The 288,358-nt window shown below is 40.1% G+C and overlaps 1 protein-coding gene and 1 pseudogene across 6 annotated transcripts; both read right to left on the reverse strand.

Annotated features, from left to right (window-relative positions):
- Positions 1-20,830: 20,830 nt before the first annotated feature.
- Positions 20,831-199,837, reverse strand: ZNF438 (zinc finger protein 438). 6 transcript variants are annotated; one of them, XM_032837908.1, is made up of 5 exons: positions 199,770-199,837; positions 125,481-125,558; positions 47,609-47,676; positions 22,945-24,775; positions 20,831-21,555 (listed from the first exon to the last, which is right to left on the reverse strand). In XM_032837908.1, the coding sequence occupies exons 3-5, from the start codon at positions 47,643-47,645 to the stop codon at positions 20,937-20,939; spliced, it is 2,487 nt and encodes an 828-aa protein (XP_032693799.1). In that variant the 5' UTR covers positions 47,646-47,676; positions 125,481-125,558; positions 199,770-199,837; the 3' UTR covers positions 20,831-20,936. The 6 variants fall into 6 exon arrangements, with proteins under 6 accessions (XP_032693799.1, XP_032693800.1, XP_032693801.1 ...); XM_032837909.1 differs by lacking the exon at positions 199,770-199,837 and adding an exon at positions 157,230-157,320; XM_032837910.1 differs by lacking the exon at positions 199,770-199,837 and adding an exon at positions 136,476-136,493.
- LOC116855299 lies at positions 104,139-106,874 on the reverse strand (annotated as a pseudogene).
- Positions 199,838-288,358: the final 88,521 nt, after the last annotated feature.

The raw sequence follows: 288,358 nt of genomic DNA on the forward strand, positions 1-288,358 counted from the left end.
TAGAATATGAAAGGAAATACGAAGGCCATGTAAAATCAGCAGCACGTCTGTTACCCCAGTGCCCTACCTCCTGAGATTTATTAAGCTGCATCCTTGGAGCATTTTACATTTTTAGCTGAGCACATATTTGATGGTGCTGACTTAAACCGCTGCTGCCCAGTTTGGCTTCCCAGGACCAGAGACGAACAGGAGATGGGGAGAAGAGAAGACAGCTGTGTGGGCTCACACTAGGAAGGTCTCAGGATTCTGCCAAGCCAAAGAGAAGGGTCATCCTTACTCTGAACATCTACCACACTTTCTGAATTCCTCCAAGAAGGCATTGATTGAAGTGGGGGTGGAGGGAGGAAAGAGAAAGCCAAGGAAAGGGATGGCTTTGCCACATGGATGACCCACAGTCACACTCCCTCAACCTCATCCTTTCAGCCTCCTCCTCAGCCCTCAGCGCCTAGGACAGCTTAGCTTTGTTAATGGGATCTCCATCCATCCAGCTCTCCCAGTCCAGTCTGTCACCCAGCCCTACCCAATCCACCTTCAACACCTCCAACCTGTGCTGGCCAATCCAATATGGCAGCCACAAGTCACCTGTGGCTATTTCAATTATTATCAATTAAATAAAATAAAAGATTCAGTTCCTTGGTCACATTCACATCCTCTCAAGGGCCCAAGAGCCACATGTGGCCAGTGGCTATCATATGGGGCAGTGTACACAGAGAGCCCTTTCCCCTTGCAGCCAGTTCTGTTGGGCAGGCATGTCCCAAGGGAGCACTGTCTTGTCCGTGGCTCTCTCTCTGAACCCAGGCATTGCTACTGGAGGAAGTGACAGCCTCCTCAGCCCAGAGTTTCATCATTTCTGGCCAGGACTAATGTTATAGTCTCCTAGACACCTCAACTTGACCCTGAGGGTTAGCATGCTCCCTGGCACAAGTGTCCTCACTGCACACTTCCTGGGGGGCTCCAGGTTCTGAGCATCCTGCCTACCAGCCCTGCAGCACTATGCCCTCCGAGCTTGTTCCTCCAGGCCCCCTCAGTGTCGCCCCCTCTGGCCAGGCGACAAGTCTTCCAGCCAGTCCCTCATCCTTCCTCTGCTCTCCCATACACAGGCTGTTATTTGGTCCTGGAGGGGCCACATTCATGGTTGTCCTCCCTTCCAGCTGTGAGCCCTGCCTGGCATGTGGGAAGGTCCAGGGGCTGTCGATAGAGTGCTGACCACAAGGGAGGGATGGGATGCAGTGACAGATGGGGAACACCAAGTCCACCTTGGCTGGGGCTCTTACCTTGATGGGCTAGTCGGCAGTGCCAGAGGCAGTGGCCGTTAGCCCAGTTGATCTTTTGGATCACCTACAGGCCAGGTGAGTGTGAGTCTCTGGGTGGGAACGGCCTGGGTGATTTGAAGGTTTCCTCTGAGATTTCAGGCACCACCAGAGCTGGGGAGCCTCTGGCTCTGGGCAGGAAGCAAGGCCAGCTTGCTTTCCACTTCCGCCGACCTTCTGCTGAACTCAGGGGATGCCACGGCTGCCTTGTGACCAGAGATCTATGAGGATCACACATGGTGAATGTAGGTTCTTATGCATGTCCCACAGTGTGGGACAGAGGAGGGGAGTACCGCAGAATGGAACCTGAGATCCTACACCGGGCCGTGTGACTGAGGACAGAGCGTGTCCCCAAATTGTGCAAGTTCTCTCTACACCCCCTCCTTACTCTAAAGAGGCAAAGGTTCGGAGCATCACTGTACCACTGGACATTGTTATAGAGGGGGGACACTGATGGGACATGATGGACAGACACTGGGGCCACGCGGACCTGGATGACCCTGGTGTCTCCCAGTAGGACACAGAAATGGCACGTGTATGCATGCTCATGTGAATGTATGTTATGTGTAGGCACATGTGAATGTGTGTGTGAATGTGCACACATAGGAGTGTGTACAGGTTTGTGTGCAAGTGCATGCGTGGTTGTGAGTGTGCACATGCGTGTGTGTCCACGTGAGTGCAAACGTGTGTGGTATGAGAGTATATATGCAAACACACGAGTATGCCTTGTATGCATGCATGTGTGTGTGCATGCATGTACATGTATGTGTATGCATTTGCGGGCGTGCACTTTGCAAGCATGTATGTGTGTGAGTGTGTGCAGGTGTGCACGTGCACATGTGTGAGTATGAATGTGCATGTGAGTTCACATGCATGTGCGTGTGAGTGTGGGTATGCACGTACCGAGAACTAGAGAGAAGAGCGGTAAGTGTGGCAACAGAGACTCACCCGTGGACCCTGGGACCCTGCCCCATCTTCCTCTGCAGCTGGCGAGTCATGACCTAACGCCAGCATGAGGTCCAACCTCGAGACCAAGCTGGATTCGGAGGGCAGGCAGGGCCCTGCGGGCTTTGCAGGTGAACCAAACGAGTGAATTCAGAGAACAGTGTGACTGCCATGGGCAGCGGAAGTGCAGCAAGAAGAAAGTGAGCAGGAAGCCCGGGGCTGCCTCTTCACCTACCAGCTGTGTGGCCCTTCACTTCTGCGAGCCCCTCACGTGTGGGCAGGGTGACCACAGTGCGCCCCTCTGTGTGGGGCCCGGGTGGGTTCAGGGCCAGGCGCGGTGTCCACGCTGGCCCCGCTGGGCTTGCCAAGCCTCTGCTTCCTCAATGGGGGCATCTCCAGGCCAGATGAGCCAGCCCGACATGAGCTCTGGCCTGGGGGGCAGCGCCCAAGCCCCACAGATGCCCCGTCCGGAGCAAGGCTCCATGAGTGAGTGATTTTGGCTCCATATAAAGGCGCTGGGGAGGATTTCCAAAGTCCTAGTGGCCTTTGAAAAAGCCTAATAAATACTCCCGAGGGGAGCTGGGTCTTGCTGAAATACCGTGGCCAGGCTGGAGCTGGGCCTTGGAACTGGTGCCCATTGCCCCACGTCAAGCCTTTTCTCTCCATGGAACCTGTCATTCCAGCCGCGTGTCACTGGGAACAGCAGAGACACCAAAGCTGTGCCCCTTATAAGGGAAGATTCACATTTTCACCCCCTCCTCTGAGTGCCCCCTAAGCACACAGAGACCCCCCAGCCCCAGCCTTCCAATAGGAGTCTCTGGCTTCTCTTTGGTTGGCCATTATGAAAGCCTGTAGAACAACTGTTGGAGACAGAAGCTTGGGGGTCTGCATTATTGGAACAGACTTCTGATTTTGTCCATCTTGCATGCCTTCCTCACAGAGCCCTCTTTCCAGAGCGCATGCACTCATGTTTGCTTTGGGGGGATCTTTCTTTCTTCTTCCTTTTTTTTTTTTTTAAAGATTTTGTTACCTACTCTAGAGAGAGACAGAGCATGAGCGGGGAGATGGTAGAAGGGAGAAGGACAGAGAGAATCCTCAAGCAGAGTCCGGCTGAGTGTGGAGCCTGACGTAGGGCTCGATCTCACGACCCTGACATCATTATCCAAGATGAAACCGAGAGTTGGACTCTCAACAAACTGAGTGGGTGGGGATCTCTCTATGGACACCACCCCACCCCAGGCCCAGAGTGGGCATGTGACCAAGGCTTTGGCAGTGACAGGCACAGGACCCAAACCCATGACCAGTGCTCCCCAGGACTTCTGCTGGCAGACTGGGGAAAGCTGTTTCCCCTTCTTGTAGTCGGGAGATGTAAGGCTTGGTAGTCTTGGGGCTGCCGGTGTCCATCTGGTCTCCGCATACAAAGTCTGTTTGGAGAACAGACCCAACAAAGGCGAGAGCAGACAAAGCCACGGAGCCCTGATAACATCCTCTGGGCACCTCTGGGTAGTGTCTAAACTTTTCAGCACCTGGCTCACCCGTGCCTCATTTTTGAGTCGAAGAAGTTTGAGCTGAGTTTCTGTCACTGGCTACCATATGCTGATCATTAGGAAGCTCACTGCAGAGACTTTATTCCTAGCTGTTGGCAAATAATGTCAAACCCTCAAAACACGAAGACGGACAACTGGGAAGAGCTGAGATAAATGACTGTACATGACATTGGCCAGTGCAGTCTTCTAGGGTAGCATCAGCGCCCTGAGGCCAAAGCTGGACAGGAGGAATGATGTGGCGTTGATGTGGGAGTGAAGGTGTGGGCAAGAAAAGGGGGGGGGGTGAAAGAGAGGGAGTAAAGAGATACCAGCTCTGCCTGATTGTTCAATATGTCCATCACGCAGAGCTCTGGGGTGGATGGCTTAGGGCTGGGATGATTCTAGGAGAGAATGTGTCTCTTCAAAATGCTTGCCAGTAGCTCCCACTCTCCCCTCTCCCATTCTGCCGCTCCATTCTGAGACCTCCCATGAATCCAATCACCTGGCCAATGGACAATTTGGGGGCATTGCCATGTGCCAAGTTCAAAACTGGGCTCCAGAGATGTAAAAGATGCCTCCTCAAGGGGCTCATGATCTTACGATCAGCAACGACAACAAACACGAGCAAACATGACAAATGACCCCAATGAACACGGTTTCATGTTTCAAGAAATACACAAAAACCACAAAATATTTACTTCAAAGTGCCATCATCAAGCAAATGTTGAGTATTTCTCAATACCCAGGGAGTTCATTCTCCAGAATGAACCCAGGAACAAATGAGCCCAGGGAGTTCATTCTCCAGAATGAGCAGGAAAAGAACGTGGCAAAGCTCCCTGATCCAAACGAGAAACCATTCCTATCGTCCCTATCCTCTCAAGACTGGAAGAGAAAGCTTGCATGCTGGTCTGCAAACCACCTCGTTTCCCTTCCCTCTTTCCCTCCTGGCAGGACACGAGGCCCTGAGCAGGGGGGTGGGGTGGTTCTTACCTCAGGCAGGTGCACAGATGTGCAAATACCTGGGGCAGAGGTGAAGGCCGGTAGTGGGTCTGTCATGTGCTGTTACCTCAGGTCAGATGACTGTGCTCCAGGGCACAGAGTGACAGAAGCCTCACCAATTACTCTTCCCCGGTCCCCTCTCTGGGCCTCTCTCTGCTCAGACACCAAGGCTCTGGAAACACCTGCTGATCAGCAGCCGTGTGTGACTTCAGGAGAGAGGGTATTCTTCGGGAAGCTTGAGTATAATGTGCATGTCTGTACGATGGGCTCTTGGGTTCCAGTCTAGTAACTGCTACTCGACAGCAAGTTACTTAACTGCTCAGGGATTCCGTCCCCTCATCTGTAAAATGGGCGTAATAAAAATACCTACCTCAGAGGGACACAGTGAGGTTTAGAGGAGCTAACAAATGCGAGGGCTTAGCCCAGTGCTCGGCACAAGTCAGCTGCTATAGATGTCGCTATACTCAGCCCAGAGGCCCCGGCAGACTGAGCAGAGGTGAGACCATCTCCTAACTGGAAGGGAACGATGCGGCCGTCCCTCATGAGGAAGAAGGACTCTGTGCCCGGGTGTGACGGCCACGCTGGCAACTGCCAAAGTGAGCCATTCCCTCAGTGCTTATAAAAAAGCCCTGAAATACCAGTACCGAATGGCTAAACAAACCCAGATTGTTGCTGGGGATTTTGATGGGGAAAGGATTAACTCACTTCCAAGTGCCCTGGCTCCATCCCAACATTATTTACTTAGCTGAGAACTGCCTTTCAACACCAGCCTGGTGAGAAAGACCAGGAAGTCTGAGCCCTGGGGGAGGTGTGATGGGCGGAGAGGGGATGACGTGGGCACGTTACAAAGACATTGGCACCACTCTCTGCTGGGTTTCTTGCTTGGCCAGACATCTAATTGAGGCACAGAGACACTGGAGCGTTTTACTTTTTGTGTTCCAGAAAGGACTGCATAATCAGGCTCATAATCAGCAACTGAAGTCTCGGCTAGGGAGGGCTAGCTTTCACCTGCTTACTTTTTCCCAGTCGTTAATCGTGATGACGGTGGTCCCTGCCCCCCTGGCTTTGTATGTGAGGGATATGTTCCAGGACCCCTGATGGATGCCTGAAACCATAGATAGTATGGAACCCTACAAATCTGATATTTTCTCTTATCCGTATACACCTATGATAGAGTTTAATTTATAAATTAAGCACAGTGAGATTGACAATAACAAAATAGAACAATTATAAAAAGATACCGTAATAAACGTTACGAGAATGTGGTCTCTCTCCCAAAACATGACTGTATGGTACTCACCCTTCTCGTGCTGATGTGAGATCACAGAACGCCTAAATGATGAGATGAAGGGTTGTCAATGACGTAAGCACCTCGACGTGGCATCAGGTTACCACTGACCTTCTGACAACAACCCAGAGTGAGGGTCACCTGCTCCTGGACCCTGGTTGCCCGTGAGTAACTGAAGCCCCGGGAAGTGGAACTGCAGACAAGGGGCACCACTGTATTATAATTTAAATCCCTCTCCGCTAGCATCCCCGACAACTGAAGTGCAAGGTGTTAAGAGATGTTCTCATGCCACACCCCTGGCTTTCTGCTTAACGTGCGTCTTTGCATATGCGAAGCCAAAATCTATGGACCTGGGAGGTTCTAACTAAATGTTGATAATCTGTCTGTTCTGGGTGGACTTGCTTATGATGCGTGTCTGCGGCGAGCCAGGCTGGGGGGCTTTGTGGTGGGAGCTGCTTTCCCAGGGACGTGCCCGTCCCGCTGGTGTGTGTTGCGTGCCCACAGGGGGCGTTTACACCAGTGATGCTGCCCCAGTGAGAGGGGCCCAACCTCAGGTGCATTCAGTTTATTTGCCACACAGTCAAGTCTAGAAGTTTATGTCAGGTGTTTTCGTATTTCCTCTCTGCTTTTAAGATGAGAGGGTAAAACATGAAGCTTTGATTTTTAGGAACGATATAGGAGCCACCATAGAAAGCTAAGGAGCTGAGAATTGTTACAAGTACTCGTTGAGTGCTTAACTGTGGGCTCCAGTGGTATTAAGAGCTGAAGACCCAAGGTGAACTAGCTCCAGATGCTTGCTTTTAAGGGACTCATAGTCTGTGGCACCAATAAATAACCTTGGCCAGAATGAGTGGATGAAAACCAACATCTTCAGAGTGCCTCCCAAGGGGCTGGGCTTCTCTCTGCCCCGCCTAACAACCCTCTGATGAGGCAGGACTGCCCACAACCGACAGCTGAGGACACGGAGGTGTGGAAAGGTGACTTCATCCCCGATTCCCACTGAGGGTAAGAGGTAGAATGAGAATTCAAACCCAGAACCCTCTGCGCTCTGGGGTCTGTAATTTTCCAGTGGCACATTTGGCCTCTCCAAGGCTCCTGCGGTTCCAGAGCAGGGGGAGGTGGGCTCTATCCAGAGAAGCTGAGAAAGGCCTCGGAGGGAGGGTGACATCTGAACCATAGAATGAGCCGAGACCCCTTCCCCTTCATCACCCATCTCGGAGAACCGTGGGGGTAGCCCTCCAAGAAGGCTGGGGTGCAGGGAGGGCTCTGCTTCCTGCCAGTGCTGGGACGTATGAATGAATCTTTTTCTTTGGCACAGAAAGAAAGGAAGGCCATGGATCCCTGGGGGCCCACTCCCGGGAGGAAGGGGATCAAGGCTGGGCCACCAGACAGGGCTAATAGTGTGCCACGGGTCACTGGCCAGAGAGGAGCACAGGTGATTCTTAAAATGATGCACAAAGGGGCGAGGGTTTTTTTGCAGCATTGACAAACGACCCTTGAGGGATGAGGATCTCACCGTAATAAATTCTGCGTACATCACTCAGACTCATGCCTTGGAACTGCCATCATCCTGGTCAATAACTGCTCTAGCTTGGGTGCTAAAATGTGCCCGGTACTTTTAATGGGCTCCCGACTGTGTTTTTCAGATGTTGGCTGTGGAAGAATGCTCAGCTAAGGGCTAAGTGGTTGCCTGGGCCCCTCATTTCCACCAAGGAGCTGTGAGCCCCTGGGAGTAAGCGGGACACCCCGTTAGATCACACACTGGTTGTCACTGGCACCCTCTAGCCGACGCACCCGGGCTGCTCCCTCTGGAGAGAGGTGCCCCCCGCAGGTGGGGAGCAGGAAGAGGGGTTGTAGAAACAACCCCAAAAGAAGGGTTCACCATCTTGGGTTTGGGCTTAGTCTCTCCCACATGTCAACCAAAACTCAGAAACAAGCAAGCAAAACCCCACCAGCACGTATGGGCACTACACGTGACTCGCCTTTAGATGCAATGGAGAAAACTCCAGAGCCTGTCTCTTGGGGCCTGTTTAAATACTCCAGTGATAGTCATCTGTGATATCAACAGAACGTCTGGCCTGATGTTCAGTATTGATGGCCCCAAAGGAAGAGCGAAAGTCCGTACTGGAAAAAGCATGTGGGATCTGGGCTTACGATTTCATAAGGGAGAACTCTGTACCCCACCCCTTGCTGCCCCCCAAAGGGTCTTCTTTGGTAAATATTTCTGAAATGATCTAGGGGTGTCCTTCCAGCAGCCCCACCTTCAGTATCAATACCAGTACCATTCCTATCTGAAATGTCTTTTATAATTGTGTAATTACACACCTCATTTATCCAATTGTTAAGCCAAGAGACTGATTAAATATTAACAACTGCTTGGTTCTCGCGGCGTCATTAGTTGGAACACAACCCTGTAATCTCAGGTAACACCCGATGGTAATTATGCTGCATGTTCACACTCAGCTGAAAACCCAGAGCAGTCAATCCAGATAAGGTTGCCAGGTAGAAAATGCATTGCCTTTAAATCCCGTTTTATCTCCCCGGTCTGGAGCGAGGTGCATTTCAGCCCAGGCTCAGGGTTTTTGAGAATGAACTGGCCCCTTGCTGAGTAATGGCTGGGGCTGGGGGGGAGGCAGTGTGGCCATAACAAACAGCTCAATTCCCACCTAGCCAGCCCTCTCCAGCCATAAATCCGACTGGGCTTCAGAAGTTATAATGGGATTTTTCCCCTAAGCACCAAGATGGAGAATCTGGTTTAGTGTAAGCATCCCTCATTTTAGGAAACAGTGCTGAGTCCAGCTGAGTTGGCCTTTGTTGCTTCCGGTGGGCCAAGGGACGGCGTGAGGTGGTGTCCCAGGCCCCGTGGCTCTCCCATCTGGGGCTGCACCCTGCCTGGCCCAGGTCTCCTGGGCTGAGCTGGCTGCAGGGCTTGGGAAGGGCCCTGCATGGGCTTGGCTTCCTTCCAAACTGGCTCTCTCTGCCAGGCCATCCCGACCATTTCCAGAGACCTGCAGCTTGTCCACCCGCTTTTCCTTCTCTTCCACATTCTCTGATCCCTTCTATTCCTCCCCCACAGGGCTCTGCATGCTGTAATTCCTGTGGGGGCTCCCAAGCCCCACAGCCTTGGCTTGCTGATCCTTGAGCTGACTTCTGGAGACCCTCGGGTCTCCTGTCTCGGGTTGGTCTGGCTCTCCAGGCTCGGGGACACCTGGGGATGCCTCTCCTTTGGCAAATGTGGTAGTCTGGGGACATATTCAGCAAGACCAAGTGCTCTGTGCATGCCTGGGGCAACCTGGCCAGTACTCAGGGCCTCAGCAGTCTTCCCTTCTAGCATCCTCCACACATGTGTGCCTTCCTGGTGGATGGGTCATGGTCTGTCTTCCTCCTGCCCTAGGCTATTAGGTGGTATTGCGGCTTTGTTCAGACTCCAGGGGCACAAGGGGACCGCACTGCTGAAGCTGCCACTCTGGAACATTCCTTCACCATAGCTCAGATATGGGGGAGGATGGCAAGGCCTGACCAGCCCCTCAGGCTGGCCAGGGTGGGCTGTCTCCACTTAGCCCAGGAGGCCAGCCATGTTCTCCCTTCTGCCCCCGGGATGGTGCTGGGGACCATCTGGAAGGCGGCTGCCTTGAGAAGAATCATGAAATCACACGTCACATCTCTTTGTAAAAATACAATACAAAGGATGCACGGCCGAGTTCCAGGTGAATACAGATGAGACAGCATTCGTGAGAAAGAATGAGCTCATTATTGCTCACGTCACACTTTTAAAAAACCGCCACCTTTGCCGAACTCTGGGGAAATGTCTAGAAGAATCTGGGTTGGTGTTAAACACTGATTAATACATGGAGATCTACTGATGGGAGGAGCAAAAGGAGGAAAAAGAAGGAGCAGACTGAGCAGAATTGATAGCAGGAAGGAAGCCTTGGAACAGGCGAGAAGTCTGGGATGTCAGGAGACCCAGGCTGGAGGAGGGTGGGGGTTGCTGGCAGAGAGGATCCTTTAGGCTTCATTACATAACCTCGCCCTCTGTGGTGTCTCCATGCCTAACCCTGATGTCTGCTTGCTTTATAAATTAATTGTGATAAAAGACGTTGGCCTGGACATGACATGTCAAAGACCCATTTTAGGCCAGGGAGGAACATGCAAAAAAACAATCTCTTTTGCAAAATAAACATTCTGGGTAGCAGATTTGGGGTTTGCATTTCTTGCTCAGCAGGGCAGAGCTGTTTAAATCCTCCAAAGCAAACAGGCTGGCAACAATCCTCTGGGGAAGAGGAGGCAGTTTTCCTCTGACAATTCATTTGCTCCATCTTAATTAGAGGAGGTTTTCGTTGTTGTTGTTTGTTTATTTAATGCCAAAGTCAGGGGGAAAGTCAGATGGAGCAAAATTACACAATGTTTGACTCTCTAGCGGAGAGACTCAGGACATTAAAGCTGTTTCTATAAATCGCCTGAGGATTCATTAAAACTAACTTTGAAAATAAGGAGACTTGATCAGTGGCCCCTGTTTGCTAATTTCTTAATTGACAGCTTATCCAAGGATTTGCTCCCGCATTCAGTCAGCCAGTTCTGTTGGAAGCCTTCCTCCTCTTCTGACGTTTAATATGGACATTCCTTTTTCTGGTCCCCAACTGAACTATCCACCCCTCTGTGTACATCAATGTACCAAACTCTCGTGCCAGGTGGCAAGGCTCCCTTAGCAGGTCCAGGGCTGCCCTGATGCTAGAAAAACATCCAGAAAGGCCCACCGTGGCTCCTGCCTCTGTGGATTTATCATTTCTCTTCCCTATTTTGCAACTGTTCCTAGGGACTGCCTTTTCACAGCTGGCAGTAGGCACACGGCGCCCGAGGCACTGAGTCCCAGAGACATGACAAGACTGCTTGAGCCAAGCCTGAAAAATGCAGCTCGTCTTATGGCCGTAGTGGGAAAAATGCAAGACTTTAATTGGTTCTGACTTCAGAATTCAGATCATAGTTTTCCCTGGAGGTGTGCATTGCAGGAAACAGTATTACCAAAGCCAGGTTCTTTCTACATGGTTGAAGTCAATCAAGTTGCAGGATCATTCGTAATGGGAAAACGAAAGAGAGCATTCGAACATTTAATTACAATATTTTGTAATTGTTGAGCGACCAGTGACATTACGAAATGCTCTTGGTGACCAGCTGCACCATGTCTCTGTGTGAGAAAGCAGAAATGCTCCGCAAAAATGAAGTAATTGTAGGCACCTTTTCTCCTCTTCAATCTTTCCCAAAAGGGACTGATTCAAATAGATAATTTGACTTGATTGTTTTTAATTACATTGTAAACATTAAAAAAAAAAACAATCTAGGATAAAGGTGAACATGAGTCAGTTGGTAATAAAATTCAGGCTCCAATTCTTCTTGGATGACAGATGAAATGAGTTTAATATATTCTTGCTCCGTGGAAAACAGAGCATTTAAAACTGCAAACAACTGAATTCAATTAGCAAACCTTGTTCAAAAAGGCCAGGAGAACCGGAGGGCCAGGAACTCAAATTATCCACCCATTGTAGAACGGGGAAAGCATCACAGTTCACGGCTGATATGAATTGGTGAAGAAACAATATAAAATTGGTTCCTGTGTTTTTCCATCCAGCCATATCTGGCAAGCAGATCCACTAAGAGATTCAGCTGTTAATGCTTTCAAGCCCTCACCTTACATAAGCCCTTAATTCATCAGAAAGATATAAAAGGGGAGAAAATACATTCAGTGTTGAAAGATGAACTACTAACTGCATTGCTTTCAAATGCAAGTGAACCCCGGTGGTAAAGTTCAATTCCAAATTTCCCTGCACTAATAAATCACAATCAGCAGTTCCTGGGGGGCCTGTGTGCCCTGTTCCCCACCTCGGGCCTTTATGGTCGCTGGGAGAAACCTGGCCTGGGCCAGCCTGTGACGGTGACGTTTTTGACTTGGGAGAAGGGAACATCTGTCTGGTTTGCAGAAGAGCAAGGCCCCGCCTCAGTGTTCGTGTTTGAGGGAGGTGGCTTCCATGGCGGGGCCGGCCGTGAGTGTCCCTGCCCAGGATTGCACACGTGTTTCGTTGCTCTCACTGGTTGGGAGCAGGAGCCCTGGGGGGCACCTGTGTGGCCTACAGGTCCAGTCCTTCCTTTAACTAGCTGTGGATCCAGCTCAGTGGCAGAAACAGCACAAGGCCCTCAAGTCTGCGGAGCAGCACTTACTTAGGAAGCCAAGCTCCTTAGCGGGTTTCTTCAAGGTCCTAAGAGGGATGATGTGGACAAGGCGACCGGAATGCATTACGCCTGTATCTAATTTCCAAGAGCCGGACGGTGGTCCGAGAGTGAGGGTCTGGGGCACCTGGGGAGTGAGGCGTCAGGGTACCCGCTGAGCGCCGTACCTCCACCCTGTTGGGCATGAAAACCAGGGGCCCAGGGGCCTCCCCACCGACCTCCCATCGGGTCTGCTCCAGGGTGGGTGGAAAGAGAGGGTAAACACAGGCTCAAAGGTCATCATAAGAAAACTTGAGGGCTGCCTCCCACCTTGGGTCCCACTAAAACTCGGTGTCACTGTTGAGGTGGAGGGCACAGCCTTGTGTGGGTGGTGTGGACACTCAGCTGGGCTCCCTGGCTCGTGACCATGGGTGAGGGGTCAGGTGAGCCCGGAGGGGGTGAGGTGGCAGAGCCAGGGCAAGGCCAGAGCCCATCACCACAGCAGAGAGCAGGGAGGGCCAGCTGGGGGTGGGAACTCTGGGCAGCTCCAAGGCGGGGATCTCCGAGCCAGAGCCAGAGAGGAGTTGGGTCCATATTCCCTGGCTGGCAGGTACATGGCCAGGCCCGTAAACCATGGGGACATGGTGAGTCTTGGCTTGAAAGGGGAGAGTGAAGGCAGTCCATGGAGGCTGGGGAGGGGCGAAGGTCCTGTGTGGTGCAGAGTCAACAGACTTCTTAGTGGCTCTTGATCTTTTCTGTGGCTTACTTTCATGGTCTTTTAAAAGAATTGCCCACGTTTTTTCAAGGATGTTGGTGATGAACCTGACACAAAATACTGCCACCCGGGTCTGGCACTCAGCGGGACATTGGCAGATCTCCGCTAACAATCGGATGCCATTCTGGTCAGTGTGAAAGGTTCCATTCAAACCTCACAGCCTGTTCACGTTCCCCGAGCCTCCTGTGGTCCCTGCAAATAGCATCTCTCAGCCACAGTGCGTCAACAGAGAGCAGTTAGCCTGTTTTCCTGAAATATGGTCAAACGCTCTTCCTTCAGGAGAATTAGCTCTTTTTTCTGCCCCCTCCATCGGCTCCACCACCAACTGAAATTCAGTGGCTTCTTCCCCAAGTCCAAAGACTGTGAATGCCAGAGTGTGCTGGAGGTCTCACTGAACCTATTTTAAGTTCCTTGCTGTACTAGAAGGTCTTTCGCTATTTCTGAATGGCTTGACTGTGACCTTGCAGCCCCAAACACTCCCTTATCCCTGGAAGAGAGCAAATCTTGGGTCAAAACAGCATGATTTCCTTCCTATCTACTGTCTCAACTTTTTAGCACATTGCTCAGTATTGGGGCTCAGAGCTTTCTTTTCTGGGACTGTCAACAATGAGGCCAATTAGTGTCCATTATAGCAATGGATTTTGTGATGTGGAAATTTTCCCGATTGTAAATGGACTGAAATCCCCAATTAATCCCACAGGACCCAGAAGAGCAGGAGTCTTTTGTGAAACTGGTGTAAGCTTCCCCTCTTCAACAATAAAGGCCCTTAGAGTTACACCAATTATTGCTCTAATTATTATTTTCCATGTAAGATGGCGGACATGTTTGAAGTAGTATTTCAGAGCACTGAGGAAAACCAAAGCAAAGTGAAAACATCCAATCATTGGCTAATCCCTGCCAATCTTCTTCTCTCCTCGTGCCTTTTCTTATCAGTGAGAGGGCCAGATTCTCTTCTCCCGTCTGCTCTGTGTGCAAGCAGAAAAGTACAGTCCAGCAGTGGCACCTCCGAGGTAAACCCATCTGGCCGAAAGTCCAGAAGCCCTTCCCCAAGCCAAGCTGGCTCTGCAGGCCAGTGACCCCTGGGGCGGGCATGCTGGGGGTGTGCCTCTGCCCTCGAGCATGGGCACTCAGGAGCTGTGTGTTGATTTAGAATATCCCTGGAGGACCGGTGAGTAGTTCCATAAACACTTTTCTCTCAACTTGGGGACAGATTAAAGCTGCTATAAAAAGGGGAACCAGACCTGTTTTCTCCAAGCCAACATACTGAAATGGAAAAAGAGGGACCCCTGAGGAATACACACAGGAGAACGAATTAACTAAGTGTTACCTCTGAATGGTCTGGACCAAGGAACAGCTAAGCAAAAGCGCTGGGTCTCTGCCATGGGGTGGGGGGTGGTAGCCTTTGTTTTCGTCAGTGAGAGACTTGGCCTAATTTCAGAATCTCTCCTTGAAGAGACAATGGGAGGATGAAGATCACTTTGAAGCCCCAGAAGCCCTTTCTTTGACCATGGTCTACCCTGGTGACCCCGCCATTCTGCAGGCCCGGAAAATGGCAGAAGGTTCTCCAGGAAGTGAGGCTGGGTGGAGGAGAGGGAGTGGTCATATCCCTGTCTTCAGAAAACTGGCCAGTGTGGGCTTCTTCGCACAGGACAGAAGGGGAGCAGGTGGAGGGTAGAGGAAGGCTGTGGGTTTGAATGTTATCAGACTTTGCTTCTTGTTCAGTCCACGAGATTTCTGCCTCAGCGTTTTATGTGACTTTGGGTGAGAAGTCAGAGATGATTGCAAAATCAACCCAAACCCAAAGAGTCAGTAAATCTAGTCAAGCGAAACTTTGAGAAAGGTTTCAAACCCCAGAGCCCCAGCGAGGCAGCGATGTTTCCCCTTGCCCATTTCCGAAGGGGCGCTCAAGATCCACCAGGACATTGCTGGAGAGGCACCAAAGGCCTTCCTAGAGGTCCCAGGGTGTCCAAAATGCGCAGCTTTAGTCATGCATTTGGCCTGAGGCCACCCTTCAAAGGTCTATCAAATGCATCTATGTGCAAAGAGAGGAGAGTTCCTCATCAAGCCTCTGGCAGCAGGGACCTGAGAAACTGGGGAACAGCCCAGAAAGGCTATGATGGGATAGGGAGGGGTCACAAAGTCTAAAGTTTACAGTGGTGTATTTCAGATTGCATTTTCTTCTTAGTGGGTCATGAAGTCAATTTAGTGTGAAGTAGCCAGCCTCTAAAATCCAAGGGAGAAGAGGACATATCAAAATGCAGTGTGCATTACTACGTACGTTTTCACAAAGTCAAGCTTCAGTCTGGATTGTAGGTATCTGTGTTTCTGTGTGTGTATATTCATGTGCGTACTGGGTCGACAAGAGGTCTCTGTCACCGTGGCTCATTGTCTATGCAGTAATATTAGGCAGCAAGGGTGCGGCTGGGGAAATGTGCGTGGGCCCCAAAGCTGAGGGGTGACACGAATTTTCCTTCCTTCATGATTTGGCTGAGGCCTTCCTGAAAGAGCTACCACTTAATCCGGTAAAGCCATTTTTTTTAAACTGAAAAAACAAAATGCAGCAAAACATTTCAACAGGGCAAAACTGGGTCCCTCCTTCCCATCTCCCAGTACTCCTTTCCTGAAATGACCCTCTGGAAATGTTCTGTGTATACACAGTCATCTATAATACATTCATCCCTTCTCCTTCTCCCTTTCCTCCTCTGTTTAAAAAGCAAACGAGAGCACACTATACATTGTTCTGGAGCTTGCTGCCTTCACACATGACAGTCCAGTTTGCAAAGAGCTACTTCCGTCTCCTACGCTCTAGCGCGGTGTTCCATTATATGGTATGCGGTAACGTTTTTTTAAACCAGATTGGATGGACATGTAAATTGCATAAGTTTTCCATGCATTATCACCTGCGCTGCCATTACCTTCCTCACACATCCATCTGCGCACATACGCATTGATATCTTGAGGACACAGTGCCGGGAGCCCGAAGATCCTGGATCCAAGAAGTTGGTGCGGTTTCGATTCTGCTATGCGTCTGATTTCATTCGCCCCACTGTGACTGTACCTGAATACTACTGGCACTTTGCTGTGGGGGACACTAGATCCAGGAGCGCCGCTACCTTGATAGTGCTCCCTTGGGGATTATCATCATCAAAAAGCGCCTCCCACCACATCCTGACATAGGACTACTGCCCTCTTGCTCCCCCAACCCCACCCTTTAGTTCAAGAAAGAATAAACACCATTCAAAAGACTTCGTTGTCTTGGATATTTTAACTTTCCTTGGGTGTAACTATGGTTCAAAAGGCTTGGCTCCATGAATGTCTTATGAAAAACTGAACTGTGCTTTAATTCAGATTACACTAGGAAAAGGCAGTGTTTTAGTGACCTAAGAACATATTCTTAAATATTGCTTCCAGATATAGCCAGAGCTCCGGGATGGTTATGCACTCATATGTTTGAGCCACCTGGATCTCGTCCATGGCCACATTTTTTTACTCAGATCTGCACTGCAACTCAGGCAGTAGTCAGGTCAGGTTCATTGCTGTTTCTGCAAAAGCCTCTAGAAGATGGGGTGCTCTCTTTACAACTCCAGAGTTGGAGATTAAATTCATATTTAATGATAGAAGGTGAAAGCTTTCATTCATTTATTTATTTTGGAGTAGTGGCTTAGTGGCTGTTTTGACTTATCAGAAATGATCTATCGTGTTAATTGCTTGCGATTTTGATTTTGGAGCCTACCAAAAGAGACGATATAGCCTTCCTATTATAGGTGAAGTCTTTGCTGCTAAGCTAACCCAGGGGTGGGGAGCAGTTCTGAAGATGGGAACAAGTTTCATATAAACGAAACCCTGATGAGCTTCACATCAAAATCAGAACAGATCATCTTTATTTCTCTTTAGTTGTCCCATTTGGTTTCCTTCCACAGATAGCGATTTTTTTTTTTTTTTCCCTAGGCTTAGGCAACATGTTGAAATGTTTTCACACTTTGGAGTATGGAAAATGTGATGTACCGCTAAGCTAATGTCTGCATACTGAACCCAACTTTAAAATATGCTCACAAAATTGTGGCTGTAGTTTTATGATGGGGATGACCATGACCATGACCAAACAGGAGATACAATAAACATTTCACCTCAAAAGGAACATTCCCGGAGAGGTGGATATAGTTAAAATAGCTATTGGATTGCACCACAAGCCTAGATAAGCTGCTGATGGTCTAATGTCGGGCAAGTCAGTATATAGTTGAAGCTAAAAGCCTGTTCCGTTAAACTCCAGTTCATCTCTACCGGGGCACTGTTTCTCAGGAGCTCAGTGAAAAGAGGAGACTCCATAAAATATGTACCTAACAAAGCATGTCAGCAGCTTGAATGGGGCAAACCAGTCCAGATCTGAGAATTCTAATAAATAAATGAAGTTGAGCATTTATTGCCAACAATCCTGTCACTGGGGCCACAGAAAGCTGGAGCCATGCAGCTGGGAGGCAGGAGTTTGGAGCCAGAGAAGGTAATGGAACGCACCCAGGTTTGATTATTTATGGCGTGCTGATGAAGAGACAACTTTCCATATGAGGAACAGCTTAACGGAGGAACCATCAAACTAAACCAGGAAGAGGTCCAGAGAAAGAGCGAAACAAAAGAGGACATGAATAAAAATGACAGCTAATAAAACAATACAAATCTAAAATGCTGTAACTTTCAGAAATAATTTAGGGCCAAAAGAAAAGAAAAAAGTCTCGTTTTGCTGGCTCTGGGACAATTTTCCAAGAAGCAAAGACAGTAAGCAAAATGAGCGTGGCTGAATTTAAGACCAGATTTGCCTCTAATACCCTCCTTGCTATGAGTTTGGTTGCTGCTAAAGCTGGCTTTATTCGTGTAAAGGCAAGTGGCAGTTCTGTTGGTATTTAGCTAATGTATCTATTTTTTTCAACAAATACTGATTGTACATTATTCCAGTGTCACGTGCTGGATCCTTTGGGGTTACATGCCGAACAGACACAATCCCTGCTTTCAAGAGGCTCATGGTCTGACATTGGAAGTGGACAAGACCATTGTCAAGTTCAAGAAACTGCTGGTACCACCTAAATCAGGACCAGGGGCGGGGGGGAGATGGGGGGGCGGTAGCCCCAGGGAGACATACGAGGCCCAAAGTAGAGCCTGGAATGAAAATAATTCCATGAATTCTGCTTTCTGTATCAATTAAATAAACCCTTGGCGAGCCTCCATGCAATCCAGGTCCTGGTTTGATTACCGAAAAGTGAAAATACCCATTTTGTGCAAAGATGTGTATTTCTATGGTTCTGAGTTTTCATTTTTGAATTCTGGACCTGAGGCCTACCTGAGTTGTTTGACATGGTCTTTCTATGGTGCAACATACCTCTTCTCCAAGGCTGGCTGGAAGCATAGTATCGGCCCCTGGTTCCTAGGCCCAAGTGTGCCAGATACCTCCTTTGGGTCTCCTTGGGCCTTCACCGCAGTGCCTTGAGGCAGGAGCATCCTTTCCATTCCACAGGTGAGGAAGTGGAGCCTTGGACAGGTCACCCTCTCATGGTCACATGGAGGGAACAGCACATTTCTATCCCTCCCTGCCTTTGGGTCAAGGATGTGGGTTGGGACTGTGCCAATAACACGTCTGTGCCCAAAGAAAGCTTATCAGTGAAGATCCACTGGGCCATCAAAATGAGCCATTCCCAGAGTCACTTTAGCTGGAGGACTCCTTTTTCTTCCTGGCCCTCCCCGTCCCCACACCATCAGTAGGAGTCTTTCGCCATGCCATTCTTGCTGAAGAAGGGCTAGTCTTAAGGGCCAGAAGCCCCTTTCTTAGGTGGCATTGGGGCCATTCCCACTATAATGTAGGGGAGTGTCTCTAGAAGCTGAGAACTAGAACATTCTATTCCAAGTGAACCCACATGCATAGGCATCCAGTGGGGTTCCTCTACACTGCACACTTCCTCTCCTAACAAGAGTCTTCTTGTTAGGCCCCTAGGGTTTGGAGCCTTGCTGAGACGGGGATCCAACCAGGCATGAGCTGGTCACACCTCTCTATCTGGGCTGGTGCCCCATTCCTAAATCTCTTCTTTTTAGAGGTCAACTACACCCTCAGTGTTGTACCCTTGCTATAAGAATCTGTGGTTAAACACTGGCCCTAGGCGGGTGTTACCACAACCTTGGGGACTCAGACTTTCCTTTCCATGCTGGGTGGGTGTCCCCTGTCCCCACCCCTCTGCTTCATTCATACTCCAGACCCTCTCCTCTGCCTTAGCCAACTGACCTGTATTTCAGAAATGCTGCTTTATACCTGAGCACTGAGGAGTCTGAATTAGAGTTGGAATCTGCGTTTCATGGTCTGAATTCAAGTAGGATTTTCAGTTGATCTCCTTTTTAAGTGTCTCCAGACCCATCTTCCCCAAACAAATTGGGTGCTGCACTGAATGGCAAAGCGGTTTCACTACTAACCCTGTTCTCCAAGTATCAAACAGTGAAGGTCTGATAGGATCCCTTTCAAACTCGGTAGAGCCTGATCAGTCAGTAAACTATGGCAAAATCTTCCAGAGGTTTCCACCTTTACCCTCCTTTTCTCAAATTTATAGAACGATTAGCAAAAATGCAAGATGTGAGTTTTACCTTTCTGGACGATTCGAGCCAAATCCTGCTTATGAACATTTGCTTTTAAAAATGAGACATTAAAAACAGATGACTTAAGATCCACAAGCTTATCAATTCTAATTCAGTTTCTCCTGCTTAGGCAACTTCCTGCAGCATGGAAAAATGGGCCACATGCACGGTACCTCTGCCCATAGGCTGAAATTCCAGTTGGCTGGCCGCTCACACTCCCTGGTTCTAAGAAAATGATTCTGCAGCCAAGGATGGCCCAGAGCTCCAAATGGCAACTTTTCTGACGAGAGGTCACTTCCCAGGAATTTAAGAGGCAACCATTTACTCTTTGACTTTCAAAGCGAATCCTGGGCTTAAAGGCACAGCGGCTTGGAGAGCCAATGAGCTAGGGACAACCCTGTGAAGTTCCTTGGAGGGGAGGGCAAGCTCTTCAGACACCTCGACATCTGGACTGCACACCTAGTGCACTTTCCAGGTTGTAAATTTCCTGGCCCGAAAGACTATTTGAAAAGAACTTTTAACCAAAAAAGTGTTTTTTTATTAGCTGAGGTACTAAAAAAGTTTTGATTACTTTGATATGGAACACTACAGCTATAAGGCTTAGCCAACATCTGATCTTCAATGCAACATACATTTAAGAAAATAGCAAAATTAAAAAAAAAAAAACCCTGAGTCCTGGAAACATGGATTTTCAATTACAGTAAACGCGAACCTTATTAAATGTACTGCCCTATAGCCTCTCCTACTACCCCAGCAAATCTGATAAATATCAACACTATACTACACTTGAGACTGAACTGGTTTTGCCACCTGGAAACGTATCACATTTGTCGGTCTACTTAAACAGAAACCAGCTGAACCAAATGACAGACGCATACATTCAGACATGCTGCAAACTGTATTTGAAAAAAAATCTCTCATCTTTTACATTTCAATCTCCAAATTTTTATCTTTTTATTCATTTTCAAATGAAGTCTAGGACATTGACAGTTAGTACAAAGAATTTTGGGATAAAACTGAATATAGTTAGAAAAATATACATCAAGGGTTTGTGTGCATGTGTGTGTGTATATATATATATATATAAATATATATATACACATTACATATATATATATATATATTTACTTATTTCATAAGAAAATAAAACTATGTACAAAATCACTTGTGCTCATTCATGCTAACTTTGACTTTTATAATGAAGCACCACCCTAGGAACACAAAGCTTTGAGAGAAAGAGAAAGCCAGTGAGCAACACTCTCGTTAACCCCCTTTCCCACCCCAGTACTTCATTGTTCAGATTTGTCGGAAAGTCCGATCACTCCCTGGTGGCAGAGCGTGTGTAAGATGGTCCACAGCTTGGAAGGGTTCTCACAGTTGTGCTGCTGCTCCCAGTGCAGGAGGAGTTCTTCCTTCCTTGGCAGTGTCTGTGTGCATAGGATGCAGTTCAAGCCTGAGTGGGACCGAAGCAGGGGGACGTGGGGGTTGGGACCCTCAGGGGCCCAGGGGGCCGCACCAGCCTCGCTGGGTCCTGCCTGGGCTCCTTCAGCCTTTCTGAGGATTTCCATATCCTTCTGGGGATAAAGGCAGAGCTGCCGTTTCAGTTTGGGAAATGCGGGGAATTCCTCCTCAGGGGGACCGTGCTTGTGAAGCAGCTTTCTTCTCTCAGGATGCTGTTTCCAGAAGGGAGCAGCGTATTTCACTAGCTCCTCCTGAGTGCCTCTGCTTCCTGGTAGGATCTCCTCTTGCAGCCGGCCCTGAATTTCCTCTCCATGGACGTAAAGTAAGTGAAACTTGATTTCGGCGAAAGACTGAGCAGTGATCTGACAGCGGCCACATTTGATCTGTAACTTGACTTCATCTGCCTGGGTAAGGAGGAGGTCCTCTTCCAGGCTTGACTTGTTTTCCCTGGAAAGGGGGAAAAATAGCCAACAGAAGGTTTCACGAAAAGCGCCCCTGGAGCTTTTCCTCTCAGACGCTCACCTTCGGGGATCCAGAGCACCCCCGCTGAGGAGAAGTTCCAGGAATGGCGGGGGAACAGCACCTGGGAAGCAGAGGCCTCGGGGAATACCGGCCATCACTCCTGCTTGGGGCCACCTGGTTCTCAAGCTCCCAGTGTCCACTGAGGGAGGGGGTGTTTCCTATCCTGTCTCTCTCCCCCAGAGGGGCTAATGGCTCTTTGGTGACCAAGGAGGTGTCATCGACTCAAGAGGCAGGTAGCATCAAGTGAAGCCTGGCAAGGACCCCATTGGTTCAGCCATACGGTTGCCCTTCCTCACTAATCTTGAGCGTGCAAAGCAGTTTGGACATTTTACCTAAAAATCAAATTGTACCATAGAAGACTATGAAGAAGGTAGGGTTTCTTGAGGGAGTCCGCTATGTGCGTTAATGGAAGGCACAGATGTCCCCAAGTGGACAGGAATGCCCGAAGAAAAGCAGAGAAACTACAGAAAAGCCGGGAAGAAATAGGCCAGATGGAAGATCCTAACAAATGTAACGAAGGAAGACACAACTGGATAGAAAGTACCTGGAACAATTAGGACAATTAAGAATGATGAGGGGCAGAGCATCTAAGATTAGAAAACGTTTAATTTTCCTGGTGCAATGAAAATGGATTTCAGTGAAACTCCCCCCGTCACCCAGTGGAAAGTGGGCAAATGGAAGGGGACCACCTGGCGTAGCCACTGCTCGTAGCCCTGAGGCCAGACTGTGGAACTCCATGGTTTACTGCTGCTTCCTAAAGCCCAGAGCCAGGACCTGCACAGGGCAGCAGTGACACGGGAAACATTAATCTGGCCTGACTGGAAAAACTGGGCCAATGTCGCGGGCTGGGTCTGGGCACCTGAGGCTGTGGTCAGCGTGGAGCATGGCGAGTCCCCACCATGGGTCAGATTGTATTCTGGGGCAAAGGACAATGTTTAGATGTAAATTCTGTGGCCGCAGGTTTGGGGAAAATTAGTGTGCAGAAAGCACCAGGAACCACAGGCAGTACCTTACGGATTCGTGTCTCAGAGGCCAAAATCCTCCCTCACTCTGCTGTCGCCGGCAGAGCCCGACCTGGCACGTGTGCCCTGCCCTACAGGGGCGAGCGTAATGGGCCACCCGCACTGCTCGGAAACCCAAGAAAGATGAGACCACTCTTAACAGAACGAGAAGGAAGAGGCAGCTCCCTGTCGAGATCTTAATCTGGGGGATGTTTTTATGAAGTCACCTTTCTGAATGTGAAATCCCGCTCTGTTCTCCAAACCCAAACCGAGCCCCTCCCCGCCTCCATGCCTGCATCCCAGGGTCACTCACCTCTCCCCGGATCCCTCGGTCCCTCGCACAGCCAGGCCTCTGTTCCTCGGCGATTCCCCCGGCTGCCTCTCTCCGGGAGAGGGCTCCGTGCTGATGACCACCCGGTGCACTTCTTTCAGGTGGCCGAAGTAGACTCTGACGTGACCGAACACCTTGGCGCAGAACTCACAGCACACGAGTTTCTTCAGACGGTTCTCGCCGTGCTGGAGCCTCATGTGTGCGCTCAGGCTGCCCGAGCGCACGTACGCCTTGCGGCACAGGCGACAGCTGTACGGCCGTCTGTTCGTGTGTGTGTTCATGTGGTCTCGGAGGTGCTGCTTGAACTGGAAGTGGTGGTCGCACACGTGACACCTGTGCCAGGGCTTCTTGAGGCTGGGGAAGCCATTCCGCAGTGTGGAGCTGGGCTTTGGGGACGTGCCACCGTCCTGCTTCCAGCCCAGGTACTTAGGAGTGAGTGGATTACTGAACAAAACGTCCTGTCCCAGGCTGCCAGGGGCGTGGGGCTGAAGCACGCCTGCCGGAGAAGCCAGGGGAGCCAGGGCGGGCACCATGATCACCGGCTTCGGCATAATGCTGCGGTATTTCTTCAGAGCCCCGGGTTTTTGGTCCCTGGATTCCTGGGGATCGGTTTTCACTCTTTCTTTACCATCTTTACACTTATTAATGATACACTTCCTCCTTTTCCCCTGAAATGCCAACATTTCCTCTGGTACCTTTCGTTTCCGTACTCTTCTCTTGGCTGCCCCGCTGTTCAGTTTGGCTTTGTGGCCTAGATCCAGTCTGGTGGCGGGACAAAAAGTGCTCTCACAGGGATTCTGCTTTGACGACTGTGGAGCAGGTGCCTTGCCAACTGTTTCGGTGGCTGCATGAAAGCCCTCCGTGATGGAAGCTGTCTGATCACAGACGGCCCTGAGCCCGGGCAGAGAACTGTCTGCTGTGTTAATATCCGACGGACCTTTGCACACCTCCGCTGTTTTCATCCGGGCATAGGGGAGGATTGGCAGTTTACCTCTGGGGACTGGAGAGATCAGCTGAACCGTGTTGCCAAAAACAGCGGGTGATAAAATGGTCATGGCTTTTGCAAGATGAACTTGTTCTTTAAGCTTTTCACCAGCAACGGAAGAAGGCTTACTGCAGGTTTTCTTGGTCACCAAGTTTGCTTTGCCTGAAGGCTTTGCGAGATCCTGCTTGCCAGAGAGCTCCTCTGGTGTCGACGATGGTGGGGTGGCAGGAGGGCTCGTATCTCCACAGTCACTGGTCACCAGAGGTGGAGAGTCCCCGGGGCCACCTTGGTTGGTTGGTGCTGCCGTGCTAATGCTGGCTGGGGCTTGGTCTCGTGACGGCACTTGCTCCAACAGACCAGCTTTGTGCGGGGGTTCGGGATGGTCAAGTGGGGAGGGGGACGCATGGGTTTGGGCAGGAGGTATGCCAGCACCAGTCTCAGAGGAGCTCTGAATGGGTTTCTTTCTTGATCCTTTGTTATTTCTCGGAGGTTGGTATCGAGGAATAGGCAGTTTAACGTTTTCAGGCAGCGGTAATCTGGGCTTCTGGATTGACTGAGCTGAGGCAACGTGTGGCAGAGCAACGAGAGAAAACGTCCCTTCCTGTCCAGCAACCTGCATCAGAGCATAATTCTGGGCAGGCACTCCCAGTGGCTTGGCGTTGATGGAGGGTCCTGGATTCACCTGATCAGAGAGTGATGGGGAATGGCACGATAGCACTCTGGATGTTAGGACCTTGGGCATGATTTTTGGTGCAATGGTCCTAAACTGACTTTTATTCTGCAAACCTTTCCCACTCTGAATCTGTCCAGAAGAGATGTGTGATTCGCCTGCAATGATAGTACAATATAAAAAGTCACCCTAGTGTCGCTGTCCTACTGTGGAGAGTTTACTTACCTGCAGTAAGCTCTCAGACCCACCCTGACCCTTCTGGGCAAACTCCTGTGTTTCTCAAGACCCAGACTTAAAATCAACTCTTACACACTTTCCCAGAGGCTGATTAGTCTCTGCTATGGTTCCAAAGCCCCCAGGATATCACTGACCACTTCCCATGATATTATCTCTTTGTATATCCCTACTACTCAACACAGAGCTTCTTAAGAGCTGGCCTCTGTCTTTCCCAAACTGTATTCCACAAGTTCACCTTCTCTATGTACCTAGTTCTCATTCCTGATCTCCCTTCTTGACCTCCCGAGCCACAAAGACTCTCCTCTGGTATGTTCTGCTGTGTATTTCATTTATTTTATGGACACGTCTTATTCTCCTTACTAAGCTTTGAGAAAGGAAAACCTATGTTTAATTCATATCCATATTTCCCACCCTATCTTCAGTGTGAAACAAACGTGTCTTGTATCAAGCTCGCTTCTCTCTCACTTTCAGGACACACCATTTGACCCACTGGCAGTGGGCTGTTTGCACAGCAGAGGAATTCCTGACTGAATGCTAGCTTTGTTGCTGTTCCCCAGGTGACTTGTGAATTTCTTCTCACACCTTTCAAACTGTTTACGTGTGCTTTTGCAATTAAATCACCAGCATGAAAATGGCTGATGTGACACCTTAAAAAATGTTGAAGGAAAACAAAATGATACAAAATGATAAGATACGGAGACAATATAAAAAAATACATGAATCACATAAAAAGCACCTGCTGGGACACTAATAGGAATAATTTTAAGTTTTAACAATAACACTTCCTACTCCTGGGATTTATTAGGTTAATGGAAGACCAATTACAACTTATACGCCAAGAGACTATTAAGGCTACATTTCAATGCGCCGCTTGTAAGAACTGAATCATCTTTTTTTATTCCCCCGAGACCTCAAGGTCATCAGGCCTGGCTGTGGAAAAGCTCCCCTTTTCTAGGTGCCTCACTTTAACCAAACTTCACTCCCGCTCACGCTTATGGGGTACCCACGCCACCCTAGGGACTGGCTATGACAGGCCCCACATCCCCTTTCTGAAACCTTTGGGGCCAGATGTATTTTGCGATTTACACTTAAATTTTAGGGAAGTAATAAGATGCATAAACCAAATGTTATGGAAACACCCAGTAGGGTCTGCAGAGCACCCAAATTAAACCTCTTGCCACTTCCGTAGTAAAACAGGTGAGTATTCACAAACCACTCCGACAACTGAAGATTTTTAAAATAGTCTCACTTGGTTCAGGTTTTGCCTCTGCACAAGTTTTGGTTCCCAGCTATTGATGAGATTTTGTTTTCTGTGCTTTTGAGATTTCGAAGTTGTGGAGGAAGGATCCAAGGGCAGATTGGGGGATACCAAGGACACAAAGATGAACGACACAATCTCTGCTTTCAGAAGCTGATAATTAAGACATTGTTGGGGCACCTGGGTGGCTCAGTGGGTTAAAGCCTCTGCCTTTGGCTCCGGCCCTGATCCCAGGGTCCTGGGATCGAGCCCCGAATCGGGCTCTCTGCTCAGCGGGGAGCCTGCTTCCCCCACCTCTCTGCCTATCTCTCTGCCTGTTTGTGATCTCTCTCTCTCTCTGTCAAATACATAAATAAAATCTTAAAAAAAATTTTTTTAAATCGGCCTAGATTTTAATGTCTACAGTTACCAAAACTTACAATTTTAGCAGAGAGCTGTTTCTTTTGGCAAAAATGACACTCCTCACATATAAGTAGCGCAGTAGGAATAAGGGTGAAATGTATACTGACCAACTTGTTTTAGAAAGTAATCACTCTCTGGTGATGAAAAAGTATGTTAAAAACACATTTCATGTGGCAGCTTGCATTAGAGTAAGAAGCAAAAAGAGGAGCATGATGGTCTGGAAAAACTCAGGTTGGGATAACTGTGTGATCTGTTGGGATCCTTCTCAGCTTTGCTTCCATGAAGTTCATGGGTAAATAAACAAGCCGATCACAACAGTCTCCCAAATGGGTCTGCCACATTGGCTTCTTCCTGAATACTCTGATTTATTTTCTGGTTCTATATTTATGGCTTTTAACTTTAAATGTCTTTCATTTTAAGCCTTATCTTCTCATCTTTGTGGAGGAAGTACAGAAATAAGTTGTAAAGAAATATGTTAAATCAGGATTGAGTTTACAAAAAGCTTAATGTTACTGAAAGCTCTCGTTTGCTTAAAGACAAGGCTTATTAAATAATTATGTTAGTGATAATAATGGTCTTGGCATCTACACAACAAATCGAAGAGGGAGGAAGAGGAGGGAAAACATGGGGTCCTTCAGATCTGCTTCATACTTGCAACAGACTAAGCACAGAAGAACTGGAAGAAAGGCTACTCTGTTTTTCATCAGTCACAAATCCTCTTGAATAACATGTGACAATACTACATGACAGAACAAGACACATTACCTCACTCCTTTGCTATAAACTGTCCAATGGCTCTTCATCTCAGAGCCCGAGCCAAAGTCCTTGCCATGGCGTGAGAGGCCTTATGGCATGGGCTCCTGGGAACCTCTCTGGCTGACTTCCTCTGTTCACTACCCTCCAGCCATGGTGACCTCTTTGCTGTTCCTTCCAGGTGCCACATATCTGCTTCCTTAGCCTTCAAATTTGCTCTGCTCACTGCCAGGAAGCCCCTTCTCCCTCCACATAAATCCCCGTATTTGCTGCAGCATTTCCTTCAAGTCTGGTCAAATGGCTTTTTCCCAGTGAGCCTTCTCTGACCACCTGAATTGAAACTACCCCCATTCTGAACTTCCCACCTCCTTTCCTGTTGTAATTTTCTCGAGCACATTGGCTCCATCTCCTGGACTATGTTATGGGCCAATGCCTTGCCTCACAGAAGTGGACTTCTTTAAGGCAGAGTCTACCTATGTCTCCAGGATCTAGAACAGTGTTGGGCATGTGGCAGAAATGTCATAATTGTAATTACTTGTTGAAGTTGTAAGTGGCAATTAAGTGACTCATGGCTGAAAAAAAGAATTTACAGATTCAGCTTTAAAATATCGTCTTTAAAAAAAAGAAAGGGGGCCACAGTTTAAAAGTAAACTTTAACTTTTCCAGATTTTCAAAATTCAAAGAGGAGAGGCTCTATGTCCAGAAAAAAAATTTTTTTCAACTTAATTTCACTGCCAGCGTAAGAAACTGGGTTAGCATCACGATAAAACCCTTTAATACAAAGGGGATCGGTGAGGCCTGCTGATTAACCATCTGAGGGAGGAAGAGAGAACAGTAAATTATGCTGCTTGGGTACAAGATAACACAGAGCAACAAGCAAGCTCTGAAGAAGAAACTGGTTCTTTTCTTTTCTTTTTAAAAAAAGACATCCACAGAAGGGTAAAGCGGGAACTGAAGAGGGAAAAAACAACTGGAAATGGAAAAACTGAACCTCAAAGGCAGAGAATGGTGCTGTCAACGTGAAGAAGAGCAGAAATAACAAAGACCAGAAGGTACAGCTGAAGCAACAACCTGTGGTCAAGGTCACTTCAAAGTCTCTAAAGATTTAAGTTGGGAAGGGGCTTCCTATTTTTTATGACCAAGTATAAGAAAGCAAGCTTCTGACAGTGAAGGTTTCCAGAAATGAAACTAGATCTACTTTAGAGAGCCATCCAAAAAGGAGCAAGCTAATTATGATGCATTTAAAGTTAATGTGCTTTGATTGATCTTCAAAAGTTTCTACATTATGGTAGAAATAAAATCACACAGGAAGAACAAGGCCATTCAAAGGAAAAGGAGGCCGGCTGTGATCTGGGAGCTGAGGGAAGCCTTTGGGGTCCCTGGCTGCCCCAGCGTGGGAGAACACTGAGCAGTGAGCAGCCCAGGCAGCCTGAAACAACAGTCTGAGGTGCCACGTACGATGCCTCCCAGACAGAGCCAACTCTCTAGTCTGCTGCAATTCAAAGAAGTAGATCCGGGGGTAGAACTGTTGATCAGTTGTCTTCATGAGCAACAATTACAGGGTAATCACAAGAAATCTGTGGGGTGAAAGATAGGGCCTTACTAGATAAATGTAAACTTAGCATGCGGGCCTGGATCTCTCAGGAAGTATGGACAAGGGTGAGGGTGGTGATACGTCCCTTTCCCCAGAATCATTAATGATGGCGCGACACGGAATACAGTGATTCATTAGAAGAAACGTAAGGCAGGAGAAAGAGGACAAGGTCCCCAAAGAGAAGAAAAGTAACCCCTAAAAATTACTTAAATATGTCCAGCAATAGGGACATCATAAAATAACCCTCCAACCATCCAATGTAATGCCATGCAACAGTAAGAAAGACGGGTGAGCTAGATCCATCTAGAATATTCTCCAAGATGTGAGATATATAGTATGCTATCACTTGGATTAAAAAAAATAGTGAGGTACACACACAAATATATTTCTTTTATGCAGAGAATATCTCTGAAGGGAAGCAAAAGAAATTGGCGTTCATGGTGGCCTTGGGTTTGAGGGACACGGGAAACGAAGCGGTCAGGATGGGATACGTGCTTCTCTTCCACTGAGCATTCCCTGTGCCTGGCACACAGGAGGTGCCTGCAAATATCTGTCGGAGGAATTCAAGGACAATGAAGTTTCCCTTTTGAATCTGTTTTTAAAATGGGTACCTTTGGGTATAAGTCATGGTGGGTAAGTGTGTGTCTACATAAATGAGTGTGTCTAGATTCCACACGGCATGTTGTCTGTTTTCCTTGCCTGTTTAAGGACAAGAGTTGCTAATGATGAGGGAAGTAATCTAATCATCTGACAGGCCGTGCATAACCACCCCCCAAAGTTAAACACTGAGAAGTATGAGAACTCATTACTTCCCAAGGACAATGGGAGTCCTGAGAATTGTTCCCACAAACAGTGGGCTCTTTAGGATAAAACGAGGCAATTTGCAATAAAGGTCAGTTATGCTAGAATAACTACAGGTGCGTTTTCTTTTTTTTTTTTTAAGTAGTTTGAACAATAGGAGTTGTTAGAGAAGCTGAAAATGCTGTTAGCTTTTTAAAACTCTAAAACATGAGGACAGCGTGACTGTAGGAAGTCTTTCTTGGCAATGCAGCTGCAATGGTGGTTTGCTCCACAAGCATTTACAAGGCCTCCCCAGATGGTGTGATCTGAAAACCCTCCCCGTCACCTACTGAATTACAGATCTCAAAGAACTGTGCACTAAATAACAAGAAGTAGAAATTTCCAGTGACATTCATAATTTCTGGAAATCCTGCAAAATTTCCCATAACACAGTTAAAGAGACTCACAGGACTCACAGGCACTAAACATGGACTTTTATTAACTGAAAACATAAAAGGCTCACTCAGTAAAATTAATTTTGTGCAATTATACAACGTGAAACTGAATATTAGGATTTTAAATATGGGCTATTTTTACTACATTAAGCGTATTAAAAATAACTATTTTGCAAAGTGACATTTACAGTTGGTGAAAAATTGACGGAACTATGGATTAAAGGAAAACACGGAGGTATGGAGTCCTTACTGTGGGCTGGGATCTGTGCTGGGTCTTTTCACTGAGCCCTCACACGAACGTTGCAAGTAACTTATTGTCCCCTTTTCACAGAACGAGAAAAATGAGATTTGAGGAAGTTAAGCAATTGCCAAAGTCCAAACCACGCAGATCTGTCCCATTCTGATTTGAAGCAATGAACTTCCCCTCCTTCGTTCTCCCCTCAAACATTATAAACAAAGTTGTCCTATTTAACTACAAGATATAATGTTGTCTCTGAATTTTAAGGAGAGGAAAAAAGGGGAAACTTAAAATAGGAATGACCTGTCATATTCCAAAACTTCCATTTGCCATTAAATGAGACTTTCTGAAAGCCCACTCACTAGAGAGAATTCATGAAAAATAGTCATTAAAGGTTAAAGCAGAGTTTTTAAAGTTGACTTTGCCCTTACTATCCATAGGACTCTGACAAGTCCAATAACGTTACCAGACCTACTTATTTGAAGAACGTACAATGTGTGTCCTCCTCCTCCTCTAACACCACCAAAGGACTGGTCCGACATGTGTCGGCTGCAGGCAGAGACAGCAGAGGGAGGAATGAGAGCTTGATGGTACTAAGTGCCAGCATGGAAGCCAGCTTGATCACAGTCTCACAACAAGGCCTAGACAATACTAAGAGACAAGCACAAGGGCGGGCGATTCTGTCAATGACTGCAATCATCAATTCACTCCCTCATTTCCCCTGGCAGAACGAAGGCCTGCTCTGTGACTTCTGAGTGAAGTTGGTCCCGCTCGTCCCTTTCTTGGTTTGGGCACAGTTCCATTACCCCATCTGTTTGGGACGCCTCCGGCCTTCTGCTGAACATGGAGTAGTGAACGGGCAGAGGGAGGAGATCCCTGCTCTTGAAACAGGCTCCCTGACCTAGGCTCAGAACATAAGTTGCCAAAGTCTAGCCACAAAAGAGCCAAAACTTTCAGATGTTGTTTAGGTTTTAATTTTCTTAAACTGTAAAACCCTATTTTTCAATTTTATTTGCTGGCATCCCTGTTCTCCCTCTCACTTGGCTTTCAAATGATAAATTCCAGTTGGGGTTCAAACTGTTTCTCAAGATGGTCTCTGGTTAAAACATATTTGGTTAAACCCTGGAGAAGTAGGAGATAAAAGAAACCGCTCATAACACAAGGGAGCTCAACTTCATTTTCTTTGAAAAACCTATAAACACACTGAGCCATTGCCTACCCTCTCTCCAAGGCACCACCCAGCCTCTGCAGCAACAGAGTCAACAAGAATTCCTTCAGCACTGACTACAGAGTGCACTGTAGAATGTGCTGGCAACAGGCACACTGTTGTTTTGTGTCTAAGGACTCAGGATGCCAAATATCATTTCTAGTCCACTTATCTGGAGGACTAAGACCTCCTAGAATCAGTACATCTAGGACCCAGATTTCAGGCAATCTGATACCATACAAATAGGCACTTCCCCAATCGGGTATCTTGTATCCAGAGTCCAGTTTTGTCCATTCTGCTCACACACGTCCCTGCTCTGTAGAGCCACACTCTCAGCTAACACCTTGTCCTTCCCTCCTGTAATGACACCCCCCAGCGACAGCCAGGCACCCTCCCTGCAGCAAGGGACTGTGAGAGCCGTCCTGCCAGAGAGTGGATTCATTCCCTAGATGAGCAAGAAAGGCGATGCTTGCTGAGCACCAGTTTCTTCACTTCCTAGTACTTATCAAACACTTTACATACCCTATGTCATTTAATTGTCACAAAAACCTGAGTTAGAAATTTCCATTAAGGGGTGCCTGGGTGGTGCAGTCGGTTAAGTGTCCGACTCTTGATTTTAGCTCAGGTCCTGACCTCGTGGGTCGGGAGCTGGAGCTCCGAATCAGGCTCTGTGCTCAGCACGAATTTGCCAGGATATTCTCTCCCTCTGCCCTTTCCCCAACTTGTGCATGTGCCTCCCCATTGCTCTCAAATAAATTAATTAATTAAAAATCTTTAAAAAAAAGAGAGAGCAAGAGCGATTATTGCGAAGTACTTTTTATAGAGCAAGACTTTGAAGCTGGTTCAGTAACGGTGCTGGGATTCAAAACCCAGGCCTGGCAGACATGCTGACTGAGCTTACTGAGCACAGTGATGGCCTCTATCATGGTCACCAGTGAAAACATGGGGTTGGGGTTCAGAAAGGTGTGGTTTCAGCTCCTGGTTTTATCTTGCGGCTTGGGAAAGTCACTCTCTGAGCCTAACTGTCCTATTTACAAAATGGGCATAAGAATATCTTGCTGCAAAGGTCACAGTCAGGATTAAATGAAAAACCTCATGAAGGTGCCAGGACAGTGCCTATGACAGTTAGATGCTCAGCAGACATTAACCTTTCGCTTTTGCTTGACAAGAAGTCTATGAGGTTCCCAAAAGTTATTTTTGGTGAGAAGAAAAAAAAAAAGCACAAATCTTGAATGCTAATCATATGGAAATAGTACTGAATCCTTAAACTGATGTTTCTTTTTTGAAAAGTAAATAAAGGAAAGAGGGAAGGAATGGCTATTATTTGTGAATAATGGTCCCAATAAAACTGTAAAGCATTTTTTCCTTCACACTGCTCTCCAGCCACCTCTTAGGGCAACTCCGCCGCCGTCCCCACATCTCAACTATCCTATCAACCCCTCTTCCTCCCTGCCCCCAAGTTTCCCATCCCTGTTGACAAAGTGCTAATCAGAGGAACCATTATAGTGAAAAGGAGTTAACATATGTGCATTTTAAAGAGTTGTTTACTGGGACACTCTTCCCTGATTTTGTTTATATTGAGTATAGAGGCTAATTGCTGTTCCCAGCCCTGGCCTAGAAGAAAGTTACTCCCCTTAGCAGACTGGGAGTGGGGGTGAGCCCAGGTCTCAGTGGCCCTGGAAGGGAAGGAGCCTAGAACAGAACTAGGGATGCTGGCCACAGCTCTGCAGGACCTGAGAGCAAGAGCCATGGTGATTTTGCCATTTAGGAGGGGAAAATATCCTCTCACAGAGGACAGGGACAGGTCAACCATAATTTGAAAACACTTTCTTGTAGATTTCAGTGTTTTGGGTGAGGAAGTCATTAAGAAGAAAATTTAAGATAGCTTAAAAAAAGATACAAGGAAAAGGTGGGTACAGAAAGAGGAGCCCATAAATTAAATAAATTAGACATGTAAATATATCAGGAAGCAAGAGGAAATAAGCATTCTTTATGAAAGAATTTGAAATCCCATTACCTAAAATGTTAATGGCAATAAAAGGAAAACTAATATGACAGGGTTTGTTAAGTTCAAGTAACTAATTATTCTTTTTGGACCACATATTTCATGTCCCAAATGAAACTATAAAAAGCTTTATCATTTAAAATACATTTTAATAATCCTCCATTTCAATGAATTTTTCCTTCATTTTAATTATCAGTCCTTTTATCAGTCCTTATTTCTGGGAGGAATTTTGGATTTCAAGTGCTTCTGATGAAAAGCAGTTGAGAACTATGAAATCTTTTAATTTTTAATACAGTTAAAAAGATAAAGTTATTAATCTTTTTGGCCAAAAAATTATAACATGCACAAGACTGTATTAATTATTACAAAACAGTCAATTTTGTATCTTTACCCAAATCTAAGAATGACTGAGTAGGATGAAAACGTAACAGTTTATGACCTATGGGGGACACAAAGAAGACAAATAGAAACTCGTGAAATGCTTTATTAATTCCATTCTCCATTTCTTATTCTTACTGTTAATATTAACCAGAATTAAGACTCAGTTCGGTCACACAGCTGAAATTCAGAACAGTTTGAAACTGAACTTGATCCAGGTAAAAACATCACATTACTTCATTTGATGTCCTTTCCCTCCTAGCAAACACCTGTGTACACCATCTTTCCAGGAGATTCCGATATTTTCTGAGTCAGTGGTTTTTCAACACAATGGGTGGGCAGGGAAACATCTCCCGCAGAAGAACTTTCGTAAGCCACACGGATGTCTCATGGCAAGAACTCTTCGACCAGCAAATTAAAAATGGGCCCCTTTTTAATCATATTTTAATATCAGTTGGAATGGTTAGGAATCTGGGATGAGTAACAAGATGGCAGTTAGTGAAGAAAAGCTCTGCCTTAGTGGGATAAACAGAAAGATAAGGTTTCAACATGAGAATGTGCAGTCAGTTGGAACAATTAAACGGGGACACATCAGAAGGCTCTTGCTTTTGGTCAAAGTACCATTTTTATGAAATCAAAGTGGCAAAGATCACAGTATGGTTAAAAGCAAGGGACTGGAATCACAAAGACAGTTTTATACTGTGATTTCAAGAGTAGATTTACTTTATAGAACGGGTAAATTTTAAGAAGCATCCAAACTGCATTTTTAAAAATGAAGTAATTGTTCCACTGCTTTATCGCACGGTTTTACAGATGTTTTGTTTACACTTATGATTTATCTTCAACTCACAGTGATTTACAACCCGTTTTGCTGCAAGTTTTTCTCTACCTCAGCTTTTATGTCAAATAGTTCATGATTTGTAAGTGCAAAGGCACAGGGCTGTGTATCCCTTTGTCATGGGGATAATTATTCCCTAAACTCCTGCTTGGTAAAGTCTTGACTGAATTATTTCTTAGTCAAGACACACCTTGATTAATATAGAGAGATCACCTAGAATACAGACACACTGAAAAAAAAAGAAAGAAAGATAATGAAGCAGCAGACGCTCGCTGGTACTGAGGTAACTGCATGAGCAGTGGTTACCTTTGTGAAACGGACCAGACTGGTTGTGTAGGAGTTAATCAGCAGATACGGATTCTGACGGTGCAGCTGAGGTAATCAGATGCCGACCTGAGCCACCACAGAGAGAGAAATCATCAGAGCCAGAAAGCTGTGGGACCACTTTGTTACCCTTTCCTTGATTCTGCCCGGCTTCTTCTCCATCAACACCTTTACTGTAATTTGGATGGCAATGATAAAGTCTGGTTGAAGGAATATGTTCTCTCATCTACACACGAGAAATGCGTCAGAGTTAACCCTCCATCTTCCCTGAAGAGATGCAGTGATTATGCAGTCCACCTGCGTTCCCTTTCTCTCAAGGCTCTGCTCAGTGGTACGTGTGTGTACTGAGGTAGATGACCCCTGGTTCTGGAGCTGGCCTAATGGCTGACCATCCGTGGACACTGCTAGCGTATGCTGGGTTCACCCCACTGCCATCTTCCTACGGCACCTACCCTACCTGGTCCCACACTGTGCTCTCCACTCCCACTGCTTGCTGCCTGGCGCTGAGGAATCCAACCACTGTGAACAACGGACATTACAAATTTAAAGTTCCCAGTGTCGAACTGCAGACCTATTCCACAATCTTTTATCCCTAGGAGACTCCCTTCAGTTCCTCACTGGGGTTAGTTCAGGTTTCTCTCATTGCTTTTCTGAGGCACTCTCTCTCTCCTCCGCCCTTATGCCCGTCTCACTCTCTCTCTTGCCAGTGATTTTTGGCATTGACTCTGCAATGGACAAAATGTTTGTGTTCCCCCCAAATTCATATATTGAAATCCTAATGCCCCAGCATAATGGTATTTAAAGATGGGGCCACTGGGAGATCATTAGATCATGAGGGTAGAACCCTTATGAATAGGATTAACATCTTCATAAAAGAGACCCCACAGAATACAATGAAAAGATAGCAGTTTGCAACCCAGAAGAGGGCTCTGAAGGGGAGCATTATACATGACACCAAATATGCTACTTTGGCATGAGGATTATTTTGAGCTAAAGGCAACCAGACATAGAAGACTCAAGAAAAACTTTTACCTCTTCCCAACTACCTGAAAGAATTTTGCTAGGGAGCCTGGCTCAGAGAGAGGGGTATTACCAGAGATACGTTTTATCTGAATGCCCCATCTCTATGACAGGACAAACATCTAATTACCAAACATCTGCTCTTCTTATCATCTTATGAATCACCCTCCTCCTCTTTGGAGCCCCAGGCCCCTATCCCATTCCTTAGCTCAGGATGACCTATAAAAATCAATTCCCCAACTTGTCTTTGGGTCACACTGTCTTTGTGGGGCCTGCATTCAGACAAAATTAAATTTGTTTTTCTCCTGTCCTGTGTTAATTTTATGATTAGGTTAGCCAAAGAACAAAAAAGGGTAGAGGAGAAATTTTTCCTTCCCAACAGCTGTCTCCAGATCTGACCATGTTGGCACCCTGATCTTGTACTTTCAACCTCCAGAATTATAAGAAATAAATTTCTGTTGTTTATAGCCACTTATTCTATGGTACTTTGCTATAGCAGCCTGGATTGACTAAGACCTCATGGACAAAAGAGAAGTCATCAAATAGAAAATCACTTACTGTACCTTATTTCTATTTCTAAATTCTTATATGTAATTAAACAACACAAATAAATTTCCTATTCTGGGGTGAGAGAAAAGGAGGCAGAAGCACTGTTACTCTAAATGTACAATTCCATCTACCTCAAGTCCTGAGACACTAAAATGTAAAAAAATTTGCATTTTAGAATAAGGAAATGGGAGTATTTCCAGCCCTGTTCTGTACCTCATACTTCTCTCTAGGCCCCTCCCGGCGCTTCAGGGATCCTCTACCATCAGTGAGCTCCCAGCCTTCCCTGACCATCCTATCTTAAAGTACCTGCTCAGCCCCATGTGATCACCTGCTGTTTCTTTCTCTGCTCTTACTATCCTTCATTATAATGATATTATATTATCTGTTTCCTCCTGTTGGAATACAAGCTCCAAGCAAGAGGAGCTTATTTTATTCACTGCCAAGACCTCAGTCTCCAGATCAGTATCTGATACACAGCCATCGCACAGTATGTTATTTACTAAATGAGTGAACTATTAACTCTCAACTATATTGTCTTGCTTTCTCCTTTGCTTTTGCTGAACACAAAAATATAAAGTGCGAGACACCAATTAGGAGTATTTGGGATCTATCTCCTCCTCAGGCTACTGCCCTATCTCCTTTCTTTTCTTCATGAGAAAATTAAATAGTAGTTAGTGTGTATGGTCCCTATCTCTACTCACCAGCTTCTACTCATTCCTCAATCCCCTATACCTTAAATTCCATTGTGTAGTCCTAAAATGTCCTTCTGTCAGGAGTCAGATTTTGTGCTTAATTTATTATATCTCATTTAATCCTCCACCAACTCTTAATATTAACATTGCCAGTCTACAGACACGGAAATGGAGTATTTCTTGAAAGGGCACAAGGCTGGTAAGTGAGAGTAAAATTTGAACCCAGGTCTGTCTGGCACTAAAGCTGTTCTCCCTTACATTCTAACACACTGAACTTATTACTAAAGTGTTTCACAACTTATCTATTTACATGTCAGTCTCCTCTGGTGGGGGGTGAGTGCCATATAATAGGAAGCCATAGCATCATTGCTGGAGAGAGAGTTAATACACAGAGTGATTCCCTTCAGTGTCCTGGGCCATTCTTGCCTGGGTGGCCTTCTTTTACAGAGCTTCTAGTGAGCAAATCAGGTTCACACCAAAATGTCATTTTTAAAAAGCAACAATTACACAATAAATTTAACGGCACTTCCAAATACTGATGTATTTTTTTATGATGTGAATGAAGAAAAAAATTATTACAAAGGTGTTTTATAATTTTAGAGGTAATATAGGTTTTGTAATTCTATACCACCTGCTTTTGAAATGAAGTCACTGAAGAACACTGGGACTGAACAAAAAAGTCTAAAAATGCTGAAAGAACTTTTGGATTCCTCATGTGGCAAGTCCTGCCCCTTTAATAAACTTGATCAAACATCAGGGCTTCAGTGTTGTGGCCTATGGTTTGGATCTGGGGGATTTCCTTTTTTGGTGGTTGTGGGGGAGAGGGAGTTCCTCAGGGAAAAGCAAACAAATTACATCACATATTAAAAGGAGGGCAGAGGTCTGGCTTTGGTTCTTCCTTTTGCTACTGGAATGGGTCTGAGCAAGATAATAATCCTTATTGGACTTTAGTTGCCTCCTTTAATGAGAGAGGATTACAATGGATCATCACGTCTCAAAGTGTGGTCTGCCAACCCTGGGAAGGATCCCAACACTGTCTTCTCATACTAATAACAAGATGCCATTTGCTTTTCCCAGTGTGTTGATCTTTGCATCTGTTGCACTAATGGGACAAAAGGGAGAATTGGGTAAAACTGCTCTGACACCGTAGCCTGAATTCAGGCAGTGACAGCAAACTGTCCACACAGCCATATTCTTTACCAACACACTCTCTCAGTACAGTAACATAGAGGCAGCACAAAATTTTAGTTTTATAAAAACCATGCCTTTTACATGCCTTTTACAAACTCTGTGTGATGGAATGGTTCATACTCGCAGAACCTCCCGCTGCACACCGAAGGATGACTTGAGGCCAAGCACTTGAGCCACGGAGTTGCAAAGCTGAACTAGTGGCTTTTGTCACGGAATGCCACTTCTACCTGACACTACAGCTGACAGACACATATTGAAAGAGCATGGTCAAATTTAGGTACTTGGCAGACATTTTCTCAAAAGTGAATGAACAGAGCTTGTCACTACAAGAAAAAACATCTGATGGTAACCGTTGCCAGTGATAAAACTCATTCTTAAAAGTGGCAGAATTTTGGAAAACATGACTCCATCACTGGGAGCTTGAAGCTTCCCAATACTCAATGATTTTTGAAATGAGACTGGCAGTTACATGAACAAATCTTTCAAATACTGAGTAAAATGTTATATAGAAGATCTGCAAACTCAATGAACTTTCCCCCCCAAAAAACCAATACCTGATGTCACACGTATGATTAAAAGACTCACTCAAGAGTAAGACCAAAAAGTAGAAGAGAAGTACCTTGAAGAGGTTTCAAATTTCTTATCACAACTAAACTTTAAGAAGTGACCTGACTTATTTGAAGTCAGTTACAGCTATCGGACATATTTTGGTGTTATATCAAAGAAAAAGAGGCACAATTACCTGAAAAGGCTATTAATATACTCCCTCTGTTTCCAGCTACTGGAAAGCTGGATTTCCTACAAACACCTCAACATAAATGACATATCACAACATACTGTATGTAAGACCAGATGTGTGACTCTACCATTTTTAATGAAGCCAGACTTGTAAGACATATTTGCAAAGAACAAAAGTCAATGCCAGTCTTCTCATTAAATGTTTCTAATTACATAAAATAGGTTACTTATATTAAGCATCTTATTCTTATTTTAAAATGAACTCACAAATATATATATATATATATATTTTTCAGTTTATAATCTCAAATATGATAAATACCAATATATACAATGGATATACACAAATGTTCTTTAGAGTCCTCAAATTTTTAGGAGTATAAAGGGGTCCTGAAACTAAAAAGTTTGAGAACTGCAAACTTAGATAAAATCTAATGTCCCAGCTCTTCTGAGAGTCTATGATTTTTTTTGTTGGGTTTGTGAATGAGAACAGAAGATAAAATCTGGAAATGTCTTGCTTTTGGTTGATAAGTTTCTATTTCTTTCACTGTGGTTTCCTGTGAGAATATAATATGGCAGATCCATAGGACAGAGTTTTGAAAATAAAGCATCTAAAGGTAATTTATCCTAATAAAAATATCAACTATAATTAAGACTCCAGTAGTTGGAAATGTTAGAATGAAGATTAAGTAATGAAATGCTCGACAAAAATCTTACAAAGGTGTAATGCTTCAGAAATTTATTTTACTTAGTGTGAATTTATATTCATGGAATAGCTCATAAATTACATTTAAACTAATGATGTTTGTACTTTCCCCCAGTTTAAAGAAACGTCATCACAAGGTTCTCTTGGTAGTATAAAATCTTTTAAAACATAAGAGGACTGTTTTTAAAGAACTTATAACAAAATGCATTCAAAATCGTTTTAAATTATTTTATCAAACAAAACTAGTATTTTTTTGTTTCTAGTATAAGTTGCATGTTGGAATTTCTCTAAGGATCTTAATAATTTTGGTGCCAATTCATTTACAGATAGGACAGTATGTTTATTCCATTAAAGCATTGTAAGACTTATGTATTTCTGTTCTTATTAGTATTAGACTTTTACAAACATGAAATGCCTGGCCTACATTTCTGGCTTGCAAAGCATCCTAAATACCTCTGTCAAACTTCTTTGCTTTTATCTCTGCTCAACTCATCATACCAACCATCTGCATAAATAAAGATGTAAGCATCTGCTATATGGCAAATGGTCTCAGGGGCAGATGTTTCCATCCTTGTGCTCATGTCACTGGGGCTGGATACATTATTTGAACAGATGTACACAATCTGAAAGTGTTGTGTCCCTCAGTGAAATGTCTCCAACTGCTTTCTATCAAAGAACATAAATGCTATTTGCACCTGCATTTATGTTAATAATATAAAGGCAGCAGGGGTTCTGACAACGTGGAATGTGATGCTATGAAATATATTTGCATGGTTAATTGGAGCTTCTGAGAGACTCTGCTGCCAAATGGCCGCAATGACATTGATACATGCCCAAGCGGACTATCTGATTTTTAAGCAGGGGAATATGGCTATTTCAAACAACAAACTCATAATCTGAATTTGCTAATAAGAATATTCTAAACCCTAGCATGATAGCTCAAAATAGGAAAATAACTTCCAATATAAGGTCTACCTGATAAGCTGCAGGCCACCCAAGTCATTTCCATTTTGTTCTATAAGGAAATTTCTATAGGTATTTGTGTGTTTTCCATTTGTAATGTTATGCTGTCAACAGCATAACATACCAATAGTCTATAGTGGTATTTTGCAGAGGTTATTACACTGGAAAGTTCCAATTTCCAACATTAAGTAAGTTAACCAAAACCAGCTTGAAAATGACAATTTGTAGATGGTCTACGACATAAAATGGTACCAAAAGTCCAAGAACAGCATTTATACCACTAGTTAAGATCAAAATGTTTCATATGAATGTCACATATTTGGAAACTTAATATATTGGTAATACATAGGGAATGATCCCCACCCCCCCAATAATGAGGTGACAAAGCCATGTTAACCACTAAACGCAAAACATCAGATTATAGTGGTTCTCCTTGTTACTGTGCATTAAATGTGAGGGCTGAAGAGCTAAAGAATTGCATTAATAGTTGTATTCATAGTTTTACTGAGCTAAAAACTTGTGGTCTCTTTCAAATAATATATTTATTACTTTATTTTTATTTTTTTAAAAGATTTTATTTGAGAGAGAGAACACATGAGAGCACAAGTGGTGGGAAGGGGCAGAGGGAGAGGGAGAAACAGACTTCCCACTGAGCCAGCAGCCCAACTCGGGGCCCGATCCCAGGACCCTGAGATCAGGATCTGACCTGAAGGCAGACACTTAACAGACTGAGCCACCCAGGTGCCTTATATTTATTACTTTGTGAAACTGACATTGATGATATCAGTTATCAGTGTGTTGATAACATCAAAGTATTCCCTGAGTTTTATTTTTTTTTTTTAAAGATTTTATTTATTTATTTGACGGAGATCACAAGTAGGCAGAGAGGCAGGCAGAGAGAGAGGGGGAAGCAGGCTCCCTGCTGAGCAGAGAACCTGATGTGGGGCTCGATCCCAGGACCCTGAGATCATGACCTGAGCCGAAGGCAGAGGCTTTAACCCACTGAGCCACCCAGGCGTCCCAGTTCCCTGAGTTTTAATATGCTATACTCATAAATACCAAACATCAACTTTGCACAAAATTCTTATATTTGAGCTAAATGTTACCCAAAGTAACTTATTTGGCACATTATTCTGAGATTTACATTGCATTTTAAAAGAATTTACAAGGTAAATTATAGTTGATCCTCATTATTTCCAGATTCTAGAGGTACAATTTTCACCTGCTTGCTAAAATTTCTTTACAGTCCCCAAATCCATACCGGTGATGCCTGCATGGTCATCTGTGGACACGTACAAGCGAAACACCGAGTCATGCCACACACACATTCTCAGCCGTGGCTGATGCTCTCTGCCTTCTTGCAGCTCTTCTATTAAAAACAAGTGTCATTTTCGTGTTCTATTTAGTGTCACCTTTTTCTTACTTTTTCCCTTTTTGGTTGGTGATTTCACTGTCAAGCATAGGGCTGCTATGCTGTACAGTGTTCCTAAGTGTGAGAAAACACGGATGTGCTTTGTAGAAAAAAGACATGTGTTAGATAAGCTTTGATTAAGGCATGAGTGATCATGCTGTGTTTGTGAGCTCAGGGTTAAGGACTCCACAGAAAGCTAGGTTCTGTACTGATAGTTGATGAAAATACTGTGCTGTGACCAGAGCCTCACAGGAACCTAATCGAGTGGAGCAACAGTTCAGTATTAGCTATGACCTTATAGCGTGGGGCTCTCATGAATGAGGAGCATCAACTGTATCTTATCTCATCTGGCTGGTCCAGAGCAAGAATTACTATTCCCAGTTGAGAGATGAAGGGAAAGACTCACTGATTTGGCCAAGATCAAAGAGCCTGAAGAGACGGGTGGAAGGGTCAAGAGAGCTCAACTTCAGCTCTTAGTTCAGTAATTTTTCCCCAGACTGAGGGAGCAGGAAGAGAGGGGGAAGGGAGGAGGGGGGAGAGGAGAAGAGAAGATAGGACCGGAACTTAAGAAGCAGCTTTGATACCATGATGTAAAGAGTCAAACTGTAGTTAGATAATAAGACAATAAACCATTTTTAGGTTAAGTCCTCACAGAAAGTAAACTGTTCTCATAGGCAGCACAGCTTTACTGAAACTGAGTTGAAATTGTAGAGGTTCATTTGGATTTCCTTTTTCCTTCTGAGCTCCTTCTTCATGGTCTCTCCAAAGGCAGTACGTATTTGTTAAATGAACACGCAGACTTGGGAACTCCATCTTGGTGTTTTGTCAAGAAGCACAGATTAAAATGTTTTCACAGCATCATCTAAGGATTTTTTTGAAGTTTGAGTTTAAAGCATTTTCAACAAAATTTAATGTATATATGAGAAGCCACTACATGCCAAAGTGCTTGAAAGCCTGCCAGAGACAAAAAAAATTCATCAAGAAGTTTACAAAGAACCTGATTCTAGGAGCCTAGAAGAACATTTTGCTAAACTTAAAAAAAAAAAAAATTCACTACTTTCCTCAACTGTTCCCTGAGTTCTAATATGCTATACTCACAAATACTAAAATGTTTATGTTGAATGTAAGTATATATATATTTTAAGTCTACATTTTTAAGCCATACCATAATTATTTTAAAAGTATTTTATTAAATCAGAAAATCCAGGTTTTTTGGTTTTTTTTGTTGTTGTTGTTTGTTTGTTTCTTTGTTTTTTAGATCCAAATCTGAATTCACATGATACATGGTAATGGCCATGACTGCAGTGTTAAACACTGTACAGGTTTTGGAACTGAGTTGCAGTTGACTGCATATTTAGCTAACTGCTGTGGTTCCAAAGGGGGTCATTAAGACCCTCTTGCCTCAAAGCATCTGCTGTGTTCTCACTCCCACTTATTATTAGTCTCATTGACTAAAAATAGCAATCACAAATTGAAAACTACCTTTGAACAATGCAAATGTTATGACAGAGTTGAGAAGAATGTTGGAAGACCTGTGTAAGAAGACCCTTCTACCTGCGGCACACTTGCCTCGTTAATGGCAAAACTGAATTGTGAAGTTGGCAAAAGATGAATTTCGAATGACTCCAGTAAAACAGACTCTCCCTGGGCTTAAATGAAGACTCTTTCCTGTCCAATGAACAGTAGGACTTGTTTCAACCAACTACCTGGAGACCAACAATTCATCCTGTCTTCTCTGAGGAGCAAACTTCGATCCTTCATTGGCATCACCACAGTGAACTTTCTGGCACATGGAAAGCATAACCTGTCCCGTCAAAGAACCATGGGGCAGAGCTGCTCATTTGTGTGTTCCTTATCTGGCAAGTAAAAAGTTCATGTGCATTTTCAATCACTGTGGTGGTTTTGTCTGTCCTTCAACAAATTTAAAGTAGATGTTACAAAAACTGTAGTTGGCCTTATTCCATTGTTTTCATACTTTTTTTTTTTTCATAACATGGTCTATTACTTGCTACAATTTGCTATTTTCCAACACGAAGCACCCACCCTTATAATTCTATTATCTTACCATTTGAAAATATCAAGCAAAAACCCAGAAAGTTATGGGAAAACCATAAATCCTATCTCCAAATCCCGAATGCGTGAGAAGACAGAATATCGTAATGAAGTAAGTCTAACAAACTTCTGGAGATTCGATAAGTAATACTTTCACACAAAAAGGAATAATGATGACACTAAATTATACTGGAAAGCTTTTAATATACTACAGATTATCATTAGAGTGATATTATGATATTAAATCCCCTTATCCAAAATTAGAAAACATTTAAATAGAAGGCACTAGAATTTCTAATTAGTTTCCTCCAGTTCTTTCTCAGCATTAAGCCCATATCCCTTGACCCCTAAAGTCCACTTCTTTGTGTTCTACACACGGAATAATGTCCTGAACAAATGTCATCTCCTCTGGTGTGTTTCCCCCCCAAAACATCAGCCTCAAAACTTCTGGCCTAACCAATGATCCCTTCATCCAGGTTCGCAAAGGACGTCATACTTTCAATACAGCATTTGCCATGAGTTTAGTTAATTACATACATGTCTGCTCTTCTAATAGGATTTTGTGTTTTGTAAAAGCACAAAGATTCCTCATATCTTTGGATCTGACTAGTTAACTATTATATTGGTGATCATTAAATCTGCTTCCACCATGGAAATTTTGTTAGGAGACACTATGTGACACATTGGATTTTCTTAAGCGCCACAACTCTGCTAGTAATATCTTAACCTGAATTTCATTATTAATATGTATAATATATGTCCATGTGTATTTATAAGTCTGAAATGTTTAAGTACCATAATTTTAGATAGCCATTAATGATGTGTTAAATAAATTACTCAGCATTTTATTAACAAATGACATGTGCCCAGCACATGTCTCATGTCACATAACTGATTACATTTGAAGACAGAAACATAAATTCATACTGATCAAAGAAGAAAAAGGGGAATGATTTAAAAATAGAACTAGAAATGCTCTTTATAGATTTACCCTGTGACACAAGGAACACATAGTGAGTTTCGGATTTTGATAGCTCTGGGTTCAAGTCTTAGCTGTGACTTCCCTGATTGGTGATCTTGGTAAAAGTAACCAATCTCCCTAAACCTGTCAAAGATTATACCTAATTTATGGTGAGGATTAAAGAAAACAAAGTTGTGGGCAGAGTGACTACCACACTGGAGGCACTTGATTAATTGAGCTCTTTTAGTTATTTTATCTTTTTCTCTGTTATATTCTGGGCTTGGGGCTCAAGCATCTCTGGTCCCAGAAAAGACTGACAAAGTATTTACGAGTGCTACTGAACTCCTTGCTAGGCTTGAAGGTATCTTGTTTTCTGGCTAGGCCCATGGAGGTAACTAAGCTCATGCAGCTCAAGAAGTAGACACGAAAAAAAAAAAAAACCAGAATAAGGCCTGATGAGAAACAAAGGAGGCAGGAGGCATGAGAGGTGACATGAATGACTCTTCCATATTAGATGGAAACCAAGCGGCTCATTGCTTCATTACACAGATTTACCACCTTTTAGAGATAGAGAAAAATATCTAGTAATCCTGACTTTACTAATGGGGAAACCAAGGCTTACAAGCAAAATAAGTTGTCTGAAGTTCCACAGCTGGTTGGCAGTAGATGTGGGAAAGGAGGCCAGTCTTCCTGACATTTAGTCCTGCGCTCTTCCTTCTAAGCAGTCACACCTCTAGCCCAGATGAACAAGGTGATACCAGCTAGGACACTAAGTTTCCAACCCCTTGATCAGCTACCTACTACTACAGATATCTTCCAAAGGATATACACCAGAAAACACTCACAGGAAATGCACACTTTATGTTTCTAGTTAGGGTTCTCTCCTTTCTCTCTCACCCCATGCCCTTTCTTGCCCTTGTGCTCAGGACTGGATCTCATGTGAGTCTTAAGGACACTTACTCTTCCTTTGGTCAAATGTCTGGACCAGAAGTAAGCCTGAGGTCCGCTTTGTATTTACTTCCCTTGGGTCCCCATGGATCAGGCTTGGTGTTTTAAGGTACCTGGTACCTGAAGGTACCTGAAGCAGGAGGCAGTCATGCTCATCTCATTACATCAGCCTCCTCAGATGGAGAGAGCCCAGATATCAATAATGACCATTAAGAGGATAGCCACTATCATCTTACAGTGCCTTGTACGCAAGTAGGAATATGCTGGGTGATTCATGTGCATATCTCCTTTCATCTCCATGTGACCATAGGGTAGTACTTACTATGTTCATTTTACAGATTTATAGAGGAGAAAGTGGAGTCAAGTGATGTACCTAAGATATGCAATTCGGTGGTAGAACTGAGTGTCAGACCTGGACTCTATGCTCTTAACAGTTATGATGCTTCCTTTTGGTAGAGAGATCAAAGAGTGTTTGCTACGGTTAAGGGTTCTTTATAGCGAATTCCCTTCATTCATTAAAAGTTATGTCTTCCATGAAGGAAGCCCAAATGCACATTATTAAAGACATTATTTTTCTCACACACATATCAAAACTTCTCTTCTGTGTAGAAGAGAACATGTAGGGGCAGGTGAAAGATTTGAATTCTTCCTAAAGGTCAGAGTTTGCCCTTGATGGTGACAGAAGTTTAATTACTCTTTATTCAGAAAAAACTCTATCTCCACCTATAAACTGCTTTTCTGAAACCTCCAAGAGTTCCTTTTAAAAAAGCCATGACTTTCTTTACAAATCATGTGGGGCTGGATCTGAATAAAGTAATTCTTGTTTCTTTCTAAATGACTATGAGAAGAAACAAGTCAAAGAAATGTATTAGTGAATATCCCCTCTCTCTACATGTGTGTTGTACGTGTGCATGTGTGTAAGAATATATATATATACACATATATAGTCTTCTCATTAAAACACGTCATTCTGTTTCACCAAAATCAATACCTGATAATTGCCGTTGACTTCAATGGGTGCCAACTAACTGCTGACTCATGGCCTGGGTTTTGTGAGCTTTGTGTGGGGATGAGATGGTCCTGCTCTCAGGGAGTTCTCAGTCAAACATACATGTCCTTCATATGCTTCAGTAATTTACCAAAGGAAATCAACTTTCTGATATAATTAGAATTTTGTTCTCAGTTCCAGGAAATAAATTAACTCTGGTTGGGGGACAGTGGCACTGAATGTGTCAATTTCCACTATTTATAACACACGCATTACCACTTTCCTCAGCACGGTTTATCTTACCTTGATCTTTTGGTGGTACTGAGAGAGAATTCTGCATTATGATATGCTGGAAGTGAATAGCAACTTTCCTAGAAAGAACCAAGCACAAATAATAATTAGAAACCAATTCAGATGCCTTGTTAATACATACAAACAATGTACATTATAAGCTCTTTAAAAACTCTTCCTAGTTTTAATGATCTGAGTAATAAGAAATGGACTGCACTATTAAGAAACTCATGTTTTTATTTCCTTCTCATTTGCACACAGACAGGGATGCCTGGAGGGTACTGGTTTAGGCCTGGAGGTGGAAGCAATGACACAGCGAGAGAGGAACCGTACCTGCATCTCTGTCCACAGTGGCAAAAAAAAAAAAAAAAAAAGAGTAGGCAAAATTAAGATTCCCTGAAAATGCCTGCCAGATTATTATGTTTCATATACTCTATTTAAGAAGAAATAACTCAAATGTTTAGCAATATAGGTAAAGCTAGCATAATTGCACTAATTGCAGTGTACTCATTGGATGAAATATAATTCAGTCATTAAGATACAATTATAAAGATTATATAGGAAGATGGAAAATGTACTGAATGAACATGGTAAATGACATATACCCTAGGATTACAACTATATAAACAATGAAGGGATAGCAAAATGCAGAACAGGAAATAGGTTAAGATGGGTATTGGCCATGTGTCTGTTGAGGCACTTCAGGGGTTTCTGCCTCCAAATTAGCTATTTTCTGAATTGTCTATAATATAATGTATATTCAAAACATCTGAATATAAAAATAAGGCAGTCAAAGACATTGAAAAAATATAGGTAAGTATTTTATAAGCCGTCAAACACAGAAGTGTTTCAAGCATGACACCAAAGACAGAAGCCGTTAAGGTAAAGATGGATGAATTTTTCTATTTAAAATTTTAAGTGTTTTAAAATAGAAAATTAGCCAAAGTTAAAAGGCTTGACTTCTACGACAGCCAAGATTGAATAAAAGAGGCCAGATTTATCCTCCTGCCTGAAACAACCCAAAATATAGACAAAATATGTGAAACAATATTTCAAAAAATTGGACATCAGATCACAAGAGACTGTTCTCCTGGGGGAGAGGAAACAAATGAGAAGAGCCATATGATAATGTTGTAGGAAGGGAGAACCTTGGTGGCGATTCCCAGAGTAATGGAGAAAAGAGAGCTGTGGAAAGAGAAAGGAAGAGCAAAGAAGAGGGTCTCTATCAGGTATTCGCACATGTAACTGAGCAGCACATGCAAATAAAGAAACTACCTGAGGTCAGGGGAAGATCCAAGCTGCTCTATACTCACAGAAACACAGGGATATCACCCCTTCCTACCAGCCAGACTGAAGAAACTCCTAATTCACAGGACGTCGAGTAGAGGATAAAGAAGGGTCTTGCCTTAGCAGAGGAAATAATCAAGCCCCACACCAAGCATTTCTCTGGTTTCATGTAACAAATTATAAAGCGAGACTGAAAAGGAACAAACTATTTCCAAGTGCCTTAACTGTACATTTAGAACAGACCTACAAAAACATCCATCACCCAAAAAAATAAACTTCATATCTGACATGTAATTAAAAATTATCAAGCATATAAAGAAGCAGGAAAACATGAGCCATAATGCAGAAAATAATCAGAACTGACCCTGAACTGACACTCATTAGAATAAGCAGTCAAGAACACTAAGTTCTAACTGTAATTAAGTAAGGACTGTATTTCATATGTTCAAAAAGTTAAATACAGACAGGAAAGATATAAAAAAGACCTACATAAAATTTCCGGAGATGAAAACTCTAACATATAAAAAGAAAATACACTGGATGGGATTAACAGCATATTATTCATGTCAAAAAATGTTAGCAAACTTGAAAACACAATAATTAGAGATTTTTCAAAATGAAACTCAGGGAGAAGAGAGTTAAAAAAAAAAGAAAGAAAGAAAAGAAAGGAAGAAATGATTAGTGAGAGCTATAGGACAATTCAAAACAAGCAGCCTAATATATATTTGGAGAGAAGAAAAATGGAAGGACAAAAAAATCATTTTTGAAATAATGGGCAGAAATGTTTCCTAACTTGAATAAAACTATATAAACACACAGACCCAAAAAGCTCAAAACTACCTGGAGCATTAAAAAACAGTGAAAACTACACCAAAGCATATCATGAACAAATTGCTCAAAACTGCTAAAAATAAATTTTTTTTAAATGCATTCCAAAGATACATTACATACAGAGGATTTCCTGTTGGAAACAATGCAAGTGAGAAGACAGTGGAGCCACATCTTTTAAAATACTGAAAAAAAAAAAAAAAACCTGTAATGTAGAATTCTATGTTCACAGACAGTATCTTTAAAAAATAAAGGAGAAATGAAGATATTTTATAAATAAATAAGCTGAAAAATACATTACAAGTTCACTCACACTATAAAAATGTGAACAATGTCTTTTAGGCAGAAGGAATGTTAGATTAGAATATGGATCTATACATAGGAAGGAAAAATAATAGAAAGTGGAACTGTACAGTAAACATACAAGTTGAATTAATAGTTAATACTTAATTAACTATTAATTAAGTTAAAACTTAATAGTTGAATCTCCTAAAAATATAACTATTTGAATAAAAAGAATTAAGGATGCAATGTGGGGTTTATAACATATGTAAAATGATACATGATAACAGTCAGACAAAAGTTGAGAAGGGAGAAATGTAAGTATACAATTGTAAAGTTCTTTTATTATCAGTGAATTGGTATAATATGACTGCAAGGTACATTATGCTAAGTTGAACATGTATATTATAGATCTCAAGACAACAACTAAAATCACACACAAAAAAAAGAATTTCAGCTAAAAACCAAGAGTTAAAAAAATGGAATCACAAAAATACTGTTTTTCAAGGGAATAGAAGAGAATAAAATAGATGGGATATCAAGATGACTAAGACCTAATCATATCAATAATCGTATTAATTATAAGTGATATAAATATCTCAATAAAAGATAAAGTTTGGATAAAAATGCAAGACCCAACTATATGTTGCCTATAAGAAAGGCACTTTAAATGTGGAGATACAAATAGGTTATAAGTAAAAGAATGGAAAAAGATATATCATGTTAGCACTAGATAAAAGAAAGTTAGAGTGGTTACATTAGTATCAGAAAAAGTAGATTATATAGTAATGAATATTACCAGGCATAAAGAAGGTCATTTCATAATTATAAAAAGTCAACTCATTAAAAAGATGTAATAACCCCAAATGTTTATGTTCCAAATAATTGAGCTTCAAAATACATAAAGCAAGAACTAATAGAACTGTAAGGAAAAGTAGAAAATAATTCATAATCAATACTCAGTAAGAGACAGAAAATCACTAAAGATATTAGAGGTCAACTTGACCCAACATTTATAAAACATTCCACCCAACACCACAGAATACACATGGTTTTCAACTGCATATGAAATATTTATCAAGACAGACCATATTTTGGGTCATAAAGAAAGTCTCAATACACTAAAGAGGATTCAAGTCATATAATGTGTGTTCTCTGACCACAGTGGAATTAAAGTAGAAAACAAAAAACACAAATATTTCCTGGGAAATCTTCAAATATTTGTTAATTAAATCACACACTAACCTATGGATTCAAAGAAGAAATTAAAATGAAAATAATAAAGTTTTTGAACTGAATGAAATGCAAAAACAACATATCAAAAAGCAGTACACACAAATTTAGAGTACTAAGCCTCTCTTTTAGTAAAGAAAGTAGGCCTCAAGTCAATGACCTTAGTTTCTACCTTAAAACCCAGAAAAAGCAAACTTAACCTAAATTAAGTGGAAGAAAAGAAATAAGAGACTGGAGTAAATAAGTGAAAGGAACAACAGAAAAATAAGTAAAATAAATTAAATCAAAAGCAGATTCTTCAAGAGTATCAATAAATATGATAAACCTTTAGCTTAATTAATCAAAAGAAAGAAAACACAAATGACCAGTATCAGGAATGGGAGAGGTGACCTCATTATAGATACTACTGCTATTAAAAAGATAACAGGGATCATTACAAACAACATTTTGGCAATAAATTTGATAATTTAAACTAAGTGAACAATTCTCTCGAAAGACAAATTACCAAAGCTCATTCAAGAAGTTACCTTATATTTTAAAAGAAACCGAATTTCTAGTTAAAAATCTTCCCTTGAAGAAAACTCTAGTCTGCAGTGGTTGGTTTGCTGGAATGTAGTGAATATTTAAAGAAGAAACAATATAAATTATATACAAATTCTTCTAGAAAACTGAAAAGGAGGGTGAATTCTAATAGTCTAATTCTATGAGGTCAGTATTATACAGATACTATACAATATTAAAACAGATAAGTCACTAGAAGGGAAGAAACCTCCAGACCAACCTCCCTCAAAACATAAATGCAAAAATTACAAACTAAATTTTAGACCGAAGAAAATACAAAAAGAAAAAACTACAGGTCCTATCCCCGTTGAACACAGATGCAATAAATCCTCAATAAAATATTAAACTGAATTCAACAATACATTAAAAAAATGTTCACCATGATCATGTAAGATATATTTCAGGGATACAAGGGTGGTTCAATATTGCAAATCAATCAATATGATACATCACATTAACCAGAGAAAGGATAAAAAACACATATCATCTCAATAGATGTAGAAAAAGCATTTGACAAAATACCACATCCATTCCTAATAAAAACCCTCAACAAAGTGGATTAGAGGGAACATATCCCAACATAATAAAGGCCATATTTGAAAAACCTACAGCTAACATCATACTCAAAGGGAAAAACTGAGAGCTTCTCCCCCAAGATCAGAAGCAAGACAAGGATATCCGCTCTCACCACTTTTATCCAACAAAGTATTGGAAGTTCTAGCTACAGCCATTAGGTAAGAAAAAGAAATAGGAGGCATCCAAACTGGTAAGGAAGAAGTAAAACTTTCACTATTTGCAGATGACATGATATGATATATAGAAAACCTAAAGACTCCAACCAAAAAATAAATAAATAAAAAAAGATTCCACTAATAGAATTTATAAATGGATTCAATAAAGTCAAAGTATACAAAATTAATATGCAGAAATCTGTTACATATCTGTGCCTTAATAATGAAGTAGCAGAAAAATAAATTAAGAAAACAATCTATTTACAATTGCACCAAAAAGAACAAGATGTCTAGGAATAAATTCAACCAAGGAGTTGGAAGTCCTATACTCTGAAAACTATAACAATAATGAAAGATACTAAAGACAACACAAACAAATGAGAAGATATTCCATGGTCATGAACTAGAAGAGTATTACTGAAATGTCTACAGTACCCAAAGCAATCACAGATTCAATGTAATCCGTATCAAAATATCAATAGCATTTTTTCACAGAATTAGAAAAGATAATACTAAAATTTGTATGGAATGACAAAAGACCCCAAAGAGCCAAAGCAATCTTGAGAAAGAAGCACAAAGCTAAAGGTATCGCAATTCCAGATTTCAAACTATATTACAAAGTTACGATAATCAAAACAGTATGGCAGCAGCACAAAAACAAACACACAGATCAAAAGAACAAACTACGCCAGAAATAAACCCACTATTATAGTGTCAATTAATCTATGCCAGAGGAGGCAAGAATATACAACAGGGAATAAATAATGTTGAGAAAACTGGACCACTACATGGAACTGGGTCACTTTCTTACACCATACAAAAAAATAAACTCAAAATGGATTAAAGAAATAATTGTGAAACCATAAAACTCCTAGAAGAAAACAAAGGTAGTAATTTCTTTGACATCAGCCTGAGCAACATTTTTTTCCTCAGGCAAGGGAAACAAAAGGAAAAACAAACAATAAAGTACACCAGAATTTTGCTTTTTGCATAGCAAAAGAAACCAACAGAACAAGGCAACCTAGTTAATGGGAGATATTTGCATGAAGACTCTTTGGGGGTTATTTTTGCAATATGCATCCTGAGCCTTAAAGTTCCACATTCCTTTTGATTCGGACCTTCCTTCCACTTCGGAAAGTTATCATTATAATGTGCAAAGCTATACTGCCATCAATCTTAATTACCATCATCTTTAGCACCCTTTTAAAATTCTTCAGGGTGCCATTTAAAATACACACTAAAAGTAAAACCCTAAGTAAATTAACATACAATTTTACAATAAAGCTATTATCAACAATGTTTCTAAAAGTATTTAAAATATGAAAAATGCTTATCATATATTTTTGTATGAAAGGGGCTGGTTATGGAGAGGTATGGTTCAATACTTTCCCCCATGTATGTATGAGAAAAACTACCAAATATTAAAAGGGAATATTTCTTACCTTTTTTTTTTTTTTTAAGATTTATTTATTTTAGAGAGAGAGTGTGTGTGAAAGGGAGAGAGAATCTCAAGCAGACTCCCCACATGGAGCCCGACACAGGGCTCAATCCCAGGACCCCAGGACCATGATCTGAGCTGAAATCCAGAGTCGGATATTCAACAAACTGAGCCACCCAGGCACCTCTAAAAGGGGCTATTTCTGAATGGGGGATTAAATTAATGTTTTTTTCTTTCCTTTTTATGTTTATGGATATATGACTAAGTTTCCCAAATGAATAAATACTGTGTTTGCCATCAGAAAAAAAAAAAATTCTTTATATTATTGCTATAGAATGCTATATGAGATAAGGAGTGCCATTAAAATAATTTTGCCTGTACCTCCAATATTTTGGTATTTAAAGTAGAAAATTTGCTCAAATGGAATCTAATTTCTTCCTCTACCATATAAAGCACTGTTGTATTGAATTCTACTGTAATTATGAAAAATGAATAAATTATGTAATAAATGCACCTATGCTTATTAAAGAAAACTTATGAATAATCATAATCTTGCATCTTCTGATTGGGCTGGAATTAAAAGTGCATTATATAAATGTGCTAGAGGAAAAGTGGCATAAAAAGTCACATAAGATCCAAGTAATTTTCAAATATCATATAAGCAAAGTCAATATGCATCTTTACTCAAGGCACCATGATATAGGACTAGCAGTCAGTGGGTCCTTCACAGTAAGTACAATTTCCAATAATTATAACCTGACTTTCTCACTTGAATGTTGAAAGATATAGTAAGTAGAAAAATCTACCTGAGAGGAAAAAATATTAACAAATGCAAACAGTGAATGCCATAAATTACAGCAAGATTTAATATAATACACTTTCTGAATGACTCATATGAGTACTCTTAATCTCAGTTAATACGTCATCTTTAAGGGTTGATTAAAAATGAAGATTAGGTGAATTGGTTACTTGAGAAGTGACAGCTTGATGGTTCTAAAAATGGAAATCTCCCATTTATTCCTAGTTAAGGAAAGCTAAGGCAGATGTTGCCTTGTCTTTGTTATTAACACATTAACCCTGGTGTGAGTATTTGACTAAGTGCATGTTCTTTTGTGTGCATATGGCACCAACTAGAGCTGCAATGTGGCTGTTCATGTAGATTATTATTTCTAGGGAACCATTTCCTAGAGAAGAAACATGTCATACATGTCATACATGCCTGATACACTGTCGTTTAGATAAATGCCACAATGCAAAAAAGTGGCCAGGAGAACCTGAAATATGAAAATATTTAAAAAGTTTTGGGTGCCTTATCATTGGTAATTTATAAAAGGCTCTTCTTTGTATGTTAAAATAATGTGATTGGGCAGGTGCTCCTCCCACAGGCCTTCCTGTTTTGATTCTAGGGTGACTTTTTGATTCTAAAAATTTGTATGGACTAGAAAAAACTGCGAATTGCTAGGGAAATGTTGAAAAAGAAAAAACAAACTGGGGGCATCACGTTACCCAACTTCAAGCTTTACTACAAAGCTGTGATCACTAAGACAGCATGGTACTGGCACAAAAACAGACACATAGACCAATGGAACAGAGTAGAGAGCCTAGATATGGGTCCTCAACTCTATGATCAAATAATCTTCCACAAAGCAAGAAAAAATAGCCAGTGGAAAAAAGACAGTCTCTTCAATAAATGGGGCTGGGAAAATTGGACAGCTATGTATAAAAGAATGAAATTCAACCATTCTCTTACACCATACACAAAGATAAATTCAAAATGGATGAAAGACCTCAACATGAGGCAGGAATCTATCAAAATCCTAGAAGAGAACAGAGGCAGTAACTTCTTCGACATTGGCCACAGCAACTTCTTTCAAGACGTCTCCAAAGGCAAAGGAAACAAAAGTGAAAATGAACTTTTGGGACTTCATCAAGATAAAAAGCTTCTGCATAGCAAAAAACAAAAAAACAAAAAACTAAACCAGTCAATAAAACAAAGAGACAATCCACAGAATGGGAGAAGATATTCACAAATGACACTACAGACAAAGGACTGATATCCAAGATCTATAAAGAACTCCTAGAGTTAGAAGTAAGATGGCGGAGGAGTAGCAGACTGAAATGATATCAGGTTCCAGGAGTTCAGCTAGATAGTCATCAAACCATTCTGGACACCTACAAACTCAACAGGAGATAGAAGAGAAGAGCAGCAATTCTAGGAAGAGAAAAGTGACCACCTTCTGGAAGGTAGGACGTGCAGAGAAGTGAATCTGAAGCGATATACAGGAGGAATGACCACAGGGGGAGGGGGCAGGCTTCTGGCCAGCGGTGGAACAGTGGAGTGCAAAATCAGAACTTTCAGGAGTCTAGTCCACTGAGGGACATCGCTCCAGAGGCTAAGCGGGGGTGGAGCCTTTGGGAGGACAATGTGGTCTCAGGACCTGCGGGGTCACAGAAAGACCAGGTGTCTGAGTGTGGCAGAGCTCCCAGGTATCAGAGCAGGGAAGCTGGCTAGAGAGACAGAGCCAAGCAGTGAGTTCACAGCTCACGGTGACCTTAAACTGTGATCCAAGGCATAGTCGGGCCATGCTCTTCAAGCAGGTATCCCACAAGTGGCAGATCTGGAGAGACCCCCTCCTTCCTCCTCTAGGAGAAGCAGCATGGGAGTGAGCACAGCAGGAATCTGCTGGGTTTGGAGACTCCAAACAGGGCTGTGCACCACAGAAAGAAATGCTCAGTCACAGGCTGGGTGAGCACGGAGTGCAGCCAGAGACCAGGGAGATGGGAGGGATTGATTGCTTTTCTCTGAGGGTGCACTGAGGAGTGGGGCCCCGAGCTCTCAGCTCGTCCATGCTGTAGATTGGGAGGCTGCCATTTTCATTCCCATCCTCCAAAGCTCTATGAAAAGCATTCAGGGACAAAAGCTACTGAGAGCAAACCTGAGCAGATTACTTAGCCTGGCCCCTGAAAGGGCGGTGCAATTCCAGCTCAGGAAAAGACATTTGAGAATCCCTGCAACAGGCCCCTCCCCAAGAAGATCAGCAAGAATATCAGCCAAGACAAAGTTTACCATTAACGAGAACAGCAGAACTCCAGAGTTAGGGGAAAGCAACGCATAGAATTCATGGCTTTTTCCCCATGATCTTTTAGTCTTGCAAAGTTAAATTAAACAAAAAATTTTTTCTTATTCTAGTTTTTAAACTTTTCCACTTTCCTCTTTTAACGTTTTTTAGCTAGTTTATCTTAACAATACCTTTTTTAAAAAAAATCTTTAAAAATTTTCATTGTTATAGTAATATTTTATCCCTTCATTGTATTTAACCTTATTTTTTGTATACATGTAGGGTTTTATCCTTTAAAATTTTGGGATATAATTTCTTCTAATAGATTAAAATATACCCTAAATCTAGTACATGGCTTTGTTCTAGTCTCCAGCCTGATCACATTCTCTCCTCTTTTTTTTCTTTTTCCAAGCAACTTATCAATTACTTTTTTAGGACTTTTTAAAAAATTTTCATCTTTACAGTCACATTCCATACCTTCAACGTGTTTACCCTTATTTTTGTATATATATAATTTTTCTTTTGTTAAAATTTTGGGAGGTAGTTTCTTCTAAGAGACCAGAATACACCCAGAATCAAGAGGGTAGTAGCTCTGTTCTATTCACCAGTCTATTTATTTATTTATTATTTAAAAAAAATTTTTTTTTAAATTTTTTCCCTCATTCTTCTCCCCCCAGTTGTGGGTCTCTTCTGATTTGGTTAGCATATATTTTTCTGGGGTCTTTGCTGCCCTTTTAGTATTTTATTCTCTGGTTCATATATTCTTATCTGAATAAAATGACAAGGTGGAAAAACTCACCACAAAAAAGAGAACAAGAAGCAGTACTGCTAGCTAGGGACCTAATCAATACGGACATTGGTAATATGTCAGAGCTAGAGTTCAGAATGACGATTACCAAGGTGCTAGCTGGGCCCGAAAAAGGCATGGAAGATATTAGAGAAAACCTTTCTGGAGAAGTGAAAGAACTAAAATCTAACCAAGTTGAAATAAAAGAAGTTATTAATGAGGTGCAATAAAAAATGGAGGCTCTTACTGCTAGGATAACTGAGGCAGAAGAGAGAATTAGTGGTATAGAAGATGATGGAGAATAAAAAAGCTGAGAAAAAGAGAGATAAACCACTACTGGACCATGAGGGTAGAATTTAAGAGATAAGTGATACCATAAGATGAAACGATATTAAAATAATCGGGATCTCAGAGGAAGAAGAAAGAGAGAGAGGGGCAGGAGGTATATTGGAGCAAATTATAGCAGAGTATTTCCCTAATTTGCGAAGGGAACAAACATCAACATCCGGGAGGCACAGAGAACCCCCCTCAAAATCACTAAAAAGAGGTCCAAAACCCTCATCTAATAGTAAAACATGCAAGTCTTAGTGACAAAGAGAAAATCCTGAAAGCAGCTTGGGACAAGAAGTCTATAACATACAATAGTAGAAATATTAGATTGGCAGCAGACTTAACCACAGAGACCTGGCAGGCCAGAAAGAACTGGCATGATCTATTCAGAGCACTAAATGAGAAACCTATGCAGCCAAGAATACTATATCCAGCTAGCCTATCACTGAAAATAGGAGAGATAACAAGCTTCCAGGACAAACAAAAACTAAAAGAATTTGCAAACACCAAACCAGCCCTACAGGAAATATCGGAAGGGGTCCTTTAAGCAAAGAGAGAGCCTATACAGAGACAATATACACTAATAGTCACCTTATAGGCAATACAATGGCACTAAATTCATATCTTTCAATTGTTGCCCTGAATGTAAATGGGTTAAATGCCCCAATCAAAAGACACAGGGTATCAAAATGGATATGAAAAAAAGACCCATTGATATGCTGTCTACAGGAAACTCATTTTAGACCCAAAGACACCTCCAGATTTAAAGTGAGGGGTGGAAAACAATTTACCATGCTAGTGGACGTCAAAAGAAAGCTGGGGTGGCAATCCTTATATCAGATGAATTGGATTTTAAGCCAAAGAGTATAATAAGAGATGAAGAAGGACACTATATCATACCTGAAGGGTCTGTCCAACAAGAAGATCAAACAACTTTAAATATCTATGCCCCTAACATGGAAGGAGCCAACTATATAAACCAATTGATAACAAAATCAAAGAAACACATCGACATTAATACAATAAAAGTAGGGGACTTTAACAATCCCCTCACTGAAATGGCCAGATCATCTAAGCAAAAGATCAACAAGGAAATAAAGGCCTTAAATGACACACTGGGTCAGATGGACATCACAAATATATTCAGAACATTCCATCCCAAAGCAAAAGAATACACATTCTTCTCTAGTGCACATGGAACATTCTCCAGAAGAGATCACATCCTGGGTCACAAATCAGGTCTCAACCAGTACCAAAAGACTGGAATCATTCCTTGCATATATTCAGACCACAATGCTCTGAAGCTAGTACTCAATCACAAGAGGAAAGTAGGAAAGAACTCAAATATATGGAGGCTAAAGAGCATCCTATTAAAGAATGAATGGGTCAACCAGAAAATTAAAGAAGAATTAAAAAAATTCATGGAAACAAATGATAATGAAAACACAACTGTTTCAAAATCTGTGGGACACAGCAAAGACGGTCCTGAGAGGAAAGTATATACTGATACAAGCCTTTCTCAAGAAACAAAAAAGATCTCAAGTACACAACTTAAACCTACACCAAAGGAGCTGAAAAAAGAACAGCAAAGAAAGCCTAAACACAGCAGAAGAAGATAAATAAGAAAGATCAGAGCAGAAATCAATGAAATAGAAACCAAAAGAACAGAAGAACAAATCAACAAACTTAGGAGCTGGTTCTTTGAAAGAATTAATAAGATTGATAAACCCTGGCCATACTTATCAAAAAGAAAAGAGAAAGGACCCAAATAAATAAAATCATGAATGAAAGAGGAGAGATCACAACCAACACGAAATAAATACAAAAAATTATAAGAACATATTAGGAGCAACTATATGCAAGCAAATTTGACAATCTGGAAGAAATGGATGCATTCCTAGAGACATACAAACTACCAAAAGTGAACCAGGAAGAAATAGAAAACCTGAATAGACCCATAACTAGTAAGGAGATTGAAGCAATCATCAAAAATCTCCCAACAAACATGGGCCCAGGGCCAGACGACTTCCCAGGGAAATTCTACCAAACATTTAAAGAAGAATTAACACCTATTCTTATGAAACTGTTCCAAAAAATAGAAATGGAAGGAAAACTTCCAAACTCATTTTATGAAGCCAGCATTACCCTGATCCCAAAACCAGACAAAGACCCCCATCAAAAAGGAGAATTACAGACCAATATCCTTGATGAACAGATGCAAAAATTCTCACCAAAATACTAGCCAATAGGATCCAACAGTACATTAAAAGGATTATTCACCACAACCAAGTGGGATTTATTCCTGGGCTGCAAGGTTGGTACAACATCTGCAAATCAATCAATGAGATAGAATATATTAATAAAAGAAAGAACATGAAACATGTAATACTCTCAATAGATGCTGAAAAAGCATTTGAAAAAGTACGGCATCCTTTCTTAATCAAAACCCTTTCAAGCATAGGGACAGAGGGTATAAACCTCAATATCATCAAAGCCATCTATGAAAAACCCATAGCGAATATCATTCTCAATGGGGAAAAACAGAGCTTTTCCCCTGAGGTCAGGAACACGACAGGACTGTTCACCACTGCTATTCAACATAGTATGAGAAGTCCTAGCTTCAGTAATCAGACAACAAAAACAAAAAGCATCTGAATCGGCAAAGAAGAAGTCAAACTCCTCACTCATTGCAGATGATATGATACTTTATGTGAACAAGACAAAAAATTCCACTCCAAAACTGCTGGAACTCATACAGGAATTCAGTAAAGTGGCAGGATATAAAATCAATGCACAGAAATCACTTGCATTGCTATGCACCAACAGCAAGACAGAAGAAAGAGACATTAAAGAGTCAATTCCATTCACAAGTGCACCAAAACCCAGAAGATACCTAGGAATAAATCTAACCAAAGAGGCAAAGAATCTGTATTCAGAAAACTATCATGTACTCATGAGAGAAATTGAGGAAGACACAAAGAAATGAAAAACGTTCCATGCTCATGGATTGGAAGAACAATATTGTGAAAATGTCTATGCTACCTAAAGCAATCTATACATTTAATGCAATCCCTATCAAAATACCATCAATTTTTTTCACAAAAATGTAACAAATAATCCTAAAATTTATATGGAACCAGAAAAAACCCCGAATAGCCAGAGGACTGTTGAAAAAGAAAGCCAAAGTCGGTGGCATCATAATTCCAGACTTCAAGCTCTATCACAAAGTTGTCATCATCAAGACAGCATGGTACTGGCACAAAACACAAAGACACATAGATTAATGGAACAGAATAGAGAGTCCAGAAATAGACTCTCAACTCTAGGGTCAACTAATCTTTGACAAAGCAGGAAAGAATGTCCAATGGAAAAAAGACAGTCTCTTCAACAAATGGTGTTGGGAAAATTCGACAGCCACATGCAGAAAAATGAAACTGGACCATTTCCTTACACCACACAGAACAATAAACTCAAAATGGATGAAAGACCTCAATGTGAGAAAGGAATCTATCAAAATCCTTGAGAAGAACACAGGCAAACCTCCTCGAGCTAAGCTGCAGCAACTTCTTCCTAGAAACATTGCCAAAGGCAAGGAAAGAAAGGGCAAAAATGAACGATTGGGACTTCATCGAGATCAAAGGCTTTTGCACAGCAAAGGAAACAACAAAACCAAAAGACAACTGACAGAATGGGAGAAGATATTCACAAATGACATATCAGATAAAGGGCTAGTATCCAAAATCTATAAAGAATTTAACAAACTCAACACCCAAAGAATAATCCAGTCAAGAAATGGGTAGAGGATATGAACAGACATTTCTGCAGAGAAGACATCCAAATGACCAACAGACAAATGAAAAAGTGCTCAACATCACTTGGCATCAGGGAAATACAAATCTAAACCACAATGAGATATCACCTCACACCAGTCAGAATGGCTAAAACTAACAAGTCAGGAAACGACAGATGTTGGCGAGGATGTGTAGAAAGGGGAACCCTCCTACACTGTTGGTGGGAATACAAGCTGGTGCAGCCACTCTGGAAAATAGCATGGAGGTTCCTCAAAAAGTTGAAAATAGAGCTACCCTACGACTTAGCAATTGCACTACTGGGTATTTACCCTAAAGACACGAATGTAGTGATCCAAAGGGGCACGTGCACCCAAATGTTCATAGCAGCAATGTCTACAATAGCCAAACTATGCAAAGAGCGAAGATGCCCTTCAAAGACGAATGGATAAAGAAAATACAGTTCATATATACAAGGGAATATTAAGCAGCCATCAGAAAGGATGAATACCCAACTTTTGCATCAACATGGACAGGACTGGAGGAGATTATGCTGAGTGAAGTAAGTCAAGCAGAAAAAGTCAATTATCATATGGTTTCACTTACTTGTGGAGCATTAGGAATAACACTGTGGACAATAGGAGAAGGAAAGGCAAAGTAAATTGGGGTAAATTGGAGGGAGAGACAAAGCATGAGAGACTGTGGATTGTGAGAAACGAACTGAAGGTTTTGGAGGGGAGAGGGGTGAGCCTGGTGGTGGGTATTAAGGAGGGCACGTATTGCATGGAACACTAGGTGTGGTGCATAAACAATGAATCTTGGAACACTGAAAAAATAATATTACATTCTAGGTTTGATGCTAGAACTGGAGTGGGTAAATCCACAGTTGAGAGCTTCACCAACACTAACTATTCTGCACTGAGTGCCTATTATGCATGTGACCTACCAGGTATTCACACATACCTCTTAGCCTCACCTGAGGATCAGCAGTTATCTTTCAAGTAAGAAACGTAGGCTCAAAGAAATGAAGTGACATGTGCAAGGTCACTAGGATGAGTCAGAATTAATGTCCTCAGGTGTGTGTCTGATTCCTAAATTCCTTTTAAAAAAAAAAGATTTTATTTATTTATTTGACAGAGAGAGATAACAAGTAGGCAGAGAGGCAGGCAGAGGGGCGGAGGGAAGCAGACTCCCTGATGAGCAGAGAGCCTGATGCGGGACTTGATCCCAGGACCCTGAGATCATGCCTGCGCTGAAGGCAGAGGCTTAACCCATTGAGCCACCCAGGTGCCCCTGATTCCTGAATTCTTATACATGTTCCTGCTCTCCCACATGCAGGTTCTCCCTCCCTCTCCACCCTTTCTCCTTTTTTTCTGATGCACACATGAATACACACACAAGTATGCACCAAGTCAATGGAAATATGCAGAGAACCTTTTTGTGCTAGAGACTAGAATCAACGGAAAAACAGGGAAACAAAGAATGGGAACAAAGTAATGGGCAAAGGTGATTTAGGGAAGCTGGTAAAGGAGTGAACTTGTGGAATAAAAGAATTCAGGGAGAAATGATAGTCATCTTCGATATGTGAAGAGAAGTTACTTGGAAGAAGGACTGGAGGGACCCTCTGGAGCTCCAGCAAAGACCAGTGAGGGAAACACATAAGAGGGCAAATTTAGCCTGCATATAAGGAAGAAATTCCTCATGACTACTGATATTCAACTCTGGAACCTAGTGCAAGACGTGCTATGAGACATATTAAATTCTATTACCCAAGAAGTTGAGGGAGAAGCTGACTGAAGCTTTGGTTTTCCACCCTAAGAATACATACACTACACCTTAGGAACATGGCAGCAAAGGACTGAGAAAGGTTGTATAACCCCAAACAACACATAACTGAAAATGCCACCTTCTTTTATGTATTAAGGAAATGAAACTGATCATGACACAGAGGAGGAAAAAAAGGAACTGCTGGAATGAACTCATACTTGTGAAGCATTCAACACTGCTCCTGTCCTTTATATACTCAGGTCTTGTTTGAAAAAATGAAATGCACTTGAGGATGAATTATCCTAGCTTGACTTAAGTACATGTGTCTACTATATATCGCTATTTTTTTTTAGCTTTCAAATCAATTTTATTGAGATATAATTTACACAGAACAAACATATACACAAACATATACTCCTGTGTACTAATCACATTCTTTATTCATATTAGGGACCCAGCTGGTAGGACAGAGTGCCCCTTCCAGGGCTCGCTAATCCTGCAGACAGCAAACAAGTCCCCTGTGAACACTCATTTCATATGCAAACAAATCAATCCAGAGTCCATATCCCCAACCAACTCTATTATTTTACTGTCACCCAACTTGCCAACATTTTCCCTGGCCTAAATCACACCAGGGCCAGGTACCAGACAGCCAGGACCACCTTACAGCCTGGAGCTGCCGAAATAATTCAAACTAGCCAATCGTAAACTGTTTTATCTTGCCCTGCCTTGCCTCTCCCAGGAAAACCACAATAAAGGCTCTAAGCCATGCCTTCCCATAGCTCCTTTTGCCTCCTGTCCAACCCTGGAACTTCCCAACCTGTGCCCTCTCCTCTTAGGAGCTGTTAAGAGAGAAATTCCTTTTTCAAAGGTGGTTTTCCCTGTGTCTTTCACCCCACCATATCTGAAATAAATCCCAGATATATTTTAAGAAAAAACAAAATGGGAATATCACTTTGGAAAGTTCCCTCATTACCTGAAGACGTTCCCTTGTGTTCTTTGTAGTCAATCTCCACACCCCTCATCACCAGACCCAGGCAGTCACTGATGCTTTCTGTCACTATAATTAGCTTTGCTTGTTCAGGGATTTTATATCACTTCATATCAATCAACCAGTATGAATTCTCTTCTTGTACACAGCTAATCTTTTCTCTTGTTGAACAGTATTCCATCCTATGTCTGTACCACTATTTGTTTATCCATAAACACTGATGGGCATTTTCCTTGTTGCCAATTTTGGGCTCTCATGTAAATATTGTTACAGATATTTGTGTCCAAGTCTGTGTGTGTGTGTAGATAAATGTGTTCGCATCTCAGGTGAAAGCCCATGAGTGGAACTTAGCTGAGGGTGGTATACTAACTGTATATTTAACTTTATAAGTAATTAGTTGCTTGTTTTCCAAAGTAGCTATACTATATTCCATTGATTTAAAAAACTACCTCTTCTAGGCAATGATTGAATTCATGTTTTTTGAGATCTTTACGTAAGTAAAAGGACCCGAATCCCTTAAGGTTCCATTTTGTTAAAATAATATAAGCTTACAGTACATAAATTTTGACTAATAGCAGTATTCATCATTTGCATTTGCTCAATTGTAATAAGAGCTTATTCCTATCTCTGTCCTACTTAAGAAACAAATAATAAAATTCTCAAATTGGTACTAAAGGATAAGGAAAGCTGAAAGAGAATCTATAAATTTTGATCTACTTAGAAAATTCTTAATGCTTCATTAATATAATGTATTAATATTTGACAATCTCCTTCCTTCCCTAAATGACTGCATACCACTAATGAGTTCAGTAAGAAAGCCCCTCTTTAAATTCAGATATTTCTGAATGTCAGCCACTGACAGAATAAAGTGCTTTACAGAGTCATCCTGGGGGGGTACTAATTTGTTTAAGACCCCTCAAGGTAACTTCTTTTCTACTTGGGGTTGGGGAAACTCTTGAAGTACAAAGTCCTATTTCCCCTAATTTTTTAGATGTGTTGTTAAGGTGGTCTCACCAGATGCTCACTACTGCTCTCCAAAAAACCCTACAAGACTAGATTGACCCTTGATTATCAGGACCATGTTCCAGCCCAATCTCAAAGAGTTAAGTCCAATGTAATGGGCTAAAGGTTGTAAAAGGATCAGCAAACTGAGTAAGAAGACTAATGTTTTAAATGAAAACTTCTTACTGCATGGCCTTGGAGACGTCATTTTATCCTTTTTTCTGTTTCAGTTTCCCCAAATTAGGAAGGGAGAGATGATAATACATAACTGGTTTGACTGATTAGAAAACACTAAACTAGATCTTATGTGTTGAAAATACACTGTAAAAAACAAAACAAAACAAAACAACTATTCAAAAAACAGTGCGTTCTGTTAACCAAGTTCTCCAGGATTCTTCCAAAAGTAAAGAAATGGTTATTACTATCTTTGGCATTTTCAAGGGAAAAAAGGAGATACAGTAGAATATACTTAGAAACACAAACAACATTCTTTTCTTTTCCTTTTTTAAGATTTTATTTATTTATTTGAGAGAGAGAGAGAGAGATCACAAATAGGGAGAGAGGCAGGCAGGGAGAGAGGGGGAAGCAAGCTCCCTGCTGAGCAGAGAGCCCAATGCAGGGCTTGATCCCAGGACCCTGAGACCATGACCTGAGCCGAAGGCAGAGACTTAACCCACTGCACCATCCAGGTGCCCCAACAATGTTATTTTCAACTGTAAGATCTAACCATTTGCTCTTATAAAGTGCACATAGATATAGATACTCAGGTTCCTTACCACGTGCTGTACATATGACTGAACAATGCAGGATGTTGGGGAGGGCATTTTTCTGTCTCAATCAAAATCTATTCAGGAAAATATGTTCTAGCCTGAGACCTTCATTTCTCTTCCCTTCACAGGATTTCTATACAATTTCTTCCAACTCCTGTGGCTCTAAGTACAACTCTACGTTTATATTTCTGGTTTCCAGGTGCCAGGGTGAAATGTTCTCTGCTTACTATGTATCTCCACTTGCCTACCTGCAGACTGAATGTAGTTTCTGCTTCCTCTGAAAATGTTTTTCAAAATTATCACCTCTGCTCCAAACCCATTACTGCTTTAGGCCAGGACTTGTTGCTATTATAACTGCTTCCTCAATTGTCTCCCTGCTTCCTGGCTTCCATCTTTTCAACTATTCTTTGTGATATAGCTAGAAATCTCCCTCTTTCCTTTTTAATGAAAACAATTTTTATTTTATTTAGATTTGTTGAGGTATGACAGACAGAACTGTACATAGAGTGTACAATATGATGACATGACATGTATATACTTTGTGAAATGGTTACCACAATCAGGGTAATTAACATATCCCATCATCTCACACAGTTATGTGTACGCGCACTGCCAACATCAAGGTCCCCTTTAGGCAATTTCAGGAAACAACACAGTACTACCAACTATAGCTGCCATATTGTACGTTAGATCCCCAGAGACAAGCACTTTCAATTCTCAGAGCTGATTTTTCTGGCATTTGTATCTCCGGATCTGTGGATAACATGCTTATGATTCTACTTCTTGACTGGTCAGTTTTAGGCAGTATCTACTGTTGCTCCACTGTGGAGTAGGGAGGGCAATCTGTATTTTTCTCTCCACATCAACAAAAATCCTGCTTAATCATTTTTCTGAGTATAGAATTGCAGGTTGAAATTTAAAGGCATTGTTTCACCATCTTTCGGTTTCCAATGTTGGTGTTAACAAATCAAAGTTATTTGTGGTCCTTTTTATGCAGTCTGTTTTTATTTTTTCTCTATGGAAACAATGTTTCCTTGGTTATCCAATTGTTTTTTTGAGATTTCCTAACTTACTTTTCTCTGTCTCTTCCCTTCCCCCGGCCCGCTGCCCCAAACTCTTATTATTCAGATATCCACCCTCACTGGACAGTTACACTTTGTTTCCTATGTTTTCTCTCTTTTATTTTTCCTCTTCCTGGAAAAATATATCTTCCAGTGTTTCAACAGAGTTCCAACTGTCATCTTTACCCAGTGGTCCACGATTTTTTTTTTTTTTTAAGTTATCTCTATACCCAGTCTGAAGCTCGAACTTATAACCCCAAGGATCAAGGATCCCATGCTTCATCTACTGAGGCAGCCAGGTGCCCACCATGAATGGTCTTTTTAATGCAAATCCTACTTTTCCTAGCCCTCAACTCCTTCAGTGGCTCCCTGCTGTCCACAAGATAAAGTCCAACCTCTTTTGCACAGCACATGAAGCCTTCCACACACTGGCCTATGGGGTCACTGATGCTACATTATTAAGAGCTGCATCTCCAAGGCAACCAAACGAGTTGACTCACTCATAGGCCTCCACAATTCTTCATGGAAAGGCCTTCTCTCCCCTGTCTTGCTACATAATTCCTACTTACCTTCCTCTGCAATGTCCACCTGGCCAATTCAAGTTATTTTTATTGCTCTGTCCATTATCTTCCAACACACTTTGGCTCTCTCATAGCATGCAGCATCTGTTTAAACCTGTCTATTTTCCCCTTAATTTTATAATTTTCTTGATGGCAGGGACAATGTCATATTTATCTCTGTATTTCCAGAATCTAGAAGTGACTGGTCTATAAGAAGGTTTAGTAAATATTTACTGAACGAATAAAAGTCACTAGTCCTATAAAAACAATAGTGCTAAAAATTATTTAATAATACATGCACAGTTTCACCTAGTGCTTTTCCTACCATTTAAATCTTTCAGTTTGCAACAGTAAGTTCCTAAAATTCTGAGTAATCTTTTCATGAATAGTGATTTCTAAAATCTGAAACAGTAGCTTTTAATTTTGCCATTATACTTTTCCATAACTTAAAGTGACAGATAATTGACTAAATTAATTTTTTCAGTAGTAAATTTCCTTTGATCATGACAGATTGCCTGGTTGTGTTTTTAGAAGGACTGAAACACTCCTAAAATGACTTAAAAATTATCTTACATAACTGTGAAAAAAGAAAAAAGTCCCACTATCAATTTCTCCAGTACCAGGCTGGGGCTTTTCAGACAGATCAACACTATTTTACGTGTCATCACCTACCGATAAAAAGTCCTAGGAAACAATGATTCCCAGCCTTATCTTTATGTGCAATTCGCTGATGCTGCAGCTTTTCTGTTAAAAGGTCTTGTGCTTTTTAGTCCAATTTAAAAACACTCAAGTTTTGGCAACTTTTAACAAACAGGAGCCTTCCATTTCTTATTTCTTCAAACGTAAAAGATACAGATGTAAGAAAAATATTTGGGTGTTTCTACACCAGCGAGAGCATCCTTAGAATTTCCCGCCTGGATTCTCAATGCTCAAAGAATGAAGATGTTCAGGCCAGTGAAGTTACCATTATGAAGAAGATGAAAGCAACGTGAAAAGAACTGCACCATCTGGTAATAAATGACACTCATCAGTAAAAGAAATGCATAAAATAAAGATGCTGTCATTCACACATTCATGATATAGATACATATTGTGAAACTGTTCATTATTTCACTCCCTTGGATCATTCAGGCTGGTGGTGTTTCAGTCAGTTTAGATTTAATTCATTACTTAGAAATAATCGTATCTCCGCCATTAGTGCTCTTCTCCTGTCTACATTCAGTGATGCAATCATCTTTAAACGAAGCAGGTTTACAGCAAATTAGTATAATTTCAAAATCATTTTAGATTCCTCACATTCTTTTTCTCTCCTAAATCTTACCTGCGGCCAAGCACCACTGTGTTTTGGTTTCATCACCATGGACCCACTGGTGTGATTTCAACAGACTCTAGTTCTACCTCCTGCATCGCTTCCTTTCTCACCTGCTTGCAGCACTGCCAGGAAAGGCCATTTCTCTCTCAGCCCTGCTCCCATCTTTAGCTTTTTTCTTCCTCCTCTACATTGTCTGCATTAAATTAAAATCCCATCAATTAGCTTTACAAAGACTGTTTCAATTAAAGGAAAAAAAACTACATCACTGCTCTATTTCCTGCTAACTTCATCCATATTTTTTATGTTCTTGTGGGTGTGTGAGCGGCTGCTTAATAAATGATTCCGTGATTTTTCTTCCTCTTCTCAAATAATTCAAACTTTCATCTTTTCCCTGGAGCACTCTAGTCACAGATTTACCTTTTCAGCATCAGCTGAATTTTTGTTATTTTATGCCCCCCATGGCATTTGTCTAATACTTAGGTTATCAGAAAATGATTATCTCCAAAATGGAAAAAGCAAAACAAAAATGAACAAGCCTCCCTCTCATTCTATAAACCTGTATTCCTTCCTCAGAGGCAACAGCTCTTAGCACCAGTGTGGGTCTCCTTTCAGAAACAGTCTGTATGTGTATGATCCCCAATCAGGCCAGATGATATATGCTACTCTTTTTTCATTTAATATATCTTCAAGAGCTCACTGTATCGGCACTTATGGATCCTCTTCATTCCCCCCCTCCTTTTTTTTTTTTTAAGATTCAGCTTTTTAAAGATTTTATTTATTCATTTCTTTTAGGAGCTGGGGAGCAGAGGGAGAGGGACAAGCAGACTCCATGCTGAGCATGGAGCCAAAAGCAGGACTCGATCCCATGACTCTGAGATCATGACCTGAGCTGAAATCAAGAGTTGGACGCTCAACTGACTGAGCCAGCCAGGTGCCTCCTCTTCATTCTTTTTCAAGGTTGTCTAGTATTTCATTGCATCGACCCACAACTTCTTAACCATTTACCCACTGACTGACAATGAGATTGTTCTCAGTCTTTTGATCTAAAAAACAAAGCTACTGTGTGCATTCTTACACCATTTAAGTCCATCTGTGGGATGAAAGCACAGTAAGGAGTTTCTTAGGTTGATTTAAAATTTTTATGGATATTACCAAACTGTCACTCAAAGAAGTTATACTGACCTAGAAAACAACATATGAAAATGCTTCTAAAGCACTATTTGCAAAAACTGCCACAGGAATTTTTCAGTCAGCTATCCCAAAGTTTCAAAGAGTCCAGCATGCCTAGATATTTTTCTCGGTTCTAGTTGAATATAAAAACACTGCTCTTTGTTGAGATATACAAACACTGAAAATAAAACGAAAACCAAGTTTCAGAGCTCAAGGATTTAGAAAGGTGATTGTTTATGGAAAATCCCTGACAGACTAGAGAAGAAAAAAGAGTCAGTTGTAAGAGAAAGTGCTGCTGCCCAGTATCACCCAAAGGAAGTGGGTATTAATGTCATGGACCATCGCCCATTAGTTGGTGTCGTCGGTACATTCTTGCCATGAAACGAGAAGACAAAGTGATTTCCTAATTGAAAAAGACAAACCAGATAAAATAATAGCAGGAAAAAATCCTACGTATATGAAAAACAAGCCTTTTAAAAATGCTTTTCATTACAAGACACCACAGAATGTACAGGTGTAGTTTAAAGGATAATTTTATAGCATAAAAATGGTGCTCCTTTGTCTATTATGAAATGGTGTCTTGACTGAGGTGCTACCAGCTGAGGATCAGGTGAAGCCAATTAACCCAATTTTTACTTGTCTGTACTAAGTGGTTTATTTTAGATGTATACTACTCCCTAAATCCTTTAGGGTACAACATGGAAAACCATAAACAGGCTATAAAGGTCATGACATTAATTTTCCTGTCATTCTCATGCTTTAAATAGGCATCAGAAAACTAAAAAAAAATCTTGTCCTCTGGGAAGGAAGGCAAATCTGAAACTAATTATGGTAGTTATTATTGTAATACTATTAAATTAAACACTGTGACCCAAGCTAAATTTATCGTGGTACCTTCTGTTAATGAATAAAACTTCCCAAATAAGATTACTGCATCCTCTCATACAGCAAACTGATTCACCAGAGGACTAGTAGAACAAAGTAACCACTGCAAAACCTGAATTTTCACTCACTTAAAGTTAACTAAAAAGTTTAAAAAGCATACATGGAATCTTTTTGCATAAAATGCTCTTACAAAGCTTTATTTAAAAAGTAAAAACTTTACATGGGCAGAATAGTCCTATCTGTCACAGACAGTTTATCTCTACTGTTTTCAGTGGTCTAATACTTCTCCTATTTTGTGAACTAGGGATTTGCTCCAATTACTATTCATTTAAACCTAAGAGAAAATAAAGTGTGCGTGTGTTGGGGGGTGGGGGCGGTCATCTCAGTAGCTTCTTTTCTTGCTGAAATTTCCGAAACTCAAACTGCTTTAGGTGTTTGGAGGACAACATGGTTCAGAGGCAACATCTAAGTTTGAGTTTCCTGAGAGTTCAGGTTCCCACCTCATTCCCAACAGCTGGCCTGGGCTCCAGGTGGGAGAGGAAGCTGCTTGACCTGGCAACTAGGAAGTGTTTGCTGTGTGTGTCCTCGAGCACCCTGACACCGGAATGATTACCCATGCAGACTCTGTTAGGCTCTTTTAATTTTTACAAATGTTCGAGGAGAGATGAGGGCCAAGGACAGTGAATGATGAGTTTGAGTGGGTGGGAAGAAAAGTTAGGCAAGAAGAAGGACTATCAACATCTGTGTGAGCTAAAGAGCAGGGGAAAGGTGAATAAATAGCAATCACCAAAGAAAGAAAAAGGAAGTGGGAGGGAAAAGGAAAAATGGCAACATTATTTTAAAAGGAGAAATGGCATGCGAAAGGAAAAAAAAAATCACTTAAATTCCACTTTCCTTAAATATCTCAGAAGATACAGAAAACCATTTAAGAGCTAGTTCCTCGTACACTCTCTTGGCAGTTAGTAAAGACACTTACAGGACCTTCTGTGCTCTGGCAATAGTCTTAATAGTCAGTATCTGACTACCGACTCACTGTTAAATTTTTGCTGCTGATCAACAGCAACAGAATACTAACTTAAGGTGACTAAAATTAAATACTTTACGTGTCTATTTTTTTTTTAAGATTTATTTATTTGAGAGAGAGAGACAGAGAAAGTGAACAGAGGGAGACGGAGACAAGCAGCTCCCTGCTAAGTGGGGAGCCTGATGTAGGGATCCAGCCCAGGACCCTCAGATCATGATCTGATTCGAAATTGAGAGTCAGAAGCTTACCTGATTGAGCCACCCAGGTACCCCTAAAACTAAATACTTTAATAGCATCTTCATTTATCTAAATCTGAAAGTTAGTTTTAAAATAAGATTTTCTAATTGTCTTTATTTAGTGTTAAGGGACTATGGGGAAGTACCATGCTGGAAAGACTTGAGAAAAATCAGAATGCAGAAGGCCAACAGAGAACTATTTTCTCTCGTAAGGGTTTCTACAATGGCTGACTGTAGACATGCAAGAATTCCAATTCAAAGGATATGATTAGGAGTGTTTCCCTGATCTTTTGTTTTTATGTATTTGACCATGTTCCCACAACCTATTGTTTTACAGTTTAGAGACCCACATTCCAAACTGCCCTTTTTACTCAAAAACATGTATATTTTCACAGGAACTGATGAAATAATTTTTCCAGCTAGTGCATGATGGCATTACCTGGCAGCCAACATGGAGGCAGTCATCTCCGTTTTATAATCATTTCAATGTTTCATTGCATTTTGCCGTTAATGTTTTAGAAAAATTAGTAGAACTCAAAAGATGAAGAGTAAAAGTGATTAATATGACACCAAAAGCACAGACAATAAAAGTATAAATAGATTATTTGTACTGCATCAAAATTAAGAACTTCTGTGCATCGAAGTAAATAATCAAGAGAATGAAAAGACAGCCTACAACACAGTAGAAAATAATCATAAATCATATATCTGATAAGGGAATAATATCCAGAATATAAAAAGAATTCCTACAACTCAACAAATAATCAGTTTAAAAATTGGGCAAAGAACTTGAAGAGAAACTTCTCCGAAGAGGATATATAAATGGTCAACAAGTATATGAAAAGGTGCTCAATACCACTTATCATTAGAGAAATGCAAATAAAACCCAATGAGATGTCACTTCACACCCATTAAGATGGCTACTATCAAAAGAAAAAAAAAAAAGAAAAGAACAAGTGTTGATGAGGATGTGGAGAAATTAGAGCCTCTGCACACTGTTGGTGGGAATGAAAAAATGGTACAACTGCTTTAGAAAACAGTATGGTGGGTTCTCAAAAAATTAAAAACAGAATGATCATCTGATCCAACAATTTCCTTTCTGGATAAATATCCAAAAGATATGAAAGCAAGATCTTGGAAGAGACATATGCACACCCACGTGCATTAGCAGCACAATTTACAATAGCCAGGAAGCAACATGAGTATCCATTGATGGATGAATAGATAAGTAAAACATAGTGTACATATACAATGGAATATTATTCAGCCTTAAAAAAGAAGTTTTGACACTTACTACAACATGAGGAACCTGGAGGACATTGTGCTAAGTGAAATAAGCCAGTCTCAAAGACAACTACTATGTGATTCTACTTAAAGATATATCTAGAGTGGTGAAATTCATACAAAATGGAAGTAGAATGGTGGTTGCCAAAGGCTGGAGGGATGTGGGGAGAGAGGGATTTGTTGTCTAACAGGTAGAGAGTTTCAGTTTTGCAAGATGACAAAAGTTATAGATTGGTTGCACAACAATGTGAATATACTTAACACTATTGAAGTGTATAGTCAGAAGTGCCAAAGACGATGAATTTTATGTTATATGCTTTTTACTATAGTTTTTAAAAAAGTGTCATTATACTAGTATTAAGAATAATAAGTTTTGGGGTGCCTGGCTGGCTCCGTTGGCTAGGTCTCCCACTCTTGATTTCGGTTCAGGTCATGATCTCAGGGTCCTGAAATCGAGTTCTGCATCAGGCTCCACACTGACTGTGGAGCTGGCTCAAGATTCTCTCTCCCTCTGCCCCTCATCATGCCCCCACCCCGCTTATGCTCTCTCTCTCTCTCTCTAAACAACAACAAAAAAGAATAAATCTTAAAGGCAACATAAATTTACACAAAAGTGGCAATCATTCAGAGTGTTTTACATGGGCAAATCTTTGGTCTTTATTGGAAGCATGCTGGACCTTACCCAGGCATATATGTGTTCAGTTGTGAGAAAAAAAATAATAAAATTAAAGAATATTAACAGGGACACCTGGGTGGCTCAGTAGATTAAGCGTCTGCCTTTGGCTCAGGTCATGATCCCGTGTCCTGGGATCGAGTCCCACACAGGGCTCCTTGCTCAGCAGGAAGTCTGTTTTTCTCTCTGCCTGCTGCTTCCACTGCTTGTGTGCTCTCTCTCTCCCTCTCCTTCTCTCTCTCAGATAAATACATAAAAATCTTTAAAAAAATAAAGAATATTTGCGGAATATACATTATTTATACTAGACATATATCTGCGTCAAAAGAAATAATGCATTAAGGAATTAGATAATGTTTTAGTAGTTTGCTGGTGACAGAATATCTTCTTACACCGCATTACACACTTTTGTGTATTTTTTTGAGGAACATAATTTGTACAAAATTAAATACTAGTCTAGGGCTCCTCAGGCCATGGGCTAAGAACACAGCTACTCTGAAGACTAGATCTGGTTCATTTCTAAAGATTTTTACTTTACTTTTTATTTTTATTTGAGAAAGAGAGAGCATGAACAGGGAGACGGGAGGGGCAATGGGAGAGGGAGAAGCAGACTCCCTGCTGAGCAGGGAGCCTGACATGGGACTTGATCCTAGGATCCTGGGGTCACAACCTGAGCTGAAGGCAGACGCTTAACTGAGCCCCCAAGGCACCCCATGATCTGGTTCATTTCTATTTACCCAAACACATATCACCCCATGTACTCTTGTGAGTATATCAGAGAGGCAGGGGGTTTCTAGGTAACATTTGTTCATGAGGCTACCTTAATATTAGCAGCTGACAAAAGACCTAGTGGTACAGGGAAAGTGCCTCAATAAATAATAATATCTTCTCAGCTCCAGGTTGGCTCTGGCAGGGGTGAGTCTGTTCCTCCTCCTTCAATCCACAGTTACCTCCTTCCCACTCCCCAGGCTCTGGTATTACCAAAGTTGAGTTGAGTGAATTAAGTTAATGAAAGTGGTTCTAGATTAAAATAGCCACAGGTATATCACAGTTTAGCTATAAACCCTTCAATTAGTTTTGAGATTAAAGCAGCAAGGCCATTGATGCTTGGGCCCCCCAAGACTCTGTGGCTGTATTCACAACACAAGGCAGTGTTCTCCCACCCGTATGAAGGGCCTTCTCCCGGGGACAGTCAGTTACATTTGAAGGATCTAAAATGCTGGCAATGAATGTACACCTACAGATTATATCCTACAACAACCACACTGCATGAAATCCAAAAATGAAACACCACTAATCAGAAATCTTTTCTCATTTTGGCATACAATCTCCAACACTGGTATTATAAAATCAATTGGTTGCTGCTGTAAATTCACTGAGCATTCAGTTTCCCTGTAAAGGACTGGACAGGGAGTTAATTTTAGTCTAACTAAGTAAAGGCATATAAAAATAAAAGGATGATTTCAAAGGAGAAGGAACTGCTAAGGGCAGCTACTTCTGGAAAGAAGAGTACTGGGAGATAGGCACACTTGGTGGGGGAGAATGACTTCCCATCATGGGCTCTTTTGTAAATCCTGTCAATATTTTACCTTGTTGGATACACTACTTAACACAACATTATCAACAATAAGGACAATGAGAAGGATTAGTAGATTTAGAGAGAGAGGTGGTTCTCAATAAATACTGGCAGGGAAAAATGTCCATGAAAATTCTAAGTGAAGCAAATTGTCAAACAGTAGGTATACTCTGATCCCACTTGTTAGAAAAAGAAAAGGTGTATTCCTACAGAAACTTCAAACTGTCAATATCCATTGCCCTGGGGACTTTAGGTTAGTAGAACTTTCCTTTTTTCTTTGTACTTTGTGTGTGTGGGGGGGGGGTGGGGAGGATGCATGTGTGTATGCATGCAGATAGATACACAGTGCATATAACCACATTACTATTTTTTTAATAATAAAAACAATAAGCAACCATCCTAAAAGAGAGGAAAGAACCCCAGATTCCACTTTAAAAACATCTGTTTAAGAAAGACAAATGGATATTTTGATTTTTTTTTTTTTTTAGATTGATTGATTTTGAGAGAGAATGCATGTGCATGGGGCAGGGGATGGCAGAGGGAGAGGGAGACAGAGAATCTCAAGTAGACTCCCCACTGAGCATGGAGTCTGACGTGGGGCTTGATCCCAGAACCCTGAGATCATGACCTGAGGGAGTTGACACCTAACTGACTGAGTCACCCAGGTGCCCTGATATTTTGATTTTCAAGTAGTAAGTTAAACGAAATGATAGTCTTTTTTTCACTTTCTGTATTTTCCTCATTCTAAATTCACAATGACCATTACTATCAATAAATTATTTTTTTGTCAAGATCAAATGCACAAGGTTTAACAATCAACCATCTAATATCTATAAGAAATAGCAATTAGTAGATTGTGCCTATATCAATTAGAGGGATACTAGATGTAATTTCTTAAAATTCTTGTTTTGATACTTTTGGCTCAACTTAAGATGATTTCAGCTTAGTAACAGACACGTACTTCAGGATGGATTTTCAAAATCAGCACAAAACAAAAAAATTTCTATAAAGAAGCAATATTCTCTGACTTCTTTCACAGTTTAGGTTCAATTAGTCTAATTCCCAATGCACAATTTAATTCTCCAACACTGAACTGACTATACATCTACTGATTCCATGTCTCTTTCTGGACAGACTCAAAACTCTTGAGGGCAGGGTCCAGGTTTGTCTTGTTCCCATTAGACCCAGAGCCTTGGAGGGGGAGAAGTCTTCCAGAAGTATCTGAGGAACAGACTTTGAAAGATATAAACCTAAATAAAAGGAGTTGTGAGATTTACAGATATTCAAGGGCAACACAGATCCTAAATAAAGATTATGTAACCAACCAACCAAAAAAGATCCACATCATAGTTAAAAATAGCATAAGGATAGAAGAAAAAGTTATTTGCCTAAACCATCAGTCCGACAAAATCAAAGCATATGTTCTCTAAGCACAATTGCCAAAGCCTCCAGAGTTTGGCCATCTTATGAATATTAGGCTCTGAGTCACAAAGCCAAAGCCTTAAAAAAAAAAAAACCACAAGTAACTTCTGAAATGGGATTACAATACTATACAGTCTTAAGGTATGTTATCACAGGAAACGTGATCTTATTAGAAGAGTCTCTCGGAATTCATTTTGTTTCAATTATCTTTAAGTAAGAATTATGAGATGCCGAATATCCTAACACACACACACACACACACACACACACACACACACACACAGAACCAGACTTCCATTTTGACAATTCTTGACAGAAATCCAAATCTTCATACTCTTCCTGAATATGTATGGTTTTTGGCATGTCCATACTTATGTCATCTACTACAGCTAAATTAAGTCTACTCATGAACTATCCACTTTCAGCAGAATTTTAACCAAAATGGAAGGTTATACTTTTTCTAAATCAAAAAAAATCTAAGCAAACAAAACAAAACTTCCCTAGCCACAGGATAACTAATTAAAGTCATATGCTTTCTCACGCAAGCTTACATCTTTTGTCAAAGCAGTACAGTATAAAAGGCAGGAGTTCATTCATCAGATCAATATAACTAACAGCCCCACAAGCCAGCCATCAGAAAATTTTTTCTGTATAAGGGCTATATAGGTCATATTTGCAGTTTTGTGGGCCCTACAGGCTCTGTCACAACTACTCCTTCCTGCTGTTGTAGCATGAAAGCAACCACAGACAATGTAATTGAGTTAAGTGTGGGTATGTACCAATAAAACTTTATTGATGGATATTGGAACTTTATATAATTCTCATGTGTCACAAAGCATTATCTTCTTTTGCTTTTTTTCAATAATTTGGAAATGTAAAAACTATCCTCAGTTTGCAAGGCATATAAAAATAGGCCCAATGTGGCCGGTTAGCCACAGTCTACTAACTCCTGACCGAAACCAACTCTTTAATAAACCTGGCTTATACCAATTGCTAGCCATGTAACCTTGTCCTTACTCCACCAAAATAAGCCCAGATAACAAACAAAACCAGCAAAAACAACAGCCACAACTGAATTATAATATCTTAATTTGCAGGTGGGAGTTAGTAACAACAGTGGTGATAGCTAACATTTATTTTGAGCTTACTATGTCCCAAATAGTGTTCTTAACATGTTTTAGGAGATTTAATTGAGAGAGAGAGAGAGACAGAGACAGAGACAGTGCACAAAGAGGGGAGGAGCAGAAGAAGAAAGAGAGAGAGAGAGAATCCAAGCAAACTCCCCAACCTGGCACACAGCCCAACTGGGGACTCCATCCCAGGAACCCTAGATCATGATCTGAGCCAAAATCGAGTTGATGCTTAACTGACTGAGCCACCCAGGTGCCCCTAAGCATTTTAAATGTGTGCTAATTCATTTAATTTTAACCATACTCTTGGGATAGATATTTTATGACCATCATATTACAAATGAGGAACTAGGCACAGAGAAGTTAATTAATTTATCTAAGCTCACACAACTAGTATCTGGTAAAGCTGAAGTTCAAGACAGGCCTTGGGTTCTGCTCTTAACCACAAATGTCCCAACCTCAGATATTTCCCCATTCTTTTCTTAAAGTTCCCATTTCAAATGACAACTTTCAGAAATTAAGACACGCAATGGAAAAAGCACATATGAAAAACAAATGACCATTTTCAGAAATTAAAACTCATAATGAAATAAGCACGTATGGAAAACAATGCAACATAGTTAATGCTGATAAGTAAAGAGCTAATCCTAAGGTCTAGCCTATACTGACAGCAAGAAAAATGGAAACTTGAGTCAAGTGGATTCAAGCTTTGGTGTTTTCATGGAAAAATTAGCAGAAATGGCTCTTGACTCCCTCCTGTGTATGCTGGCTGATGAGAACAGACATTGGTGAGAATGCCCGAGAAGAGGGTTGCAAAAGGCAGGTCATTATGATTTTCTCTAAATGACCCTTGATTCTCCTAATTTAAATGTGCCTCAAGGTTTGCTATAAACAATGGCCTTTATAGATTTATAATGTTTCTCTTACTACTTGTATATTAGCAGTAAAATACTAATGAAAAGGGAGACGCCTTTCTTGTAGCAGTTAGAGTATAACAATTTAAATCACAAGTCATTTGTATGATCTCTTTTCTTTCCAGATCTTTACTTGTCAGTTGGGTCTGTGTGCTGACATTCCAAATCTGAGTGAATGCCCAGTAACTAACTCTTCAAGGGTCATTTGAAAAACAATTTTAGGGTACAGACTAAAATTTATTTCAGTGTAGTCTTAAATTGCCAAAGTGGCTTTTAGAAATTATAATAAAACACTACCACTCTACATAACTGCAGAATAAAAACATCTTTGAAGAACCTGACATTTTAAGACTTTGGCTGGCCAAGGAAATAAGAATTGCTAAAACTGAACTCATTCCAATTATTCCTCACTGGAAGGTAGTTACTTGCCAAAAAATTATTTCAAAGTCTATTTCCATTACTTACATCAAACTGAAGAAACCTAAATGACAGATGATCTCTACAGCATTGGGGGATCATCAGCAAGGCCAAGTACATTAAAATAAGACACTGAGGATGTAGACTAGGACAAAAGAGACTCCCAGATGGGGCGCCTGGGTGGCTCAGTGGGTTAAGCCTCTGCCTTTGGCTCAGGTCATGAGCCCAGGGTCCTGGGATGGAGCCCTGCATCAGGCTCTCTGCTTGGCAGAGAGTCTGTTTCCCCCTCTTCTCTCTCCCTGCTCTCTGCCTACCTGTGATCTCTCTCTCTCTGTCAAATACATAAAATTTAAAAAAAAAAAAGAGAGAGAGAGAGAGTGATTCCCAGAGGAAAAACCTGTCTGGAAAATATACAAAAATTATTTGTCTAATTTCTCAAACATTTTTGAACTTTCCCAAATATTTGCTACCAGTAAATTGCATACTTCTATACGATGTGACTGTTTCGGTAAGAAAGAGCTATTGCTTAACAGAAAAAAAAAAAATCCCTTTATAGTACTTGAAGTTGTTCATAGCAAAGTACATACTGAAGGAATCTCTCTGGCTTAGCAATGGCCCTCCAACCCATTCATGGGGAAAAGTCCAACATCTCCCTCACTTCCTAGTTCTAGGTTTTGACCAAATCCCGTCAATTTTAACTCCTAAACAGCCCTTAGATACATCCGTATCTTCTCATCTCTATTGCCAACTACTTGGCACCAGTTGCTGTGTCATTCTCTGCAGAGACCATTGAATACTCTAATAGCTTCCCCTCCTGCTCCTTCTCTAACCAACATGGCCACAGTCCTGTTTTCAAAACATCAATTAGAATGCGCCATCCCAGAATGAAAACCATTGGACGCCATTCCAAGTCTGTGAATTTTTGCATAGTCTCGCCTCAGCCTGCTCCTCAGTTTCAACCTGCACCCTATCTATACCCTCACCTTCTGTGTCCCAGCCACACAAGCTTTCCAGCAGTTTCCTGAACACAGCATGGCTCTGTTGGCAGAGTCTTTACACATCCTGGTTCCCCTTCCCTGTAATGCTGTTTGTCTTCTGGATAACGTGGCTTCATCCTTCAGTTCGCAAGTCAGGATAAGCTCCTTAGGAGAACTGTCTGACCTAGTCTGCTCAGATACTCCTATTAATAACCTCACTGAACCCTGGACCTTTTTCCTTAGAGCATTTACCACAATTGTAATTTTACTTAGATAATACCTGGTGTCTTCAATACATAAGAAGCTCCAGAAGGCAGTGGTCATATCCCTTTGTGTTCACCTGGTACCCTAAACATCTAGCACAATAACAGAATACCTAGGAGGAGCTCAGTTAATACCCATTTACTTATATTTGTGATAAAATTCACCTTTTGAAGTATACAATTCGATGTTTTATAGTATATTCACAAAGTTATAGAACCACCACACCATCTAATTCCAGAATATCCCATCACCCTAAAGAGAAACCTCATACCCATTAGCAGTCACCCTACTACCTGCTTGGCCCTGGAAATCATTAATCTACTTTGTCTCTGTAGATTCACTTATTCTGAAAATTTCATGTTAGTGGTATCATATAATATGTGGCCTTTTGGTGTCTGACTTCTTTCACTTGGCATAATGTTTTCAAGGTTCATGAGTGTTACAGAATGTACCAGTACTTTCGTTTCTTTCTGTTGCCAGATAATAAGCCATTGTATGGATATACCACATTTGTTTAGTCATCGACTGACAGACATTTGGGTTGTTTCCACTTTTTGGCCATTATGAATAATGCTGCTATGAACATTTGTGCACAAGTTTTGTGTGGCCATATTCACTTCTCCTGGATATTTACTTAGGAATAGAACAGGTATATTCTATATTATACAGGCTGGGTCACAGGGTAACTCTATGCTTCATCTTCTGAGGAATGGTCAGACTTTTCCAAAGCAGCTGTCCATTTACATTCCCATCAGTAATATAGGAGGTTTCCAATTTCCACATATTCCACTGAATCTTTTTTGTCCATTTTTAAAATTATGGCCATCTTAATGGGTGTGAAGTTGTATATCACTGCGGCTCTAATCACTGTAATGTTGGCAAGGTTGCCACGTGCTCAGGGACGATTTGTATATCTTCTTAGGAGAAAGAGCTATGTAAACCCTTTGATCACTTTAAACTTCTGGTTCCTTTTTGTTACTGAGTTGTAATACTTTTTATATTCTCAGTCCAAGTCCCTTAGCAGATACATGATGGTGTCCCATTCTGAAAGATGCCTTTTCGCTTTCTTTTTGCTATCCTCCAAAGCACAAAAGTTTTCATTTTGAACTTTTATTGCTCAAGCTTTTCATGTCAAACTAAGAAATGATAGCCTAATCCAAGGTATAAAGATTTCAAACTTTGTTTTCCTTTCAGAGTTTTATATAGTTTCAGTTTTAGCTCTCGCATTTAGATCTTTGATCCATTTTGAGTTAATTTTTGAACATCATGTGAGGTACAGATCCCCTTTCATTCGCTTTCATGTGGATACCCATTGTTCCAAGCCACTGGTTGATAAGACTGTTCTTTTCCCCCCTGAAATGTCTTCACACGCTGGTTGAAAATCAATTTACCATACATGTGAGGGTTTATTCATGACTCTCAATCCTATTCCATTGACCTCTATGTCTAGCCTTTTGTCAGTAACACCCTATCTTGTTTATTGTATCTTTACAGTAAGTTTTTTTTTTTTTAATTTTATTTTTTATAAACATATATTTTTTTCCCCAGGGGTACAGGTCTGTGAATCGCCAGGTTTACACACTTCACAGCACTCACCATAGCACATACCCTCCCCAATGTCCATAATAACCCCACCCCCCAACCCCCCATCCCCCAGCAACCTTCAGTTTGTTTTGTGAGATTAAGAGTCACTTATGGTTTATCTCCCTCCCAATCCCATCTTGCTTCATTTACTCTTCTCCTACCCCTTAACCCCCCATGTTGCATCTCCTCTCCCTCATATCAGGGAGATCATATGATAGTTGTCTTTCTCCGACTGACTTATTTCGCTAAGCATGATACCCTCTAGTTCCATCTACGTCGTCACAAATGGCAAGATTTCATTTCTTTTGATGGCTGCATAGTATTCCATTGTGTATATATACCACATCTTCTTTATCCATTCGTCTGTTGATGGACATCTAGGTTCTTTCCATAGTTTGGCTATTGTAGACATTGCTGCTATAAACATTCGGGTGCATGTGCCCCTTCGGATCACTACGTTGGTATCTTTAGGGTAAATACCCAGCAGTGCAATTGCTGGGTCATAGGGTAGTTCTATTTTCAACATTTTGAGGAACCTCCATGCTGTTTTCCAGAGTGGTTGCAGCAGCTTGCATTCCCACCAACACTGTAGGAGGGTTCCCCTTTCTCCGCATCCTCGCCAGCATCTGTCATTTCCTGACTTGTTAATTTTAGCCATTCTGACTGGTGTGAGGTGGTATCTCATTGTGGTTTTGATTTGTATTTCCCCGATGCCGAGTGATATGGAGCACTTTTTCATGTGTCTGTTGGCCATCTGGATGTCTTCTTTGCAGAAATGTCTGTTCATGTCTTCTGCCCATTTCTTGATTGGATTATTTGTTCTTTGGGTGTTGAGTTTGCTAAGTTCTTTATAGATTCTGGACACTAGCCCTTTATCTGATATGTCGTTTGCAAATATCTTCTCCCATTCTGTCAGTTGTCTTTTGGTTTTGTGAACTGTTTCCTTTGCTGTGCAAAAGCTTTTGATCTTGATAAAATCCCAATAGTTCATTTTTGCCCTTGCTTCCCTTGCCTTTGGCGATGTTCCTAGGAAGATGTTGCTGCGGCTGAGGTCGAAGAAGTTGCTGCCTGTGTTCTCCTCAAGTATTTTAATGGATTCCTTTCTCACATTGAGGTCCTTCATCCATTTTGAGTCTATTTTCGTGTGTGGTGTAAGGAAATGATCCAATTTCATTTTTCTGCATGTGGCTATCCAATTTTCCCAACACCACTTATTGAAGAGGCTGTCTTTTTTCCATTGGACATTCTTTCCTGCTTTGTTGAAGATTAGTTGACCATAGAGTTGAGGGTCTATTTCTGGGCTCTCTATTCTGTTCCATTGATCTATGTGTCTGTTTTTGTGCCAGTACCATGCTGTCTTGATGATGACAGCTTTGTAGTAGAGCTTGAAGTCCGGAATTGTGATGCCACCAACTTTGGCTTTCTTTTTCAATATTCCTTTGGCTATTCACGGTCTTTTCTGGTTCCATATAAATTTTAGGATTATTTGTTCCATTTCTTTGAAAAAAATGGATGGTACTTTGATAGGAATTGCATTAAATGTGTAGATTGCTTTAGGTAGCATAGACATTTTCACAATATTTATTCTTCCAATCCAGGAGCATGGAACATTTTTCCATTTCTTTGTGTCTTCCTCAATTTCTTTCATGAGTACTTTATAGTTTTCTGTGTATAGATTCTTAGTCTCTTTGGTTAGGTTTATTCCTAGGTATCTTATAGTTTTGGGTGCAATTGTAAATGGGATGGACTCCTTAATTTCTCTTTCTTCTGTCTTGTTGTTGGTGTAGAGAAATGCAACTGATTTCTGTGCATTGATTTTATATCCTGACACTTTACTGAATTCCTGTACCAGTTCTAGCAGTTTTGGAGTGGAGTCTTTTGGGTTTTCCACATATAGTATCATATCATCTGCGAAGAGTGATAGTTTGACTTCTTCTTTGCCAATTTGGATGCCTTTAATTTCTTTTTGTTGTCTGATTGCTGAGGCTAGGACTTCTAGTACTATGTTGAATAGCAGTGGTGATAACGGACATCCCTGCCGTGTTCCTGACCTTAGCGGAAAAGCTTTCAGTTTTTCTCCATTGAGAATGATATTTGTGATGGGTTTTTCATAGATGGCTTTGATAATATTGAGGTATGTGCCCTCTATCCCTACACTTTGAAGAGTTTTGATCAGGAAGGGATGCTGTACTTTGTCAAATGCTTTTTCAGCATCTATGGAGAGTATCATATGGTTCCTGTTTTTTCTTTTATTAATGTGTTGTATCACATTGATTGATTTGCGGATGTTGAACCAACCTTGCAGCCCTGGAATAAATCCCACTTGGTCGTGGTGAATAATCCTTTTAATGTACTGTTGAATCCTATTGGCTAGTATTTTGGTGAGAATTTTTGCATCTGTGTTCATCAAGGATATTGGTCTGTAGTTCTCTTTTTTGATGGGATCCTTGTCCAGTTTTGGGATCAAGGTGATGCTGGCCTCATAAAATGAGTTTGGAAGTTTTCCTTCCATTTCTATTTTTTGGGACAGTTTCAGGAGAATAGGAATTAGTTCTTCCTTAAATGTTTGGTAGAATTCCCCCGGGAAGCCGTCTGGCTCTGGGCTTTTGTTTGTTTGGAGATTTTTGATGACTGTTTCAATCTCCTTACTGGTTATGGGTCTGTCCAGGCTTTCTATTTCTTCCTGGTTCCGTTGTGGTAGTTTATATGTCTCCAGGAATGCATCCATTTCTTCCAGATTGTCAAATTTGTTGGCGTAGAGTTGCTCATAATATGTTCTTATAATTGTCTGTATTTCTTTGGTGTTAGTTGTGATCTCTCCTCTTTCATTCATGATTTTATTTATTTGGGTCCTTTCTCTTTTCTTTTTGATAAGTCTGGCCAGGGGTTTATCAATCTTATTAATTCTTTCAAAGAACCAGCTCCTAGTTTCGTTGATTTGTTCTATTGTTTTTTTGGTTTCTATTTCATTGATTTCTGCTCCGATCTTTATGATTTCTCTTCTCCTGCTGGGTTTAGGGTTTCTTTCTTGTTCTTTCTCCAGCTCCTTTAGGTGTAGGGTTAGGTTGTGTACCTGAGACCTTTCTTGTTTCTTGAGAAAGGCTTGCACCACTATATATTTTCCTCTCAGGACTGCCTTTGTTGTGTCCCACAGATTTTGAACCGTTGTATTTTCATTATCATTTGTTTCCAAGAATTTTTTCAATTCTTCTTTAATTTCCTGGTTGACCCATTCATTCTTTAGAAGGATGCTGTTTAGTCTCCATGTATTTGGGTTCTTTCCAAATTTCCTCTTGTGATTGAGTTCTAGCTTCAGAGCATTGTGGTCTGAAAATATGCAGGGAATGATCCCAATCTTTTGATACCGGTTGAGACCTGATTTAGGACCGAGGATGTGATCTATTCTGGAGAATGTTCCATGTGCACTAGAGAAGAATGTGTATTCTGTTGCTTTGGGATGAAATGTTCTGAATATATCTGTGATATCCATCTGGTCCAGTGTGTCATTTAAGGCCTTTAATTCCTTGTTGATCTTTTGCTTCGATGATCTGTCCATTTCAGTGAGGGGAGTGTTAAAGTCCCCTACTATTATTGTATTATTGTTGATGTGTTTCTTTGATTTTGTTATTAATTGGTTTATATAGTTGGCTGCTCCCACGTTAGGGGCATAGATATTTACAATTGTTAGATCTTCTTGTTGGACAGATCCTTTGAAGATGATATAGTGTCCTTCCTCATCTCTTATTATAGTCTTTGGCTTAAAATCTAATTGATCTGATATAAGGATTGCCACTCCTGCTTTCTTCTGGTGTCCATTAGCATGGTAAATTCTTTTCCACCCCCGCACTTTAAATCTGAAGGTGTCTTCGGGTTTAAAATGAGTTTCTTGTAAGCAACATATAGATGGGTTTTGTTTTTTTATCCATTCTGATACCCTGTGTCTTTTGATTGGGGCATTTAGCCCATTAACATTCAGGGTAACTATTGAGAGATATGAATTTAGTGTCATTGTATTGCTTGTAAGGTGACTGTTATTGTATATTGTTTCTGTTCCTTTCTGATCTACTACTTTTAGGCTCTCTCTTTACTTAGAGGACCCCTTTCAATATTTCCTGTAGAGCTGGTTTGGTGTTTGCAAATTCTTTCAGTTTTTGTCTGTCCTGGAAGCTTTTAATCTCTCCTTCTATTTTCAATGACAGCCTAGCTGGATATAGTATTCTTGGCTGCATGTTTTTCTCGTTTAGTACTCTGAATATATCATGCCAGCTCTTTCTGGCCTGCCAGGTCTCTGTGGATAAGTCTGCTGCCAATCTAATATTTTTACCATTGTACGTTACAGACTTCTTCTCCCGGGCTGCTTTCAGGATTTTCTCTTTGTCACTAAGACTTGTAAATTTTACTATTAGGTGACGGGGTGTGGACCTATTCTTATTGATTTTGAGGGGGGTTCTCTGAACCTCCTGGATTTTGATGCTTGTTCCCTTTGCCATATTGGGGAAATTCTCTCCAATAATTCTCTCCAATATACCTTCTGCTCCCCTCTCTCTTTCTTCTTCTTCTGGAATCCCAATTATTCTAATGTTGTTTCATCTTATGGTGTCACTTATCTCTCGAATTCTGCCGTCGTGGTCCAGTAGCTGTTTGTCCCTCTTTTGCTCAGCTTCTTTATTCTCTGTCATTTGGTCTTCTATATCGCTAATTCTTTCTTCTGCCTCATTTATCCTAGCAGTGAGAGCCTCCATTTTTGATTGCACCTCATTAATAGCTTTTTTGATTTCAACTTGATTAGATTTTAGTTCTTTTATTTCTCCAGAAAGGGCTTTTATATCTCCCGAGAGGGTTTTTCTAATATCTTCCATGCCTTTTTCGAGCCCGGCTAGAACCTTGAGAATCGTCATTCTGAACTCTAGATCTGACATATTACCAATGTCTGTATTGATTAGGTCCCTAGCCTTTGGTACTGCCTCTTGTTCTTTTTTTTTGTGGTGAATTTTTCTGCCTTGTCATTTTGTCCAGATAAGAGTATATGAAGGAACAAGTAAAATACTAAAAGGGTGGCAACAACCCCAGGAAAATATGCTTTAGCCAAATCAGAAGAGATCCCAAATCGTGAGGGGGAGGAAAGGGGATATAAAGAGGTTCAGAAAGAAAAAAAAAAAAAAAGAAACAAATAAAAAAAGAAAACCCATAATGAAAAAATAAAAAAGGAAAAAAATATATATATTAGATAAACTAGTTAAAAAACGTTAAAAAAGAAAAGGGTACAAGTTAAAACAATTTAGCAGAAGAAGAGAAAAAAAAATTGAAAAAGAAAAAAATTTAAATTAACTGCAAGGCTAAAGAATCATGGGGAGAAAGCCATGAGTTCCGTGCTTTGCTTTCTCCTCCTCTAGAATTCCGCTGCTCTCCTTGGTATTGAAACTGCACTCCTTGGTAGGTGAACTTGGTCCTGGCTGGGTTTCTTCTTGATCTTCTGGGGGAGGGGCCTGTTGTAGTGATTCTCAAGCGTCTTTGCCCCAGGCGGAGTTGCACCACCCTTACCAGGGGCCCGGCTGAGTAATCTGCTCGGGTTTGCTTTCGGGAGCTTTTGTTCCCTGAGCGCTTTCCGTAGAGTTCCGGAGGACGGGAATGAAGATGGAGGCCTCTCAGTCTCCGGCCCGGAGGAGCCAAGAGCCTGGGGCCCCACTCCTCAGTGAGCCCTCGGAGAACAGCGCCCAATTACTCCCATCACGCTGGCCTCCGGCCGCGCTCCGAGCTGACCGAGCCCGCGAGCGGTTCAAGGTAACCCCGAGCTGAGAGCTCACTCCTCGGCTCCGTCTCTGTAGCCGGCTTCCCCGTTCTAATACCTGCAAGCTCTGCGACACTCAGCCACCCCCGATCCTTCTGTGACCCTGCGGGACCTGAGGCCACGCTGACCCCTCGTGGGCTTCACCCCGGTTAAGCCTCTGGAGCGATGTCCCTCAGCGGAACAGACTTTTAAGAGTCCTGATTTTGTGCTCCGTTGCTCCGCCGCTTGCCGGGAGCCGGCCCCTACCCCCGTGGTCTATCTTCCCGTCGCTGTGGAGTCACTTCTCCGCCTGTCCTACCTTTCAGAACGTGGTTGATTTTCTGTTTCTAGAATTGCTGATCTTCTTCTCTTCGATCTCCCGTTGGATTTGTAGGTGTTTGCAATCTTTAGATAAGCTATCTAGCTGATCTCCCACTACCTGAAGTAGTCTCAGCCTGCTACTTCTCTGCCATCTTGACTCCTCCCCTCTCTTTACAGTAAGTTCTGAAATTGAGAAGTGTGAGTCTTCCTCTGTTTTCTTTTTTAAGATTGGTTTGCCTATTATAAGTCCCTTGACTCTCCTTATGAATTTTAGGATCAGCATGTCAACTTCTATGAAAAATGGCAACTGGGATTTTCACCGAGATTACTTTGAATCTGCTGATCCATTTGGGTGTATTGCCATCTTAACAAGGTTAAGTCTCCCAATTCAAGGGGATTAAGAGTTATAACCTTCCAATTGTAAAATAAGTAAGTCACAGGGATGAAAAGTACAGCATAGGGAATATGGCCAGTAATACTATAAGAACTTTTACGGTGACAGATTGTAACTATGCTTATTGTGGTGAGCATTTCATAATGTATATAATTGTCAAATCACCATGTTGTACAATGGAATGCATATAATACTGCATATCAACTAAACTTCAATTAAGTAACTGTAAGATGTCTTTCGATTTATTTGTCTTTACTTTCTAACAACATTTTTAAACTTTAGTGCATAAGTCTTGTATTTCTTTTGTTAAACTTATTGTTAAGTATTCATTCTTTTTGATGCTATTATAAATGCAACTGTTTTCTTAATTTCACTTTTGAAGGATTCACTGCTAGTGTACATAAATACAACTGATTTTCATACTGATTGTGTATTTTTTAGCCCTGCTAAAACTTGTTTATTAATTCTAAGTTTTTTTCAGTTGGTTCCTTTAGGTTTTCCATATTCAAGATCACACCATCTATAAATAAAAAAATTTTTCTTTTTTGATTTGGATCCTTTTTTACCCCTTTCCTTGCCTAAATGCCCTTAATAGAAGTGGCAAGAGAACACATCCTCATGTTCATCCTGATCTTAGGAAGAGAGCTTTCAATCTGTTACTGGTAAGTATGACGTGAGTTGTGGAATTTTTTAGTTCCCACCTATTTCTACATTATTGAGTGTTTTCATCATAAAAGGAACATCAATTTTGTCAAATGCTTTTTTTGTGTCTATTAAATGGTGATCACATAGCTTTTCTTCATTTTATTAATATATTACATTGATTAAAATAATCTTGCATTTCTGATAAAATCATCCCATGTGGCCTTTGTTTCTAATCTTCTTTATAGTTACTAGATTTGGTTTACTAGTGTTTTGTTGGCAATTTTTGCATTTGTATTTATAAGGAATATTGGTCTGTAGTTTTCCTTGTGTTGTCTTTGTCTGGTTTCAGCATCAGGATATACTGGCCTAATCGAATGAATTGGAAAGTATTTTCTCCTCTAATTTTTAGAAGACTTTGTAAAGCACAGGTATTAATTTTTCTTTATAGCTTTGATAGATTTCACAGGTGAAGCCATCTGGGTTTGGGCTTTTTTTACTCTGTGGGAACTTTTAAATAATTCAATCACTTGTCAGTTCAGATTTTCTTTCTTGAGTTAGTTTTGGTAGTTTTTGTCTTGTAGGAGTTTGTCCATTTCATCTAAGTCACCTGATAATATTTTGGCATACAATTATTTCTACACTTGATTTTAGCCAAAAGGCCAAGAAGTGATGGCATACGATTATTCGATTATTTCTAATGTTCCTTTAAAATCCTTTCTTATTTCTGTAAGATCCGTAGTAATGCACCCTTTTTCATTGCTGATCTTACTAACTTGAATGTTCTCTCTCTTTTTTTCTTGGTCAGTCTAAAGATTTGTCAGTTTTATTAAGATCTTTTAAAGAATCAACCTTTGCTTTCATTGATTTTCTCTCTTTTTTTTTTATTCTCTAGTTCTTAAATTTGTGCTTTCCCCTTTATTTATTTATTTTCTTTTTATTTGCTTTGGTTTGCTCTTCTTTTTCTAGGTTTTTAAGGTGGAAGTTTCAGTCACTGAATTGAGATTTTTTTTTTTAAGATTTTATTTATTTATTTGGCAGAGAGAGAGATCACAAGTAGGCAGAGAGGCAGGCAGAGAGAGAGGAGGAAGCAGGCTCCCCGCAGAGCAGAGAGCCCGACATGGGGCTCGATTCCAGGACCCTGAAATCATGACCTGAGCCAAAGGCAGAGGCTTTAACCCACTGAGCCACCCAGGCGCCCCTGATTTGAGATCTTTCTTAAAAACACAGATGTGTATAGTTATATATTTCCCTCTAAACATTGCTTTCTCGAGTTGCATCCTATAAATTTTGATATGTTGTATTTTAGGTTAATTTATATCAAGGTAGTTTCTAATTTCCCTTGTGATTTCTTCTTTGACCCACCGGCTATTTAGGAATGTGTTGTCTAATTTCCACATATTTGCGTGTTTCCCAAATATCCTTCTGTTACTTATTTTTAATTGTATTCTATTGTGGTCAGAGAAAATACTTTGTATAATTTCCATCCTTTTTACATTTATTGAGGCTTGTTTTATAGCCTAATGGACAGTCTATTCTGGAGAATGATCCATGTACATTGAAAAGAATGTACAGTCTGCTCTTGTTGAGTGTTCTATATATGTCTCCTAGGTCTAGTTAATTTACAGTGTTGGAATGGAACCCAAGCTGTTCTGATGTATTTAAGAGGGTGCTCATCTTTTTAAGTGTACATCCTTCCATTTCATATTACCCTAATGGTTAAAAGTATGCACAATAAAGTTCTCAATTTGGATCTGCTCTTAAATACATCTGTTCTAAAAAAACTCTTAAGGACAGCAAGTAGGAAAAATATGTAGCTGTTCTAGGTTTCCTAATTAATTTCATATCTATCTCATAAAGGACTGTAAAACACCCTGCAAATAAAAAAATCAATACAGAGTGCACAGAGAAATGTGAAAATGTTACTTCAAACAATTAGTACTAAAATTTAGTTTGCCCAAGCACTTTCTAGAAGAAAGATCCAACAGTTGATATAACCAAAATAAATTTTATGATTAAGGAACTTCATTTATGAAATTGGTACTGTGGGAAGTCATATGCATTAAAGACTATTTTAAAGTAGGCCTTATGAGGGAAGTTGGAAAACTGTCACAACTGCACCAATGCACACAAATTATATAATGTTTTTATTATGTGATGTCTCAAAATATCTAGAAAACAAAACTTGACTTTCTTCAAATTCTTAGAAAAGATAATTGAATTTTCAAACTTAGGAGATAAACACAAAGCAATATTTGTATATCATGAAGACCACAATCATATTTCTTGAAAAAAAAAAAAAATCCCCACACTGTTTTGTTAAGCAAAATCACAAAGATATTTGCTTTATTCTACTGTATAATACAAAAGCTTACACTTCAGTAAAGTACTAAGATTTCTCAAAGTATATGTACACGCATATAACTTAATGACTACGGAATTACTTAAAGTTACAAATCCAAAGATAAGCTTAACTTTTTTTTTTTTTTTAAGATTTTATTTATTTGACAGCCGGAGATCACAAGTAGGCAGAGAAGAAAGCAGAGAGTGAGGAGGAAGCAGGCTCCCTGCTGAGCAGAGAGCCCGATGCAGGACCCTGGAATCATGACCTGAGCCGAAGGCAGAGGCTTTAACCCACTGAGCCACCCAGGTGCCCCGATATGCTTAACTTTTGATTCTGATTATTATGTAATGTACACTCAACACCTCACAGTTACTATCCATGAGCTGCTACTAAATCATTGCCATCTTTATCTTTACTTGGTAACAGAAAAATCAAACTCCAAAGTACATAAAAAATTTTTAACTGAACTCATGGTTCTGGGTTGATATTTTCTATTTCCAAAAAACAGAACTCAAAGTCCAAGCCTAATACCTGAAATGATGAATGTCAGAAAATAACTTTTTCTTTAATTTTCTTTTCCTAGTCCTTATTTCTACTCACTCCTCTTCACTTTTACCTTATACCTAGCCTTATATCACATATTCTCTTATTGAAAGTAATAAAAACACTTCTTTTCCTTTTTTAAAAAAGATTTTTTTTTTTTTTTCAGGGAGAAAGTGAGTGAGCACAGTGGGAGGGACAGAGGGGGAAGGAAAGGGAGAGAAAATCTCAAGTAGATTCCACACTGAGCATGAAGCCTAACGTGGACTCCATCTCATGACTCTGAAATCATGACCTCAGCTGAAACCAAGAGTTAGATGCTTAACCAACTGAACCCCCCAGGTGTCCCCAAAACACTTCTCCTCTTAATACTGCATACTGAATCATTTTCAAACTTGTAAGAGGTAGTGTTAATGATAAGAGGGTGCTTTCCATCCCAAATTAATGACACTGACTGCATGATCTAACTAGGCGAAAAAATTTAAGTACAGCAAAGGTATTATAGAAGGAGCTGTGGCTTATGCAGTCATAGTAATCATCACAGACCACAGGCCTGAATCTAATAATATATTTGCCATGCTGTTACATCACACCTTCTTCCAATTTTGATAGCCACAGCACAATGTATCCACACAGCTATGGTGCATGTAAAAGGCAGTGATAACAACAGGGATGCAAAGAGATTTTTGAAACTGTCGCTATGACCAAAATAAAGGTCATGGCAGGCACACTTACTCTTATTCACAGTCTGCCTTCTTCATATTAGTTATTGAGGCTCCCTAGGTTCAACTAAGCACTTCTGAAGAAGCAAGGTCCTAGAACACTCATATTCTACCCATGCTTGGGACACACTGGATGCAGAAAGACTTAAGACTTTCCTAGAACATGCTTATCATGAGCAAAAGTGGGAAAGAAGATTCAGTGGAGGCTATAAGCACAGGAAAGAGGAAAGGTCATATTTTTTTTTTAAATATTTTTATTTATTTATCTGACAGAGAGAGATCACAAGTAGACAGAGAGGCAGGCAGAGAGAGAGAGAGAGAGAGGGAAGCAGGCTCCCTGCTGAGCAGAGAGCCCGATGCGGGACCCGATCCCAGGACCCTGAGATCATGACCTGAGCCGAAGGCAGCGGCTTAACCCACTGAGCCACCCAGGCGCCCCGGAAAGGTCATATTTAAAGTGGTTACAGATAGCAGGCAGCATGAATCTCTAGAGAGAAAGATGAAGAACATTAGTGTTAAGGAAGGCAAGAGCTGATGGGTGCTTAAGAAGAGACAAGAGGACTGTGCTTCAGCAAATGCCCACATTCCTCTAGTTCTGTACACATCTAGAAGAATCTGGTAATATCAAAAAATTCTTTTCTCCCCATTCAGGAAAAAGCCTCCTACAGTCACAGGTGGGAAAAGAGGCAAAAATAAAGTGAAAACAGTAGCAGGCACTTCCACATCTGATCAGACTGAAAATAAAAAAAGAAAAAGAATCTATTCAGTACAAAAGACTCTCAACAGGGATTTGGTAGCATGTTGGATGGAGAACTGTATCTTATAAAGGGAGCAGAGAGGAACTTTATCTTTTAGTACTAATACAGGACTCTTCTTTGAAAATCACTGATTTAAACCAAGTCTTTAGTTGTGCTTTTGTAAAATATACTTAGACCTACAGAAACACATTATCCTTTCATCCAGACTATTCTTGATAAAAATGATAAAATATATATATAATTTTAGGAGTGCCTGGATGGCTCAGTCAGGCAGGCAGCCAACTCTTGGTTTCAGCTCAGGTCATGATCTCAGGGTCATAGGATGGAGCCCTGCATCTGGCTCCATATTCAGCAAGGAGTCTGCTTGATATTCTCTCTTTCCCTCTCCTCTGCCCCTCCCCCCACTAGCATGCATTCTCTCTCTCAAATCTTTATATATACATATATATAGTTTTAAAGTATCTTTTAAAGAAATTTTGTATAAACATTGTTTTTGTTAAGCCAATTCTAAATTAATAGCATTAAAACTGAAGCTATTGTATTAAATTTTCTTTCATATAAAAATCAAGGTTAAAATTTCAGCTGTTCTAGAATTGAAAATATCCAGGGGAATCACTACAAAAAGTATCAAAATCTTAGAGTAATTTGGTTCCAGTAAACAGAAATCTTCGTAATTTAAAAAATATGAACTAGGAATAAATATATCAATTATGATCCATACTTCTCAGCTACTGTAAATAAAGTTTTTTAAAAAAGATTTCACTTATTTTATTTGAGAGAGAGAGAGAATGAGAGAGAGAGACAGAACATGAGAAGAGGGAGGGACAGAGAAAGAAGCAGACTCCCTGCCTAGCAGGGAGCCTGATACGGGACTCGATCCTGGGTCTCCAGGATCATGACCTAAGCCACAGGCAGTTGCTTAACCAACTGAGCCACCCAGGCACCCTAAATAAATATAAAGTTTAACTGGGTAAGAGAAAGTAATTCTCTTGGTAGGTCAGAAAGATGGGAGTCACTGTTACTTCAAATAAGAACATTTATCTATTGGGGCGCCTGGGTGGCTCAGTGGGTTAAAGCCTCTGCCTTCGGCTCAGGTCATGATCTCAGGGTCCTGGGATCGAGCCCCGCATCGGGCTCTCTGCTTGGTGGGGAGCCTGCTTCCTCCTCTCTCTCTCTCTGCCTGCCTCTCTGCCTCCTTGTGATCTCTGTCTGTCAAATAAATAAATAAAATCTTTAAAAAAAAAAAAAAAAAAAAAAAAAGAACATTTATCTATTTAGTAAAGGTTTGTAAAAAAGTATAAAATGTTATTAAAAATCCCTGATCAAATAAAATGTGTCCCATAGTACCATTAGAGCTGCAATGTCCAGCACTATTTCACTATTTACTTAGTGACTACCTCTGAGGTATACACAGTGAACAGCTTGCTTAGATATATACAGGTTCTGCCCTTAAAAAGCTAGTTAAAGTCTTGCTGGTGGAAAAAAGGTCTTGTAGGAGAAATAAAATGTATGATAACATGTGAATTACCAGAAGATTCTTTCCTAAAAGCATTTAAACCATCACAAATGTTGTTTTTTTCAGTTTTAAGGTACAACTGACAAAACTGCAAGATATTTAAAGAATACCAAGTAATGATTGATACATGTATACACTGTGAAAGGATACCCCCTATCAAGTTAATTAACATCTCATCTCATACATGTAATCTCCCCCTTTTTTTGCCAAGAACATTTAAGTTCAACTTGCTCAGTAAATTTCAGAATGCTACATCATGCCATATATTAGATCCTCAGACTTTATTCATTTTACAGCTGAAAGTTTGCACCCTTTTACCAACCTCTCCCTATTTTCCAAATACCCCAACCCCTGGCAGCCATTTTTCTACTTTCAACTTTGTCCATCAGTTCAACTTTTTTTTCCTTAGATTCCACATTTGTCTTTCTCTCTCTGGCTTATTTCACTTAGCATAATGCTCCCCAGATCTATCCATTCATTTGTTGCCACAAATGACAGGATTTCCTGTATGTGTATTTTCTCCAATCTTGTCAGTTTTTATTAAAATGACTTATTTGTAGGACATGGAATTATCTTTTTTTTTTCCCCCTACTGGAAATATATCTTCAGTACACAGGTAGCAATTCATCTGGTCTTGGTATGACAAGACAGAGGCTAATCCAATCTAAATAACTAAAAGGACACTAAAAACTTACCTATAACTTTAAATAACAGGTTAATTGTAACATTTAAAAAAACTTGTCAGTTGATATTTCAATTATCTATCATTTTATGTGTTTTTATGTGAATGCTAAAAATCAAAGTACATTTTGATGAAATACCACTCAGCAATAAAAAATATACTGATGAATGCAATTATTTGGATGAACATTAAGGGAATTATGCTAAATAAAATAGTCAACCCCAAAGATTCCATTTATGTAACATTATTGAAATGAAAAAATTATAGAAATAGAGAACAAATTAGTGGTTGCCAGGGGTTAGGGATGGGAAAATGGGGTAGGTGAGCATGGTTATAAAGGGGCAACATGAAGAATCCTTGTGATCGAACTGTTCTCTTCTTGACTGTGGTAGATAAAGGAAGCTACTCATGTGATAACTTCACAGAAACTAAATGTATACATATGCCTATGAGTTCAAGTAAAACTAGGGAAATCCAAATAAGACCTGAACTGTATCGCTATATCATCTGTATGGTATTGTAGATGTTGTTACCTTTTGGGGGAAAATGCATAAAGATAACATTGGGTGCCTATTATTTCTTATAACTACATGGGAATTTATAATTATCCCAAACTTAAAAGTTTAGTAAAAAAAAAAAAAATAGCTTCAAAGTACTCAGAGCATTCTCAAAGACAGTTATTGAATTGTCTATCCATGACTACAGAATTCCAATTTCTTAAAGTAATCTTCCTCCAGTTTATCTACATTTCACTTTAGTTGGTGTCAGCCCATGAAGAAAGGCAGATTTCAGCAAAGGAAGAAATGTCTTGAGGTTGTAAAGAATGCAATAAAACCATATTAATATTTTAAAAAGTAGATCTTGAAATGTACTTGAACGTTTGAGATCATAATGACATAAACAAGTATTTATGACCTAAGAAGAACTGCCTCCTTTGGTACTTTGAAGAATTAAAAAAAAATCACACAGAATTAAGTTACAAAGCTAACACATTTGTTTATGCAGCTGGTCTTCTTTAAAATTGAGGAACTTTAAACCTACAATTCTAATGGGCTTACTGGTGACACCCCAATCCTTTGAAAAATAAATGAAATATCATAAATCATCTGACAGTTCTTAAGCTTAGATTTTTATCATCACTCAGGCGCTTTAAAAATAAAAAGCAATATGAAAGGATAGGATCTTGTTTTGTGCCTTATAAAGTTTAGGATAGAAAATAAATCATAATATTAAACGTCATTTAGAACCTTAACTTCAATACTTAGGATTGAATTGGCATAATATTCTTGGTCATTCCTATGAGAATTCATGCAAGGAGAGTAGCTTTTCTTACAAAATATTTCAGAACTCTGGCACTTCCTGTGATAAATGAAGCAATAAGGCTTTGGAATTGCAATTGGGTATATTTAAGTACTTCATATAGGCAAGCAGACTGTCATCCTGCTGGATATGTAGCACTATGAATTTATTATTTGGCATCAAAGGAATGTCTGAATACTTATAAAGAGTAAAGGGTTGGGGTAAGCCCTTTTAATTTTAAGCTACAAATTCAGGACCACATTAGAGCTACAGAGTTCAACCTTTGTTTTCTGGCAAGTTGATGTAATGAAAAATATTCACAGATTTTGCAGGAAATGTTGAAATGAAAAATCTATAAATACCTCAAAAATGTTTAATATTCAACAAAAGAACAGTAAGATCTGTGTGTTAGCCACAGCATCCTAAGAATTTTTATCATAGTTAAGTTTCAAGAAAATAAATTACAGGACACATTCTCCATGACCTAATTATAAGGTACCTTTATGATTGGTCAAAGATCAATTTACCCAACACTCCAATTCATAAAAGTATGCCTTCAGAAGTCCCCTGGAGTAGCATTAGAGGAGTGAGGTCAAAGCTGGACCTATATAAGACTATCATCATTTTAGATCTCACTGGTTTTTAAATTAATTTTTAAGATACAGCTACCAAAGTGGTAGTCTCCCAATAAGGGCTTAACTAATGTCGCACCCCTATCAGGCTGTGTACAGGCATTTGATAAACATTTGAATAAATGGCTTAACTTTGCATATTACTGCTAATGAAAAATTCTTAGATTTAATTTTAAAATGTATATTTTGTTACTCATGGAATTATCAAGTATTCAATTACATCAAAGAATATTCTAACATGTGCAAGTTAAAAAGAAAAATAATAAACACTCTTCCCACTAGCCATTTTAGGGAATAAAACCTTACTAGTAATTTTGAAGTTGCCTTTATGGGCTTTTTCATTCCAATTCTAATTCTCCTTGCCATGCCTTCATCCCATACACTGAATTTATTTTCTCTGCTTTCCTTTAAAAGAAATGTATCCTTAATCAACATAGTTTGTAATTTTTCAAGATTTTGAATGAAATTATACTGATTGGAATCATATTGGGAGCATTCTTAAATGTTCACAAGATTCATCCATGATGGTGTGTTTAAATATGGCACAGTTATGCCTTCTCCTGTTGATGGGTATCTCAGTTCTTTTCACTTTTCTGGAATATTGTCATATGTTTCTCTGTGTACATTTACAGAAGTTTCTATGTCTCAACATGGAATCATTTTGTTGGCATATGCACAAGTTATTAGATAATGACTAACTGTTTTCTATGGTTGATCTAATTTACACTACCACTAGCAAGGGTGAGAGAGGTCAGGATATTCCCTTGCCAATACTTGCCTATCTGGCGGATATAAAATAGTATCCCCTTGTGATGCTGTTTTTTTTTTTTTAGATTTTATTTATTTATTTGACAGAGAGAGATCACAAGTAGATGGAGAGGCAGGCAGAGAGAGAGAAAGAGGGAAGCAGGTTCCCTGCTGAGCAGAGAGCCTGATGCGGGACGCGATCCCAGGACCCTGAGATCATGACTTGAGCCAAAGGCAGTGGCTTAACCCACTGAGCCACCCAGGTGCCCCTCCTTGTGATGTTTTTAAAGCTCTTTTTCCTTTCTTTTGAAGTAAGATTTACATAAAATAAAATGTACCAATCTTGAGTGTACCATTCTATCAGTTTTTACAAATTCATACACCTTGTAACCCAAACCATTACCATCACCTCAAAAAACGTTCCTTCATAATCCTTCCCAATCAATTACTGCCTATTCCCTAGACAAACCACTCCATTCTCTTCCCTCATAAAAGTTGCTTGTACCAGAACTTCATAAAAATGTAATACTGTATCGTACGTATTCTTTTGTATAAGATTTCTTTCAGCTAATATAATGAGATTCATCCACGCTGTTGTAGGTATTAGTACTGTGTTTCAATTTCTTGCTGAGTAGTATTACCTGACCCCCAAAGTCATGAAGATAGTTTCTAATTTTTTTTTTTTGCCCCCAAACCTTATGGTTGCAGCTTTTTAATTTAGTAATATAATCCATCTCAATTTCTGTGCTTGGTGGAATGTAGGAATTGAGATTTTTTCCCCCCCATATAGATATCCAGTTGTTCCAGCAGTATTTATTGAAAAACTTTCCTTTCCCCCTTGGGTTGCTTTGAATTTTGTTTGAAATCAAATGACCAAATAACTGTGGGTCTATTCTTGTCTCTCTGTTCAACTGTATTTATCTTTTTGTTGATCCTTGCAGCAGCACCACACTGTTTTGGTTATTGTCATGTACGGTTATGTTGTGAAGTCAAGGTCTCCAACTATGATTTTATGATTGTTTTAGAAATTCTCGATCTTTAACATTTCCACATAACTTGTAGAATCACCTCATCAATTTTATTTAAAAAGCCTGCATGAATGTAATGCAAAAAATAAATAAATAAATAAATAAATAAATAATAAAAAGCCTGCATGAAAAAAAAAAAAGCCTATGTGAATATGGTAGGGATTATGTTCAATCTATAGATCAATTTGCAGATAATTGTCCTCTAATTGAGTATTCCAATCCATGAATATGTCACATCTCATTATTTAAGCAAGTATTCTTTAATTTTTCAGTAATGTTTTATTGTTTCCCATGTAGAGATCCTACAGGTCTTTTGTTTAATGCAATTTTAAAAAGATTTTATTTATTCATTTGAGAGAGAGAACACAAACAGGGAGAAGAAGCAGAGGGAGAGGGAGAAGCAGACTCTCACTGAGCAGGGAGCCTGATAGGGGCTCAATCCAAGAACCCTGAGATGACGACACAAGCAGAAGGCAGATGCCTAACTGACTGAGCCATCCAAGCGTCCTATTTAATGTTTTCTTAAATACTGTATAATTTTATTAAAAATAGGAAACAGGATTATTGTTGATAATCTCAATTCAAAAATACTCATTACTTGTTAGGGCCGCTCCATCACATACCATACTCTAGCTTTGGAAATATTAAATACATCAAATTCTGAGCAATTTTGTTTAACAGTAGTACATTCTGTATAGTAAGATAAGAATTTCTAAAAATGGGACAAGAACTCTACAACTTGGCAGTAAAATAAAGAAGTGGATATAGTCCAAGAGCATACATGCTGGAAATAGGATCAGGAAATTTCTTTAATCCACTCTCACTTGAAGTATATTCTCTGATGGGTAAAGAAGGGGGTTAGCTATATGATGACTTCTGTATAGAGTTCTTTTGAATCTAGATCCTTGAAGCGTGGACTCTTTGTTAACTATTCCAAAGCCAACTCTTTTTTTTTGACTGGTGGCCCATATAATCGTGACAAAGCATTTCAAAAAGAGTAAAGTAAGTAGTAGTTAGCTTTGAGTTTTGAGCAGATGTAACAGCTCTGTGGTCTTTGGTAAAGACAGACCTGTATCCAAAGGCTCTTAGGTTTCCCACTAGGCCTTCTTTCTACTGCAACCTGTTTGTTTCACTTCTTCCACTTCATTATTACCCCCTTTCCTCATTCTCTGCTTCTTCCTGGCATCACTAATTTCATCTTCCATACCTTCACTATCTGATTCTTCAGACATCTGTATTTATCAGGATCTAAGAATGAATAGATCAAATTTCTCACCATCACAACACCAACCCTAAAAGGTATCCCTCTTGGTTTTCCTTTCGTTTTATTAATTTTGAATCCAGTTAATATAGTGTTGTATTAGTTTCAGGTATACAACATAGTGATTCAGTAATTCCATACATCACCCAGGCATCATCATGACAAGCGCCCTCCTTAATCCTCATCATCCTACTTAACCCATCCCTCATCCTCCTCCTCACCGGTAACCATCAATTTGTTCTCTATAATTAAGAGTCTGTTTCTTGGTTTCTCTCTCTCTCTTTAAGATTTATTTATTTATTTGGAAGAGAGAGAGAGCATGAGCAGGAAGGGAAGAGGGAGAGGGACAGAGAATCTCAGCTGACTCCATGTTGAGCACAGAGCCTGATGCAGGGTTCAGTCTCATGACCCTGAGATCATGATCTGAGCCAAACCAAGAGGTAGATGCTTAACCAACTGTGCCACCCAGGCATCCCCCTTTTTTCCCCTTTGTTCATTTGTTTTGTTTTTTAAATTCCACATGAGTAAAATCATATGGTATTTATCTTTCTCTGACTTATTTTGCTTAGCATTATACTCCCTACCTCCATCCATGTTGTTACAAAAGGCAAGATTTCATTCCCTTTGATGGCTGAATAATATTCCATTGTATATATACCTCATGTCTTCTTTATCCATTCATCTATCAGTGGACACTTGGGTTGCTTCTGTAATTTGGCTCTTGTAACCAATGTTGCTATAAATACCACAGGTACATGTACCCCTTAGAATTAGTTTTATATTCTTTGGGTAAATACCTACTAGTGTGAATACTGGATTATAGGGTAGTTTTTAACTTTTTGATGAACCTCCATACTGTTTTCCACAGTGGCTGCATCAGTTTGCATCCTATCAACAATGCACGAGGGTTCCTTTTCCTTCACATCTTTGCCAACACCTGTTGTTTTCTGTGTTGCTGATTTTAACCATTCTGACAAGTTTGAGGTGGTATTTCATTGCAGTTTTGATTTGCATTTCCATAATGGTGAGTAATGATGAACATCTTTTCATGTATCTGTCTGTTCATGACTTCTGGCCATTTTTTAATTGGATTATTGGTTTTTGGGTGTTGAGCTGTATCAGTTCTTTATTATGTTTTAGATACTTTATTGAATATGATGAGAATGAATACGATACCCTTTATTGAATATGTCATTTGCAAATATCTTCCCCTACTCTACAGGTTGCCCTTTACTTTTGGTGATTGCTCCCTTCTTCAAAAGGAAACTTTTTATTTTGATCTAAACCCAATAGTTTATTTTTGCTTTTTGTTTCCCTTGCCTCAGGAGACATATCTAGAAAAAAGTTGCTATATTAAAAAAAAAATTGCTTATGTCAAAGAATTTACTGCCCATGTTCTCTTCTGGGTTTTTATGGTTTCAGGCCTCACACTTACATCTTCAATCCATTTTGAATTTACTTTTGTGTATAGTATAAGAAAGTGGTCTTTTTTTTTTTTTTTTGCATGTAGCTGTCTAGTTTTCCCAACATCATTTATTTAAAAAACTGTCCTTTTCCCACTAGATATTCTTTCCTGCTTTCTTGAAGATTAATTAATTGGCCATAAAGTTGTAGGTTTATTTGTGGATTTTCTATTCGGTTCTTTTGATCTAGGTGTTTATTTTTGGCTAGTATCATACTGTTTTGATTATTACAGCTTGATAATATAACTTAAAGTCTGGAATTATGGTTTCAGCTTTGCTTTTCTTTTTCAAGACTGCTTTGGCTAACTGTGGTCTTTTGTGGTTCCATACAAATTTTAGGACTGTTTATTCTAGTTCTGTGACAAATGTTGTTGGTATTTTAATAGGGATTGCATTAAATGTGTAGACTGCTTTGGGTAGTACATTTTAATAATATTTGTTCTTTCACTCCATGAGCATGGAATGTCTTTCTTTCTTTGTGTCATCTTCAATCTCTTTCATCAATATTTTATAGTTTTCAGAGTATGGTTCTTTCACCTTTTTGGTTAGGTCTATTCCTAGCTATCTTATTGTTTTAGATAAAACTGAAAATGCGACTGTTTTCTTAATTTCTCTTTCTGCTGCTTCATTATTGGTGTATAGAACTTCTATACTTTAATTTTGTATCCTGCAGTTTTACTGAGTTTGTGTATCAGTTCTAGCATTTTTTTTTTTTTTTTGTTAAGTCTTTTGGGTTTTCTATATATACTATCATGTCATCTGCAAGTTGTGAAAGTTTTACATATTCCTTACCAATTTGGATGCTTTTTATTTCTTTCTGCTGACTGCTGTGGCTAGGACTTCCACTACCATGTTTAATAAAAGTGGTGAGAGTGGCCATCCTTGTCTTGTTCCTGATCTTAGGGAAAAGGCTCTCAGTTTTTCCCCGCTGAAGTTGATGTTAACTATGGGTTTTTCATACATAACCTTTATTATGTTGAAATATGTTCCCTCTAAACCTACTCTGTTAAGGGTTTTTACCATGAATTGAAGTTGTGTTTTGTTAAATGCCTTTTTTTCATCCATTGGAATGATCATATGTTTTTTATCCTTTCTCTTATTGATGTGATGTATCACATTGCTTGATTTGCTAATACTGAACCACCCTTACCTGCTAGCAGGTTAGGAAGCTAGTGTCTGTGTAGTGCTGCCTCCTACAGGTGGCTTTGTTTATGCTGGGGGAGTGTGGAGGAAAATGGCACCTGCCAGCTCCCTTGTTTTCAGAGAAGTCCCCTAACACGCTCTGAAATCAATATAAACAGATCTGTCTCCTGTTTGTCCCTGGCTTTGTGTAAACTGCTGTTTTTATGTTGCTTCTCCATGCAGGCTGCTATCTCTTCAAGGACCAAGACCCAGCTATCACTCATCCTCTTGGCTCACACACTAAGTCCACCGACTTTTAAAGCTCCAGGCTCCAAGTCCCACTTGTTTTACAAACTCCAATTCAGCCTCTTTGGTCAAATGCTATGGGATTAGTCTTCTTTTTGTGAGCTTCCTGTTTCAAGAGCGCATTTCTCTGCCTTATCCATGCACACAGCAACCTCCCCCTTGCAGGCAGCCTCCCTCTATCTTTCTAACCTTCCTAACCTTTCAGATGCAGCTTCTTCTCTATATTTATGTGGAGTTTGTTCCACCAGTCTTCGGATTACTCTCTGCTTTATTGCCTTGGATGTGGATGATATCTAGTTGTAAATGTGGAAGAGGGTAATAAGCTCAGGGTTCTCCCACTCTGTTATCTTCTTGGCTTCTCTTTTTAAGTCTTTCTCCATATGCTTTTCTTTAACTTTCTTCATATTCTCTTCTCAATTAAATTTGTCCTCTTCCTAAAGACCTTTCTTCTGCTTTATTAAGGTTGTTACTGGTATAATCCTCTTCCTTGGTATCTTTCACATGCATTTCTACATTGATGGTCACTGGTGAGCCAACTTCCCTTCATTAGTAAACATTATTTTCTTACTCACTTGAAGTGTTTTCATTATGTTGTTTCTGTGATTTCTTTGATTTTCTGTGCCTCATCAGTATTAGGGGGCCATTTTGTTTTTATCATTTTTTCTACCAGTTTGCCCCTCATCTGCCTCTCTTCCCCTTTCCTTTATTATTAATTCCACTGGCCAGCCTGTACTCTTCTGCTTCTGGTCTCTTTCTACCTGCCTGAAGAATGGACATTTTCTCACCAAAATAAGCTCTAAATTCTATTTAGTCATTGGTAAGAGACAGAGCGCTAGGCTCACTAATTCTTTAGTTAGTTCTTTCTACATTTTCTGAAGAAATCTTATCCCTGGTGTCACAGCAAGACCGAAAGATTACACATATGGGTAAAGGTAACTTATTCAAATCAAATGCTTCTTCATCATTCATCATATATACTAACACATGTAGAAAACAAAACACCTGCGAGCTCATTCTTCTAATTGTTGATCTTGGGCTAAAAATGACTCCATTTTTTTTTTTTTTCTTCTAGATATCCAGATTTTTATTTCCTTCATAGGCACTTTATTCTCAAGAAGTCGCTATACCATCTTTTTTTTTTCTTCTGGAAGAAGCAAAATTAAGAAAGCTTCATTATCTATTTGGCAGGCCTATCTGTTCTGTAAATATGAATTGGCAGCCTCCAGACAATCAAACCAAAGAATCCAATTCATGGCCTGGATATCCAACACACTGGCTGAAGTATGAAAAGCAGAGAGCAGTATTAGCTCTCTTGCAGATAAACTTACTGCGGTCTTCCATTTTTCTTATCAAGAACAGAAATATCAGAGTGTATAGGCAGTAGAACACTTGGTCTAGACCCTGAACCTTTTTACAACTGAAAAAATATATATAATGCACTTCTTCAGATGGCTTTTCAAAAAGGAATGTAGGACACTCTTTTACCACAGCTCACAAACTATGTAGTTTTGTTCCAAATTGACAGGGGTGGTATATTTTTTATTTTTTATTTTCTCACCAACCCAAACATATTCAGACTTTTTATAACTTAAACATAAAAGGTCTTTTACAGATTTCATTTGTTTTGCCTAGAAAAAAGTAAAGTAAATGTTTCTGGGAAAGATTTTTGATAAAGCACTCAGAGCACAGTTATCAGCAAAGTCTATGCCCAAGATTCTACTTCATCATGAGTTAATCTTTGGAGATTGGTATCATGTAAACTTATTGGTTCATCTTTATGTTTAAGAAGTCAAACTGGCAGCAAAACAAGTATATATACACGTTGATTTTCTCAAACTTCTTGTCTTAGATCCTTCCTATGGATGAGATTGCTGAAAAGCTGTGATTCTTTCCTAGTTCTTGGAAAACCCAAAGGCTTGAGAAATAGATCAGTTCTTTCTTAAGTATTCTTTTCTTGAAAATCTTTTACGTATACTCCATTGTTTGAAATCTTGCACTGAATGAAATCTGAAGCCAACATAATTTCTCTATTTATAAATAACTCAAACCTATTTGCCTGGCTCTTCCCACTGAAATCTTTCTTGACCTCTGAAGTCCAGCACTTTACTATAAAAACCCAGTCACACAGTATGCACTCTCAATCTTCAGATGCTAGTTGTCTTTTATCTTAGGAAAGTTTAATCTCTAAGCATTCATTTTACCACACTAGCTTGGTTATCATGTCTGCAATTATACATATGATGGATCTGCTCTGCCTGTCTTCTGTATCAGTGGTCTATAAATTGAGGTACACTGGGGCTACATGAAGACTTTCCAAGAGATATGTTGGTACAGTTTTAAGGTAATCAAATTCCAGATCATCAACTTCCATCTTTTCTACTACTGATCTTTTGGCAACCTGTATCTAAGGTATCAAGCCAGCCTCTTTCGCATTTCCTTCTCCTCTCCTTCACAATCACTTTTCTCACTTTACAAAAGAAATGCATCCCACCCATTAATCCCAACTAGTGTATTTCCCTGGAATATAAACACTCCAGGATGTCAAACCTGTAAATCCTCACTTTAATCAAAGCAGTATAATAAGGGTTTGTTTATCCCCCATCATATATCTATACATATGTAGATATATATATATATATAAATAATATATTTTATTAAGAAATGGACTATGTGGGCCTACATTAGTATATTATAAGTACAGATATGTAGTAGAATGAAGCAGTAAGGAGGGTATTTTTACTTAAGGACCTTACATGTTCCATACCCTTATTACCACAAAAGAATCATCTCAACTTTAGAAGACTTTAGTGAACACAAAGCAAAGAAATATTGAAGGCAGCAGTATCTTACTGTATCCAGGCAACGCATAGTAAGGCTCTGCGCCTTATCTATTTATCTATATTAGAATTAGAATTCAGCTGTGTGATGGTTGTCATGGAGACATATATTAACATATTTATTTGAGCTGAAAAATCAAGTTGGACTTTTACCCACAGAGGAAGTCTGATTTGAAAGATAAACTTGTAACTGAAGACTAGCTTTGTCAATTAAATGACAACAATTTTCCTTAAACTGAGTGATCTACATTTATAGCTGCAAGGTTCTGGATAAAAAATACATTTCAGATGTATGTTAAGACAAAAATTACTCCAAAAACTCACTGTATAATGGAAAAATGTGTTTTAAAATTCATAGTATCTCTAAACAGTCCTTTCTAAGTATTTTGAGTTAAACAAGTTACCTGTAAGCAAAAGAGTAATAAGTTTTAATATTCTTTTGATAAATCTTAATTAATCCTTTTTGATAAACTTCCCCAAACTGGCAAAGTGATAATGAATCCCTCTGCAAGTCAGATGGTTTCCAATTCTTTGCTTTCTATAAGTGATTGAGCATTTGAGTTGCCAGTAGATAGATCATTATAATAATTTATAGATTATTTTATGATTTCTGGCACCTAACTCAGCAAGATGAGAGAAGTTAATGAATGATGAAGTTCTGGCATATTGTAAACACTAATATTTTAAAACCTAAGGTGTTACATCACCTTTTAAATGTTTATTTGACGTGGCTCACTTCTCTCATTTCTTTTTTTTTTTTTTTTTAAAGTAGGTTCCACACCGAGTGTGGATGAGATCAAGAACTGAACTGAGATCAAGAGTCTGACAATCAACTGAGCCATTCAGGTACCCTTACTTCTCTCATTTCTAATCTCCATGATTTCACTATTTTTCTATACCAACTCTTCTCTTACACTCTTTCAGATTTTGCTTTCATTTCTTTGGTAGTTCTGTTTTTTTTCTTCAACTTCTTTTCTGAGTTCTGCTTCTAATCTTTAAAGATATTTATTTATTTAGTTATTTATTTATTATTTATTAATTTATTTATTTGTCAGAGAGAGAGAGAAAGAGCACAAGCAGGCAGAATGGCAGGCAGAGGCAGAGAGAGAAGCAGCCTCCCCACTGAGCAAGAAGTCTGATGTGGGACTCGACCCCAGGACCCTGGGATCATGACCTGAGCCGAAGGCAGCAGCTTAACTGACGGAGCCACCCAGGCGTCCCTCTGCTTCTAATTTTATAATTAAGTTTACTTATAATTAATTTACAAGTTATAGTTTAACGATTTTCCATTTTGTGTGTGATGTGAGATAGGAATCCAGTATTATTTTCTTTCATCTGAGCAATCTCTTGCCTCAGCACCTTACACTGAAAAATCTAACTTCTGTATATAAATGGGTCTGTTTCTGAATTCTCTGTTCTTCCCACTGACCAACATGTATATCCTTACACTGGTTTAAATTTGTTTTATATTAAATCATTACATAAGGCAGGAAAAACACTTTGTTCTTTAGGAGTGTCTCTGTAATTTTTGGACCATCTTTCAAAATAAATTACACCAATATCTTACTGATATTGAAATTATATTCAATTATATTGTATATGAAATTATATTTATATTTATAAATTATATTATATATGAAATTATATTCTATTAAATTCAACCATATTGAAATTATATTAAAATAAACATGTTCTATAGAATTCTTCTAATGTCTTTTTTCACATCTGTGAACATAATCACATGACATTTTCTCTTCTTTTTCATTTTTTTTAAGTTTTTATTTTAATTCCAGTATAGTTGGCATAGCATTATATTAATTTCAGTTGTACAATATAGTGATTCAACAATTCCATTTATCACCCAATGCTCATCACAAGTGGTCTCCTTAATCCCCACCACCTATAACCTATCATCACCCATTACCCCTCTGGTAATCATCAGTTTGTTCTCTATAGCTAAGAGTCTGCTTCTTTATTTGTCCCTCTCTTTTTCCTTTGCTCATTTGGTTTTTTTCCTTAAATTACATATAAGTGAAATCACGTGGTATTTGTCTTTCTCTTATCTCATTTAGAATTACACTCTCCAGTTCCAACCATGTTGTTGCAATGGCAAGATTTCACATTTCAGATTTAATAGCTGAATAATATTCCCTTATATAGTATATATATATATATATATATATAATACATAAAATAAAATACTGTAATGTATAATATATACAATAGGGAATATCTTATATAAGCATTTTATATTTTTATAAATTATAAAATTTATATATCTAAATTATACATAAATATAAAACATAAATTATAAAATTTATAATTATATATAATTATTTGTATAATTTACCATTATATACATATGATTTATAAAATTTATAAATTTTATAAAAAATAAGTTTATTTTTATAAAAATAAAATTTATGAAATTTGTAATTATATATATCACATCCATGTATATGCATATAGTGGATTATTCCTTACATAAACTACCATTTATCTATTGATGGATGCTTCTATAATCTGGTTATCGTAAATAATGCTGCAATAAACATATGAGTGCACATATCCTTTCAAATTAGTGTTTTCTCATTTTTTGGGGTAAATACCCAGTAGTGCAAATACCAGATTATAGGGTAGTTCTATCTTTAACTTTTTGAGGAACCTCCGTACTGTTTTCCACAGTGGCTGTATCAGTTTGTACTCCCACCAACAGTGCATGAGCGTTCCTTTTTCTCACATACTTGCTAGCAGTTGTTGTTTCTTGTGTTGTTGATTTTAGCCATTCTGACAGGTTTGAGGTAATATCTCATTGTAGTTTTGATGTGCATTTCCCTAATAATAAGTGATGCTGCACATCTTTTCATATGTGTGTTGGACCATTCCTCTTCCACATAAGTCCAGAATTATGTCAGTCATCACCAAAATAACAACTACAGTAACAATAATAATAATCAAAAGTAGTAGTAGTAACATTAAAACTCCCCAAGTCTGTTAGGAATTTGATTCTAAGTGCATTAAGAGAACTAACATCTTTGCAACATTTAGTCTCCCAATATATTAATACAGCATTTCTCTCCATTTAATTGGATCATAGTTAACGTTCAACAGAAGTTTATAACTTTCTCAATAAAGGTCATAAACATTATTTGTTAGATTTATCCAAATGTCATCTATATTGTGTTCTATATTTCATTCATTGTAAATTTTGTAGTTTTAAAATTACATTTACTATATTAACTTCACTGTGAAGAAACCTGGCAGACACCACCTTAACCAAGTGGTCAAGGTTAACATTAACAATAATGTTATGTTATATGATATGATAACATCATGGTGCCCATTTTACCAATGACCTCACCTCTACTCTTCAAAAGTGTCAGGGTTCTGAAAAGAAAAGAGCAAGGAATAGCTGTAAATTGGGGTAGACTAAAGACATATAGCTATCCAGACTTGATTCTGAAACAGAAAAAGGATATCAGTAGAAAAACTGGGAAAATCTGAATAAAGGCATAGTTTAGTAACATTATTGTACCAAAGCCAATTTCTTAGTTTTGAAAAAAATACAGCATGGCCACATGTTGTGGGATGTTAATAATTTCAGAATACAATGTTCTTAAAATTATACTCTGTTTTTTTGTTGTCACTGCCAGTCCATAGAAATGTAATTGGCTTACCTATACTGCTTCTGTATCCAAAGACCTTGCTAAATTCTCTAGTCAATTCTATGAATTCAGCTGTAAAGTTTTGGAAATTTTCTACATAGATAATTACACCAATTTGCCAACAATGACAGTGTTTTTTTCTTCCTTTCCATTCTTATACCTTTTCTTTTATAATCGTCTTCCCCCTCCCATCACCGCCCATCTTATTCTGTGGGCTAGCATCGCTGGTAAGATCTCTATTCTAGTCTATATTGAATACAAATGGTGATATTAGGGATCTTTATATTTTAAGACTTAAATTATCTCCTCTGACATTGCTGTAGCAACATTTTTTTCTATATATGTCTCCTATGGCAAGGGAAATAAAAGTAAAAATGAATTATTGAGACTATATCAAAATAAAAAGCTTCTGTGTAGTGAAGGAAACAATCAACAAAAGTAAAAGACAAGTTACTAAATGGGAGAAGATATTTGCAAATGATATATCCAACAATAGGTTAGTATCCAAAATATATAAGTAACTTACACAACTCAACACCCCAAACCCAAATAACCTAATGAAAAAATGGGCAGAAGACATGAAGAGATATTTCTCCAAAGAAGATATCCAGATATAGCTAAGAGACACATGAAAAGATGCTCAACATCACTCATTATTGGGGAAATGCAAATCAGAACTACAATGAGGTTATCACTTTATACCTGTAATAATAGCTAAAATAAAAAACACAAGAAGTAACATGTGTTAGTGAGGATGTAGAGAAAAAGGAACCCTCGTGCACTGCTGGTGGGAATACAAACTGGTGCAGCCACTGTGGAAAACAGTATGGAGGTTCCTCAAAAAATTAAAAATAGAACTACCCTACAATCCAATTATTGCACTACTGGGTATTTACCCCCAAAATACAAAAACACTAATTTGAAAGGACATATATACCCCTATGTTCATTGCAGCATTATTAACAAGAGCCAAGTTATGGAAGCAACCCAAGTGTCAATTGACAGATGAGTGGATAAAAATGTTGTGTATGTATATATATATATATATATATATACATACACAACATTTTTATGTATCTATTTATATATAGATATATCTATCTACCTATCTATCACACATCACACACACACATAATGGAATATTCAGCCATCAAAGGGAATGAAATCTTGCCATTTGCAACAACATGGATGGAGCTAGATAATACAATGCTAAGCAAAGTCAGTCAGAGAAACAAATACATGTGATTTCACTTAAATGTGGAATTTAAGAAACAAAACAAACAAAGAAATAAAAGAGACAAACCAAGAAATGGACTTTTAGCTATAGAGAGCTGATGGTTTCTAGAGGGGAGATGAATGGGCAGGATGGATGAAATAGATGATGGGGATATTAAAGGGTACACTTATCTTGATGAGCACTGAGTCATGTATATATAGATTTGCTGAATCACTGTATTGTATACCTGAAACATTAATATAACACTGTATATTAACTATACTGGAATTAAAATAAAAATCTTTAAAAAAAGATTTAATTATCTCTGTTGATGGCCAGAGATAATCTTAATTTCAGCAGAATAATATAAACAGCAGTTAGTTGCTTTTACTTCAAACATTCCCACAGAGATAGCAGTATCATTGTGGATTTTTTTAGTTTTAAATATTGAAATGTTTGTTCAAAGGGCATAAAAGAGTGTAACACAAAGAAAAGGAAGTAACACAAAGACAAAAAAGGAAAGCAATATGGTATTATGTTACTAAAACAAAATAAAAGCTGTGTCATTAACCATGTTAACCCGTGGACAATTAACATTGCCTAAACTTTACCTTCCCCTGTGTCACAGTGTGGAGCTGTCACTGAGAAGCGGCTGCCTAGCCTACATGTAGAGCTTACATTTCCAAACCTTGCCTCCCACCCCATTACACCAGGTGTGGCTTTGTGAATAGTATTCCCCAGAAGGATGTCAGTGCAGCAAATGGTGGAGTATCAGTTCTCAGGTTCAACCTGAACTTTTCAGAGCACATGTGGTGTGTTCCTGCTCTTTCCCCAAGTCCTGGAGGACTCAAAGGCCCACATTACAGAAAGTTACCTACCAATAAGGAATGCCTTCAATACACTGGTTATTGGTGATAAATACACTTCACTCAGGTTTAATCTATCATATTTTTTGGAGTCCATTTATTGTCACAGGTAGTTTTCAAGTGGGTACAGACCAAGCAGGAAATATAAAAGACATGGCAACTGCTTAGCAGTCAGGCAGCATGAGATAAACTGAGTAAAGGATGGGAAGATAGTTTTGTCACACAGTCACAAAAACTTAGTAAAAATATTGTTTGTCAAAAGAAAACTGTTATAGAAATAAAAAAAGTGGTTGCCTCCAGGGGAGCAAAGCAGGGGATTAACTGGAAAAGAGCATACATCTGGGGTAATGGAAGTGTTCTATATCTTATTGGGGGCAGTGGTTTTTACTGTGTGTAAATTATATCTCAATTTTTTTTTAAATGCCTGAGATAGCTTCAAAAAGACAATGGTGTCTACCAAGAGTACAGCTGTAGCGTAAAGGAGAAGGAAAACAGAACACTAGAATAACAGTATTACTTGCTGTTTTTCTTGAGAATTTACAAGCAAGGAATGTACACAGGCAAGAACTAACTAAATGGACAGCAGAAATGGCAGGGAATAGAGAACCCAGAAATTTGGGGGCCCCAAGGGTTAGAAACACTGATTGTTTCTGGATTTCAGTAAGAGAGAAGGCCAAAAAGTTTTGAGCAAAAATGGCCGTTAGGTTTTCTCATGTAACCAGTGTGAAGTCAGTCTTGTTACAAATCAGGTTAAGTACGTTACTTCCCATGAAACCTATTTCAGATGGCCACATGACAGCATCCTTTGAAAGATAAGAGAGGTAAGAACAGAAGTAAGGAAGCAAAGAAATAAAAGATACTGGAATTTTTTGGTGTGTTTTTTTGGTTAGAGTAACCATATAATTTATTGTCCAAACTGGGATAGTTTTGAGAATGAAAGAAGGAATTATTATTTACCATGCACAAGAGATATGTATAAACTAATAACTCCCTCTGCCAGACTGGGACATGTAAGTCACCCTATTACTAGCACAGGAAATTAACTACAAAAAGATAGATCAGGGCCAATTAAGTTTCTGAGGGAATAACATTGACAAAAAACCCATAAGCCTTGCCTATAAGCCTTTCATGCTTCAAACAATGCTCACACAGTCAAAATTGCAGGGACAAAAAGAAAGATATAAAGGTTACATAACCTCCAAGGAGGACACATTTCCCAATGTCCACACAAGTTGATCTTGGGGGAAAATAAACAAGGAAGAACCTTCCGAAAGACAGAATTATGTCCTATAGAATAATGAATAATGGAATTCCTTCTAGAGAGGAGGAGGACCAGAGTCTAATCAAGAGATAGCTTCTATCCTGGGCAAAAATCCTTGCCATCTCCTGTTTTTGTCACTGTCAATATTCCTACTTCTAAATGTTCCTTCAGCTTTAGGAAATTAAACATAAACTTGTAATTTGCTAACTGCGCCCAATGCAATAAATTATGGGCATTGCACATAATGTGATGGTGGTAAGAATAAGTCCAAAAAGTCTTTCACAAAGATCACTGAACTGACTGCCAAGAGGCCATGATTCTCTTCTAACCTTCACTATTAGCTGTGTGACCCTGGATAAATCATGATTTCTCAGGACTTCAGTTCCTTCACTTAGAAAGTGAGTAAGAGGATGCCTTCCAGCTTTAATAATTCTAATTTAAAGTTCCTGACCTCACTGAGCCAAAAGAACTACAAAAATCCTCTATAAAATGTCATTACCTAGAGAATACATAATAAACTAGTTGGTGTGGTTTTACAGCAAAAGCAACTCAGCACAATTCTAAAAAGTTATATTGGCAAGAAAAATCCTGGCACTCTTTCATTTCTTGATTTTTCTATATTATTTTGGTTTCATTATAGTACATTAAGGAATAAAATAGAACTTTTTTTTTTAAACTGGAAAAGACAATTACCTTCCATTTCATTAGGCTTTAGAAACTAATCCAAAAAGAAAGGGAAAACTGCACTGCACCTAAAACTTTCAATTCTTTTATAGTACGTACAGACTAAAAGTTAGAATATTTTAAAAACAAAAATGCAATTTGAAGTACTTTTAATCTAAAGATACCATAACAAAATATAAGTTACATAGTCAACAATAATATTTGCAGAATCCTAAAAATACTATTTTTTCAAATAATTAAAATTTTAAAAATATATCTGCTAAATTTCAACTTTTGATGCCGCTTTTAATTTTTTTATTTTTTTAAAGATATTATTTATTTATTTGACAGAGATCACAAGTAGGCAGAGAATCAGGCAGAGAGAGAGGGGGAAGCAGGCTCCCCACTTGAGCAGGGAGCCCGATGCAGGGCTCGATCTCAGGACCCTGGGATCATGACCTGAGCTAAAGGCAGAGGCTTAACCCACTGAGCCACCCAGGCACCCCGCCACTTCTAATTTTCAAAAATAAATTCCATTCAGGACTTTGTCTTCCTCATTGAGAGAAGACAAAAACTAATATTCTATATGATACTTTGTTACTCATAATTTTATATACATATACATATATACATATACATATACATATATATGTATATGTATATATATATATGCCAAACATTTTAAGAGAGGCCCAAACTTTGTCAATTGAAATTACTAGATGATGGTACAAAGGAAAAATGGCAAATATTTTGCAAGTCCTGCTATCACATACCCTAGTATTATCAGTGAGTTTCTAACACAATCACAGTTATTGATACATAATTGATACATAACAATCCATAATTGTTACTGATTATACAATTATGGATAGATGTTGGACTACTATATAAAACAAGAAACATTAACTCCGTTGTATCTGGAAAAAAGTTCACACTCATACTCTTGGGTGAATTACTGAATCAAAAAGAAAAACAAGAGTTAGGACCATGAACATGCCTCAAATCTCTGAAAGGAAAATTTAGAGGTATACTTCAGATTATACAAAAATTTCAGTAAGTCTAAATGATGGAAAGTTATAAGTGAAATATTTTTTAAAAACCATTTAAGAGAACTATTTAGAGATATGTGACAACAACTCTCAGGTAAAGAAAGACATGCTTTTGTTGTAATAAAAATTACCCCTTAATATATTTCGTAGAATGCCTGGGTGGCTCAGTTAGTTAAGTGTCTGACTCATGATTTCGGCTCAGGTCATGATTTTGGGGGGGGCGGTCTGCTTGAGATTCTCTCTCCCTCTCCCCCGCTATTCTCTCTCTCTCTCAAATAAATAAATAAACCTTTAAAAATTTTTTCACAAATTTTAATGTTTCCATAGCAGCACTTATGTTGAGAAGTCTCTTGTTTGGTTTTATTCAAAACACTTTGCATGTGATAATTTTTTTTTCTTCTCTGGAAACTTTCAGGCTTATCTTTCCTTCTGTTCTAGAAAACAGTCTTCTATTATTTCTTGAATGATTCTCTCCCATTTTCTCTTGCATCAGTGAGCTGCTATTGGATCTGCTGGGCTGCACCGCTAATGATTTCTCCCTCCAATTTAGCTTTCAACAGCACAGTGTGCTTCTTTCAGCCTTTAGATTTCTAATTTTTGAGAGTTATTTCCTGTTTTTTACTTTTCTTTTTAATTCTTCTTTTTTAAAAAAGACTATTTTCTGTGTAAAATCTTTTCACATTTTCAAAGACAATAATTATGGTTTCACATTCTCTACTAGGTCACAGTATCAAACACTTTCTGTGTTCGCATTTATGAGAATTACTGATATCATCTACTTCTTATCAAAGAAAGAGCTGGAATTTTTATTTCCCGTTTCTTTTGTTCTGGATAGATAGTTTAATAGGAGAAGGCAGAAAGTTCTTTATATGCCATCTTAAGAGCAAAAGTACACTTTCTAAGCTAGTTCACACATACCATCTGTGATGGTTGAATTTACTACAGTTTTAGTCTGCTCAGCACACATTCTCATATCCCTTCTTCTCATTCCTTTGGGGAAAGCCTCTCACACACCCTGAGATCCCAGAGGGGCCCTCAGTCACTGGACAACGCACCTCTGTTGCAGCACTGGTGAACATGCCCTAAGCTGGCCCACCAGAATAATCCATTCCCTGGGCCCCAGTGATTATTCATCACACATGTGGCCAGAGTTGTTCCGTATCTTCTCTGAGGCTGATAGCTGGATGGGTGGCCTGACAAATTCTCTTCCAATTGGCATTGCTAAACCAGGAAGACAACAGTCTCAAGGTGCTGGTGGTCATTTTACTGATCATATGCCTGTCTGCATAATGATGAATAAAGAAACCAGCAGAGCTGAAAAAGGGTCCAGATGAGATCATCTGAGTTCCTGGCTGCAACCATGCCTGAAGCCAGATGCACCTCTGGAAACCATAGTCATATAAATAATTAAGTTCCTTTTATTTTCATAAGCTGGCTTGAGCTGGCTTTCTTTCACTTACAACTGAACAAGTCCTGATGAATTCATCATTTCATCAAAATGTTCCAAATTACTAACACTTGAACTATAAAACACTACTTCTTTGCCAAAAATTAAATAGCCCAACTTTTTATTAAAATAAAATCCCAATCATAAATAATATACACATACATCTCTTTTATTTGCGTATTCTCATGTTTTCAGGGTAACAGTATCTTTGAGAATGAGGAATATATACTCTGATAAGATATGTAAGATATTACATATCTTACATATCTTATAGCCACTGACCTACAGAATAATTTTCTTCCAGGTACTTCAGAAAGTCTGGTCATTTCTTAAAACCCTCTCTATCACAGCTCTCAGTTTTTAATAAAACTCAAGTTGCATGGTTATCTCACCTAAAGGCTATGTGGAAAAGAAAACAATAGATCTCAAAATATTCATTCCCTTAGGAGGAAAAATTTGGTTTACATTAAAAAAATTATTCAGCCTCAATCTCTGACCCAGGGACTGAAAACAAGGATATTTTCAACCCAAGTATTTGTGGGAAGGAGGTAGACAATAATAACAAGCTTCCAAGGAGATAGGTAGGAATGCTTAGAAGTCATGTGTTCCTTGGACGCTCTCCCTGGAGTAACTTTCTTCTTATTATGTAAAGGCCATGTGCTCTCCAATCCAATGGTCAAGGTCTAAGCTTCTGGGTTTGAAGATCTTGCCTGGGTCTTTATTGGTTTCAAGAACATTTACAGGCCAGGCACATAATCTCAAAGAAGGAAGAAGCTGAGGAATTTTAATGTATTACATTCCTTTATCTGCACTAAAAAGTATATCCTTTTAAAATTCTAGTGTCTCTCACTTCTCTTTTTTGATTGGTTCAAGTATTTTTTTTTCATGCATCATTTCTATCTACTGTTCCTCTTTCATCCATGGTTTGTTTCACAGTGCTATCATAAATAACAGATTTCTGGCAATGATATTCTTTGTATGCAAAGAAATTGTGTATGAATAAGAACTAATAATAATTAATGATAATAATAGTTCAGTTTATTGAGCACTTAGGATGTGCCATGCACTGTTCTAAATGATTCCCACATATTAAGTTATTCTGTCCTCATTTCAACCCTATGTGGTAGGTACCATGATCCTCACTTTATAGATGAGAGCATGGAGACACTGAGATGGGTAAGCAGCCTATCCAAGAGCACACAGAAAGTAAGTTGTAAATAGGAAAACGGTCATTCTGTCTCAAGGATCTAAACTATTACTCTGCACCATCCAAAGAAATATGCCATCCTATTATGGGCTGAATTGTGTCCCACAAAATGTTATGTTGAAGTATTAACCTCTCGTACCTGTGAATGTAACCTTATTTGGAAATAGGGTCTATGTAGATGTAATTAGGTTAATATGATGTTATACTGGCTTAGGGTGGGCGCCAATGCAATATGACTACTGTCCTTATAAGAAGAGGAAAACCTGGACACAGAGGAAAGACAACCATGAGACGATGGGGTGGGCGGAGATTGGGGTTATGCTGCCATGACCTAAGGAATGTACCAGAAGCTAGAACAGGGAGGAAGAAGCATCTCCTAGAGGTCTCTGAGGGACCATGGCCCTGCCAACACCTTGGTTGCAGATTTCTGGCCTCTAGAGCAGTGAGAGGATATATTTCTGTTGATTACAGCTACCCAGTTTATGGTACTTTGTCATGACAGCCCTAGGAAACTAACACACTGTCTTTCACTTATACTGAAATATACCAACCTATCAACCTGTTATTTCCAATTTTCATATAGATGGCAGAATTAGTACCATTTAACTTTCTTTTTAATTCCATGTAAAGAAAATCAACAGCCAGGAGTGGGGCCGCGAGAATGGGAAAGTAAAGCCTCCCATCTAGTACAAGCATCTGCTTTTCCACTCCAGTGGACTATCGTCACATGGAAAGGTAGGACTAAAGTTGCCAGGTTTCCAGTTTGCATGAGAACCCAGAAATGTGGATTTGTACATTACATCAGTCAACAACAAGTTAAACTGGTGACTAGTTAAAATAACACTAGTTAATAACGAATTCACATTTAAAACAAATACTGGGCAAACATGGCACATCTGTGGAGCAAATCTGACCACAATCTCTGCTTTGCATGTTTGCTTGACTTTCTGTGTCCACTCTCCCTTTCACTCCCCTTGACCAGGCCCTAACTGGGGTCATCCAGCCACCAGACCTAGGATGCAGGCACAGCATGGGTGCATGAGAAGCCATGTGGAAGTCAGCACCCTAGAACTAGGGAACCCTCTTCAAGATACAGAATGTGGCAGATGTGGAAGAGTTCTCCACAATTCTGAATACAAGACAGAATGGGTACATTCCTCTGGATCTGGATCTGGAGTCTAACGCTACTCCTCTATTTTGTCAGCTGGTCTTCCGAAGGCTTTCCTTTCTTTTTCTCTTTCTTTTTTTTCTTCCTTCTTCTTCTTCTTCTTTTTTTTTTTTTTTTGGTCTCTGTTAGTCTGATGTATAAGAGACTTAGAGCTTTAGTGGGTACAGGTTTGGGGTAAGTCTAGGACATGACCTTGGTACTTCCAGGCTCCTGGCCATTTCATTCATAGTGCTGTACTTACACTTTAATGAGTACCCTAAATTTCTTATCTCTCACATGTACACTTGAAAGAAGCACTGAGTGGGTTGTTATAGCTCACAGTTGCCTTTCAGTATTCACCATCCTATAACCTATGAAAGTTGTCCAGAAATCTGGAAACATTTTTGAAAAGAAGTTCTGTGAAATCAGTTTTATAAAACGTGACTTTACTACTCAGGCTTATTTTAAAAAAAAACAAAAACAAAAAAAACCCTTCCAAAATATAAAGAATTGTTCTGATAATGTGAACATCCACTCTAGCCCAGTAAGTCTATTACTATGTGGTAGCCTGAGACTCTTCTGAGTCCTCATTGGCTACGAATCTGTCTTCATTCAGTATCTACCAGAGCTCAGACCTATTTGATGTGGTACAGAAACTACTGATTGCTGCTGGTGAGAGAAAATAAGTACTTGACAGGTTGCCAGGACTCTCTCTGCTACATTGAGATATTAAAGTCAGTGATGCAGTTTGGCACACTGTGGTGTTTGGGGCCTGCAAAATTGACAAACATTATTTTGGAAAGTCTGCAGAGCGTGTCAAGAAGTGAAATACCACAAAATCCATCCAAGTTCATCTCATTTAATGGTTTGGGTTTTTTAAGTTTATTTTTTGCTTGAATTAAAAATATCTCAATCTTCCTTTCCAAACCTGTAAAGTCATACTGAAAGTCAGTAACAGGTTTCTCACAAAACCTCAAAGGGTCAGTAAAGCCGGTTTTGTCCCCTCCCATGGCAGATGAAGAAACTGAAGTTGAAAGCCTTAAGTAACTTGTTCATGGTTGTTCGTGATGGAGGGAGAAGCTTGCATGCACAGCGCCTGACACTGAGTTCAGTGACCTTTCCCACAAATAAGGCATGCAGGATTGGAAGACCAGGCTGCTGAGCCATTAGGATAGCCAGAGCTGCGATCAAAACCACCCTTAACTTGTGATGTGAGAGAAACGGTTCAAGCCTCTGTTGATTGGAAGCTTCTCACTTGTAAAGGGGAGTTAAAATTATAAAATACATGCAAACTCCATGGCGCAGAGTGGGCACTCAGCCGATGTCCGTCCCCTTCCCTCACTTCCTCCCACAAGATCCCTTAGATCTAAGCAGACCACCCATTCTCTGTTTAAACACTTGAATGATTAGTGAAAATATAAGTAGCCACAGAAAAGTAACTCAAGGGGTGCCTGGGTGGCTCAGTCGTTAAGTACTTGCCTTAGGCTCAGGTCATGATACCAGGGTCCTGGGATCGAGGCCTGCATCGGGCTCCCTGCTCGGCAGGAAGCCTGCTTCTCTCTCTCCCGCTCCCCCTGCTTGTGTTCCCTCTCTCCCTGTGTCTCTCTCTGTCAAATAAATAAATACATCTTTAAAAAAAAAAAAGAAAAGTAACTCAAGACACTGAAGACACAACAATAAATTCACTATCACGGGCAAAGACCACAGTAGAGGTTGTTGTCACAGAACAGCCAAAAAAGAGTGGTTTAAAAAAAAAAAAAATCCACAATGTGGAGTCTTTTCTTAAAGGAAACAAACAGGTCACATCAAAACATCACACCTTCAACTTATTCTCTGCCATATAATAAATATGGTTCATTGTTTCCAAATACAAAATATTCAAAACATCTCCAAGAGGTATGAAATGCTTTCAACCCATGGGATTGTTTGAGACTCCCAAAAGCTGTCATGTCCCACGGCAGCCAGGAGTAACAGTCCTCAGGATCATGTGGCTTGTCGGTGCCACAAAAGAATTACAATGCTGACTCCTTTACACCTCTGGTCTGCTGGCTCCCTTGGGTGAGGACGAGGTAGGGGCATGCATGACCTACACTAGGAGGGTATGGGCCTGGATAAGAACCACAAATTGTGGATGTGGGCAGCCGAGAAACATAAGCTCAGAGCTGCTAAGGTCAGGAGGTATTCACAGGCCTACCTACTACCACAAAAATTAAGCAATTAGCAAATCTGATGCTAAAAATATTAAAATGCATAACATGGTTTAGAATGTTTCTTCAAATTTCAACTTAATGCTAGGGAATTATGTGCCAATAGCTGTCTTATATTTGTGACTTCAGCTCTTGGCACAATCCTGCAGAACTGGGGTTGTGTTATTGCATACGTGGGTGGTTATTAAATGCTTTATAATGATTATGTTAAAGGTCATATTCCTCATCCACATAACTTCACTTACTATTATGAGTTAGATGTGTACATGAGTAGACAATGGTCTCCTTCCATTAAATGCAAACTGGCTGAAATTACTGCTTAAGTTGCCAGGTTGTAAGAGAGAAGAGATCAAATTAATGAGGGTGAAGTTGTATAATCAGTTTATAAAACAAATCATGCCGAGGTCAAGGCTGACATAGCCAACTCCCACTCATCTAAGTACCCTTAAAAATGTGACCTTCTCTGTTTTCCCTGCCACTACTGCTCTAATTCAAGCTGTTTCTTATTTCTTTTCCATTCACATGCAGTTGGTGAATCATTTATCTTGGCAAACTCGAATTCCATCATGTCACCGGGCTCAGAAACCTCTGAGGGCTTCCCACTGCTTGACACACAAAGGCCCAACTCCTCAGCAAGGCATTCATGGCTCTACTAAACTTGGCCCATCCTTCTAATGGAGTGGTTCTCAACCGCTAGGGGAACTTTGAAAGATAAACAGGTTACCATCTTGTGTCCCAGAAATTCTATTTATTAGTTCTGGGGTAAGATCCAGGGACCTGTATTTTTAAAAATATCTCTAGGTGACTTTTATTCACTGCCAGTGTTGAACCACTGGTGTAATTTTACCACCTATTATTTCACCCAACATGAAGGAACCTTCTGTTCCAGCCAGTAATGCTGATTTGTTTGTTTGTATCTCTAGTTCTCCATTCATGCTGTTAATCCAACCTGGAATGTCAGTTCCTCTCCTAGCTCTTTATTTAAATTTAAATCTTTACCATTCCTCTAAGATTAACTGAATTCCCACCACCATCTTTACAACCGTTGTGAATCATAATAATATTGCCATTCTGATAACCCCAAGAGTGTTTGTTACCTTAATGAAGTACTTTATGGCAATTAATAACACACTGTTTGTACTGTGAGTGCTTTTTTTTTTTTTTTTCCATACTTCACTCCCTGTATTCCTGGCTCCTGGAGGGAAAGTAAACTTTTCATGATATCTTTGGTTCTCATTCCCTAGCCCCTTGCACCTATGAAAGCATTAAACATAAAGCAGACATTCACTCATGTGCTCAAAGCTTATGATGACTAAGCAAATTAAAGTCTCTAAAATTTATGATGTGTATTCTTATAGCCTGACAACATAAGTTATCAACCTTCAGGATTGTTTATGCACACACTGATGAGCTTTTCATGAGTAGCATCAGTATTCCCATGCAGAAATGAGAATCTCTTGTCCATAAAACCTGATATGATGGGAAACACAGGGTTGGTTGATCCCTAATAAACATGTTCCTCCTATAGACAGAAGTATTTTCCATATTTATATATTTAATTCTCATAAGTCCACAGGAAAGGAAGAAGGAGTAAAACAGTTCTAATCTGCCAATACCCGACTTAGACTGACCCACCCATGTGATAAAACAGTTGAAGACTCAGGATAGAATCAGGATAGCTGATGACTATCCTTATCTACTGCAAGAGGACCACAAGAGCAAGTGTTCCCTTGCCCTCAATTTAGAAGACATGATAGTACCAGTAACCTACAGTAAATGTCTCTTATGCAAATACTGAAAACCAAAAACAACTGGCCTAAGAGCATCCAATATGCCAACCACTGCCAGAGGTCCAACTCAGGCTTTCCTATTGCTCCAGCTGGCCAGAAAGGTATTGTTCTGCTTCTAGGGCAAAGGAGATGTGATTTCACTCTCAGAGCTACAATTTCTCTACAAAACGGTGTCATGCATGATGACTTCCTGTAGTTCAAGTAGCACTGGTACTTACGAGTTAAATAGTCTTGGGAGGACTTGCTGAGAACCGAACCACTATTTATAACATTGTTTTTGTAGGAAAATGTCTTCTGCATTCCAAACAACAGAATTAGATATGAACTTCTGGAATCCAGTTTATTGCACAGATTAAGAACTGACTGCATCTTGTTAATTACACTATGGTTAGTATTTTCTTAGGATAAAATGGCAGCGTGGAGGCTTACCAGAAGTGTGTACCAGGAATGAAAAGTTGCATGAATATGGACCATATGTGACTATAAGGATGAAAGACAGAAAGGATGATGAAAAAAAAAATCCAGGCACATTACTAATTTATTAAGCAAGTATTTACTGAGCACTATTGAGGCTATGCTGAATGCTGGGAGAGACCAAAATTACTCAGACAAGAAGTTTGATTCTATAGTCCTTACAACCTAAGATGTGAGATAAGTAAACACAAATAATACAGCTGCCTGATAAAATGCGCTATGATAGTGATAAAAACAAAATGCTGGATAAAGTCAGCAGACAGAGCTAGTGGTTTAGCTGGAGCAATCAGGGAAAGCTCCACAGATGAGCGTGCACTTGGGCTGAGCCTTCAGGGTTTGCACAAGATTTCAACAAGCACAGTGAGGGCAAAGAAGAGAACATCACAGAAAAAAACAAGAAATACAGAACACATCAAGCCACAGAGGCATAAAAAATGATGAGAATTCAGAGAAGAGGAAAAGAGTCCAGTTGGCTAAGATGAAGCATATTTTTAGGAACTGGGTAGAGGGCTTTGAATACCAGGCAATGAAACATGGAATTTATCCAGTGGTGAGTGGGGAGCCATTAAAGTATTTTAAAAGTATTAGAGTTCTATATGCCAATCTATCTAGCAGTGGAATACAGGAAAGAGGAAGAGTAAATGGAGACAGAAGACTATTAGAGGTAATTATATTAGTTGAAGGTAGTTAAGACGACCTTTCAAAGCTAAGTTTTTGATTAAAGATTCAAGTACTGGTTCATTACTAAGTATTTCCCTCCAATAATCACAAACATATACATCATTTAGAAAAGCCATACAAAGCCTCAAAAAACTGAAAAACATAATATTAGCTATAATGGAAAAACCACCTTTAAAAATATTAAGTTTGGCATATCATCAGGACCTGATGACTACACTTACTGCAAAATAAAGGAGGATTCTGAGGTGTTAATCACATTTTAAAAATAATACCAAGAGTATAAACATTACATTTTTAATAAGCATATGAAACTTACTAAGAAATCATCTTTCTACTATTTTCCAAGACCAATGATGCAATATATAATGTGACTCCAAGATATTCTGAGAAATTTGAGAGTTGAAAAAGTGTCAAAGGTACTAGACTCAATTCTTTACATGTTAAATCAATCTTAAGTTTGCATTAAAATGGACACGAGCAGACTTACTTGAAGTGATCTGACTTAGCAAGTATCTTCAAAACTTCAAATTTTCAGTACTGGATGAAACACAGCATTCATCTTTATCTGAAAAAAAAAGTAATGGAAGTAATGAAATTGAAAGAATTGACAGGTAGCTTATAGAAGCCTATTATATGATTACACCTTAAAGACCATTAAAGAGTTATATAAAGTCCTATAAAACTGACATTACTTAGACTATGTATAATTTAAGAATGTAAGACAAAAATCTCAAGCTATGCCCAAAGACTTCTAAAATAGGAGATATAATATATTCCTTTCATATATTTTTATGTCAATCTCCTCAAAATTCTGAAAAATATATTATTAGATATTCAAGCCTGATTCACACTGAATTCTTTCATTTAGCCAATAATCAAACCCTCTTCAGTTCTAATATCATGGAGAGCAGGGAAAGATGAAGTTGCGTAAGAGACAGTTTCTGTCCTCAAGAAACCCACACACACTACAGAAGGAGACAAACATGAAAAACTCCATATCAAGGCAGATAATAATAAGTGTGCAAGTGGTACAAGGTATATGGGATTGTGGAGAAGGTTAATTACTACAGGGAATATGTGGCAAGGTTGTATTACGGACTGAATTGCAACTCGGAAGTTCATGTAGTAACTCCTTAATCTCCAGTACCACAGAACTTGACTTATTTGAAGACAGGGCTCTTAGGAAGGTAATTAAGTTAAAATCAGGCTGTTAAAGTGGGTCCTAATACCATCTGAATGGTGTCTTATAAGAAGAGATTAGGACACACAGAGAGGCACCAACGATGTGCACACACAGCAGAAAGACCATGTGAGGACACGTCAAGAAGATGCTCATCTACAAGCCAAGAGAAAAGCCTCGGAAGAAATCAAACCTGTGGACACCTTGATCTTGGATGTCTAGTTTCTAAAACAGCAAATAAATTTCTGTTGAGTCACGCAGTCTGTAGTTTTTTGTTTTGCCTAACATACTCTGTAAAGGTAATAATCAGATAAAGGTAAGGGCTGGAAACAACATTCTAAGAAACAAAAATTATTTTAGGCAAATGGGCCAACAGGTACAGTGTGAAATAAATCACTACACTTCCATAATATGAGTATAGCTTGGGGACAAGGAAGACAAAAGTGAGAATGGAGGTGGAGGAGAGGAGAGAGGGAGGAAAAGATAGGGACCGATAGGCCAACAGATAGATAAGGACTAGAATTCGGAGTTCAGGTCATATTGTAAAAGGGGCTGAACACTGCATTCAGTATATGAGCTTTTATTTTAGACATAAAAGGAACCATCAGTGGTTTTTCAGTAGGAAACATGTTTGAATTTGTATTTTTGGAATGATGGCTCTAGTTTTGGAATATGAGTTACTATGAAAAGATCCCCAAGGCAGTGAGACCTGTTTTGCTACTGCCATAGTCAAAATAAGAAACCAGGGCAATTGTAATGGAAATAAAAAGTTAAAAATTCACTGAAGATGTGCTTGAAAATGAAAACCAGAATAACCACTCCATCACTTATGCATGACTGAGAACTGGAACAACTAACACCATTCAGTTATAGTTACAAATGCACAGTGTCTTGGCCCTCAACAGGGGCCAATCACAACCATACGTTGTATGTATCAACTATTACCTTAAAAAAAATCAACCAATCCAAAGACTTGCCCCACTTCTAATATCTGACCCTAAAACTTCAGAGCTCAACCTATAATCAGTAAAAACCTTAAACTCATTGCCTCAAAGGAGGCACCACTTCAGAATCATCTGTGAGGTCTCTCCTGCTACAGCAAGTTTGCCTATCCCCTAAAAGGTGTATTTATTTGAGAAGGGGGTTTCCACAAAAGATGGATGTCCATCATTGAAGTCAAGGAAGAAGAGAAAAAGGAGGGAGAGCCCTGTCCTACCTTTTAAGGGCAGAAGGAAAATTAAGCACTTAACAGTCACTGATGACCTTAGAAAGAAATTTCAGGAAGGCAACAGAAGAAAGCAAAAACTTCCAGTAAGGACTGAAGAGAAAGGAGAAGTGAAATTAACTAGCAAATTTTATTCTTTTAAGAAGGCTGGCATAGTTTGAAGTGAAGGTGAAATCTTTAACAAGGATGTTTACTGGGGCACTTGTGTGGCTCAGTGGATTAAGCCTCTGCCTTTGGTTCAGGTCATGATCCCAGGGTCCTGAAATCTAACCCCACATCGGGCTCTCTGCTCAGCAGGGAGCCTGCTTCCCCTTCTCTCTCTGCCTATTTGTGATCTCTCTCTCTCTCTCTCTGTTAAATAAATAAATAAAATCTTAAAAAAAAAAGGATTTTTGCTGTTGTTACTGTTTTGTTTTGTTTTCCATTTTTAATGTTAGTAGAAGAAGGGCATGAAGAGGGAGAGTGGCAAATACAAGAGAAAAAGGGAATAAAACTCTGGTAGAGTTAGCCATGTTAAAGAGAGAAGACAGTTTCTTCCCTATGATTAGAAAGGAAGGAAAGGATGGGTGATAAATATAAAGAAAAATTGTTGTGTATAAGGGGGTAAAGTTGAGGTAGTTAAGATCCAATGGCAAGACCATCTATTAACATAGAGAGGTTGAAAGAGGGAGGGGAGGAAGGATAAAAACAGAGACAGTATATGAATAAAGGAATACTAGAATTTAAGAATTTAAGAGAGAAAAAAAAATTGCCAGAGGAGTAAGGAAAAGAGAGAGCTTTCAGTATTTGAGATCTATGAAAGCTTCTGGTTGACAGAGCTGAGCAAGTTAAAAAATAATGAGTTCTGAGTATCAGAAATTCAAAAACATGAATTAAGAACAGATTATAAATCACATAGTATGGGGTGGGGAGGACAGTTCCAGGTCTGATGCCGACATAATTGAGGAAGTTGGAGCAATGTCCTCTAGATCAACCAATACCAAGACTTAGAAAGGGGAGGTGGCAGTGTTAAGAGAGAAGGAACTGATGCACAAAGGTGGCACACTGAATTGACAGTGGACAGCAAAGGAACGCATCAACTGTCCTTTAAATCTAAAATTAGATCCATTGAGGGGCACCTGAGTCACTCAGTCAGTTAAGCGTCTGCCTTCAGCTCAGGTAGTGATTCCAGGGTCCTGCAATCGAGCCCCATGTTGGGCTCCCTGCTCAGCAGGGAATCTGCTTCTCCCTCTCCCTCTGCCCCTCACCCCACTCATGCTCGCTTTCTCACTCTTTCATAAATAAATAAAATCTTAAAAATTTTTAAAAAATAAATTTAGATCTATCGATAGGTGAATGGATAAAGATGATGTACTACACACAAACACACACACACACAGGTATATTACTCAGGCATAAAAAATTAAATGTTGCCATTGGATGAATCTAGATGTTATTGCTAAGTGAAATAAGCCAAAGAGAAAAAGACAAATACCACATGATTTCACTCACAGGTAGAATTTAAAAACAAAACAAACAGAAAAAAAGGAGACAAGTTGGGGTGCCTGGGTGGCTCAGTCATTTAAGTATGTGACTCTTGGTCTCTGCTCAGGTCTTGATCTCAGGGTCGTAAGTTCAAGCCCAGTGTTGGGCTGCATGCTGGGTGTGGAGAAAAGGGAAATGGAGAAGAGGGAAAGGAAAAGAAAGGGAAAGGGAGGGAAAGGAAAGGGAGGGAAAGGGAAGGGAAAGGGAACGGAACGGAACGGAATGGAATGGAAAGGAAAGGAAAACAGAAGGAAATATGAGACAAGCAAATAAAACAAAACAAAAAAACAAAAAACCAGACTCTAAAATATAGAGAACTGATAGTTACCAGATGGGAGGTGGGTGGAGGAATGAGTGGTGAAATAAAGTGGATTAAGAGCAGACATATCTTGATGAATACTGAGTAATGAATGGAAGTGCTGGATCATATTGTACACCTGGAATTAATTTAACACTGTATATTAAATATCTAGAATTAGAAAAATTCAATACATTTTCTTCAGATGGCCATGCAAAAAAAACCCCAAAAACAAACAAAAAAAAAATAAAACAAATGGGGGACTGTCCACAAAAGCCAAGTTTAAATTTCTAGGGAGAATGGGGAAAAAGAGTTCTAGGGAAAGATCAAAGTTATAAAACTTTGTTCAAAATAGAGCAGAGGGTCCAGATGACATGAGGAACTGGAAGTAGACCAGTAGTGGAACTGTGGGTTCCATGAGAATAAGACAGGTCTGACTCCTTGGAAAAAAGAACATGATTAAGAGTAGGGCTTTGCCCAGGATGACAGGTGACAAAACACCACTCGTTCTCTTTCTGCTTTATCTGTTTGGTGAGATGGGGTAAAAGATGGGCCACATATGTCACTAATCTCTCACTCTCTCTTAGACCTTACCAGCCCAAAACTACATATATTCTCTTCTCATTCGTATAGCAAACTCAACAGGGCAAGTCAAGTCAATCCAATTTGAATATGCAGGAAGACTCCACAGAGATCTAAGCACACTCTTTTACCCAGTTTCTCCAAAGATAAAGTTGATATTTTTTATTCTGAGCTATGTCTACTTCTCAAAGGGTTCAGAAGTTGGAAGAAGGAATAGATGGTGTATTTAACTGGCCTACTCAAACTCCAACAAAAGGTATGTAAACTGAATAAATGGAAATCAATCTGAAGGAAATTATATGGCAAGTGAGTTTAGTGTAGAACTTGTTTCAATTCATTCCATCTAATCTTTTCTCTTAATTAATAAATGTTTATTAATGTATTTTATTTCCTGTTAGCTTTTTTAAAATTCCAATATAGTTAACATACAGTGTTATATTAGATTCAGGTATACAATATAGTTTTCTGCAGTGGCTGCACCAGTTTGCTTTCTCACCAACAGTGCACAAGGGTTCCTTTTTCTACATATTATTGCCAACATAAGTTATTTTTGTTTTTGATTTTAGTCATTATGGCCGGTGTGAGTTGATATCTCAAAGTAGTTCTGATGTACATTTGATAATGAGTTACGTTGAGCATGTTTTCAAGTTTCTTTTGGCCATCTGGATATCTTCTTTGGAGAAATGTCCGTTCTTGTCTTCTGCCCATTCTTTAACTGTATTACTTGTTTTTTCGGTGTTGAGTTGTATTAAGTCCTTTATATATTTTGGATACTAACTCTCCATCAGTTATGACATTTGTGAATACCTCTTCCCATTCAATGGGTTGCCTTTTAGTTTGATTGTTTCCTTCACTGTGCAGAAGATTTTTTATTTTGACAGTCCCAATAGTTAATTTTTGTTTTTATTTCCCCTGCTTTAGGAGACATATCTGAAAAATGTTCCACAGTCAATGAAGACATCACTGCTTATGCTCTCTTCTAGGACTTTATAGTTTCAGGTCTCGCTTTTAGTTCTTTCACCTATTTTGAATTTTTTGTGTGTGTGGTGTAAGAAAATGGTCCAGTTTCATTCTTTTGTGACCAGTTTTCTGAATACTATTTGTTGAAGAAATTATTTTTTTCCCACTGGATATTCTTTCCTGCTTTGTTAAAGACTGACCGTATAGTTGTGGGTTTATTTCCTACAAAAGGTTATTTCCTTCAAGTTTCATTATGTTGTACCTACATGTGGTTTTCTTTATATTAATCTTACCTGAGGTCCAAAAGATTTCTGTATTGCTTGACTCTGTAGATGGCTATCTTTCATCAGATTGGAAAATCTTTGGTTATTATCTTTTCAAGTATTGTTTTTGCTTCTTTTCGTCTCCTATGACTCCAATTATATGTATATTAAATGAAATGACTGTCCATATATCTCTTATCCTATACTGTTCTTTACATTCTTTTTTCCCTGTGATTCAGCTTGTACATTTTCCCACTGAACTCTCTTTGAGATTATTAATTCTAGTTTATTTTTTGCTGTGTCTACTTTACCATTAAAATCAAACCTTAATTTCAGATATTGTATTTTTTTAGCTCTAGAGTATTTTTTAATATATCTCAACTTTCTGTCACTGTTCTTTGTCTTTTCCTTCATATTTAACCACTTCCTTTATTTCCTTTAATATATTTATAACTGATAAAATCCTTGTCTGATTAACTCCTACTTAGAGTGTCATTGATGGATCTAAGTATACTTTTACTTCTTTCTTGGATTGATTTTTCCTTTTTACATCTTATATAACTTTTTAGTGTATTCTTAATACTGTGAATGTGACAAACATAAAACTGTAGTGGATATTATTTTTTCCCATATAGGACCCATCTTTTCCATTATTAGACAGGTAGAGTGAGGAAATGATCTCTTCAATCTAATCAGTTTACTTCTGGTATAAAATGTCTCAAATGTTGGAAGTCTGACCATTCTAAGACTACCATGCTTTTAGAAAGGTCATGTAAAGCCAGAATTCCACCTCTGCCCAGGCACCATATGCATGTGTAAAGATATCTTAGACCCTCTAAAGCAATTCACCCATCAGCTAAATACTATCTAGTGATCTCATTCAATGCAACACGGAACAGAAAAATCACCCAGCTGAGATCGACCTTAACTGCCAATCCACAGAATCATAAGCTATATAAAACAATTATTGTTTTAAATCACTAAGTATTGGGGCAATTTATTATGTAATAACAGATCATCACAACGACTTTTATAATTTATTTATGTTGTTACAGGGGCCACAATGTCCTGTCACCACCTTCTAGAACCCAACTGGAAGCAAAGGCCCAAACTTAGATATTATTCAGAAGTAATGTACAAAGATAATTACAAGGTGAAATTATTCTTTGAAGATAAAAAAAAGCCAACATTCTCTGGAATATTATAAAATAAACAATTTTCCAAACATAAACTTCAACTAAGTTATTGCAATTAACATTTTCTTCTTACTAAATAAACTATTGTACATATATAATCAAGTCAAAAGATTCATGCTTAGGTTATCCTTTAGTTAATTTAACAAATGGTTATTTAGATACTTTCTCATGATTAGAGCAAGACCAGAATTACAAATATAAAATCAAATGCTGGTAGTGGTCTAAAGCGTGATTTTAAAATATAAAATAAAGAAATACTGGTATATTAAAGTAAATTATGAAATACAGAACAGGTAATAGCTGTTACTAACGTGATAATATATACATATATACACACACCCACACAGACACATATACATGCATGTATGTATATGTAATTGTGTAAGTATGTATGTGTGCACTCAAATCTTTACTTAAATGGAGGAGTGCCCTATGCCAGTATGTTTACTACAGCCTTATTACAGCTAAAAACTAGAAATAATTTAAATATACATTAACAGGAAAATAAAGGAATAGAGAAAAGAAAGAAGTCTTTAATTTTTTATTCTATATAGTCTATACTTCATATATGAATTGAATTGTTAGAAATGCTTTACAACACCTATGTATCACTTTTGAAAACTTATAATGGACACCACAGTATTCCAAGTTTAGTGTCTATGGCTATGTTATACTGTCTTCAGAGCCTGAATGATCCCTTGGTCTAAACACTGGAGAACAGCCAAAATGATTTTTCAGGGAGAATCATAACCCATCAGCACATATTTCTCCAGGCTACCCCTATTCATATACGGTAGACAGTCTATTCTGATACTCTTCCTCCTCAGGCTCCCCAGAATCCCCAGAGGATGCCAACCGTACTCTCAATCTAGCTATGAAAGCAAATGGCTCCATATCTAATCCGTAACTGAGAATTACTACACTCTAGGTACGTGCCAGGGAGTAAAATGCTAAACTTAACCATTACTCAGTTTTTACAAAAAAGCTTCTGCGGAATTGCTGCATATCTATTTGGTACACCCATTCATTTTTCTAAAACCGCATGTCTGGACTAAAACATACCACCAAAGAGCAGCATTCTTGGCTTTGTCCTTTTACCATTCTCCTTCTTATTCACCCGGCATTACCATTCACCCAGTATTCAGTGAAGTGCCTTTGATGTTAAGCCACTAGACTGTACTGAAGGGAGGTTTAAGAAACAGCTCTAGAAAAGAGTCTTCAGTTATTTACTATAGGGATGCTCTTGAGGGCAGAGTTGAATATGCTGCACTATGAATAAAAGGATACATTTTTCTTTGAGTTATAATTATTAGGTTTCTCCTAAAATGCTGATAAATGTTGATCTTGTGAACACTAGTAAAAACATCTCATCTTACAATGGTCTCTTTAGAAAATTTAGAGTAAAATTTGTGACCCCCCTCAAGGAAATATAGGGGCTTTTATGAGATGCATTGTGTGTCCTGCCCTTGGTCCATTTGTCCCATTTTTATCAACTCTATTATTTTTACAATACTAGGTACAATTAATATACTATAAAAGTCACCTGTTATAAGTATATAGTTCAATGTTTTAGTCAATTTACAGAGGTGTGTAATCATCGCCAAAATCAAATCTCAAAATATTCCCTTAACTCTTTAATACCTCCCTAAGTCCATATGCAATAACCCCTGCTGCCATCCCCGAAAACTCCTCTGATTGGCTCTATCTAGATATTTCATACAAGTGGAATCATATAATTTTTAGTCTTTTGAATTTGGCATCTTTCACTTAGCATAATATTTTTGAGGTTCATCCATATTATAGCATATATCAGTATTTTCATTTATCAATTACTGAAGAGTATTCTAATATATGGACATACCATGTTTTGTTTACCCATGTATTAGTTGGACATTTGAATTGTTTCTCATTTTTGTCTATGATGAAAAAAGGTACTATGAACAATTGCAAACAAGTCTTTGGGTGGATATATGTTTTCATTTCTCTTGGGTAGATTCTGAAAAGTAGAATTGCTGGGTTTTATGGTGTGATAGTTAATTTTACATGTCAACTTGATTGGGCACAATGCCCAGATATTTGGTCAAACATTATACTGAAGAGTGTTTTTGCATGAAATTTACATTTAAATTGGTGGACTTTGAGTAAAGCAGATTGGCCTCCATTTTGTGGGTGGGTCTCATCCAATTAGTGGGAGGCCTGAATAGAACAAAAGGCTAACCTCTCAAATGGAGAGGAAATTCCCCAGAAGACTGCCTTCACACTTCATCTGCAACATCAGCTCTTCCTAGTTTTCCAGCAGACTAGCTTTGAACTCAAACTGCAATTATTTGTTGAGTTCCCAGCCTGTCAAGCTCCCCTATCACATTTTGGACCCACCAAACCTCCACAGTTACATGAGCTAATTCCTTAAAATAAATCTCTCTCTATACACAGACAAATCCTATTGAGTGTTTCTCTGGAAACCTGACTAATGCATATGTTAGGTTGGTTTCATTTTTATTTTAATTTAATTTTATTTATTCATTTAAAATATTTTATTTATTTATTTGACAGAGAGACACACGGAGAAAGAGGGAACACAAGCAGGGAGAGTAAGAGAGGGAGAAGTAGGCTTCCTGCTGAGCAGGGAGCCTGATGAAGGGCTTGATCCCAGGACCCTGGGACCATGGCCTGAGCCTAAGGCAGATCCTTAATGACTGAGCCACCCAGGCTCCCCATGTTGGTTTAATTTTTAAGGAAATGATCAAACTGTCTTCCAAGGTGGGTATACCATTCTATATTCCCACCAACAATGTATGGGCCTTCCTATTTCCCCACATCCTAGACAGGAGATATTATGTCTTTTTTGACAAGAGGCCTCACTAGTGGGCATGGAGTAGTATATTACTGTGTTTTTAATGTGGGTTTTCCTAATAACTAATGACGATGAGCACATTTTCAGGTGCTTATTAGTCATTTAAGTCTTTTTTTATGAAATGCCTATTCAATTCTTTTGCTTATTTTTTAACTGGGTTGTCTGTCTTCTCATCATTCATCTGTTGGAGTTCTTTATATGTTCTGGATACCGTTCTTGGTATGATCAGATATGATATGCAAGTATTTTCTCTGTGGCTTCTCTTTTCAGTTTTTTAATAGTGTCTTTTGAGGCAAGTTTGCAATTTTAATGAAGTCAATTTTATCCCTTTTTTTCTCTATGTCTCATGCTTTTGGTGTTATATCTACTAACTCTTTGCCCAATCCAAGGTCATGAAGTTTCTTCTATGCTTTCTTTCAGATTTTTATAGTTTTAGCTCTTACATTTAGGTTCATAATTAATTTTGAGCTAATTTTTTGTACCGTTGTTTTTGTGAGGAAGTACATTTTTTCGCATATGGATGCCAGTTTTTTCAGAACTATGTGTTTAAAAGATGACCCTTTGTTTATTGAATAGTCTTTAGCAACTTTTAAAAAAATAAAAAAGAAAAAGAAAATCAATTGACCAAAAATGTAAGGGTTTATTCTTGGACTCTCAATTCCACTCTATTGATCTGCAAGTTTATCATTACGCCAATGATATACTGTCTTGGTTACCGTCACCTGATATTGAATTTTGAATCTGGGAAGTAACAAAGTCCTCCAACTTAGTTATTTTATTCATTTATTTAAAACATTATTTTATTTTATGTGTACTAATGAATACTATCTTAAATTCTTTCTGAGGGAAGACAGATATAATACAAAAACAAAATAGAGTATATTTTAAGGATGTTTTAAAAAAAGTATACTCCTCTTAAGATCTGAAAGTGAGGGGCACCTGGGTGGCTCAGTGGGTTAAGCCTCTGTCTTCAGCTCGGGTCATGATCTCAGGGTCCTGGGATCGAGTCCCACATCAGGCTCCCAGCTCAGCAGGGAGCCTGCTTCCCCACCCCCCGTCTGCCTCTCTGCCTACTTGTGATCTCTCTCTCTGTGTCAAATAAATAAATAAATAAAATCTTAAAAAAAAAAAAAAGATCTGAAAGTAACAAGCACTAATGCATTTTCCTAGGAATGATTATGGTATTAAGTCTCCTGCAACAAACACCCACATCCACACTTATCAAATGCTTACTAAGTTATCAGGCATGATGCAGAGTTAGGCACTAAAGATACAGAGACAAGACACAGTCCCTAACTTGGCACAAAAACAGAGAATGATGATATAGTGAATTATAGCAACAATTGAAAGAAACAGGGGTAGGAAGGGAAAGGTGTATTAATTTCATCCGACAGATTTACCTTACTTCATATAATCTTGTTCCTGAAAAAAAAAAAAAAAACGGCTTACGATTTTTGGTATTTTTTTAAACAAAGTGAGTTTGAAAGCACCAGAGGCTACTACTTACAAAAGCTTAGAGTAAGCAATTCTTTAATAGAGTTTCTCTCAACTAGTAAGGTCTTTTACTTCACTCCTTATTTTTAAGGAACTTACAATTTTTACCAAAAAAATTTACACTAAGGAAAAAATTCAAACAGAATAGAAATATGTATAGTAGAAAGTGTGAGCCCCATTTTACCTTCAATCCATCTTTTTCCTCTCCCCAGAAATAACTTCTGTTATGCTTGGTCAACTCCTGTTTGTTCAGAGCTATATAAAATGCAGAGAGTAAGAACTCTTGAAATCCTCACACCAATCTCAAATCTTGTTTTATAAAGGAGCCTCTTTCCCACTCACACAATACCAGGATAGCTAGCAGACTTAAGCATTATTATTCTTTTTCCTTCTATATCCCATCCTATACTCTAGAAAAGGTAGAGATTAAGAGAAAAATGGACATAACAGACCTAAATTGAGTGTGCATGTGTTGTGTCTGTGTGTCTGTCTGTGTCTGTGTGTATAACCTTCATAGTAATGATTCCTAAAACTTGTTCTACAGAAGATTTTAACAGGTATTCTTAAAAAAGAAAAGAAGGAAGCTAAAAGGAAGGAAGGAAGAAGGGCAGAGAGGAAGGCAAGCAGGCAAGCAGTGGGCATTTCCAAAGTTAAATATATTTGGGAAATACTGGCTTAAATGAAATATCAATATTCACTGAGATGCTCCCACCTTTCATAAAATTAGCTGACCACCAGACTCTTTAATCACGGATCACTTTGTGATACCCTGAAAGACTGAGGCAAAAATACAATGTGGGAAATAACCATTGATTATAGTTTCCATTCATCATCACACTGGCAGCAACAGGTGAACAAATAAGGATATGGAGAGATGTGCATGCAGTCACAAAAATATGCTAAGGCCAAAAGACTGAACAGTAAAGTCAGGCAACTGTCTTAAAATTCTATCTTTACTATGTTAGAGAAACTGATTTCATTTCTTCATTGTATTGTTTTTCCTTTGCTTGTTTATGAAATACAAGAATAAAACTAGAGATAAAAGCTTGGCTCTAAAATTAAATGGATTAAAGTGTTTGCTTTTTTTTTTTTAAAGATTTTATTTATTTATTTGACAGACAGAGATCACAAGTAGGCAGAGAGGCAGGCAGAGAGAGAGAGGAGGAAGCAGGCTCCCGACGGAGCAGAGAGCACGATGTGGAGTTCGATCCCAGGACCCTGGGATCACGACCTGAGCTGAAGGCAGAGGCTTTAACCCACTGAGCCACCCAGGCGCCCCTAAAGTGTTTGCTTTTAATAGTGAGTAGTAACAAGTAAATGCAATCAAAGGGTCTCAATGTAAATTCTAGCCATATTTTAATTTGCTTCACAAAACTGATTAGTTTGGGATAGTATTACAGTATTTGCTTTATTGTAGAAGAATCTTTAAGAGGTTAATAAAAAATTGCTGTGAGGTTGTATTTTTATAAAGTTACTATAGCTACCTATATCTGTGCAACAAAAAAACAGTAAATTTGGATCTATCTCCTTATACATCAGACTTCAAATCAAGGTATAAATCAGCAGTGAAGTCTCTTAAAAACTTGCCACTGAGATTGGATGAAGCTTTTAACACCAAAGTATAATCATGAATGATAACTTTTCAATATATATCCTGTCTTCCCACTGAAATTTTAATTTGGGAGGTCTTCTTACTGAAGTGGATCCTTACGATAAATAACATAGTTGTATGTCCTTAGTGGAAGCTATTCTGAAATTGTACTTCACTAAAAAATAAGGAATAAATAAATCACCAATGGAGAAAAGGCTCCATCATATACTTAAGCTTTTTTGTTTTTGTTGTTTCTTCGTTGCTGTTGGGAACAGGAAGTGTGATAACTAACACCAGTATTTGTAAATGTAAAACAGCCTCATTGCTTTATAGCTAAAACCCAACTATTTGTCTAATACCCAACTCACGCTTCCTTTATGAAATCTCGCACCACTCTCTAGTTAAAGTCAAAACGATTTTTCCTTCCACTAAGCTACATGAGTCTCATTCAGGTTGCTCACTTAGCACATCCCCACATTTAATGTACCATAAGTTGTTGTTCAGCTTGACTAGTGTATGTATTCTATTCACTGAAATGTCTAAAAGACTTTAGATTTATTTAGTAAGTATTTGTTGATGACTGACATTACTATTCAGTGCTTTATGATGGTCTTAGGAATAGAGAGTCCTTGGGAGAAAATTAAGTGTTTTTCCATTATGAGAACAGTGAACAGGCTTATCAGTTTTAGGAAATGTTAACAGACTATCTATAATTTAAGTAACTTACAACTAAATCTCATTGTTTTCTATGACACAGCAGTGGCGTGGTTAGACCAGCCAGGAGTACAACACTTTTATGGACTTGGGCACAAAATGCTTTGAGAGAATTAACTGTTTAATAACAAAGGACTTCGAACAAGATCTATCATTAGAGACTAACAAAAAGGGTGAGAGAAGCATTATTAGACATACACATAATAATGCATATACAGAACAAGTAAGAATCCACAGACGTAATCTGTCAGTTTAATTCACTCATTCAACAAACCATTATTGAAAGCCCATGGCGCGGCAGGCTCTGTTTTTCGTTTAGGGGAACTAAAGGTGGATGAGAAATACCAACCATTCCTGTTGGCTCTCTAAGGCAAATCCAAACAGAATCAATCTAAAAATTCATCTACCCACCTCTGTGTAAAACCGTATTACACATGGTTAAGATGCATAAAGAGTATTTTATCTCACTGTTTTAAGCAATACAAATAGTTTACTTCAGCCTAAACACCAGTAAGCTTAAATTATCTTAGAAGCTCCTTCTAAGAGATGTTGTTTTATTTCTAGTCTGTCCCCAAACCCTAAGGTTCCCAAGTTGTTGAATGAAGACACAGAGATGTGCTATTAGCAACACAAGCAAACAGAGCCCTGTTCTAAAGAAACACTCCTTACCTAACAATGAGGGCAGTGCTGGCCCAAGGACCCCTTGCCCCTATCAGTTCACCAGCAGCTTGCTGACATAGTCTTAGGCTTCACAGGAGCACAGCATTTTCTTCTAAAACTTAAGGGGAAAGGCAAAAATAGAAAACCTTTGGCAACCGTGAAAATGTATATTTAAAAACTTGTGGAATAAAAATGAGCTGCTATATACTTTTAAAACCAGAGAAAAAGGAGAAAATTACAAGTACCAGTAGCCTCCGTATGCTCAACTACAACCTGAACAGAACCGAAGCAGCAATGTGGCAGTTTCAGTTAAACAGCTTTGCATTTGAGGCAACTTAAAATGATCTAGCAGTTAAGCAAGCTGAAAGTAACATGGTAGAGACAAATTTTACTTTTAGAATCAGAACCCATTTCTCAAGTGTGTTAAGAAGAAAGAATGCAATCTTTAACAGATGGATGGGCTTTCATTTAACTAGAAATTCACTAAACCCGGAATCAGGAGATTTTAAAACCTACACATCCAACTGGACAACACACTTGGATACTAAATTTGATTTTTAAAACTAGTAGGTTATGCTCTGTTCTTGTGTTAAATCACAGGGATTTCTTCTGGGATTGCAAAGGAATGAGCATGTAGCCTATCTCACGAAGGAAGGAGAGATTTCTAGCCTTTTAAAACAGGAGGTTCGCCTACATGATCACCTGGGACAAACTTGGCCAGAACAAGCAGGCTAGAAGGTTATAGGAGCCTGGGAATGTTTAACATCAAGAAAGAAATTACAGCTCAGTAAGATCAGAGGGAATTACACAGGAAATGTGAACAGTAACCCTTTCATATCTCCACACCCCCTCCTACTGCCTGTGATAAATGGACTCCTGCAGCCATCGGGCCATGTGAATACACAGAGCGACAGCAGAGGGGGACTGGGAAAAAGGAAAGAAGCCATTTTATATATACAAACACACACACACACACACACACTCTCTCTCTCTCTCACACACTCACAGCCCAGCCAAAATTCATGCCATGCTAAAATCATGTTGCTCCAGAAAACTGCCTTTAGCCTTTCTCATCGCCACGTATGCACTGTATCACTGCCTTATCCAACAGAGCCTTAAGTAAAAATTCCAAAGAAACTTGAAGAATCAGGCAGGGGTGGGGGGACAAAATAGTTGGCAGACGCATCACAAGTAGGGAAACGTGGCTCCTCTGAAGCTGACCAAACAAATAGGTCTCCACCCTGGCTTATGTTTAAACATCTTGTTCCTAGTCAGTCTGTAGGGAAAACATTCTTTCCACAATAAATTATACGCAACCGAATCAGAAATTCTTACTCCATCCTTTATCTGTTCTATGTAGAAGTTCTTCAGAATTACAAACCAGAAGCTCAGAGAAATCAACTAATTTTGAATTCTATTTAAGAAGTTTAGGTGGAGTCAAGGCAAATTAAATATTTCTTGTTTCAAATCTGGAAAAGCAAACGTGCGATCCCAGACTCCTCTAGAGACCCCTGGCTTGGGATCTCAAGAAAACAAACTATTCTTACACAACTGCCTTCCTTTCAGAAAAGGGGAAACATTCAGTTTCCATAGACAGGTTAGTTTAAAAGAGATTAATTAAAAACAAACAAACAAACAAACAAACAAACCCTATCCATGGTCCTCAGACAGTGAGGGCATGAGTGGGGCAGAAAAATAAATAAAGAAAAAAGTGATATTTCCAATGGGCTAAGCTTAAAATATGGAATGGAATTTCACAGATCACTTTGAAATGAAGTTTAACTTTTTTCATTGGTATAACTTCGGGATAGAGGTGGCTTGCCACAAAGAGTATGTTAAGAAATAAATGAAAGTAAACACAGATGATAAAGCAAACCACAGGTAAAAGTCAAAAGCTTTTTAGAACTATCCAGAAGAGGAACAATAAAACCAAAGGATTTTATTTTTTCCAGCAAAGTACCTCCTCCAAAGTTCATGTATCTTCTTCAGGAAACAGCCTATACCAGTAGAGTTTTTGTATAATAAATGGCACATCAGTTAAATGGAAAATGAGATTTAAACTGCAGACTTCCTAGTTGCCTTAAACAACTGATTTCTTATGGCTCCCAGAGAGGCAATCTGATAACTCTTCAATAAGTTAAAGGTGCTTGTTCTTTCCACGGACTCTGAGTTTATGTTAACCTTTATGTTAGGAGAAGCATTAGGGGGATGCCAGGGAGCAAAATAATAAACAAATTCTAAATAAGAAACCAGACAACTGAGGGGCTTTCACACAAAGATCAGTTCCCCATTAAATGAGGACCCTGAAGGGCACCAAATAGAAACTCAGTGTAACCACCTCCCCATCTGGAAACAAGAGCTTACTTTTAGCACTTCTTAACCACCATTCACCCATGTCTTGTTCTGATAAACACTTCATATCCCCAATGAATGTTGTTCGGGATCTTCAAAATAATTTAAGTATTATAACCAAAAAGAAACCACAGCAAGATAATTTGATTGTTTTTTTTTCAAACAATGTTGCACTGCAACAGGATTACACTTTTTTAAGTACACAGATGTTAATTTATATTTGCTTACTTTTATATTGAAGACAAAAGATCAAAAATGTCTGTGAACATGAATGTATAATGACAATGAAATGATGATTACTGGGACCTTCAGCGTATCTCCTCTTTTGGGTTACTGTCAATGATCTTTTCAGTTCTTAAACTGGGCCTAAAGAAATGCTGACTGATACATATTAGGCCTTCGATATTTGTTAAATGATTCAGCAGTAAGGCCACTTCTTACTATTTGGAAAATAAGAGAGCCCTAATATAGTACTCTCTTGCAAGTAATAAAGGATAGAAGCAACAAGGAGGTTAAATCTTCAGTACAGAGGCAATATAGTTAAAAGAGGCAAACTGTAGACAGCCTAGACAAGAGTTATGATAATAAAAATAGACTATCACCTAATATTTGCATATTTGTACAGTACTTCCCAACATATAAAAAACATTTTATATAATTTCAACCCTACAACTTTATAAAGTGGATGTTATTATCTTTTGATTCAAACAGCAGAAAGTGGCTTTTTCAAGATCACCCAGCTAGTTAAATAGCAGAGATGAGATTCAAACCTTTCTAAAAAGCTATCTCATTCATTCATTTTGTCATGAAATTCTGAAAATTTCCTCCAAACTCCAAAATCAGGGAAGACATAATAAACACAACCTTTTTTTCCCTTTCTATCCACTCACTATCACTCCCTTTCTACCAATTCCCATTAAAAAAAAAAAAAAAAAATTGTCCAAGCTCCCACTGCAGTAGCCTCTCTCTGTTCCTCATACCAGAATGACTAAGGGCACAGGGAGAAGCATCTTCCAAAAACAAACCTCCTTCCACTTAGGTCTTGTAACCTACAACTTTCCCCAAAATAAGGATATCATCACAGGCAAGGACTTTTAAAACCATTAACTAGTGAGGAATGTCTGGGGTTATCTGTTCTTTACTGAGAATGATCAAATATGACAAAAATTACCTCTGCATTCCTAAAAGGTGAGCAGGAGTTCCCCTCACATTTCCCTCCTTCTGGCTTCGCAAAAACACCCCCTCTGGGGACTTGGTAGTAAAAGGCTGACTGTGCAAGAGTAACAAAACTAACAGAACTAAAAGTTATTTTCTTACCAACCTGTATAGATTATTCCTCAGGTTTATTTTTGAAGCCTTATTAAAGAATGATAAACTACTGGCATTAGTAATTTAATGTAAATATGAGGTATAATGAAGGTAAAAATGTATTCCTACAAAGCCAACTATTTTTACTCACCTCTGAAGCTTATTGTAAAGATTATTAAGCTAAATTATATGAAAAATGCTAAATATCTCATCTAACACAGAGTAACTACTCAATAAATGTCAGCTGTAATTAGTAACATTACTGAAGAATTAAAAACAAAACATGACAGAAGGCCATATTTAAAATGAACAAGCAAACAATATATTCCACAGGTTGTTTTTTTAAAATCTACGCAAAACATAAATATCCATTCTATGTATACAAACATATGCATATAAATATTCAAAAAAACTTTTTGGATGAATGAATGACAAAATGATGACCTCTGGGAGGATGGGGGGGTTGGTCAAAGGGAACTTTGATAGCTAATAAAATTAATTTTTTAAAAAGCAAAATAGAAAATATCTTTACACAAAATCTTATCTTCATTCCTATAGTTGATTTCAGTAGTACATGAAAAGTTTACTTCTATTTTTAGGAAATGTATCCAAACGATGTCTGAAACCTCATTTTCTTTAGGATTACCATCTAAGTTTTATATTACATACTGCTTTCAATAATCTTCCTAATGATACTCCTAATTGGTATATTAAAAATACTTGCTGGTGCACAAAAAATATATTTATTAAGTTTTAGAACTCAATGTATTTAATCAAGGGACAAGGAGTCTTTCAAAGTCCAGGAAGCCATAAATCAAAACAGTTTTACATAAAAAGATTACCTTTTCTCTTTAAATTTTCTGTTTATATTTAATAAACTACAGACAGAAAGTCAAGTCCTTGATTCTTTTTAAAGCCAAAGGGTTGCCTACTTAAAATCATCATAACAATCTCAAATGTCTTGAGTGCTGCTCTAATTAAAAATCTTTCTTCCTAGGTTCTTCCTAACTTCTAATTCTTTTCTGTGCCATATCGATGCTGGTTTTAAAATTCTAACTTTCCTTCTAGTTTACAACCATAACTTTGACTTTTTCATCCCATTCTTTTTTCTTTCAGATCATCTAGATTTGAGCCCATAAACTGTGGGCAAACCGGGTCACAAAAGCTCTTATTAACTCCCTCAGTGCAGCAAAGAGTGGGCCTCCTGTGGTTCAGGCACGGAGGTAACCCACATGCACCACAGACCCAGCCAGCCTGGGCCCTTCAATTTACAAATCCAGCTTATAAATTAAAGGCCTCCACTGCTGTAAAAAAGAGACCGACATTTCAATAGATGAACACTAGAGAAAGTAGCCTCTTCCTTGTCCAGGAGACCCTGGGCTTAATAGGAAATCCCCACCTCAAAGAGCTGTGGGATTCAGGGATTGTGGGAGGCTGTGCAATCTCTTTAGATATATTCAAAATTCAAGAAAGCCCCTTTCTGTAAATTAATGGGGAACAGTATTTGATCAAAAGGTATTTTCCTATAATTTCAAATAAAGTATTCTAGTTATCATTTGTAGCTGCCACAGGGCAATTCCAATAATAATAATAATATACAGCTTTATTTCTAGAAAATAAGCAGCACATGTACTGACATTTTTTTTCCTCCTAGATATTCAGCTGTGGACTCATTAATATTAAGCTGCTGGACCTACAAAAATGTATAATGGTTCCCCCAGTAGTCAACTCTCTTAATTTTAGACAGCTTAACTTCTCACAGTAGTTAAGAACATCAACTTTGGAAACAAGGCCTGGATCTACTTCATAATAATTGTCATCAGTCAAGTTACTCAGGTGCTCTGTGCCTCAGTTTCTAGGTTAATAATAATACCTACCTTATAGGACGACTGTAAGGATTACTTAACTGGTTATACATAAAGCACCAGAACCGTGCCTGACACAGAGTAAAACATTGTGAAGTTTTTGGCTGTTATTATTATCCCTAACATCAGAAATGTATAGCTCTTAGGAAAAAAAAAGAACCTTTAGCGCAGCTCACTACAACCATTAAAAAAATAGGTTCTTTGAGACTGTTTAGTTCTATTAGAACACATGGAAAGTTCCCTGCATCATTCTCTCCTGTGCATTCTAATGATTTATTCCCTCCTGTATGTCTCCATGTACCCTGGGCTCCACTTATCCATTTACTCATCTCCTTCTGGACTATAAACGTCTTAAGAACAGGGATTCTATCTAACCTTGTAGTCTCAACATCTAGCACAGAGCCTTGCATAGAGCAGATGCTCTACAAAAACAATGAAACATAGTCTTAGCAATTTACCCTTGAAAGCCCATGGCCATGACATTAATTCCTTTGTGAAGAAGCTGTGTTTTGCAACTCTTTACCCGGGTAGTCCAGCAGAAGGTGAATAACCTTCTGAATGATAATGACATACAGTACCCTTCTATGTACAGGCTGAAGAGAAGAGGAATCCTGTGTCCCACAGAAGAGTCTAGAATTCTGGTTGTTACTACCAATAACAAAGGTCTTCCTCTACCAAGAAAAAACGTATTAGCCATTTATCCATCTGCCTTACTCAAGTTAGGTTCTTAAGGACAGAAGCCACTGAATGTTGACCTCCACATCCCTAGGTGGGCCTACCACACAACGGCTCTTCATAAAAGCCTATCACCTGCATTTTTTATCCAAGCTTCTAACTTACTTGTATTTTACTTGGATTTATTCATGACATGTCTTTATTTACTAGAATAAAACACATTTCTGAAATGAAACAATTCTCCTTTTTCCCCAGAAGCTCTTGGTAGAGGGAAATGAAAGTCCGCAAAGTGATGACTAGAGAAGAGAAGCAACTAACGTCTGCTTGCATGATCTTTACCGTGCTGCCCCAGATGAAGCCTTTGTCAGTGGCTCAGCCTCCAGAACCGAGCCAGAACAAAGCCTTTCTTCAAAAAAGAATCACCCTTTGACTGCTGTATAGATTTTATTCAGTCAGCACTGTTTCCTCGCTCTCTTACCATTGTGACATGTTCATTATTTCAAAATTCTATCTGCCTACCCTGCTTGTGACCATGTCCAGCTTAGCTTATGACAAAAAGCCAGCTTGGGAAGCATCCTCTCGCTGATGTTGTGAAACATGAATTTAGTGCCAGCAGCCTTTTGACCACTCAGGAGCTCATCAATGAAATACCTTCAGTGTGACCTTTAGTCTCATGTCTGACTATTATCACCCAGTGGGCCCACGTCCCAGCACCCTCAATCTCAAGACAAGCACATATCCTAGAGTCACCTTCTGGGAGTCTAGATAAATATCTTTCCACATTTCCTCAGGGAAAAGGAGTGATTTCACATTCCTCTAAGTCATTCTATGAGAAGACTACTTCCACGTGTTATAACTGGGATCTCCAGCACAACACGTGTCACCTAATATTAGGTCAAAACATAAACACACAAGTCATATATGATCCCTTCTTCTAACTCTCTGCACTCAAAGCAATAAGATAAGTGATTTATTCCTCTTGCCTCTGCAAGATGAAATTAAGCTGATTTCTTTGCTTAATGAAATTAAAAATAAAACTGCTGTCAAATGGAAACTTCTTTGCTATCCTTGGGGTCCTGGCCAGTCATGGGATTTTAAAGTTAGAAAGGATCTCCGAGAGTCATCTTCCTCACTTCATAGATCTAGCCTGAGGCCCAGAAAAGCTGAGTGTTTTGCCATGGTCACAAAGAAAAACAGAGAACCAAAGCTGGGGAAAAAAAGGCCTTCCTGCCTCCTCAGCCCTTATGCCATCCACATACCACACTAAGATGAGTCTCTTGGCAAGAGACTTCACTATAACCTGCAATCCCGGAGAGGCTGTTCTCAGCTTCAATTCACTCCCTACATCTTGGTAGTCCAGCCACATAATTATCTGCTTTAAAAAAATATATAGAGAGATAGATAGATAGATAGATAGAGATAGAGATGGATATCTATATATATATGACAAGATGGAAGTCTTGTCATTCATTCATATATATGTATACATGAATGAAAATAACTAAAATAACTCTAAAAATAACTTTGCAACACCACTATTTTCTTAAAGATATTACCCTTAGCAACTGCCACAGGCTTCTTCTTTCCACACTGTTTCCAAGACAAGACTGAGTACTATCTAAGCCCCTACTTCCCTAAATAGTCTTTAAGCATAATGTGAAAAAAATGGGAAAGCCCCATATTCAAGCTTCCTTATTATAGAAAGGGAATGGAGCTGGTACCCTCTCATGACAAGGAACATTCAAGATAGGCTAACAGCCTATCAGAGACTCAAAGCACTGAAAGGACAGCTTCTCTCACGACGCTAACATTAATGAGAATGTGACTGCATGCCCTGTGTTACTTATATAGTAATGACAGGGACATCTCAGGAACAAGCTGACTAGTAAATAACTGGAGATGTTCCCATAAATTGAAAAAATCAGAACCAAATTAAATGAAGATAAACTTTAAATCAAAGAGCAAGAAGTCCAAAACACAATGGAAACAAAAAAGAATTTAAAACAGAAAGCTTCAAACAAGATCAATGAAGTAAAACCAATTAGATCAATTCTGACAATAAATATAAATGATTTAAAATATCCTTAAAAGAAAAGGTTCTCACTATGTTAAAAAATGAAATCTAGCTATACTCTACTTTTAGGAAATATCTAAAAGACATGACAAAGAAAGAGCAAATATAATAAGTATAAAGACATATAGGGAAATATAAACTAAGGTAGCAATATTCATGTCAGCTAAAATACAAAGCACATAGCAAAAATTGGGAAGAAAGTCATATTATTCTGACAAAAGTATAATTATCAATTGAGATGCTGGAAGCAAATAATACATTAACACACATTCTAAACCAAAAACCGATACAAATATAAGGAAAAATTAATAAATTAATGATTTATATCTTTAAGCCTTTGACAGACTAGACAAAAAAATTATAGAAAAGTTGGTAACAGATAAATAATTCTAGCTGAAACTGTACTTCAAATTTTGAGTCTTGACTTTTCCCAGGTTAACAACATAACACCGAAAAACTGGTAACAGTAACACTGAACTCTCATGATGCCGAGCAGGCACAGCTCCCAGTCAGCCACACAATCACGAGGGTAAATGATCAATAGGCTTAAAACACATACAACCATTCTGTTTTTCACTTTCAATAGAGCATTCAATTTATTACATGAGATATTCAACATTTTATTATAACACATTCTTTATGTTAGAGGATTTTGCCCAGCAGGCTAATATAAGTGTCATGCATGCTTAAGGTAGGCTGAGCTAGCTATGATGTTTGGTAGCTTAGATGTACTAAATGCATTGTCAACTTAACTTAAGATACTTTCAATGTACAATGGGTTTATCAGGATATAACCCCACTGTAAGTTGAAGAAAACCTGTATATCAATTCAATAATAATTAGTACATAAAGTTTAAAAGTAACTTAAACTTTGAGAAACACTCTCTTAAATAATTATTTTAATTGAGACTGCCCCCTAAAATATACTGGATATATCCAAAAAGTACACAGAGAAAAATAGAATTCTTAAATGCTTTCTTTTGAATTAGTGTATAAACTTTCTGCTATAACAAAGAGATTCAGGGGCGCCTGGGTAGCACAATCAGTTAAGTGTCCAACTCTTGGTTTTGGTTCAGGTTGTGATCTCAGGGTCACATGAAATCAAGCCTCGTGTGGGGCTCTGCACTCAGCACGGAGTCTGCTTGAGAATCTCTCCCTATCCCACTGCCGCTCCTGCTCGTGCTCACTTTCTCTCTAAAATACATAAATCTTTGAAAAAAAAAATATAGTAGCTCAAGTTAGAAATTCTTCTTTTTCATGTTATAATATTGGGTGGCAAGGAAAGGTATGCTGTACAAGATCACCACGGACCTACACTGGCTCTAGTATCCTTTACATGACCTCCAGCTCTGGACCTAAGATGGTTGCTACACCTGATATAACATGCCAGCCAAGCAGAAAGGGAAAAGAGAAAGTCTAGGACATGTGGCTTGTTTTGAAGGGGTTAACCTTATACAATCATCTTTCAACTATTATTAGCCACAAAGTCACACCCTGCTGCAAGAAAAGCAGAACAATGTAGTTTCTAGGTGGACGGCCATATATATGCTCAGGTAAAATCTAGAGGTCCTGTTTCTAAAATGAAGAATAGATTCTAAGAGACACTGGAGTATTATGTACATATTCTGATTAGAAAAATGCAAAAGAATAATAAAACAAAACCCAGAATGAATTCTGTGTAATCACTTCATTTTAGCTGGATTCACCTTGGTGCCAAGGACACTACCAAATATCAATTTAAGAAGACAGAAAAGTGCATCAGTGAAATCTAAGGATGCTCGGGTCCTATTCCAATATATTAAATCACAGGCTAGAAAGTATACTGAGAATTCATTTATTCTCTTTCCTTGCTTAAGGATATTTAATTCATGTATTATTGTTTCTATTGTATATACTGATTTATCCAAACAGACTTTTCAGGTTGACTCAGTATCAGTCTTATACAGAGGTCTTCTACTATTAGAGTTAATCTTTTGCTAGTTAAATAACTTTCAATATCTGTGGAATGCTTTTTAAAACAACATTACTAGGGCTGCCTGGGTGGCTCAGTCAGTTAAGCATCTGACTCGGTTTCAGCTCAGGTCATGATCTCAGGGTCATGAGATCAAGCCAGCAAAGGGCTCTGCACTCAGCACAGAGTCTGCTTGGGATTCTTTCCCTCCTCCTCTCCCTCCCCTTCTGTCCCTCTCCCTGATCACACTCTCTCTCATATAAATAAATAATCTTAAAAAAATAAAACATTACTGAACTACAGTTTATATACAGTAAAATATGTGCATTTTCATGCATATTTCAATGCATTTTACAAATGTATATCCATATGTCCCTATAATCACCACCAGAACACACTCATGCCAAAAGTTTTCTCAGACCCAATCCAGGTCAATTACACTGAACTCTCAGCTGCAGGCAACAACTTGTCTGCTTATTATCACTAATGATTAAATTTGCCTTTTCTAACATTTCTGATGTAGTAATCCAAGGCAGTAAATGGAATCATAGAATTTGGATTCTTTTGTGTCCGGCTTATTTAACTCAGCATAATGTTTCTGAGAGTCATTCATGCTGTGTGTATCAGTTCTTTAGCCCCTTTTATTGCCAAGTAATATTCCACTGCATGGATATACCACAGTGTGTTTATCTAGTCACTAGTTGATGGTCCTAGCTTGCAGCTATTATGAATAAAGCTACTATGAACATTCATGTGCAGGTGTGTGTGTAAACTGACTTTCATTTCTTTGGGGTAAATATTTAGGAGTAAAATTGTTGCATCTTATGGCAATAATATTTACCTTTGTAATACTACCAAAGTGTTTTCTAAAACAGTTTTATCATTTCACTTTCCCCATGGCAAAATATATGAAAGTCCAACTGGTCTACATCTCAGCTAACAGGTGCTCTTTTTTAATTTTTAATTTTAGCTATTCTGACAAATACATAGTGGTATCTCATTGTATTGATTTGGGTTTTTTTCTGAGGTTTAATGATATTGAATCTCTTTTCCTGTGCTGCACTGGCCATTCATTATTTTCTTGTGCATATTTTTTTAACTGGGTTGTCTTATTATTAATGGGCTGTAAAAGTTCTTTATATATTCTGGTCACAAGTCATTTGTCAGATATATATATATATATTGCATATGTTCTCTCTGTTTAAAGACTACCTTTTCATTTTCTTAATGATATCTTTCAAAGAACAGAAGTTTTAAATTTTGATAGAGTCCCATTTGTCAATTTTTCTTTTATGGTTCATGCTTTTTGTGTCCTAAGATATCTCTGCCTATCCCAACTTCACGAATATTTTCTATGATTTTTTTCTTAAAGTTTTATAGTTTCAGTTTCAATCAGTTTCAGTCAGTTTCAGATCCGTGATTCTTCTCAAGATATTTTTATATATGAAGAATAAGGGTTGAGGTTAATTTTTTTAAAAAAACATTTGGATATCCAGGTGTTCTAGTACCATATGTTGAAAAGACTACCTTTTCTCCATTTAATTACCTTGGCATAATTATCAAAAATCAATTGACTATATAGTGTGGGTTTGTTTCTGGATTCTCTATTCTATCCCATTGATATACATGTCTACTTTAAACCAACACCGATTTGATCACTGTGGCTTTAAAGAGGAAGCTTTAAAATGTAGAGAAAGTCTTGAGGTACCTGGGTGGCTTGATCTGTTGAGCATCCAACTCTTGATTTTGGCTAAGGTCATGATCTCATGGGTCATGGGATTAAGCCCTGTATCAGGATCTGCACTCAGCAGGGAATATGCTTGAGATTCTCTCTCTCTCAAATAAATAAATTTTTTAAAAAGTAGAGGAAGTTTTGAAACTTCCAATACTGTTCTTGTCAATTTTTTTTTTTAACTTTTCTAGGTCCTTTGTATTTCCATACAGATTTAAAATCTCAATTTCCAATTTTTCATTGCTAGTATATACATATACATTTGATTTTGTATATCTACTTTGTGTCCTATAATCTTGCTAAATTCAAATACAAATTCTAGTGGCTTTTGAGAGATTGCTCAGCATTTTCTCTATACATGACCATGTTACATGCAAATGAAGATGTTTTATGTCTACTTTGGCAATCTGTATGCCATTTCTTTCTTTTTATTGCCTATTACACTGGCTGGGGTCTCCATCACAGTCCTAGACAGACATAAGGAGGGAGTAGGCATCCTTGCCTTGTTTCTTATCTTAGGGGGAAAGCATTCTAACTTGTGCTATTAATGAGATTTTAGCTAGAGATTATATGTAGATGTCTTTTCTCAAGTTGAGAAAGTTCCCTTCTGTTTTTAGTTTCCCAAGAGATTCCTTTTATGAATGGCTCTTGAATTTAGTCCATTGTTTTCTCTGCAACTATTCACAGTACTGTATAGCTTTTTTCCATTTTTCCTGTTAAAGTGATGACTTACGCTAGGGGAATATCCTAAAATTAAACCAAGCTTGCACACCCAGGAAAAACCCATGTTTTTATATACTGCTGGATTTAATTTACTAATCTTCAAAAACTTTTCTTGTATGTTCATGAGGATATTTGTTCATAGTTTTCTTGTAATATCTGTACCTTGATTGGTATCAACATTAATGCTGATATCCTAAAATGAGTTGGGATGTGTTCCTTTTTTCTCTATTTTCTGAATTATTTCTCCTTTAAATGTTTGATGGAATTCATCAGTTACAACATTATAACATCCAGTTATGGGACTGGAATTCTTTTGGTTTTTGTTTCTGGTTTGCTTTGTTTATATGGAAAGGGTTTTAACTAAGGATATAACTTCTTTAAGATATGGTACTACTCTAATTTTATTTCTTTCAGAGTCAAATTTCAGTAATGTGTGTCTTCCAAGGAATTTATCTGTTTCATCAGTGTTGTCAAACTTATTTCTAAATGATATTTCTTCTATATGCTATTAATTTCTGTAGAATATGTAATGACATCCCTTCTTTCAATCCTGATATTATACTTACTAACATGTGTTTTCCTCCTTCTTTATTTTTCTTGATTAGACTACCTAGAGGTTTATTCATCTTTTCAAAAAGCCTGCTTTTGGTTTCCTTGATCATCTCTTCGATTTCTGTTGTTGTTGATTATTTCCTTCCTTCTACTTACTTTGGTTTTAATTTGCTCTTCTTTTTCTGGCTTCTTAAGGTGGATATTTAGATCACTTATTTTATCCCTTTCTTCTTTTCTAATACAAGTATTTAAAGTTAAAAATTTGAGCACTGCTTCAGCTAAACCTCATGGATTTTTATGTGTTTTCATTCTGATTCACTTCAAGACAACTTTTAATTTCCCTATTTTATTATTATTTTTTTAACCAATGTGTTAGAAGCATTTGGTGTAATTACAAATATTGAGGATTTTTCAGATACCTTTCTGATATTCATTTCTAACTTAATTGTTGGGGTCAGAGGACATACTATGCATAACTTCCAGTATTTTAAAGTTAATGAGACTTGTTTTATATATTAGCATGTGGTGGTCTATGTTGATGAATGTTCCACATGCACTTGAAAAGAATATAAACTCTGCTCTTCTTGAGTGACATGTTTTATAAATACTAATCAAATTAGTTTACAGTGTTGTTATACACATATCTATATCTTTCCTGATATTCTTTGTACTTGTCCCATCAATTACTTTTATCAGTGCTGAAATGTCCAATTATAATAGATTTCTCAATGTATTCTTTCAGCTCTATTGGTTTTTGCTTCATGTATTTTGGCAATGTAGCATAGTGGCTGCATTTAAAGTTATAATTTCATCTTGAAATATTGATCCATTTATCATTATGAAGTGTCCTTTTTTAACCTTATTAACATCATTTGTTCTGAAGCTCACTCTGATATTAATATTAGCCACTCCAGTTTTCTGTTACCTAGGACTTACATTGTATATATTTTTCCAACTTTTTTCTAACCTATTTCAAGAGTTTCTTGAGAAAAACATAGAGTTTACTCTTACTTTTTTATTCAATCTGACTATCTTTGCCTTCTAATTAGAGTACATCATCTACATTTAATGTGATTACTGACATGGTTGTATATAGTTCTACCATCTTGTTGCAGGTTTTCTATTTGTCCCTTCTGTTTTGTTCCTTTTTCCCTTTTTTTTTTTAAGTCTTCTTTTGGATTTTTTTTTTTTTCTAGGAGTTCATTTCATATTCACCAATGGTTTCTTATTAGTTAAAACTCTGTTTTTCCAACCTTTTAAGGGGATTCTCTCTAACTTATTATAACCTACCTTCAAAACACATTACACCTTCATGTCTAAGACTATTACAATAATATGATTCCTTTCCCCATCCAATTCTTTGAGCTATTGTTGTCACACATTTTACTTTTACATGTTATAATTCCACTAGACAGACACTGTTATTATTTTTTGCTTCAAAGGGTTACCTTTAAAAAAAAATGAAATACAAAGAAAAAAAAATTCTTATGTTTATTGACATGAGACATTTCAAGGATTCTTTATTCCTTTGTATAGTCCAAATTTCCATCTGCTACCATTTCCCTTTTGCTTAAAGAAATCCCATTAATATTTCTTATAACGTAAGTCTGCTGGTCATAAGTTGTCTTAATTTTTGTTTAAAAAAGCTCTTCCTCTTAACGTCCTAAAATATTTTTGTTAGCTATGGAATACTAGGTTGACAATCTTTTAGCACTTAAAAAATGCTATTAAACTGCATTCTGGTTTGAATAGTTTCTTATAAGTCTGCTGTCTAAATTCTTAACTGTATTCCTTTGTATGCAATATATTTTTTTTCCCCTCTGACAGCTTTTAAAATTTTTTCATTATCGCTGATTTTCAGCAATTTTCTTATGCAGAGCCTTGGGATGTATGTATCTTGCCTGGGGTCTGTTTAATTTTTTGGACCTATGGGTTTAGAGCTTACTTCAAATTGGGGGAAATTTCAGCCATTATTTATTTAAATTTTTTTTCTCTCTTGCCCTCCCCCCAAAATTCTGAGACTCCCTTACACTTATGTTAGACTCATGGTATTTATCTTATAGGGCACCAAGTTGCTTTTATCTTTTTCAGTCCTTTTTCTATCCCGTGGATGAATTCTCGTCGTTTTCAAGTTCACAGACATTTTCTCCCAAAGGATCTAATCTGCACTTAATCCCACCTAGTTACTACATTTTTAAATCTCTAGATATTCCAATTCTCATTATGTTTATTTACATGGGCCATATTTACAATAGCTGCTTCACTGTACTTGTCTGCTAATTGTACCATCTCTGCCATTTTAGGGTCTATTTTTATTGTCTCCTTGTTCTGAGATTTTTCTCTTGCTCCTTTGTTTATCAAGTAAGGCTTAACTAGATACAATTTACTTGAATTTTATGTTGCTGAGTGCTAGATTTTTTTGTATTGAGTGTTAAACTGCCAGACAGTAAAGTTACCTGTAGATTAACAAGATTCTTTGGAGGCTTGGTTTTAAGCTCTTTTAGAATTTGTGTAGACGAACCTTTATTCTAGGGCTCATTCTCAGGAAGAACTGATAAGTTTTTATTCTTTACAAGTTATCCTTGCCAACTTCTAGGGGTTTCAAATTGAATGCACAGTGTGGTGTTCAACCAAATCCTCAAGAACACCCCTATGCGGATTTCAGGAATTCTTTCTGTGCCGCACACCCTCTTCTCCAGGAGAATGAGATTTTAAATGTATCAGACTTTCCTATCTTGCCTCCTTTTTACCTCCTTCCCTGCTCCATAGTGAAAGACCCTTCACTTCTAGATTCAGGTTACTGAATTTTAAAGGTTGAAAGGAAAACCAATCTCCCTTTAAAAGCCTGCTTGGTCTACCTTACTAAAAAAGGATGCAGCAATGTAAAGGGTGTTTATTTATATAAACACACACACTCACACATACACACACACATTGTTTAGAACACAGAAAAAGCACAGATTTTGCTTCTCAGTAAACTTAACGCTTAAAAAGTAGCAAATCAATAAATATTAAAAAGTAGGATTCTCTACTCTAAACCGTAATTCTGCATAAAAAAAGTATATTTCTCTACCCTTTTTCTTAAAAATATTTGCCCTTTACTATTTGTTTTGGAAGATGGCCTGACTGAAGCCCCCACTATACCATTAAATAGTTTACATGTTTACTGAGGAAAAAAACGAGATTTTGGGGGGAGACTAAAGACAGACATGTGGGTGGCAGGAAGCAAATGTTTCCTCCAAAGCTAGGCTGTCATAAACCCAGTTTATATCTTTTTTAAGTCAAATTGAGTAATAGTATAAATTTAATTTTTGAATTTTCTTCTCATTATGTTAGAAGAATAACTAAGAGTCACTGAATAGTCTTTAAAAACATGATCTTTATCCAAGGATGGAACTAAGGAGAGATGAGTGAGGCACCTACCTCTCCTTAGTCCTAGGCCTGTTCTTAACAAACATAATAGTAAGGTACTGAAATTCCTTGCTACACAGAGTGGGGTCCATAAATCAGTATCAGCATTATCTGGGAACTTGTCAGAAATGTAAAATCTTGCCCTCCCCAGACTTAATCAAAATTTCATTTTAATAAGGTCTCCATGTGATTCATATATACATTAAAGTTTCAAAAGCAGTGCCCTATCTATTTCTTTTATTATTGAAGTTCTGTATTATTTTCAATTATTTTGCCATAATAACTATTTTTCTATGATAACATTATAATAGAACCCCACTGTACATATATTTGTGTTCTTGAGTAATTATCTTATTAAAAGGAATACGTTAAATTGGGAATCTTAGGTCATTATGTTTTCTTTCAAATTTGAAACTTCTAAGCTGCTTGGTCTGAGAAACCACTTAACTGGGCTTCCTGGAATTATGAGTTAAGAAAATTCACAGATCAAGATAAAAAGTGGCTATACACATGAACTTGAATCCCAGCTCTGACAAAACTAGCCATGTAACTATGGGCAATGATGTAACCTGTCCAAGACAATTTCCTCGTATGTTAAATGGGGGTTATAATAGCCTCACAGGATTGCAATGGAGGATTAAGTTAAGTAAAAACAGATAAAGCATTTAGAAAACATGTTAAGTAAAACAGATAAAGCATTTAGAAAACATAAGTGTTTGCAATTAAGAGGAAAAATTAGTAAATAAAGAGGCTCTAAGTGAACCCGATGTATTTTTAAGGTCTGAATTTTCAAACATCATCTATATGTAGTTTAAAAGCCTCTTTCTTCTTATCCTTGATTCTTGGATCTGTCCTAAGTAGATGAGTTTGACAGAAAAAAGTGCATTACATTTAAGAACTGCTTCTTCCTTTTCTTTCTTTAGTACTTCATTATTAGTTTTAAAAGAAATGTGGATATGTTAGTCTTCTGCTAAGGCGAGATACAAAAATTAATCTTAATTGCCAGGTGCAAGAAGTCAAGAACCATGACACATATGTAATGCTCATGTTACCTTTATAGTTGAGGAGGTACTGCTATCAATTCTCTCCTCCTAGGAGAATCCCTGGCTTGAGTCAAGACAGGAATATCAATACAGGAGATAATCCAAACTGTATGTTTTGAATCAGAGTAGTTTTGTTTGGGCAAAGTCAACATAGTAACCATGAAGAAGGAGCAGTCAAATCTAAAAGACAGAGATAGGTGTAATGGGAAAGGAGGCAGCAAAGTCAGAAACCCAGAAAAGATTGAGAAATAAGAGGAGATTCAAGGTGAAAGCAGGGTAAGGAGTTCAGGCCTTCCTTAGAACAGTATATTCATATACTGCTGATTTCATATTGATTTCATATTGTTCACACTGCTGATTTCATAATGATCTGCCAAGCACCATGCTGGTTGGGGCAGGCCCTGGTGCTACACGAAGCTGCCAGGCTGGAGGCAACTTCTAGATGTGCCATCCTATTATTTGGGTCCTAGCTACCAGAAGCAATCAAATATAAAGTACTTTAGTATCCAGAGACCCTGAAAATTATTCTTTCTTATATCACTGATTCCAAATTCCACAGTTCAGGGGTTATAAGCAACTGGGATTTGCACGAATAGCATTATCCTGGTCTAACTAAAAGCACTTATAACAAAGTTCTCTGCTACAAAATCCTACTTCTGCCTTTCTTTTTTTTTTTTTTTTATTTATTGATTTGACAGAGAGAGATCACAAGTAGACAGAGAGGCAGGCAGAGAGAGAGAGAGAGAGAGAGAGAGAGAAGCAGGCTCCCTGCTGAGCAGAGAGCCCGATGCGGGACTCGATCCCAGGACCCTGAGATCATGACCTGAGCCGAAGGCAGCGGCTCAACCCACTGAGCCACCCAGGCGCCCCTACTTCTGCCTTTCTAAGAGAAGATAAGGGAATGGCCACATCACCCTCAAGGAAACATTCAAACATGATCACTAATTCTCAAAGGCTTCTGATGTAAGGGAAATTATGAGGTGAATTTTCCATTTCTAGTAAACTTTAATCAAAAGGCTATTTCCACCAAAAAAAAAAAAAAAAAAAAAAGACATTACCACATTATTCTCTCTACTTCTGCAATTCAGTGAACTTTTTGTTTAACAACTAAAACCTACCAGGGAATCTGTGTATGTATGTATTGCTTATTTTAGACCAAAAATTAATCAAAATAAAATCTAAATAAAAAATGGAAGAAAGAAAAATTTCTCAACATAATTTCCTTTAGATGAGGACTTGAGCAATCTGACTGGAATCAACCCTGAAAGCAGCTCTTCTTTCTCTTCAAATATTGTAAACTTTTACCCTTTATTGGTGAAAGTTTCCAATACAAATACAGGAGAACAAATCTGAGGAAGACTTGGAAAGAGTGCCCTGAAGAAAAAAAAAAAGGATTCTAAAAACTTATATAATCTGAGTTAGAAAGATCTAAAAATCAATTCTCTGACCCTTCACTCCAGCACAGTTTTCCTCCACAACTTGTGGAGCCCCAATCTGATCAGCCTCAAAGATACACACGCTGTCAGTGCTGGAGAACTTACTGTCCAGTGAAGGAGCCCAGTTTATTTGCAAGTAAATGTAACTGTTGACAGCTTATTCATTATAGTGCTCATTACACTAAGCAGAAATTCTCTGACTTCTCCCATTGATTCTAGCTATGTCTTTCTGTTGCTCCGAATCTCCAAGTCTTCTTCCACTTGAAAGCAATGCAAATTACAGAAACTTGGAATAATAAAGTTGCAAAATTTCTAGTGTAACCTCACTTACTACATACGCTAGAGAGCCTTGGGTATGTACGTTTGTACTCTCTAAATCCACCTCCGCTGCTATCAGACTGGAGTCTGAACTGGTTGGAATGAGGGTGCAGAGTAGGGAGTAAGAGGGATTTAGTTGATTACAGTGGCCTTGGAGAATTTAAGGAATTGCAAAAGGGCAACTGTGGCTAGAGCAGTGTGAGCAAGACAGAGAATGGTAGGAGATAAAGTCAGCAGGCAGAACACACAGGGTCTGGTAGAACATGGTAAGACTTGGGGTTTTATCCTGAGTGTGACGGGTAGTCACTCAAGGGTTCTGAACAGGAAAATGACAGGAACTGTTAAACATTTTTAAAAAACCACTTTTGTTCCTGAATGGAGAAATGACTGGAGAGGTGCAAGGAGGAGATAAGGAAGGTCAGTTACAAGTCTGTTGCTATCATCCAGGTAACTTGTAATGATGGTAAGTTGTATTATATTAGGAAGTAGTGGGTAGTGGCAATACAGGGGTATTTAAGGATATATGTTGGATGGGCTGGAAATGGATTCAGAAGGAAAGAGAAAACTCAAGATGGCCTCTAATTTTTGGCCTAAGCAACTGTGTGGACCATTTACTGAGCTGAAGAAAAAGGAGGGCAAGAACACATTTGGGGAGGAGAGTCCAAGAGTTCTATTTCAGCCATGATAAATTTGAAATGTTTATTAGACTTTCAAAAAATGTTGAGTAGGCAGCCATAGATATGAGCCTGGATCTCATAGGAGAGATACAGATTAAGAATAAATCTGGGAGAACAGGAGGCATTTAAAGCAAGGGGTCACATAAGACCACATAGGGAATAAATGTAGAAGGTAGCCAAGGACTAAGCCCTGAAGAACGTCAGCTTTTGGAGACCATGAAGAAGACAATATAGCAAAGGAGACTTTGCAATTTTAGGTGTATTTTATGCAGAAAGATATAGCTAGAACCAATGGGGAGAAGTTACGGAGAGATTTCTGCATGGTGTAATGAGCACTTTGATGAATAAGTTGGTAATTTATCCTCTAAGTAAAACAGAATTACACTTAACCCTTGAAAAACACGGATTTGAACTGCACGGATTTTGGGATGCTTGGCTGGCTCAATCGGTTAAGTGTCTGCCTTGGGTTCGGGTCATGATCCCAGGGTCCTGGGATGGAATCCCACATCAGCCTCCTTTTCTGAGGGGAGGCTGCCTCTCCCTCTGCCATCACTTCTCCTGCTTGTGCTCTGTCAAATGCATAAATAAAATCTTAAAAAAAAAAAAAACTGCATGGATTTTTTTGGATACAATACTATACTCTACATGTATTTTTCTTATAATTGTTTTAATAACATTTTTTCTCCAACTTATTTTCTTATAAGCATATAGTACATAATAATGTACAAAATATGTGTTACTCAACTGTTTACATTATTAGTAAATCTTCCTGTCAATAATAGGCTATTTGTAGTTAAGTTTTAGGGGAGTCAAAAGTTTTATGTAGATTTGACTGTGGGATGGACCAGTACCCCTGAAGCCACATTGTTCAAATGTTAACTGTATTTTATATACACAAAGTTCAAAGTCACCCATCATAATCTTTCAAAGTCACGTGCTTACTCTATTTCTGACTCCTGCCCTATAGACTGAGTCTGGATAGCTGCATTTCACGTGTCAGCTGCTCAATTACCACATCTCTGGCCTCTGGCGTGTGCCCTGGCTTCTGGATCCAAATTTTCACCCCAACTAACAACTCCTAGTTGCCCAACACTGACCAGGAGGCACGCTGAGATCATGTTCCCCAGAGCTGCCAAAAGTTCTTGGCTTATGATCAATGAAGCGCACAATGAGTGAGTGTTCAGCAGTTAATCAGGTGACAGAGAACAAATGACATGTTAGGGAATCACAGAATGAGCAATCCAGGCTGGAAGAGGGAACAAGAGATTGTACTCCAGGCTAGTCACCCCAGGGCAATCTGCTCTAGGTCACCCAGTGTGATCAGACGCCCTTTTCCCCAGAAGAATTAAAGTTCTCTCATGTTTACCAAGTGTCCATGGATTAAGGATTTCCTGGACACTGGTAACATTATGAACTAAACAGCAGGTACTGCACACCATGGGGACCTGCTCTTTCTGCACCCAAGCCTCAGGATTAGCCTGGAGACATGTGTTACTTCCCCCGCCACATCTATAAAGGAGATTCCAAACTATTTTTGTATTTGTGAAGATTAAATGAGATCACTGTAAGTACCTGGTACATAGAAAGTGTTCGGTACCTATTAGGTATTCTCATTTATACATTAGATGACCACAAAATGACAGTCAGCTGAACGATAAAGTATGTTTCTAAAAACAACACGTTTAGGCTTTCTAGTACAAAGGATTAATAAAAGAGGGTTTTTGTTTGTTTATATATGAACTATTACATGATCAAAGGAATTTAAACTTCTCCTGAAAAAGCGATCTTCCATTTTTCTGAACTTCCCTACCAAGATCTGGTGAAATTATGTTACACGACTAAGAAGTAAAGAGGTCAATTCCACTAATGAGATTGATGAATAAATACCATCAAGCAAAATAGAAATCTCGGAGCCTAATAATTATTCTACATTAGTCACTCAGGCCTGTTGTTATTTTAAATGTCTATATCCTTTAAATATAATATATTTCTATTTCCCTTTATGAAATTTAACTAAAATCATTAAAGTTGGCAACAGAAGCAGGAAACCATTTATAAGACCAGCATGGCTATTTTACTTTTATTAATGAAAACTTATGTAATATTTTCAGCAAACTACAGAGTTCCATTCTTGTAGTCTTTTAATATTTATAGAAATTTAAAAGAGCTATATGGTTAGAGTTCATTTTTGAAACTGAGAATTTCTATTATCTGACAGCAATCAATTATTTTAGCTCAATTACAGAAATGGCTATTTAAGAGTTATGTTCATCTTTATTCATACTCCTTAACAATAGGTCAACTGTGTCTTGTACTTGACCTAGAAGCTCACAGAGGTGTAACTGGCCATATACTGAGAGAGTCTCAACTCCAAAATGGAGGCCCATCACTGGCCTTGGGCCTCCAATAGTACATCAAAGTAAAAAGAAGAAAAAGAAAAAAGCAGGGCATAGGGAAAGTACTTATGTTAATACAAAGTGCTGTACTAAACTACCAAAAAGCATAGAATCAAAGAGCAAGTCCATACTCAGGTGTAAGGAGATGGCCATAAACACCATGCCAATATCCAAAAACTGAAATCCCATGCCTCCTACGAACTGAAAAATGAAACCCACAGTCACATATTTCCTTGCATCTTTATTAATAGAATCTGGATTTTTTTAAAAGGCAACAATTTTGATTTTTCAAACAATTACAGAGAAAAGCTACTTCTAAACTATAATTTTCAAATAAATCAACCTTGATTTATTTCTGTTTTAAGTGAATTTTTATTTGGGAATAATTTTAGATTATTATATTTATCATATATTTATTTATAAATACATATATTTATCATATATTTATTTATAAATATATATATTTATCATATAATTTATAAATATTATTTATTATAAATTTAGATTTTAGATTTACAGAAAAGTTGCAAGGATACCATGGAGCTCCTGTATACCCCTCATTCAATTTTAACAACCTACATAATCATGGTTTTGGCAAGACTAAGGAATTAATCTTGTTTTACTGCTATTAATTAAGCTGCACATTTTATTTGTATTTCACCTGCTTTTCCACTAATGACTTTTTGCAGTTGCAAGATATAATCCAGATACCACATAGCATTTACTGATTTTATTTATTTAATTTATTTGTTTACAGTGCTTTAAGTTCTGGAATGTACCAAACTTGTGTGTCTTATTAAATGTCTTCCTTATAAATATGACAGAAAATAACCCTCCCCTCCCTGGAAATATGACTTATCAGATCCTAGAGAAATGGTCCATTAAGACTCCTATAAATATGATATTTCTACTAATGTTTTACTGAAGAGAAAAAGAGGTAAGTCACTTTATCAGGAACTTTGTCAGGAACCTATGAGATCAAATTATTTAATGTTTCAGAGATATCTCTGCAAAAAATACTTGTCACTTACCTGTCTCCCAAGGTTCCGGTAAACAGCCATAGACATACAGTAAATCCTTTTAATTAATTCTGTAATAGAATGTAAAGTATTATTATACTCATATTCAAATAACCCATTTTTTAATAAACATAAAGAAACTGCCTTCCTTTCATTCCCAAATTTCATTTTTAATTCCTGTATTCTTTTTTAAGATAAAAAAGGAACTAATTTAAGGAAGAATAATTTTGGGAAATCTGTTACATGTGTTTAGTTTAAAACTGAAGGCATGCAAAATTTAATAAAAGTTTTGAGATGAACAAAAAATGTTCTACCAAAAAAAAAGAAATGCCAAATGAATGAAACTGACTAGGAAGAATTCTTCACATTCTTTTCCACATACATAATTGTGGTAGAAATTACTGAATAGTCACAAACAAGTGAATCATATTGAGGGCATAGCCTTTTGATGGAACAATAGTAATCCAGAGTTTGGAGTTAGGAGGCTTTTGAAAAAATACATGTCCAGTTAAGTGTCCACATGTGTCAGTTTGCCTGAGACAGTCCCAGCTTATGCCTGTTGTCACAGTGTCCCACTAAATTTATTATTTCTCTTATATTTTTCTTATTCTGGTGCCCTTTTTTTGTTGTTGTTAATGGTAGCAGTATTAATAAGCCTGAATTTTCACTTTTAGGTTCTGCCATTATCTTGTCAAGCAGTATGAGATGCAGTGCAGGGAACCCAGCTGCCAATCTAACATGTGGTTAAATCTGAAAGACCCTGAGCAGTAACCCATCTCTGGATGGGCTGTAACTGATACCTCATTCTCAAAGACAATACTCAAAGCCACTGGCAGGGAAGAAGAAAAAAAAAAAAAAAAAAAAAAAGCACTCAGACAGGAATAGCGAGAGATAATGAACTCCTTCAGTCTTGGGTGGAGGTGGAAGTATTTAATGCTGCTGCCCCTGCTTATGACTAGCTCAAAGACCAATTTAAGAAAAACAAATGGAGAGGTTTTATGTATTACTCTAAAAAGCATGACTTTTCATTTAGATCAAATGACTATTCTTTAAATTTATCTCTCAATTCTAATTAAAATTTATCTTGTTTATACAAAGTTAAGGGACAGCTATTATTTTCCTGGTTCTGTTAACAGAAGAAATTCACACTTAAATGATGTCCGCTTTCTACTGGTGTAAAGAGATATATCAAATAGAAAACTCAGTTAATTCCCTTTTCTTAAATGATTTAGAAAGTAATTCAATAAAACAATATACATACAAATATACTGATGGCCTAATAACATAAATTTTGTATATTTGCAATAACAACATAGATAAAGCAGATGAGAGGAAAGCTATATTGGGGTAAGGAAATAACACCAAATGGAAACTCAAATCCACAGAAATCTAAGAAGAGAATGCAAAATAGAAAGGCTAATATAATCAACTCTATAAATATGTATTTGTTCTCCTTTCTTCTCTCAGCTTCTTTGAAAGACATAAGATTAGGGGCACTTGGGTGGCTCAGTCAGTTAAGTATCTGACTTCTGTTCAGATCATGATTTCAGGATCCTGGGATTGAGCCCATTTTGGCAGGCTCCATTCTCAGCTGGGAGTCTGCCTGTCCCTTTTCCTCCCCCTGTGCACCTCTCCTCACTTGTGTGCTCTCTCTCTCTCTCAAATAAGAAAATAAATAAATAAATAAAAAATAAAAGACATGAAATTACATAAAATAAAAATTATAACAATATATGGTTGGGTTTTTACAACACATAGATATAATACATATAATAATGGTAGCAAAAAGTGGGGAAAGAGAAAAATGGAGCTATACAGGAGAAAAGTTTATTTTGCTGAATTTAAGTAAAAATGAGAAGTAGATTCTTCTAAGTTAAAATGTATGTTTTAAAACCTAGAGCAAATACAAAGAAAACTCAAGTTGTATAGTTTAAAAATGATTAAGGGACTCAAAATATCACAGTGGAAAATATTCACTTAATTCAAAAAAATTCACTTAAATTTAAAAGAATTCAAGAGAATTTTTTTAAAAAGCATGAGGCCTACAGAAAGCAAAAAGCAAAAGAGCAGATGTAAATCCAATCATATCAATAATATTAAACATAAACATATTAAACCAATCAAAAAGGAGAGATTATCAGATTATACTTTTTAAAAATCCAGTGACACTTAGCCCTTGAGCAACATGGTTTGAGCTGCACAAGTCCATTTAATGTGGATTTTTAAAAATAAATACAGTACTGTAAATGTACTTTCCTTTCCTTTCCTTAGTATTTTCCTTTTTTAAAAAGATTTTATTTATTTATTTATTTAAGAGACAGAAAGAGCATGAGCAGAGGGGCAGGGCAGAGGAAGAGGAAGAAGCAGATTCCCTGCTGGGCAGGGAGCATTACATGGGGCAAGATCCCAGGACCCTGAGATCATGACCTGAGCTGAAGGCAGATGCTTAACTGACTGAGCCACGCAGGCACCCTGAAATCTGGGATTTTGATGTTGCTAGCTTTGTTCTTCTTGCTCAAGATTTTTTAAAAAAACTTTTTGGTTTCAGTTTCATTTTTGTTTTCTTAACAAGTCTACTGTTTAATCTCTCAGGATTAAAAAAAACAATTATCAAGGTTCTAAAGAATTAAACAACAAAAGAATGTCAAGGGAACTATGCTCTGGGGTATCAGAGCTATTCCAGTTTAACACCTAGCTTCAAAACAAAATGAGTTTTATATTTTCTAAATGAAATAATGTACAACCACAATCTTCTAACTTCCAAACACAAAGCTTCATCATAAGCTTGGTAAAAAAAAACAAAAAAACAAAAAAAAAAACAAAAAAAACTTTTCTCAAGATTTTTTTTTTGGCTATTTGAGGTCTTTAGCAGTTCTACACAAATTTTAGATTTTTTTTTTGTAATTATATAGTTTATTGATGTGTTCACTGTCTGTCTTGCCTCCTCCATTACACTATAATTTCCCTGAGGACAGGGAGTAAGTCTGTTTTAATTACCATTATATACTACTAGTGTATTACTTAGTACTTAAGGAATCTCAAAAAAAAAATCACTAAAAATATCAGCAGTACATAATGAAGAAAAAAATTTATAATTATAAGAGGTGGAAATTTTATAATTGTTCTTATTCTGCGAAAAATATTGTTGGTATTTTGATAGAAACTGCATCAAATCTGTAGATTGTTTTGGGTAATATAGACATTTTAACAATATCAATTCTTCCAATCCAAGAGTATGGTATACCTTTCCATTTGTTTGAGTCATCTTCAATTTCTTTTATCAGTGTTTTCAGTTTTCAGAATATAGGTCTTTTATCTCTTTGGTTAAATTTATTCCTAGTTATCTTATTATTTTTGCCGCAATTTTAAATTGGATTTTTTTCCCTTAATATATTTTTGTGCTAGTTTGTTATTAGTGTATAGAAATGCAACAGATTTTTGTATGTTAATTTGTATTGTGCAACTTTACTGAATTCTTTTATCAGTTCTAATAGTTTTTTAGGGCTTTCTATATATAGTATCATGTCATCTACAACTGGAGCATTTTACTTCCTCCTTACTAATTTGGATGGCTTTTACTTCTTTTTCTTGTCTGATTGCTGCAGCTAGGAATCCAGTATATGTTGAATGAAGTGGTGAATGCAGACATCCTTGTCTTACTCCTGATCTCACAGGAAATCCTTTCAGTTTTTGCAACTGAGATAATGTTAGCTGTGGGTTTGTCATATATAGTCTTAATTACATTGAGGTATGTTCCCTCTAAACCTCTCTTTGTGGAGTTTTTACCATGAAGGAATGTTGAATGTTGTCATATACTCTACTGAGATGATCATGTGGTTTTTACCCTTTGTCTTATTAATGTGATGAATCATGTTGTATGATTTGCAGATACTGAACCCTCCCTGCATCCCAGGAATAAATCCTAGATCATCATCGTGAATGATCCTTTTAATATATTACTGAACTTAGTTTGTTAATATTTTGTTGAGGATTTTTGCATCTATGGTTATCAGAGATTACAGGCCTGTAGTTTTCTTTTTTTGTAGTGTCTTTGTCAAGTTTTGGCATTAGGGTAGTGGCTGGCCTCATAAAATTAATTTGGTAGTTTTCCTTCTTCTTCTACTTCTTGAAATAGTTTAGGAAGAATCAGTATTAACTTTTCTTTAAATGTTTGGTAGAACTCACCTGTGAATCCACCTGGTCCTGAACTTTTGTTTGTTGGTACATTTTTGATTACCAATTCATTACTAGTAATCAATCTGTTCAAATTTTCTATTTCTTCTTATTCAGTTTTGGAAGATTATATGTTTCTAGGAATTCACCCATTTCTTCTATGTTATCCAACTTGTTGGCATATAATTTTTCATAGTAGTCCTTACAATCCTTTATATAATATATAATACATAGTATATTACATATTATAACATATATAATATATATTTTATTATTATTTCATGATGTCATGACCTTGATATGGTATCATGTCATGACCTTTATATGGTGTCAGTTATTTCTCCTCTTTCATTTCTAATTTTATTTGAGTCCTCTCTTTTTTTCTTGTTGAATCTGGCTAAAGGTTTATCAATTTTATTCATCTTTTCAAAGAACCAGCTCTTAATTTCATGGGTCTATTTCTTTTTTAACCTCTATTTCATTTATTTCTGTTCTGATCTTTATTTCCTTCCTTCTACTAATTTTGGGCTTTGGTTTTTTTCAGTCCCCTTAAGTGTAAGGTTAGATTGCTTATTTGAGATTTTCCTTGCTTATTTATCTAGGACTTTATTACTACAAACTTTCCTCTTAGAACTGCTTTTGGTAGGTCCCAAAGATTTTGTACTGTTGCGTTTCCATTTTATTTGTCTACATGCATTTTTTAAATTTGTCTTTGATTTCTTCATTAACCCACTAATTGTTTAGTAACATGCTGTTCAGCTTCCATGTATTTGTGTTTTTTTCCCAGTTTTCTTCTTGTAATTTCTCATTTCATACTTCTGTGGTTGGAAAAAAAAAAGTGCTCAATGTGAATTCAGTCTTCTTAAATTTGAGGCTAATTTTGTGGCCTAACATGTGCTCTATCCTAGAGAGTGTTCCAGTGCACCTGAATATGTATGTTCTGTATATATATCTGTTAAGCTCATCTGGTTGAAAATGGCATACAAAACCACTGTTTTAATCCTGTACCTGTCTTGTCCAATACAATTATTGAGCACCTGAAATGTGGCTAGCATGATTTGGGAACTGAATTATAAATTTTATTCTAACAAGTTTTAATTCAAATTTAAATAGCCACATGTGGTCCATGGCTACCACACAGACAATGCAGTCTTAGAGCATACAACCACTATGAAATTTTTGGCAGATATGTATTTTCAAAAAAATGGACAAATAAGCTAACCTTTAAAATATTAAAAATAAAATTTATATATCACAGAGATGGCAGCTTTATAATAATTTAAATAAATAAGTAAATATAACCCTTTTTAAGTTTGCATAAATTTCTCAAAAAGTCTTCCTTAATATTCACCACCAGGCTCATGTATTGTATGGAGCACTGGGTGTGGGACATAAACAATGAATCTTGGAACACTGAAAAAAAAATTTTTTAAAAAGATTTCTCAAAAAGCAATGAAATAGGGAGTGTATACATATGTGTATGTATATATATATACACACATATACGTATATATATAATATACATACATATATGTATATAACGTATATGTGTGTGTAAATATGTAAATATATATATCAGAAAATTTTGGAATCAGTTGTGCTCATCTTCCTGGATAGAGTTCTTAATGGGCTGAAGAACTCTTAACAGCAGTCCTATTTCTAGATTTTATCCAAACTCTCAAGGAAATGAAAAAGTCAACCTAATGGGAATAGCACTCAAGTGTTTTTCCAAATCTATCAACAATCTCTAACCCTACTCAGTCAAAAACTGTAAGAACTGTGAATTTTACCAGAATCTTAAATCCAATGAAAGTATAAGGTGTTTCTGTCACCCTATTTGTTCCCCAGTCCTAAATTCTTCAGATTTGATTTTTACAACCAGTTTTTATCACTAAAAACGGTCCTTAACTTTCAGTCACTTTCCAAACATTTCTTATCATGTTAGGTGCTACATTAGGAAACAGGTGAAAAGTATAATCTCTGTCCTTAAAGAAATTATAGTCTAGAGAGAGCAAGCACTCAATAAACCAGCAGAACTGAACAATGATTAAGGGCCAAATGAGTACCATTTGTATACCTATATGGTTGCAGAGAAAAGGAACACCTAGTTCCCAGGAATAGAAAGGAAAAAGTATCAGGGAAGTAAGGCAATAGCAGAGGCATCCCTAAGCTAAGTCTTAGAAGATAAGCAGGACTTACCAAAGCAGTCAAGGGGGAAAGAGAAGTGTTTCAAACAAGTAAAGGCTCAAAAAACAAGCAAAGGCTCAAAAACCCAAAAGAACTCAGAATTGAGACAAGTTCAGTACTGAAATACAGTAAAGGAGAAGAGGGGAGAAAAGAGCACTAGACAAGTGGGTAGAGACTCTACCCTGAAGCTCTTTGCTTGCATGGGAGAAGACTGGATTTTATCTGGAAGATGCAGGAGCCCAAAGAATTCTGAGCTCAGGAATAACGTGATCAGATTTACATTAAAAAAAATATCAGTCTGCAACAGTAGGAAGTATAAATAAGAGAAAATCTGAGATGGAATACAGGACGAGCACATCAGAGACCATTCTTGTAGTGTAAGTGAAAAGAAGTAAGTGCTCAAACTCAAGTAGAGGCAATAGAGATGGTGACAAAATTATGCACTTTGGGGTATTTAGAGTATGAAACATGAATTGACTGTATATGGAGATAAGAAAAAATTAAAAAAACCAGGGTGAGCTCCAGTTCCTTACTTGAGAAAAAGGACACTGGTATTCATCAATAAAACAATATAGGAAGAACACGAAGGGCAGGTTTGATAGGTAATTTTGGAGTTTTGAAACTAAGGAAGAAGGCAGTAATCAGTAAAATCAATAGTACCCAAAAAATAAGCTCAAATTTACAAGCCCCAGCTCCATCCATCTGTATGGATGGATGGAGCCCAGCAATCTGTATTTTTAATCACCCTCCAAATGATTCTGGTGTTTGCTAAACCTGCAGAACCACTAGACTTGCCAAACATTACTGGTAATACTGGCAAAGAATCAAGCAATCGGGTAGGCACTGATAATGACAGAAGGGAAAGTAGTAGAAGGAGCAGAATCCCGATCACAGAAGAATTAAGGGATACACTATAAGAAGAGAGAGCACATGTAGACTCTTCTTTCAATACAGCCTTAAGAGAACAGGAAGAGATGATTAAACAAAAAATAATTAACAGAAAAAAGTCCTCCAAAAGGAAGAAAATGATTCACAGCCCAGGCAGAGCAACTGGCCTTGGGAGGTAAGGCAGGCACCAGTGGCTGCCTTCCCAGTCCACTCTCCTTCCTGGAAAACAGAATCCTGATTTAGTTCTTCTCTGGGAGGGTTGGAGGGCGATGAATCTTGACTAATCTAAGCCAATCACAGGACTTCTATATCCATTGACATGGATTGGTTTAGAAACGGGTTATATGACGTAGATTCAGGTAGTGAAGTCTGCTAAGTTTTTTTCACTCTACAAAAAGACATAAAAGAAATTCTATGGTCTGCATTTTTGTGCTTCCCACCCCACAAAATGCACAGGTTGAAGCCCTAATCTGCAATGTGATAGTATTTGAAGGTGGGGCTTTTGGGAGGTAATTAAGATTACATTAGTACATGAGGATGGAGCCACAAATTAAGTGTTCTTACAAAATGAGAAAGAGACTAGAAAGCTCTCTCTTTGCCATGTGAGGAAACAGCACAAAGGTGATTGACCTCAAGCCAGAAACAGGCAACTTTATCTCAGACTTCCCAAACCCCAGAACTGTGCAAAATAAATATTTGTTGTTTAAGCTACCCAGTCTATAGTATTTTACGATAGCAGCTGTTGCTGCTCAAGACAAGAAACACATTCCTTTTCTTACAATCTTGAGTGCTTGGGTATAAGGATAGAAATCTTGGAGCTAAAGCTGCCTGTCATCTTCAGACCAAGGGACGACAAGCCTGAGGACAAAAGCTAACTCATCCAGGATGTTAGAATGGAAAGACAGATCCTGAGAGCTTAATGACAGCAGTGAGCTGCTACATGAACCAACTATAAAACCATCTTTCTTCCAATATCTAGTTATATGAGATCATAAAATTTACTTATTATTTTCAGTTTCAGTTGGGTCTTCCACTACTTGCCAGCTGAAAGCATTCTGATACAGAAAGACATTTTCACTGAGATGGGTGTAAATGAAATTAACTTTGCCTACTGGAGACATGGGAATTTGAGGGAGTTTCAGACTAAGGTTTCATTTATTAGACAAAATGAAGCTCATATAGATCTATTTTATAAAGGGACTGCCTTAACGGCTCTTTTCTACTTTAAAATATCTAGTATTTCTAATGATAACAATAGTCATGAAGAAGATAATGGTGATAAGCTCATGGCCATTAAAATATTTTTAAGAGCTAGGCATTTTTTTAAATAATTTTTTTTAGTTTTTATTTTTTATAAACATATATTTTTATCCCCAGGGGTACAGGTCTGTGAATCGCCAGGTTTACACACTTCACAATACTCACCTTAGCACATACCCTCCCCAACGTCCATAACCCCACCCCTCTCTCCCAACCCCCCTCCCCCCAGCAACCTTCAGTTTGTTTTGTGAGATTACGAGTCACTTATGGTTTGTCTCCCTCCCAATCCCATCTTGTTTCATTTATTCTTCTCCTACCCCCTTAACCCCCCATGTTGCATCTCCACTTCCTCATATCAGGGAGATCATATGATAGTTGTCTTTCTCCGATTGACTTATTTCGCTAAGCATGATACCCTCTAGTTCCATCCATGTCATTGCAAATGGCAAGATTTCATTTCTTTTGATGGCTGCATAGTATTCCATTGTGTATATATACCACATCTTCTTTATCCATTCATCTGTGGATGGACATCTAGGTTCTTTCCATAGTTTGGCTATTGTGGACATTGCTGCTATAAACATTCGGGTACACGTGCCCCTTTGGATCACTATGTTTGTATCTTCAGGGTAAATACCCAGTAGTGCAATTGCTGGGTCACAGGGTAGCTCTATTTTCAACATTTTGAGGAACCTCCATGCTGTTTTCCAGAGTGGTTGCAACAGCTTGCATTCCCACCAACAGTGTAGGAGGGTTCCCCTTTCTCCGCATCCTAAGAGCTAGGCATTTTATCCTTGTATTGTTTACCTTCTACATTCTATTTGACTTCCACAGTGAAATCATACCAAAATCTTCTACTTTCTGTTTATAACAATTTTCAGGTCAGTTTCATTTTTCAAACTTTCTTGGTATATAACACTATACACCACAATACAGTTTACAGAGGGAACCCTTAATTTGAAAGAACACTCTGAAAACCAAACATTATATTAAAAAGATTTCTATTTTTATTTCCATATATTTTCTGAATCTGTTCAAGGAAAGAAAACATTTCAACTGCATCTATGGGATGATACCTTTGATTCATATCAAGGGGTGGAAAATCAACACTGTGGCCACGTAGATAAACACTAGAGAAAGTACAATTTGAGCACAAATAACAAAAAGCACTAGAACTGTATGTCTATCCAACCAGTCCCCAAATGGTGAAAAACAAAATTGGAAGTTGAATTTTAAGAGTTTTTGAAGCCCCAAACATTTTTCCTATAGAAACAATGTTACTGTAAGTCATTCCATTACTGGGCCAGTTTATAAAACCCTTATAAAATTATGCACAGAAAACTATTGTTTGAATTACACCCAGACAGAATAACACTTTTTCCTTTGGAAAATACACCATTTTCTCCCTCTGCCCTCTACCAAGTCCCAGGAGAGTGGGCCTAGCCATGGACTGCGTTCACCTCTCCAACCTCATCATTACTCTCCACACTGCACGTTCTCTGAATTGCTCTCCTTCAACCTGCAGGGTCTTTTTTCCTTGTAGTTGCTGCTGTCATACCCTCCTCAACCTCTTCCAGGTCACCCTCCCTCAGCCTTCTGGGGCTTAAATGATACTTCCTCAAGAAGACAGTTCCTCCTCCCCACACTGAGTCACTTGTCCCTGCTGAACACTTCACCACAGTATTTCTCCCACTGTACTGTAATCACTTTGCTTAGCCTCCCCAGAATCTCCATATTTGGAGGATATATCTTACTTGCTACTCTTTTAAACATAGATGAGTAGCTGGTATTTTGAAGATGTTTAATACATATTTGTTTGTATGAATGAATTTACATAACCAGATATTTCAATTTGTTTTTAACCTAACCCGTGGTTAGTTAGTGATCTATGGTCACTACCAAGAGATGAAGCAGTTTTCCAAAGATTTCTTCACTCTTGAATTTATACCTACAATTTGTTCACAGAGAGGAGGCTACCTATCCAATTTCTTCCCCATTGCACAAAGTAACTTAAATAAAGCATTAAAATTCTAGCAAACAGAAGTATGTATTCTAATATTATCTTTAACTCTTTCTTATAGGTAATGTCATTCACTCTTGTGTTTGTTTTGGTTTTTTAAATTTTTTAATATTTTATTCAATTTAATTACCATATATTATATTATTAGTTTCAGAGGAAGAATTTAGTGATTCATCAGTTGCATACAACACCCAGTGCTCATTACTTCATGTGCTCTCCTTAACATCCATCACCCAGTTACCCCATCTCCCCACCCATCTTTCCTCCAGCCACCCTCAATTTATTTCTTATAGGTAAGAGTCTCCTATGATTTGCCTCCCTCTCTGTTTTCATCTTATTTTATTTTTCCTTCCCTTTCCCTGTCATCTGTTTTGTTTCTTAAATTCCACATATGAGTGAAATCATATGGTATTTGTCTTTCTTTAAATGACTTGTTTATGTCCATCAGCAGATGAATGGATAAAGATGTGGTATATATACACAATGGAATATTACTCAGCCATAAAAAAGAATGAAATCTTTCCATTTGCAACAACGTGGCTGGAACTAGAGGGTACTAGACTAAGGTAATTTCATTCATTTTTATGGCTTTTATTACAATCGATGAAATGCTAATTCCCCAGTTTGTATCTCTAGGCCTGATTTGTCTCTTGCCTTAAAAATCCAAATTTCTAGGTATCCATAATTTTATACCTGAATGTCCCAAAAGGACTTCACTCTAATATTTCTTTTCTCCTATGTTCTCCATTTCAGATAATGACATTACCATCTGAATACTAGAACGTGATACTCAAGTGCTCTCACTCTTGTTACTTAAAGATTGGCCCATGGACCAACAGTGTTTGTTGTTCATCACCTCGAACCTTTTTAGAAATACAACATTGTACCCCACCCTAGACCTGGTAAATTAAAATTTACCTTTTAACAAAATCCCCAGGCAATTCATATACATATTAAAATCTGAGAAACACTAATCTCTAATTCCTTTTTCTACCTACCCCACACATCAAGAACTGAGTCTACACAGGAAAACGTCTCATATACATTCCTTCCCATCCATTTCTGTTATTGTCCTGACTTAACCCATCACCTCTTGTCTGAAACATTGCAATGACCTCTTTGTTGATCTCATTCCTCTAATCCACTGGTTCTCATCCAGAAGTTCATAACAGACACTCTGTTGTAAAGCTATGAATTTGAGAAAAACCATATGGTTGGTTGACCAGAACTGTGCATAATATAAAACTCATCTTACCTACGTTGCAATCAAAATCTAGGGATGCTTACATATGGGAAAGCATGAAAAAATAAAAGCAGGAGACTGAGAACCACTCGTCTTGTGTCTCCTCAAAACACTCATTCTCCATACTGACCACAGTTTTCTCTCAAAATACAAATATGATCATATCATATCACTCTCTAAAGTCTTTCAGTGGCTTCTGCACACATCATGTACTTCCGCACCTCCCCCTTTCTGTCCAAGCTTTCCTTTTTTTCTCCTTTTGGCAAAAATCCTGCTCATCTTCTAAAGTCCTGTTCAAGAATCAACTCGCTGGGGAAAAAAAAAAAGTCATCTTATCCTGCCAATTTTCTTGGTAAATAACTGCTTTCCCCCTCCCCCTGCTCCCTACCATATGTTCATCACGTGATCGTGGCTGCCTATCTTCCCTGCCAGACTAGGACTTCCCTGAAGGCACTCTGTATCTCAGTCACTGACAGATGGTAGATACTCAAAAAATGTAAAAGAAGTCAATTACCATTTATATCTGACATCATCAAAAGCTGTAGAACTTCTCACTGATAACGTGAATGCCTTTATAAACTATAAATACTAAGTACCATATATCTATAAGATGGAATCATTTAGAAAATAAAATGAAAAAGAAAAATACCTCTCAAGCTAGATAGATCCAAGTATAGTAAAAGTTTAAATATGCTTAGAGACTTAATTCACAGTCACATAAATGCAGCTACCCTTGTAAGTCCACAACCTGGGTAGGTCTACCCTGCTTCCTGATAGTTAAACCAGATAATTGGACAAGAAAAGTTTAGCTTTTGATAAGGACAGGGAGAGATAAGCCTGCCAGTTGACTTGAAAAATTACATATTTTATCATAAAGATTAAAAAGTTATCTTTACGTAATAAAGAAAATTATTATCTGTAATTTAAAATCATTAACATTTCAGCTTTGCATATTACTTTTCAAATGTGGTTAAATCACACTAAACATACCATTTTGTATTCAGTTATAAAATTCTGCCATAAATTATACTCATAATTATACTTTTGGTGACCATATTATTTTATCATCTTGACATACCTTTAGTTCATTAAAACATTCATCAAATTTCATTAATTTAGTTCTAAATTTATTGAACAACTGCTGTGTGCCAGGCCCTGAGACAGCTGACCACCCCTAACCTCAAGAACCCCTATTCAAGTGGCAGGCGTTGACCCATATACCCAGCACTGCAGTGGCGTGCTGAATGCAAATCAAATATGGCTCACCAGCAGTGCTAAGTGGGGTGGGATGACTCTCCCATCTGACTGCCACTCTCAAAGGATGAGAAGTCAACACGAGGTCAGAAGGAAGAGGGAGAGAAATGCAATATGGACAAGGCATAAGAACCTAAAATCACACACATTCAGAGACAGGAAGTTGTTTTAATTTCCAGTACTTTCAAGAGAATAGAAAGGGTGACTCAAGATAGATTTAAAATGCATTTCTTTGATTACCTGTGATGATGAACATATTCCTACTTTTTGATTACTAATTGTATTACTCATCCATTAAAATTCTCTGTCCATTTATGTACTAAGTCTTGATATTTTTTTCCTCATTAAGTTTAAGAGAACGCTTAAGGTATTACAGATATAAACCCTTAGTCACACTTGATATGAGCATTTTCCCCAGTCTGTTACATGACTTTTCCATTGTGAGTAAGTCTTAAATGTTATATATTCACACTGTTGACCAATTCTTTAGTGAGGTTTTCATTGCTCCAATATTGAATTACTGTACTGAGTTACTAAGTTATCCCAAATCTGATAAATGTCACATTCTATTTTCTTTTTTTAAGATTTATTTATTTTATTGAGAGAGAGAGAGAGAGAGAGAACAAGCATGGGGGAAGCAGCAGAAGGGGAGGGAGAGAGAGAGAAGCTGACTCCCCACTGTGCACAGAGCCTCAGATAATGACCTGAGCCAAAATCAAGAGTCAGATGCTTAACCAACTAAGCCCCTCAGGTGCACCTACAGTCTATCTTCTATGAATTTTCTGAAGTGTGATTTTAAAAATATTTAGCTCTTGATACTAGCTAGACCTGATAAAGACATGATATACAAAAACATTCACACGTAGCCATTAATCTCCCTCCTTCTATCCTACTCCCACTCCCTTTGCCAAAATACAGCTAGGGAATTCGTTTGTATACAAACTCTTCATTCCTTTTAATTCAAATTCCCTTAAAACCAGTGCTAATTTTGAAGTACTGCTGGCCACATTTCATTCCTATACCTTCTACGTCCCCAAAACTAGAAACAACCAGCATTTTCTTTGAGGGCTTGGCATGCCACAGCCTTTTGACTTGATGTTATGGCAAGCAATTTTAAAATTAGAAAGGAGGGGCTTGGTCAAGCAGTTTGCGGTTGAGCACATCTGACTCCCATGGGAGTTTGGAAATTGGAGGGGGAAGGGCACATTCTAGATGTCACAATGAGGGAGAACACCTTGCTATCAGTGAGAAACCAGAGATCCGAAGTATTCCACTACATATAAGGCAATCTTGCACAACAAAAATGTCCACCCCAAATGTCAATGGCTACCTCGCTTTAGTTTATAGCCCAAGGTGACTTGCTTCCAATATCTAGTCAAGGTATCTCTCCTGACTTCCGTTTGTTCTATCCACCCTGCCTTGGGTACTTGTGTCACAGTGTTAGGGCCTGCCCCAGAGAAGACTGTGAAGTGTACCTGGCTTTACTGGATGTCCTCCTTACTCCACCTATGGGGACTCTCACTTTACCACCCTTTCTGGCCTGAAGTCATTCAAGTAACATCCCCACAAGTTCCTGGGTTTTAGCTACACTGTTCTCGCTCTGATCCACCCAAACATGTTTCCTGCAAGTTTTCAGCAAATACCTGATAAACAAATCACACTAAGATACTAATCTCATGACAATATAGTGCACTCTTTTTCCCAGGGATATCCGTATTGAAAACTTAATTCAAAGATACCACTTCTTACCATCTCCTCTATTACCACCCTAGTCCAAGCTACTTCACCATCTTTCTACCTGCACCACCACAGCATTTTCTTAGCAAGTCTTCCTTCTTCAACCTTATATATAATTCGTAGTCTCTTCTCAACAGTGATCTATCATTTCTTAGCCCCAAGCCCTCTGACAGCTCCCTAATTCACTCAGAATAAAAGCCAAGTATTTCAATGGCCTTCAAGGCCATAAATGAAATGAGGAAATCTGGAGGAAGAGCATACCAGAAAGAAAAAACAAGAGTCCACTTTGGTCATGTTAAGTATGAGATGCCTAGGAGACATTCCAGTGGAGCTGCCAGAAAGGTGTTATTCTTAGATCATCAGACAAGAACTTTAGGCTAAATGGTTTTCACCTGGGAGTGATTCTGACACCCCAGGAGACACTCCGCAATGTGTGACACATTTTTGGTTGCCACTTGCGGGATAGAGGGGGTTCTACTGGCATCTAGTAGGCAGGGGCCAGAGATGCTATTGCTATATACCCTACAGTGCACAAGACAGCCCCCCAACAAAAATGGACCCCATCTAAAATGTCACTAGGTGCTAAGGCTGAGAAAACCTATGCCAGAGAAATAAGTAAGGGAGAAATATTCAAATAGATCATATTTAAAACCCAAAGCGCAAAGTGAGAAAAATGAGAGACCCTGAGGAGCTCCACTTCCAGCACTCAGGTAAAAGTGGAAGGACCAACATAGAAGACTGAAAAGGGTCAGCCAGAATGGGAAAAGGCAATGCAGGAAAGGGTGGTGGTGGGCCAAAGGCCAGAGAAGAGTGTTCCTGAAAGGAAGCAATGCTCAACAGTTGTCCACTCCAGGATAAACAGCTAAGGTGGCAAGTGACACCAGTCTGGGTAAGATTGAAAGAATAGAGGAGGTGTGCTGTGGGTGAAAGAGAACAGAGGCACACGGGAAGGCTGCCAGGCAAATGAGGCTGCAGGGTATATCACTCAAGTGAAACCAACAGGCAGGTAGTTGGGCTCCTCCAGCCCTCTGGCTTTGCCAGATGGGAGAGATCAAAGAGGTGCAAAGGCATAAGGGAATCTACAGGAGAGCAATTTGAATTGGGGCAGCTAGGACTGGATAAGGAAGAACTGATGAGAAAGGGAACTAATGAATAAAGAGTGGGGGGAGGAGGTTAATGAACTGAAATTCTTTTTTTTTTTTTTTTAAGATTTTATTTATTTATTTGACAGAGATCACAAGTAGGCAGAGAGGCAGGCAGAGAGAGAGGAGGAAGCAGGCTCCTGCTGAGCAGAGAGCCCGATGTGGGGCTTGATCCCAGGACCCTGAGATCATGACCTGAGCCAAAGGCAGAGGCTTTAACCCATTGAGCTGCCCAGGCGCCCCTGAACTGAAATTCTTGATGAGTCATAATCATGTTTCCATATCAATAAATATACTCCTCTACCGTGCTTTTAATTGTTCCATATTAATATAATCTCTCTTAATACTATTACAGTAAATGTGATTTTACTTTAGCAAGAAAGAGCTATTTACTATCTGAACACTGCTCAGGGTCCTATTTACTTTGCCAGACCAGGATGAAAGAGCATTTGTGGAAAAGACCATGTAATCATGAAAGATATGCTAAATAACAGTCACGGGTTAAAATACTGGTGTTTTCATTGCTCATGTTGCAACTTTTTTTTTTTTTTAAGATTTTTATTTATTTATTTGACAGACAGAGATCACAAGTAGGCAGAGAGGCAGGCAGAGAGAGAGGAAGGGAAGCAGGCTCCCCGCTGCACAGAGAGCCCAATGCGGGGCTCGATCCCAGGACCCTGGGATCATGACCTAAGATGAAGGCAGAGGCTTTAACCCACTGAGCTACCCAGGTGCCCCGCAACCTTGGATGACTGACTTAACCTCTCTGATCCTAAATCTCTTTACTTAACAGAATGTGGTAGGCACAGAAGGCACACAAAATCCCCTTCAACAATATCCACATCCTAATCCCTGGAACCTGTGAATATGTTATGTTACATGGCAACCAGGAATTAAGGTTGCTAATCAAATGACCTTAAAATAAGGAGACTATCCTGGAATACCCAGGTGGACCCACAGGAACCACAAGGGTCTTAAAGGGAAAGAGAGAATCGTTAAAAGCACCAAAAAGACTGCCTGTGAGACTTGTCCCACCACCGCTGATCTGTACATGGAGGGAGTTCCACAAGCCACAGAATGTGGGCAGCCTCTATAAAAGCTGGAAAAGACAAGAAAACTGATCTCCCCTAAAACCTCCAGGAAGGAATACAGTCCTGCCAACACTCAGTAACACCCATTTTGGGCTTCTGACCATCAGAACTGTAGGATAGTAAGTTTGTGTTGTTTTAAGCCATGAAGTTTCTTAATTTGTTAAAGAAGAATAGGAAACTAACACCAGGTAAAATGAATCAACTTCCATATCTGTATAACCAAGAAAATATACGTAAAAAGTACCAAACAGAATGTCTAGGATATGGGGAATGTTTAAATAGCTGTTATTAGTATTATTAGTGCTAATACCATCACAGCACCAAAACCAGTGGTAGTTAAGAGAAAGAACACTGATTCAGTTCTAGAATTTACACAGCGCTGTGACCTAAGATATCTTAGCTAACCTTAGTTACCCTATAGGACTCATTTTCACACTTATAAAACAAAATGAGGGGGCCTAGAATACATGACTTCTAAAGTTTCTTCCAGCTCTAAAATTTTATGATTCAAAAACCTAGTTCCTTAATGACATTCTACTTATTGCTAATTAACAGATTCAGAAAATCCTATTAAATAAAAACAGTAAGCCAAGCAGTTTTCATTTAATGTTTCAACATTTTCAATATTTTATATTGCTGAGTTATAGCCTTATAAAGTTGAGTCATGGCATAAAAATCACAGACCTGCAAGCAAGGGAAAATATCTAAGTCATCCTGCTACTATTTAAAGGCCTCACAGTCAAACTAAAATAATATCTTCTCAAGTAGCTCAAAGTATATTCCCACACATTACCTCATTTATTCTTTTTTTTAATAGCTCTATTGAATATAATTCACATACTATGCAATTAACCCTTTCATAGCAGATGATTCTCTGATTTTGGTATATTCACAGAGTTGTAAAACCATCACCACAAATAATTTTTTAGACCATTTCCATTATCCTAAAAAGAAACTCTGTATGCATTAGCAGTCTTTCCCCATCTCCCTTCTAGGACCCTTCCTGGCCACTAATCTACTTTCTGTCCCCTAAGATTGGCCGATTCTGGACATTTCATATAAATGGAGTCCTACAACATAAGGCAATTTGTGTGTCTGACTTCTTAGCATGTTTTGAGATTTGTCCATGTTGTAGCATGTGTCAGCACTTCCTTTTTCATGCTAAATTATATCCAATTGGATTGTGTGAGTAATACACCACATTTTGCTTATTCATTCATCAGCGGATGTACATTTGCATTGTTTCTGTGTTTTAACTATCTGGAATAATGCTGCTATAAGCATTAGTGTATAAATGTTTATGTGGATGTGTGTTTTGAGTTCTCTTGGGTATAGACCTAGGAGTGGAATTGCTGGGTAACCTATGGTAACTCTATGTTTTAAGCTTTTAAAGAACTGCTAAGCTGTTTTCCAAAGGGGCTGCCTCCTTTTCTCCCACCAGCAATGTATGAGCATTCATTCCAATTTCACCACATTCTTACCAACACCTGTTATTATCTGTCTTTGACTGTGTGCTATCTTTTGTGATTCTGACTTGCTTACCCCTATGACTAATGAAGTTGAGCATCTTTTCATGAGCTTATCTTTAATTTACAAATCTTCTTTGGAGAAATGTCTGTTCAGGTCCTCTGCCCATTTTTTAATTGTGCTGTTTTTTTATTACCAGGTTGTAAGAGTTCTTTATAAATTCTGGATAGAAGTCCACTGTCAGATAACTGATTTGCATGTATTTATTTTCTCCCACTCTATGTACCTCATCTAATCTTGGTGGAGCTACCTACACTCAATAAACAAAGTCTGTGTTGCTATCCCCGTTTTACTGGTAGAACTGGCATTTTTATATGATTAAATAGACTTGACAACTGGCAGACTCAAAAAAAAAAAATGCTTATAGCTCTGCTCCTATTTTTATTAATTTAAAGGGGCCATATATTCATGGCTACAGTGTTGACAGCATGCCCAGAAAGGCACCCTCATTCAATCCTGATGCTGCCTGTATCAATAACCAGACAGTATTATTTCCACAGTTATATCACAGATGATTCATTCATTCACTCAAAAAAATAGTTATTATGTGTTAATGTAGCAGGTGCTGTGCTCAGGATGCATCAGTGAACATGACCAAGTCCTTCATTAACCTTATAATTTGGCAGTGTTATACAAAATCCCGAGTGCTAAATCAATTTCCTGATGGCAAACCACCCAAAAAAAAAAAAAAAAGTATCTTAGTGCTCAGAAATCTACCCTCAACTCTCAAGAAGAAACATTATAGATTTTAATGCAAGGAATATCCTATTTTTTTTAAAAAATCCAAAGTGTCAAACTTATTTTGTGGCCCAGGATGACCTTGTTTGAGTACTGACCTTACTAGGCCATCACTTGGTTCTTATAAATCCTTTTTCTAATGCAGCCATGTTTACTTAATGGCATCTGTCAAAAGGAAATCCAAGAAGAGGAAAATACTCATATTTTTACCTTTAACCAGAAAAGCCTGAAGGCTCAAAGTCTATATCATAGCCAGTTCCTACCCCATGTGAATAAAAATGTTATAATAGCTCCATTAAACATAAAAACAAAAATACAGAATTACAAATCCAACCACCTAAAAAGGTAGTTCAAACCTGGCCTACCAAAGTATCCTTAAGGCAAAGCAGAGGGACTAAACAGCCCCCAGAGACTGAAGGCATAGCACGAAATGGCCCTCACAAACTTGACATTTCTTGGCCTTGTGTTTTGTCCACAGAAATGTTATTCCAAACTATAATATACCTATTTTCTTTTTTAAAAAATGTTAGCATATTTAATTAGAGTCAATAAAAGAATTTGTTGAGAAAGATGGTTTATAACTAGAACTACATTCAGTTTTGCTGAGCAGGATCAGTAAATCAAATAACAGCTAGTAAAACTACCACAGGGGAAGAGAGTACCACGCCTACTGGTAGTTCTGAATGGCACTGCACACCACTTTGTAATCGGAGGACGTGCACACTGCCCTCTGCCCAGCTAAATGCCTGCAGATTAAGGCAGCACAGGCTGAGCCTGGAGAGGGGTACCCAAGGTGATCCCGGAGATGGCATGCTACAAGGGAGGCAGCAGCCACAGACCAGCGCAGGGCTCTTCCACACGGTGAACTGAAAGGCTTGGGCTTTGCTTCAGGGAGCCAGGGAACCGCCTTAGGAGGGCAGAACACAGCACGCAGCCTTCCATTTCCCCTACTTTCACCCATCTTATATCCTGGGCTTCCAGGGAAGTTGTTCAAAGACTAAAATCAGACTCTGACAAAAAGGTCTGTAAATCTAAACCTAGAGGAAGTCTTGGCTCGGCAGACAACAGGGCACATCACATCTGAAAGACCCGCAGGGACAAAATGGGAGAATGAATAATGAAGCTGGTGAGGGGCAGAGTTAAAAACAGGAAAGGGTGCGGCAGAAGCCAAGGGTCAGGGTCAGACCTTTATCCACTGAAAATAATGCCTATTGTCGAGTGGGTGTGCCTGCTGAAAAGAGCAGCAATGGGATCCTTCACCCAGGATTCAACTGCTGAAATCTTAAACTCCAATCTCCTACTTAGAGGCTACAATCCCCTACCCTTCTAGCTCTCTCAATCCCTTACCTGCCATTGCCAATCAAAACTCCACAGAACAGCCAACGTGAGCCTTCAGAAAAGTAAAACAGATCACGTCACTTCTCTGATTCAAACCTTCCAATGGCTTTCTCAGGACACTTGAATGAAAAAATCCCAGATCCTACCGCAGCCCTGCAGCATGCCGGCCCTCGGTAATTACCACTCTCCTCCTCACTCACGCTCCCCAGCTACCCGGCCACTGCTCAGGCAAGCTCTGGGCCAGAGCTCTGGCATACCATGGGGTGCTCTTCCCACAGCTATGTCTTAACCACACGCCAGTCTCAGCTCAGAGGGCATCTCTTCCAAGAGCCTTTTCTTGTTCACATCATCTAAAATAGCATCTGCATCACTCTCTACCCCCTTATCCTTCATTTTTCTTTTTAACATTTTCATGTATATATATGTTTATCTACTTCCCCTCTAGAAGCCAGCTCCAGCAGGGCAGGGACCTTGTTTTGATCTAAGCTGCCACACCACAGAGAACAGTGTTTGGAAGATAAATGCTCAATATTTATTGAATGAATGATTGAATGAATGAATCATACTTGGTCTTAATATGTTCGAGATTTCAGTTTCTCCCCATACCCTCTCTATTCTCTTCCTGATCCATCAGCCATGCTCCAAGCTTCACTTCCTATCCACTATAAACCTAGGATCTGATCATCCAGCTTTGCCCACTCTCTTGCCTATACTCAGCTTTCTGTCTGGCTTGTCCTTCCCCTAAACCAATTTTCTCCACTCCCACACTCATACTAGAGATTGCTACTGTTGAATCCCCAACCAAGTGGAGCAGAGACTCTGGAAATGCATGGTCTCAGACCATCTCAACAGTGCCCTCGCTTGCTGCTGCCCAACAGTCTCTTTGTGGGCTCCCAATCAACTCCCTCTCTCACATCTCACAGAATCAATTCCAAACTTCCATTACTTTCTTCATACTTCCTACTCTTCCCTCTACTCAGCAAATGACATTACCTCCACACAACCAAGAGAGGTTATTAGGTCAGACTCCCTTGGTTTCCTCCACCCCTGGTGACCAACAACCACACTCTTACCTCCTTCCTGAGAAAGTGGAGGAAGGATGTCCCTCATCCTTCCCAAAGGTAAACTTCAACCAGGCTCCAGATCCCAAGCCATCCAACCTCCTAAAGGATCCAAAGCCATCATTTACCCACCTTCCTCTTCCAAACCTTTCACTTCTCCTTTACGACTTTCCCCCCACTATACCACTGTACAGAAATGCTTAAAGTTCTCTCATTATAAAGCAAATGAACAAACCTAACATACTCCCCCAGATGTGATGTCTCTCTCTCTTGCCACTGTCCTAGTTGTGCCTTCCCTTTCACAACCAACTGTCTTGAAAAAAGGGCTTAAACTCATTAATTCTACTGCTCCCACCACCACCTCCAACTCACTACTCAACCTCTGCAATCTGGATTTTGTGCAAACACAACACTCTCTCCAAAATACGAATGACTTCTTAACTCAAAATTCACTCAGAATTTATTACACCTGTCAATTTAATATTGACATTCTCAATTTTAAAATGCTTATCTCTTGGCTTCAGTAACATTACTCTTTCTTGGTGTTCTCCTCTTTTGGACTCTTTTTTGCAGTTTGCTTTGCTGTTGACTGTGATCTGAGAAAAGCCCCTTGCATGTGGTATGGCAGTTAAAAACCTGGGCTGCCATAACAAAATACCGTGAGTGGGTGGCTTAAAGAATAAAATGTATTTTCTCACAGTCTGGAGGCTGGAAGTCCGAGATCAAGGTGCCTGTGTAGTCTGGTTCTGGTGAAAACCCTCCTCCAGAGTTGCAGATAGCTGCCTTCTCACTGTATCCTCACATGGCAGAGAGCTCTGGTGTCTCTTCCTCTTCTTATAAGGACACCAGTTCTATTGTACCTATTAGATCACCCTTATGACCTCATTTAACCTTAATCACCTCCCTAAAATCCCTATCTCCAAATATAGTCACGTGGGTGATTAAGGCTTCAACATACGAATTGGGAGGACACAATACTGTCCATAATAGCCAACAGTAAGACAAGAATGGTAAACCCCCCCCCCCAAAAAAAAGGGACGCCTGGGTGGCTCAGTTGGTTGGGACGACTGCCTTCGGCTCAGGTCATGATCCTGGAGTCCCGGGATCAAGTCCCGCATCGGGCTCCCAGCTCCACGGGGAGTCTGCTTCTCTCTCTGACCTTCTCCTCGCTCATGCTCTCTCTCACTGTCCCTCTCTTAAATAAATAAGTAAAATCTTTAAAAAAAAAAAAAGACAAGAATGGTAAAAACCAAATGTTAAATGACAACAATAACTATATAAGTGAAAGAACTCTACAGCAACAAAGAAAATGGACAGCACATGGATATATCAGGATACAAAATTTTTACAAGAATATGTTATGCATATGAAATAAAAAGGAAATCACAACAGGAATGATGTTCAAATAAAGAAGTTTATTTCTAAACTCTTTGTTAGACAATTTGAAAGATAAACTTTCACAGAAAGAATATATAAACAAAAAGCACCACGTGAGAAAAAAACCACTAAGAACAATTCCAAATTGAATTCTCCGTGTTTGTTTCCTGTTTTCATCACCACCATCTGTATTAACCAAGATATAGGCTAAACTGCTATAACAAGACCAGGAATGTAGCGACACAAACAAAAGAGGAGTTCACTTCTCTCTCATGTAGTGGTCATGGGGACTGAGGTTACTTCTCTCCTGTCCTGCCACTCTCCCTGGGGGACTGCCCTTATCTGTAGGATGGTAGCTGGCTCAACCACAAGTCATCCATGGGGGCGGGGCAAAAAGAATATGACAGACAGCTGATTTTTAATACAAATGGGATATGCACACATCACTTCCACTCCCATCCATAGCCAAAACTTAAGATATGTGGTCTCCTCTGGCTATGAGGAGCCTCAGAAATTGGAGCTATGTGACAGCAAATATCAGAGGTGGGAGTGCATCCTTCTTCCCACTCTGAAACATTCCTCTCTTTTTCTAAAGGGATAACCGGAAGTCTCACCCCGTTATTGGATTCAGCTCAAAGTCTAAGATCTCTGAGTGATACACAACTCTTCAAGAGATACCAATTGCGTCCCTGTCCCCTGTCCAGTGACCTACAAACTAACAGACAAGTAACTTTGCTCTCTACCACCACCATTACACCCAATGTACAACAGAATACAAATAAGATTAATGCAATTAAGTTTTCCATTCTGAAAAGAATGGCAAATACTATTCTTACCAATGATTAAATACTGCTGGACAGGAATGGCAGAGAGTCCCCACTCTACCAGGGAAGCAAAATTCTTGGTTAAACTCAGGTTCTGTGCTGGGGCGGGAGTGGGGAGCAGGGGGACCTTAGGGAGAAGACAGACTCCCTTGTCCATTTGCCTGCTGGAACCCGGCTTTGTCTCTGGAAGATACTTCCTTCTGTTATCCTTTCCAGCAATATATGAAGTGAACACAAGAAAGTATGTGCTCCCAAGGAGGTCAGAAAGAACTAACAGCCTATTTCCTGGGGGCACATGTTTGGGGGTCAAAGATTGCTTTAGTTGTCAAACAATGGCAAGCCGTCACAGGTTTTGGTAAGCTAAACTTGTGGCATCTTTGGCAATATAATCCTCTCAAAACCTCTACAGGTCTCTTTGTCTTAGGCCCGTGCCACGTGAAAGTGACCACAACTCAAAATTTAGTCTGATGGTAGATGCTAAGCTTGTCAGTTCTGTCCTCCTATTATTAGCTGATGCATCCCTCTCTCCCTTGATTTCAGGTTAGCTAACTTGAGAACATCTGATTCACACGGTGGGATGATACCACCGCCACACCCCACTCACATTGGGACAAGCCATGTGACCTAAAATGTTCTTTCCGCCTGAATGATTTCAGGCTCAGCCACTCAATTAGCTTTGGCCAATAAAAGATGAACAAAAGTAACACATACCGCTTCCAAGCAGCTGCTTCTGCCATGTCTCCCTTCCCTCTGAAACAGAACAGCAATGTCCCCAAAACGCCTATTCCTTTGGCTTAGAGTGGTAGAGGATGGTGGAACAGAGCCATAGACATGTCATAAGTAAGAAATAAACCTTTGTTGTCCTACGGAGACTTTGTGTTTGTAACTGGAGCTTTACCTAGCTTAAGTGACTGGTTCAGGTGGCAAGATAAATCCTTAATATGATCCTTGCCTAGCCTGGCTTCCACTTTCCTCTGGCCAAGAAAATCTGACAAAGTTTCCTAAAAACAAATCTAACCTCTTGCTGTTTGGGAAAAAGAAACTACTTTTTCCAGCCCTGCAATACCCCATATTACTGTCCTTTAAGTCAGTGCGAAGCATAGGCTATGGGCACACAGAACTTCATTAGCAAATTTATACCCCCTCCCACCTCTAAGTGCAAACTAGCTAATTGTTCTCTTACTTGACACCCTCTTGCATTTCCTTGCTAAAGCAGCTAATCAACTCATGGGAGCCTTCTCACATTAGCAGTCTAACCACTCTCCTGGAGCTATAAACTGGACAGATACACCCATGCCCTTCCAAGTTATCAGAAATGACAGCTTCAGCAAGGGTTTTGCTATAACGTAACAAGGGTCGCCAGTTTTCCAGCCTCTAACATGGTGCCTACTGTCTGCTGGCCAACCACACAGCCAGTGCCATGCATTTTAGCTATTACAACAACACCCCACTGCAGATACCCATTTTGGCACTAAGTTGGGTATTGGGAAAGCTGTTGTGATAAAACAATGACAAATACAGTGGCTCAAACAAGAAAGTTTATTCTCTTCCTGGAAATAGTATAGAGATAGGCCGGTGCTTAGGAGACGGGGAGCAGTAGTTGGTTCTGTCCCACAAGGTCATCTGGGGACCTAGGCCGACTAGCGATGGCTCTCCCATCCTCATCACAGGATGTCTACCTCTGGATTCAAGGCAGCTGTTGTCATTCTAGTTGTTTTTTTCTAGTCAGGGTAGGGGGTAGGGGTATGGCACAGAGAGAACAGGACTAGCACCTCATCTTAATAAAGTAACCCAGAAGTTCCACATATCACTTTTGCTCACATTTAATTGGCCCAAACCTAATCACATAGACAATCTCCTACAGTCAGGGGAAGTTAGAAAATACAGTCTCTAAGAGAATTTCAGATACGAATAGAGAAAAGGATATCCTAGATACCATGGAAGAAGTAACAACAGTCTCTGCCATACCTCACACAATCTATTCTCAAGAGTCATCAGGAAATTTTTTTAAAAGCATATTTCAGATTTCAGACTGTGGTACCCTCTGTTTAAAACCTCCACTGGCTTCCGCTTTCACTGAGCATAAACACCAAAGTCCTTACAATGGCCTACAATCCCCATGCAATCTGCTCCCTCCATTACCTCTCTCATTTCATTTCCTAATACTCTTCCCTTAAAATAAACACCAAATGTATAAAAGACCTAAATGTGAAAGGTAAAACTATGAAGCTAATGAAGTAAAAAGTTGGATGATATATCTAGGATCTTGGAGTGATAAAAGATTTCTTAAGATCCCAAAAGTATTAACAATATGGGAAAATTCTGATGGAACTGAAAGAATTGACTCCATCAAAATTAAGGGCTGTTAACAAAAAACATTATAAAGTTAACAGCTATACAGAGACTGGAAAAATATGTTTGCAACCTCAAAAAAAATTTTTTTTTAAGTATTTAATATCCAGCATATGCCAAGAACTCTTTAAGATAACAAGAAGATAGGAACTGAAATTAAAAATTTGGTAAGAGACAGCAGCAGATAATTTACAGAAGGTAAAAATAAAATACAGAATGCCCCATTAAATTTGAACTAAAGATAAGCAATAAAGATATTTAGTATAAGTATATCCCAACTAATGCAAGGGTATATACTTATATTTGATATTTATTTGTTTATCTAATATTTAAATTCAACAGGTTGTCCTGTATTTTTATTTGCTAAATCTGACAACTAGCATTGAAATCCATGTGGCTAACAAGTAAATGAAGAGAAACTCAACCTCTCTGCTTATGAAAGAAACACAAAATAAAACTATGAGATACCATTTTATACCCGTTATATTAACAGATAATGTTTTTTTTTCTGTTACGACAGAAGATCATTTAACTCAGGATTCTTTTTTTGATCATATCACTGGGCAATAAAAGCCCAACTATTTACTGCATATGCACAGAGAAAAACCACATTTTAAATCCATTATTTCATATACATAAATAATAGCACATAAGTAATCCCAGTAACCACATTCATATTTCCTAGAAAATCTAAGTACCTATTTAGTATAAATTTATAAAATGTAAATGTTGAGCATAAAAATGTTTGAGTATCATTTAGTAATTAAACAATAGTGCTTCATAAATAATATTAATTTTAGTACTGGGTTGAGATTAAGCTCTTAAGGTTAACTATCATAGCAGGTCAGAAATTTGGACTGTGAACAAATACAAGAATTAGGCTTCGCATTTGCAAAGAGCTTTCCCATAAAAATGTTTTATCCAAGTCATAAATGTAGCTTTATCACATTTAATAATACTTGTCTAGAGGGCAGAGAGGGATAGCACAAGCTATAGGTCAGGAAAGGAAACCGGCTGCATATAAACATGACAATACCCATTACCCATTCCTTTTTTTAAGTACTATGAGTTTATTTCATATGTAAATAGAGTACACAGGTATTTTTTTTTAAATATTTATTTATTTGACAGAGAGAGAGAGAGAGAGATCACAAGTAGGCAGAGAGGCAGGCAGAGAGAGAGGGGGAAGCAGGCTCTCTGCTGAGCAGAGAGCCCGATGCGGGGCTCGATCCCAGGACCCTGAGATCATGACCTGAGCTGAAGGCAGAGGCTTAATCCACTGAGCCAACACAGGTATTTTTAATAAGACTTCAATACAACAAAGAAAATATACCAAAAACTAATTTTGCCTTCTCTAACTTCTAATATAAAGAATGCCCTCTGAGTTTATCTCAGCATCTCGAAGGAAAACATTTTTAAAACTAAAATATCATGTGAGAGATCACTTTAGAAAAATATCTACTTTTTGTCAGAGTTCCAGTAAACCGTCATAAAAACCTCTTTATTTCATTCTAAATAAAAATGTTGTAAAATAAGAATTAAAACAAAATACTTTATAAAAATGGTACTAGAATTATGGTAAAATAATTCAAAGATACTAAAAGAATTCAGCCTACCTTATACAAAAGACATACACTATAATCTTAATCCTTAATTAACTTTCAAAAAGTCACCACTTCTAGATGTATCTCTAACAACAGCAAAAACAATAAACTTTTAGATCTATAATTCAACATCCATCAAGACTGCTTTTGGCAGGCATATGATACAACACATTCCCACAAGAGAGAAAAATAGACATAAAAGTACAGCTTTCACCACAGTGTTTAAAACATTAAAGTATTTCCATAAATAACATATTACCTTTTTAACTATATATAAAAAAAATCCTTGAAGCAGCCTGGGTCCCAAATAACATATAATCCTGTGACTGGTAGATAGAAAACAAATGATATTCACAGCACTCATTTCTTTTTTTAAAAGTTTCAGAAGAAAAGCAAAATCAGAAGTGTATATTAGCTCAACTGCTAATATAAATGTTTGACATAAATTTCAATGGAAAATAAAAGTACCTATTCTCCAGTTTCAAGAAAGGAAAAGATTATTCTTTGGCTCTATTCCAAGCTGGGAACAAGTAACCACAGAACCAGTTTTAAATATGCCCCAATCTATCAATCCTTAAACTCTAGTCAACATTTCCACTTAAGCCCTCAGCTGAGAAAGTCAGCCGATCAGTAACTGCCTTGCTTCTGTACCCTTGCTTCTCAATGCCAGCCAGTTCCTAAAGTCCAAGTTTAAAGTTGGCCAATCCCTAAATTGTCTCACTGAAAGTAAGCCAATCTTAAAACTCCATGCTTCTTCAAAACCCTATCTAAGTACATCTCTGCCTGTTTCGAGGATTCTGCTCTGCAAGCATAGCTCTCCCTTCCTTAGCAAGTATGAAATCCAGCTCTGTTTCAGTTACACTTAATGGTGGTCTCCCCCACCCAATAATGCTATAAATATTATGTTAACCTGGATATAGCATTTTTCTTCATGGAAGTAAGAAAAATATTTTTATGCTAAGTTAGTTGTATGGAAAGTTGAAAATCTTCACTTTTTAAATATAATTATAATCCTTCATGGCCCAATATACAAATGCACTAACAAAGGTCTTTTTCCTTCCCTTCTTAATCCCAAACCCACAGTTTCATACTATCAATTGTTCACATCCAGCCTATTCTATTCTACAGAAAACATTAAAATTTCCAATTACAGACCGAAAAATACAGAACTGTTGTTTGCCACAAGGGCAGGAGATGCAGGGATAGGTAAAAATGGGTGAAGGGGAATGGAAGGTACAAGCTTCCAGTTATGGGATGAGTAAGTCTCAGGGATGAAAGGGACAGCATGAGGAATATTGTCAAGATATTATAATAGCTTTATATGGTGACACTTGCTGTGAGCACAGCACAATATACAGAGCTGAGGAATCACTGTCTTTGTATACCTACCTGAACTAATTTAACACTGTGTGTCAACTATAATTCATTAAAACAAACAGGCTGATTTTAAAAATGGGCAGAGGATCAGAATAAACATTTTTCCAGAAGACATACAGATGGCCAACAGGAACATGAAAAGGTGCTCAATATCACTCGTCATTAGAGAAATGCAAAGCAAAACCATGAGATACCACCTCATACCAGTTAGAATGGCTATCATCAAACACACAAGAAGTAACAAATGTTGGCAAGACTATGGAGAAAAGAAAGAGGAACCCCTGTGCACTGTTGCTGGGAATGTAAACCGATGCAGCCACTGTGGAAAACAATACGGAGATCCCCCCAAAAAAGAAAACTAAAACTCCCATATGCCCCAGCAATTCCACTTCTGGGTATTAAAATTTTTCTTCCAATCACTGAAACTCACACTAAAAACTGAATATCATCAAACAATCTTCAAACGAAATAATAACTCATCAAATATTTGAGTAGATATTCTTTTGGAAAGTAAGAGAGCCTCAAATGTGACTAAAAGATGGCAAGGGCTAAAGAGAATAATATGGTTTCTAATTTAAAGATTAGAATGAATGGAAATCCTATTCTAAATCTAAACCCTCTATCAGAATGGCAAAGTGAATCATGCCAAGTAGGTTACTTCACCCAAGTATACTCAAATACAGCTGAGAGCCATCTCTTCCCACTGCTTTTGGACCTGAGTGTGCTCAAAAAATAAATTGTACATAGCAAGCAGCACTACCTTATGCTTTATCAAAACTCAGTAAAGATCCCACTCAACTCCAAGCACAGTACAAACACTGAATTACCAACTTATTCAAGTGACAACATGAACATCTGACTAGGTGGTGTAGTCACCCCCAAATATGCCACTTTGACCTTTTGATTATTTTGAATCAAAGATACTTAAGAAACAGCAGGTGCAAGGACACTCTGACTCTCCTTTTTTTTTTTTTTTTGTCCTGAAAGTAAAAGATAAACTACCCTGTGAAAGGTATCCTCCCTTGTACCAGGAGGAAGGCAGACATTCTTACTACCAGAGATAGGGAACTGGGAGCAGAGAAACCTGTACAAAGAAATCTTATTAAACTAATCCTTATCTCCCTCCTTACTTCTTCACCATTTACTACCCCTAGCCCAGACTCTTCTGGATCCTGTCAGTTCTTCACAAATTTATTGTTTCTTTGCCTAAAATGTGTAAAAGCTTCCTGTTCTGGTTACTTCTTTGCGTCTTGATGAAGGTTCCCCTGTATAAGGTCAATAAAGTTTATATGTTTTTCTACTGCTAATCTGTCTTGTATCAGTTTACTACTTAGGCCCAGACTGAGACCCAAAGATGATGGAGACTTTTTCCTCCCTTATAGTGTCAAGAGACCTACTTAGTTAGGTTAAGAATGGATTTGGTGAATTTATCCAGAAACTGTCATATTTCTTTATTAGAAGGTATCCAGAGAGGCAGCACAGATCAGTAAAAATAGTCAAAACTTTATTATGAGTTAGGTGATCTTAAGTAAATTCCTAGTTTTCATAAGACAGGAAGATCAAATGAGACAACTAGTAACTTTAAAAATGTCCTAAGCATCAAAACCTTGCAGAGTCCTAGATTTGCTTTTGTCCCTAACTTGCTATAATATATATATAGCAAGTCATTTTGATCTAAGTCTGTTTCCCCAACTGGCAAGTAGTGAGGATAATGCATGTCCTACACATTCCATGGGGTGTTCATGAAAATCACATATAAAAATTAATGTGAAAGTATTTCTGAAATATATAAACAACCATGTAACTGTGAGATCGTTAATTCAATATATGAATGAGATTTATACTAGCAAACCTGTTACAACCCAGAATTGTATAATGCCCAAATTAAATTAATTTTATTAAGAAAAAATATTCATAGCTAAATACCAAACCAAAAACACTAGACATATTGGCAACCAAAAAAATTCAAGGCTATTAGGTACAAAAACTATTTTCCTTGCAATAAATGAACCAAATTGGCTCAGCTCTTCAACAAACTAAAAGCAGCTGAACACAATCTTTTGTTCAAGTCAGGTATTTGCCACTTACAACTACTGCCTCAACCTCTAAAACATCAAAAAAAAAAATAGTAAGGAAGAAAGAAAAAAGTTACATATTGCAGGGTTTCTCAGTATCAGCAGTACTGACATTTTTAACTGGATAATTTTTTTTGTTGGGCTGTCTTGTGCGTTACAGGATATTTAAGAATATCCCTTGCCTCCACCGACTACATGACAGGTACAATGCCCTCACACATAGTTGTAATAACCAAAAATGTCTCTAGACATTTGCCAAATATCTCCAGAGTGACTTGGGGGAAGGAACAAAATCATCCCCAGTGGAGAACCACTGAGGTAAATCCATAGTTCCATATATTCCAGTATTTATATCACATTTATGTAAAATGCAGCTTCAAGCTAGCACCTTTGCTGGGACCAAAGAAAAGAATGCTGTCTGTAGGATAGTAATATTTAAGAATTATAGCTATGGTAGGGAGTTATGGTTAAGATATACCTTCCATCACCATGTAGTTTTTGCTTAAACCTCTCTAAGAATTTTCTTCTTGCATGTTCTTTTGGGATAATAATTTGGTTAATCTGTCACTAAAGCTTAGTCTCCACCCAGTCCTATTAATTAATAGTCATTATTTATGTGGGGAAAAAAAAATCAAGTTTCAAGATCTTAATTTCTAAGTAACCATTATCAAATGAATCAAATTTAAGTGACACTTAAGTGTTTACATTATTTAAATATATTTAAACATTTACAATGCTAAAGAAAAGCACACAAACTAGTATATTTAGCTCTTACTGCAAGTACACTCTGTGTGACATATATATACACACATACATATATGAGTTGAAGGTAATAACAGAATAGAACATATAACAGAACAGAAACTACAAGATGAAAAAAAAAACTACAAAAATTAAAAAATATTTAGTGCCCACTACATGTTATCAGTGGACGAGATAAATAATTTTCTAAAAGAAACAATTTCCAGACACTTGCATTTGTATTCTTAACCAGTAGTTTCTAAATTTGTTCATGTAAATATAGATTTTTAAAAGAATTTGGATTTTACAAGTTATCTAGAACGGTCAGTGTCTTCAAACAGGAAGACTTAACCATTATGCCCGCCCTGCTGGCAGTGTTCTAGCACAATTAAACAATGATCAAACAATGCCCTCACTAAGCCTGAACTTAAAAAATGACAAAACCTGAGCAATCAGGAGGCCCCTCAAGATACTTTATACTATATATGAATATCTGATATTTCTGGGAAAGCTAGCTGCAACTGTAGATAAAGAAATACTAATCCATTTCAATCCTACTAAACTTAGGGAAGCCATGATAGGGGACTTAAGGTTCTGTGAACTGCAAAATGAAATGGCACATTTCTGCATTTCTATTTGTGGAAAGTTCCAATTTAGAGTGATGGTGGATTTGGTTATTCATATCAGCTATCCCACTGACAGCTAAAAAAGCTAAACAAGATATTTTATATATTGTAAGAAAAAAACTCTGAAATTAATCACAAAATCTATAATGGTATCATTCTATAAAATGTTTTAATGGTTCAAATTTGAAATACATTAGGAAGTAATAAAATTATGACAAATGTATTGACATTAGAGTATACTCTTAAAGAGATGTACAGAAGTAAAACACAAATTTTTGTGCATATTGTTCTAGTTTCCATGTTCTTCAATGTTCCAGATGGGAGAGGTCATCTATAACTCCACCTATGACATATACCACCAGATCCCCTTTCTATGACAAAAAAAATAGCTCAGTGTTAGAGAGATGAGCAGCAGAGAAACTGAAGCTTACTCCAACATATGGAACTTGGGCATGATACACTTAAACCAGTGGAAACCTGCCTAAATACCTCACACAGCCCCTCCATCACTCTGTATTATGCAAGCGACAACATTTCAAGCCAACTCCCTTATTTCACTAGTAAATCCTGTCAACACTGAGGTAATAGAACTGGAAAATCTCATCACTCCACAATGATACTAAAATATCAGAATTTATTTCATTTGGTAAAAATTATATCGTTGCCAAATAAAGCTAATGCAAATACAGTAAAATATGCAAGATTATGAGTAATTCTTTTGTTGAAGAGGACTCTTGGGGAGCCTCAAATTCACTGTGCAATTGGTTAGGCATTCTTTGCTCCTTTGACCCCTTCGTGCCCCATCCCTCCAGTATATAGGGTGGAGGGGGCTGCAAAGGTCAGAATGGAATGATCAGCATGCTTTTATGCATTTGGTCTACTCTGGTTTTATTCCCACTGGTTTTTCCTCAGACTGCTCCTCCAAGGAGAGTGCTATGTATTATTCATCCCTGAACTCCCAAAACTTAACCAAATGTCCCACATATAAAGTCATCCCTAATAGCTACTACACGGCAGGCACTGGATTAAGAACTAGAGACAGAGAAGTGAAAAAGATACAGACCTCACCTTCACAGAACTTCATGGAAGGGGGATACTGGATATTGGCTATGTGAACTGAATTAAAGTCCAGTCAGCACAGCCCAACTGCCCATGTTCTTTTTCTCCACTGCTAACCAAGGTTTAGGTAAGGAATAAAACCAGGCTTTCTCTTCAGAAATATATATGTGAGTCTCCAGCTCTGACCATTCCCCTGAGTTCCATATTCATATATCCAACTGCCTACTCAACAAGTTGACTTACAGGTTGTTACAGACATTGATTGTGGGGACTCCAAAGCCAGACTGCTGGGTTTTGAATCCTGGTTCCGTCACTCGCAAGCTGGGTCACTTTCCACCTCTCTGTGCCTCTGTGTTCTCATTTGCAAAATGGGGATTATAATGGGCCCTAGCACATGCAACCATTGTAAGGATTAAATTAATTAATACACCTAAAAATGCTTAAAACCCTGCCCAGTACAGTTTATGCCTACAAAGTGCTTACTATTACTACTAGCTCTAGTATTACTACGTCTACAAGGCATCTAAAACTCGTCCAAAACAGAATTCATGATTTTCTCACCAAATCCCTTCCCACCTGCTCAGTCAATAACACTACTGTTCTCCCAGTTGTTCTAGCCTAAAACCTAGGAAGTCATGACTTTTCCTTTTCCTCGCTCTCCAGTTTAGTAAATCCACACCAGTAGCTCTACCCTCAAATTTTGTCATGAATTTGACCATTTAGTATCATCTCTGCAACTACTTCTCCAAGGCCAAGACAGCAGCAGCTCTCCTCCAAAATAGAGCCACACTTCCTACCTCCCCATTTTTGATACACTCCCCCACTCCATGACCTTCAAGTTAATTCTGCAACCAAAAAAAGTAAAATCAAATGTTATTTCCTTGATATAAAACTTCCAGTGGTTTTCTATCACACCTAGAATCACACCTTTATTTCACCATAGCCCCCATAATCTGGCCTGGTTCTCCACCATCATCTGCCACCACTTTCCCTCTCCCTTGCAGTAATCTAAACACCTTGCTTTGCCTTGGCCACCTCAGGCTAGCTTCCCCCTCAGACCATTGCTTCTTTGTTGCTCCTGTTTTACAGGACTGTCATCTGGGGCAGAGACTCTGAAGCCAAATTGCCCAAATTTGTATACTGTCTCTATCACATTTTAGCTGTACAATCTTGAGCAATGCTTCTTGTGTCAGTTTCTTCTTCTATAAAAATGGAGGTATTAGTACTTACAGCATAAGGTCGGTATAAAAATTTAGTGTTTAGAAGACTGCCTCACGCATTAGTAAGCTCCCCGTAAGTGCTGACTGCTCTAATGATCCTTGCCTGAAATGTTCTTACCTCAGGCTCTTCCTCTCACTTCAGTTGATTCAACTGTCACCTTTTTTGAAAGGCCTTCCCTTATAGACCATATCTAAAACAACCTACCTTTTTTCCCCACTGTCATTCCCTTATCTTCCTTTACCTCACTGTACTTAGTCACTCTCTGAAATAATATTATGTACTTAATCTTTGTAGCCTAGTCACTGGAAAATGAGCTCCACCAGGTTAGGGACTATCTTGTTTGCTGCTCTATTTTTCTGGTTCTGGCTCAGAACCTGACTTCTGAATAAACATACCTCTTATCCAGGATAGGAGACCTATGGGAATTTCTTAATAACAAGATCATACTTAGTCTTTTGTTCTTAAACTTGTGATCTCCTTTGATCCTTGAAAAAGCAACAGCAAATACACCATCATCTCCCAATTTAGACCAAAAAAGGAATTCCCAAATTTGGGTGACTTGTCTTTGGACACAAAACTATTAGCTGGTAGAACCAAAATTAGCACCCCTGCTTTCTAATTCTAAGGCTTCTCAAAGAAGGATAAACTGACTTTACAGAAATGTGACCTCAATCCCTGGAATAAATACTCTCTGAGATGTGTACAACAGTCTTCCCTTCAAACTTCCTAACAAATACTTACCTCTAAATTTGAGAAGTATTAGAGTACTCACTCCTCAATAATGTACTAACCCTTAGCAAGCCAAAACATTCAAAGTCAGATAGGACAATGGGATATTCCAAGTCCACACAGAAATAACCCCTAAAACTAAGTGTATCCATGTTGAGTATAATGTACTAGTTCCAACATGATAAAACCTTTCTCTGAAAAACCCAGCCAAGAAGACTTCATACTTATCAAGAACACTGGGATAAGGGCACCAGTCACTTCTTGATCCTGTTCCACAGAGTTCAGTGACAACAGTTCAGGTTGCCCATCAGACTCAAGTGTTGTCCATGATCAGATGGGGGGTGGGTGCGAGGGGGTTGAGAGGGCAAACTGTGATAAAGATCCCTACCTACAAGACCTTGGTTAAATGGCCATTGGCCGGCACATTCTCAGAATAACGATTATCTTTCTGAGCTTTCACTTAGCAAGTTTACATGCTTGTGTTACCTCATATGCTCTCACAATGTTCCCGGTTCTGTGAGAATGACAACTAGGCCAGAGGCTGCGTCACCTCCATTTTACACAAAAAGGAAACTGAGGCAGCAGGTGGTTATCTTTACAGCTTGTCCTCAGCGATCTGGCCACTTGCAGGATCCCAAAGAAAGCCTAGATGTGGAGTGTCTGAAGAAACCCTCCATTCCAGACTTCACGTCAAACTCCAGGGCTGAGGGGGAAACTAAGCCCCTTCATCAAGGAAGAGGAAAAAAGGGGGTCGCTCCCCTTTGGACTTTCCCCGTTCCTTCCCTGTCCTGGCTCGCCAACCCCTAGAGCCCTCTCGGCCCCAGGGGAGAAGTGCGGGCCTGCCCCGGCGGGGCGCGGCCTCGCCTCCTCGCACTCCCGGTCCCGCCCGCCCCAGAGGGCGCGCTCCCACTCTGGGCGGGCACCTGTCCCTTCACCACGTTCGGCGGCTCCCCGATCGCCCAAGAATCAAACGCCCGCAGCCACCACCGACACCGGGAATGCGAGCAGCAGGGCGAGACCCGCAGGCCCAGAGAGCTGCAGGAATCCTCAGAAACTTACAGTTTTCCTACAGCGTGCGCGTCACGGCGAGGTGACGTCACGGGACCCGGCGTTCAGGGAGGTCAGGCCGCTGGGCGCCGGGCCGCACCACCCCCACGGCTCCGCCCCGTGCGCGACGACGGGAGAGACGCCCCTTTCCTCAGCGGCCCCGCCTCCCACCGTGTGGCGCTAGGCGCAGGCGCACACGGGCTGCGTGGCCGCCTTCTAGGGCGGGGACTGCTTGAGAGACTTTCGCCGAAAGCCTGTGGCGGGGGCGCCAATGTAAGGGGGCGTAGGCATACACCCCTTCCCCACCATCTCCCCCACCCTCGGGAGCGCAGCAAACAAGCTGTCGCCCAGGGAGCTGGAGTCGGACGCCAGGGTTGTGAGGTAGATTTTCCGCAGACTTTGCCTCCTTTCCCTCACGTGTTCATTAAAAGTTCTCCGCGTGTGGAAACAACCATTTGCTCCCCACCAGGTGCCTGCAAGCCCTCGGGCGGGAGGAGTCAGCTCTACCACGGGTCCTCGCTCCCATCCGGCCCCGCCCCTGGCTCCGCCCCCGGTTCCGCCCCAACCGGACCTGCCTCGGCTCCGCCCCGCCCACGCCAGCTAGACCCCTCCCCTCGAGTCCGCCCTTCCGGCTCCCGCTCGGAGCTCCAGCGGGCGCCCCCTGCCCCGCCCTGTCCCGGCGCCCGCTAGGAAATTTTAGTGTGTCCTTCCTACTGGATTTTCCGTTTGGGCTCAGTGAAGCTGCTTAGAGGCTACCGTTCACCTCTATTAAATTTAACAAACGGTGGTCTGTGTAAACAAATACGTACACTTTTTGGCCAGTGTGAACTTTCCACTACCTCCCACTCACGTGATGATGCCGTCCTGTGCCCTGGGTCTCTGCTCTTCTTTATGCTCTTACCGAAGACGAATTCTGTTGTTAAAAGATAGCTCAGCAGAAGGGAAAATGAAGGCTCGAAGAACTAACGCCGATATAGTAAGAGATTATTTCTGGCTTATAGGATTCCTACATTACTCACAGAAGCAGAGAAAAAAATAAACGTTTTGGTTAAAAGTGGCTCATGCAAATCAGTCTTGGGGGGGAAATAATAAGAAAAACACGCCTTGGAAATAGACCCTAAGGAGGAAATGTTGAAGATGGCAATAATCTCTTTTAAAAACGTATTTGGAATCACGACAAATTGTTAGATCAGGCATGGGATTTTGCCAGGCAGCTCCAGTATAAATAAAACTTGAAACAATGGTTTGTTTACACTCTCATTGAAAATATTGTAGTATTTTCATAGGAACGAGTGATTACAGGAGAATATTAGTCTTTAACTCTTGACATCTAAGCGGGTTAAAAATAAGTATGTGTGTTATTCAGGAAAAATCTAAAGTTTTGAAAAGTTTCTGATTTGGGTAATATTCATATATTTATGTTAATATAATATGCAAGATCTTTATTATCAAATGATGTAAGAAATGTGTAAATAATTTAAGAGTAAAGTATTTTTATGTGGAGCAGAGTTATAGAAAAGTTAGCACATTTTAAAAGTGCTACATATTTTTAAAAAAATGATATATTTTTCTTTTTAAAACAACAACTTTTAGAAAACTTTAAATTATACATTTGTTAACATACCTATAAAATGTTTTATGTGTATCATGCCAAAAGTCGTAATTCTCTTGAGATTCTAGATATATGGGAGGGTTTCACAAGTAAATGTCATCTCACGTTTTTAAGAAGTATACATCAAGTTCATTAAACGTTTTTAACACAGAGTATATTTGCTTCTCTAAGATGGTTTGGCTTCTGGATGTTTACTATACTGGTAAGTTATTAGTATACTTTTGAGCTTGTGCTGGAGACAGGAACACAAGAAAGAAGACAAATATCTCCAATAAGATGGGTGGGGGGAAAGAAGACAAATGTCTTATTATTTAGTATGTTTTTTCCCTTGCTACCCCAAGATTTAAAACAAAAACAAACACTTCCCACTTCCTATATTGCTAGATGCAGGAAAGAAGTACTGTGGTCAAGAAAAGAATGACAAGCAGAAAGGGTACCCAAACAAAGAGGAACTTCAGGGAATGTCAAATTTGTGGGAATATACACATTCAGATTCTGTCAAGTTCCTGTGACAAACTAGAATCTGATCTAAATAAGTAGCCAGGAAAAAAAAAAAAAAAAAAGTAGCCAGGAGCTAGAGTCAAAAGTGTGTTGATATTAGAGAGAGGAACTCTAAGAAGAACTTCTTACTTTAAGAAAATAAAACCCCAGACATTCAGTGGTTAGCACCGGAGGGACTAAGGGCTTCCACTCTGGCCCTTGGGGTTTCAGTCGCCACTGGTGGTTCTTTCACTTTAAAATCTGCTGCCCCTGAGCAAGTTAGCCCCCAGAGCACTCTACTTCAGAACTCTTCCCTTGGTCCTACACTGCAAACTGAGAAAACCTTAACTGTACTACTAGAGAAAAATAAAAGATAGAAATACAATGGCTAATATTTACTGGGTTTTATACGTACCCAACCCTGCATTATCTCATTAATCCTTGCAACTGGATGAGATAAATGCTGCCATTATCTCCATTTGACACACAAGACAAGCATGGTTCCCAATGCTAAGTATGTCACATCCTGCAGCCTCTAAGTAGCAAAGTCAAGATTTAAATCCATACTCCAGAATCCACAGCTATAACCACTGATCTATATGAAGTTTCATGTAACAATGTAAGAAACAGACTCAGAAGGTCCAAGTTATATAAATTCTAGCTCCCAAAAACTGATACCATGGGTATCTTCTTCACTATTCCACAGCCTGTCTTTACATGGATACTCCTATATCATTGTTTAAGGTGCTCATCATAACCCACTGAGTTGATTTTGTGACCATTAATAGATTACCACCCTGAGAAACACTCATCAGAATCCAAAATATAAAATAGCAGACTGTATCACATGTGATAAGGGCAATTTTTCCAAAAGCATAAATTAGGGGAAACCATTGTTTCAGAACACACACACATTTGTTGCTATGCTGATGTAGTTCTTCCTATGGGTCTCAATGAAAAAAGTGTGAAAAACACTATTACAACCACCCCTTGCCTGACTTCTATGCATATTTCTTCCTTCAGAATCAAGACCAAGAGAAACCAAATCCAACTCTGTAACCCCCTTGCATCAGTCTCAGCTCCAAGGTCTGGTCTGAGAGGTTTCTTTCCAGGCAATCAAGACAAATGATGAGGTCATTCTTACATCCAGAAAGGCTCCTGTCTCCAGCACAAGCACAACAGTATACTAATAACTTGACAGTATAGTAAGCATCGAGAAGCCAAGAGTTACACAGAATTAAAGAGAGATCGTTCTGAAAAAGGGGCAGAGATAAGGAGCTTGGTGGAAGGAAGACCTGAGACAAAGATTGGAGAGCTATAGAAGTATGTGTGATTAAGAACCACATAATCTTTCACAGGTCTGCTGGCACAGAGTTTGCAAAGTATTTCAAACGTCATTTTATCAGCTCTCCCTGCCAACCCCTTTATTTAGCTAATTCTCTCCATCCTTTCAGTCTCTTCTTAGCAGGAACTCCCTCTGAGAAGATTTCCCTAAGCTATCTTTGCTCCTGGCCTTGAAAATTATTTTCATTTCCTTCTCTGCTAGACTGTAAGCTCTGTGAGGGCAGGGACAATGTTGGTCTTGTTCAACCTCAAATCCTCTGCTTGAAGCTGAACATACATACCATAAGTTGAGACTCAAGAACTGTGTGTGGAGGGAGGAGTGAATGGATAGATGAACTCAAATTTAAAGACTGGCTAGATTTCTTACTCAAGATGCTAGTTGTTTTTTTAAAAGGAGGCATTGTGTTAATAGAAATAGTACTGAGAAGGAAAATCCTTAAGGAGAAAAAACATTCAGAATGACGATGCAAGCATATCATAGCAAAACACTGATCAGGGTCAGCTCTGTTGTTAAATGGGTAGTTTTGTGCAAGTCCAGTAACTTTCTGAGCCTTTAATGGGCTCAATAAATGTTATTTGTAGTGAATGTCCTAATAGAGTGTTACCCTGGGGGAACTCTGGGAAATCAGGGCAGGCCACCAGGAGCCTTATTTGCATGAAGTTCCGTGAAAGAAACTGACAGGCACTGGGAGCTGGCAATTAATTCTCTTAAACAAAAGATGTTGGACAAAGGCTTCCCCCAACAACAAGAGGGTGGAATGGGGGAGTGAGGAGGGAAATGGAAGACAAGTAACTAGTGTCATTGCTCTCAGGAGCCAAGTTCATGATTGAGTACAGGGCCAGGTGCATGCTTTTGAGTATAAAGTTGAAAAAATCAAGCTGCCTCTGTGTGTGTGTGTGTGTGTGTGTGTGTGTGTGTTGGGATTGAAGGGTAGGGGAGGAAGATGCAGGAGAAAGAAGAGGGTGTCAAAAAGATTTACAATTACTCAAGGAAAAAACCTCACCTACTACGGCACAACCAGCAGGCAGAATGTTCCAGAAACAGGCCTCTGCGTCTTTGTGTATTCTGTTCTTCCTCCCTGGACTCTATTTTCTCCCTTATCTCTTGGAAAAGATCTACTCTTTCTTCAAGTTCAAGTTCTATCATTAATTACCTCTGCTAATAACTGCCAACATTAACTGAGCGCTTGCTTGGATCTAAAGCGGAGTACTCTCCAATGAAATCTTTAATCTTGACAACTATTAATTTTTTCTTAGAGGTACAAAAACTAATGGTGCATCTTATAGTTGCCGGCATCTTCAGTTTAGTAACAAAAAGTGTGTTGTATTACATTTGTATGTGCTTCTTTTTCCCCCACGAAGCTGTGAATTCTTTGAAGACGATAGGGATTTATTCAACTTTGTGTCCTTAGTACCTAATGTAGCTCCTGGCACATAAAAAACATTTGACAGCCTTCTCGCAATCAGTTGAAGAAGGAATGTCATCTCCCTGACAGAGTGACAGGTAGGTGCAGTCTAGGAGACAAAAGTCATAGACTGTTATCACCAAAATTTGTGGCTATCCCTAAGACCTCACTAGCCTGGGAAAATGAAGTCACAACTTCCCCTGAGTTTTGTCCTAGTTAAGTTCTATCTGGCATTAAAGGTATGTGACAGTCCCCTGGGCAATTAATTCAGCACGTCTCTTCTCCACTTGACAAATTGCCATTTATTACATACCCTTTATGTTGGGCTTACACAATTTTTAACCAATTAAAGCAGATATACTAAGGCCAAATCAAAACAATATTTTAAAATCTGATTTGGCAAACGCAGATCCAGTTGTGTTTAGACTTTAAACTGGAAATGATATTCAGCTCACCAAATTCTTTGATTTATGTTTTTATGTTTTTAACTTGACTAACAGGAGATAACACATTTTAAAAGCAAGCATTTGACTTCTTCCAAAAAGTCAGAAGCTCCAGTGATGTTGGCCGCGCATTCACCCAGGGCATTCATCACTGGAGTGAAGCTGCCTGGTTCAGAGGCACAGATGTTCCCCATTTTCCCATAACCCCACATGGGGACTATTTAACCTACCCACTTGGCCCCTAAAGGCACTTGAGTTTATGATGGATCTTGAAAGTAAAGGGCTTGATCATTTAAGTCTCTAGCTTAAGAAGGATCATAAAACCTAAAAATGAACAGCTTTGCCCAGAAATTCGGTAATGCTGTAAGCAAATTAATGATAGTCAATAGTCACATTTTCCTTTATAAATAGAGTTTTCACAATTTTTATATCTTTCTTCTAGAGAAGAAATAATCTTGTGCATTAGGGATTTTCCAATACTGTATTGCTTTTTGGTGTGTAAACAAAAGAGAAAAATATTTAAGAGAAATTGAAATGCAAAATACACAGTCGGGTTCACAGTATGGCCTGGCATGTGTGACTGTTGTATTGATTGACTCACAGAATACACACTTACCCAGCATGCAACTTTCTTTCCCGGGCCTCACAGTTCTCTTGTGACACATGGGAGAAGGGAAGTGCATATCTATTAATTATCAGGTTTGTGTTTTGTTCTATACCACAAACGGTAGTCACAGTCACTTTTACATTATACTTTAAGATCTGAGGTTATATAGAATATGAGTAATTCATCAGTTTGTTATTTTGGTGAGATTCTCTTGTTTAGACATGTAGTAGGTACAGCTGTTGACCTTGGTTGCAAATGACAGAAAAACCCCAAGATAACAGGCTTAAATGGGATTGGCTTATTTCTTTCATGTGTAAAAACTGTCTGGATATATGTGGTCCAAGGGCCAGTTTGCCCATGTCAAATGTCAGCAACTCAGGTTCTTTCTATCTTGTTGTTCAGTCATGCATGACCTACATTCCCAGTCATCTCACAGTCCAAAATGGCAGCCTAGCTCCAGTAATCCCTCAGCATGCAGGAAGGAGAAGCTCCAGAATATTCTGCAGCTAGTACTCCTCAAATCCCACTTTTTCAAAGAAGCTTTTCTCAGCAAATGAAGAGACTGATCAATCGATTTCTCTTCTAAATTCCCTTAAAACCTATTTGTACTGGACTATAACCGTTTAAATACTTAAAATGTATTTATATTATGAATATTCTCAACATCTCTGTCATCATCATCGTTCTTAAATCTATAACAATGATTCTAAACCCTGGTTACACATTAGAGTTGCCTGACAAACTATAAAATGAAAAACAGTCCTCAGGTGCCACTGGTCCAGGATCCATACTTGGAAAACATCTGCAAAGGTGGAAGAAGACAGATAGTTGGGGGCTGAGAATGGGATTGTTGAGAGGGGATTCACACCAGTTGTAGGTTCTGTCAGGGGCTCACTTAGGAGTATGTGTGCCAGGGAAGCTAGACCTCAGCCTGGGATTCTATATAGAGGGTCCTGAGGCCAAGCATGATGCAGAGGCATGAGGCTTCATAACTGTGAATGGATGACAGAAACCCCTGGGCCAGGATGACCAGAAGTGGCAGCCACCAGGCACTGAAGATCTGAGGCTCTTCCCCATCGTTTCTGGGTTTGTGTACAACCCTGAGAGAAGGAATTGGAGCCAGGAAGACAGAGAGAGAGAGAGAGATAGCAAGCATTTTCAACCTCTCTAGTATGGAAGCTAAATCAGATTGGATTTAATTTAGAAGAATTAAAGACATATGATGGTTCTTATGACTCAAATCTCATGGACCAAAATTGTAGATGTGACAAAAGCTCATATATGTGCAGGAAAATGCCTTATATTTAAACAATACTTTATTGTCTTACATTGTTCTTGTGCTCTAATTATTATCTGATTATAACTACAAAGCCACCCTTTAGAGTGAATACAAAACAGAGAGGTGATGTCAGTAGAAATTTAGGATGATACCTGAAGAACCCCAGGTAAAGATGGCGAAACTCAGAAAAATATTTATGGTTTCTGAGTCTTACAGTTGACAAAAATGTCAAGTATATTCCTTTTTTTTTTTTAAGATTTATTTATTTGACAGACAGAGATCACACATAGGCAGAGAGGCAGGCAGAGTGAGAGGAAGGGAAGCAGGCTCCCCGCCAAGCGGAGAGTCCAACGTGGGGCTCGATCCCAGGACCCTGAGATCATGACCTGAGCCGAAGGCAGAGGTCTAACCCACCAAGCCACCCAGGTGCCCTTCCTAACTAGAGATTTTCCTTGCTATCAGTATCTTCTTACTTATAGAAGCAAAAATAATTTTTTCACTTTAAAATTTTCATTCCTGCCATATCTATCCGATTGAATGGGCACCTAACCACATTTTTACTTATATACACACCAAAAACATGCAGGAAAAGAGACATCCATTCTACACTAAGTTGCTTTGAATTTTCCTTTCATATATTACTTCTAAAGCATATATTACTTCTTTTTAAATTGGAAATATATTACTCTTGTCATGTAAAGTAGACCAGTTTCTTTTTTATTATTATTTAAATTTTAGTTAGCATAGAGCGCAGTGTTAGTTTCTGGAGTAGAATTCAGCGATTCATCAGTTACATAAAACACCAAGTGCTCATCACAAATGCGCTCCTCAATATGCATCACCCATTGGGCCCATTCCCCACCCACCACCCTCCATCAACCCTCAGTTTGTTCTCTATAGGTCTCTTATGGTTTGTTCCCTCTCTCCTTTTTCTCTTTTCCCCTTCCCCTTATGTTCATTTGTTTTGTTCTTTAAATTCCACATATGAGTGAGGTCTTATGGTATTTGTCTTTCTCTGACTGACTTATTTCGCTTAACATAATACTCTCTAGCTCCACCCACATCATTGCAGATGGCAAGACTTCATTCTTTTATATATATATATATATATATATATATATATATATATGAATATATATATATAGAGAGAGCGCACACATCTTCTTTATCCATTCATCAGTCGATGGACATTTGGGCTCTGTCTACAGTTTGGTTATTGCAAATAATGTTTCTATAAGCATTGGGGTGCATGCATCCCTTTGAATCACTGTGTTTGTATCCTTTGGGTAAATACCTAGTACTACAATTGCTGAATCATAGAGTAGTTGTATTTTTAACTTTTTGAGGATTCTTCATACTATTCTCCAGAGTGGCTGCACCAGTTTGCATTCCCAACAACATTTCCAGAGGTTCCCCCTTTCTTCACATCCTCACCAACACCTGTTGTTTCTTGTGTTTTTAATTTTAGCCATTCCAATAGGTGTGAGATAGTATCTCATCATGGTTTTGATTTGTATTTTCCTGATGATGAGTGATGTTGAGCATCTTTTCATGTGTCTGTTAGCCATCTGGGTGTCTTCTTTGGAAAAGTGTCTATTCATGCCTTGTCCCATTTCTTAACTGGATTGCTGACCGAGGGAGTTTGATAAGTTCTTTACAGATTTTGGATACTAATCCTTTATCAGGTATGTCATTTACAAATATCTTCTCCCATTCCATAGACTGCCTTTTAGTTCTGTTGGTTGTTTCTTTTGCTGTGCAGAAGGTTTTTATCTTTTTATCTTGATCAAGTCCCAAAAGTTCATTTTTGCTTTTGTTTCAGGTTGTTGCAGTGCCTTTTGTGTGACAGCTATCTTTCCCCAACTGAATTATTATAGTACCTTTGGCATCATCTCTGACATTATCTTTTTTTTCCCCCACAAAATTCAATCTGAACTCTTCCTAACTAACCTTTTCCTCACTCAAGGCCATCCTTCTCACTATGGTCAGGTTTAGGCTAAAAAAATAAACCACCACCACCACCAAGAATAGCAAAAAACCATAAAGTCTCTCTCTGTCGTGGATTCTATGACACATTGCTCAGATCCCTCCTCTGAATGGAGACATTTGTTCCAGCTTCTGGACATGTTGGTTGGTGATGGCTCACAGCTGTGTCCCTCTCCAGGAATGGCTCTCATCTGCAGGAATCAGCCTTGCCCAAGGCTATCCCTCGTCCCTGGGGTCAGTTTGTGCTCAGTGATTCTCAGTGGAGGCCTTGGCTTCAAGGTAGGACAACTCTGAATAGCCACTGTGGCTCCAAGGGATCAGTTGCAGCCTCTGATGCATCTGCATCGAGGGCCAACTTCCCCTTTTCCTGGGCCTCTTCCCTTTTACTCTTTTACAGGTACTGTTCCCAAAATTATTCCCTGTATAAATTGCTGCATGCAAATCTCAGGCCTTGTGTGACAATTTCTCAGAGAGCCTGAACTCTTAGCATCTTAAAGCTGATTATGTCATTTCTCTGCTTAAAGTCCTTAGCCTCCAGGACATACAAAGGCTTTCGTAGGTTGGCTCCAATTTATCTTTCTCTCCTCAACTTCCTCTGCCACCACTGACTCTGTCCTTCAGACAGTTTTATATATTTATATTCCCCAATTCCCCATTGCTCACTTCTTTGCATGTGGACTTCTCTCTGCCAACGATAAATTTCCCACCTTCTGCTTATCCTTCTGTTTGCCTTGGATCAGATGTCACCTCCTCTGGGAAGCCTTCGTATTTTTTCCTCACAACACCATAAGACTCTTTATGTAAGAATTTGCTATCTAATATTGAAACGTACTTGTTTGCCTATCTGACTTTCATACTAAATTGTGAACTTCTCTAGGCAGGGACTGAATCCAGGGTCTCATGCCATCGTGGATAGATTTTCAATACATTTTTTTAAGTGAGGCACTGTAAAAAGGTATTAAATATTTGGAAATTTTTGCCATATTTGGTTCATGTGTCTTATATCTAGACGGTCATGTTTCATCTTTAATAGAGGCTATATATTTTTTCAATCTTTTTAAGATTCTGGACTACCATACTGGCTGGAAACAAATCCAGGCAAACACGTCAAGATGAAATGAAATTCAAACCACAGATCTTTAAAGTTAGTTCTGTTTATTAAAAAAAAAGGGGGGGGGGACTGGGAAAGGCTTGAGGTGGAAACACCAGTGCTTTCAGTGGGTGGGAGGAGGGAAGAGAAAGAAAGAGACAAGGGTGGAGAAAGCTGATTAAATTGGATTGGCTGGTTAGAGACTGGAAATTTTCCTCCCTTTCCCAAGAGGCTTATTTTTTATCTTTCTTTTTCACACCGTGAAGTGTCAAATTAAATTGCAAAGTTAATTCTCATCACTAAGGAAGGGATTCTAAATGTAGTAATTAAGGATTACTGGCATTTTAATTTTATTCATGAGAATGAAAACTTTTTAATAATTAAACAACTATTTGTTCTGATTTACGTATTTATATTATTATAGCATATTACAATGTAACATCAATGCATTAAACTCTAGTTTCCAGAGACTTGGATGACTATTAAAATAAGAGCTGTGCTTATTGATATATTTGATTTTATGAATTATGATACTAGAGTTCCCTGGAGAAATTATGTTCTCTTTTCTTCAGAGATAAAGTCTTTAACAGGATGAGATCTTATCTTGCAGGAAACCATGAATCCACTGTGGAGAAGAATGATTTGGATTTCACTCTGGTAGAACATGAAGTACCTTTTGAATTCTTCACTGTCTCTTTCAGTGATTTATCTTATAAATGAAAATAAGCTTTAGCATTTTTCAAATCAGATGAACCTACCTTTATAGAAATTGAACAGTTCTTCTGCAGGAAAAATCTAGGAGGAAAAAACAAAGTTATTCTTTTCGGTAAGATAATGTAAAAACAAGTAAAAAAATGGAAAAAAAAAGTTGTGTATCTTTGAAAATCCAGGTATTTAATGATTATGTCAAAATTCATATTTTCAGCAGTGAAGCATTCATTGAAAAAGTTGGAGCTGTCTCTACAAATAAATGTGGACAGGATTACAAATTCTAAATTATGAAATGTCTTCCAAAAATAATATTATAAATTTATAAATAAAAAATTTAAATATATGTTTCTTTTTCCAAATTTGCTTTGCCTTTTAACCTTTAGCTTGGACCCCTCTGCTCTTTTCTCTCAGGAAATAAGCCACTCTAGTTCATAGATAATATTAAAAAATAATAACTGCAGAGAAAGGAAACAACATTGAAAGATACGGTGCTTCAAGCAAAACTAAATTATAGGACTTCAAATGGCAGCAACAATCAGAGGTTTCTTTTTTAATTAAATCATGAGTTTTTATTAACAAAATAAAAGCCTTAGCTTTTTATATACTTAAGAGAGAAATGATGTGCATAGACACACATTGTGCTCTTGTTACCTTGACGGACAGAGATTATTATTAACAATAGTGTAATACAGGCATACAGAGAATCTGGAATTCTGTCTCTGTTAAGATTTAGATCCTGCCAGTGGGTAGCAGCTGTTTTAAATTTAAGAGGACAGGAGTGGGTTAGCGACATTTTGTAAGAAATAAATGAGCCCTCAGCACACACCAGTTGCTGGTAAATTCAGAAAATGATAAACATTCTTCCTTAACCAAAAAAGCAAGATAGGAAACGCACCTGCAAAGACATTTGCAAAACAGAAAAGATGTTGCTGTGGAACATTTGTTGAAATTTCTCCGTTATTCTCTTTTCATCCTTTTCCCCATATTTTATCTTTACACATTCAGGATCATTTCCTGACTTCCAATTGTTTTCCTAAAATCTTAGAGATTTCAAATTTAAATAACACAAAACAAAAACAAAACAAAACAAACAAAAAAACTTAACAACTCAAAGATGTCAACTTCAATTTTAAAACCAAGAAAGTGTCCTAAGTAATTTTCCACTAACATTTGTTCAACATCCTTTTTCTCCCTCTGGTCTATGCTTTTTTTTTTCTCCCTGTGAAAATGGCATCAACATTTTTTAAAGGACCAAAACAAAAAAATCAACCAACCAAACAAAAAATATTTTTAAAAAACTGTATAATAAGTAAGCAATACAATAAAGGGGCTGATAACATTATATTAAAAATAGATAATGTGTTTTATATTTTATCCTCTGGTTAGCATTCCAGACTGTTGGTGAAAAACTGAACAAACCTTTTCTATAAGTCAATTTTAAACTACAAACTTTCTAATATTTTTAAATATCACGTAATTGATGTGAATGAGACAATTTATATTTCTTAATAAACCTAGTTTAAAAGAAACACTAATTCCTCCAAGTTGCCATTTTAATTTCCTGAAGTAGATTTCCATGTATGTCACTTAACACCTTATAAACTATATGTATTTCTTATTTCCTTGTCTTTAAATCATAATTCCAGAAAACCTTTGAATAGAAAGATCTCATATTTAGAAGGAAAGTAAAAACTGAGATAAAAATATAGGATAGTAATATAGACTGTATTTAATATAATCAAACTATAATTCTTTGACATAATTTCATTTTAAGATTAGGTGAATATCATCAAAATAGTTCCCCATGTTGGTGGTTTTCAAAATTTTGTGTAGGTTTTTGCCATCATCGGGAGTATGATACACACACCCACACACACACACCCCACGGAAGCTGAGGTATACAAATGGAATTAAACTGGTACAAGATATTTGAGGTCATTTTCAGACTACATAATAAAATAAAATAGTCTTTTCTTAAATAAATCCAGCCCAAACTTTATAACACTGTATTTTAGTAAAAAGATACATATTAATCGTTCCTTACAATGAAAATTAGAGTTATAAACTTTGGAAAAGTAGAGAAGGTAAAAACAAAAATAGTGGTAAAAAAAAAAGTTCTGATTATAATCTTTTATATTACTACACCCAAACATGACATGACAACATGAGAAAAAGAGGCTTCAGGATTATTATTACAAAATGCCCAATCATCTCCCAAACCACATAAAATTAGAACCTAGAATTAAAATAACAAAAACAAATAGGGAAAAAACCCTCAGACTCCCACTTTTGCTATGTGCTCCTCTAATTTTGATAGGTTTTTTTTTCCTATTGCTATTGAGATTGAAAAAAAAAGTTTGGCCTACACTAATATTTCTATATAAGATCTTTAGTGATAGAGGATACATTTTTACTTATCTGTCCACCAGTATTTTGCTGTGCACACAGAAGATCCTTAAAATGCAATTTAAAAAAGACACAAATAAATAATTACATATCTTGTCCTAAAACTTAATTACAAAGACATATTAACGGTTGTTTTGATGGGAAAAATCCAAGCAAAGCTAAGTCATAGAAATAGTTGCCAAATCCTTTAGCTAGTACCTTACAGGAGCAACACAATAACCTTTGATGTCTAGTTCAAGTTTTGAATCTGTGAGAGCAAAGCAGGAGAAGCCCTGAAGCCCCAAACCATGGAAATCCAATTTCGACCTTAACAAAAAGCATTTTGTTTAAAATGGTTTCATACATTTAGAATCTTTGATGCATATCTTTTACTAATTTGTCTTTAATCTTCTGGAAAGAGAAATAATGTTGATATAATCTACATAACATAACACAGTAACTCAAAAGTAGGCAAAAGTAATTATTGATATTAAGTGTTGGAAAATTTAAAAACTCTATGAAAACATGTTTAAGGAGAGAGCATCAGCAAAAATTTACAAAATTTCAGTGTTCTAATATGAACACATATGCCCTGAAAGATCTAGTTGAATTAATATTAAATATATCTATTGTTGTATATTTTAATTTCTTATACTTTAGAATATGTAAAATTAAAATTTATTACAGAATAAATGCTGATTTTCCAAAGAGAAGACTTACTTTAAAATCTTTTAAATGTATTTATTCATGTAGCACTTATCAGTCTTATGGTCTTGTGTGATATTGACTGAATAGGAGAAAAATATCAGTAAGGCATGATTTTCAAAGATCTTCAGTTTAATAGAGACAATAAGGTGGTAGGAAACAAGTAATAACCATACATTATATATAACTCTAAGTTTTGTTCAATTTCAGCTATGAATATAAGTCCTAAATAAACATTTGGCAATTTATATTTGGCAATGTAATTATAAGCCATGGTCAAGTAGGTTTGTTAAGTGAATCTATGCATTGGAAGTTCTTACGTAGGAAGTGCTACAAAAGTGTTAGCTATTTATTCCAGAAATATAAAGAAGATTCAACATTGTGAAAAAGACCTAGCCTATTACATTAACAATTAAAGAAAAATGTATTTGTCAATATGTCAATATATAATAGACACATTTGATAAAATTCAGCAGCAATTAACCAAAACCCAGCAACCACATGCTAAAAGGTGAGTGGTTTCGGTTATCATTATTAAAATCAGAAAATAAATAGAAATGCCTGACTACTTTATCAGTCAGAGGTTGTCAGGAGGCAGAAATCACACCAGTTATTTTTGCAGAAAAAACTTAATAGGAGGAATTATTAACTAGGTGTCAAATTATTTATAAGGTAGTTTTAAAAAGAGAGAAAACTTGGAATCAGAGGTAGCAATTACAGAGAGAACCTACCATCCTATGATTGAATGGGACCAAGAAGAGAGGTTGGATTTATGAAAACTTACAAGCTTGGAGAAAGGCCCTTGTGGAAATGAAACTCTGACCTCTGGTACCTCTGAATGAGGGCAGGGGAGTGCAATGAGGTGGCTTCTGCACATATTGGAAAACCATTTATGGGATTCTCCTGCTGCTATTGGAAGGAAATCTGCTACCGTGATGAAGAGGCATTGGTGAGAAGACAGCCATAAGAATGGGGAGCAAATAAGAAGCTCCCAGAAAACAAATAGGAAGAAACAAGTCTTTCTTCTTCAGCCTGAGATCTCCCAGCAGTAGCTCTATCAGCAGATTAACAGGGGACCACCTTGCAAAGCAAAACATGGTTTGCAGAGTTCCAGTTCTGGCGTCAGAAGTGAAGCATCAAAGGATAGGTCTAGAACTAAGAGACAAAATAGCTTAATAAGTGGCATATTTACTGTCATCATTATTATTCAAAACTGGTTTTGGAGATTTAGGCTAATACTGAAGATAAGAAAACTAATAATGATCAGTATAAATACTGGGTGAAAAAAAGGAGAAATCACTTTACATGCAGAAGATGTTATACCTAGAAAACCCAAGAAACTACAGTAATTTTTCTAAGTAAGAGAATTAGGTAAGGTGGCAGGATATAAGATAAATATACAAACATCAATGGCTTTTTCTCTGTGCTTTTTGCTTTGGTTCACTTTACTGTGCAACAAAACAAACCTAATATTGCAGAGGCATACAATAGCAAACTTTTATTTCTCACTGACATTACCTGGGGGCTGAGGTTTGGTGTTGGGAAACACTGCTCTATAAGTCTCAAGTTCCTACATGCTTTTGGATCTGGAAGTCCCTGATCACTTTTTAACCCAGCCATTTCTTAGGGGTGTTTGCAGTGGACAGCCTTGAGGGAAGAGATAATTTCTACCTCTGGGGTAAAAAGTAAGCTTGCTTACTGCTTGCCATGAAATGATGGACTTTCAAGTTCAGTGTTCTCCTGTAATGTAACTTACTATGCATTTAGGCATCCATCTGAACCCCTTCACATCACCAATGTGAGAATGGAGACTCAGGGAAGAAAAACATCATGCTGACATTTGGATGCTCCTTTTGTTATAATAGCTTTTGTCTCTGACCCAGGAAGTATCCATGAAATTAGTAAGGTACCATCTTAGCCTCAAAGTAGATAAAATATGAGACCTTTCACAGTTCTTGACAGTTGGCTGCTATTCTACTCTGAGCTATGGGTTGGCTGCAGGTCTTCTTCACAAGAATTCTCATTCCAGGATCTAGGCTGAAGAGCTCCTACCTGGTCATTTTTATGCCAGAAACCAGAAGCTCAAGAGGTCAAGTGAAATCACACAATTGAATTTAGAACTTCTGTTTGGATGTGTTTATGTCATGTTCACTCACATTCATTGGCCAAAGGAAGTCATATGGTCAGCCCAATTGGGAGAAGGAAGTGTGCTTCATCTCTAAGAAGGTATTGCAAATTTTACCTAATAAGCATGGATGTATAACCTTCTTTACCATAGAGGGAATAGCTAATGACCATCAATAAAATTCACCATATTAGCAATAACAGTTAACTATAAATGGAAAATAAAACACACCTTTTCATAACAAAAACAAAAACAATATAAATTTAACAAAAAAATTATAATAGCTGTATGAAGAACTTTTTCTCTTGGAAGACATAAAATCTTGATAAATGAAAACTTATGCCATGTAACTAGATGAAAATATAGTATGATTAAAAATTCTTTCTCCATTCTAATACATTTTAATTCAAACTGAATTCCTTAAAATGATTTATATGTCTGTGGATGGACCAGCTGGATCATCCATGAGAAACCCTTAAGTGATAAAGCAAGTTGCAAGAAAATGTGCAAGATAGTACTACTATAAAATAAAAACACTAAATGTGTGTTAACATAAATATGAATGTGTATGTTTGTAGGAGTATGAAGAATAGGGTGGATAGCTTGATTTACATCAGAGGGATGTGTTTGTAAGGAGACTAGGGGAATGACTTTTCTCTTCATGTATCTCAGTATGTTTGACAATGGAGTTTATTCCAACAGCAAATCAGGAAAATCAGAGAATCATGAAAATATTTTAAAACTAGTCTAAGTCTCCATTAAACGGTGGCATGTTTTAGGATGTTGACTTAAGTTTATGTATAGAATGAACAAATACTTTGCTCTTTGGGCTTAGGAAGGCAGCTATCCTCTGCTATCAACATCACTTTAGTCTTCCACATTAGCTTGGCAGTCTTGAAAATATGTTTTGTGAAAAAAAATTGTCTTTTCTATAAGGCAGCTGAAGATAGCAGCAAGAACACAGATGTATCAAGGCTAGGTTTACTGCAAACAAATGTGTAACTTCCTTGGTGTGTTTTATACCTAAAAACACGAATCAAAGCAACCCCTATTGCATCTATCCTAGCTTTAATGATATTTAAATCAAATTCACACAAACCTTATTTTTATATGGGTAGCCTTTATTATTAGAGTGCAGTTCTCTGCAGCATTTACTATTAAATAATATCAGAAAAGATTTAAAGAAAAAACTGTAATAACTGCTAAGAGATTGTACAAAGTACCTTTTTAAATCACTGGAGGACCAAACTACACAATGCTGAAGAAATTTTCAGGAACTATGGCTTCTGAACGCTGCCCAAAGTTCATCTGAGAGGATTTTTTGAAGCTTTTCCAGAATTGTCCTTGTTATAGTCAAGTTTTAGAATGTCTACCTTGATGATATCACACATTGAATTTTGCAGAAGATCCAATCATTGCCTTTGCTTACTATTAGTTTCATGGATCTTATGACTGTCCCCTCAAAACTATGGCCAGCATCATGTGTTGATGCATGACTTGTGGTTAAGGATGTCAAAGAAGAAAAGAAGCTGTTTCTCAAACCTTTTGGGCTACAACTCAGCCTAATAATATCTTTGAAGCCCTGTCAAAATTCTTCCGAACAAATGAGCTTTAAAAAAAAAATTGATAGGAATGTGCATTGATGTTGCTCCAGCAACACAGGGTTCATAGTGAAGAATTCCACAGGGGGAAAGAAAATGAGAATTATTCACTGCTAACCACATAAAACTCTACCCAGCAATCTATGAGAATTATTCATGGACCCCATGAACATTTGCATGGAAAATTCATGGAAAATTTTCATAGACCCCATGAAAATATTCAATTGGCCCCATGAAAAGTACTAGAGTTATGTTTTACTTTGTGATTATTTGGATGTTCATGACAAAATTCTTATGTTCTATCCTGACGTTTATTAGTTATCAAAAGGAAAGATATTTGGCTGAAGAATGTAGGGGCCTTATTTTTAGAACATCAAGGAAACTACCAATTACTTAAAACTTTCAGAAGTAATAATTTTCATTGGTACTTGGCATATTTGGCGGGTACATTTAGAGTTTTGTTTATAGAACCTGACTTTTTTAAGAGGTAAACACCAATATTAATGTGTGTTAAATATACTTCAGGCAGTTATAACCAAAATCCAGCTATAAGGAGAGCAAATCGTTAAAAAATGGTCTCTTCTTTTCTGACTTAGTTCTTGAAAGTGATTTCAAAGGACAAAGGTAAGATGTCATTTAGTCTGCCTGCAAGATAAATTCAGGTAATATTTTTCTGATATTGTGGCAGAAAATTCCATTTGGAAGTTTAGAAGGGAATTTTTACTTGCTAACATATTATATTTGCCAAACGATCCCCAAAGGATTTGGGGAATCAAATTTGATCTAGCTGTAACTTCCAGAAAATAATTTGGAAAACTTTTGGATAAAATACATTCTTTTTTTACCCAAAGTAAGTAAGCAGGCCTTGCATGCCCGGATCCAATTTTCATTCATTCTAGTTGTGAAACATTTTTCTTTAATTTTTATATTTCTGGCTATGAAAACAAAGTAGCATGAGAACCTTGGTGTTAAAAATGGCCTGTGTTGTGGTCTTGCTTCCAAAGTCTTATTTCTAAAGAAAGTTCAATAGCAGGCTTGATATGCACATAAAATCACACAACAAAGAACAAAAATGTAGGCCTCATGCTAAAAATTAAATTTTTCTTCTAAAATAAAATGGCTTTTATTTATTTTAGTTGTGATGTTTAATTCATTCTCCCATTTAAAATGGAATCAAAAGAAACCATGGTCTCAAACAAAGGAAATACGTTAAAGTAATTCTTGTCTCATTTTTTGCTATGTCAGGGGTGTACTGTCATCTGTGACAATACAGGGCTAATTGCCACTCCCTGTCTACACTGTGTATTTTATGCTTATGTGTCTCCTCAGATTATGCTTTCTTTCCCTGAAATTCACTTTTCCTCAGCTTATTAGCTAAGCTAATTCCTCCTTGTCCTTCAAATGTCAGATCAAGTAACTACTTGCTCTAGAAAGCTGAATTGCAATGGAGTAGCCTTTCCTATATTCTCCACAACCCTGTGCTCAACCTTTTCTTCTAGCAGTTTCCATAAACTGGACCCTCCATGCTTCCCACCACCATATTTGAATTGATTTTCTATGGACAGCCTCTCGCAGAGGGTCCGTTGCATGCTAGTTTCTCAATATACACTGGTTGCCCAGTATTAATAGATAAATACACCTGGGTATACCCATCACAGAGAGTATGGAGAGAGGAGTTAATGGTTTACTAGGTAGTGGTGCTAGTGGGCAGTCAGGAAAGGCTACAAGAAGGGGTGACACCAAATAGGATTCTAAAACTGAACAGGATGCGCCTTACAGAGGTGTAAGTTGACAGGAGCATGCGGGGAGAGCATCTCAGGCACGGAAACAGCCTGTATAGAAGGGGAGGGGAGAGTGCCTGGGTGGCTCCATCACTTAAGGGTCCGACTTGACTCGTGATTTCAGCTCAGGTCATGTTCTCAGGTCCTGATCTTAGGGTCTTGAGATCAAGCCCCACAATGGGCTCTGCGCTTAGCGGGGAATCTGCTTCTCTCTCTCCCTCCCTCTTCCTTTCCCCTCTTCCTGCTCTCTGTCTCAAATAAATCAATAAATCTTAAAAAAATAGAAAAGAAAGAAAGAAAGGGAAGGATGGAGAGAAGAGTATCCAGAAAAGAGGCAAAGAAATATGAGGTTTAAGGCAAGGGGGAGCCGTGGGAACTGTAGTAAACCAGAGGTACATACCTCATCTAAAGGGGGAGCCATTAGGAAGCTTTTATAGACTCTTCTCATGTGCGAATTTTGAACTAATATTATCATCTTTTTTTTTTTTTTTAAGAAAAGCTAGAAGTTGAATACAGAATCTTCCAGTTTTCCGATATTGGCAAGTGGTAATTTAAAGTCTTAACATAGGCTAGAAACATAGTCTTGGGCCGAGTTTGTCCAACAACTTCTGCTTTACTCCCATCACAGAAAGCATAGAAACCTGCAGAGAACAAGCTGTCTTGACAAACAGATCAGTGGGCAGGTGATGATGTGGGAATTGTATAGAAACACCCATTTGATCTCTGTGAGCAACACTTCTCAGGGAGAGTATGTCCTCATTGCGAAGTTCTCTATCAGTGTGAGAGTATTTGTGGAGAACCCCGATGCATTTCACACCCATGAATGGAATGGAAATATCCGGAAAAATCACTGCTGATAGTTTCACACTGTAAATCAAAATCACCAAGGAAATAACAGGGGAACACTAAAGGCGAGAAATTTGGGGGAACACCCACAGGGCACTTGAACAGAAGAAAAGGGGTGACATAGAACCAGGAAAACAAGGAAGTTTGCCATGGAAGCTGAGAGAGGAAAGCCAATGAGGTCATTTATCACAATCATGCTTGCGATACTTAGGATGTTTGTTTTTATTAATAAAATGACATGAAATGTCATTTTAATGACTATTAAATTATTTCTTCCATATTTGTTTGTGTGTAGGTTCAAGAGTTAACATCCCTGACAAATAATACCATGTGAAAAAAAGGATTTGAGGCTAGTTTCACATCTGCTTTCCTTTAACCTTTCTACAAAGGAAAAACAGTCCTGATGATTTTGCCCAGTTTCTAAACTTGGAATTGTCTTACATGGAACTGAAAAGCCCTCACCCACAATGACATTAATCTCATGGTGTCAAACTTTTGGAAACCTGGCACGGAATTTTCTTCTTAGATCTGAAATTTACTTAAGAAAGATCTACCATGAGTAAACAAATATGGGGAAATGTTCAACCTCATTAGCAATCCAAGATACAGAAATAACAACTACAGGAAGATGTTAACCTTAATAGTCTGGAATACTGCTGGTCTCTAGTGCTGGCTGCTTGTTGTTACTCCTACTCTGAAACAGTGTTGGAGGTAGGATGATTGGGACGAACCTTATAAAAAATAATTTGGCAATATATTTCAAGAGCCACCAATATATTTCAAGAGCCACACTGGCTCCATATTTTTTGGAATTGAATTTGACACATTTAAAACAAGAAAAACACTACCCCTGTAAGGGTTTTTGTATCACCTTTATTTACAAGATATTCACTGTCCCTAGAACTGCTACTAATTAGTTTAGTAGATTGTCTGAGGCTTTGTGTCCCCAGAAGCGGAGCCTGAGATGGGGATTGCCATGCTGTGATTTAGTGAGAGCCCCTACAGGACAAACTTACGAGGAGGGGAGGGACCCACGCTGGGCTGAGGAAGAAGCAAGCTGAACCCATGGTTTCAGCTGAGGTCTAGTCTCAACTTGAACCCATCGGGAGCTATGGAGTATCAACAGTGCTCAGCGCTGACCCATCTTGAACAAGGCTCTGAATTCTGGCGCAAGGCTGGTCACTGGCTGAACATTGTCTCTGGGGCAAGGGCCTTATCTTCCTTGTACTTCCACACAAGACAAGTCCTGTCAACTCTGGAGAAGGATTCAGCCCACAGAGCCTGAGGAAGGATGCATTAGCCAGGTAAAAGGTCTGGACACTGGCAAACACTCTCTGCTAACCAGGTTGGAGAACATAACCAATGTGTGGAACCCAGTTCAATTTATCAAGTCTAGTATTTACCAAGGGCAGATCTCCTGGACTCCAGCCAGGTTTTCTCAGCCTAACCCTACCCCTTTTCTTCTCAGAAAATCATGCCCTTTATCTGAAAATGGTTTCTTCCAATGGGAGCTACTAAGTTGTTTCTCTCATTCGTCCCATGCTTTGTCTCTACCCCACCTTCAGCCGCCACTCTGGTCATCGATGAATGGCTGAAGAAGTTGATGAAAATAAAAAGGAGACATTGGTAGATGGGAGGCAGAAATGTGGCTTTTCCTAGTTCAGAAGTCGAGAATGTGTCTGTTTTATTTGTGAGTGCCAAGCTGGTGTATCACGACAATAGAATGGTGAGTCAGAAGCTTGTCCAGTCTCCTTGGGGAGCATCAGTCCTATTCTGGGTTTGGCTGCAGAGTGAGTTTCAATCCAAAAAAATGTTCTCCTCCTCACAACCCTTGGAGTGATGCAGGTAATGGAGAATCAGGCTGGCCTTTTGCATGTGGTCTTCTCAGCCTTAGTTTCTAATCCCAATCTTGTTGTTTATCTTCAAGGGAATTTTAAAGAGAAATTGGAAGGAATCTCAAAGCTATCAGGTCCGGCCAGTCTTCTGCCAAGTTCATTCAGAAGGCTTTTTAAATGGGAAAAAAAAAAAAAAAAGTATTGGCACATTTGAGAACGTTTCTGAGAGTTCTTTTAAACTGATGTCTGTTTACTAAAGACTTCCAATTTACACCTGATATTCTTATTTCTACACATACTTTAGAAATAAGTGATAAATATACAAATTCAAAAGTAGTAAATGAAAAGCACTGAAGCCTTTCCACCTGAAGTCTCAAAAATATTCAAGAGACAAGGAGATCTAATGTAGTTACAGGAGTCTGAGATAACAGAGACGTGTAGAAATTCAGGAAAGACCAAAATGGTCAAGTACTTATGTTTTTAGTTCAAATCTCTGTTCTACCACTGAACGTCTATGACCTTGGACAAAGTACTTTATCTTTCCAAGCCTCAGTTTCTTTAACTATATAATGGGGATGATAGTTCTTTCCTCACTATGGCAGGTTCATGGTGGTGAGGGCCAGAGATGTGTATCCTACAGGCTCCTGAGTCCAGATGCCTAGTTTTCAATGTTGGCTTTACCACATATCACTTCTCTATGACCTTAGGCACATTAGCCTTTCTGTGCCTCTGCTTCCTTTCCCCAAAAATAAGCACAGTAAAGGTCTTTATCTGCAAGGGGGCAATTTAAGGATTAAACAAGTTAATATCACTGAAATAAGAATGAGTTAATATGACTGAAACATAAATATAACATAAGTATAAATATACAATACACAATACATTTATTTGTAATATAATATAAAATATTTATTATAAATATATTTATATATTTTATATATATTATTATATGATCTATTATATTATATATTTATATATACATATACTTCTTATATATATTTATATCTCATAAAATAATATATTGTTTATAAATGTATATAAATAATATATAATATATACCAATATTTATATATAAAAATAAATATAAAATATAAATATAAAAATAAGTTAATATCACTGAAAGATGAATATTTGGAAGATAGTATTAAAACAGCATTGATGACTCTTTGTTAGCTATTATCATGATTTTTAAATTAAATAATATATATAAAGAAAATAAGCATTCCATAAATGTGATAGCAAGGATTTCATCTGAATATATTTTGTAGCAAGAGGTATGTTCTGTATGAACACCAGCCAAGTTTTTCTGATTTGATATGGGCAAATGACTCACATCGCATAAGGTAATATTGATGTGTGAATATTGACAGATATCCCTAAGTTCATATCATTAACATGGCGTATCTTTCTTCATTTCTTTTTCAAAGAATATAAAATATTCTCTTAGCATGATGTATCCTATTGACAACACTGAAAACAAAAAAAAATTTAAAAAAAATTAAAAAATTAAAAAATAGCCACTAAGAAACAGGCTTTAACAAAGTCAGCCCTCCTCCCCAAGAACAGTAAGGCAAGAAAGCAGGAAGGAGAGAGGGAGAGAGAGAAACTATGACAGTGAGCGAAGAGGACATAAAAGTAAAATAAAAACACTTCTATAAACATACGATCATCGTGCAGCTCAGAAACTGAAGTCTAGATGCTACCAGCAGATCTTAGAAACGAGTCGACATGGAATCTGGGCTGCCCAGGATTAAAAGTATTTAGAGCATCATCTCATTTCCAGGCCAAGGACCATCTAAATTTCCTTTCGGTAATTTCAAGGCATAAAGTAAGGACTTGAAATCCATTTACCAAGATAATGTAGACACATTGAAATCAAGTGTTGAAATGTGTCTTCAAGGTAATGATAACAATACAGTTGTTTCTGCTCTAATGTGTTATGTGCTTCCTTACAAAAACTATGGTGTGGCAAATGGTGTGCTAAGTAACTGAGTTTCTGAAGAAATAAGGTTGGAGCAGGCTGCTAGAAACTATGCAACTTTGTAACCGGAGCGGTATAAAAACAAAAAAATTGGTTCTTGGAACAACAACCTCAAGAGCCTAGTTAGGCAGCTCTCAGGGAGTCTAGAAAATGCCACAGCAAAAAATCAGGGCAGTGCTGGGAACGTTTCCATTAGAACAGAGCTGGCTGGGCAGCCACAGAGCATGTGGGGCAAGCTGGGGGCTGCCAAAAGGGGCTCCCAAGGCTCTGCTACCTTCCCCAAGATGACAGTGGATCTTCATTTCTCTGGGGATGGGGCCCTGGAGTCCAGCGATGTTTATTTTCTTAAAAATCCCATTTATAGTTTCCTAGTGCTGCTGTGGTAATCAAGCTGTTTTCTTGTTCCTTTCCTGCTGGAAGTGATGGTTCTATTGCTGCTCTTACAGTGCCCTTTGCCCAGAGAAAGATCATGAACCCATGCCATTTCCTGGTCCTGCGAACTTCATTTCCTATTGATCAATTGCATGCGAGTCAATTTGCATTGTAGCTTATCTAATGTGGCCAAAATGGCGTTAAGAAATTTAATGCATTTTTGGAAAAATTGCAAAGCCATTGACTAAGAAGCATGTTGCTTTGGATGATCTGAAAGAGAGCTTTGGGATCGATTTAAATTCAAATGGTGGGGACTTGGGAGGGAACTGATAAAGAAACACAGACATGAGGCTGATGGAGGCAAGCTACTACTTAGACAACACCTGACATGTTCCAGCAAATTTTAAATGCTTTTTGTGGATTAACCCACCTCATCCTCCCAGTAACATAAGGTAGGTTTTTTAAGACCTCACTTTTACAGAGGAGGAAACTGGGGCATGGAATTATTAAATGACTTGCCTGGCATCATGTAAGGGCTAAATTTGGGATTTGAGCCCAGGCCTTCCCCTCTGGAAGGCTGCACAGCAAAAAAGGCTGCCTTTGCTGCTGCCTGGCCACATTTGGACCTGGGGCTTCAGCCTTCAGCCTTCGGGCTTGCACTGAGCCCTGAATTAGGCAGACCAGTCTTCCCCTTGCACAGACAGAGACATGAATGAGGAGGGAGAAGCCATGAGGAAGTGTTTTGTTACCTGAAGCAGGAAGGAGAGTAGAGCATGCTGGACGGGACAGCACAGCTTCCCAGGTCTAGCGCACTGGGGTGCTGTCACCTGCCCCTTCTTCCTTACAGAGGCCAGCCCCGAAAGTCCTGAGCATTTCCTGCTTTCATACTAGCCCTGGCTCCTGAGAGGAAGAGTGCGTAGCCTACTTTTGGTTTAAAATAAATAAATAAATAAAAAATAAAAAGTCCTGGAAGGACAATTGGTTGGTTTCTCTAGAACGTAAAGGGATTTTTCTGGGGTTCTTTGGGAATCCTGAAATCTACCATTTGCATTGTCCCGAGGTCCTTCTCTCCTGGAGAGGTGGGCAGGGGGAGCATGAAATGAATAAATGAACCAGAACAGGAAGCGGGACTGTGGACTAGGGAGAGCAGCAGTGCTGAGGGAGCTCAGCCCTGGGGCTGGAGCTGCGGGGCTTTGGGAGGGCCCCGGAAGAACAAGGAGCTTGCGGGTTAGCATCTGGGCCTCTCAGCCCCAGAGATGTGACGAGGAGCCTGAAGGAGCAAAGTGCCCTGGGACACTTTGGACTTAATATCCGTGGGTCTCTGTTTGCCCTTTTTACCCCCAGCTTGTTTCCAGCTGTTTCCAACTTCAAAAGGATTAAAGGATTGTGGCTTGCTTCAGGAGTTGGAGAGTAGGAGGGTATTTATGGTTGATCCCAAGGCTTAGGAGCCAGAGGAGGAAAGAAACCTTGATCCCAAGAAACAGGTGGGTACAGTGGAAATCAAAGCAGTGGGACAAACCCAGGAATTCTTGTGGAAAAAAGAATTAATTGACTCAAGGCAAAGAAGCCTAGCGAACAGCCATCTGGAAGCTGAGCCCCCACAGCGACCTCCTTCCCATCGCACCCCAGGGAACCCCTTCTCTAGGAACTACTCACTAAGTACTGGGAGGGAGAGGTCTCTATTCCCATCCTCTAGGAAGTGGGGGAAGACCGAGGAGTCCGTCGAGGCTTTGCTCAGGGAAAAGAGACTCTGAAATCCCACCTTAGATTCTGGAGGGCATTTTCCAAAAAGAAATATTGAGGTATTTATAAATAAAAATAATGTAACAAAGTAAAAAACATGCAGCTTTACCAATTTCAGCTCAATATCATTAAAGGATGAGGCAAATGAGAAAGACAGAGGATGTAACAGGACAGACTGGAACTCAGATATATTGGAGGTGATTCTTGAGTCAACAGGGTGGTGCCTGGCTGTGACCCAGAAAGTCTGAGCTTCTGGTGGTAAGGCCCAGGAATCTGCATTTTAACCAATACTAGAAAACTTTAACATTCTTCTATAGTTTAATATTGGAGAACTACTGGTTTAGGTTTTATTATCTAGACATGTGGGTCCCTGGATGATAAATGAGAACAAGGATCCAATTATTTTCCAGAACTATGAAGACTGAGCATCCACAAACAGGCCATAGTATTATAACTAAAACAAAACAAAACAAGAGCCCTCCTTACAATTGCAATGTCCCCAGCACACATAATCATTACTTTACTGCATGATAATTAGGCATAAATGTGAATCTGTGGACCATGTTCTTTAAAACATTTCAACCCAGCATTTCTGTAGTCAGTAGGAGACAGGCATGAGCTCCACAGCTTAAGAACACCTGGGTTCTTCAGGTGTTCAGGCTCTGGGTGGTTAAGTGGGCTGTTTCCTATATTTGAGATACTAGAGAAATGGGAAGTCATAACTCATTTCTTCCTTTCCTGGATAGAAGGTGGAGCCAGCCGCCATCTTGGCTTTCCTGTCCCACGCGAATGTCCTCTTACAGTCCTAGCTCCCTGATTCTTTCCCAGAGCCTCATCATACTCATCATTGAGCTTCCCAGAGCCCTGATTCTCCCTCCCCATGGCTTGTATGGAGAGGGAAGTGTGGTGGGACACCATGATGGGCAGTACAGGAGTGAAGATATGTTCAGGACTAGCCAATGTTCAGATACACTGTGGCCAAGGGGACCAAAATGAAATTCCAGCATTGTTTGTGGTAACTCTGAATGGCTGAGGTAATGTAGCTTGGCATGGAAGCAAGGTTCTGGGGACAGACATGACTATACTCAACCCAGCCCAGTTCAGTTTCTTTGTGCTGTAGTAACTGGCAAGGCCCGGGAACTTCCTGGGACACTAGACATTGGGGCAGTATTTCCAGAGACATTAGTAGGCTGTATGGGAGCATCCACAAGTCAGTCAGAATCTTTGCACTTAAGAGTAACCGTGCTCCAAAAGAGCCTGATGGCGAAGCTTGGAGAAAAAATAATCAGAGCCCTTGTTTCTTCTCCAGCCAGTTGTCAAGTAGCATATGAAACCATGAGGACATATGTTTAAAAAAGGCACATCTGTTTCTCCATGGGTGACCTTTGTTTTAGCGGGACTAAGTGGATGCGAGGATGTCATTTGAAACAGGTCCTTTGCAGGAGTTTATCCTCAGCCTGAAAAACCCACAGACACATCACATGAGTACACTTCGCTCCTGTCAAGTGATACTCTATGGCTCTACAGGGGAAAGAAAGGCCTTCAAGCAGCTGTGGTTTCTAGCCAAGTCCAAGCAATTTGGCAAGTTTACTGGGGCAGACTGCTAGATCATTCTTCTGAAAGTTGTCCCAGAACGGTGAAGGCTTTGACTCCAAAGGCCTTATCCAAGAAGTCCCCTGAAGTCCCACACCATGGTGAACTCTCCAGTTGTCTTGTTGGAGCAGATAAATGATCCTGTCAAGGAGAGACCCCATGGATGCAAGAAGAAGAGAACGTTTTTAGTAGAAATTCAGTTATCACTTTACTCCTCTGCAAGAATGAAGGGGGGGAAAGGTGTTAGTGCCAAAGAACCGAGTGTAATGGCTTCAGCTATGTGAACCTCTTTATACATCTTGGACCTTTTGAAGCTACGCTGTCCATGCCAAGATACACTTGGCCAATACAACCTGAGAAAACAAAGTTTTAAATAAAGCGTTCTGACATCTTTTTCTAATGACACATGCAATTTTGTAATATACCAAGCTTACGTCTTTCCTTCCAGCTTGGGAGAGTGCAACACCATATGTGTCTGGCCCCAAACCAGGAAGAAAGCTGGACTTGGCCTCACCCTTGGATTCGCTGTCGCAGCTGATCCAAGAGGCCTAGATGTAGAGAATTAATACATCGCCCTCTTAAGCTGAGAGGTTTGGGGGACCAGTTCCCGTTTCCACGGTTCCTAAATTAGATAGGACTTAGGCTGGAAATGGTCAATGCTGTTGCAAAGTCATTCTGGACCCAAATGAAAGTGGGATGAGTGATCCTTCGTGCTTCAGAAATGACTCAGGAAATCCAAAGTCACCTTTCTGTCGGGTGATCCCAGTAAGATTTCCATTTTAGCAATGAGAGCCAAACTCAAGTTAATGTGATTTTCTACAGTTTAAACATTCTAATTAAATACCTGAATTTCTCTTTTTGGCTAAAAGAAAGCAGAACATTTATTTCAGTCATAGAAATGACTGTATCTTTGGCTTGTGTTAAAGACCGTTGGTCTCCCAAGCTCTGTTTGAAATTCACAACATGGGAATTTACAGAATTTTCATAAAAGCAATCGAAATTACAGCATCTCCATGAACTCCCAGGGTGTACTTCTATTAACAAAAGATGTTTTGCTTTACTCACACCTGCTCAGTTCTCCGTGGGGGCTCAAGCGATACACATTCCAATCAAGCAGCGTCAATAAAATCAAATAAAAATTAAGTTCCAAGGAATGGAATGGAGATAGGCAATATTACCACACAAAGTGCATTTGAAAAGGAGCTGAGCTATTGGAACTGGCTTTTTAAGTAGAAAATCATTATAGAAAAATAGATTTTTCAACCATAAATCATACAGTGTTGACTGTATTAAATTCTCTGACAACTTTAACACATCTTCCTCCTGTTTCTGCATGGCACACATGCACGTAGATACAGATGTATGGGGTACGGGGCCAGGGACAGGAAAGGACTCAAGGGTGGGGAAGGCTTGGAAGAGGTTGGAGAAAAGAATAAAAACTAACAAAATGGGAATTTTGTATTTGTGTTTGCATGTGACTGGAGAAAATTGAAGAGATTTCACAACGTCTGCCTAAATTAATGTGTTTATGCTGATTAGATTATGGTCTTAAGAAAGGCAAACTCATGTTTTCTTTACTCTAAGTCTGTCAGATCCCACTTCCTTGAAGAGACCTTCTGTCTCCTGGGAAACGAGGTTGGAACCTAATTCCCTCTAATTGCCAACACACTTGTATTTATAAACAGTATCAATATTTCTAAGGCTGTGGTGTTGGCAGTGTTCTGAGAGTCACAAAGTATTGAAAGAGCCCTCCCGTGCAGGATATGATAGTGATAGTCACCCTCCCCCAACAGACCCCCACGGACCACTTGCATTACAAGTAAAAGGCACGATCCTTTGTCTTTAAAGAGATTACTCCTTTTGAGAAGGAGGAAAATGACAAATACATGAGTGACAGGAAAATTTTATTTGCAGGAGGGAAGTTCTTGGGTATTTACAATTTTTTAGCTGCCTTCGAAGGAAGGAGGATCCTTAAAGGGGACCCTTTGCAGAGTGAGGTGGAGGGTGTGGGGACAGCAGGGTGGGACAGAGCCTGCAGCTTGCCTGGGAAAGGATGCTTTGGATGGTGGGGAGAAGGGGGAGGTTCTGGAAGCAGGAAAGACTTGCTTGGATCTGTGAAGGGGAAGGATGGGGAGCAAGCTGAGGCCAACTGAGACTGAGGAGAAGCTCTGGAAGGGGAGCAGAGATGTGCAATGAGAGCTTCACTGATTTCTCGTTCATCAAGTAATTCACTTGTTTGAACATCTTTGCTGAGCTCCTGCTGTGCGCCAGGCTCTGTGCTAGGCCGTGGAGATAAGGCAGACACCAAGCCTCAAGAAACTTCAGCGAAGTGTCTCACTTTTCACTGAGCCTCGTGGAATAAAGTTTCTCCTGGAGAGGGTAGGGAAGTGCTTTGAGATGTTGCTAAGCCTGGCACAGGGTAAGAACATGGGAAGCTGCCAGGGAGGACAGCCACACCTGCCTTACTCATATTTTTTTTGTGGGGGGGGTGCGGTGGGGAAGGGTGTCTATAAACAAAAAAGCCAACATGTTGGCTCCTACTTGTCATAACTGACTTGGTAACCAAGAATTGTAAGCATCTAAGAGTAGGAAGAAAATACACAGCTGCTCAGGAACGTGGAGGGAAGGGAATAGTTTGCTTTGGATTGGGTTGGTCACTTCTCCATGTGTTAATGTGGTGTATTCAGTTAGCTTGTTCTTTCCCCTTGGTCCGGAATAGTCTTTGGAGTTAAAGCCTCCAGAGCTGTTGTCCTCAGTGGAGGTGTCCTAACAACCTGGTTGGGATGAGTTGTGAGGGTTGCAATGATTTCCTATTAATGATAAAGTTCCAGAAGTATGCAAATGAAGCCACAACAATTTTTTAAGTGCATAGCATGAAACCTTGGATACTTGGAAACAGCCCCACCCCACCAAAATTCTCAATCTTCTCCATCACTGACACATGATGGTTTATGCTTGTGTTTGCAGGCATGGCCTGATGGCTATTCCAAACTTGGTAGCTGCGATTCCAGTCCTTTCTATCTCATTCAAGAAGGAAATGCAAGGGAAGGAGGTAGGTATCATTACAGGCATGATTATTTCTTAAGGCTAATTCTGGGCCCAGCGGAAAGAGTACTGTGGTTAACCGTGGACCTGAACAAAGTGTATGGCGGGACATTGCCAAGGATCTGCCATTTCTGAATGAGAACATTTCTATGAATCCCATGGTGTTATAACTCATTAGTTTGCTTTAGGTTGTGGTCAACTATGCCATCCTCATCTGTAAGGTTGCATCTTACATAGCTTTTCTTTTATGAATTTATTCGAGAGAGAAAGAGAATGCATGAGCAGGGAGGAGGGGGCAGTAGGAGAAGAAGTAGACTTCCCACTGAATAGGAAGAGTGACTCCGGGCTCGATCCCAGGACCCTGAGATCATGACCCTAAGCCAAAGGCAGATGCATAAGTGACTGAGCCACCCAGGTGCCCATCATTTGACATAGTTTTGGTTCATTCATATCACTCAGCTTAGCTACGTCAGCCAGGTGGTGTTAGAATTCAGTTGACCTTACGTACCATTTAGCTGAGTACTCCTAAGCTGTGTGCTCTCTCCACTGTCACAAAACAGTTTCACAAAGGGGGCACCCATGGCAACCTGGGGCCATGTAACATCCAATAAGTATGTCAAATATCTTTCTTATCAATTATACTCAGAAAACAAAATAAATTTTGATTAACAGTAAGGATGTATTCAACCAGTAACTTCAGGGAATATAATATTACCAACCCTTTCTCAGAGCCAATACTTTTGGGAACCCATCAAGCCTTCCTGTCAGCTTGCCTCACTTGGTAAACGTTGTCCAAAGATAAAGTGGAGGACAAAATAGTCCTTATGCTAAAGACCATTTGGATGGGGGAAGCTGGGCCAAATTATATGAACTCAAGGCAGCCACTGGAAGTTGCTCTAAAAATAAATAAGTAAACAAACAAAGAAACAGCCTGGGTCTCAGAGTGTCTTGTTGATAGTGAACTCTTTGTGAAAAGACCAGGTAAAGAAAAAAAAATTCCAATAATTGAAGGTTCTGGTAAGCCAGGGACAGATAATTCTAGGTTTTTCTATGTCTCACTGCCCAAACATGGATAGGAGGTTAGGACCTTGAACTATCAAACATTTGACATAATGTCCACTCTTTCTTGGCTTGTAGGTACCCAGCCTGAGTTAATTGATTTAAAAGGCTCTGGTTCCTTAATGCTTCATCCATTTAGTGTTCGAAAACAGTCGGTAACCACCTTGAGTAAGGCAGCCCCACCTGCCCAATAAACTCACAGCCACCTTGTAGAGTAGGTATCGATAAAAATAATAAAATATTTTATCAATAAAATATTGATAAAAATAAAAATAATGACTCTTGCAAGATGTTTGAATGAAATGCTTCTTTTGAGAAGTAACACAATGCAGGAATCGAAAGCATGAAGTTTGGAGCTAGATGACCTAAGCTCAAATTTCAACTCCAGCATTTACAAGCCATGACCTTGGGTAAGCACTTGACTTCCGGTCTTCACTTTTTTTCATCAGCAAAAGCAGACATGTTCAGAAAATACTGCATATGCTGGGTTGTGGACAGGGGTCCCGGAAAGCCATTGTACAGGGCCTGGCTTGGATACCACATCATCTGATAGAAAGTCTTTAAGGTCGTCTTTATGTTACCCTTTCCCAGTCAATCAATTATACTTATTTTCTGAGTATTGGGTTGACGACTATACATACCAAGCTCTACGATGTGTCACTGTTCTCTAATTATTATACAAGGGAGTTCTGGTGCGCACCATGGATACACCTGGAGAAAATCAATTCTCGTGTACATGTGGCCTTTCTAGCTACGTGATCCATATTTTGGTACTCAGTGATGGCCAAATTCTAAAGTCTTCATGTCAGCCAGTTCTTGAAAGTGGCTCAAAACTCATTTCTTGCAGGGTAAGAGGACATGTGGGTCTGGGCTCCGTTCCTGAAGGCAGAGTGACCGTGGAAGGCAAGGTGCTCTGGCCTGGGAGCCAGTACCAGGGGGAGCGTGCTGCCTGGCTTGGAGCCACCGTGAAGCCACGTGAGAGAGGACAAGCGATAAATGGATCGGAGGAAGGAAGCCAGAGGTCAGCCTGATGGAAACCATATCAGACCACAGGTCAAAGGAGCAGGAAACAGGTCTTGGGCCACGACCCGGGACAATCAGGAGCAGCTGCGGAAGGGAAGTGGCTGGCAAGACGGACCAAGGCAAGTGTGTCAGGATGTAGCCTGGGAGCACATGCACGGAGGATGTGGGTGCCTTTGGGATTGGGGCCAGCCGCGCGCTGTGGGAACAGGCCTTCTTGCGTAGAGGTTCGCAGCAGTATTTACTCCGTTGAATAATCTGAATGAGTAATTTCTTCAGAAACACAGATCTTTTGAAGTTTGAGAGTGAAGGGAGCCGGCCCAAAGGTTAAACTCTGATGCCTTCCCTTCACCAGGCCTCCACACCTTAACCACCAAAACTCCCTTGAAAAACTCCCTCCTGGGAGGCTTAGTTAAGCCTCTCACTCTTGGTTTCAGCTCTGGTTGCGATCTCAGGGTCATGAGATCGAGCCCCACACTGGGCTCTGCACACTCAGCGTGGTCTGCCTCGAGTTTCTCTCTCCCTGTCCCTCTGCCCCTCCCTCCCTTCTGTCTTTCTAAAATAAATAGATAAATTTAAAAAATGAAATGAAATTTTGCTCATCAGGTACATGAGCAATGCTGGTGGGCACTGAAGCTGAAGTTGAACAGGCCGACCTCGTGCAGATCCAGGGTCTTTATTCATGTCCTTACCCCTTCCCCTCAGCACCATTCTACCTTCCAAACCACTCACCTTAGGAACAGTAACAGCAATGGCTGTGCCCCCATGTGGAGCTGTAGCACACCCTAATGCCTTCACTTGCACTGGATGATTCAATCTTTGCAACAATCGCAAAGGGAAAGTATTATTATTATTTTTTTTAAAGATTTTATTTATTTATTTATTTGACACACAGAGAGGGATCACAAGTAGGCAGAGAGGCAGGCAGAGAGAGAAGGGAAAGCAGGCTCCCCGCTGAGCAGAGAGCCCGATGTGGGGCTCGATGATCCCAGGACCCTGAGATCATGACCTGAGCCGAAGGCAGAGGCTTAACCCACTGAGCCACTCCGGCACCCCGGGAAAGTATTATTATTATTCCCATTTTATGGATGAGGAAACTGAGACTCGTAAAGATTAAGGAACTTGCACGAAGTCCCGTAACAGGCAACTGGGCAGACCTGGGAATTACATCCACCTCTGTCTGACACCAAAGCCCAGGCTTTTTACCCCTTCACTGAGGTTCCAGTAAAAAGGGGTTACAGCAACACGTGGATTAATTACACCCAGTGAACCTAAGTTTTAGGCCAGATGCTACTATGAGGATTAACATTTTAAGATGTTTTCTCTTCGATTGTGGAACAAAAGTGTGTGTCCCAAACTAGAAGGACGGGAGTCAGCGGGAAGGAGGGCTGGCAGATGGAATGGGTGAAACTGTAGAAGGCCAGCAGATTGATTATCTTCTGAGTATGACCAGAGTAGGTGATCTGCAAAGGTCGGTAGGCTCTGACCCACTTCTTCCAGAGATCCGGGAAGAGTACTGTCTCAGGGTTGCCTGGGCCCCCCGCCAGCCCTATTTTCAGAACTTGCACATATTTGGCCAGCTTTCTTATCAACTTACCCTGTGGCCTGGAACCCCATGAGACCCAAGACAGATGCGTACTTGGACGCCTTTCCTCCCGCTGTCCATCCTCTGTCCTCCCTCTGAACCTTTCCCCTTCCTCCAGCCTTTTCCTCATCTGGCCCATGTGATGTTGCTGCTAACAATAACAGCCAACGCTCCGTTATATTTACTATCCAAACACTCAACACATCTCAACTCATTCCATTCTATTTTCCTAAGCACTGTAGAATTTTTTTCTTAATAATCCTCTCTGTGCCGTCATCCCAAAGAACATTCTTAGGTTCCTTATGTCATTTTTTGCTTCTGATAACAGTGCTTTTGACAACAAAACATGTCACTAGAATGAGTCCTTTGTCAACAAAGGAACAGTGTTGACCTCTCTGCGAAATTCTTCTGTCACCCCTGCTTTGCCTTTCCTCCCTCCCAACTCACATCCCAAGCACCCTGCATTTGCATCGGCCACATTTTCTAGGCCTTTCCGGGGGCTTGCCTATGAATTAACTTCTGTTTTCTCCCATGACCTGGTTTTCCTCTCAACCACATATTTGCAGAATGGTGACTGTCCCTCAAAATTGGCTCCAAATGTTGCTTCTTCTATTTATTTATCTTTAAGGGGTAAGGTCACCAGCCCTGAAACCTGATACTGGCCACAAACAAAATGGTCTCCTCTCCCCGATCTCTGGCTCTGCTGTGAATACCATGTAAGCTGGGAATGACCATAAAATTGTGACAGTTGTACCCCACACCCTGTCACACATCTCCCACTGAGGAAGGTCCATGGGCCACGTCGAGGCTGCTCCCTGAGAGAAAAGCAAAGCACCTAACCGACTTCCATGGACCTTGCTGGGCCAAGGGATGGAACAAAGGAAATCTTTACAGCGTACCCTGAGTCACTGTGAAACATGTGCCATCTTTTTCCTGGTTTTGATAAGTAGGAGGTGTGCTGAAATGAGGGGTCATAAATTTGGGAGCTGAGAGGAGATGACTTAGATTTAATAGAACAAACTGCTACATGAAATCTGTCTTATTAAAGTTAATTAAAGGAAGTGGAAATGGTCATCCATTATCAGAATCTAGCTCTCCAAGGAAGAGCTTGTGAATATGAATTTACAAATGTATGTACAAATCTGTGTGTGGATACACGGTAGTATGTATGTAGATCTGTAGCATGTGTTTGCATATATATATATATATATATACACAAAACATCTTCTGATTCTAAACACTGATCCCCAAAAGGATTTTTTTGATTTGTGAATTTATTCAGACAAAGAACATTAGAAAGATATGGAATCGAGTGATACCCCATAGTGTGGTTAATGTCTACTGCTGTCATAAAGACTCACAATGCTTTGGAGACAATAAGGTGGCTTTTGCATAGAGTCTGGCAAGAGTTTTGTATTGGGGAGCCTGGGTGGCTCAGTGGGTTAAAGCCTCTGCCTTCAGCTCGGGTCATGATCCCAGGGTCCTGGGATCCAGCCCTGCATCGGGCTCTCTGCTCGGTGGGGAGCCTGCTTCCCCCTCTCTCTCTGCCTGCCTCTCTGCCTGCTTGTGATCTCTGTCTGTCAAATAAATACATAAAATCTTTTTTTTTAAGAGTTTTGTATTTACCTTAAGTTCTTTATATTTTATGTTCGAGCTCACCAACTGAATGGATCCCAGCTTCCACCAATTAACTCCCATGGCTTTGGGAAAGCTGGGATCAAAACTTAGGTAGGACTCTTCTGATTAGTTTCTGCTCTTATGAGGAGAGCTGAACTCCTGGGATACATGAGCTCAAAGAACAATTAAAGGTGAAGAGAGAAGAGAAAAAGAAGCTTCTTCAACGGAGATGGCCTTTGAACCATACCAAAAGGTTTGCAGGTCAAATCACCATATACTAGCCTAGAATGTTAGCCAGAGTGTTAACACGGATTATTACTGCTGTAAGCTACATAGAGAAAGTGTCTGTTTATTGGTTTAGGCAATGAGGACATGAAGTTGGAGGAGCGAAGGCGATGTCTTGAATGGCGCAGGTCACCTGTACTGTCTGTGGGCGGGGTCGCTTTACCACAGCACAGCAAGCTGTATTTGGGTATGCCTGAGGTGGCAGCTCAAGCTGAAACAGCTGGTTTGAAAAGCATTTGTCAATGTGTTCTAAGCATCATGCCGCTTTCATCTGTCCTGGGACAGAACGAGTATTTGGAGAATTTATCCTAAGAGAAGGGAAAACCAAATGCACAATTTCCATTGCATCTTGACTTTCCAAAGCAAAATCTTGGCCATAAAGTGGAATGTTTAACAGGAAGGAAATGGTCAAGTAAATGAGGTACAATCGCTCTAGGAAACATGGTAAGGCCATTTAAAACATAGGCTATGTAGTAACCCCCAAAACAAAGTTTAAAAGGCATGGGTTGGTGACTAAACCGTTGGCCCCGGTCTTAGAACGCGCGTTGCTTGTAGGTGCTAGAGCTAGATCAAACTTGGCAAACTCATAAATTTCTGCTTTGCGCGCCGGTTCCCTATTAGATCCCACCAACAGGGGGCGCTGGAGGGGACTCGAAGGCGGGAGTGGGGAGAAGGGCAGGAGGAAAAGGGCAAGACTCTTCCCCTATGTGCCTATCTCGTCAGTTACTCCTCCAGGGACAGTGGTTGATTTCACCAGTTCTAACTCTTTACCGAAGTCCATCACCTCACCTCTCATTACTGTGAGCCCAGCCCTAGGTGGGGTTCCCTCCCAGAGGTCTGGGTCTCCGTTTTGCAGCTCCTTCCCCAAGCTTCTAGGTTCTGATTACTCTGACCCCTTCTTTGTTCCTCCAACCCTGGGGGTAGTAGCTGCTTCCTGCACTTACCACATCTGTTTTATTTCAGAGTCTTCAGCGCTACAATACCTGTTTAACTGATTTCTTATATTAAATTCTCTCTGCTAAATCGTTAGTGTTGTTTCCCCTTTCCTGGTCGGCTAGAAAAATCTGGGAATATAATTGTATATATACTGAATGTAACCATATGAAATTATTTAAAAACAAATGTATAGGGGAGAGTATTGTAAGGAAATTTACCAAAATGCTCATAGTGGTTGTATTAGAGAGTTCATCTCAGGACTGATTTATTTTTTTTTCTCCCTTCATCCATATTTTCTAGATTTCTTGGTAATGTGATTACATTACTTTCATAGTAAAAACATACATTTATTTATATATATAAAAAAGAGAGGATTTGATTCCCAGTAAACGAGTATGTAGCCTGAAGAGAGCTTGGCCTGTGAAACTAGATGAATTATAATCTGAGTAATGAAAATTGATGAAAAATGTGACCCCAGTTCCACTGCGGGGGCGGGGTGTCTTTTGAAAAAGAGGAACAGTCCAGGAAAGTTGGAGTGAAGTCAGTGGAGTCACCGCTCTCCCAGAAGGGAAAATGGTATATATAATTCCTAAATAATAAAACGAGAAGGTTGATGTGACTCTCCAGCAAATTCTACAGCAGCCTATTACACAGCTGACTCAAGAATACTGGGAAGAAGCCTGGATTTACAGAGACCAGATTATGCCAAATTTACTTCATTTCCTTTTTTTGTTGATCTTATATTCATTCATTTATTTATTCATTCATTCATACAGCAAACATTTATTACATGCCTATTATGTTCTAGGAACTGTCTTGGCAATGAAGATAGAAAGATGAGCTTCGATTAAGGGAGACAGGTATGTGACATTTAGATGCTGTCAACATATATCCTAGGAAACAAATCAGTCTAATTTAAGCTTTTAATTTTGCTCACTAATATGCAAAACAGACATCTGTACTTCATACCTAAACCTCCCACAGCCCTGTCCCCCTCCCCCACTTCTGTGGGGGCGCTCCTTTACAGTGACTGGGGATGACTAGAGAGGGCTTGGGATATAGCAGGGATTGGCATGGGTGGGAGTAAGGGAAGGTTCAGGGGTGGGGCAGGGTTAGGCACCATCTGGCAGCCAAAACACAGAAAACCAGGCGCCATATGTTTTTCACACTTGCTCATCACAGCAGGGGCCATCAATCATTCTAAATAAGATGTCTGCTCCTTCTCTTGATTTCACATGAATCTCGAATGGTGCACATATCAGATTCTCTTAATTCTCCCTTAAAGTTGCAGTGGTCAAATGCATTTACTCTTGTAATAAAAAGATTTAGCTATTTAATAAGGGGACTCATTCCATTTTCGGTAGAGATATTCTTGCTTTTTTGGTTTTCTTTCATATTTGGTTGTCCTTATTGATTTACTATACATAGGACATCTGAGCAGGGGGATTTTTGTCTATAATATGATCCTTTATTTTCAGCTCTAGACTAAAAAATTTCTAACTTTTTTTTTTTTTTGGTACTCTCTGTTGTATACACACATCTTAGGTAATATTTTAAAGCTTCATTATAGGGGCACCCGGGTGGCTCAGGCAGTTAAGCATCTGACTTTTAATTTCAGCTCAGGTCATGATCTCAGGGTCATGACATCTAGCCCCGTGTTGGGCTCTGCACTGAGCATGGAGCCTGCTTAAGAGTCTCTCTCTCTCTCTCTCACTCTTTCAAAAAAAAAAAAAAAACAAAAAAAACCCACTAAAAATCCATTATAATGACAGTTGAGAGGGCAAGACCAAAGCCTTTTAGAGGATAACCCCCCCCTGTAGATTTTTCTCTATCTTTATCATTTTTTCCCTCTGATGATGAAGAACTCACACCCATAAAAATTATAAGCCATTTGGAAGCAAACGAAGTGGATGGTGAAAGTCTCCCACAATTAGCAGTGGAGGGTATGGGAGAGGGGATAAGGGAGAAGGTTTGGTTGAGCATGACAGTTGGTAATTAATAGTGATTTCCCTTTTTTGAAATGGCTAAATTAATAGGCTACGTCAAAATACTCTTCTTCAAGGTAGGCAAGATTCCCAAGCAATCCTTGGTAATAAAATGTGGTAAAGACTCTAGTGGAAGATCAAGAAAAAAATGGTGATCATCAGGGCAGAGGGAGAGAGGAGTATGGGGTGGATGTGAGGCTGAAGATTGGAGCTAAATCATGGCTCCATGTTGTCATCCTCAGCATTAAACAACAAAACAACAACCAACTTATGTATACCCTACCACATTTCAAAACACAATGTACCCTATAAAAAGGAATGCAATACAAGAAGAGAAAGTAAAAACGAGTACGTGGTGAATATGGGGCAAGAGATTTAGAGTGGGAAAAATAAGATTAACTCATGAGTGAGGTTGATCCAAAAATCAACATTTATTAAAATAATATACATAAATAAAAAAAATATACATAAATATATATAGGAGTTTCTACGCATTTGCTGAAAATGGGTTACAAGTTCGGTTCCAAGTTTCAGACACATTAAAAAAAAAGAGAACTCTGATCTTATAGTCAATTACTTAATCACTTACTTAATTTACTTAATTATTTAACTAGTGAAATGTACACACCAATTGCCCAAGAAAAGCACAACCCTTCCTGGTATTGATACTAGAGGGACCAATTTTTCCCCATGGGTCTTCATTAAAAAAGGCACTGAGTAATACAGCGATAACTCTCCCAACTGCCTTTGAAAGTAAAAAAAGACAATGAGTTTTTGATGCTATTTCTTGTATCAACTGTCAAGAGGACTGAAGACAAAATACCATCACCCAATTCAGTATAAGAAAGTCTATGGGAATAAAAATTATGAGGTACGAGTGTAGATGTTATTCTGGGGAAAATTTTTGAGCAATAGTTCTAATTCCTTCCGATTTGTAGACTACTTGTGAAAACTTGCTGTTCCTTCATTTTTTAAAACACATCTATGCAAAGACTGTGCTTTGTTCCAGGCTATGCCAGCCCTGGGAATCAGCTGCTTCGATCTCCTGCTGGGAGGAGGCGTCCCTTCTGGCTCCACTACCATGTCCACTCCGGCCATCATCCCTGGAGCTGCTACCGGTGCTGGTCAGTGAGAGAGCACAACAGAGAGGAGGGGGCAACCTATTCCTGCAAGAAGCAATAGTCCTGGAATAGAGTTCCGTGGACCTGGTCAAAACTTTCTTAGAGCTGTGCTGAGACCTGGGAGTCTTCTACTCTGACCTTCCTTCATTCCTTTCTCCTTTCATTGGCATCAGACCTGCACTGGGGTCTAAAGGTTCTCCCTGCCTTCTCCCTCCCCTTTGTTCTCCAGTAAATCTCAGTACCTGCTTTTCAAAGGAACTAACCCACATGCACTGACTGTTCAAAGTCCTGTGGCAGCCCGGGATCCTGCTTGCATGGAGGTTACATTTTAGTGGCAAAAGGCAGGCTATAAAGAAGACGACAAACCTGTGACTGAGGTGGTCCTCAGACAGTAATTAGTACTCTGAAGAACACGAAACAGAGAGAGGTGATGAAGAATGAGGGGGGAGACTGTTTTCAATCAAATAGTCAGCATGGTCTCATTTTTTAAGCATGTAGCTAAGCGTCAGAGGGTACCACGGTGGACCAGAGGTCTGGGTGTTCAAGGACTGAGGGGGTGTGGTTTGTGCAGAGAGGGACCAGAACAGTTGGAGTTGGAGAGGGTCACATCAGCACTGTAGGCAGGGGGCAAGGTGTGGGGTTCCTGGGGAGGAGTTCAGATTTTATGCTAAGTGTGATAGGAAAGTAAAAAGAATGGCTTTAATTTTAGAGGCCTTGCAGACCTCCTAAAACTTATCCATAGGATACAGAATTAAATTTTAAGTGGAAATGCATACATGTTAAGCAATTTTCCATAAATATGATCTCACCTTTTAACAAATAAGTTATTTTTGGACATATGATGTATGTTTACGGTAAAAAGAAGTGCTAAGTATACAGAAAAATACAAAGAAGAAAATAAAATAATCTTAAATGGCACTACATAGAGGAGACTACTGATATTTGGAAAAACATCCTTCATGCTTATATTTAACATCCCTTATGTTAATTTTATATCGATACAAATAGATGTACATACATACTTGTATATGTACTACGTACGTTTCTTTACTATGGATTTTGTCACTCCTCAACATGTTTTTGGACATATAAAATTTTTCATTGATTCTAAGATGCCTTTTTCTTTTTTTTTCAATTAGAAATCTTTTTTTATATTTATTTTTTATTTTTTATAATTTTTAAGTTTTTTTTAAACATATAATGTATTATTAGCCCCAGGGGTACAGTGAATCACCCGGTTAGATGTCTTTTTCTTAAAGGTTTGACTGATTGATTGATTGATTGATTGATTTGGAGAGTGCGCATGCGTGCCCTGGGGCAGAGGGAGAGGAGGGAAGATAATCTTTTTCTTTTTAATTTTTATTATTATTATTTTTTAAATTATTATTATTTTTTTAATTTACAGACAGAGATCACAAGTAGGCAGAGAGGCAGGCAGAGAGAGGGGCCTCCCCGCTAATCAGAGAGCCCGATGTGGGGGCTCGATCCCAAGACCCTGAGATCATGACCCGAGCCGAAGGCAGAGGCTTTAACCCTCTGAGCCACTCAGGCGCTCCGAGGGAAGATAATCTTAAGCAGACTCCTGAGCTTGGAGCCTGATGCAAGGTTTGATTCCGGGCGTGATCCCACGACCCTGAGAGCATGACCTGAGCTGAAATTAAGAGTTGGATGATTAATTAACTAACAGAGCCACCCAGGTGTTCCTAAAAGCGCCTTTTTAAAAAAAAGACATTTTGCACTCCTGGAATGGGGCTGCGTCTGAACACACTGGTGCATGGTCACACGGCAGCCTTGCCAAAAATATCAAAACATACAGAATGGGTGCTAGTGACGTAGGAGAAAATCCATGAGCAAGAGGTGAGTTTCCTTTTAGAGGAACCCAGGACCCACATGATTGAGGGAGGAGGGTGGAACTCAGGACCCACATGATTGAGGGAGGAGGGTGGAAGTTTTGTTGGAAGCAAATCTGAAATGGTTTATCAATATTCCCCCAGCACAAATCCAAAACCGACCGATGCTACATAACAGCAAAGCCCGCTGAGGAGCCCATGGCTTTCTCTGTTCCAGACATTCTTAAGAAACTCAGCATCCAGACACTCTTAAAAGCATCGAGAAATGCATGGACATTGACAACTCTAAGTTAAGAGGCCTTCAGAAGCTCTGGAATCTAAATATGAAGAAGTTCCAGAAATATATTAAATTTTTAAAGATTTTTAAAATTTATTTGAGAGAGAGCGAGTGAGCCCATGAGCAGGGGTCATTGCAGAGGGAGAGAGAGAAGCAGGTTTCCTGCTGAGCAGGGAGCTGGATGCAGGTCTTGATCCCAGGACCGTGGGGTCACGACCTGAGCTCAAGGCGGACGCTTAACCAACTGAGCCACCCAGGGGCCCCCAGACACATACTAATTTATTATGCTTATATTTTTCTTTCATGCATGCACAGGAGTATATATAAAAATATGCCTAACTTGAAAAGTGCTAATAAGTATTAAATAAAAATTCTAGGTAACAAGAAAGCACTTTGTCTTAATTGATAGCTTTTATTTTTCTTAGTATCATAAAATAATGATGTGTCTGAAAAATGATGGTATCTCAGATTTGAATAAATACAATAGACTCTCGTCCTTTCATTTTAAGGTTGCTTTCATATTCTGCCATGTGTTACATCCCATAATTTGTGGGACCAGCCCTCTATTAATGGACATTTGGGTCATTCTGATTTTTCTCTACGATAAATAATGCTGCAGCAAATATTCCTGTGCAAATGGCTTTCACACTTGTGTGATTTTCTCTTTAGAACAATAAACCAAAATTCTGAGAAGTGTCAGGTTGCAGGGATATTAAAGTGATGTCCCTTGACTGGTTGTGACTGGAAAGCCAGGGCTCTCAGAGCCAGCTCAGGGAAGGGCATGCCAAGGAAGTGAAAGGTCAGCAAGCTGTGGCGGGAGTAGGTTCTCTCTTGTGAAGACCAAGGCACTCACTCAATGGGGGTTTGCCATCCCTGGAAGCCAGTCTACTTGTTTTTGGAGTCGTCTAAAGGGCAACACCATGGGCAGGGCAAGGTTGCCTGACCATTCATTCATTCGTCTGTTTCTTCCACAGTGCTACTCTGTCCAGCTATTGTGCCAAATGCTAAGTGACAAGATAGCAATGGTCCTGCCCTGTGGGAGATGACAATACCTTGTAAGTCACACTAAGAACTTTGAACTTGAACCCCCAAGTCTTTTGTTCTCTCTTTTAATCCCCAAGCCTTAAAAGATCTGAAACAGAGAAATGTCACAATTGGATTGATTTAGTTTCTCTGAATCAAAATGCTTGACATTTGATAAAGTTGAACAGGTGGCAGGAACGGGAGCCCACCATTGGGACCCATCTGTCTGGAGGCAGGGAATCTTCCTGGAGCGTTTGAACCGACTGCACTATATGGGGAAATGTTGCAGAAACCTTTCGAAAACAGAGGTGGGAGGTGAGGAGTTCCTTCTTTTTCACAATCCATCATGTCTGACTGCAGCTGATCTGGATTTGTAAAGCGAGAAAGAGAAGCCTTCCAGATGGCCAGAAGGACTATCCCTTGTATTTATTCCTTGGTTACCTCGGCCTTACCACCCCTTATCCCAGCCTTTGTATACGCTGTTCTTCTTACCTAGACAACTCATCTTCCTGTTGGCCTGGCTAGCTCAAGCTGATCTTGAACTCTCTGGTATAATGCCATTTAATCCAAGAAACCACCTCCTGAGCGAGCCCGGGTGCTGGTGCTATGTGTTCCCACAGCACAGTATGTCCTTTATCACTATTTACTTAGCATACTTCAGAAAACTCACTTCAAGGGCCACCACCACTGTGGCTGGATGGGTCATGCCTAGAAGTGGGACACCATTTCTATTGCACTCTATGTGAAAAATGCCCCCTGAAGTTGGCCAGTGCCTACCCTGCGTGGCTGTCCCCTCCACCCTGGTTGCCTATTTTTACTATATGTCTTCCCCATTAGATTGTCAACTTCAGAATGTCTTGGACCATGTCTTTCTGCTCATGATTTTCCTCTAGACACCCGACACTATTGCTGGTAACTATTGGTACTTCACGTTTTTTTTCTTTTTTAAAGATTTATTTATTTATTTGAGAAATAGAGAGAGAGTGCAGGGGGAGGGGCAGAGGAAGAGTCTCAAGCAGACTCTGCTGAGCACAGAGCCTGACTTGGGGCTCGATCTCATGACCTTGAGATCACTACCTGTGCTGAAATCATGAGTTGGTCACTTAACCCACCGTGTCATTCGGGCGCCCCAGTGCTTAATGTTTTCTAACTAAAACAACAAATCTATCCTTGTTAATGCAGATAACCTTCTCACTTGGATTTATCATACCTAAATTTTTCCAAGGCAATGTGTTTGTAATTAGATTTAAATTGGTAAGCTTCTCACTGCATCTTTGCGTAACTGGGTCCTTCCCCATTTCCTAATGACCTTTATCAAACTGCTCACTGGAAGGAGAAGACTCACAGTCCCAGAACATGAGCTAAGACCACTTAAAAAAAAAAATACTTTATTTATTTATTTATTTATTTATTTATTTATTTGAGAGAGAAAGATAGTGAGCATGAGCAGGGGGTAGAGAGAAACTGGCTCCCCGCTGAGCCAGGCACAGGGCTCCATCCCAGACCCTGGGATCATGACCTGAGCCGAAGGCAGACACTCAAGCTTAACTGGCTGAGCCAACCAGGCACCCTGAGCTAAGATGAGTTTTAAGGACTCAGCAATCCACTGATAGAGGATGAAAGGAGAAGCTTCTCCCTGGTGGGAGCCAACGGCCAGTCCTATAGAGAAAGTTCCACCCAACAACGTAGGTTTCCGGCTCAGTGGCCCCCTGCCCTCCCCACCTACAAGGGAGTCTGGCAAACGAAACCTTTTTACCAGGCACATGGCTGGTAATAAGCGAGAGTGGAGAGGGAACTGGCAACCAGGGTCATAACACAACTCTAAAAGAAGTTTCTGTCAAATGCTAAAATTAAGGCAAATGAGCCCTTTGTGCTTACCCAGCTGGAAATAACTACATGTGAAATAAAGGCTATTTGGAGGGGGGGGGTCTATTTTGCTAGCCACTAGAGTTGAATAAAAGTAAATTATGCCCTACCCCTATTCTCCTGGAGACTCCGCATATACATAATTTGGGGGAAAATTTCCATTTTGGTGAATGCCACTATTTCAGAAAAGGTGACCCCCCCGAAGGAGGAATGCCTCGCTTCCCTCACAGCTTCAGGCAGGACCCAGTGCTGGCTTCCGCCTTCAGTCCCCAGAGATCCCCAAAGACAAGTGATATATGGAAACAGAAGAGATAATGTACCCTGTTAGAAGGACAAGGTAAGAAGTCAGGGAAATTGTGTCCTGCTTCCTCTTTTCATAATTAAAGCAAACTCCACTTTCACCCCCATATCCTACAAAAAAGCCCTGTAGCTAGAACACCCATGAGGAAAAGGAGAAGAGCATGAGTTAAAAGAAAGTTCTGGTTGGGCTCATGTTGGTTTGGAGAAGGCAGCAAGATGCGCACTGGGTTAGCTGGCAGCTGGAAATCTGGGACTGTGATTTGATGATTAAGGTCCCAGAAAATGGATTTGTTAGCCAATAGAGAGGAGGAGGGGGAAGGGAACGAATAACAAATTCTTGGAAGGTTCTTTCATGACTAATCACCCGCCTGGCAATATGACATAACCAGAACCAAACTGTCTGTCTTCAAGGACCCAATCAATGGAGAGTGAAAAGTGTCCTTACATTTGAAAAGTAAGAGGAATAATCTGCAACTGAGAAATTCACAATGTAAATGGTCTGAAGTGATAAATCTTTGGTAGAAAAGATGTTAAAGATGTGTGTAAATACGTCATTATTTGCAACATAATTGAGGAATGTTTTCTTCCATCTGAAATTAAACTTTGCAATTTAAAACAATCTGATGAAAAAGCCATTTATTCAATGAGAAAGCTATTTCTTTGCAACATGAATCATCTTACACTCATGGTCTTTCCAGGATAACCCCACTTTCCTCTTCCATTGGTATTATCATTAACCGGAAAAAAAATGACTTTGCAAGAGTTGCATCCTCATTGATACTGTAAGATGGAACTCACAAATAGGACAGACGTTATGACTTCCCTGAGGGCGCCATGATCACCAGATGACGGCCTTTGCTTTGAGGGCAATAAAAACTGAATTAATGAAAATAACCAGCCTCCGCGTACCTGAGTGCTAAAGGAATTCAAGGAAAAAGGCTTATTTGTGAGCCGCTTACATAATTGGGAGATTCTGACTGACATTCACTACCATAATGATGACAGACTTAATTCCAGAATTTCACATAACCGTGTAACATGATGAGAAAAAGTGAATAATCCTTACTCTCTCAGACACCCAGATAGGCATTAAGTAGTTTTAATAATGCTCTCAAATCTAGAACGATTTGAAATTGTTAGTTGGGTCTTGGCTCTGGCAAAAGCTGTGCCATCAGGGGACTTCTTTATGCATCCCCACAGTCTTTGTGCATAGTGAGGTATGCACGGCTACATATCTCAGTATTTCCCCTTTCTTCCCATGGCAGAGATGGCAAACAATGGGCGCCAGGACCTGGTCTTTCTTCCATGGCAGACATCACTAATCAATGTGCCACAGTTGTTTGGTGTGCCCAGACCAGCTTTTTCCGAGAAACCACTTCAGCCAGCTGCCCCTCAGGGCTCAAGTGGAACCCATTTATCATTCTTGTCCCCCAAAGTGGCTCTACATACTTGGTTTAAAAGGTTAGCTAAGGGTCGCCTGGGTGGCTCAGTCGGTTAGGCATTAAGCATCTGCCTTCAGCTCAGATCATGATCCCAGGGTCCTGCTCAGCAGAGAGTCTGCTTCTCCCTCTCCCTTTGCCCCTCTCCCCACTCATGCACATGCCCCCTCCCCAATAAATACATAAAATCTTTTTTTTTAAATGTTTGCTAAGTTTCATATATTCAACTCTATATGATATTCCTTATTATTATCCAAAATAGGTTTCTCCATAGGCTATTGTGCAATCAGATATGATTTTGATATAACTAAAACAGCACCAACATTTTATACATTCAGACACATAGAAAATATGGCGCCTGGGTGGCTCAGTGGGTTAAGGCCTCTGCTTTCAGCTCAGAACATGATCCCAGGGTCCTAAGATTGAGCCCTGCATCGGGCTCTCTGCTCAGTGGGGAGCCTGCTTCCCCCTCTCTCTCTGCCTGCCTCTCTGCCTACTTGTGATCTCTGTCTGTCAAATAAATAAATAAAATCTTAAAAAAAAAAAGAAAATATGGCCCAATGAATGATCAGTCTACTAACTTACAAAAGCCTGAATGACACCTTTTTATGAATATATTTTTATATCATGGGGTGAACGAGGTATTGACATGTGAGCTATTATTTGCTGGGGAGTTAGTGCACCTGAACACTGTTCTTTGGCCACAACGGTAGCTACCATAGCACCACACACCTTCAAACAATGATCTCATCTAGGCAATTTCATTTATGCTAATGTAAAATGAGAATTTTGTTCAATAGGTAAGTCAGATCAGCAAAAACAGAGCTTCCAGGATCATGCTTGCCCCCAGGTCCATTCCCAAACAGTCTTCCCAGAAAGTGTAACTTCCAGCTCTAAACATCCATCAGACACAGACGCTGGGATCAGGCTTTCTTTCCATCAGCATAGCTGAATTGAGAGAGATCAAGGTTACTGAAAACTTGCTGTCACTCAGGCAGCAGAGAAATCAACCCAAAGATGATGGGAAGATTTCTGTCTTCTCCTGTCCTTCACCTGGGGAGCCTTTCCTTCTCATGATGTGAAAGGAGCTGGTAGGCAGGAGCCCAGCCCAGCCCAGCTACTCACTCCATGGGGCCTGCCAGAGACCACCTGCTGCTCGAAATCCCCCTGGGTCGTTGACTCCTATCTCTTCTCTCTTAAATCCCGGGAGGCACAGACAAGGGAGAAACAATGTGTTAGTTTAAGAAAAGGACTTGTGGACCATGGAAACCCAAAAATCTATTCTGCATGCTGGAAGTCAACCAACTCTTTAAGAAGAGAACAAAACAAAGCTTCTTGATCCAATTGCCGTCAACTTGGGAGCTAAGTGTGTGAATGCTGAATTTTCCCTTCTTGGCCACAAGAGCATAAAATCATCTGAGAGCAGAGCACCCTGCCTCCCACCCAGGCATAGTGCAAAATCAGCTATCAGGCCAGGCAGAGGGGCTGAGTCCCCAAGTTGCTCCAGGAGTGTCTGGTAATTTTTGTTAATGTCATCCTCATCATCTAATGTCATTCTCCTCTACATCAGGATATACAACTCTTTCTTTGGATTCAAACACTGACAGAGACTTAGATAAGGTGCATTATTGTCAAACTCACCATACGGGGTTCTTCCAACTCTCACTGACCCCCTGGTTTTCAACCTTGGCTCAGCATTCAGAATAAATTGTAGGTTTGGGTTTTTAAAAAACATACATTTTTTTTAAACATACCAATGTCATGCACAAACTTTATTCCAGGACTGGATGGGACCCAGTTGTTTCTATTTTTGAAATTTCTCCCAGTAATTCTGACAGCTAGCCAGATTCGAGAACCACACACACATGATGATCCGGGGTGATGAGCCAGCCCCCCTGCATTCTCTGGAGGCCCCACATTTCTTTTCTTCCAACATAAGTCCGGGTGCAATGGGCAGTGATGCTGTAAGATTTCCACTGTCAGGGACTTTCCTTCTGCCTTGGCCTCTCTTGCCTTGCATTCCTCTCCTCCCCAGGAAAAGCCAGACACCTGACTCATCCAACCACCTCTTCTTCTCCCATCCTTCCTCCTCTTTCTTTAATTAATCGTGATGATGAGTTGGAACAGGAGTCGCCTGAAGTGAAACATTGGCTCCATCTCTCAACATCTAATATCTGATATAATCACAATGTATATAGTGCAATGGCTAATGGAACACAGAACAAAATTTATTATCCTAAAAGATATAAGTGTGCATTTAAAATAAGTGCCCAAGATTATATTTTGCTGAATTCCAATTTTAAACTCGGCATTGAATTTTTTTTTTTTTTTTTCCTGTGCCAGGTAATGACTGCATTAGCAAGACATGGATACTTTAATTCCACTAATCCATTTCTCTTGGGTGAAAATACTTTATTATTTTAAATTGTTTCTCTCAAACTTACCCAGTCATTGGCATGCATAATTGTGGCAGTGTTAATTCTAATCACATTTCTAAAGAAAGATTTTTGTGACTTTGGAAATCCTTTCTCCTCCTCTTCTTCTTCTTCTCTTCCTTCTCCTCCTCCTCCACTTCCTCCTCCTCCTCCTTCTTTTCCTAAGAGCTCATTTTAAATTAAATTAATCTTTGCAAACTTTTGCTCTTAAAATCCTTTCAGGTTGGTACAGGTAAGACCATCAAACTGATTGCTGACATCTAGAATGTTGTTGTTCTTTTCATTTCCCTTCAGTTTTTCAGCACGTTCATACAGTAATATTTCCCAGCTGGTTAGGGACCCAGCTTCTGGAAGAGGAAAAAGCAAGAAATGCAGCCTAGCTCCCCAGCTGCATGTTATTACGTTATTCCCAATTCACAGGAAATGAACAATCATTTAGTCTTGACAGGTACATCCAGAAACTCACTGTCTTCCTTTTCAACCTGAAAAAAAAATCAGGGTCTGCAGAAGTTAAGCATTAGCCTTTAAAGTATGCTTCATATTTTTTGCCAGTGCTGCAAGGATATCTTGTGAAAGCTTTTGAAAACACTCTGGGAGAATGTTGCCAACAGATTTAGAAACCTGGGAGGAAAAAAATCATCCTCCAAAACACTTTCTGTCCATGAAGATATGTAACTTAGTGGTCCCTCGTGAGCCGGTGGGGTTTAGACATATGGTAATTGGGGTGTGACCCAAATGGCCTTTTTAGTAGACTATTAGACTTAACACAAAAGCAAAGAAGTCAGCGGTAAGTGGCCCTCCAAATCAGCTCTAGGATGAACTAAAAGCAATTACAAATATGTTAGGAAGGGTTTTTTCCTCCCTTTATCCTGATGGATTTGTCCCTCGATTCAAAATATTTCCATTTTCCGGACACAGTTTTCTGAAGCAGAAATGCAATCAACGCGACAGAATACTCCTATTCATCTTGCAGTTTAAAATTCACAAAGCGCTTCCAGGCGCATTACTCACTCGTCACCACCATGTAATGGAGGCTGGCCTCCATTTTACAGATGACAAAACAGAGACACCAGGGGAGGCTTCGCAGGCTGCCTGGAGTCGCATTTCCCTGGTGGGAGCACTGGGACAGACAGCTGGGTCTTTGGCTCCTGGGCCAATACTGTTTAGTCTACCTAGTTAAGGATTTTCAAACATTTACTTCAGCTTAACTCGTTTGCCCCCTATTATGGTCCATTTGTGTATGTCAGTCTTTATCTCTGGACCTGAGTCAAACTTCACCCTTTCTCCCATCTCCTCCTGTTTCAGAAGGAAAAAAAAAAAAAATCCAAGCCTAAATATGGAACACATGTGCTTCTCATCTGGGCTGTTTAGAGGGATCGGGGAAATCAGAACTGTCGTTGGCTCTTTGTCCTGATGTTTTGGCGTGCCCTCACACCTGGGTCCCCCTGGCATGGCTACTGGTCTCGGTCTGAGCCCACCTCGTTCAGAAATCAATGTCCACCATGCATCTTTGGCCAACTTTTTGCATTTTGGTCTCTCTCTGTTTCAGAGACTTGCTCTCCTGGTCTGTGAAAAACCTGCTCTAGTCTCTACTGATGGCAGAGGGGAAGGGGCGCAGTGCAGGAAGAGTAGACGCCTTTTGTGTAAAGACCTGGAAGCTTCCAGCTCCTCTCCGACCCGGCTGCAGTGGGCAGCCATGACTCACGGTGAGGTCATGCATTCCCAGGCAAAGTTTATAGGAATCAGGAGGCTGAGCTATTTGCAGGTGTCCTGCATCCTGGGCATACTAATTCTAACTCACCTCCACGTTGCACTGGCATCTTTTGAAGTAGAACTTCATGGGGTGAACAGGAAGACTACAACATTTTTATTACAGTTGGCTTCCTTTGCTGAATTAGCATTTATATTTTCCCAGTAGAAATCCCCAAATTGAAAATATAGAGGTGTCAGCTCGTACCACTTTAGTTAGGTTGTGTCAACATTTCCTATAAACCTTGTTTTTCTAGGGTTTATAACTAGACCATAAAAATTTGCTCAGCTCTGAAACTTGGCATAGAGAGTAAACCTGGGGGTGAGTTTTGCAGAATTTGAAGAGGGAAAAATAAGTTCAGCTGTTTTTAACATGTGCCTGGTCTAAAATGGAAATGATTTTTAGCTGCATTTTTCTATTTTGTGAGTCTCAAATGGAGCTTCAGTTTAGGAAAAAAAAAAAAGAACTCCTCGAGATTGTTTCATTAATACGGGCTAATTGCAGTTGTTAATTTTTAGAGAAAACATTAATGATTGAGGCATTTAACTCAAACCCACTGACTGAGCAACCGCGGGTAACCAGTTTTTGCGAAGCAGTTAGCTGTGCATAATAATGTGATTTGGCAAACTGTCTGCACTCCTTTTAGGGCAGGAAACCACCAACACGCTTCGAAGGAAGGAATCCTTCTGGTAAGAGGTTAATGGGCCATTTAAAAATGCATCCTCACTCAGGGCAGCCTCTCTGTATTCTGCTTTACTTAATCTGTAGTTGACAATCATCGGCTGACCCCCAAAAGCGGTTCAGGCAATGTTTGCATGAGGGAGACATCCAATCCCTCTGAACATCTACATATTCCAGAGAGGAGAGCTAACCCTAGGAGCCCTAGGAGCTCACTGTCGCTTTTGCTGTGCCGGCGGGATATTCGTATGTCAGAGGCAATTAGTCAGTGTGTTGCCATATGCTTGTGCTGCCCTGGGCAGCATTTGTCCGTCTGTCTCAGGCCATGAGCTCTGGAAAGATGGCCGCCGCCACCAGTGGCTTCCCAGAAGCATCATGGAGGGAAGGGACAAGTGTTAGACTCCAAGAGAGCAGAGTCGAGTTCTCATGTTCTCCGTGGCCCTTACTGACTCCATGAACCTGGACTAGTCTGTCCACCCATCTGGGGAAAACAATAATCTGCTAACCTAGTAGGCTTATTGAGAGAGTCCGCTGAAACCATTATGCATATCGAAGCACTTTTTAGACTGTAAAGTGCCATCCAAATGTCAGGTGATGGAACCCCCCTCGGTATCTGTTACCTAGGGATGCCTACTTAAATGTAACTTCTCAGTTGATTCGTGTGGAAAGAGCCCTGTGCTTCCCAGCCTAACAAGCCACAGCCACACAACTCAACATCGGCTTTATTTCTTCTCACTGCTCATCTCTTTACTTACCTGCTGCTGGTCACCAACCACCTTTCTGAATGGAGAATGCTCCAGAGTCTTGGCTGCTCATTTCTCAGGGAGGTCAACCCAGTCTGCCCCAGATGCCACCTTTGATGTCACCTCATTCTGCCATCCCTTGTCCCTCCCTCATCCTGTAACATAACATCAGGTCCTTTGGCTAGTTGCACAGATACAGTCTTTGGAACCCTCGCCCACTGCAGCCTTGGGTTGCTTTCCTCAAGGAGAAATGTGCTACCCATCTGAGGCACAAGTGGTCTGTGTTTGCTGTGGGGAATTTTCTGGCGGGGAGATCTGCGAAATGGCATTGGCATTGTCAGTCCTCAGAAGGGCCCCGTGTGTGGTTTAATGCTCTGCTGTCGCCCTCTTGAAATTCTTCCTACATTTTATTTTTTAAAAATTATTTTTATTTTTATCTTTTTTGCTAACCAAAAATTTTCTTGAAAGAAAAGAATACCAGGAGGCTGTCTTCTCGAGGTTCTTAGGCCTCAGACCTTAGGAAAGAGGGCCCTTATGCTCATGATCTGTTAGAAATGGACTAGAACAAAGTTCCATGGCCAGGCCGCCCTCTGCTTCTCAAATGCCATGTTGAGTTGTAAGTCCTGTGACCATGTTTCTAGGTTGACTCACAGGCAAGGTCTACAGGCCCCAAGCTTGGTCTTCAGAGGTGGCCTCTTGGGGCAAGTTTGTATTCCTGAGGGCAGGGCCCACTGGTTGGTGTCCATCTTGGAGAGTAGCAGTGGGCTGCTAATGCTATCAGGTGGATGAGGACATCACTAAGCTGTAGGGGGTGGGGGACAGGTTTGGGGGTCAGTCTCCTTATCAGGCTTCCACTGAAAGGGATCTGTGAGCTCCCCAGTTCCCCCACCAAGACCAATAGGAGGCTCCAAGGCTGGTGGATCAGGCCTCAGTCCTGTTCGGGAGCAAACTCAGAATGGAGGCAGCAGATGTCTTCAGGTGTGGGCTCTGGGCTGAAGCTGAAAGGGTCACCACCACCCATCCCCAGCACGGGTGTCCCCATTTTCCAGAGACATGCCTTGAAATTCTTAACACATTTCAAACAAGTGGCTCCCCATCTTCATTTTGGACTTGTCCCTGCCTTGATCATTTCCCAGCTAGACTTAAAGCCCTTAACCGGGAATAGCCTTGCTGAGCGCTAGGGCCAATCCTGACTAGGGCTGAAAGTTTTGAGGTCACCTTCCCCAGGCAGTGGAGGGGTTTTGAGTGAGCCTTGCTGCCCCCACCGTAGGCTGCTGGTTGGTTGTCTCCTGTCCCAGAGTCCTCCACCACACCTCACGTCTGAAGCCTAGAGGATTAGGTCTCCGATGCAGCTCTTGGCTGAAATTAGAACCCTCTCAGCTAGCTTGACAAGAGCTGGCTCCCTGCCTAGCATTTCCAACCTCTCTTCCAGAAGCCTGGATGCTGATGTGGGCATCTGCAGTGTCCAACATGAATGGGATGCTGGGGACCTTGGAGCAGCCAAAGTCCATAACTGAGGGCCATCACTACTGCATCCATTGACCCAACCAAGACCACCTGATCACTTAGCATGCACCAGGCACGGCATGGGCACTAGGGACATGTCGGTGAGATGAAGATGTTCCCACCCCCGGGGAAGTTTGTATTCCAGTGGGAGAAGTCACACAGCAAATATAGTCAATGAGTGAATGTGGGCTGAAAAATGAATGGTTTTATGAAAAAATGGAAGGGCAAGGAGACAGGGAGGGCTGGGGGGTGGTGCAGTGTTCATTAGGAAGGGAAAATCTGATGCAAGATTTGAAGGTGTAGAGGGTATTAATTTCGGGGGGAAGAGGATTCCCAGCACAGAGCCCAGCTGGTGCAGAAGCCTGAAGGGGGAGTGAGCATGGCTGATCAGGAGGAGGCAGGAAGCCTTGAGGCTGGAGCTCATGGGAGGAAAGAGGTAGGAGGAGAGGCCAGAAGAGGGGCGGGGCCTGGGAGGGGCTGGTCACCCCAGCAGGGAGCAGCAGAGGGACAGGGCCTGTGCCAAAAGAATCTTTCAGGCGGCTGTTGGAGGGCAGACCATAGAAGGGCACGTGTGGAAAGCCTGAAGACCAGTAAGAAATTTATTTAATTGTCCAAAGGGAAAGTGTACATTCCTTTAGAGGTTAGGCAAAAGTCCCTGTGCTCTCTGAACATTGTAATTTGGGCTTAATCCCCACCACCTCTTTCATGCTCAGGGGGTCTCCTCTCTCCTGGCTTCTTCCCCACAGCTTTACGGTGTGGAACCCTCAGCAGCATTTACAGGGAAACCCACCCAAGAAGGAGGAGATCCAAGGCCTGGTAGGGCATCCCCTCTGGGTAAAGGAGTTAAAAAAAAAAAAAAAAAAGCTAGGTTTTCATCTGGGGATTGCCTACCTCTGCAGCTGGGGAGGCTTCCATGCCTCACGGTGCCGTATACCTGCCCAGCCTTCCCCTGCTTCCCTGACCCTTCGCTCCCAGCAGCCCCATCTCTACTTGTGGCCTCCCCTGTAAGCTTGCTTTCCAATGAGCCTCCGTGGATATTAACTCTAGTTAGTAAAACACCTCTGCAGCCACTGAAAGAGATACCTTCTGAGGTCAGAAAGCTTACTTGGCCAACACAGTTAAGTGGATGGTGCCTATCTCGCTGGCTGGGAGGAAACACTGCAAAAATACTGCCCTCTACATGGAGCGCTGGGTGTGGTGCATAAACAATGAATTCTGTTATGCTGAAAAGAAATTAAAAACAAAAAAACAAAAAAAACCCCTGCCCTCTAAGGGGGAGGTTAGTAGGCCCTCACACTCTCAAAATACCAAGATGAGGCACAAAGAGGCATACTGTAGAAAGCACTGGCCATGGAGCCCCATGGCCTGGCTCCAGCCCCAGTTCCAGCACATACTATAAAAGTCTCATGTAATGGCTCAGGCTCCCCGATTCCTCACCAGCGAAAACCACCTCTGCAATGGGGTCTGCTGAGCATTCGAGAAGTCACCGTGAGCGGGAGCCTGAGGCCCACGCACAGCCAAAACATCTCGAGTGCCTCCCTTGTGCTAATCACTTTCACATAGGCTATTTTATGTCATTCTCCAGTAACCCTGTGAGCTGAGTGCTAATCCTACCTTCATTCGTCAGGAGAGCCTGCATTTAGCTCCGCCTGAATTGTCCCCGCTCTACAACTTCAGTCCTCAGAAGACCTGTTCTTGTTTAATAAAAACGTGTCCTTTCAGCGAAGAATGCCCAAATTCTCTTGGAAATGTCTCTATTTTCCCCAGCAGCCACAGGGCCATAAAAGGATACCTCCTGCATATGGAATTTAGGAGGGATTCCTCTCTTGGGTGTGTGGTGTTATGTGCTCGCTCGGGACATGAAGGAAGGTTCACATTGCTAACTTATTAGCATAGCGCTATACGGGGATTACACAGTAATCCTTGAAACAGCTGTATGAGACAGGCTGTTAGCATTTCCAATTTATAGATCAGAAGACCAGGGCACAGGAAGGTTAAGTGATATGTCCAAAGTCACACAGCTGATTAGTGGCAGAACTGGGACTCAGCCCTGCCTCACTGCCAGTGTCTGCCTCCGTGGAGGGCACTCAACAGAGAGGACATTTTGTTCCATTTTGTTCCTTCCATCCTACCCACCATCCCGATCGCCCTGGGGCCCCTGGCTTCGCTGGTACTAGAAGACCCCAGGAAATGCATCACACACACACACACACACACACACACACACACACACACACACGTATGTTAAAACTGCAGCCCGGATCCAGAATGCATGGGGTCTGCTTTATGGGGCAGAGTGCAAAGGACATCGAAACAGGTGATTTTCCTGCTTGTGACTTTTAACAAAGGAGCAAAAGCTGACTTGAAAATATTTTATTCTCATTTGCTAGAAGTAACCTATCGGGGCTAAAGGGGTGGTTCTTTGGGATTTGATTTGGGGTTATAGTAAAGGATATCTTGACCACAAATTTTGTCTTGAGATATCATTTAAAATGAATGTCTGTTCAGATCTCTAGAATCAAGATTTAATTTCTGGTAGAAAGCTGGACACTCAGCTTCCCCTCCTAAATGGATAATCCTTTCTCCCAGTCTTTTAACACTCTCTGAGGGTCTAGTGGTCTAATAAAGCCAGCACGGTGATGATGTACTACACACTTATGGAAATCAAGGTGATTTTATTAAGAGACATTTTGCTTTATATCAGGAGTTAGATGGTACAAGTAATTTCAGATAACAAAGGTCTTCATTTTGTCCCAGAATTGGCTCGTGCTGCTGATTCAGCTTTGGAAAGGGTACAGGATGAGCAAGGAAAGGAGACAGAGGGCATTTAAACGTCACCTGGGGCCCAGGTCCCTCTGAAGTCAATGGGCGTCCTGTCTGCCGAGAGCCTGCCCCATCATTATAGTGCTAATAGCATTATTTTCTTTGGCCATTAGCGTGTGCTATCCAAATTACAGGAAAATGCTAATAACCGCGGCTGTCTGGGGTTCCCCTGAGTAAGGGGCCTGTGAAAATTTATCTCCAGCTTCCAAATCAAATTGTTTCAGGCTCCCCTGTGGCTGGTGTGTTTTTCCTGATGCTCTCTTACATGTCAGAAAGTTCTCAGAAAAAGCATTGATTCCTAGGAACAGAGAAGCCAAGGGAGGGTCTGCCTTCTGGAAAGATCCTGTTGTTCAGGATCTGGGTTGTCTGCCGGCTCTGGCCCAGCCAGGGCTCAGGGCTAGATCGAAGCAGAGACCACGGGGAGTGTGTGTGTTCCGGGTACCAGGCCTGTAAGGGGCAGGCAGGAGAATGCGGGTCACAGTTTACTGAGGTGTGAACTAGAGGGTCAGGCAGACGTAGAGGAGGCAGCAGCCAGTTTTCAGAGACCAGACCAGTAGGGAGTCAGAGATCAGGGACTCACTGCCGGCCGGGGACTTTATAGAGGGAGTCTGTTGAGTGATCCTGCCGTTCATCCTTTTGCTATGCATTCTGCTCAGGGGAGAAGGCCGCCTTCTCCAAGGCTCCTGACGAAGTCTCCCACAGGCCTTGCAATATGTCCCCTCCTCCTGAGGTTCAGTCCTTACTCAGGAAAGCACCGATCAGTGTAGCCTTTAGAAAGCCACCCTTGACAGCTCTCTGCCAGCCCTGGCAAGGTTCTCCTCAGCTAGAGGATTCCAGGCCTGGGAAGAAACTGGAGGGCAGGTATACACTTCCCTCTCTTCCTCTCAAGGTAAGAGCTAACCTTTGAAGAGAACAGTCTTGAGAGGATAGGTAGGTACATCAGACCTGTCAGGAAGACGGCCTACCTTTCCCAAGCTTCGCACATCAGGGGCTGCCAAGGCCCTGGATTTTCAGGCTCAGGCCCACCACCCTCCTGAAGCCGTTCTGACGAGGCTTGAGAGGAACCAGAGCCCCTGTCAGGGTGGGAACCCAGGGGCGGGGGGTTGGGGGTGGGCAGTGCTGGAGTTGGTCTTGCTGCCAAAGCCCTTAGTTGCCTGAGCTGTCCTTGGCTTCCATGCACTTAGTCAAAATGGATTCCACTTTCTGTGTAGCCCTCCAAGTCGTTCCCTCAGATCTGGCCTTCTAGTTCAGGGAAGTGCACATCAGGTACGAGAACTGTTGTTTTAGGGATTCGTGATAACGGCTGTCATTCTCATTCCTGTAATTTCTCTGTGGAGCTTTTGTGAGCCTTTGTTATTGCTGTTTTTAATGTATTCTTTTCTAGTGGTTTCTACGCCTTATTCTATAATTTTAAAATGTTTATTTTTTATAGTCTTTACCAGATTGCTCAGTCTCTGTGGTTTTTGTTTCTGCTGTGGTGTTTGCTTCTACGTGTGTGTGTGTGTGTGTGTGTGTGTGTGTGTAGTGAACTCTTCTGGTAGAAGCTAATCCATAGTGGAGGGCTTGTTTGTGTGGGAATCAATGAGCCATGGGTGATGAGGTGTCTGTCCTGGTTCTGGGCAGGCATCCGTTGGACATCAAGCACTGTTCAGTTTGGAGCATTTCTTCCTCAGGCAGGGAGTCCGGATCCACGTGTGTAATGTAAATTCAGATCTCACCCCCGAGCATGAAATGCAAGATTGGCTTTTAATTTTATTTGTTGTAGACATTTTCTCCTACCTAGAGCACTGGGCTGGATAGAAAGCTTCCTTAATACCTATCTGGGCGATAGGATGGAGTTTTCTTGAGCCCCATCTCACAAACCAACAGCACTTCAAGAGTTCTGCCTCTTCTCATGCGTCAACTTGAGTAGACTCATGGGCCTGTTTCTTATCCATGCATGGGAATGAGAAGTCTGGCTTTTCACCTCCTGGGCTGCCGTTGCTTTGGCTGAAGCTAACTATTCTGATTTTAGTTCACTCTTTGCTTTAGACATGAGAGCTTTTCCATTTATTTCTTTTGAAATCAACTTGTATTAAAAAAACCAACAACATAATTTTTTTCCCATTCTATTTCCTGTAGGGTCGCTCTGTGTCTGGAACTGAAGGGGTGGGTGGGTCAGCTCAGTCCACCATATTGTCAGGAGTGAAGCCCACGTGTTAGCTTCTGGGAGCTGAATTTCACCTCATGTACCTAGTCAATGACTGAAGTCTTGCCCTGAACCGACTGATAACCTAAACTGCAATGATGCAGCCCATTGACCTTGAGCATTACTGCCTCTGACCCCCTGAAGCCGAAATTGTCTCACAATTATACACTATATCCATCTGTGTTAGCCAAACTGACTACTTTCCCCTTCTCCTCTGGGCCTTGTTGGTGGCCAGCTACCTACCGTCGGGAGTGCCTGTCACTGAGGGTGCACATGAGGAAGGGATTTGGTTGGTTGGAGGGTCTTCATTCCCTCTTGAGACAGACTGTTCAGGCAGCCTGGAGGGACAAGAATCTTCCATCATCTGAAATCCTGCAAATTTTTGAGGGGTCAAAAAAATCCCTCTGAGGAAAACTATGTATCCTGTCCTGAGGAAAAAAAGTACATGCCCAAACACTTCTGTATGAATTTGGGGGATTCATTAACCCTCTGAATCCCATGGTAATGGGGGCTGATGGTTCTTTGGTAAACTGGAAACCTTAGTTTGCTAGTTTTACTCAAACCAACTCTAGTGAAAAATGTTAATATGAGACCTATGACAAAATAACAATCTTTCAATTTGTCACTCTCCTGATGCCGTCTTTAAACAAAACACTGGCCCTGGGAGTAATGTCAATAATTAGTGACAGTCACCTATAAAAATCTCTTCTTCAAGGTGTTTTTTATTAAATAATTGAATTGTCACTAGCACATAATTTCCTCAAACATGGCTTTCTGACTCAAACTATGTCATCTCGAGGACAGGACCAGCCTCATGAGTGAGACAGAACTAGTGTGTCATGGTAGAAATAGGGCTGGAATCTAGATCGAATTTCTAGGTTTGGGATCTGGCTTTGCCACTAACCATCAAGTGACTCTGGGAAATTCCCAATCTTCTCAGCTTCCTTTTTCCTTATCTGTAAATGAGGAAGTTGGATTAGATCGGGGGCTGACAAACTAAAACCGACAAGCCAAATCCTGCGTGTGGCTTGTTTTTGTAATAAAGTTGTGTGAATCCAGCCACATTTCTTCATTTCTGCATCATTGATGGCAGTTTTCGTGCCACAGAGGCAGCTGAATAGTTGTGATGGAGAACAGATGGCCCACAAAGCCTAAAATATTTACTATCTGCTCTTTTACAGTAAAGTGTGCTCACGGCCTCGATGAGCTCTCCATCCCTCTCTGCCTCTTGATGATCTGTGATTCTTGGAGGCCAAGGGACTGTAACCCAAGCCCGGTCCAAGGTCACATGTGGAATACAGCCAAATGGTGGATGTACGAAGACAAATCATTTCTATTACCTTGTTGACGCGGTTCCTCAATTACTTGCTTCGGGACGTCTAACGGTCAGGTGGAACTACTTTAAAACAATTAAACTTCACGTGTGCCTAAAATTGTCTCAAAATCTAGACACAGAGGAATTCCGGAAAGATCTTCCTCCGATGTATGCAAATCAGTGAAGTTTTTACAAATGATTTGCTCTAAAGATATCCATGAATAAACGCAATGTAGTTGCAGAAATAACCAACAGGATAGAATCCATAATCCCTCTTACCCAACTCAGAGCCTGTTTGGAAATGAGTCAGAGCATCAAAAAACCAACTGAGAAACCTTCTGATCCTGATGACAAGTAGGGTGTTAACCTGAGCTTGAACTTTCTGGGCTGAACCTTCAAGAGACTGATATATTTCTTTACGATCTATGTTGTCCAAGCGACCCTTTCCAAATATCATGGAGCTGAGAACTTAGCAGGCCACAAGGGCACGGATGCTGTGGCAGACATCCCAGAGGCGTATGGGTTCCCACCAAGTCAGACTTCCAACCATCTCATTAGATTGGAACGAATCTATTTCTTAAATTGTCTTTCCTATTCCTCTTCACTTAATTCATCCAGGAAGAGATTATGGAACTAAGTAGCAAGAAGTGTTTTTCTGAAATTAACATATTTGAAAGTGTTAAGTCTCTATATTAAGGGCTGAAAAATGAGACTGGAACCAGTCCCACAGATGCTCAAAATTCCAGGTCTCGAAGAGCGGGAAAAGTCTCCTACCATTGATGTAATTTAATTTATGCTTTCACTCTATCCCAACCATCAGATTGCTAGCTCCCCTGCTCTTCCAATAGCATCTTTATGGACAGCCATGTTTTTGTTTTGGTGCAGTGAAAATAACATGGCATGGCCCTTCTCTTAACTGACCTGGAGAAACACTTTCCAAAGAACCTTGAAAAATCTCTTATCATCTGCCATTTTTTTCCATTAGTGGCAGTTAGAACAAACTGCACCCCCAACAAATGACAGGATGTGTGTGATGACAAGAAACACGGTGTTTGAATCCCTCTCTGCTTCCTCAAAAGCCTAAGGATTTTGGCCCTCACCCCAGCTGGTGTGGTTCCTCAGGGTTCCAGGTGGAGTTGGACATGTAAACACAGATTCCCCAGAGACACCCAAACTGCTTGGTGAGGAGAACAGAAAGTCAAATCCCTCCTGAGGAGCTTGGAGAGCATGGGAGACTTCCTGACACCATGGGTATTAGGTAAACTAGGCAAAGACTCCCAATTTTGGCAATCTGGAGAGATCTTGGTCAGTCCCACAATTGCTGTTCTTACTTAAGAATTTACCTTCTGCTCCCTCCTTGGTACTATAAGACACGGGATTTCATCCCATACACTCTTGTTTGTGGGTTATTGTTTTTTTCTGGAAGATTCCAAACATCATTTCATGCATCTCACACAGCATTCCTCTGCCTTCCTCCTGGCCCACTACTTCAATTCCTTTCCCCAGGAATCATGGTGTCCTCTCTTTCTTCCAAAAGGACCCTTGCCCCTGACAATCCCTTAAACTAATGATTCCTATTCTTCCGCATGGATCATGGTTCCATCTTTAGCTCCCCTTCCCACATCCCACCTCACCCTTCATTCTGACTGAAAAAAATTGTTTATCTCTCTTGCCATTTGGGAGCAAAAACAATTGGGGAGTTGTCTAGAATGAGAGCCTTTGCTGTTCACAGCTTTTTGTGGGGTGAGGCAAATAGCCAGGATGTGGAACATGGAGGCACAGTGGGATGGACACATGACCTTGTGACAGCTTAAACTGTTCAGAATTTACTAATTTTTAGAATCAATCCAGACAAGAACAAAAGAAGAATAGAAAGCTCGCGCGATCAGCATCACAATCCTTCGCTTTGCTGTTCTCAAATTTCTTTACATTTTCTGGTCAAGAAGTTTTGCATTTCCTTGTTTGGCACCAGAACACTGGTCTTGCTCATAACCCTGCTATGAAGTTCCTAGTTCCAGTGTCTATCTCTGTTCAAATCTTGGTTCTATATTTTGCTTTACTGTTTATGTTTCCTTATTCAACTTCCTGGCCTAAACTCTGTCAAGTTCACCTTCTGCCTAACACAGTTGTAATACTTTCTAAATTAAGTGCCAGCAGCTCCTAAAATACAGACACCAAATTTATGAATGTCCCTTACATTAAAAAGTCTACCCCTTCTTACTTCTTCGTGGCATCTTAGAAGCCACGGAGGGAATCTCTCTTCTCTGTGAAGTTTTGGCAGCAGGAGGAGAGTTTCTCCGTCAGCTTCTTGAGTGGGGACTGATTTCCCACAAGCACCATTGCACATGGAGGTCTACCTCCTACACCAGTTCCACAAAGCCCATTTAATCCATCATGTTGTTGGGAAAGATCGAGAAAATACAACTGATAAAAAATGGTGTGGCTAATGTGTAACATTTCACCTCCAGTAGGGGTTCAATTTGCATAGTCACATTTATTATAACATTTCCATGGGAAATGTTTGTTCCAGGTTCCCAAAACTGATTTACAAACAAAGTCTTGGAAGAAAAGTCCGATCTAAATTTAGAACTTCCTAGATTAGCCTGAGTTTTCAGCACAGATTTTTCCTTTTGTTTGCAGGAGTCATTTGGGGACAGGCTTACTGATGCTGCCTCTGCAGGCAAAGAGAAGGCGTGAGGTTAGCCCCTGTCTGGGATAAGCCACCCAGGTGTCAGAGGGTGGCAGGAGGCTGAGGAAAAGGAGCCTCCAGATCCAGGAAAAGGAGCCTCCAGATCCAGGGAAAGGAGTTTTGATTTTAACTTGGACTAAATTTTCTGGATTACGAGTCAATCACTCTGCCTGTGTAAAACATACCTCAGATAGATTTTGTAAGTAAATTCTCCCTTTACACCTTCTCAATGCTTGGATTCCATGTGAATGGGTCTTCCTTAAAAAGGCACTAAATAGTACATGGGGTGCCTGGGTGGCTTAGGGGGTTAAAGCCTCTGCCTTTGGCTCAGGTCATGATCCCAGGGTCCTGGGATGGAACCCCGCATTGGGTTCTCTGCTCAGCAAGGAGCCTACTTCCCTTCCTCTCTCTCTGTCTGCCTCTGCCTGCTTGTGATCTCTGTCAAATAAGCAAATAAAATCTTAAAAAAAAAAAAACCCACAAACCCAAAAACTAAATAGTACAAACCCGAAACTTTCAAAATTCGACCTCAGAGAGTTGTTCTCCACAATATTGATGGAATTAATGTATGCGGGACTTACCCAGAACCCTTGGCCTCCTGCAGCCTTCCTACAGCAGCTGGTGGACAATACGAGAACATGGTTTGGGGCCTTTCTTCTGGTGTGTTCACCTGAAGGAAGGAGCTGTTTCTTGAGTTTCATTAACCATAAGTAAAAAGGCTTCCTTGTGAACACTGCTCCTGGGACACAATGCTGGCTCCTGGGCCAGGTGCTCTGGGGGTTTAGCGTACTCCATGCCAAATCACTACAAGAGTCAAGGTATGCCTGACACAGACACTGTAGCTCTTTTGTTCACCAGGCTTGTAAGTGGCATTTTATTTAAGCAGTAATGACTGGGAGAGAGGGCATTTCCTGATACTTAATGACCAACTGCAGGAATTGTGGGCCTGAGGCAATGCATATAATACACTATTAAACTCTCAAATTTAAAAATGTAAAGAAAAAATAATTACCTTCTTATGCACGTTGCCATGGATATTGAGAATTGTTTATAGTTTTAGTCTTTTCTTAGAGGTTGAAGTCCGGAGGAGCAACCAATAGGAAAAGGGGAACTTCAGTCTCCATTTCCACTCACTTCATAATGTTTGACATTACCTAGTTAGTGCCTGTTTCTTTAAGAAGGTGCACATCGCCCCCGAAATAGGATATGTAACATGTGATATGGATTGCCATAATAAGTATTCATATTTTATTGAACAGTTTGGCAATCGGTATTTAAAATCAGCTAACCTTGTAGATAATCATGTTCTGTTTCCCCAGAGTGGCAGGGACTTCCAGACCATTCTTCATCTCCTCCACCCCCCAAGAATGTCCCATTTTTCAGCCTTCAAATTGCATGCACATATTTTATGCATTAGGGCCAGAAACACTTTTTCAGTTGGATCTATTATTACAGTGCATAACTCAGAGATTAACATTTAATCACGAAGGAGAAAATACTCGAGAAGGAAAATACTCGAGAAGCGTCTAATACTCCATAATTTACACGGTAACTATTTGTTCTGTGATTTTTTTTTTTTTTCTCAAACTCTTGGAACACTGTTTTTCTTCTCACTCTTAGGGAAACACATGACTTAATTAAATCAGTTTCCCAACTCTGCAGATGTAAGGGCGCAAATGGGCACCACTAACTCATCGGTATCTGTTCTGGGAATAAAAGAACTCTTGGGAAAATTTAGAGAATTTCACCGAAAACTCCAAACTTTTTCCTACAAATGTGTTTTTCCACGGTCATCAGCAAGATTAATTGCTCTTATTTCTTTTTTATTCGATTACCATCAAAGAGGAATATAACAAACCTTGATCAAACCCTTAATGCAGAAATAATGTTCATTTATTCGGTATCCATTCATTCACTTATTTATCTATAAGGTGTTTTTAAAGCATACTGAGTTTTGTCAGAGCCAGACCACAGAGGCGTGCAACTGGAAAAGCCAAGTTCCCCACTCTTGAAGAAATCTCCCTGCGGAGGAATCAGGCACAGAACATAAAGGAGGGCACTTCACAAAAGGTGCCACACTAGAGGTCTCCTGAGAGCTGCTGGAGCCCAAAGAAAGGGGGAAGCAACTCTCCTGGAGACAAAAGACGGCTTCTCAGAGGAGGTGACGTTTCCTTTAGATGTGAACTGTAAAGCTCTGTACACAATTATCAAGTTATTATTATAATTTTATTTCCTTTAACTACCCTTCTATATGGACCCAAAGATGGAAAATTCCTAAAGAATATATAACCCAGTTGGGAGTCAAATATAAAAATTTGATAGTGGTTATAAAACCCATTTTAATACACTTCCCCTCCAGATTTCTCCCCAAATATTCCTATCTATAAACAGTGCTAGATTTATAGAGAGAACTAAGTCTTGACCTGAGGACACCAGGAGTCTCTGGGTAAAGGAGGTGGGCGCCTTCTACCGTGCTGGCTTCCACACTGGGATGCGAAACAGCAAGCACTACATTTCCTGCCTTGTAAAATTACCTGAGGAGACTCCTGACACCTTTGACTGATTTTTATCTATGGACATCCAAATCATGCCCAACACCAGTGTGATTTATCTGAGTTCTTAGAATCAGACGGTACAAGCTAAAACTTAAGCTCTGAGTAGGAGGGAAATAAAGGAAGCAGAAGAGAATTCATTAGGGAAGGCTGCCTAGAGCCCTTCGGTTTGAGGAAGATCTTTTGGGATATAACGAACACATATATTGATGGAGAAAGGCTAGTGTGGATGAAAGCGGCCGGTGTCCAGCCAGTCCTTGGGGGTTACAGAAAGTAGATTAGTTCCCTGGAACAGAAGGGCTGGCTGGCTGGGGAGCAAGGAGAACTTAAATTAAAAAGATAAGGATAGGAAGGGGAGCAGATGGCAAATGGCCCCGTCGTTAGCTTGAAGAGTGTAGATGGATTGGTAAATTTCTACTGTCCTCAGGATTCTGCACAGACGTCATCTCTGGGTTGCTTTCCCTGATCGCCACCCCTCATTCATAGCACTTAAACATGTTGCATTGAAATGATCCGTTTGAACAGCAGTCTTTTCGCTTCCCAGCATCCCTGGCTCCGATCTCCTGCGGGGCAATCTCTCTGCTCAGAGCCCAGCGCAGCGCCCGTCGGCCCTCGCTTACTCACAAAGACTATCTGAGGGGCGCCCTTGAACCAGCACTGTTTCTGCCGGCCAAGGAAACAGTGGTGATAAAGATTGTGTGGAGCTTACACATGTTCATCAGGAAGCCAGTCTAGATTCGAGTGCACAACAGACCTGAAGACACTGAGGAACATTCTTTTAGATCTCAGTAAGGGGGGAGAGTCTGCCACTCTAGTCAGAAACTTCAAGTAGGGGGGTGCCACCTCATCACACCGTTGAACACAGAAGGAGCTACAACTGGCGCGATGCGAGGGGGAAGCCCAGGGCGGAGAGGGCCCATCAAATGGCCAGTCAGAGCTAAAAAGCACTAGAAAAGTTTACTATTATTTTCAACAGTAGCATCTTCCATGGAAAAGTCCAGGGGAAAGTGCAGGTGGTTTTGAAAGGAAGAGGGAAAGTACTACTGCGTATTTTGACATCGAAATGCATATTGATAACGCAAACATGAGGACTGGGCTCAATATTCTCATAACACTCCCCATCCCCCCACCCACCCCCGCTTCCCGCCCCACCCCGTGCAGGCTTAATCAATTGGGAAGTCCATGCAAGGGAGATAACCTAACCTAATTGGGAAAGCATGTAGGCCCATAAGATGTGAGCTCTGACTCAGGATCTCACAGTCCCGGGCTACATCGCTTGCCCCAGCTGCCTGGCTCTCCCGCTGTCCTCCTGCTGTGTCCACCTGATGCATACATGCTCTGCGACTCTCACCCCTACCGACCCTCATGTGCCCGAGCTTCCAAGCTGGGAAACCTGAGGGGGCTTGTGCTTACTGTCCTTCTAAGCAGAGACTTTTAGCTTCCAAGCTGGGAAGCATGAGGAAGGCTTACCTTCCTTCTAACCGGAGACTTTTAGAGTTGTCAGGATGATCCAAACCAGGAAGGGCTGAGCTGGGGCTGGTAGGAATCGGGGGAGGGAAGGGGGGCATGACCCACCTACGACCACGTGCAATGTCAACATTACACGGTGGATTAGCCCACGTGCCCCTTCCAGTAAAAGATCTGGGACATGTGATAGTGAATGGAAAACCTAGTCTGCTTGCCTCAGAAGGATCGTACAAAAAGGGGGAAAAGTTGGGTGCCTGGGTGGCTCAGTGGGTTAAAGCCTCTGCCTTCGGCTCAGGTCATGATCCCAGGGTCCTGGGATGGAGTCCCGAATGAGGCTCTCTGCTCAGCAGGGAGCCTGCTTCCCTTCCTCTCGCTCTGCCTGCCTCTCTGCCTACCTGTGATCTCTGTCAAATAAAATAAATAAAATTTTAAAAAAGGGGGGGGAAGTTGTCAGTTCTTTACTTAAGTCAAAAAGGAGGGATAACTGGGTGGCTCAGTGGGTCAAGCCTCTGCCTTCGGCTTGGGTCATGATCTCAGGGTCCTGGGATCAAGCCTCACATCAGGCTCTCTGCATAGTGGGGAGCCTGCTTCTCCCCTCTCTCTGCCTGCCTCTCTGCCTACTTCTGATCTCTCTCTCTCCCTTTCTGTCAAATAAAGAAATAAAATCTTTATAAAAATAAAAAAAGAGGCATGCCTGCCCAACTTCCACTGTATCATTTATCAGAAGAGTTTGCCCCCAAATACGGCCATTCAAGCTAATCGTATGAAGACTGTCAGCAAATGATCAAGCATACATTTCCTTTATACTTGTCCCCTCCTCACACTCAGTACACAGACTGTACACAAGTTGTGTGTGTGTGGGGGGGGCGGTTATCCTATGTAGCACAGTTAGAGCGCTAAGTTGGGCAAACTTGTTAAAGAGGCTTTCTGAACTACTTCCTCTGATCCATAAGTTTTGCTCATGACAAAACTCAGAGGAATCACCTTGTTCTTTTCCCCAAGTCTCCCGAGATGGAACTTCTCACTGATGCAACAAGAAATGCCAAAGAAAAATCTGCTTCGATGTTTTGTCCAGGCGCTTCGGCGTTAAAGGAACACGTGAGCAAACAGACAGCAGCTGGGGGACACACCGATCCCTCTTTCCTGGTCTGCCCTGAGCTCCCTCAAACCTCCACAGGGTTTAGAGAGCTACTATAGGGTGAATATAAGGTCATAATTCCAGGAAAGACTTAGAGAGTTTCATAAAAATGAATCATGCTTTTAAGTTTCTACAGTTGCCTGTGGAATGCAAAGCTCGGCAGATATCGGAATTATTAAACGTTTGCTTTATCAGTGTGGTCCAGTATCAAGCACGGACAGAGCGGAAAAACAAACCAGGCCTGCAAAAGAGGCACCGACCCTTAGGATTCTACGGATGAATATATGAATCCGCAGATTCTCCTCAGGTTTCTGACCACGTATCAAAACTCTGAGGAATGTCTGCAACTACTTAGCTCTGGGGAAATGCGTTCTCTCATACAAAATGGCTAAAATCCAAACAGAGAATTGAAATCAGAGTTGGAAATCTGGCATCTGAAGTGAGATATGCCCAGATTGAATGTATTCAGGAATTCTCACAAAGAGTACGCTTTTTTACGTATATGTATATTTGATCAAAATCAACTAGCGATGAGTAAGAGACTCATAATTACAGTTTGGTATTAATAAAATCGACTACTTTTTATAACTGAAGTTTCTTTATCCACAGGGCTCTCCAGCCTTTGAACACAAACTATTTCATCTGGTAATAACCCAAATTGTACTGGCTGTTGTGGGTCGTGTTCCCAGGAAGCTGTTTATTAGGGAGTGCTCTTGTGATCAGCTGGGAAGGGGGAGGGGAAAACCTGGATTAACAGAGGGAGAAGTTGAGATGTAGTACAGTCTCAGTGAAAACATCAGTCAACCCCCATGGAGCTCTGGACTAGGGGTAGACTTTTAAAGCTATCCCAAGTTAGGAGACAAGGGACATTTAATACAGGTTGTCCCTGGGAGGCAGTGGGATCTTCAGGTGACCAGGCAGTCTTCCTTACTTGAGGCAAACCCCACAGGTTACGAGCTAAGGGCCATCTTCTCACAGAACTCCCAGCAGCTGGGAATGAGACCTTCATTCCTGAACAGGAATCTTCTCGAATACAAATTGGGTGGTGCATCAAAGTATCCACTACAGTCCACCCCTTTTAGCCCTTGGATCCTCCTCTTCTTAGACGTTGTGGAAAAAGCTCCTCTAAGATACCAGTGAGTTCTTAGTGGGAACCTAACAAAAGAAGGTTAGGGGGACGGATTATAGATCTTGATGCTGTAGCTGCTTTCAGGATGACATCTTTTCCCTCCTGTTATCCGCCCAAGATCTTCCTCACTCTCAACAAGCATCTCTACTGAGCTTTGGTGGTTTTCCTGGTGATGAGACCGATCCCTCATCCCTGAGGGGTCTGAGCCACTAGCCATCGTGCCTCTCTCAGGCTGTGGTCAGTTTTCCTTCAAAGTTGGAGTAGGGAAACCAAGAGGTACCTAAATAGGTCATGTAGTTCTACATTATTCCTCCCATCCCTGTACATAATGGTATCTTCCTGCCTTTTCCTGATGCCCAGGTTCAATGATCTCACCCAAGATGGCAACTTTTCTTCTTGCCTGTTGGTTTCTTGGTGCAAGGAGCTGGCATTGGACCAACAAATATGGACCAACCACACTTCCAGTTCACAGAGGTAATTACTGTGTCTCCTGTCAGAAATTCCCCGCCCCTCCCTGCTTTAGGACTAGGACCTCAAAATTCACAGAGCTCAATTTTGTGAGGATGAAAAGCCCAAATTCTTCAAGTACGTCACTGGGAGCGATGGTCAGTAGGACCGCTTCTGCCTTTACTCTTTAGTTCTGGGACTCCTACCCATTGTGAACACAGTGGCATTTGAAGGTCTTTGATTTAAGGTCTCCTCTGGATCCTGAAGAATGATTTTCTACCCTAAGAAGTATGGCCTTTGAGCTGGCACATCAGATAACCTTTCAACAGGTCTGTCTAAGCTATGCTCTGGCTGGCTGGCAGCTTCGAGATGTATAGTATAAGACAGAATGGTGGAGTCATGTGCTCATTCCAACAACTCTTTTGCTGAAAAAAATGTGTTCTTTGGTCTGATGTGATGTTATATTGGATTCCATGACAGTGGATTTAACACCATTTAAGCCTTGGGTAGTGGTGCTACCTGAGGCCTAAGAGAAGGAAATATAAAATCCATATCCAGAATGTGTGTCCATTCATGTTCAAATGAATTGCTATTTCTTTCAAGTTGGAAGATGGCCAATATAGGCAGCCCGCCAGAGTGTCAGGTTGGTCTCCTTAAGGGATGGTGCTATATTGGGAACTGAGTATCGCTCTGTGCTAATGGAATGTTAGCCATTTGGCAGCAGCATGAACTAGAAAAACTTGGGTAAGTGGAAGTCCAGGCTAGCGGGCCCAGGCACAGCCTCTGTTCCTGCCACCATGGTTCTTCGATTCATGTGTCTGTTGTGCCAATACTAGAAGTGGCTGATGACAGAGGCTGGGTGCCATTAACTGGCCAATCATTTTGTCTCCCTGCATACTTACTGCCTCCCTCTTGTGAGTGCTATCAGGCAATACAAAGATCTTCCCACAGTATGCCCTCTCACAGGTCCGAGCAATGTCTACTTCAGACTTCCTGGTTGCTAATCAGCCCATTTTCTCCTTCTAGGCCCCTGCCCATTTGGTCAAGCCATCTGCTACAGCCCACAAGTCTAACTTCAGGCCACTTCTCTCTCAACACAAAGTAGATGACCAGGGACAACACCCGAACCTTTCCGGGATGACTGTTGTTCAAGGCCACCTTTGAATGGGGCTGTTGTGCAATTGTTGTTTTCAGCTACACAGATCTGGCCCATCCAGCAAGCTTGAGACCTTTCCTCGTCAGTCAACTGATCATAAAGGGTTCTCCATATGGTCACAGATGTGAGCTGATGGGGAGATCCCAGTCCAGTAACAGTGGGTGACATGGAGCCCCTGTGTAGCTTGGACATGTCCCCTAGTCCTTCTTGTGCTTAATTCCTGAAGCACCATAAGTTCAGTCTTACAGTTAATTGTTCCTTGGCCTACCCCATTGATATGAGGTGGTGGTTCTGACAGAACCTAGTCGGGATGGGTTGGTTTGGCCACTTGGTGAGGTGGTGTCCCATGGTTAGGAGCTCCCTCTCTACTGCTTCTCCATAGCATGTAAAAGCCATTGTTAGAAAGTTGTAGAGCTCTCTTCTGCCAATGGTACAGCTGGGCTCCAGAATCCTGGAGGTCTGTATCGTGACTTTTCCACTGGGGCTTGCCAATAACTCCGCATGGACTCTGTTCCCAGCACAGATACCTCTGCTACCAGAAGCCCACTTGGCTTCTATGGCCCAAGGGTTAGTAACATAACCCAGACCTCATGCAGAACCTTTCCTTTTTCTGGTCCTTTCTCAAAGCTCATTAACCTTTGAAATGTATTCTGGTTGAAGCAGTTTTCCCAAGTGTGGAATGTGTTGCTTCCAGAATGCAAATGCACTCATCGGGTTTTCACTTCCATCTTCATGGTGGAGGGGTAAGATGCAAAACTTGGTCTCTTCCCTGGGCTGTCATGTCCAGGCATGCCCTGAGAACAGCATCCATAAAAACCGTACCAATTTGGCAGGTCCCCAGCATGGAGGGTATGAATCTAGAGGCTTATAAATGATTAAACAAATGCAATAAATGGTCTCCAAGTGAAGATGATAAAGTTTTTTCACTGCTACTTATGAAAAAATGATTTTCTTATCATTTTCAAAGCTTGGTCACATGGTAAGAGTCTGATACATGACTTTGGGATGTGCAGGCCATATGATTTTTTTTTTAAAGGCCTACTCACACTAATTTTTGCTTCTTCAAATCCATAAATAGACCAAGATAAAACGAACAAATGAGAAAGTTAGGAGGAAGTTAAAAATACAGATTGGAAAAATTAAACAGAGCCAGGTTAAAGTTAGCAGATGAAAACACAGGGCCAATGCTGCTTGCCAGTTGCCAGACGCAGATGGCAAAATTCCCCCTGCGTCCCGCTGTGGCCGGAGCAGAGGCAGCCAGGATTCCTCACTCCCACTAAGGCCCGCCATATCCAGAGGAAGGAGAGAAGTGGCACCATGAGCCATCTCACAAAATAACTGGATGGAGATGCTCACAGTGAGGAGAGGGCTGGGATTGCAGGGGTGGGGAGTTGCATGTGCGAAGACTTTCAGATACTATCACTCCTTTGGTAAAGAGTCATGCCGAAATGACTTCGCCCTGGTCTCCCAGACAGCAGCCTAGGACAAAGGCAGAAGCGTAAATATCGCACTGTGGAGTATGATCCGGAGAGGCGGAGGGATGAGGAGAATGGAACAGAGAAGGATGGAAAACCCAGCTTGAGGATGAGTCATGGTTTTGGCAAGTGGCTACTGGCTCCTTCTGTCCTGCCTGAGTCGTAGGAAAGACATCTCGGGGTTGTCGATCTCGGGGAGAGAAAGGAAAACACTGATCTATTAGGGCTTATGCCTTATAGGTCAAAGGTTTGCCCCCACAATGTACTCCCCTGCGTTTCAGGCTTTGTCACAATGTGTCCCATGTGGGTCAGAAAATCTCTAGGGCGGATGGGACACTCCAGCAAAGGCGTGAGGTTGGGCATGGGGAAAGCCCCTGACAGGCTGCACCCCCTTCCAGCCGAGGCTGCACAGGGTCCAAATCAATGGCTGAAGTAATGGGCAGGGGATCCCCAAAGGTGAGAAGTAAAACCCTGGAAGCAACCAGTGCATACTTCAGATCTCAAGCTAGATGTTGCTTTTAAAGCCTCTTTTTAGAGAGAATCTTTTGATCTTGAGCAAATTTCTGATGTTTAAGTCGTGACCCCCTGTAAGACTTAGGTGATGTCAGGATATGTAGGCCAAGCTCCATTCTGAGCATGGGGACTCTATTCATGAACAGAGGCAACATTTAAAAAGTATGTCGCTTGCTCCCTCTTTCAAAGTATGAAGCTTTCATGAGTACATCGAAGATAACATCTGAAAACAGATTCACTCCAAACATCTAGTCTAGCAAACTCTATCCAAGTTAATGTTCTATTGGAAAAGAAAGACTTGAAGGAGTTAAAGTGTTGATATTATACACACAGATAAGAAATCATTTCTACGTTCATTTTCAGAGTACCTTTGGATTCCCAGAAGCAACTTTCTTTTCTTCCTTTTTTAAAAAATTATGTTCAGTTAGCCACTGCACAGTGCACAATTGAAGCAGCTTTTTACACTGCAGAGTTTAAGTGCAATTTTAAAACAATGTAAATTTTTACACTGTGCTCTAACATACAGGCCCTGAACATTTTTCTTCTCTGAGAATCCAATATTGATTTTTTCATAGTCAAATTAAGCTACAACAATCGGGACCAGATCCTAGTCACGTTTTCATTGTAAGAAGATCTCTATTGTTTAAAATAATATGGACTTCTGGATCATAATCCTGTTGCTAAGGAACTTAGCACTTGGCTACTGAGTCAGTCCTGGAAAATTGATTATAGGCAAAACTTCTGTATCTTGATATACAGCTGCTCTACTTTGCTGTTTGAGAAAAGAATATAATGACATTATAATTTAAATATACTTAGAGGGAGAGCTCTGCAAATGCTGTTAAAGAATTAGAATCCTAGCTGGAAAAGTAATGATGAATGCTCAGAACACTTCATGTGAGCTAAGAAGGCAACAAGCAGAGAAAAATTCCTCCCTGAGGCCATGGTCCTCTGTGATCCTGCTCCACCGACAGGAGACTTAATTAGTTCAACTAACCTATTAGAGGTCAGATATTTAATTTTTAATTAACTAATTGTTAGCACTTAAATAAAATTGATATCCATCAGGAAAATTCTATATACACACGAGAGCTCTTAAAGTCTTAACAACCTTGTAAATTAGACACCACTATTTCCACTCACAAATATAGTGTCTGAGGTACAGAGAGGCAAAGGACTTGCCTCAAAATCACACAGCTAAGATGTGGTAAGTAGAGTCACGGGCCAGCTCAGACAGCACGATGCCACCCAAGCCTCTTTATCCACATCCTGCATTCTCTCTGTTCCGTCCAAACACCAGGAAAAATTACGTCCAAGGTGTAACAAAGAAACCAGTTGGGAGGAGTCAACCTGGGAGGAGCTGGCCAATGAACCTCATGGAGCTCTCCCCACAGCAGCTCCTTCTACCTCCCAGGGCCTGGAGGTGGGAGGGGTGGGGAATGCGGCAACAAAGTTATCATTTAGCTTCATCCATATCCCCCAGCTGCGAAGTGTTACTAGAGGCTCCTGGTAAACAAGCAGTCCGGGTTAGGACTCCGCGCAGGCGCACACGGTAGGCTCTATGTGCTCCCGTGTCCCCCAAACTCGTCTCACGATGGTAGCTTTTTTTTATTTTTGAGGAGCACCACCAACCTCACACTGATTCTGCAGAAGGCGGTTCTGAAATCACTGCGCTGCCGAATTCTACAAAATAATACATTCTAAAAGGTCATTCTGTTCCCATGTGGTACTCACAGTCTGGCTTCCACAACAGAAAATGCGGGAATGAGTTTCTCCCTAAGAATGTCTTATTACTCAGAGCTTCACCTAATATTTAGCGCCCACGGCGGACAGGCACTGTGCTGGAGGTCGAGACTCTACTCACGAAGAGTAGGCCAGTTTCTGCTGCAAGAAGCTTAGAGTTGACCAGAGACCGTAAACCGTGCCCAACTGTGCTCATTATAAGGGTGCTGGGCCACGGGACCGCTTAACAGGATGATATTATGTGGGTCTGTGCAGGCGTGGAAGTGACATTTCACTTGAGGTCTTAAGAATGAGCAGAAGGTAAACAGGGTCCGGGGAAGTCCATGCAGAGGGACTTGTGGCCCTCTCCCAGGAAGCTTCTACTCCTCCTTCAGACTCAACTTAGACCTCTTGCTCTCTCTGGAGGCTAGATCGAGGCACCCCACTATTGCCCTTAACACCCAGAGTCCTGGTGCACCCAGCAGCACCCCTCCGCAAGTGGCCACATCTGAGGGCTAAGTCGGCCCTCAGATGCTATCTTTAATACCCAGGCACATTCAAAGGAGCAAAGGGAAGAAAGGAGGGAAGGAATTAACTAATACCGAGCTGTGTACGCAAGGTTCATTATCCACCACGTTTTCTGTCATATAAAGAAAGAACAGTTCTACTCGTGCTCCTTTGTCCATCTCCACGTCACATGGTAATGAGTTTCCAAACATCTGTGTTAGGAACCGAAGACGCAATGATGCCTAAGATGCAAGGTCTCGCGTTCAAGGAGCTGAGGATTTAGTGGCGGACCATCAGAAATACAAGTCTCTCATTCTTTCACGCACTATGAACCAGCAAAAGCAGGCTGATTTTCGATGTCAACTGCCCACGCGGGATTTGGGCCCCTGTGACCGCTGGCTTTCAAACTGCCGGCCCAGAGAACTGCACCAGGAAGGGCTGAGCTAGATTCCTCACTCCCGGTGCAGTAAACTTTCCTGCCCCTTCACGTGCTCCTCCCAGCCAGACTGAGACAGCCGGAGCTCCGACTGCCGGAGGACCGGGGCGGCGGGGCTGCACTATCTTCCTCTCCGAGCCGGATCGCCGCCCCCAGGCCGCCCACGGACCCATTCCCCCGGCGCCGCAGCCCGCGCCTCCGCAGACCTGGGACGAATCGGGCGTCGCAGGCACCGGAGGGGTTGCGGGGGAACCAGCGCTACCCTCCGCCCGCCCCCCTTACCCTCCCCCGCACGACGTCACCCGGGTCACGTGGGTGACCCCCCCCGCCCCCGCCCGACTCAGCTGCGGGAGCGGGGGAGCTGGGGGCGGGCGGCGCGTCTGCTCGGCCCCTCCCCGACCCCTCCCCCGGAGCCGGAGCGCGGCGTTAAGCAAGGGGCTCCGATGAAATTGGAACCAGTGTTCTAAATTAAGGGGAGCAGATGTCCCTGTTTTGCTCGGGAGGCCTGGGTGGCCTGCTGTTCAGACAGAAATCGTTGAGGCACTGACCTTCCGGGGCCGCTGTCAATCTCCGCGTGCAGATGGCCAGCCCGGAGCCCTGCCCGCTCCTCTCTGCATTGGAAATGCGGCAGCAGGGGGATCCGGGCAGCTTGAGAGAAAAGTCTGCGTGGGGGGTGGGGGAGGAGGCCCGGGGGGAGACAGAGGGCAGGAGAAAAAGGCCTGCTCCGTGCACAATGGAGCCCCCGTGGCGGCCCCTCGGAGGACAATGCAGTCCCCCGGGACCCGCGGTTGGCTGCGCCAGGCCGGCCGGCCCGCGCTCCAGCTGCCTCTTCAGAACAAGGCCCTGCAAATGTGCCCACTTGATTCTAAATCCTCTTAGGCGCTCTCCATGTGAACGAGGGAAGGGGTGGCCTTACAATCCTTTACAATCGGAGCCCTGGGAACCCCGGCTCTCTGGGCAAAATGTCTGCACCACGCATGCAAATGGAGCCGATCGCTTGGAGGAATCGGCAGAAAAATCTTTCTGTCCGGTAGTCGGTGAACAAAACCGACCAAAGAACCGCCAGCAGTAAACACCCATGGGTCTGCCCCTTCGATGCCGCGCAGGGTCCTGAAATTTTTTCAGGGTGTTTTCCCCTAGAAGAGACTCAGCATTAAATGCTCAGAAAAGCCAGCTAAGCGGTGCAAAGTCATTAGTCACCCAGGTATTTACACTGTTTTTCCTATTTCCTTTCTCTCTTGGCCTCTGTGGTCAGTAGTATAAAATTCCTAGGAACTCCCACCTAAACACCAGCTTCCTGTTTATGCTCTCAGTGGCTTTAATGTTTAGCTGCTAAAAGCAGTTGACCAAGGCTGTATGAAACAATCAGCAGAGGTTCACAGGTGAATGGGGGGGGAGGGGGAAACAGACGAGTAGGCCAAAGGTCCAGGTTCATTTTTAATCGCTTGTGTCAAAATCACAGGGGAAAAAAGATAAAATTAAAGTGTAACTTAATGCCTACGATCTTGGTTCATTTCATTTGGCATCCGGTGTCCGCATGAACCTATAAAATACGATAGGCTAGTCTAAAGTATGAACATTTCCATTTCCAGCAGTTAAAAAGCCCTTTTGTCCCACTGTGCGTGACATTCCTTTGTTTTAGAAGGTTACCGTTCACACATAAGCACAGTCTGTGCGCTCCTGTATGTGCCTTACACCTCGCCATGGCTGTTCTGGCCGCTCCTGCCCCAAAATGTTGCGCTTATGTTGCTGTCTGAATTACAGCCTTCCTGACCTGGGATAGAACCCTAGAGGGCACTTCAACCAGCTCTTTTCTGATACAGAACTCCCTGCACCATTCCCAGAGAGTGATCGGTTATGCTGTGATAGAATCCCGCTAGAACTCTCTACCAGAGGAGATAACATCCGTCCTTGACAATCTTGTATTTTTAAATAAAGTTTTCCCGTATTTAAGACTGAAATCTGTCTCCACTAACAGAGCCACGCAGAATAAATCTAATCTCTCTTCCACATGATATTATCCTTGAAGAACGTGGAGACAATGTTCAGTCCCCTCAGAGTCTTCTCGCAGCTAAAACATCTCCAGATCCTCGAGCAGTGCCCCCCTTCACCGTCCCCCCTCTCGTGCACCGTCTCAAGTTATCTAGAGATGCTCTGGTTAGTTTAAGTCCCTTTGAAGCTGAAGATAATGCTTCAATTCATGCTGAAATTCAGCTTAGGAGGCAGCACGGGAGGAGTACGGCTCAAAGCCAACAAGGGAAAATCAGTCAGACCCTGTCCAAGTTACTCGGACAAAAATAAATTTTGAGTTTCCATTTTCGTCTTTTTCTACTCTGTCAATAATGCCAGACTTGGTTATGAAGCCCAGGAAAGGAAACGGCCTTATCGTGCGCTAGCCCTGGACCTTTCAAGTTCTTGCACCTTATCCTTGCAAAAGCCCTCTGAGTAAGTCCTAGGGTTACCTCCTTTTTACAGAATCAGAGATCCAATAATCCACCAAGAACACACAGCTAATAAGTCATCGAGCGAGGTCTCTAGCCTGTGGCTTGTATACAAAGCTGCCGTCCTAGGGTCTGTCGTTAAAACAGAGATCCTGAATCTTTTCCTCAGCATACTCTGAGGACATAGGGCTTTAATTCAAGGCCAGTTTGTATAGATCACATTTATACAGCTACAAAAACTTCTGAAATATAAGTTAAGAACTCGGGTGGGGAAAAAAGTTCTTTCTGGAAGCCAGTGAAACAGAAATTCCAAGTTAAAGCCAAAAGTCATCCCAAATGTGCTTTTATTCCAATGGTATTACTTAGCAGCAAAGTGTTACATTCCCCTAGAGTTTCCTGCCTTGGGCTAAGGGCAGGCCAGGCCCTCGAAGCTGAGTTGTTCCATGTACTTCGGCTACAGCAGAACGGACACTATGACACCATTGCTCCTTGCTCCCTCATGCTCCCCAGTGTGTCAGTTAGTCAAGACAGAGGGAAGAGTATGTTTCCCGCGCACACACTGTAATTTTTTTCCAGCGTTGCTCAGGCTGCCAGAACAAAAGTAAAACCACAGAGAGAAGATTTAGATCAGCCTCTTGATCCGCCGGCTGCTATTTTACCGTTTTAGGAGGGGCTGGACATCAAACACTTGAAACTGTCATCTACACATTCCTTCTCGGAATAAAGCAGCATTGGCATGTACCCTGCTGGGTTAGTTCTACCCCCCAATCTTGGAAACTCTTTCTCTCCAGGAGAAGAGTCTCCAGAAGGCACACGGAATGATCGGAGGTAGTTCTGAGGAAGGTTCTTAGAGCCTGCAGTGAACTGACGTGTCCTGACATCTGGCCAGGTGGGCTCTGAGCCTTAGTGGGGATGTCTCTTAGCCCGATAGAGTTTTCTAATTTGTTTTTCATGGTAAATAGTGCCTGAGACACCTTTTCCTTGCTGCCCTACCCGAAGGACCCTCCACAATCATTATCACATTCATCTATTTATTTTCTTCACAAAAGCATAAAAATCTAATGCTTCATTACTTACACGCTTGTTTGTGCTGGACCTTCCTTCTCTGGGTCACAACTTGTACATAAGACAAGGAACTTGGTTCATCACCTAGCCCGAAGTAGGTCCTCAGAACTATTTTTCTTTTCTTTTCTTTTTTTTTTTTTTGGAATGAATATATCTTTCGTCCAAACACACACACATATTTTTCTTGTACAATTCTTTCCTTCAAAAAATTCTTGGAGTGGTCAAATTCTGACAGACAGAAAATAGAACCTAGCTGCTAAGGGCTGTGGCGGGGGCGGGGAGGCGCACTGGGGGAATGGGGAATTAGTGTTTAATGGGGACAGAGTTTCAGTTTAGGAAAGATAAAAAAAAAAGTGCTGTAGATGGATTGTGGTGATGGTTGCGCAACAGTGTGAATAAACTTATTGCCACTGAACTGGACACTTAGAAATGGTTAAAATCAAATTTTAGAGTGCGTATGTTTTAACATAATAAGAATAAATTCTTTGAATTGGCGATCTTGGGAGAAGAATTAGTGTATATATTTTAAACTGGGAGGTATATGGACTAAACTTCTCTCTGGAAGTGACACCAGTTTACTTTCCAATCACCAGTGTCTGAGAATAGTCATTGGCCGGCACAGCACCAACACTATGTTTTCAGTCTTCTTATTCTTTGTATTTAGTGAGTAAACACACGTGCGTGCGCGCGCGCACACACACACACACACTTTAATTTTTGTTTTACTTGTGTGACTCTACTCATTAGTAAGGGTTTAGTATATTTTCATATGTTTGGTATTTCTTCTTTTGTGAAAAGCTTGTATGTATCCTTTCCCATTTTTATGGGCCTGCTTCCCTTGATTGATTTATAGGAGTTCCTGTATAGTAAAGATAATAACTCTTGGTCTGTGATACAGCTTGCAATTACTTTTTCCCAGTTCATTATTTCTCTTTAAATGCTATTTAAATTTAAAGTTGTATACAACTGATAAACTATTGAACACTACATCTGAAACCAATAATGTACTGTATGTCGGCCAATGAATTTAAATAAAAAAATAACAATAATAAAATTGTATGCTGAATCAATATCATTTTGGGGTGAAAAAAACCTTTCCCCATTCCAAGACTGTAAGAACATTCATCCCTGTTTTTATACTGTACATGTGTGGCTTTTTCTATACTTAAATATTTGACACATCTATATGCTGATGGCAAGAAGTAAGATGAAGATCCAACTGAACTGCTTTTTTTTTTTTTTAGATTTTTATTTATTTATTTGACAGAGATCACAAGTAGGCAGAGAGGCAGGCATAGAGAGAGAGAGGAGGAAGCAGGCTCCCTGCTGAGCAGAGAGCCCAATGTGGGGCTCGATCCCAGGACCCTGGGACCATGACCTGGGCGGAAGGCAGAGGCTTTAACCCACTGAGCCACCCAGACGCCCCCAACTGAACTGCTTTTTAACTAGTCACTTAATCATCATTTATTACAAAATCCATGTTTTCTCTCAATAATTTGAAATGACTTCTTTGTGTTGGGATAAATAACCATATTCTTAGATCTGTTTCGTTTCCACTCCTAGACCATGCTACTTTATTTACAGTAAGTTACCAATATATTTAGATGGTGTCTTTTGCCATAAATCCTAGGCTAGTGACTAAGCTCTATGTTTGGGATTTAACCCACTGTTGGAAAAATTTTAAATTATGTATAATTATACATTGGAAAGGTATAGCCTGTTAGAGAATTTCCTCTGCTGGGAGCCAGCAAGGAAGAGAGAGTAGGGAGCTAACACGCTTAGAAGAGCCAGTGATAGGAAGGAGAAGGCTTGGCTGGGATCCTTGGCACAGTGTCAGGTCAGGCCCTCCCTTTACATCCGACTCATGTCCTCAGCCAGAGTAACTTAATTACCCGCATGGCAGGCAGAAAGCTGGTGGGCTTTGCCCTCTTGATATTGAGCCCTATCTCTGCCACTTTCTAGGTTTGTGGTCTTTGAGAAATCTCTTAAATAGTATGCTTATTCCAAGGCTAATAATAGGCTACCTAAGATGATAGTTATAAAGACTGACCAATATGGGCACCTGGGCGGCTCAGTCTGTTAAGTGTCTGCCTTCAGCTCAGATCACCATCCCAGGGTTCTGGGATCCAGCCCCACATCAGGCTCCCTGCTCGGTGGGGAGTCTGCTTCTTCCTCTCCCCCTCCCTCCTGCTCATGCTCTCACTCTCTCAAATAAATAAATAAAATCTTTAAGAAAAAAAAAAAGATTGACCAATACACTTAAATGCACTCTGAAAATGATCTCATCTAAATATTTATCATCATCATTATTATTAATATAGGGGAGGGGTGCTTTCCCTCACGTGCCTTCATGCTTCTGCCTGTCCACCTGCATCCTGGCCTTGACCCTTGAAGATGCGCGCTGATGCAGTCTCTTCCGATCGACCTCATCCAGGACACTGGCTTCGTCAGCAAGGTCAAGGTATGCTCTACGGACATTCTTAATTTGCTAGCCTGTGGTTAATTTTGTTTTGATGGGGAGATTAAGTGGTCTCTTTGGCCTTAAGTCTAAACCATGGGTCTGACCCAGCTTAACCAGTGAGATCTCTGTTGGGGACAATTGGGAGATAACAATAAAGTGGTATTTTGATTGCCATTCTGCCATTATTCCTTGTGTGCTATTACACACACACCCCTCGTGTGTCGTTACACACCAGCCTCATGGGAGAAGGAAAGATGGATGGAGACCAGGAGCATTCCTAGCTCTGGTGACAATACCACCCTGGCCATCAAAGCTCTCTGACCTCTAACCTCTGACACTTACCAGACCCTCATATAGGTCAATTCCTCCCCCGAGGAGGCTACTTTGCACGGTGCACGTAGTAAGAGTTCAGTGACTATTAGTTATTACTACTGCTGTTACTGTCAGCTGTGCCCCTATGGAAGGCGGGTCAGTGGTCCCTTCTGTGGAACAGGGCACCTCAGTGTTCAGTCTCCTTCTCCATAACCTTGGCCTTCTGCCCACTGCCTCACCTCCAGCCCCTCTGTACTCGAGGTCTGGGACTCCCTTTCCAGCTCTCTCTTCAACATCGCCTCTCTGCCTCGGCCCCTGCCTCAACTTCTCAGGTTGGCCTGTGTCTCTCACATTCTGTCTCCATGTCTCAGGGTTATGTTTCACCTTGTGTGCTGGGGAGTGTTCAAGCATCCTGGGGCAGAGCAGGAGGGGGCATGAGAGCTGCAGGGCCAGCGGGGAGCTCTGTGAAGGACAAGTACGCTGTGAACCATGGGTCAGGGAGCCCCGGCAGCCCCACGGCCTTCTCTTGTCACAAGAAGACTGGAGCAGGATCCCCACGCGGCATCCATCCATTCGTTTAATGAGTATTTGTCCAATGTCTGTGCCACACACTGGGAGTCAGGTGGGGAAGACCGACATGATTCCTAGCCTCGAGGAAGGAACTTCCAGTGCAATGAGGGGGGACAGATGAACAGCATAAAACAGATGACTAGAACCACCCAGTGCAGCAAGAACTATCCAGACACAACAGAGCGCTGAGAGCAACACTAAGGATTGGCCCAGAGGCCCCTTCAGACCTGACTAGGGTTGTGTGTTGGGGGGGGGGCAGGGGGTGCTCTCTGAATCCCTCATTTCAACTTTCAACATGAACTTCTTTTCTCATCCTGTAAGTATTTGGAAAAGACTTTCACTAGATATTCCATTTGTGAGTTTTCTAGTGACAAAGGAGAAAAAAAAATCACAAGGTGGTGAACTAGGGAAACCTGAAAACTAGGAGGCCAGGTGTTCCCAGTCACATTTCCCTCTTTGTTTGCCCTTTGACACCTTTTACTTGATTGCTTTTAGGCCTGAATTAATTTTTTCTGGCCGGAGGCCCATGCTTATTTGCATGGCTATTCTGTATACAGGGTCAGATCCGCCAAGACAGCAGGCCAGCCTGAATTCACAAACAGAGTCCCATCCATCAAGTGGTCCAGGGCTCAATATACTCACCAGAGAAGAATGGAGGATAATGAGAAATCCTACCACAGCCTGAAATCGTGACTCACCAGGGTTGCCCTGTGGTCAAGCTCATGGGTAAACCACTCCATCATCCTTATGTTCTGCTTGTCAAACACTTGTGGGATTCCATTTTGGGCTTTAGACATGTAATTACGGTTCCCATTGTTTCCAAAGCCAGAATTAAGCCTCAGATTATATAATTAATTGTGAGTTAGGTAGAGTGCCTTCTTTCATTTTACACTCTCCTCTATGATGTTAATACAAATCCCTGTTTTGCTCAGTAATACCATATATTCCCGAGCCACCCTAGTCGATAAAATACACATTAGTGTCGTCATATTTAGCTGTGCTTATGAATGGGTAACTGGAAGGCTTACTTACAACTGTAGTTAAAATCTATTATGGGAACCTTGGTTCTTTCCCTGTTTTTGTTGACAAAATCAACAATTATTTCAGTCACCAGAAGTGCTTGTTCATTCATTCACATATTCATTCATTTAAACATTCAACACATACTATTTTAGGTCTATCATGGGGGAGCAACTGTGCTAAGTACAAAGTAAGCAGACATGGTCTCCCGCTCCAACATGGCACAACTAAAATGGTACCCACCTTGGCGGAAGGAGTGGCAAGTTGTATCTGAGTCTAAAATCATAGGTGTCTGCCCACCCTACCTCAAGCCCATGTGAGATTCTGATTTGCCAGGTCTAGAGTGAGGCCCTGACGTGTGGCTTTGGCAAAACTTCTAGGGTAATTCTGATTACACCCTTGGGTTGCTCTAGTGGTCTTCCCAGAATTCTGTAGAACTCAGATCCTTTTTGTGGGGCAGCATAACCACGACTTCTTCCTCACCCAGACCAAAGAGTCATCTGAAGGCAGACAGTGCCTGACCAGGGCCAGGGGTAACACTCATGCACATGGCTACACGAATCTGTCCCTTCCTGAGGGGCTGGTCCCAGTCATAGGGTCAGGCCTACTTTGGCCCCCATGCCAACACTGAACCTCTATGCTGAACCTACCTGGTCACTGGGCCTCTACCCTTGGCTCTAAAATCCTGCCTTCTGGTGTTGGTTTTATAGCACATCTCATGCCTGTCTGATTTCCCTTGTCAGTCAAGTGGAGATCCAGGATCCCCAGGCCACAGACAGCAACTTCTGGGCACCTAGATTGAGCACATGGCTTTCCCATGGGGCAACGTGTATGGAATTGATGGGGGAGTCAGAAAAGAAGCAGTCAGCAAAGTGTGGAATCTGAGTGTTGGGCAGGAGGGCTCAGCCACCCAAAGAAGCTAGACAGGGAGGAAGAAGTCAGTGTGACACCCCTGAGAAAAAGCGGGTTTTGGGACAGAGACAGCACTAACAGGGGTGGGGTGGGAGGGGACATGTTTTTTTATCAAGAGCCCACAGGTGTGGGAGCGGTGTGCCAGGGCAGTTAGAAGCCTGACCTCAGAAAGGACACAGCCCCACCTGCCACTGCCTCTCCAGCTTGCTCCCGCCCCCTTTTGGATCGCCTCCCAGGCTGCCTATCTCCCCACCCCACTCCCGCCCCTTCCAGCAGGGCTCCCAAGCCAGACTCCTCCTGCTCTGGCCTGTCTGGGACAAAGCAGGAGTAAGCTCAGGCAATCCGGAGACATCAACAGACATCACAAATACCATGTTTGAGTGACTGGTGATAGCTTGTATCATGCAAAGGCCATTGCCAGCTTGTGAATTCTGCTTTGTTTGTTTTAATTTCTATTGTCAAGTCTGATATGATATGGATATGCTCTTCTGCCTGGGGTGGGGGGGCTGACACTGGTGACGAGTCAGACAGTATATTCCACATCTCGTGATTATGTTTTCCTCTGGCACGTGTAGCCTGTGGCCCAGCTCCCCCAGCCGTAGGTGCCCTGAGTCTTTTGAACTGTTAAATAGAGTTAGTTCCTGGAGTCTCAAACTAATGAGCTTTATAAGCCCAAATAAAACCAAGAACGTGAATCAACTCATTTTATTTTTTTCCAGTTTTGGCTCTTCACTGTGTCTTGACTTCAACTTTTTGTTCCATGTCATGGGTTCGTGTGTTCATTTGGCTTCTACTGAACACCTGCCCTATGGGACCACCTGTGATGCTTCACAAGCCTGCCCCCGAGGACACCTCCTGTCCCATCTGCCATGCATCCCTGCGTGTCCCCCACGCCTGCCTCTCTCACACACACACCGTCTGGCACACTCCCAGGGTCAACAAACACACAATGTCTCTGTCCCTCGACATTCTCTGTCACATGAGGGTGACAGCCAAGCCTCGCTTGTTCTGAGGTGATAGAGGCTTTGGTGGCTCTTGACCTGGGTCTCGAAGGACGCAGGGCAGACCATCAAGGACAGTTCCATCGAGGCAACGGGTGGCCAGTGCCAGAGTCCAGGGACTGGCGTGGTCTGGTGAGGGGGAGCCTGCGTGGCATGGAGCAGGTGGCAAGAGGGTGGCTGGAAGGGAGCTCTCTGCTGAGGTGTGGCCTGAGGGCCCTGAGTTGTTCCCAAAGGTGACAGGCCAGCCATTCTGCCTGCCTCTTCATTGCGAGTGCATTTCCAGGTCCCGAGTCTTCGGCCCCCGCCTCCATGGCGGTCTGCTGAAGCAGAAGAGAAAACTCAGATCTTTGTTCTTGGGAGAAGGGCAGGGAGTCGGTTTAGGGTGTTTATTTCTCTTCCTTTTGACGTTAAAGCAAACCACATTTAACTGCTGCCCGGATCCCTGTTCAGGTGTGCGGCAGTCCCGCCTGCACGGGGCTGGGGGGCGTCCCGGGCACCGCCCCGCCCCGCCCCGAAAGAGACCTGTGTGGGAGCCGTCAGGAAGGTCGGCTGCCGCCGTCTAAAAATAGGTGAGCAAAGAAGCACAGACTGGGGATAAATGCTCTCACCAGGCCCCAGGAAAGCCAGCTGTATCAAGTTCAGGCTTCCTCCCGGCCAAGCCACAGGGTCGTGAGAGACTTCCCATCTTGGCTTCTGGAGCTGGGAAAGGGGAGGAGGACGTGGGGAGGCAGGATGTGGTGGAGGGGCTGCGCCGCCCAGAAAGCCAAGGCTCACAGCAGAAGTCCTCCTTAGGGCTCTGTGAACGGCGCAAACCGGTTTAAAAACAAAACAAAACAAAACACAAAACAAAACAAAACAAAACCTAAAAAGCCCATAAGCACAAAGCCCCCGAAAAACTGCTGGAGTCTCCTTCAGCGGAAACTGGGATTTGGGCTCGTTCTCGTGGGGGTGGCCAGCTCATGGTTTTCAGGCTCTGCTGAGTATAGATGACCATCAGCAAAACCATGGAAAACACAATATTTATCCTGATCAAACCAAATGTGCCTCAGGTTTATGGTCATGAATGACAGATGAAGCTCAGAGCAACAGCTTATCAGGGGTGATTTGCAAAGAAGCCGGCTGAGCCAGGATGTGTGACTAGAGCGCCAGTCCCTTTTCTGACCCTTCCTGCCAACATCTCTGTCCTCCGTCCTGCGGGCAGTTGAGCTTGTCTGCTGAAGCTTGGGGACAGTTTTCAGGGGACTCGGGCTCAATGGCTCAGAATTGGAATAGCTTTCAATCCCGAGTCAGGAAGTTCTAAGATGGAAACTTCCTCTTTGCTTCTGACCTCCTTCCAGAAAAAAGAAAAAAGCCACTCCCAGGAAGATATAATAATGTAGTCACCTGTGGATCCCCAGGGAACCACTTCAGGGGGCTTCCATTAGCAGGTGGCTGTGCTATTTTCCATGTGTATTAAACACGAGAAGCTTTGAGCACATTTCTGGTGAGTCACACTGAGGGGGATGACTAGTTTTTTTAGACTCTGACAAAGATCGTTACCAAAATATCTAATGCAGCTATCGTCAACATTTTGGGACTCACACATTTAGAAATATTGAAAGGCTCCACCTTTTTACTTTTTATTTTTATTTTTTTTAATTTACCTTAAGCAATGCATTTTTTTCCCCTAGCTTTATTGAGGTGTAACTGACAAAGTCTCTACCTATTTAAATCCTCATGCAATTTAGAAAAAAAAAACCTCTTTCTTTGTTCTTAGAGGTTGCTCTTACTCTTTCCTGATCGTCTGAAGATTCTTTCTTGAAAATATATCCCCCTTTATGTCTGGAAGACAGGATCAACAGGAAAGGATGGGAGAGGGCAGTAGCGTTTCCTGAGTGACTACTGGATTCCAGGTCAATGAATGGCCGTGGGGTCAGAATGCTAACTTGGCAGGGCTCCTTCCTCAGACTAGCATAGGAAGCCTGGAGGCAGTGTAGCATGTGGTTAAGACCATAGCCTGAAGCCACACTGCCCAGGTTCATGTTCTAGCTCTGTCTCCTCCAAGCAATGTGACTTTGGGCCTAATGTCTTTGCAACTCAATTTTGTCTTCTCTGAAATGGAGGAAGTGAGTTCCTAGTCTGTGCATTTGTGTGGATTTAATTAGCTAATATCCAAGCACTTGGCATAGTATCTGGCATAGAGTAAGTGCTCAATAAATGCTAGCTCCTTCTCCTCCAATGATTATCATTGGTCCCCAGTAGATCTGAAAACAGCTTTCATTAATTGAACACTGATTCATTTGGAAAGATTAGCCTGGCATTAGCTACGCAGGAACTATGACTTGTTTCAAAGCATGTATATATTATTTTTTCTTTTCTTTTTTTTTTTTTTTTTTTTGCAAAAGGCACAAAGTACCCAACATAACTAGTAGCTTGCCTTTTGGTAGCATAGAAACATGTTCCTAGTCTCTGCTTGCCTAGCGCTGCTGCACTCACAGAGTTAAAGTCTCCCAAGTAGGAAAAAAACCTCCACTCCCAGAGGGTAGTTAACGGACCGTTTGGATCAGGCTATTACTTGATCTTTCTCCCTTTTATTTCAAAGACACTTTTTGCAGTTATTCAATTTACTTCTAAGGACCCGAAGTGTTATGGCATAAATTTGCTTATGGTGATAGATGGGCATTTTGACAACCCACAGTGCTGCTTCTAAAGCATTTTTATCACCACTCGATAACACCCAACAGTGAAAAAGCACAGGGCACCAATCAACAAGGCGTGTATTCCTCTCAGGTTTCGGAGAGATCAGGTGGCCTCTTCAGAACTGCCCAGCAGCCTGGT

This window comes from Lontra canadensis, unplaced genomic scaffold (assembly GCF_010015895.1).
Source record: "Lontra canadensis isolate GAN:19392208 unplaced genomic scaffold, GSC_riverotter_1.0 scaffold100, whole genome shotgun sequence".
NCBI classification, from domain to species: Eukaryota; Metazoa; Chordata; class Mammalia; order Carnivora; family Mustelidae; genus Lontra; species Lontra canadensis.

Bases quoted from the DNA above. Each gene is read 5' to 3' on its own strand.
- ZNF438 (XM_032837908.1), bottom strand. From the start codon at position 47,645: ATGCAGAATTCTCTCTCAGTACCACCAAAAGATCAAG. The intron at 24,776-47,608 runs GTAAGATAAACC...CTATCATTGCAG, and splicing joins AGTACCACCAAAAGATCAAG to GCGAATCACACATCTCTTCT. The intron at 21,556-22,944 runs GTGAGTGACCCT...CCCCCTTTCCAG, and splicing joins ACCGAGGGATCCGGGGAGAG to GGAAAACAAGTCAAGCCTGG.